Source organism: Stigmatopora argus, chromosome 21 (assembly GCF_051989625.1).
Source record: "Stigmatopora argus isolate UIUO_Sarg chromosome 21, RoL_Sarg_1.0, whole genome shotgun sequence".
Classification (NCBI taxonomy): Eukaryota; Metazoa; Chordata; class Actinopteri; order Syngnathiformes; family Syngnathidae; genus Stigmatopora; species Stigmatopora argus.
Window position 1 is genome coordinate 9,711,956 of NC_135407.1, and position 218,502 is coordinate 9,930,457.

General features: G+C 39.7%; 10 protein-coding genes and 4 non-coding genes across 22 annotated transcripts in view; 6 read left to right on the forward strand and 8 right to left on the reverse strand.

Moving 5' to 3' along the window:
• Nucleotides 1–9,497, reverse strand: part of celf3a (cugbp, Elav-like family member 3a) — a 56,863-nt gene extending 47,366 nt beyond the window's left edge. For 3 of the 4 annotated variants that reach the window (XR_013297756.1, XR_013297757.1, XM_077590236.1), the window contains exons 1-2: nt 9,049–9,497; nt 6,670–6,821 (exon numbers count right to left, since the gene is read on the reverse strand). Coding sequence is in view for 2 of the 4 variants with exons in the window: in XM_077590236.1 (XP_077446362.1) it covers nt 6,670–6,814 (145 nt within the window). In the remaining 2 variants the exon portion in view is untranslated. The remainder of the gene's footprint in view (nt 1–6,669; nt 6,822–9,048) is intronic. The other variant, XM_077590235.1, reaches the window with a different exon arrangement.
• A 9,031-nt stretch (nt 9,498–18,528) lies between these two features.
• Nucleotides 18,529–40,337, reverse strand: rprd2a (regulation of nuclear pre-mRNA domain containing 2a). The gene is made up of 10 exons (XM_077590769.1): nt 39,847–40,337; nt 29,140–29,269; nt 26,556–26,707; nt 26,362–26,414; nt 26,119–26,245; nt 25,868–26,043; nt 24,577–24,919; nt 22,273–22,470; nt 20,918–21,088; nt 18,529–20,838 (listed from the first exon to the last, which is right to left on the reverse strand). The coding sequence occupies exons 1-10, from the start codon at nt 40,019–40,021 to the stop codon at nt 19,268–19,270; spliced, it is 3,096 nt and encodes a 1,031-aa protein (XP_077446895.1). The 5' UTR covers nt 40,022–40,337; the 3' UTR covers nt 18,529–19,267.
• Nucleotides 40,338–42,211: 1,874 nt separating this feature from the next.
• ciarta (circadian associated repressor of transcription a) lies at nt 42,212–48,256 on the reverse strand. Its single transcript, XM_077591249.1, has 6 exons — nt 47,284–48,256; nt 45,859–46,184; nt 45,704–45,779; nt 45,477–45,555; nt 45,236–45,389; nt 42,212–43,716 (listed from the first exon to the last, which is right to left on the reverse strand). Exons 2-6 carry the CDS (start codon nt 46,180–46,182, stop codon nt 43,369–43,371), a joined length of 981 nt encoding a protein of 326 aa, XP_077447375.1. The 5' UTR covers nt 46,183–46,184; nt 47,284–48,256; the 3' UTR covers nt 42,212–43,368.
• A 1,945-nt stretch (nt 48,257–50,201) lies between these two features.
• Nucleotides 50,202–51,765, reverse strand: mrps21 (mitochondrial ribosomal protein S21). Its single transcript, XM_077590655.1, has 2 exons — nt 51,640–51,765; nt 50,202–50,626 (listed from the first exon to the last, which is right to left on the reverse strand). The coding sequence occupies exons 1-2, from the start codon at nt 51,720–51,722 to the stop codon at nt 50,446–50,448; spliced, it is 264 nt and encodes an 87-aa protein (XP_077446781.1). The 5' UTR covers nt 51,723–51,765; the 3' UTR covers nt 50,202–50,445.
• A 1,035-nt stretch (nt 51,766–52,800) lies between these two features.
• crabp2b (cellular retinoic acid binding protein 2, b) lies at nt 52,801–57,587 on the forward strand. The gene is made up of 4 exons (XM_077590770.1): nt 52,801–52,904; nt 56,834–57,012; nt 57,192–57,308; nt 57,418–57,587. The coding sequence occupies exons 1-4, from the start codon at nt 52,823–52,825 to the stop codon at nt 57,466–57,468; spliced, it is 429 nt and encodes a 142-aa protein (XP_077446896.1). The 5' UTR covers nt 52,801–52,822; the 3' UTR covers nt 57,469–57,587.
• Nucleotides 57,588–62,518: 4,931 nt separating this feature from the next.
• On the forward strand, nt 62,519–71,520 carry scamp3 (secretory carrier membrane protein 3). Its single transcript, XM_077591095.1, has 9 exons — nt 62,519–62,851; nt 63,110–63,190; nt 65,853–65,975; nt 66,178–66,298; nt 66,549–66,677; nt 66,816–66,975; nt 67,918–68,019; nt 68,127–68,244; nt 70,806–71,520. Exons 1-9 carry the CDS (start codon nt 62,798–62,800, stop codon nt 70,965–70,967), a joined length of 1,050 nt encoding a protein of 349 aa, XP_077447221.1. The 5' UTR covers nt 62,519–62,797; the 3' UTR covers nt 70,968–71,520.
• Nucleotides 71,521–72,204: 684 nt separating this feature from the next.
• On the reverse strand, nt 72,205–72,316 carry LOC144067577 (U5 spliceosomal RNA). The gene has a single exon (XR_013297987.1). It is a non-coding gene; the product is annotated as a U5 spliceosomal RNA (small nuclear RNA).
• A 514-nt stretch (nt 72,317–72,830) lies between these two features.
• Nucleotides 72,831–73,021, reverse strand: LOC144067576 (U2 spliceosomal RNA). Its single transcript, XR_013297986.1, has one exon. It is a non-coding gene; the product is annotated as a U2 spliceosomal RNA (small nuclear RNA).
• A 628-nt stretch (nt 73,022–73,649) lies between these two features.
• Nucleotides 73,650–73,813, reverse strand: LOC144067591 (U1 spliceosomal RNA). The gene has a single exon (XR_013298000.1). It is a non-coding gene; the product is annotated as a U1 spliceosomal RNA (small nuclear RNA).
• A 615-nt stretch (nt 73,814–74,428) lies between these two features.
• On the reverse strand, nt 74,429–74,542 carry LOC144067579 (U5 spliceosomal RNA). Its single transcript, XR_013297988.1, has one exon. It is a non-coding gene; the product is annotated as a U5 spliceosomal RNA (small nuclear RNA).
• Nucleotides 74,543–75,653: 1,111 nt separating this feature from the next.
• rnf115b (ring finger protein 115b) lies at nt 75,654–88,382 on the forward strand. 3 transcript variants are annotated; one of them, XM_077589936.1, is made up of 9 exons: nt 75,654–75,868; nt 80,664–80,722; nt 81,680–81,737; nt 81,817–82,028; nt 82,362–82,430; nt 82,533–82,611; nt 83,246–83,339; nt 84,316–84,431; nt 87,909–88,382. In XM_077589936.1, the coding sequence occupies exons 1-9, from the start codon at nt 75,707–75,709 to the stop codon at nt 88,032–88,034; spliced, it is 975 nt and encodes a 324-aa protein (XP_077446062.1). In that variant the 5' UTR covers nt 75,654–75,706; the 3' UTR covers nt 88,035–88,382. The 3 variants fall into 3 exon arrangements, with proteins under 3 accessions (XP_077446062.1, XP_077446061.1, XP_077446063.1); XM_077589935.1 differs by having other exon boundaries at nt 82,362–82,611; XM_077589937.1 differs by lacking the exon at nt 82,362–82,430.
• A 2,603-nt stretch (nt 88,383–90,985) lies between these two features.
• ash1l (ash1 (absent, small, or homeotic)-like (Drosophila)) lies at nt 90,986–137,282 on the forward strand. Its single transcript, XM_077589938.1, has 27 exons — nt 90,986–91,367; nt 92,223–92,320; nt 99,584–100,353; nt 105,526–109,909; nt 116,038–116,668; nt 117,855–118,028; nt 118,126–118,220; nt 119,321–119,394; nt 119,509–119,554; nt 119,750–119,858; nt 120,618–120,824; nt 120,922–121,068; nt 122,525–122,633; nt 122,771–122,920; nt 123,888–123,955; nt 124,152–124,318; nt 124,471–124,623; nt 126,139–126,193; nt 126,273–126,405; nt 127,670–127,936; nt 128,774–128,860; nt 128,951–129,041; nt 129,157–129,295; nt 129,796–129,968; nt 130,044–130,210; nt 133,494–133,938; nt 135,101–137,282. Exons 3-27 carry the CDS (start codon nt 99,760–99,762, stop codon nt 135,190–135,192), a joined length of 8,757 nt encoding a protein of 2,918 aa, XP_077446064.1. The 5' UTR covers nt 90,986–91,367; nt 92,223–92,320; nt 99,584–99,759; the 3' UTR covers nt 135,193–137,282.
• A 1,074-nt stretch (nt 137,283–138,356) lies between these two features.
• lrrc71 (leucine rich repeat containing 71) lies at nt 138,357–152,443 on the forward strand. 4 transcript variants are annotated; one of them, XM_077590575.1, is made up of 17 exons: nt 138,357–138,468; nt 138,601–138,639; nt 139,843–139,965; nt 140,947–141,054; nt 142,495–142,570; nt 142,654–142,728; nt 142,830–142,898; nt 142,992–143,151; nt 143,231–143,314; nt 143,394–143,468; nt 145,844–145,984; nt 148,090–148,215; nt 148,329–148,389; nt 148,460–148,506; nt 148,624–148,735; nt 151,071–151,162; nt 151,486–152,443. In XM_077590575.1, the coding sequence occupies exons 1-17, from the start codon at nt 138,402–138,404 to the stop codon at nt 151,618–151,620; spliced, it is 1,590 nt and encodes a 529-aa protein (XP_077446701.1). In that variant the 5' UTR covers nt 138,357–138,401; the 3' UTR covers nt 151,621–152,443. The 4 variants fall into 4 exon arrangements, with proteins under 4 accessions (XP_077446701.1, XP_077446702.1, XP_077446703.1 ...); XM_077590576.1 differs by having other exon boundaries at nt 139,912–139,965; XM_077590577.1 differs by lacking the exon at nt 145,844–145,984.
• A 4,277-nt stretch (nt 152,444–156,720) lies between these two features.
• tmem200b (transmembrane protein 200B) lies at nt 156,721–169,505 on the forward strand. The gene is made up of 2 exons (XM_077590704.1): nt 156,721–156,965; nt 166,871–169,505. The coding sequence occupies exon 2, from the start codon at nt 166,920–166,922 to the stop codon at nt 168,120–168,122; it is 1,203 nt and encodes a 400-aa protein (XP_077446830.1). The 5' UTR covers nt 156,721–156,965; nt 166,871–166,919; the 3' UTR covers nt 168,123–169,505.
• Nucleotides 169,506–218,502: the final 48,997 nt, after the last annotated feature.

A 218,502-nucleotide genomic window follows, 5' to 3' on the forward strand; every position in this document is an offset into this window, starting at 1 on the left:
CCTTCGACTGGCTAAAGCAGGGGTAGGGAACCTATGGCTCAGGAGCCATATGTGGCTCTTCTGATGGGTGAATGTGGCTCTTCTGATGGGTGAATGTGGCTCTTCGATAACGTGAGGTAAAATATGTATTAAAACCGCTGGTGACAGAGCCGAGTCCTGAATACACCAATAGGAGCGTCACGTCGGCATTATGGCGCTGACACTACCTCTAAATTCAATCATCTTTTTCATTGGACTTTTCGGCATGCATATTTTCATTGATTGACAACTACGTAAGAGTGCTCTCAAAAGAATTCATTTTGTACTTTAAAAGTGGTTAAAATGACATCTCATTTTCACATTTTTACTCTTAAATTCTTAGTATGGCTCTCAAGGAATGAAATTTGAAAATAGGAATTGTTTATAGCTCTCTGTGTCAAAAAGGTTCCCGTCCTTTGGGCTAAAGCATATTTTGGCGAAAATTGAAGCACTCACATGACAGGCCAAAATAGCAAATTCACCGGATACCAAAAAAAGTTTTGAGGTTAAGGCCATGCTCTCACTACACCCAGTAGAAACCCAAAATAATGTCTAGAGGCCATTAGGTGCTGCCATCTCTCGCCAGCACAAAGAAATAATCACCCTCTGCAAAACTGTTGTCCGAATGTAAACAAAAGACGAGTGGAAGACAAACATTTTTCTGGATTTTTTTCGGCTTTTAAACTCCAAAAACCTTTCATTTAACCCCAATTTTTTTGAATAAATATATGAATAATCTCAGAAAGGGGCGGCCCGGTTGTGAGTGGTTGGAGCGTCGGCCTCACAGTTCGGGGTCATGGGTTCAAATCCAGCTCGGTCCACCTGTGTGGAGTTTGCATGTTCTGCGTGGGTTTCCTCCGGGTACTCTGGTTTCCTCCCACATTCCAAAGACATGCTTGGCAGGCTGGTTGGACACTCTAAATTGCCCTTAGGTATTAATGTGAGCGTGAATGGTGGTCTGTCTGCTCGTTCCCTGAAATCTGCTGGCCACCGATTCAGGGTGTCCCACGCCTTGTGCCCGAAAGTCAGCTGTGATAGGCTCCAGCACCCCCCGCGACCCTTGTGAGGATAAAGCGTTTGAGAAAATGAATGAATGAATAAATCTCAGAAAGCTAATATTGGTATATTTGGATGAGAAATAGTCTGTACAACATCAGAGAAGTCAGCTGTGATTGGCTCCAGCACCCCCGCAACCCTTGTGAGGATAAAGCGTTTCAGAAAATGAATGAATGAATAAATCTCAGAAAGCTAATATTGGTATATTTGAATTAGAAATGGTCTATACAACATCAGAAAATTATGCAAAAGAAAGAAATACAACCTTAATATATTTTAAGTAAAATGCAATTTTTCGGAAGCACAAATTCTCCTCCATAAATCCTTTTTAGGACCAAGTTTAGAAACTTTTCATGGTTTTCCCTATGGCTTATGCCCAGGGTTCATCTTGTTGCACATTTTTACTGTTATTCTTGTTTAAGCCTTATATTTAAAAGATTAGACCAGGTGTGCATAAATAAAAATATTAGAAAAAGGTTGTTTTTGCTGCTGAGGATACACATCAGCAGTAATCTTCTCATTGCCTTAAAAATGTATGATATATATATATATATATATATGTATATACATGTGTATATATATATATGTATATGTATACATACATATATACATATATATATATATATATATATATATACATATACACATACACATATATATGCATATACACATATATATATACATACACATATATATACATATACATATATATATACATATACACATATATATATACATAAACACATATATAGATACATATACATATATATACATATACACACACATATATACATATATATATATATATATATATATATATATATATATATATATATATATATATATATATAGATATATACAGTGGTACCTCGTCATACGACCGTTCGTCATACGGAATGCTCGTCTTACGGGGGAAATTTCGATCGAATAATTCGCCCGTGATGCGGTCAAAGTTTCGTGATGCGACCAAGCCAGGTTGCCATGGCATTTTTTTTGGCATATCTTTCGTGTATAACAATATTTACGAGCACCGGATGAGCTATTCAGACCAGGAAACGCACAACGCGCATGCGCGGTGAAAAGAGGGCTTTCTGGGTAATGAAGTATACTCGTGCTCGCAAAAGTATCCCCGGTAGCAACTCTATCATAGGCGCCGTTCGAGGGGATGCGAACACAGATGCTACAAGCTAAAAGGAGCCGCTAGCCAGCGCCCCTGAAGCTCCCATGAGCAGCGGGGCGATCGCTGATAAAAGACTCTGCTCGTTGGCTGCTCATAAGAACATCGGGGGCACTGGCTCGCAACAGCATCCCCGGTAGCAACTCTATCATAGTCGCCGTTCGAGGGGATGCGAACACAGATGCTACAAGCTAAAATGAGCCGCTAGCCAGCGCCTCGGAAGCTCCCATGAGCAGCGGTGCGATCGCTGATAAGACTGCTTGCTGCTCGTTGGCAAGTGGTCGTGCGTTCTCCGATTGTGAGGACATTTGTGTGCATCATTTTCGGAATATTTTGAAGGGAATAGTACGACAGCAAACAGCCCATCGATAGCGAACGTGAGGGTGGAGTGTTTGTTCTGTTTACGAGTGCGTTGTGTGGAGGAAAAAAAAAACCGAAGCCCCTCTCCCCTCGGCGAAATCCGGCCAATTTTAGTTAGATTAAACACTTTATTTCTATTAAACCACTCGTTATTTATTACTTTGTCAATATATGGCGAATTATAAGAAATAAAACTTTTTTTTTCAATCCAATATCCTGTTTCTGGTGTTTTTTTCAGAGAGTTGGAACGAATTAATTTGTTTCCCATTCATTTCAATGGGAAACTTTACCTCGAGTTACGAGTAACTTGTCATACGAGCTCAGTCCCGGAACGGATTAAGCTCGTATCTCGAGGTACCACTGTGTATGTATGTATATATGTGTATATGTGTATATGTGTATATGTGTATATGTGTATATGTGTATATGTGTATATGTGTATATGTGTATATGTGTATATGTGTATATGTGTATATGTGTATATGTGTATATGTGTATATGTGTATATGTGTATATGTGTATATGTGTATATGTGTATATGTGTATATGTGTATATGTGTATATGTGTATATGTGTATATGTGTATATGTGTATATGTGTATATGTGTATATGTGTATATGTGTATATGTGTATATGTGTATATGTGTATATGTGTATATGTGTATATGTGTATATGTGTATATGTGTATATGTGTATATGTGTATATGTGTATATGTGTATATGTGTATATGTGTATATGTGTATATGTGTATATGTGTATATGTGTATATGTGTATATGTGTATATGTGTATATGTGTATATGTGTATATGTGTATATGTGTATATGTGTATATGTGTATATGTGTATATGTGTATATGTGTATATGTGTATATGTGTATATGTGTATATGTGTATATGTGTATATGTGTATATGTGTATATGTGTATATGTGTATATGTGTATATGTGTATATGTGTATATGTGTATATGTGTATATGTGTATATGTGTATATGTGTATATGTGTATATGTGTATATGTGTATATGTGTATATGTGTATATGTGTATATGTGTATATGTGTATATGTGTATATGTGTATATGTGTATATGTGTATATGTGTATATGTGTATATGTGTATATGTGTATATGTGTATATGTGTATATGTGTATATGTGTATATGTGTATATGTGTATATGTGTATATGTGTATATGTGTATATGTGTATATGTGTATATGTGTATATGTGTATATGTGTATATGTGTATATGTGTATATGTGTATATGTGTATATGTGTATATGTGTATATGTGTATATGTGTATATGTGTATATGTGTATATGTGTATATGTGTATATGTGTATATGTGTATATGTGTATATGTATATATATATATATATATATATATATATATATATATATATATATATATATATATATATATATATATATATATATATATATATATAGATATAGATATAGATATAGATATAATATATAATAACTTATATGTCCAATGAACTGATTTCTACAATGACTAAGGTCGCTGGATAAAATACACCTCATGTCCACAACGTTCACTATCTGAGTTACTGTCTTTCTCAGACCCACCAAAATGGTCTGAGAAGTGGGAACTTTAAATTAAATGTCAGTCACCAAATTGTCACAAGCATCAGGCATATCCTCCAAAATATGCACCGAGAAATTTACATAATCAAGATACCCTTTTCACACTGAAGCGTGCTATAAAAATAGACCCCCCCAAATGTAATTCATTCATTCATTTTCAGCAACGTTTAATCCCTGTTGGCTTCTCAATGTAATATTTAATTTAAGAAAATCTAATCTAACATTTACGCACTGGATCGTTTGCCATCTCATTGTACTCGTTTTAGAAAACCAAAATGTTATGATCCCTGACAATAAAAGGTCTCTCAAGTTCTTCATTTTATCTCCACAATGCCTTGCTCAGTTGACAATTTAGGACTCTTATCCATGTCCAGATTGATTGCCACATTTAGAAATGTGATTATTACTTGTGTTTATTTAAAAAAAGGCAGAAACTGTGTATAAAATAACGGTTTGAACATTTATACAACCAATAGTTTGACTGAATAAAAATGCTAAGCATCATCTGGGTGTTGATACTCTACCTTTTGGAGCCATTGTGTCTAGATTTCTGTAGTCCTTCATAATAGAAAACCGCTTTCATTAACCTTTTAGGGCTTCCACCAATCATGAATATGTAAATATATGTAGAGTAGGTGGCATAGGTGTTGGGGGGCCGATACCACCTGGCCCACAAGTCTCCCAAGTGACTGATGGTTGATGTGAATTCATATTAAGCCTCTGTTTTCCACGCTGAGATTTGCATTTGAAATGACAGTGAGGAAAATTATTAACCTAACAGCTCTACTCTGTCTGTCATAGCAGGTGTATAATATGCTTTACTGTGCAGGAGGTGGAGTGGCTGTCTAGTAATCAGATTTGAGACTGGAGACCTGTTGAGTTAAAGTGTCTTATAAGATGGAGCAAATCATGCAGTACAACTTTGATCCTGCTGCAAAGAAAAACAACTTGAATAATCGGGTCATTCCAGAGTTAAACATTTTACTTCCCACTTTCAAATTTTAAATAATCTAGATGTAAAATACACTATTATGCATTTTCTGAGGAAATATTCTTGTTCTAAGTCCAGAAAATATTTGTTTTAACAAGCAAATAACCAGTAAAAGACGTAAAAAATATTTACAAACGTATTTACATTGAAATCAGCACTAATAGCTAGATAAACAATAACCTTCTACTCCTAAAAAAAGCTAGCATTCGTACATATTTGCAACCCTGCTACACTAACGATACCAAATATTGTTCACGCCAAACCAATTTTGAAATTAAATGTTATCATTAATAAGTAAAATGAGATAATCAAGCCTCTATAAGCAGCAAAAAACTGGAAACCTGAAGGCTTACCGTATTTTCTCGCATATAAGCCACCCCCGCTATAAGCAGCAAAAAAATGGCAACCTGAAGGTGTACCGTATTTTCTCGCATATAAGCCACCCCCGCTATAAGTAGCACCCAAAAAGTGCCTTAAAATCGTAGAATTATACAATTTCTCGCATATAAATACTCTATTATGCATTTTCAGAGGAAATATTCTTGTTCTAAGCCCAGAAAATATTTGTTTTAACTAACCAATAAGTCTAGAGTACTTACTAAAATGTTGTTTTGTTTTGTAATACCACTATACCAAATAACCAGTAAAAGACATAAAAAATATTTACAAACTTATTTAGATAAGTTTATTTCCTTAAAACAAATATTTTCTGGGCTTAGAACAAGAATATTTCCTCAGAAAATGCATAATAGAGTATTTATGTGCGAGAAATTGTATGTATGTAACAAATATTCTTGTTCTAAGCCCAGAAAATATTTGTTTTAACTAGCAAATAAGTCTAGAGTAATAATAAGCCACCCCTGCTATAAGCAGCACCCTAAAAGTGCCTTAAAATCGTAGAATTATACAATTTCTCGCATATAAGCCGCCCCCTGATTCTCAATTTTCACCTCCATATTCGTGGTTTTAATAGGGAGTACAAATGTGTTACTTTGAAGGGAAAATCTTAAGAAAAATCATCGCACGTGGTATTTTTGAGATACTGTATGAATCAAAAGTACATTATTCGGGTCAATATCATAAGGACATTAGTAATTAAGCCAGTAATGGATGTTTTCTTACTGCAAAACAGAAAATAACCAACAAATAGTAAATGTAAATTTGCCGACATCTACAGGTGAAAAGAGTATAGCAACGCTGTAAGTCTTGTGCGCATATAAGCCGTACCCTTGATTCAGTCAGCATTTTTTGAGTTACAAATACAGCTTATATGTGAGAAAATACATTATTTTTCAAAAAAAATTGACACCATGAAATATCCTCTAATTCTGAAATGACTCCAGTTGAAGCTTCAAATTAGAAAGTTCAATTAACTAACCAAAATGGCTGCCCAAAGCCTACCAAAAGTGAATGTCCATACAGGTTGCCGAACATTCAACTTGGATACTTGACTTACCTTTGTGCATTCCTGTGTATTTGTCTTTTATTACAGTCAGTTCATAAATCTTTCCGAACTGTTCAAAGATGGGCTTTAGATCCTTTTCTTCTAGGTTTCGGGGTATTTGCCCAATGAAGAGCTTGATTGCATCAGGCTCCTTCATTGAGAGTCTGTGGAGAGAGAACAAACATACAATCACACTGAGCAGAGACTTGAAGGAGGTGCCTGTAGGCTTCACTTCACACTGCACAGGAGGTGCAAACAGGAGGCTGGGCATGGAGGTACAGATGGGAGAATTCAGTGTTAAAAAAGAAAAGAAAAAAAAAAGAGTGTAAACCATCATGCCACTAGCTCCAGATGGAGTCTTTTGGATTTTGCCTCTCTGCAGAATTTGAATCATTTGAACTAAAACAAGCAACATGTGATTTTGAGCAATATTATTTATTTATGTATTTTTTTAAACATTTATCATTTCAAAATTACTGCCATTTTATGTCGACAACCTCTATTTCCAGTCTCATATAACTAGTAGTATTTGTGTGATGCACTGTATACATATTACAATAGCATACCACACTTATTGTTACAATGATGATTGTTGGATCATCAACTTATCGCACCTCAAATTTGGTGATCAAAATACAGTACATATACATTTTACGATACTTTATTTCCAATCTGGGCCCGGTGGATGAGTGGTTAGCTCGTCGGCCTCACAGTGGGAGACCTGGGTTCAAATCCAGCTCGGTCCACCTGTGTGGAGCTTGCATGCTCTCCCTGAGCCTGCGTGGGTTTTCTCCCACATTCCAAAGACATGCACGGTAGGCCGATTGGACACTCTAAATTGCCCCTAGGTATGAGTGTGAACGTGAAGTGTGAATGGTTGTTTGTCTCCTTGTGCCCTACAATTGGCTGGCCACCAATTCAGTGTCTCCCCCACCTCTGGCCCGATGTCAGCTGGAAAATGCTCCAGCACCCCCCGCGACCCTTGTGAAGATAAAGCGGTTTAGAAAATGAGACGAGAGATGAGAAATTTCCAATCTGTGGGAACAAGTTGCCATATTAACATTAAAATGAGACACTTATACCTATAGGAATGCAGTGGCGGGCCGTCAGGGCCTTCTCTGCTGGCCTAAGAAATATCTGAATCATATATTATATTTTGTCCATCAATACTTATTAAATAATTCCAAATTGTCTGTTAGCTTCCTTTCATTGCTTTCCCCCCTGGTTGCACTGCTTCCAGATGTGTGTTTTCATATTGAAGCATTCAATCATTCACATTTCAGCCATTATTTGTTGCCAGACATTTCAGCCATTATTTGTTGCCAGGGTCAGAAATCTGCCTCAAGGCCTTCACAATCAGTTCTGCGGGCTCTGGTGCATTAAACAAGCGTCGATAAGACTGTTGCTTTAACCAATCAGATTTCGAGTTGGCAACACCACAATGCATTGTCGCAGGCGTAGGGATACGTCATCGCTTTCACCAACTATGATTGGCTAGTGATAGCTACCAAACTGCATCTGGAGCTAGCTGCACAAGCAAATATATTGTTGTGTTGATTTAAAGCCATTTTCAAGACGGACTATGCCAGAAATACGACAGGACATGCTCGACTTTCAGCCTTAGCTTCGATGGCGATAGAAAAGAAGGAAGAAAGGAGGATGGATATTGTGTACAGTTTAAAAGGATTTTTGGTGAGTAAAATATGGCTATATTCCTAAATAATATTTCAAATGTGGGCCAAGTTCTGATATCTGAAAAGCTCCAGTGTGTGTATTTAATCACTAAATGCTGCTAGGAAGTGGATTTTACCCCATTTTAGTGCAATTTTTGACATTTCACCATTGACGTCCATCGCTGTCTTTTCCCGGGGAAATCACCCCCCTGGCCCGGTTGTAATGTTTGAAACGCTCCAGTATTTGTATTTAATCATTAAATGCTGCGAGGAAGTGGATTTTACCTGTTGAAGGCGCGACGAGAAAATGCACGGACCGCCACTGTAGGAATGGTTGTATTTATGTTTCATACACCATGAATTGTGACTAAAAACCAAAAATGTCGGACATGAACAAACAAGTTGCCATATTAACATTAAAATGAGACACTTATACCTATAGGAATGGTTTTATTTATGTTTCATACACCATGAATTGTGACTAAAACCCAAAAATGTCGGACATGAACATTAGCAATTCATCCATGACAAGCGTCCATGTTCACAGATGGTTATGACTGTAATAATAATGACATGTAATCCCTACAGAAACATGACAGTATGTGCGCCACCACAGCTGGGGTCTTTGTCAAGGGAACGTGACAACAACAAGCACTTAATTCACGCATTTTTTGAATGAATTAAACGCGAACCATGACAAAAGAGTTGAAAATCCTACCTGTGGTGCTGCTCTTGGAAAAGAATCGACGCAAACGGTGGACGTCCTCCCGTCTCCCGCCTCAGACTTGTTAATCTCAACAAATCAATTCATTTGACTTGTATTGCCTCTGGATTTTTCTCTAAAAACCAATTTTTAACAAAATGACAAGCTTGCATATGGGAAAGAGCGAGTTTATCCGTCTTTTAAATCTGTTGTTGTTGTCCCCTCTTTTGCGAGAGGCTGCCTGGATTTTGCTTTTCTTTCCTTAACGGTTGTAAAATAAAAAAATAAACAAAAAGTCTCGTGTCTGTATTGGGCCAGATGGGTTTTTCGGCTTCCTTCCGTGGACCGCGGGGAATTGGCAGTCTGTTGGTTCTCTTGTCTTATCCTCTAAACGTGTTCAGTGTGTAGTATATGTGAGTGCGTTTGCCTACTCGTTTGACGTCGTAAACCGGTGTCTCCCTCCCAGTCTATCTCCCACCATTCTGTCAGTGGGCGGGGCTAGTCAAGCGTCAGGGACCGTCACTAAACTACCAACAAATACACTGGCTGACTTTTTTTCTTCTTCTTCCATTTCCTTACCTGTCAACATTGGCCCAAGGTTTCTCTAACTATCCCAATAGTTAAAGAAAACGCGTACACATCCAAAATTAGAGTGTGTGCAATACACATTAAAATGACTTTGTATAACAATTCATATCTCATCTCATTTTCTGAACCGCTTTATCTCCACTAGGGTCGCGGGGGGTGCTGGAGCCTATCCCAGCTGACTTCAGCCCAGAGGCAAGGGACACCCTGAATTGGTGGCCAGCCAATCGCAGGGCACAAGGAAACAAACAACCATTCAAGCTCACACTCATACCTAAGGGCAATTTGGAGTGTCCAACCAGCCTACAACATGTCTTTGGAATGTGGGAGGAAATCAGAGTACCCAGAGGAAACCCACGCAAGCCCAGGCAGAACATGCAAACTGGTGGACTGACCTGGAATGAAACAAAGACCAGGATTCACTGCGGAATCGGTTTGAGACCCCTGATTTAGAATGTCCAATCAGCCTACCATGCATGTCTTTGGAATGTGGGAGGAAAACGGAGTACCCGGAGAAAACCAACGAAGGCCCGGGGAGAACATGCAAGGACCGACTTGGATTTGAACCCAGGTCCCCCACACGGTGAGCCGGAAGAAGAAAAGTAAAAAAATTAAAACAAAATTAGAATTAAGTTTAGTGTAAGGTAAGATTAAATCTTATTTGTAAGTATGTCTGTATCGTAATGGAAGTTCATTTAAGTTAAATTTATGTTATGTTACGAGCAATGTTCCCTCTAATTTTTCGTTGGTCTGAGCAGAAAGTCAACCTCCCTGAGCGCACTGAGTACCAGTGTGAGCGACATCATCGGTACTCGGATGATTCGCCTAAAGACGTTTCGCCGACGGACGTTTGACAGACGGGCAGGACGCCGAATGGACGTTCCGCCGAACGTTCATTCGGCCGAACGGAGGTTTCGCCGAAACGGGATTCGCGCGCTCGCCCCGCCCCCGGATCGTGTGTGTACAAGTTTTTCAACCTCGGCCCGCGGGCCATATACGGCCCGTTAGGATTTTTAATCCGGCCCGCCGCCGGTGTTGTCCAAATTATAGTAAAAATCAATGTTAGTCTACCATCAATGGCAGCCCGGGAATAAGCACTCTTGGGCGGGCAGATGTAGCAGAACCGAGCCGTAAAATGACAGCAATCGGGTCAAATCCATCCTAAAACAGCATTTAATGATTAAATACAAATACTGGAGCTCTTTGGACATTAGAACCGAGCCCAGGGAAGTGAATTCCTTGGTAAAATGTCGTGATGATATCGCGATGGAGGCAAAAAAACGTCTATATACGTCCATTCGCCAAACAGCTCAAAATGCTCTCAAATTCGGTCAAATCCAGCCGAAAACAGCGTTTAATGATTAAATACAAATACTGGAGCTCTTTGGACATTAGAACCGAGCCCATCATGAAGAAAGGGGTAAAAAAAAAAAAAAAAAAAAAAAAAAAAAAAAAAAAAAAAAAAAAAAAAAAAAAAAAAAAAAAAAAAAAAAAAAAAATCCGTTTTTTTTTTTTTACTGCGCGCCATAGGATTTCTGCTGCGCAGAGAAGACGAGAGTAGTGCGCAATTGCGCACGCGCGCAGCTTAGAGGGAACAGTGGTTACGAGCGCATTGCCGTGCAAAAGATTGTGAAATTTAATATTGTCTATTTGCTATTAAAATATCATTTGGGAAAACAAAAACGTGAAATTTAATATTCTCTATTTATTACTAAAATATCATTTGGGAAAACAAAAATTGTGAAATTTAATATTCTCTACTTACTACTAAAATATCATTTGGGAAAAAAATGTAAAATTCAATATTATCTATTTACTACTAAAATACAAATTGGAAAAAAAATGTGAAATTTAATATTCTCTATTTACTACTAAAATATCATTTGGAAAAACAAAAAAATGTGAAATATTATATTCTCTATTTACTATTAAAATATCATTTGGGAAAACAAAAACTTGTGAAATTTAATATTCTCCATTTACTACTAAAATATAATTTGGAAAAACAAAAAATGTGATATATAATATTCTCTATTTATTACTAAAATATTTAGGAAAACAACAAATTGTGAAATTTAATATTCTCTATTTACTACTAAAATATCATTTGGGAAAACAAAAAAATGTGAAATTTAATATTCTCTTTTTACTACTAAAATATCATTTGGGAAAACCAAAAATTGTGAAATTTAATATTCTCTATTTACTACTAAAATATAATTTGGAAAAACAAAGCAATGTGAAATTTAATATTGTCTATTTACTACTAAAATATCATTTGGGAAAACAAAAAATTGAGAAATTTAATATCCAGTATTTACTACTAAAATATAATTTGGGAAAGCAAAAAATTGTGAAATTTAATATTCTCTATTTATTACTAAAATATTTGGGAAAACAAAAAATTGTGAAATTTAATATTCTCTATTTACTACTAAAATATAATTTGGAAAAACAAAAAATGTGAAATTTAATATTCTCTATTTATTACTAAAATATTTGGGAAAACAAAAAATTGTGAAATGTAATATTCTCTATTATTAAAATATTTGGGAAAACAAAAAATTGCGAAATTTAATATTCTCTATTTACTACTAAAATATCATTTTGGAAAACAAAAAATTCATATCGTCACAATCTCTTGCATAGGACTAGATGTTATTATCCCAATAGTTACCTAAGAAATCAACCAGACACTGCGGTCATCAAGTGAGTGATGTCAAGTGGACGCCCTTCTTCTTGGGTGTTTCACTGATAGGCCCACAACATCTCAGAGAGTTCAGCAGTGAATCCCAGTTGCAGTCTGGAAACATAGTTGATGTGCAGAGTGGAGTGTTTTACATGCTGTCCATAAATGCGCCTGGGGGAGAGTGGGAGGGGTGGATAAGTTTACGAGAGCATGAAGGTTGTTGTTTTGTTTTCATTTTTGTTGGCATCAGTTACGGTTTACAGTAGTCATGTTAGTGCTCTTGGTTACAGATAAACCATTGAAAACCCTAAGGTGTAGCCATTGTACTATGATTTATGTATAACTTTTTAACTATTGAGCTTTCATGCGACTAACATTTTTTTTATATCACGACATAAGTGGTATTTCAAACAGATTCTTGAGATATTTTTCACCCAATACTAGTTTAACTTTTTAAGTCCTTTGTTATACACATTTTTCTCAATCATTGTCAACATTTGCATGACATACTTGACTGATTTTCACACATTGGAGCCAATGTTACCTCTAATTTTTTGTTTGTCTGGGCACACTGAGTACCGGTGTGAGCAACATCATCATTGCTCGCTATGGGCACACACCAGTATCACACCTGCCATAAGCAGGTGCATATCTACTACACATAAATGATTTAGTAATAATAAAATGTAATGATTAATATCTATGAATGCGCGGCCCGGCGGATGAGTGGTTCACGCGCCGGCCTCACTGCTTTAAAAAAATGGGATTTTATTTTGTGCGCTCCATATGATTTGCTGTGCACAGAGAAGACGAGAGTAGTGCGCAATTGCGCACGTGCGCAGCTTAGAGGGAACATTCATTGATTGGAGCACAGTACAACACATCACATTGTCCCTAATAGTCTCAGATGTCAAAAAAAAATTGCTACATAAAATAAGTGTCAGCTATGTACCTACTTAGTTAAAAATATCACTTTGCAATAATTTTTTAATTGCACAAAAAAAGACGACCTAAATTTTGGCATCTACTAATTAAAGAAAAAGTAGGTTTAGTACACGCCACAACTTTTTAAAGATCTGTGCATTTTAAATGAGAGCCAAGAGCTGTTGTATTCAGAAAAGTAATAAAAACTATGCTCCAGATGTGATAAAGTAAATTTGTATGTACAGTGCCTGATGAAAATATTCGGCCACTTTGAACTTTTCAACCGTTCACCACATTTCATGCTTCAAACATAAAGATTTTTTTGGGGTCAAGAATCAACAAAAAGTGGGACAACAATCGTGAAGTGGAATGAAATCTATGGGATATTTTATACTTTTTTAACAAATTTAAATTGCCAAGATGGCGCCGTTCACACGGGAGCCAGTGGCAGTAGCTCTGTACACTTATGTTTTTCGTGTTTTACAGCCCTTCTATCTTTTTTTAAATTACATTTTAATATTTCTTATTAGATTCTTTTTTACTTTACTTTGTACTTTATACTTTTATGTTTTTACAACTTTCCTTGTTCTGTTAGCCTGGCTTCTTTCGGCTACTTCTTTTTTGGAACCATTCAGCCATGCCTATGCTGTCACACACATGGGACTAGCTGTTACAATACGCAGCAGAAGGAGCAACACCTCGGTGCTGCCGGAGTTTCGGAGCTGGACAAAAGTGCCGGGAGAGGAGGCAACGCTTCTGACAAACCATTCCATCGTGGGATAAGATGGAAGAGCTGTCGGCGCTTACCAGCAACAGAGTTGAGGGGCTCTACTCTGCTACTGTTGTCTTCAGCTCTAGACTACTGAGGAACTGTGTGGATACGCTTGGAAAAGTGACTCTGCATATTCTCTACCTCGGTCACAGTCTGCAGAAGTTCCGGGTCTTGTGGAAGACTTCCTGTGTGTGGTTCCAGTTTTTGTTTCCATTTTCCAGTTTCCATTTACTTTGATTTGCTTTGTTGTTCTGAGGCCTTTGCGACTGTACTGTCTAACTTATAACTATGCATTTTCTTGCTACTGTCACAATGAAATTTCCCGAATACGGGATGAATTAAGTTATCCAATCCAAATAAAAACTGAAAAATGGGGCGTAAAATATTTTTCTGCCCCTTTACTTTCAGAGCAGCAAAGCCACTCTAGAGGTTTCGTGAGGATCTCTGAATGATCCAATGTTGACTAAGAATGATAACTAGAATCCACCTGTGTGTGTTCATGTCTCTGCATACATGCACCTGCTCTGTGATAGTCTCAGGGTTCTGGTTAAAGTGCAGAAAGCATCATGAAGACCAAGGGACGGGTCCGAAATACTGTTGTGGAGATGTTTAAAGACTGATTTAGATTAGATTAGATTATCTGTATTCGGGAAATTCAGTTTGTAGCATTAGCAAGCACAGACACAGGAAAAGACAATGTAGACCTAGATAAAGCTGGAACCACACATGGGGAGCCAACACAAGGTCTGCAGACTGAGGCAGAGGTTGAAAATATGCAGAATTCTTCTTCTTTATTAATTTTTGGATACAAAAAGATTTCCATAGCTTTACACATCTCAAGGAACACTGTGCAAGCAATAATAAAGAAATGGAAGGAGTATCAGAGCACTGAAAGTGAGATGAAACCAAAATCAAACTTTTTACCCACAATGCAAAATGATGTTTGGAATAAAAAGCAAAGTACTTCGGTTTCCTCCCGATCCCAAAAACTGAAATGGTAGGCTGGTTGAACACTGTAAATTGCCCCGAGCGTGAGTGTGAATGGTTGTGCGTCTCCTTGTGCCCTGCAATTAGATATCATTTGGGAAAACAAAAAAAATGGAAATTCAATATACTCTATTTACTACAAAAATATCATTTGGGAAAACAAAAAATTGTGAAATTGAATATTTTCTATTTACTAATAAAATATCATTTGGGAAAACCAAAAAAAATTGAAATTTTATATTCTCTATTTACTACAAAAATATCATTCGGGAAAACAAAAATATGTGAAATTGAATATTTTCTATTTACTACTAAAATATAATTTGGAAAAACAAAAAAAAAGGGAAATTTAATATTCTCTATTTACTACTAACATATTTGGAAAAACAAAAAAAAATTGAAATTTAATATTCTCTATTTACTACTAACATATCATTTGGGAAAACAAAAAAAATGTTAAATTTAACATTCTCTATTACTAAAATATTTGGTAGGCTGGTTGAACACTGTAAATTGCCCCGAGCGTGAGTGTGAATGGTTGTGCGTCTCCGTGTGCCCAGCAATTAGATATCATTTGGGAAAACAAAAAATTGTGAAATTCAATATTCTCTATTTACTACAAAAATATCATTTGGGAAAACAAAAAAAATTGTGAATGGTTGTGCCTCTCCTTGTGCCCTGCAATTGGCTGGCCACCAGTTCAGGGTGTCTCCGTGCCCATAGTTGGGTGGGATAGGCTCCCCGTGAGGATAAGGGCTATGGAAAATGAAATGAATTCTGACCCACTACTTCCTTAACTGTGATACGAACTAGGTACCAAAATTTACAATTCTATATTCTCTTACAGGCGTGGCTTAGTAAACTTAAGAAACAATAGGGTACAAATATTGATAACTAAAATTACTAAATTTAAAAATAGCCCTTTTCTCCATAAAGGGTAAAAAACTTAGTGAAAGGTCTCACTCTCCACATTAGTACCCGAATCACTGCGTGACAAATGGAAATTTAAAGGGTCATAAAGAAAAGCTGCGAATTAACTCCCCTCTTCGTTTTCACGTTGACGTTCCATTTACGGACGCTCCCTGACATCCTACAAGGCAAATCCGTCTTTTGTTCTGGCCGTGGATCTGGCCGTGGTCCTGAAATGCTTGAACAACTTCTGGCCCTCGTCATCGCCAACGCAATGTGACAGCAAAGACCGCTTTGTATCCGTTCGTGTGTTAGTGCGCACTCCAAATTGGGATTTCACGTGTCTTACACGCACGCCCCAAATGCAATGTGGCTTCATGTAAACAAAGAGGCCACATGACTGCAGGCTGCTGCACACGGCCGACATGCGCACAGCGACACCTTGCTCATAGTCACGATTTCGATTCACTAAGTTCTGACTATCTAATAGATCCACGGGCGAGCCTTTATTTGAAACGGGAGAACATGAACGTCAAGTGCGCCATCTGCCAGCGCGTCCTAAATCCTCATAAGCCTTCCCGGCGTGTGGTTAAATTCACCAATCAGGATGCGATCGCGGTCCATATTGACGACCGGAACATCAAGTACTCAATGTGGTGTGTGGGTCATTTACACAAGCCTTCAATTTTACGACCTGCAACGACATCTGTCGACCCAAAATCGAATCGTCGCAAATATAAAAGGATTACTACATGTGGGTAGAGTATGCACACAAAAAGCTGTCATCAGTATAGTAGTATATGACTATAACGTCTCATCCCATTTTCTGAACCACTTTATCCTCACTAGGGTCGCAGGGGGTGCTGGAGCCTATCCCAGAAGCGGGAAGGGGGGCACTCTGAAATGGTGGCCAGCCAATCGCAGGACACAAGGAGACAAACAACAATTCATGCCTAGGGGCAATTTAGTGTCCAATCAGCCTATCATGCATGTCTTTGGAATGTGGGAGGAAACTGGAGTACCCGGAGAAAACCCACACAGGCTCGGGGAGAACATGCAAACTCCATACAGGTGGACCAACCTGGATTTGAACCCAGGTCCCCCACCGTGAGGTCGACGCGCTAACCACTCACGCGCCGGGCCGGCCTGACTATAACGTAATTGGCTTAAAAAATATATAATAAATTCTAATTTAAGGATTATTTGTACTAGTCAATGTTCACATCATTTTTTACATCTGAAATTAACACAAACAATTCACTATGATAAATAGTGTTGACATGACAGTGATGCTATACAATTGAGGCTTTCCAATGCAAAGATTAAGCGCCATAATGCCACTGACACACCTGCATTAGTGACGACGTTCCAAAATAGGTTCCCATCACATGTGACACTTCAAAGTGTGGCTGAGGGGGCCCTGAGGATAAAAAAAGGAGGGGAGGGACGCTGATGAATCAGGAAATAGGCACTGAAGAAGGATCAAATAAAGTAATGCAGTAGAGAATCAACCTTATGTTATTCCGCATAGAAGACACACTACTTGATCACATCGGTAGTACAAAAAGACAATAAAGGATGTAAATCATCCCACTATCAACTATTAAGGCTTTCTTGCGTCATCAAAGACTAAGGCCTAAGAAGAAAATCCTAAAACTCATTAAATATTTACTAGATTTTTGATGAAGGCCTTTGACAGAGACTGCTTTAGTGGTGTTGCGACTTTTACAAATTTGAAGGTTCATTTGGAAGTCAACACCATGCTACACACTAAAATGACCTTTGCATTACATCCAATCTTGATCAAAGTAGTACTGCAGGGCTCAATGCTAATTTAACTACTTAGGGATAATTTAGTTTGTGTTTGTATACACATTTCTTAGGCTTATTATAGAACTTGGTGGGGGGGGGGTGTCTTTATAGTTTCTATTTTCTCATCAATATTGTATAAACACTTTGTTATGAAAGTTTGTGCTCATATTTGTCTATTTTGGTGGTTAGTCTAGCCTGCCCACAAGTAATTTAATCATAGGCAACAAGAGGGTAAATCATTAATTTTTTGGAAAAGTTTGTTAATTTCAGAGCTGGCGCCTAAATGAGATATAGTTTGTATATTAATGGCTATAATATTTCGAGCAATCCTTATAAGTTAATGTTTTCAAGCGTTTTTAGTTCGTTTTGTTCTAATTTATGCAAAAAAAAAATACACTGGTTTTGAATAAAACAACAAAAAAGTAAGATATGATAATCAGCGCTAAAACATTAAAGTTAAATGCTGCTAAATTTGTCCTCCCAATCATTACATACAGGCCATCAGGGAATGGTTGGACTTGAGTCATTATAAATCTGCAAATATATATGCAACCATCTTCTGAAAAATGTTTAATAATTAAAATGTTGTATCCTAGAACACTGAGCCATCTAATGTCTGTTAGCATTAATAAAAAAAAATGTGCGCTTGCCAACAAATGAACAGAATATTAACCGTAAGATATAGTATTTTTTGCACGATTTGTCAAAGCGCGTTGGCATGCTATTTTTCTTTTGACGGGTTCTAAACTGTGGTTTGAAAAACGTTCATGGCGGTTGTCTTCAGTGAATTGCGGTAAAGGAGAAAACGACACCATGATTTAAAATTAAACTTTTATTAGACAGTACAAATAAAATGAGTTTGTAGCATCTTCAACCCCTCCAAAACTTCTGCGTAGCGTGGGAGGTTGAAACAAATCTCTTAGTCTTCGTCTCCTTTTGAGTAGAAAGTAGCCGCTCTCATCGCAGCAAAAATATAGTCAAACAATTAAGAAATCATTGCTTCACAACTATAAACAGAGTTCCTACTGTGAAATAGCTAAGATGATTATTGAGGCAACACAAAATGTAAAAAATATACATTGCTTTCACTTACAAAGTGAAACGTGGTGCTCTAAGATGGAAGAATTGCTGGCATGAAATGAAGCAGTGAGAACTGCTAACTAGAGAAAACGAGTATAGCAGGAATATCAAATCGCCCACATCCCTTTGACACTCCTCAAGCTAAAATTATTAATGAAAAGTAACATGAGGCTATTTGAGGCTTGACCACGTGCACAATCTAAATGGTATTAAACACCGATTGTTGATTATTATATTTACAACAAAACTCCAAACAGAATGAAAAGAAATATATATATCCACCTCTTATTTTCTTTCATCTTCTGTCTTCTGCACTCTTTTGGGGCTTTTCTTCTCTGCTCGCTTTCCTGGTGGGCTCTGTGGCTCTCATTCAAGTCTTTTGGGTGGGTTTGGATATATTTATTTTGCTTTGTCAACTCTAATCCTGCGTCCTTTAGCAGTTTCACATTTGACCTTCCACTGTCCCAATTGTACGGTCAGTAGCGAGGGGGAAGAAAGGGTCTTTTGGGAGTGAACATAGGACCAGGATTTAGACCTCCTCTGGGACCTGGTCGTTTGCCCATTAGTCTTGGATCAGGCCCTTGAAAATTAGGAAACGGTGCACGTGGGGGACCCCTGGGGAAAGGGTGAGGGCCAAAGCGGGGACCCCGAAATGGAGGTCGCATGCCAGTAGGGCGCATCTGAAAATGGTGTGGCGGCGGCGGACGTCGGGGTGAAAAGTGACCACGAGGGCTCTGTTCTTGGAAGTCCTGATTGTTAAAAGCATCATGTGAACGAGAGGGAGGCGAAGTGAAGCGCCCACGGCCTCTGGGGAGGTTATGCCGAGGACTGCCCCGTGGGAAGAAAGGAACTTCGGGCCGGATGTAAGGTGTAGTCTTAAACCGAGGGCCGGGGTGGTAATGTTCGTTGTCCTCTTGATAGTGTATGTCTTCAGGGGTAGAGAGTTCATCATCGGGTTCATCGTACATTGAATCGTCTGGCCGAAACGTTGACTTGTGTCCATGTTCGTGGACGACCATCCTGGGAATGCCTCTGCTCTGACAAGGTTCGGCAGTGTCCGCCTCTTCCTCTGGGAGAGAAATTTGGGGAAGAAGACTCGGAGGGGGCGGTAACTTAGGGACAGGAGGAAGGAGGTTGCTAAAGAAATCTGAAGATTGCTGAAAACTTTGAGGTTGCCCAGCTTTTTCTGCTTGGTACTCAAAAATCTTGGTCTGGTTATTAGCAGGCATCGTCTCATTGTATCCTACTGGTTGCTGGAAACCCCTATCTGGGTATGTCTCACCATACCAACCCGGATTACCCATCCCCCGTGTACTACCTGTAATGCCTTGGGTTGGAGGTCCTCCACCTTGAATAGAAATGTCCTGATATTGCGGAACAGAATCTGAAATTTTAGTTTCACTAAAAGGGTATGCTTGGTACAGCTGGCCATTCTGAGCTACATCAGGCTGCAAGTGGTCTTGCAGGTTGATTGGTTCTTGCTTTTGAGTAGTACTCTCCTGGAAACCAAAGGGAGCTGGCAGCACTCTTTCTGCCTTTGTACTTGAAGAGTTTGGGAGCCCCACTGGTATGTCCATGACCTCATCTTGGGTTGGGGTGCCTCCCCCCTCATCGCGCACCGGCGTTCCATCCTGCGTGTCGGTTCCTGTTACTGGGCTCAAATTATCCACTCTGTTGGGTAGGTTTAAGGTGAAACCGAGGTCAAAGGTGTTAAAAGAAGGGTTACCTTGCAGAAAGGTGTGGATTTTGGATTCTAAACTATTGGGTGTTGCTGTTTCTGTGGGTATTGCAGTTATATTCATGTCTCTAGGAATATCCAGCAACGGGGCAGTGATTGGCATGATCTCAGTAGGCATTTGTGAGGCTTGGCTTTGCTGGACATGGACATTTGATGGTGAAGACAATTCCAATGCAGTAGAGGAGGGAGTGGAACTCTGATTGGTAGCTCCTGAAGCTGGAGTGAATGAGGGTACGGAAGGACTCTTGCCTGTATTGGAGGACTCCGCAGGGACATTTGGAGCAGGGCTGCTCAGAAGAGAGGAGATGCCTGATTGAACGAAAGTGAAGGATACAAGATGACTGGACAAATACTGTGGCTATTCTTGCAAATGTAAAAACAACCTTACCATCAAGGCCACCTTGGGCTTGGACCTTAGACAGAGCACTAAGGAGCTCTGCAGGACTCATATCCACCTTTGCCAGAATTTCAACTAAAGATGGGGGATCCTCAGGCGGAGGAGGTATTGTCTGGACTGAGGACTGTGGGTTAGCTGCAGAGGGACTCTCCACTGGTGGTCCTGCATTGCAAAGAGGGACACACTTATAAAGACTAGGCCTGTCACAAGAATTACTAAATTGACTTATCGTCCAATGTATAAAATGGCTGACAATAGGTCTTCTGGATTCAACAAATTACATTTGTTGTAACATTGCTCTAGCGTCCCAGTGGCACGAGTGGTTAGCGCGTCGGCCTCACAGCCCTGGGGTCCTGAGTTCAAATCCAGGTCACGTAGACCTGTGTGGAGTTTGCATGTTCTCCCCATGCCTGCGTGGGTTTCTTCCGGGTACTCTGGTTTCCTCCCACATTCCAAAGACATGCATGGTAGGGTGATTGGACAATGTAAATTGCCCCTAGGTATGGGTGAGACTGTGCATGGTTGTCCGTCTCCTTGTGCCCTGTGATCGGCAGGCCACCGATTCAGGGTGTCCCCTGCCTCTAACCTGGAGACAGCTGGGATTGGCTCCAGCACCCCCCGTTACGTTACCCTAATGAGGATAAAGCAGTTCAGAAAATGAGATGAGATATTAGGAAGTTTTGAGATAAGAGTGTACTGTAGACCTCCATTAAATGAGGCCATAAACACACTTAGAAAGAACATCATGACATCATAGAGTCAGACTGACGTCATTGTTGTTTAATTTGGTGTAAGGAATGTATCATTATGGTGGTTTGCCAACTGTCATAAGTATTACAAATAGAAGAGCAAGGAAGAAAAATAAATTAACGTCCAGTCTTGTGTGAGTGTTTGCAGGATATTTGATGTGCAAATACAATTTTTGTGGTTTCATCATTTATCTTCACCAAAGACGATACACCACAGCTTTCCCACAATACAAAGCCTACTGGTTTCCATGGCAGTACAATGACGTTGCAGTCATTACGTACCAAAATGTAAATAGTATTGTGTTGTCAAAAAGGCAAAAAAAACACTACAGACTATAAATCTGCTAGCGAGCACCCGATATTGCTTTAAAATAAAGTTTTTTGGCATTTATGGAAATGTCAGGGAACAGGACTAGAACTCAACCTAGAAGAAGAAACAAGGATGCAGTGAGGGACGAAATGAAAGTGGCTGGTGTAGAGGAGGAGTGTGCAAAGGACATGGTGAAATGGAAATTGTTGAATTGCTGTAGGGAACCCTCACGGCACAAGCCAGAGTGTGGTAGTAGTAGTAGATATTTACACGAGCCACCTTCTCACCTGTGTTTTTCATGGCCTCATTTAAACTGTTGAGAATCGAGCCAATTTTACCCAGGTCAACACCTCCCACACCCCCTGGTGTGGTTGCTGCAGAGGTCGCATCCGATGAGGCATGCTGTGCTGTTGCTATGGATAGCTCTGTGTTTTTGGTATTGGTATTGAACACCAAAGAGCTAGGGCCCTTTATTTGTTCATCAACTGTGGAAGACAAAAATGGCAATATGAAACAAGTTTGGCTACATCAACCAAAGAACATTTTTGTCCCAAATCCATGGACAAAAAGGGGTACAAAAACAAGACAAATTTTTGATGCAGATTAGCCAACAGTATTTGATATGAACAGTTATGGTAACAGATGTTAGTTTGGTTAGTCAACAAACACTGGTTCCACAATAGTAAAAACAGATTGCAATATGAATTGTCTACAAACCAAATTACTAAATAGTTGCATTGAATTGAATGCTTTTATTGTCATTATATAAGTACAATGAAATTTAAAGCTTTCACCACGTAGTGCACTAATAACATCAAAAAACAGACAAATATGTACTCAATAAATAAGAAAGAATTAAAGAAATAGTCTTGGTGAGATCAGGAGAACGGAGCGACCTTGTTTCGTCTGAAGTCCAGGGTGAGTCCTAAGAATTAAATGCAATTATGTGGCCAAATTTCAAGATGTTATTCAGAACCGAACATATGTCGAAAGTTTGAATGGCGGGCTGTTTTAGAAGACGAATACAGTAATCCCTCGTTTTTCGCGGATAATGTAGACCAGACATGTCCGCGATAACCGGAAAAACCACAAAGTAACTATTATTACTATATACCATACCACATGTTTTCGTGCCTAAACAAAAATACAAGTAGACAAGAACAATTATCAAGAAGTGTATTTATTAACTATTACAGTTACAGTCATATGAAAAGACTATAATGTATTAATTAATATCTAAATATATGTATAATTTAAAAAAAATGTAAATACTTTAAGTACTGTACTCAGTGAAAATAGCTTCTCTCTGATTGATTTAAATAACAGGTTATTGGAGCTTTAGTCCAAGTCCTCTTCGTCATATTCAAGATTCATTTTTCTTGATTCATTTATGCCGCCCATGTGAAAGGTGCCCATGCCTATGCACTCACACAACCCTATACTATTACAGATACAGGGTTCTTAACTGAGGACTGATATTAACTTGGGTTGTCTTTGTCCTCTAGTCCAGATTACATCCCAGTTTTTGAGGAAGAGCTTTGTACTGTGAATCGTTTGACCACAGCTTTGTCAAATTTTAAATGGCCGTGGCCTAAAGAAAACGCCTACACTTCTGGGTCTTGTTCAGAAATGCCCTCGTCTTTGCATTGTAGTTTCACTCTAGCAAGGGTGGATGGCACTGTGGATTGTGTTCACTGGCAATGGTTTCTGGAAGTATTGCAGAACTCATTCTGAAATTTCCTTTACATAAGCATGCTTGTTTTTGGTTCAGTGATCTTGATCTCCGCTACTTTTAGTTTGTAATTATTTTTCAGCTGGGTGGCCCGGCACTCGAGTCGTTAGTGCGTCGGTCTCACAGTTCTAAGGTCCAGGTCTCGAATCCAGGTCCGGACCTTCCTGTGTGGAGATTGCAGGTTCTCACTAGGCTTGGGTGGGTTTTCTCTAGGTATGGTGGTTTCCTCGCCACATCCCCAAAATATGCAAGCTAGGCTGGTTGAAGACTCCAAATTGCCCCTAGTTATGTGTTAATAGTTGTCTGTCTCCTTGTGCTCTCCAATTGGCTGGCCACCAATTCAGCGGGTCCACAACTTGGTGCCCGTAGTTGGCCCTCACCCAACCCGTGTGAGGATAAGCGGTACAGAACATCAATGAATGAAAAATGTCTTTCAGCTGTCGGTTAGAGCAATTGACCTTTGCACCCTCTTAATAATATCTGTCTGAACCTTTTCGAGATTTTTTAAGACAATTATATTCAAAATCAAGATATGCCTTAAAATAATACATTTTCTCAGTTTAAATATTTGATCCTTAATTTACGCTCTATTTTTAAAATAATATTAAAATGTAGTTCTTGTACATCACTGTATTTGTTTTTTCCCTAAAATATGTGTCAATGTTTTTGGAATCAAGTTTGTAATTTACAAGAAATTACACATTTGAACTGCAAAAAAAAAAGAACAGAAATGCTGGTCAGTGAACATAAAATTGAACTGCAAAACATGAAGTTGGCTGTAACATGGATTTTATTTTTTACCATTAGGTGTCAAGATAACATTACTAAATAAATACCTTTCCCCCGTTCCACTGCTCACCTATTATGTTCCCACCGACTACTTCCTCCTCAGACAGGTCCATGTCTTCCACTTCTCGGTTCACGTTGTCCTCTGAATTCAACACTTGTTTTGGGGAATCGCCAATAGAAGACAGTGGACTTGGGGCTGGGGGTTCTGCTTCATCATCCATAGCGAAGCCGTCTAGATCTGAATTAGGCTTGGCCAGTTCTAGGTCGTGGAAAGGAGATTCGGAGCCGGTTGGAGATGGTGCATCGGCAGAAGGTGAAGGAAGAGGCGACTCATCCAGATCTGGTAAAGTAGCTTTGAGGTTGTCCAGCTTGCGCTTCAGGTGGGACACCCGATTAGCAAAAGTCTGGTAGGCCTTGAAGAAATAAGGATAAGCAACAGAATGTAGGAACGCCTTAAATAAACTTTTAAATTCAGTTTATTATGAAAATATCTATCATTCTGTAAATGAGACTGTAATGGTCATTGAAATCAAACTGACATAAGTAACAATGAATCCAATTTACTAAAAATTGACGAATTAGGTTAGAAAAGTCTAATTTCAAAAGTAAATAAGAAAAAAAAAATGCAGCATGAGCAAATTATGGGATTCTACCATGTTCAATTGGGTGAAATATATACCGTATTTTCGCGACTATAAGGCGCACTTAAGTCTTAAATTTCCTCCAAAATAGACAGGGCGCCTTATAATCCAGTGTGCTTTATATATGGAAAAAAAAATTCAAATGTGTCATTCATTGAGGGTGCGCCTTATAATGCAGTGCGCCTTATAGTGGTGAAAATACTGTAAGCTAAAAATAAAATCACAGTGAAAGAAGTTATGCCGTTATCAAGCATTCATTCGGTTTGGGTAGTTGAATAAATGGGTGGTAAGTTAGAATTTACAAGCAGCCAAAGGGGCCTGTCATGGAGTTTTATGTGGTTGAATGATATTGAACACACGGACTTTAGCCTCATGTTTAAAAAAAAGCTTATTTTATCAGTAATTATCTATAAACCAATATAACCTCTAACGGCCATGCACCTGAAGTGTTATATTTTAACATGACGAAGCACTGCTATTCATAGTTTTGTTGTTAATATACAAAGCAAAAAAAACTGTTCATTAAGATACATTAGGTCTATTGAATAGTACTCTGATGCAACGTCATTTTCTCTTAAATCTTTAAAGCAAGATTTCGTTGTAACTGAAGCTAGTAGAATGACTGGTTAGTCTATCACAAATGATAGACCACACACACACAAACAAACAAACAACAACAAGACCATTAAAATCATTACTTAAGGGATGGATTCAACTTACATTGGCGACAATTTTGACTTCTTTGTACTGCATTTCATAGAATATATCTGCATTCCCTAGGGTTTCCAGGAGAAGAGGTCCTGCTTTGTTTTGTTTATCAAAGAATTTGACAAATTCTTGTAGCTGCGTATTGCCTTCTTCAAAGTCCCGGGAAAACTTCTTTCCTCCTGCTTTATCTGAAAATAAATCGGAAAAGAACTTGTAACGACAGACAACAACAAAATGAAATTACAGGGACAAAATTGTGGAACCTTTTAGCTTTTTGAGAGCCTCTGAACTGCAGATGTCGACCCTCATAGCTGCTAATTGTTTTTCTCGTAAGTCCACATCGTCCATTGACCTCTTGTATTTAGATAGCTGGTCAACCAGGGACTGGGGCTTGAAGAGCAATTGGAATAAAGATCAGATGAAATTGCAGATCAAATTCCAAATAAGGTATTGTAATTATTATTTAGTTGCTGTTTGTTTTAAAGTACAAGAGTACTAAAACTTACCACAAATTCTGCAACAATCTTGGACCGCAAATCTGCCTTGGACTCAACTGGAGCTTTTAATCAATTAAAAACACAATTAAGGCAGTGTAATACAATGTGTGTATTTTTACAAATAATACCCATGAATAATACATTTTGATCTTGGTAATAAAATTCCCGTCACAAGATCAGGGGTGTAATTCTGACTTGCTTACTTTTTTGGTCCAGGGGTGTAATAGGTGGTGATTCCTCTTTTACTAAGCTGTTCCTGAGCTCAGCAATCAGCACGTCTGTATATACACTTCTTTCCTGCCAGATGGAAAGTATCCTCTCCACAGATTTCACCATCTTTGCATCACTTTCTTTTCTACATAAGATTGATAAGACAGTATACCATCTGTATTGTAACACAGGTGTTTGAATTGCTTGATGATCAAGATGAGTTTTAGCCATCCAAATCAATTCCTCATTAATCATCATTGAGTGTAACAACAACTTTGTGATTAGTAATGGTTAATCTGATCATGAATTACAAAATACAAAACAAATTTTCAAAAAGTTGGGAAGCTAGAAAAACTGAATAAAATCTAAATGCAATGATGTGAAAGTGGCAGTTTTCAATATTTTATTCAAAGTAGAAAATCAACGATGAATGAAAAATCTAAACTGAGATCACGTCTATTTACAGTCAAAATGGCCCCGCAGTACCCATTACCCACATCGCCACCGAATGCATCAATGGGAGTATCACATAGCCGCACACAAATGACACTACAATAGACTTCCTGTATTCATTTTTTTTTCTAGAGGTGCTTTCCCATTGGCTATCAACCAACACCTTGCTAGGCTTCCATTTGTTAGCAGGAAGCTGCGTCGCTATGATTCCGAAAGTTTAGCGCGCTGTAGAAGAGAACAAGCTTGAATATATTAATAACATCTTTATTGCTGTTCTGTACTAATATTCTTTTCTTTAATTTTAAGGATACAATCTCATGCAGAGGTGTACAGTAATCCCTCGATTGTCACGTCTTCACGCATCGCGAATTCACTACTAGACCTCAGCACTGAAGTAAAAAATAATCATAATAATTTGTAAAGTTCATAAAAAATCCACGCTGAAATTCGCAAGGGGAAGCCACTCCCCTCTCCTCCGCTTGCTACTACGACTCAGCACTGATTTTTTTTAATTTCATAAAAAAAAATATTTTTATTATTTTTAAATAGGGGTGACCCTACTTTGCGGTTTTTCGTTTATCGCGGCCATGTCTGGTCTACATTAATCGTGATAATCGAGGGATTACTGTACTTTGCAATTTTTTCCCCTATTAATTTTTTTTTTAATGTAAATTTTAAAATTTAAAAAATGTGAAAATTCACGCTGAAACTTGTAAGCAGAAGCCACTCTTGCTACCACGACTCAGCACTGAAAAAAAAGTTATAATAGGGGTAAACCTGCATTGCGATTTTTCGATTATCGCGGCCATGTCTGGTCTACATTAACCACAATATTCGAGGGATTACTGTACAGTGGTACCTCGACATACGAGCACGCCGTCATACGAGCATTTCGAGATACGAGTAAAATTTCGAGCAAATGATTATCTCTAGATACGAGAAAAATTTCGAGATACGAGAAAGCCAGGTGGCCAAGACATGAGAGGATGTTTATCATTGTAGCGCACTGTCTTTTTTGCCTCATCTCTTTCGTGTATAACAGATATCTACGAGCACTGGGCGGAGCGTTGCATTTTTTTCAGTGTTTTTTCCATCACTCAGCGCGAATGCCGGAGCGATCGCTAATACGAGGAGTATATATTACTTCTCGTTGGCTGCTCATAAAATTTAATCTGAAATTGGTTTACAACTAAGGAGAAAAAAACTTGCAGGTAAATGTTACAGGTGTAGGCTAAGGACCGCTGTGGGGACTGTTTTTCTTCCAACCAATCCAGCGCAGACAGTTAGCCAATGAGGTTTGTTTTGAAAACAAGAAGCACATGACTTCATTCAGTCCACTGATTTCTCTTGTACGACCAGATTGGTGAAAAAGTGTCGTCTTGATGCGTTTGAATGAAAACCTGCACCCACTGCGACCCTTTGTGGAATAGTTTTCTACCTACACCTGGGCTAAGCACTTGTATTCAGGGGAGAGAAGTCATCTGTGTAAGCTTGCATGTTTGTGGCCCCAGCACTTTCATGGCCAAGACTTTGAATTGATAGTGGGTTCTTCTTCCTATTTAGGTAGTATTGAATCCGAATCTTAGTTGAATCTGTTCATAGCTAAATTCAAACAAAGAAACAAAATGCCATTTTTCTCTGGTGGCTGAGTGTGGTAAAATGTATTACATAAATGATTTAGTGATTCAAATGCAAATTCATGCCTTAACGTCTGCGACTAAATATCTGTTTATTTACCTATGCGAGAAAAATTACGTTATTTCAGCTGATGGCATAGAGCACAGGTGTCAAACTGATTCCAGAAAGGGCCAAGAGGGTGCTGGTTTTCCTCCCTACAGAAAAAGCGCAGACAGTTAGGCCAATGAGCAGGTCTGCTGGAAGAAACAGCACCTGACTGCAATCAACTAATTACAGTTGTAAGAGAACAGATGGTGAAAAGGTGTAGTATTTGTGGGTTGGAACGAAAACCTGCACCCACTCGGCCTTTTCTGGAATGAGTTTGACACCTATGGAATAGAGTACTCTGCAATAATTAACGAGGACCTGCCAAATCTTAAATCAGTTGGAGTAAAATAAAGTAAATAACACTAAAATTCCAATCATCAACACCATTTTAATACTTACTTTAATAGCACAAAAGCCTCAGGGAGCACATCTGCAAAGGTAGTACGGTAAACTATAGCATTTTTTCTTTTGCAGTTCTGAATGACATCATTGGCGAGGTAAAACAGGTTCAGCTTGTGCGCCGTATCAGCTGTCGGAAAAGAGAAGATTATGAGATGCAGGACAACACAAAAAGATCCAAGTGAAACCTCCCTAGCATTTTTTTTTAATGACTCGTTGAAAATGTCCTTAACATAAAGCTATTTCCCCATTTTATGTAAATGTTCTGAAAATGTTGCAAAAATCTAAAACTTGTTATCTTGGGTTAAAATTGGTTAAGTTTATGCAACTTTTTTATTTTATTTTTTGTAAATGGCCATATGTGAGGTAAATTTACACTGTTTCTCTTTGTGAGGCTGAAAATAGTCTGCTTACCCACTCGTGATGATCTCTTCAGTTGAATTTTTTATTCATTTCATATTGCACAGCAACTTTTGGTTTGAAGCCAAATTTATAAATATAAAGACGCCAGTCAAAATTTCTGCAGGTTTTATTCTTTACCTTTCATAGAGTAAGGAGAGAGTAGTTATAAAGTAAGGTAAGATAGTTACTTTCATATTTGAATAAGAAGGAAAGTAATTTATTTACTTATTCACAGAATTTTGAAGTTTTAAATTTGAAACAAAAAAATGTTTTATTGTGATAATTATCAAAAGACTGATAATATTTTTTTTCATCGTGATGACAATTTTTGTCATATCTCCCAGCTCCAACTTGAATGCACACTAAGACTGTCAGCTTTTCTTATGTTTCCAATGATCAGCAAAACCCCCAGAACTGAAAACGAACACGAGACATTGTAGGTAGGAGGTCAAGGCACAACGCTAACAAGTTACATACATCATGTGGCTTATAATATTTTTAATATTTGAGGGCTTCAGACATATTTTTTGGGTGGTTCAATATGGTTCTTTTCAAAGTTTTGTGTTGCTGACCCCAGATTTAGACATTTCCTGGAGCCACTAATTCCTTCCATGCCTGTTCCTATAATTGTTTCCTTGGATACTAATTGGTACTCTTAACCAAAATTATTTTCTTCTGGCACACTAAATTTACTGAGGTGAAGATAACAATGATAGGTATTTTTACCATCGATATTTGATTATAGTGTAATTAAAGTTAGTTAAAGGTTTATATTTACCAAAGACATGCCACTTTCCATACATTAAGGCTGGCTATGTGACATATGGTCTTCAAATCAAACACCTGATTTGTCCCGTGGAAGTTAAATTTTAAACTTTAATGTATGATTTCCATCAGCACTAAATTCTTTAGTAAAAATAGCTTGGGTTGGATGAGTTAAAAGGCAACTACTCTCATATTCTGTCCGGCATAGTATCAAAAATTTTAAAATTTTAAGTGAGCCAGAGCATCTGTTGAGAAAAGAACATTTATGCACAATCCTCTTGTTTAATCAAATTTAGGAGAACCATCAACAACACCTGAATATGCCTAGGAGAATAATTTGCCCTCCTTTTTTTCCCTCAAACCAACAATTATTTGGGTAAACAATCTATCAAAATATAACTTTCACAAAAAAGCCATGTTGAGACACAATGTTTTTAAATATTCGAAGGCGTGTCAAACAAATTATACATAATTACTGTATAGTCTACTTGCGCTTTTTTAAAACTATTTTTTCTTCTTCTTGCACGTCAACTCCATGTGATATGATTTATTTATTCAATAAAATGTTATGGTTTTTTTTGACAAGACAAATTCTCCTATTCTTTTAGTCAGTAGGTATATCATGGGATGACATTTACAGTATGCTTGGAAACAGGTAAAATGGATGAAAATGCGTGAAACGTACAAAAAAACAGCGGGATGGACGTTGCTAGCTCAACAAATGATAATAGCAATTGCGGAGTTTGATTTTTTTTTTTTTATGAACGATTTGATTGGCAGAGCCCTCGGTATTCTGGAAATGGCGAGCTAACTCATCAAGGGTAATGCGTCACTCTGGTCTGGAAGAACATAAAGCAATTTAATGGCGTTGGAACAGTGAAAATAATAAATATAAACAGAAACTAAATATTTTATAAAGTGGCCTCATTATACAATTACAATAAGATTTAAAGCTTCACCATGAAGTGCACACAAATAAGTAGTCATAAAAAGATTTATAAATAGCAAAAATGAAGTGAGGTAAAAAAAAAGTGACGAAAGTGGTTAGCAGCACGTGAGTTAGCTATGGACTTTTACTGCAAGTATCAAAGTGCAAAATTATAACATTGCAGTGCTAAGACTGAATAAAAGTCTGAAAACATTCCTTATTGATACACATCTGGCTGTGTTATGGCGTTTTACATATGCAGTACTTAATTGAGTCTAGATTAGGTCCTCTTAGGTGCAAAACTCGAGTTGAGTATGATGACGGCTTTTGGGAAGAAACTGCCCTTGAGTCTGTTTGTTTTGGCTAGTATGGTCCTGTAATGCCTGCCAATGGGAAGCAGGTGGAAGCCAGGATATGTATTGTGATCCTTCACGACTTCTTGTGGTGCGTTTTTGGATTTCTGTCCAATACTTTCAAAGCTTGCTTATAAATGATTTCAATTGATTTTAGTGTTGTTTTGCAGGCCGATGACCAACTTGTTAGGGAGTAAGTCATTTGTGATATAGCCATTGTGTCAAAATATAAATTTGCTGACTCGTGTTAGATTGTTTCTAAAGAACCTAAAATTGGATACATTTAATGTAATTTGATTTAGTGTGTTTCTTTATCTGTCATTTAAAGAAAAGTTAAGAGTCAAGACTGATTCCTAGGTATTTAAATTCTTGGACTACATTGATTGTTTTTCCATGGACAAAAATGTTGGGGTCACTGTTATTTCTCGCTCTTTTTGAGAAGTACATACAGATAGTCTTAGATATGTTTAAGTGTAGTTGGTATTTTTCATTTCATTTCAATTTAATTGGAAAGGTGCCAATTCTAAATCCCCTGATGTGAACGGTTGTGCTTCCAGCGACATTGAGCATTTTGTGGCAAACTAAGCAGCTTACTAAACACAGGTTCTAAAAACACTATTACCGTATTTTCTCGCATATAAGCCGTATTTGTCCCTAAAAAAAAATGATGACTGAATCCAGGGTACGGCTTATTTGCGCACAAATTATTCTTGACATGCACGAAACTGCAAGGTGACAAAACCGGAACGCCATAACACAAGATAATCCGGCCGATTCGTTAATTTATTTCAAAACAGAGAAAGGATAAATAGATAAAATGCTATACAAAAAATAAACCGTATCTTGCATAAAACATGAAAGAAACTCATTTGTGCCGGCCATTACTCGCTCAGGACGGCGCCATCTTCCCTAGGGAGCCTAGTTAAACGTACTCTGACTGGCCAAACGCTAGTAGCCTAGATACATGTGTTTGTAGTGTTTACCAGCACATCCCAATAGTTGTTAAGGCTGACTCAAAGGTCTTGCAGTCGATTATTGAAATATCAGCCTTGATACCTGCGTAAAGTGTATCTCATGCTATTATTGCACCCAGAGACTTGGTGCTGCACACATGACTTCCTTTTTGAATTTGTCTACATGCAGCCAACACCCTTTTGGAACACAGAAATAAAATATTTTGAATGTTTAGCTGCATGATTGTACATATAAGAAATAAAATTCTGTTTAGATTTTTTTCTTTTTATTTCTTGTTCAAAAGAGACAACTATTGCAGTAATATGAACCATTGAAAGAATGGAGATATTTCGACATCTTAAAACTTCTGGTAAGAAAATTGTCATTAAAAAGCACCAGGTTCTCGTCAAGATACTTATTTTTTCAAATTGAATAATTTGATATTTTGTATTTACAAAAACAGGAATATTAACGTCCTTATGATATTGACCCAAATAGTGTACAATCCAGCAGACGATCCTTTCAATTAATACAGTATCTCAGAAATACCATACGCGATGATTTTTCTTAAGATTTTACCTTCAAAGTAATACATTTGTACTCGTTTTAAAACCATGAATATGGAGGCGAGAATTGTGAATCAGGGTGCGTCTTATACAACAGAACATGTAAAATTCAACTATTTTAAGGCAATTTTAAGGGTATGGCTTATATATGCAGAGGCAGCTTATATGCGAGAATATACAGTAGTAATCTACACATCATCTTTGGTTGATTACATACCCTCCTCTCCCACAAGCAAAACCCCTTGACGCCCTAAAACCGGACTCCTGGAGGCCCGAACCCGGGTGTGGTGGCACCCTCAACACCCCAATAACTTTCACTCATGTCTCTGAATAATCTAACCACAAACATCTAAAGCTTTTTTCAGAACTTGAAAATGTGACAGGTCATTGCACTGAAAATAAAGAACTCATCTTTCATCTATCTCCACAGGAGAACAAAAGTACATTTGTGGATTAAAACACACAGAAAAATAATGTTTGTTAATAATTATTATTTATTATTAATAATAATTAGTGTTAGGTTAGATTAAACTTATTTTTGAGTGTGTCTGCATCGTAATCCAAGTTCATTTAAATTTGTTTATGTTATGTTACGAGTGCGTTGACGTGCAAAAAGTCCCCCCCTCTCACTCTGTCTCTCTCTCCCCCCTGCGAAATCCGTATAATTTTAGTACTATTAAACACATTTGAGTAATATTAAACCACTAGTTATTTGTTACTTTGTTAATAGATGGCGAATTAGAACAAATAAAAATGTTTTTTCCAATCCAATATCCTGTTTTGGGTGTTTTTTCAGAGGTTTGGAACGAATTAATTTGTTTTTAGTTCATTTCTATGAGAAACGTTCGTTTGAGTTACGATAAAATCGACATACGAGCTCAGTCTCGGAACGCATTAAGCTCGTATCTCGAGGTAACACTGTATATGGCAGAAGAGAAGGCAATGAACTTTAACTTCCTAAGACCTATCTGTTACTTTGTTCATAGATGGCGAATTAGAACAAATAAAAATGTTTTTCCAATCAAATATCTTGTTTTGGGTGTTTTTTCAGAGGGTTGGAACGAATTAATTTGTTTTTAGTTCATTTCTATGGGAAACGTTCGTTTGAGTTATGAGAAAATCAACATACGAGCTTAGTCTCGGAACGCATTAAGCTCGTATCTCGAGGTACCAGTGTATATGGCAGAAGAGAAGGCAATGAACTTTAACCTCCTAAGACCCAGACTCTTGCAAGGCATGCATTTTTATTTTCTCATTGATATTTAGGCTAATTGGGCCCTGATGGGTGTAAAAACAAAGAATTATCTTTTTACATGATGTAGTTTCTGAGAAAAATGATATCGACATCATAAGTGGACGCCAGACCCTTGTAGTCCAAAATTTAACATTGTAGTCTTATGACAACCAAAAATGTGATGTCCACACGTGGACGCCAGGTCCTAGGAGGTTAAACTATCAAATCAGAATCGTGGACCAGTGCAACACTGGTGGCGCTCCTCTTTGTTAATAAAATGTGGAATGCAAACATGATATCCAGGTGGGCCAGTGTCCTCGCGGGTATTTTGTCGAACAACAAACCCATTGCTGATTGGTTGTAGTGATAGGTGATAGAAATAGAACTCTTTCGGATTGTCCATTTACACAGTACACAATGCCAACCGTCCTGTAACTTGTTCCGCTTCAGCAGAAGGTCAAGGAAAAGAAATAAATATGAAATAAATAATATACAGTTTTGCAACTGTTTTTTTTCTTTCAAATTTGTAACTTCAAACTTCTGTGAATAAATAAACACGACAACGCACTCGTAAACGGAACAAACAAATTTAAATTAACTTGGATTAACATATACAGACACTCAAACATACGTTTAATATAACTTTACACAAAACTGAATTCTAATTTTGTTGTAATCTTTTGTTACCTTCGTTTTCCGGGTTGGCGGTTTGCCACGCCTCCACCCTCACGTTCGCTATCAATGGGCTGTTTGCTGTTGTACTACGTATTCCCTTCAAAATATTCCGAAAATGATTCACACAAATGTCCTCACAATAGGATAACCCACGACCACTTGCCAACGAGAAATAGTCTTGTAGTACATTTTAGCGATCGCTCCGCTGCTCGTGGGGACATCGGGGGCACCGACTCGCAACTCCCTCGTTGTAATGGCTCTGGTCGCAACCGCTTTGAACAGCGCCTATGAGAGAGAGTTGCGACCGGAAATATTGCGAGGAGGGAATTGCGGGCCGGTGCCTCTGGATGTTATGAGCAGCGAACGAGAAGTAATATAAAACTCCTCGTATTAGAGAAGAATAACAGGAAATGCAACAGCTGAGCTTACCCACGTATTGATTGTGGGTAATGAAGTTTTATTCTGAGAAAGAGTGCCATTGCCTATCGGCGTTGTGTGCACGAGTATACAGACGCTCCCCTACTTACGAACATTCAACTTACGAACAACGGTACATACGAACATGTCTGCAAATTGCGTTTAAGTCCAAAAATGTTCGCAAGTCCAATTTTGTATTTCGCGTCTTTTTCGGAGTAGTACTTCTTTCCGCCGCTAATACCGACGCCTGGCGCTGTGAGAGCTCAGCTCACCCAGCATCTACCTTCTTCGTTGCAATGCGGAAGTGCGTGAATGTATCTCCAGTGTGCAAAGAACCTTTTTCATTTGTATCATTAAATATCTCATGCATCCAATATTGAATATGGTTGGTAAAAAGCTAAAGGCTTCTATTGAGGGAGTTGCAAGGAAGAGGCAAGCCATTTCATTTGAAACGAGTGGCAATAATAACGAAGCTTGATGCGCGTCAGAAAGTGGTGAGCGTTGCACATTCAGTACCATTTATAAACAGAAAGATCGAGCAGCAGGACCCAAATATTGAACGTTGCACAAAGTTTGCAAATCAATTGAATGATGCCATACAGTGCTACTGCATCATTTATGATGAAAAAAAGAAGAAAACTTTGCAATCGTCATTAGGTCGCTTCTTTTGGCCAGTTTCTAATACATAAATCTATCTCTCTCTCTACAGTACTGTACATATTCTCTCCATTTTATTAAATGTTTTTTTTTCAGTACAAACCAATGCGTGTTCCTTATACAAGCCTTAAACATACAAATGCACTTATATAAACCTTCAATATACTTATATAGGCCTTAAACATAAATTATAATACAAAATATAGCACTAAATCAACTTACAAACAAATTCAACTTATGAACAATCGCTCGGAACCAATTGCGTTCGTAAGTTGAGGAGTGTCTGTACTTCATTACCCAGAAAGCCCTCTTTTTGCGTTTCCTGGTCGCAACTCGTCTGAAGAACTCATTCGGTGCTCGTAGTATTGTTATACACCAGGGGTCCCCAAACTTTTTCTTGTGAGGGCCACATAACTTTTCCCTTCTCGGATGGGGGGCCGGTGTCAGTTTGTAACAGAAAAAGCCATGGAACATTAACTTTCTGTTGTGCCATGCACAATCTTCTCCCTTTGCTCTGAAGTTTATGCACAACACCACAACCGTCATTACAGAATCCCACGTCAACATTTTGCAGCACAGTGCTTGGTGGTGAATTTGGCAGTGGACTCGTAGCGGGGCGGTGAGACCCCTTTTTTCCAACTCCCGGTTCATGCGTCCCATTATTAGACCGCGAGTTTCGGCCACCATGCTAGGAGCCCCGTCAGTCGTGATGCTAGCTAGCTTTGACCAGTCCAGGTCCAACTTCTCCATGGTTTGGCACACTATGTCAAAAATATCCTCTCCCGTTGTAGTCCCTTTGAGACTTTGGAGGGCTGCCAGATCCTCGCAAATCTCAAAGTTTGCGCTAACTCCACGAATAAAAATGAGCAGTTGCGCTGTGTCTTGCACGTCCGTGCTTTCATCCAGTGCTAATGAAAAAAAGTCAAATTATTTCGTCTTCTGCTGCAGCTGGGCATATACATTACTCCCGATTTCTTCAACGCGTCTGGTCATTGTACTCGCCGACAGACTTACGGCATTAAATGCATCTTTCTTCTCGGGACACACCTCCTCCGCGACAGTATCCATACATTTCTTAACAAACTCTCCGTCAGTGAAAGGCTTACCGCTGCTTGCTATCAATTTAGCAACCCAAAAGCTGGCCCGAGCGGATGCCTGGTTCTGCTGAGATAGTAGTCCACTTTTTCGCTTTGAGAGTTTGTCTGCTCGTATTTGGCCTTGCAATCTATCGTACTTGTCTTTGTGACGGGATTCATAGTGTCGGCAAAGATTGTATTCTTTGAATACCGCCACCGTCTCTTGACAAATGAGACAAACAGCCTTTTCTTTGCATTGAACAAAAAAAATAATCGTTTGTCGACTCCAGGTTAAATATCCTGCATTCTGAATCAATTTTTCTCTCACCTAACTTTTTCGCCATTATTCCGTTCTCAAACAGGTTGCAGTTTTAATATGCTTGAATGGTCCGCGATGGTCCCAGGGCTCCGCCCTCACCTGCAATCGTCCAGATGTCTCGGTAACACTGCTCGTGCATGCAACGGTGGACGTGCCCGCATGCATCAAAGGGAAACACTCTCCCCGCGCGTGTCACCAAAGAAGCAATGCGAAGCCCCGCTTCACTGGGATGATTTGTGGGCTCAGCAGGGGTGCAATGAACCAAACACAAGATTAAAATGTCCCAGTCTTCAAGGCCAAATAGGAAAAAAAATCCGATAGCGTCTCTGGTATTGTTCAGAGGGCCGGTCCAAATGTGCCAGCGGGCCGCATCCCCCCCCCCCCCCCCCCCCAAAAAAAAATTCCAAAAAAAAAAATAATAATAAAATATTCCGATAGCGTCTCTGGTATTGTTCAGAGGGCCGGTCCAAATGTGCCGGCGGGCCGTAGTTTGGTGACCCCTGTTATACACGAAAGATATGCAAAAAAGACAGTGCCATGGCCACCTGGCTTGGTCGCATCACGAAATTTTGATCGCATGACGGGCGAATTATTCGATTGAAATTTCCGTCGTAAGACGAGAATATTGTATTACGAGCGAATTTAAATGAACTTGGATGACGAGGTAACACTGTTAACTGCAATTACACTACCTTAACACCACAAAGAATAGGGGCGCTGATGCAACATGAACGCTAGTTCCAGGCCAACATTCAGTAGATGAAGAAGAGCGAAAGGACTGCAACACAGCCAAATTGAGCGATTATGAGAGGCAGGACAAGACTGAGCCTACCCACTAAAATATTCATATAATTATAATATTATATAATAATATAACATATATTGTCTCGGTCGTTTTCTTTCTTTCTTTTTTGTTTAAATACCTCTTAAATAGCTGTGCACAAACAGCAGCCTTATTGAAAATTTCCTAATATCCTAATACTGGGATTGGTGTAACAGGTAAGATCGGGCCGAAAAAAATCCAGCCCGACCCGGCCCGCGGGTATTAAAGCCCGAACCGGCACGAGCCCGACCAATTAACTTGGTTTGCAGGCCCGAGTCCGAAGCAAACCCGAAATGTCATTTTTTATTTGTGAGGACTCGGGACTCGCAAATCGGGAGGAGGGGTGATTTATGATAACAAATTAAAGCATGTCTGTCTTTTGTAAAGAAATCTAAGTTAAACAAGACTGTATAAACATTTACATCTTTTATATAATACTATAGATGTTTGACGATCATCACTTTTGCCAGTACAGCTGTTTAAATGCCTGCTCAGCGTTGAGGTGCCGGTCTATGAAAGCAAAGCGCCACATTGACTACATTCAGAAGCCAATGTTTCTGTAGCATATTCAAGAATCAATTTGAAGCTTTTCCACACCTCACTCTTACCGTGCGTATTTGTCTTTTCAATTCTCCTGTCTTTAGTTTATCCCTAACTTCTTGCACTTCTTGCTCCTCCATATTGGGGATACAAGGTCAAAATAAATGCGGACTTGTGGAGGGGAAGATTATTAAGAGGGTGGCGATCATGTGACGTGCGCAGACGTGCGGCTCCTGTTTAGTAGTTGCATTGCAATTACATTACAGGGCTTTCTCTGTTTTATCCACTATTTATTTTATAACAAGTAATCCTTAATTTAGTATCCACACATCGTTTTAGTATACATTTTTATAAACATATATTTATTTATTTTTTAAAAGGCAGCGAGAGAGACCACACCGTTTTAGTATACATTTTTTTCAGCGAGAGAAAAGGCCAGCCCGACCCGACTCAGTAATGGTTGACATTATAGGGTCCGAATTTCGGGTCAGGGTGGGCCGGGCTCAGGCTCGGGTTTAAGATCTCACCTCTACATTGGTGTAACCCTGAAACATATGAAAGAAGCTTAATTAATTTGCATTAGAGAAAGCTGTTGAAAGGCTTGATACCCAGACAAATAAGAGATTCGGCTCCATCATTACTTGTTTTTTGTTACTAATGGGTCACCTCATTTGGATTAAGGGATATTGCTACTATTGCGCACATTACCTCGAGTATTGTTCTATATTTAAAAGTGATATCCCTGCTGATATACAGTACCTATTTATTCCACATTCAATTTATTGGATGGAAAGGAGGAAATAGAAGCTTGGATTGACAACACAAGTGTTTCACTGTCAACTCAGGCGTTACTTTGGAAACGGTTAAGCTTAGAGCAACGCATACTCCTCGTACTAATGAACGAGTTACACATCAGTCTAATCAAAATAGTTCCCATTTATACCAGCAAGCAATTTTATCTACGAACATCTCAGGATAGAAAAGTTATTGCTACTTACATGTTTTTAAGCACTTGCTCCACTGTCGCACTATCATGTTGTGGTGCTTCTTGTGGTCGATGCACCACGTTGACAGCCCTTGAATGGAATCCATTGTGTTGGTTAGGTTAATTAACTTTTGTTCCAGTACAGCCTCAAATGAGGCACTAGAATTGCGAGCACTTGCCGCTGCCATCCCTTGTTTTCTTTATCTTGTCCTGTCTAAAACGCACCAAAGTTAGCTATGGCTAAGGGCTAGCTTACCGTAGCACAGACTCGGTTGCCGTGAGCGGCCATTGCCGTTTCGAAAACGTAAATATGAACTATTTCACTTAATACGTCTAGTAACCATACACAGTTGATACGTGTATGGGAGGAGAACGCGTGGGGAGCGCAAATTTTGTCTTTTTTTAAATACAGTGTGCTCAATTCACTAGGAAGACTTCGTGCGTTGCAGTACTTTGTACCGTGAGGACTGAAAATTCCGTGTTCCTTGCCGGAATAAACTACTGGAACACCGATCGCTGGCGGATATCCGTCTCTAGCAAGTCAACATATTCAGTGAAAGAAAAGCTATGTTTACATACCTTTAATATTTCATTACATGTTATGCCTTATGAAAACAGTCTTGCATAAAGTGATGATGAAATTATATTAAACAACTGCTGGCAATGCTAACCCGAATGCTATTGCTGGAGCAGGCTTTGCACTCTTAGCTGCACACTACTATAGTCACTTTTTTCACTTCATTTTTATTCTTAAGTAAATCTGCCTATTTGTGTGTGCACTTCAAGCTGGAGCTTTAAATCTCATTGTACTTGTATAATGACAATAAAGGGATTAAATTCAATTCACTTGTCGCTTATGTCTGTAACATTAAGGCCAGTCAAATAATATTTTATGAAGAATCCAGCCACCCAATGGCGCAGTGACATTTTGGACGGACGACGTCCATAATGATCAAATAAGTCCCAAGCATAATAGCGATTATTTATTATTATAACAACTCATGCGGCCTGGTGACTTGAGTGGTTAGCGTGTCGGCCTCACAGCACTGAGGTCCTGGGTTCAAATCCAGATCGGTCCACCTGTGTGTAGTTTGCATGTTCTCCCTGCGTGGGTTTTCTCCGGGTACTCCAGTTTCCTCCCACATTCCAAAGACATACATGGTAGGCGGATTTGACACTCTAAATTGCCCCTAGGTATGAGTGTGAACGTGAATGGTTGTTTGTCTCCTGGCCACCAATTCAGGGTGCCCCCTGCCTCTGGCCTGAAGTCAGCTGGGATAGGCTCCAGCACCCCCCGCGACCAAAAGACGGCGACCAAAAGACCGACGATCAAAAGACCGGCGACCAAAACAAGGTAAAACAACACGGTCTACGGATCAATAAAAGCCAACAATGGACATGAGCAGTTTTACTGATCCGACGTGTGAGTGTATAAGAGTTTGTATGTACATGCGTTGTCCCTTTAAGAAGCTACGTCAGTCAGGGTCTTAACAAGTTCTCCAACAAAAAACAATAAGTTCGGGAAATTTGGAGCTTTTCTTTAGCCTAATAATTACTAGGGCATTAAGTATGACTAAATAGTAATTCACAGTTTGTATTTAAGGAATTTGAGCAACGATTTAAATGGTAATTATCACTTACCTTCCGGGTGACCAAAAGATCCGCGACCAAAAGACCGGCGACCAATCGGCCGTGTACCGGCTCTAGGTTACGTGTCAAAGTGGTGGCCCGGGGGCCAAATTTGGCCCGCCGCATCATTTTGTGTGGCCCGGGAAAGTCAATCATGAGTGCCGACTTTCTGTTTTAGGATCAAATTAAAATGAAGAGTATAGATGTATATTAAATTTCCCCTTTAAATCAATAATTGTAATTTTTTAATCATTTTTTCTGTGTTTTTAGTTCAAAAATCATTTTGTAAAATCTAAAAAAATATATAAAAAAGCTAAAATAAACATTGTTTTAGATCTATAAAAACTGAATATTGAGGGCTTTTAGTCCATTTATTAAAAAAATCTAAATATTATATCTAAAATGGTCAGGCCCACATGAAATCAAGTTGACGTTGACGCGGCCCGCGAACCAACCCGAGTCTGACACCCCTGCTCTAGGTACTCAGCAGGCCGCGACCCTTGTGAGGATAAGCTGCGACCCTGGTGAGGATAAGCCGCACGGAAAATGAATGTGGGACATCAGTCTCTGTATAATGAATGCATATAACATACAAGTCCCACTTTTTGCAATGAATTACGTAAATAAATAAATTTTCAGGATGCTCTTCATTTTACAAAAACACCTGATACCTCAGTAAAGTTTGGGAAACACATGACTCTAATCAAATCGGGTTGACTGGTGACAAAATGTAGACCATTCAACATGAATAACATGAATGACTTTTATTTGGAACATGCCAGTAAAAAAGTGATCAAAGCAAGGAATAGGCTTAAAATGTCTTCACTGTGCTTTTAGATATAACAATTTAAAAAAAAAATGTTTTAATTTAAAATAGCAGCAAAAAAATCTCAAAAGCATTGCGCGGATACGCTTGACATAAAATATAAGATAAATGGAAACATTTTTACAAGCTTTCATTCAAGCTAAAATAATATTACAATTTTACCTCTGTAATGCTTAAGTGCTAAAACAGACAATTGTGTTAATGTACAACACAAACACTCATAAAACACAAATAGTCTGAAGTTTAATCACAGTTAGTACAGTAACTGCTCTTCTTTTCCCAATATTTTATAATTTGTCCAGACATTTCTTAAGGTGCAATAGCATTTTATTCATCTAGTTGGAAATCAAGTATAACTTTTTATTTGTTCTGAAACAGTAGTTAAGGCATTCCATTTTTTTTCATTTTTACTTTCACATACTTAGAGATTAAGAGTGCAAATATTTTTTTACATGAGACCCGTCAGCAAAATGTTGTCATTTTTATAATCCATTAGCTAATTTTAGTGTTATAAAAGCATTATAAATTTCACATCATATTCTGCAATCTTTAGAATAAATACTACAGGAAATATAAAGTGCAATAGTCATTCATGTGTAATTAATGGATTTTGCCTGGACTTGAAAGTAAATAGTTCAATACTCGATTGAACGCTTTTAAATAAAAATGTGGGCGTAGTGACTATTCCAATGTGTTTCAAAACACCAAAATAGGACAGCTTTTGAGTCGTAACACAATTGGCTGCATATCAAATTATATAGACATTTTAATACATCTATTTCTGAACAATGTATGTACATGGCTACCCCAGAAAGCTACAAAATAAAAAAAATATTTATGTTGCAAAGTGCTCATTTTGAAGGCTTAGGAACCAGACTACGTACTTTCTGGCTTGATACTCTTAAATGTACCAAGTGTACCTGGAGTCCTATCATCCTCGAATCTGGTATTTATGTCCAGAGAGTTCTTTGAGAGACATTGACTCCTTTTTGTTGACATGGTAAAGGCTGATTCTAGTCATGTGCTCGGAATTGAGGCCTTGAACTTTCAAACAGACTAGTGCAATGTGGTGTTCTTGATTTACCAGTCAGCAGAATAAACATTAGCACTTGAAGATATTGACTTGTCCTGTGTTAGCGAGACGTCAGTGGAAGAGGGGGGAAGTATTATATGTTCCTCTGTTTCTTCTTTGACATGTACACGTGATACCCAATTTAACGTGTTGTTTTCGAACTCAAGTCTGTTGGTCCGGCTGTTCCCCGTCGATGCAGCTCTTGCATCCTTTGGTGCTTCCTGTGTCCTTGTTGTTCCAGATATACCCAGAGAAAGGTTGGATGGCATCAAAGATTGGCAGCTTTCATGTTGGCGAATCATTTTATTGGGTGGGTTAACTCCAGCGCAGTCCGAATCGGGCCAGATCTTTCGCTTCTAGAATCAAAATGTGGTCTCATGGTTAAATGTGATATTGGAATAGTAGAATCAGATCAATTGATAGTTTGTAAAAATGACTAAGGATGCGAGATTAGCACATTCATTTATTTATTCATTCAGTTCTGAACCGCTTTATACTCATTAGAGTCGCGGGGGGTGCTGGAGTCTATCCCAGCTGGCTCTGGGCCAGAGGCGGGAGACAACCTGATAGTCAATAAAATTACATTGTAACGCTGACTAAAGTCCTGACCCAGAGTACGTGATTTTTTGGGGTCATTCCTGACAAGTGTCAGATTACACTACATTGCGTCATGATCTGTACATTGCCTTCCTTGTGTGTTGGAACGGATGACTTGTCACACTACAAAATCAGAGCATGCTTGGTCATCACGTACTGCCACAGTTCGACAGGTGACGTTGTTGGGATGACTCTGCGGGTCATGCTTTTCTGGCAGTTTTGCAGATTTTTGGCCATAGCCAATATTTTTATTTAACTATTTGTTTGCCCTTGCTCAGTTGCGTCTTTTGTTTGTTTTCCAACACTGGTGACATAGCATATTTTCTCGCATATACGCCGCATTGGTAATAAAAAAAAATAAGATGACTGAATCAAGGGTATGGCTTATTGGCAAAGACTTACAGCGTTGCTATACTCTTTTTCACCAATAGATGTCAGGAAATTAACATTTACTATTTGTGGTTATTTTCTGTTTTGCAGTAAGAAAAGAACCATTACTGGATTAATTACTAACTTTCTTATGATATTGACCCTAATAATGTGCGATGACTTTTCTTAAGATTTTCCCTTCAAAGAAACACATTTGTACTCCCTATTAGAACTATGAATATGGAGCTGAAAATTGTGAATCGGGCGGCTTATATGTGAGAAATTGTAAAATTCAACGATTTTAAGGCAATTTTAAGGGTGCGGCTTATACGCGGCCGGCTTATATGCGAGAAAATACAGCAGTACGTCACTTGTTGATGATGTATGGGTCATATTCCTACGTCAGAGGTGTCCGGTAGACATACGATTCTTATCTACAGGTTAATTACGTCTTTGCCTATATTTTTTTTCTTTCGTCATCCACTAATCACCTTTCTCATGAAATACTGCAAATTCCACTTTCTGAATTTCACCTTTATAGGAGTCAAGGAATGTTCTACCGGGGCCTGTGTGGGTTTTTTCTGTGTACTCCAGTTTTCTCCCACATTCCAAAAACATGCATGGTAGGCTGATTGGACACTAAATTGAATGAATGGTGAATGGTTCCCCGTCTCATTAGCCCTGGGATTGGCTGGCCACCACAAAGGGTGTTGTCCCCCGCCTCTGCTGGGATAGGCTCCAGCACCCCCCACGACCCTAGTGAGGATAAGCGGTTCAGAACATGAAAAAGGGGGTCAAGGAGGTGTTTATTTCTGTTTTCTGTCACTGACAGTTGTTGGTTACACAAGCATTTGACTTCCTAGGATTGTACAGTATCACACCCCACACAGTAATTAATAAATTTCTTACCTTAACTGGCATGCAAAGTTGGTTTTGGCGCCAGTGAGTTATGAATTTCGGTTTCAAGCTTTGGGCTAATGTATTCGTAGGTCTATGTGCTGCCTGAGGAAACCAAAGTTTTAGCATTCTTTCTATTTGTAACAAGTTGTGAAGATATTTTTCCCTGAAATAGTGAAAAAAAGCAGAAAGAAAACGCATTATTAGCACCACTGAGGCTGTTAAATAATCACAAGGTTCCTTTTAAGCTTACCCCATTTGTGGTCGCTGCAGAATTCCCAGAATTTTCTGCAATCTGTCCATGGCAACACTCTGCTGGAAAGTGGTTAATCCTGCATAGGAATATCCACACGTAAAGATCAAGACGCTGCATTTGCAATAACTCACTACAAGTTAAAATAATAAGAATCACTAAAATACTCCCAAAAACAAACGATCGAATAAGGTTGTGGTTTTTTCACTATAGATTAATAGTCATACCTTTATCAAATCTGCCAGTTTTAATTCCTTGTAGGAGTTCCATCAAAGGTTGAATGAAGATGTGCAAATCTGTACACTGAAAAATGGGAAAAAATGGTAAACATCCACTCATCAGCAAACGTTAAAAAAAACGGCCAGTTTTTCCACGCGCGAACCTTTTGAGTGAATGCGATGTCTCCTGCTGAGGGTGGTGGTGATCTACCAATGGGGCCACCGGGAGAAAGGAGACACTTGGTCCTACCACTAACGTGTACAGTATGGTGGGCTCTTCTTACTCTCTCTCTAACGTACATCTTATCCAAACGACCTCGGAAGCATTCTTCATACTCTGATGAGACTTTACAAGACCCCAAGTCTTCTTCGTCTGAAAAAACGTCAGCTTCATCTTCAGTCAGCTCAGTCTCGCTAAGAATGTAATTCTGAGTGGATGGATGCAGCTCATAAGGTAGCCACCGAGAAGACGGAGCCAATGGATTCATATCTGAAACCAAAAAAAAAAGAAGGTGAGATTTAGGTAGAAAATAGAATATGACTACTATATCACATTTTGGTAACTACTATTTTTAAACTGAACTAAACACAGTTCCGTGTAATTTATCTTTGCCGTTGGAGTATTGTAATAATGATGCATTTATTTAAGTTATGCCTTCGCTGTGCTCAAATGTTCCAGTATTTCATATAAAATCATTAATTTTAATGATTTATGCTGACAACTATAACAATTTACCAAAAAATTGAAATCGCTTGGGAAAGGTTCTTTGTGTGCATGGTAAGTTATAAATGAAACTGAATGTTATAAATCACATTCAAGGAAATAATAATAATCAAAAGCTCAACATGAAACTATAATTTTACCTATTTCAATCAGGCTCAGACATTTTATCTCTTCGTCTGTAATTCAAAACAAGTTTCAAAGGGAGGAGCTATACGTGGCAGCATGAGGTATTACTACTAAACCTTATGATCATGTATTTACAACTTAAAAAAATATTTTTCAAATGAAACGTTTAATCATCAAAAATGTCCAATTTTCTATGTTTATGAAAACCAATCGGTCAAAAACCTAAGTTATTAACTTTGCCTTAATATGATCTACACTGAAAAGTAGATTTATTTTTTAAATCAACAATGTCTATTTTAGGCAATGATAAGAAAATAAAGAAAACAACAAACATGTGCTGTGAAATTGATCGTTTAAATGAATTATTAGCCAGTATTTAACCAAATGTGAAAGAGGATGACGCTTGTAGGGGGCAACACGTGCCTCAAACTTTCAATGCCACGTTCCATGAGTCATGTGCAAACGGGCGCAATAGATTTTAATCTCTATTTTAGCCGTAGAGATATATATACATATATATATATATATTTCTTTTTTTTTAAGTAAGCCATTTTACTATAAATAACATGCTTTGAGTTTTACTTAAAAAATTCATACATGCAAATAGCTTCGTTCTAACGCATACTATATGTAAGTAACAAGACTTATTTATTGACGATACATAAATACATTAATAAATGAAACATGGATCGTTGGTCATCTTTGACTTCGTATGTTGATGATAAATTGAGAATCTTACCTTTGTAGCTCAGAGGTGGTTATCTGGAAACGTGGATGAGATAAAAACAAATTGAAGCTCGATGAAGATACACTGCAACTACAAAAAAACAACTGAGAGAATTTTAACTGTGGTTAAAGTATTAAAATAACATGTTTCCAAGTCAACGGCAATTGCATCTATCGTACTACTGACTCTGGTCAAGATGTTCAAGTACAACTCACGCAAAGGGAATACACGTGCAGTGTGGGCACAAAACTCTGATTGGCTGGCAAATTCTTGGCTGATATTTCATTGGCTGGGAGGCGTGACCAATCGAGAGGCTTCCGATAGCTGATTGGCTGTCACCCACGCAGCTGCACGTGTTGGGAGTGTGGGCTCTTAAGGAATACAGCATTCACGAGGCAGCCACCTGCATCTGTTGACTTGAAATGTGGACTAAAAGAAACTGAGTAGAAATACTTTTTACTGTGTTGTTTCATTTTCAAGTACTTATTTTCCTTTCTACTTTTGCTTTTATTTTTTTTAAAGTAAATGTATGTATTAGTTTAAAAATAAAATAAAAATATAATCAGCAAACCTCATATATTTAATCAATTTCTGTTTTAAAATACATTTGCCATAGTGAGGCACAAATTCTGGTATAGATGACATGTGTCTTTAAATAATATTTTTACCTACAGCCTCTCTAGTTTGGTGAATCAAGCTGCCAGTTTCCAATCATCATTTATATTTAAGCTATAATTACAACGTGACATCTTTTCTGCTAAGAGATCATGTAGTTTTTCTGTCAATAATAAAAGTAGGCAGTTGTCTATTGCGAAACTATTGCAATGGAGTGTTAGAATTTTTAAAAATAAACCCTGTGGTATATTAAGTTATTAAGTCATTATTTTATGAGGGGCCAAAACGTGTTCACATAAATGTGCATGTACTCTAAACACATGACTCTACATCAGAGATCAACAAACCGGTCCTCGAGGGCCGCTGTGGGTGCAGGTTTTTGTTCCAACCAATCCAACACAAACAGTTTAACGAATGAGGTTTCTGCTGAAAAAAGAAGCACCAGACTGCAATCCACTGATTGCACTTCTAGGATACCAGATTGGTGGAAAGGTTTCCTCTTACCGGTTGGAACGAAAACCTGCACCCACTGCGGTCCTTTCTGGAATAGTTTGGGGACCACTGCTCTACATAGTGAGACACTGACCAGATAGCACCGCCATAAAGTGGCTTGGTCAGGTTGCAGATACAAAGCAGGAAGATAGTTCTCGGATTATAAAAAGCAAAATTATTGTTTTCATCCTGAATCCCTAAAGCAGGGGGGCTAAAATCTTTTTCTCTGATGCCCGCTTTCAGAAAAGGGTTTGATCCCAGGTCAGTCCTCCTGTGTGGAGTTTGCATTCTCCCTGTGGCTGTGTGGGTTTTCTCCAAGGTACTCTAGTTTCCACCCATTCCAAAAACATGCATGATAGGCTGGGTGAACACTAAATTTTCCCTAGGTATGAGTGTGAGCATGGATGGTTGTCTGTCTCCTCGTGCCCTGCGATTGGCTGGCTACCAATTCAGGGTGTCCCCTGCCTCGTGCCCAAAGTCTGTTGAGATAGGCTCCAGCCCCCTGCCGCGACCTTTGTGAGGATAAGCAGTTAAATAAATATATATATACATACACATGTATATATATGTATGTATGTATATATATATATATATATATATATATATATATATATATATATATATATATATATATACACACACACACATATACATATATATATACATACACATATATATATATATACATACATATATATACACATTTTCTGAACCGCTTTATCCTCATTAGGGTTGCGGGGGGTGCTGGAGCCAATCCCAGCTGTCTCTGGGCCAGAGGCGGGGGACACCCTGAATCGGTGGCCAGCCGATCGCAGGGCACACCATGCACTCACACCAGTACCTAGGGGAAATTTAGGTTGTCCAATCAGCCTACCATGCATGTTTTTGGAATGTGGGAGGAAACCGGAGTACCCAGAGGAAACCCACGCAGGCCCGGGGAGAACATGCAAACTCCACACAGATGGACTGACCTGGATTTAAACCCAGGACCCCAGAGCTGTGAGGCCGACGCCTTAACCACTCGCTCCACCGGGCCGCCCGAATTTCATTCATAGACGTCAAAATAAGTTTAGTTTAGCGTTTTATGTTTCTTTTCTTTATTTTGAAATAATTGACTATCGGCATTCGCTTGCGTCGTGACGTCATGGCGCATGCATGGGCGCCATTTTGTCGTGACATCATCGTGTCACGGTGCCATAAAATTGCAGTTTTTTTGCAAGTCATGTTTTTATGCGCATATAAGCCATACCCTCAAATCAGTCATCATTTTTTTGTCCGACAAAAGCGGCTTATATGCGAGTAAATATGGTAGGTGGTGAATTAGAACACGAGATTTTTTTTCCATTGTAACATCTTGTTTTTGGTGTTTTTTAGGAGGGTGGGGACAGATTAATTTGTATTGTTATTTTCAATGGGAAAAATTGATATGAGATACGCGTAAATTGACATACGAGCTCGGTCACAGAACGCATTAAGAATATATCTCAAGGTATTACTGTACGCACATGCAGAGGACAGATGTCCTTTTGGTACCAGCAGAAGGGTGTGGGGAGGGAGTGAAATATAAGAAAAAATAGTAAGAAGCACTAACACAAATAAAACCTTGAGATACCAGCAACGTGATGTCAGCCAGCGTTTAAAAGCATATCAAATATTTCAATTTCTAAAACAACAGAAGTGTAAATTAGAAGTTATTGTCAGCGGGGAATCTTCTCGTGTTTGCATGGATTTTCTCATTAACCCACCCAATAAAATACAGGCAGATTTAACTAATCTATCAGTATTCCCTCATAAAAATGAGTTGAGTTTGGTATCAAACAGTATTCCAATATTTTCCAAAATATTTTTACTGCATGAAATGTTTTACATACTGTATGGATACACAAATTATGAAGCAAGAATCAATTTTACAAGGAAAAACATGGCAATATTTCACACATTTTGTGGTTTGACAGAGAAATTTCATTCTTTCTGTCTATTCAGTTGACAACACAAATGTTGGGCTGTTTCATTTCCTCCCTCCATCTTGCAGCAGCCATTCAATGGTGAAAATTGTCCTCACAACTACTAAGACCCAAGCCAAGGATCCATTCTAATTGTCTTGGAGATAAAAGCAAGTTTCCTTGCCATTTCGGTGTCATAGATACGCTTACACTTCTCATAGCTCTTTCGCCGACGCTCTATGCAGGGCTTCTCGTAGTAGCGCTTGCGTTTCACAGTCTCAATGATCCCGTCCTGGGTCAGGACCCTGTTATAAATGCATAATGTCAGTCAATGTCAGAGGTTACCATTTTAAGCGCCATCCTATAGCAAGGCACATATTTAGATATCTCAGTTCTTTCGTTGAGAAGTTAAGGGAGTCATTAGCTGTGTTTCTCTCGTCATTACCCAAGAAATTTGCTAAACTCAAATTTTGCAATGAAAAACTGGTTATGAGATGTTTTGTTTTCAGGATGCTACAAATGTGAGATATGTCGCAAGAGCGCAATGGGAACACTTTTTTGGAATGTATATGCCACAAGATGTGACACCCTGTCAACTGATGATTCCTCCACATGCAAAAGGTTTTGGGCATCCATCTTCCTCAAGTAAAATTTCACGGGATGAATAAAACTTCACAAGAATTATGAGGCTTTTTCGAAAATATAAATATAATACAATCAGATAATTGATGTCCTATGAACCAAATTAATAGCGTAACACACAGAAAAGAATACAATACCAGAGTTCATTCAAATATTTGATTATTAATTATCTAGCCCAGAGGTGGGAAAACTATTCCACAATTATTTACTATTTTCTTACTTCTCGTCACCGGTATTTTGAATTAGAATATTAGCTAAATGTTTAGTCGAGTCATTTACGATATAGATTTAGCACTTATAAATAAATAGTGAAGTTGCTAGATAGTGTTCTAACTAAAGTGACTAAAATGTTCACATGAAAAAAATGTCTTTTTAACCTAGTGCAGCTTTACAAACGGTAAAAGAAAGATATTAACTTTTTAAACTTTGCACAAACGAGTCAGTCCTTCAATGTGGATATTTTAGGTTAAATTTGACCCATTCAACATGGCGGCCACAGCTACGTATCACTTTAACAGGCATATCCGCACAATGCGTGGTGTCTAGTTTGCGTCGGCGCATTTCCTTGACATTGAGAGGAGGGATACGTTGACACAGTTCACAACCAATGGATAAAACGCGTATTCCTGCTGGGAAAACAAAAATTGACAGATTAGAAGGATTATAAAAATATTACCTATTGAGATGTTTGTAAGCGTCATCCAAGTTGCCATTTTGAACCATCACTGTCCGAGCAACGAAACGAAGATGTTTCGCCATTACGGTGCTGGAAGTAGCGCAAATGCTAACCGTGGGGAAACAAAGGTGTTTCGTCAAGGTTCCGCTCACAAAAAAAAACAAAAAAAAACATAATTATAAAAATAAATAAAAACAGGCTACATAAAGTATAAGCTGTACAGAAAATAAATGTATGAATGAATGAAGTAACGATTCATTTTTAGACAATAGTCCCCTCTGAATGTAAGGAGGAGTGTTGAATTTTATACATTTTGTTTTTCACAACATTCAAGTTTGTTGATGGAGGATAGAATAATATTAACCTTTGTTATATATAAATGTAAAGCATATCTAATGGCTGCATTGTATTTTCCCCCTGATTTGAAAAAAAAACATTTTAATTCAATTATTGTTAAAAAGCTCATTATTATCATTATGCCTGTGTTGTTATTCCGATTGTCCTTACTAAATATTACTTTTTGTTTTTGTTTTTAAAGTGATAAAGAAAGTGTTCCATTCTTACAATAATATACTATATGTCAAATTGCCTCCATTTTTAACTCACTGAAGGGGGTTGTCCGCACATTCTTTTGTCAATGAATCTGATATTTAGCCCCAAACACATGAAACTTTAAGGTACAATAAAACAAAAGTAGAGTAAAATAAATGGGACTAATATCTGTGGAATGCCTAGACCTAAAAGTCTTACCTATTACTAGTCTTCTGTTAAAAGTCCTTAATGCCTCAATCTGTATAACAGTACACCAAAACTAGTCATCAGATTTCAGATCCTGAAGAGTTGCCAGCTGTATACCTTGCGCCCTCTGCTGGTTGTTTTCAATAGTAAACCCCTTCAACTTTTAGGTGTTCCACATAGTATTTTAAATGTCATGGCACGGAGTTACGGCAGTTTATTTTAACAAATGAGAAGGCGACCCGTCTGTTTTTTCGTCTAGTTTCCAAATGCCTCACGTTGCTGATGGAGTGTGCAGGAGCGGAGGCTATGCTTGCTTCTTATTGGTCTGAAGTTCTTCATCATCCACGCGAGCGGACCAATAGCAAAGAAACGCAGTTGCAAGAAAAAGGATCGGACTTTGCAGACTTTGCATTGCGTGGAGAAACCACCCAGAAACATTTTCGAAATGGAGAAGAAAATCCCGGACTTTTCTGGAAAATGGAAAATGAAGTCTTCTGAAGGTTTTGAAGAGCTCTTGAAAGCACTGGGTAAGTAAAATACCTTTTAAAGTTAAAATCCCAGTTTACGGTCAGTGGCAAAAACCAAACTGTTATATTTTTTAATGCAATGTGATCTATGTAATGATTTGTTCTGACTTTATATCAGTAGCGGTCCGTGCATTTCCTAGTGACGCCTTCAGCAAAAACTATTTTATGGCTAAAAAAAACCTCTACTGCAGCTACAGCTGCGACACATAAAAAATAATCAATAATAACCTCATACAATTGAAATATTATTTAGGAATATAGCCATATTTTACTCACCAAAAATCATTTTAACTGTACACAATATCCATCCTCCTTTCTTTCTTCCTTCTTTTCTATCGCCATCGAAGCTAATGCTGAGAGTCGAACCTGTCCTGTCGTATTTCTGGCATACGTTTTTATCCGATTTAGTGCTGAAAATGTTCGTTCCCGGTTGTGACAGGCTTGCTTGCTTTGGAGTTGTCCGACCTTTCTTAATGATGTCCAGCTTTTTTTCTTGAAAAGTCTGTCTTGAAAATGGCTTTAAATCAACACAACAATATATTTGCTTGTGCAGCTCGCTCCAGATACAGTTTGGTAGCTCTGGCTAGTCCACTCTATCACTAGCCAATCATAGTTGGTCAAAGCGATGATGTATTCTTATGCCTGCAAGAATGCATTGTGGTGTTGCCAACTCGAAATCTAATAGGTTAAAGCAACAGTCTTATCGACGCTTGTTTAATGCAGCAGAGCCCGCAGAACTGATTGTGAAGGCCCTGAGGCAGATTTATGACCCTGGCAACAAATAATGGCTGAAATGTGATTGGTTAAATGCTTCAATATGAAAACACACATCTGGAAGCAGTGCAACCAGGGGGGAAAGCAATGAAAGGAAGCTAACAGACAATTTGGAATTATTTAATAAGTTTCCATGGACAAAATATAATTAACATCAGTCTGTGATTCAGATATTTCATAGGCCAGCAGAGAAGGCCTTGACGGCCCTGACGGCACACCACTGCTATATATAGTATGTTTCGACACATTAATTCATTCAAAGATTGGATAATTAAACAGTGGTAGGACAATTGGTATGATTGCGTGTTTGCAACCATGCGGAAAGAGTCAAACGTACAATAATACCTTGACAGACGAGTGCCCCAACATACGAGCAATTTGAGATACGAGTAAAATTCCGAGCTAATATTTGCCTTGAGATACGAGACAAATTTTGAGATGCGAGCATACGAGACTGCCAGGTGGCCGAGACGCAAGAGGCTGATTATGATTTCAGCCCACTGTCTTTCTCGCCGTACCACCCTCGTGCAAATATATCTACGAGCAAATGCAATCTAAATGCAGGATTCTAACAAAATCATCTCAAATAATGTGTAGCACTCAGTAAAGAAACAATTTTTTTCCAATTGGCAGGTGATTGAGTGGTTAGTGCTTCGGCCTCTCAGTTCTGGGGTTGAGTGTTCGATCCCAGGTGGCTTCTCACTGTGTTGAGGGTTGCATGTTCTCCCCGGGCTTAGGTGGGTTTTCTCCAGGTACTCCGGTTTCCACGCTAATGCCAAAAACTATCTCACTCTAAATTGCGTGACCGGATGTTTGGTCGCCGGACTTTTGGTCGCCGGACGTTTGGTCGCCGGACGTTTGGTCGCCCGGACCCAAACGTCCAGCGACCAAACGTCCGGCGACCAAAAGTCCGGCGACCAAACAAGGTAAAACAACACGGTCTACGCATCAATCAAAGCCAACAGTGGCCCTGAGCAGGTTCACTGAGCGGACGGGTGAGGGTATAAGAGTGTGTATGTACATGGGTTGTCCCCTTAGGAAGGGACGTCAGTCAGGGTCTTAACAGTTCTCCAACAAAACACAATAAAAATAAGGGAAATTTGGAGCTCTTCTTTAGCCTAATAATTAGTAAGGCATTAAGTATGACAAAATAATAATTCACAGTTTGTTTTTAGGGAATTTGAGCAACAATTTTAAATGGTAATTATCAATAACCTTCCGGGCGACCAAACATCCGGCGACCAAAAGTCAGGCGACCAAAAGTCCGGCAACCAAAAGTCCGGCGACCAAACGTCCGAGTACCCTAAATTGCCACTAAGTATGAGTGTGAGCGTGAATGGTTGTCCGTCTCCTCGTGCCCCACCAATTCAGGGTGTACAGCGCCTGCTGCCTGAAGTCAGCTGGGATAGGCTCCAGCACCCTGCACGCCACTCATGAGGATAAGCATTCCAGAAAATGAATGAAGTTTGTCTGTGTTCTAGATTTCTCTGCAAGAGCAAGCCACAGTTAAATCTCTTCGTGGATAAACAGCTGTGGCAAATATTGCTTGTTTGGTAGAACTGCCCAGAAGAGGTCAGGAATGGGCCACTAGTGGCATTCATTAAAAAATCATAGGTCAAACAAGCAGTGGAATGTTAAATTCATCAGAAGCAGGGTACTCCTCATGCGGATGTAATTAGAGTTAGGGTAAAGGGAACTGAGCCTCAAAATGGCCCCCAGGAGCTATGAAACAGACTTGTCTGCATGGCCCCGGGGCCACCTGGCTCCACATCTAATGTGGCATGATATGCTTCTCTAAATGAAATGAACAGGATGCGGATTTCAAAATGCTGTACATTGTTCACAAACTAAAGACGGCCTGGCGGCTGTCGGCCCCACAGTGGGGGACCTGGGTTCAAATCCAGGTCGGTCCATCTGTGTGGAGTTTGCATGCTCTCCGGGCCTGTGTGGGTTTTCTCCGGGTACTCCGGTTTCCTCCCACATTCCAAAGACATGCATGGTAGGCTGATTAGACACTCTAAATTGTCCCTGTTGTTTGTCTCATTGTGCCCCGTGATTGGCTGGCCACCAATTCAGGGTGTCCCCCGTCTCTGGCCCGAAGTCAGCTAGGATAGGCTCCAGCAGTGGCGGGCCGTCAGGGCCTTCAAGGCCTTCTCTGTTGGCCTAAGAAATATCTGAATCATATATGATATTTTGTCCATCAATACTTATTAAATAATTCAAAATTGTCTGTTAGCTTCCTTTCATTGCTTTCCCCCCTGGTTGCACTGCTTCCAGATGTGTGTTTTCATATTGATGCATTTAACAGTCACATTTCAGCCATTATTTGTTGCAAGGGTCAGAAATGTGCCTCAAGGCCTTCACAATCAGTTCTGCCGGCTCTTAAACAAGCGTCGATAAGACTGTTGCTTTAACCAATCAGATTTCGAGTTGGCAACACCACAATGCATTGTCGCAGGCGTAGGGATACGTCATTGCCTTGTCACAGGCGTAGGGATACGCCATTGCCTTGTCGCAGGCGTAGGGATACGTCATCGCTTTCACCAACTATGATTGGCTAATGATTAGCCATAGCTACCAAACTGTATTTGGAGCGAACTGCACATGAAAATATATTGTTGTGTTGATTTAAAGCCATTTTCAAGACGGACTATGCCAGAAATACGACAGGACAGGCTCGACTTTCAGCATTAGCTTCGATGGCGATAAAAAAGAAGGAAGAAAGAAAGGAGGATGGATATTGTGTACAGTTAAAAAAGATTTTTGGTGAGTAAAATATGGCTATATTCCTAAATATTTCAATTGTGGGCCAAGTTCTGATATCTGAAAAGCGCCAGTGTTCGTATTTAAGCTCCAGTTTTTGTATTTAATCACTAAATGCTGCTAGGAAGTGGATTTTACCCCATTTTAGTGGATTTTACCCATTGAAGGCGCTACGAGAAAATGCACGGACCGCCACTGCTCGTTTGTATCGCACTTTTTTTGTCTTTTTGATGGAACAACATAAGTACAATTGAATTGGATCACTTTCCTTATTGTCAAATAATGATGCATTGACTATACCCAAAAGTTTAAGAATCAAAAGGCGCTGAGTTTAGAGTGATGCAAAGCACAGATGGCCTTTGGATCTGACATCTTTACTCCTTTGTGCCTAGGTGTGAATGTGTTTGTGAGGAAAATCGCTGTGGCAGCAGCCTCCAATCCAACAGTGGAAATCACCCAGCAGGGGGAAAGTTTGTCCATCAAAACATCAACCAGCATCCGCACTACCCATGTCTCCTTCAGTGTGGGTCAATCTTTCAATGAAACCACAGTAGATGGACGCTCTTGCACGGTATTTAACATTCTTCATGTATTGTAACCCAACAGAGGAAAAAAAAACATATGGAAGTCATTGCAGTGGAGGTGTGTATTGCAGGGCTCTGGTTTTCATTTTAAGACCCAGCCTTGTAATATTAGGTTTTTTTCTGGTAGAGAAAACTAAAGCACTTTTGTTATTTCTATTTTATGAAGAGTTTTCCTACATGGGAATCAGAGGGCAAGATCAGCTGTGAGCAAACTTTAGAGAAAGGCGAGGGACCCAAAACTACGTGGACCAGAGAGCTGACTAATGACGGAGAACTTATACTGGTAAATCATTTGAGTAAAGAATTATTTTCAGATTCATAGGATAAATGGTGATGGTTAAGCCTCAAAGCCTTACAGCATCCGGGTTAAACAATTTTCTTTCTTTTTCCAGACAATGACAGCAGGGGATGTTGTCTGCATCAGAGTTTATGAAAGGGAATGAAGAAATGACATTGCTGCTATACATTATGCCTGGCTCGGCTTACTTTTTCCATTTGGCATCGGAGAAAGACTGATTTTGTTCGGATACATCCATCTACACTTAAAATGCCTTTACAGTGGTACCTCGACATACGAGTGCCCCGACATACGAGCCATTTGAGATACGAGTAAATTTTGTTATACGAGCATACAGCGGACGCGAGAGGCTGCTCATAAGAACATCATGGGCACTGTCTCTCTCCCCGCAACTCCCTCGTGTAATGTCTCTACGAGCATTGGGCGGAGCGTTGCATTTTTTCAGTGTTTTTTTTCCGTTAGACAGTGCGAATGGCGGATTGATCGCTAATAAGAGAGCAGTATATACTACTTCTCGTTGGCAAGTGGTCATGCGTTATCCTATTGTGAGGACATTTGTGTGCATCATTTTCGGAATATTTTGAAGGGAATACAAAAGCAAACCACCCTCGATAGGTTGCATCTGAAAGTCAGAGTGGAGGCGGCGCAAATAGACCCAACCCGGGAGAAGAAAGGTATCAAAATTTGAATTAAGTTTAGTGTAAAGTTAGATTAAACTTATTTTTGAGTGTGTCTGCATCGTAATCCAAGTTCATTTAAATTAGTTTATGTTATGTTAGGAGCGTGCTGCCGTGCAAAAAGTGCCCCCCCCCGTCCCTTTCTCTCTCCCCTCCGTGAAATCCGTCTAATTTTAGTACTATTAAACGACTAGTTATTTGTTACTTTGTTAATAGATGGCGAATTAGAACAAATGAAAATGTTTTTCCAATCCAATATCCTGTTTTTGGTGTTTTTTCATAGGGTTGGAACCACTGTTCCCTCTAATTTTTTGTTTGTCTGGGCAGAAAGACAACCTCCCTGGGCACACTAAGTACTGGTGTGAGCAACATCATCATTGCTCGCTATGGGCACACACCAGTATCACACCTGCCATAAGCAGGTGCATGTCTACTACACATAAATGATTTAGTAATAATAAAATGTAATGATTAATATCTATGAATGGGCGGCCCGGCAGATGAGTGGTTCGCGCGTCAGCCTCACAGCTAAAAAAAAATTTAAAAAAATTGGGATTTTATTTTGTGCGCTCCATATGATTTGCTGTGCGCAGAGAAGACGAGAGTAGAGCGCAATTGCGCACGCGCGCAGCTTAGAGGGAACATTGGTTGGAACTAATTAATTTGTATTTAGTTCATTTCTATGGGAAACGTTCATTTGAGTTACAAGTAAATCGACATGCGAGCTCAGTCCTGGAACGAATTAAGCTCGTATCTCGAGGTACCACTGTACATACGATATATATATGAAATTTGCATAGATTTTCAATTCCCTCATAACAAATTTCTAGCCATGGGCATTGCGATTTTATTAATCTTTACAAATTTTACTATTTTTATCAGTTATGGGGGCATTAAAATATCCGCAATTTAAATGTTCTAAAATATTATATTGATATTATCGATACCGTTGTAGCAAAGGCTTTTTATTTCTTAATTTCCTATAAATGTTGTTGTTCAATACCTTTTCTGTGAATTAGTGGCTTTTGTATCACCAAATGTGTATGGATTCCTGATGCATCAAAAAAATAAAATAAAATTACACATTTATTTTTAAAACCTTTGTCATGTTTTAGTCTTTAGGAACGGCCTTGGAAATTATTCGTAAGATTGCCAATTAAAAACTAAACACCACCGTTTGCCTTGCTGTAAAAAAATAGACTGTATGACTGCTAGACTACTGCTGTAAGACTACAACTATTAATTTTCCAGTTTTTTTAATAATGCGAAGACAAGTGGCACTGTGGTGTTCTTTCCAGTTTATACACACAATACTAAAATGATTACTGTGTACTCATTGACCTCAATGAATGATTGAGTAAGTCCAGACACTGAACATATGCAAGTTTTCACATCACTTTTATACTATGTAATGTTGAAGGTTTTCAACGACCTTAGTGAGACACACGTCATTGTGTGAGGAAAAACCACAGATATTTTAATGCACTCCGGGGTGAATGGAAAGTTAAAATAATAAAATGGCACCCCTATTGATTCTGCCTACTTATTAAAATTCTCAGAGGAGAACTCTAAAATTTGAGTCCCTCCTTAACCGGCTCATTTTCCACATGCAACTGTGGTGCAGTTTATTCCTCCAGGAATGATGTAATGGGGCCTTGTGTGTAACAAGATCAGCTTTGGAATGCTGTGGTTTTAAAGTCTGTAGACACTAGAAGCTAACTTTTGAGTAGGGAGCATCTGAAAGAATCCTGTCTGTCAAAAGAGTTGCGGAAATCAGCATAAAAGGCTGTTGGGGTCCATAAAAATAATGGGTAAATTACCCAAAGCAGACAGAAAATGTCCCATTCCATAAACTCAATGGGCACATTGAACAATAATTGCACTGGAGTTGGTTGGACACGGATCCATTACACCTCCAGGAAATGAATGACCAAGCCAACACAATTTCTTGTGCTTGGCTTCTTGAATATCCACACCAAATTATTTTCATTCTTGGAAAGAGTATGCTTTATTTCAAATAGAAATGGGGGGAAATATGTAATAGCAGTCCATATGCATGATTTTTTACATGCTGTCCCAACTCACAACAGCATTCTGATTAGAATCTGCACATAATAATAATAATCGGACATAGGCCCTGTCGTCATTATCAACAACAAAAAAGCCTACTTGTCATCACACCCAGAAACTGCGTATGACGAAATTGGTGGTGCTTCTCCATAAGCTGCGTTTACTCGGCAAAAGACCTAAATAAGTGATAGTTACGGACTTGTAATTTGGCATTCTGCTGTTATGGATACAGGTCACTTACCTCTCACTGTCTTTCACTTACCTTCAGTCAGCTAGTAGGAGGCAGATCACCACCCAAACATCTTTTCATATTACCTCAGAAGGGAATGTGTGTTGTGTTACCGCAAATTTAGAATTCTGATGGATGTGGGGAAAAAACTGTCCTTAAGCCTATTTGTCCGTACTTTGTGGGACCTATAGCGTCTGCCAGAGGGCAGCAGCTGGAACAGATTGTGACCAGGGTGGTAAGGGTCCCCTATGATGTTCCTGACTCTGCTGAGGTAACGAAACGGAAATACAACAATAAACATGGAATACTAAAACAAATATATAGCATCAGTACCAAGAATTTTTCAAAGTGAAATATTTTATATGAAATAACCATAGAAAACAAACAAGGTAACCAGAGGATGGACAATATGTGTCTGGATCATGTGACTTCCCTCACTCATGTGACCCCATGTGACTTGTGAAGAGAATATTGTGTGGGTTCTAAGGATTAGTGATGAAACACAGGTTAAATGTTTCTGTTAGGACTAATATTGGTACACTAGTAAAATCTAATGGGACTCACCCGAATTGAGCTGTATTACCCCACCCCATCCTGTTTATGGTTATGATAGGGAAAAAAACAGTTATTGTTGGGGTTATTCTGGGATGTTATTACATATGTGCATATTGGGGCACATATGGAATATGTGCATATTATTAAATCATTCTTACGAAGCAGACGAAAGCTGGCTTCGAGGACATTTAATTGTTTTCAAAACTATTGATTCGGACAGGACACCATGTTCCAGGCCGAGGACTGTTGATCTGAGTTCACAATGAAGATCTATGAAGGACTCTTAAATTGCTTTGACTTGGATTCCAACAGATGGCGATAATCGAATCAACTTCCGAAAATACTCGCATATTGTTTAAAAATACTGTCGCTCGGGTTTTACCATATATGGCAAATTCTTACGCAGTTGTTTTGGTTTCCGATCCGCTCAGGTCACTTTGTATGCTTACTTGTGCAAATTCTTACGAGGGTGTTCTTGGTTTCCGACCTGATACGAAATTGTTGTGGCAGTTTGTTTTTTGTGTTATTCGGTTAGCTTATGCAATTGTTTGAATCAGATTACCTTAGATGTTTTGATGGAGGATGCCGTTTCTTCAGAATATTCCAGAGGCGAGGACGAGCCAGGACGATTCTCACTTGCAAGTTTAGTAGCTGGGACATGTCAATGATGTCTCTCTGTTTTTATTAAAGTATACCTATTAATAAACCTATAGGTTATTTTGTCTGAAAATGAAAATATTAGAAACATGTTTACTTTAAGGGCAGCTCGGCTGCGCGAGTGGTTAACGTGTCAGCCTCACAGTGGGGGACCTTGGTTCAAATCCAGGTCGGTCCACCTGTGTGGAGTTTGCATGTTCTCCCCGGCCTGCGTGGGTTTCCTCCGGGTACTTCAGTTTCCTCCCACATTCCAAAGACATGCATGGTAGGCTGATTGGACACTCTAAATTGCCCCTAGGGATGGGTGTGAGTGTGCAAGGTTGTCCGTCTCCTTGTGCCCTGCGATCGTTTGGCCACCGATTCAGGGTGTGGCCTACCTCTGGCCTGAAGTCAGCTGAGATAGGCTTCAGCACCCCCCGCGACCCTAATGAGGATAAAGCAGTTCAGAAAATGAATCAATGAATGAATGTTTGTGGTTGTGCGGCCTTTGCGACTGTACTGTCTAACTTATAACTATGCCTCTTCTTGCTACTGTCACAATGAAATTTCCCGAATACGGGATGAATAAAGTTATCCAATCCAATCCAATGTATATTTTGTGAACATTTACTTTGTTGTTATTTGTCTCACATTCTCTCTCAAAGAGAGACACACTGACATCTGCTGTGAGAACAGAGAGGTACATGTACTAAAAAGCAAAAAAAATAAAATGGCTAAAACGATTTCTAAATTAGCCGCAACGTTATGTAGGGGTTCACTCGCCTGTTTTCAGTGCAGGCAGGCGCGGGCTCGATTCCCGCTGGTGGCGGTATGATTGGGAGTGCGGATGGTCGTTTGTCTTTTGTTGTTTTTTGAATATTTTTCTTCTTCTTCGTTTTTCAAATTAATTAATTTTTGGGTTTGTTTTTTGAATGAACTTTTTTCGACATGATTCTGTATTTTTGTTTTTTGTTTTTGTTATTATTATTTTTTGTTTTGTTGCGCCGCAGTGGTCACATGACCACGACTTTGCCTCATGACTTCCTGTATTGAATTCTGCCTCTTGCTGGGTATCTTGCAAATACATTCGGGTGGCTGAAGGAAGAAAATAGACGCAAAGCTTCCAAATTTTGCCTGTATGGCATTACATTGAAATTACGACGAAAATGAAACCACTAGCTAGCTAGCTGCATGACCTGTTTGTCTCAAGGCAGAAGCGAACTATATTACTGTACATCGTTGACGTTTACATTAGCAGCAAGTGGTGGTGACACTGGAGGTGATTTCTCGGCGTTTTTTTTGCGATAATGTCAAAATATACCAGCTTTCCGGACCCAATGGATGATCACAACCCTTTCCAGGTGAGTGATATCTTGTCAAAAATGTCAAATAGCACATAAATAAAATTACAAATTTGGCACTCAGTGTGAGTTGCGATTAAATAGCTGGCGTGTTGTCGCTCATGTGACACTTCCATGTGGGTTTTCCTTTCTGGACTGTGTTCCTCCTTAAGCTTTGGCCAACTTCTGGCCCGTGTTAGCTCTTAGCACTAAACACACGAACGTGAAAATTACTCTTCTTATTAGTATATCACATAAATAATAAATCATTGTTGACAGGATCCAGCAGTGACCCAACACAGCAGCAACAGTGGTTATGCCACATTGGACCTGTACAACCCATTTGAGGGCACGACTGAGGTATGACAATTCAAGTCAACAGTTGTTGTTTTTTTAATGAATGAAGGGGACCATCATTGCTAGCCTTTCCTAATTTGTTTCAATTTTCAAAAGCTGAGTTCCCCTTCAAAAGTCTTACGGTTACATCTTAATGAGTTAGAATTTTGTATAAATGTAATCTATTACAGAGCTGCCAACTACTCCGGAAATTCCGTAGTTTACCCGGAAATGTAACGTAAAGTCGGGGACTCTGGTCAACCTCCCTAAACTCCAGAAATCCCCAAAAATGCCCATATGACCATATGTTTATATTTGAAATATGAGCATATATATGCTTATATTTGAAATATGACCATATATATGCTTATATTTGAAATACGACCAAAGATATATGCTTATATTTGAAATATGACCATATATATGCTTATATTTGAAATATGACCGTATATATGCTTATATTTGAAATATGACCATATATATGCTTATATTTGAAACATGACCATATACAGTTGTGGTCAAAAGTTTACATACACTTGTGAAGCTCTCTTGAGTTTCCAGTTATTTCTACAACTCAGATTTTTCTCTGATAGAGTGATTGGAACAGATACTTCTTTGTCACAAAAAACATTCATGAAGTTTGGTTCTTTTATGACTTTATTATGGGTGAACAGAAAAAAAGTGATCAAATCTGCTGGGTCAACAATATACATACAGGAGCGCTAATATTTGGTAACATGTCTCTTGGCCAGTTTCACTTCAATTATGCGCTTTTGGTAGCCACCCAGAAGCTTCTGGCAAGCTTCTGGTTGAATCTTTGACCACTACTCTTGACAGAATTGGTGCAGTTCAATTAAATTTGATGGCTTTCTGACATGGACTTGTTTCTTCAGCATTGTCCACAAGTTCTCAATGGGGTTTAAGTCAGGACTTTGGGAAGGCCATTCGAAAACCTTAATTCTAGCCTGATTTAGCCATTCCATTGCCACTTTTGGTGTGTTTGGGGTCATTGTTCTGTTGGAAGACCCAACTGCGCCGAAGACCCAATCTTCGGGCTGATGACTTTAGGTTATCTTGAAGAATTTGAAGGTAATCCTCCTTCTTCATTATCCCATTTACTCTCTGTAAAGCACCAGTTCCATTGGCAGCAAAACAGCCCCATAGCATAATACTACCACCACTGTGCTTGACAGGGGGCATGGTGTACTTGGGGTTAAAGGCCTCACCTTTTCTCCTCCAAACATATTGCTGGGCATTGTGGCCAAACAGCTCGATTTTTGTTTTGTCTGACCACAGAAATTTCCTCCAGAAGGTCTTATCTTTGTCCATGTGATCAGCAGCAAACTTCAGTCGAGCCTTAAGGTGCCACTTTTGGAGCAAGGGCTTCCTTCTTGCACGGCAGCCTCTCAGTCCATGGAGATGCAAAACACGCTTGACTGTGGACACTGACACCTGTGTTCCAGCAGCTTCTAATTCTTGGCAGATCTGCTTTTTAGTGATTCTCGGTTGAATCTTCACCCTCCTGGCCAATTTTCTCTCAGCAGCAGGTGATAGTTTGCTTTTTCTTTCTTATCGTGGCAGTGACAAAACAGTGCCATGCACTTTATACTTACAAACAATTGTTTGCATTGTTGCTCTTGGGACCTGCAGCTGCTTTGAAATGGCTCCAAGTGACTTTCCTGACTTGTTCAATTCAAGGATTCGCTTTTTCAGATCCATGCTGAGCTCCTTTGACTTTTCCATTGTAGCGTTTGTGGGCGTTTGCATCCAATGAGCCCTATTTAAATGGCCTCAGTGAAGTCACCAGCTGTACTCACTCATAATCACTAACAAGAAGTTGAGGCGATGCTATGAAGCTCATTTCACTGACACAACTTTCTAAGTCACCAAAATTGCTAATTCGTGTTGCTGTATGTATATTTTTGACCCAGCAGATTTGATCACTTTTTCTGTTAACCCATAATAAAGTCACAAAAGAACCAAACTTCATGAAGGTTTTTTGTGACAAAGAAGTATCTGTTCCAATCACTCTATCAGAGAAAAATGAGAGTTGTAGAAATAACTGGAAACTCAAGAGAGCCATGATATTATGTTCTTCACAAGTGTATGTAAACTTTTGACCACAACTGTATATGCTTATATTTGAAATATGACCATATATATGCTTGCTTCCATTATCACCAATCAACATTGTGTCTTGGGGAAGGGCGGTGGTGTACACATTACATGTCACACAAGTAAGACGATCAAACTACAAGTACAATAAGCAAATGGCACCCATGAAGAACATATGACAAAAACCTGTTGCATTTTCATCTTTTTTCAGCATAGGAAAACTAGAAAGAATCTCATTATGTTAGTCATCACTAACACTTTTATCTTATCAGTGGAAAAAATATTTTTGTTATCGTCATCACTAATGAAAACTAAACTTTCTTCATTAAGGTTCTCCCACCTCCTTGTAGCTATTTTGTAGCCCATGCTGTTGTTATATAGTTGCTTTATGTAAGTAAGTAATTGTTGTTTTTACAAGTTCAGCACTGTTTTATTTATCCTACCATGTTGTTCAAGGCATCTTTTATGTGAACTTTGATATCACGAGATTTATTTCTCAAGCTTCAAAGGGTTTAGAAAGTCAAAAGATTTGCCTAAAGGGAAGTGTAATTTCTGTCATTTTGTATTTTAGCCCCCACCCCCTTATGAGGCCACCTCTCCCTCTGCTCCACCTGTGTCAGCAAAGACCCCACCCAGCCGAACAACACCCACGGAGCCCCGCAACTATGGCTCCTACAACACCCATAATTCCCAGGTAGATTACAGACACTCCACTCTCACTGCAACATATGAAAACCTCTTTAAAACAATTACCATATTTTCACGACTATAAGGCGCACCGCATTATAAGGCGCACCCTCAATGAATGACACTTTTTTCCATATATAAAGCACACTGGATTATAAGGCGCCCTGTCTATTGGTATGCTCACATTTCTATGTTGTTGGTTCCGACAGACTATGGTCAATGCAACCACAACAGAGTTGATGAAAAAGCAAGAGGAGCTGGAGAGAAAAGCACGAGAGTTGGAGAAGAGAGAACGGGAGCTGCAGTCTCACAGCTTGGGGCCCGGAGCCTGTAAGATGGGGAGGGGAGATTTAATATAGAATGAGATTGATTTTTTTATGTTTCAGTGTTATAATGCAGGGACAACGAAAATAATTGCAGCTGCAATACGTGTAAAATTTGATTTTATCTATACTCTGGCCTTTTTGTATGGATTTGAGACATTTATCTCATCAAGCCTATGTGAAAGTCGTTAAAAATCTGCTACCTGCTACCTCTCTTTTGGAAAATAAATGCTGGTTCCAATTTTATTTTGTTTCAGCTCGGCAGAATAACTGGCCTCCTCTCCCATCATTCTGTCCTGTTGGCCCCTGCTTTTACCAAGACATCAATGTTGAGATTAGCCAGCGCTTCCAGCGCACCGTTACCATAATGTACTACTTTTGGTTGTGTAAGTTTCTGGTCATTTTCCTACAATTGAAGCTAGATACAATTTTCTGTCGCCCACTACTCTTACAAAAACTATAGCTGGCCTTTTGGTGCATCTTTTGCTTACTCTGCCTATTTTGTTGTTTTTGTTAATGTGCAGTTGGCACTGGAACTCTGCTCTTCAACCTTGTCTCATCACTGGCAATGTTCTGCATCGACACTTCGGTTGGTGTCGGTCTTGGTCTCGCCATCCTCTGGGCGCTTCTTTTCACACCATGTTCCTTTGTCTGCTGGTATCGGCCTGCTTACAAAGCCTTCAGGTGCGCACTTTGATCTTAAGGGAATGAATGGCCTTTGTAACTTAATTTTCAGACAATATACAGTATAACAGAACTGGACTATTCAAGTATTAATCTCTCATCTCCTCTCATTTTCTAAACCGCTTCATCCTCATTAGGGTGGCGGGGGGGTGCTGGAGCCTATCCCAGCTGACTCCGGACCAGTGGCAGGGGACACGCTGAATCGGTGGCCAGCCGATCGCAGGGGACAAGTAGACTGACAATCATGCACACTCACACCCATACCTAGGGGCAATTTAGAGTTTCTAATCAGCCTACCATGCATGTCTTTGGAATTGTGGGAGGAAACCGGAGTACCCGGAAGAAACCTATGCAGGCCCGGGGAGAACATGCAAACTCCACACAGATGGACCTGACCTGGATTTGAACCCAGGACCCTAGAGCTGTGAGGCCGACGCGCTAACCACTCGCCCCACCGGTCCACCCTCAAGTATTAATATGTTTAAAAATTAAATTTCTAATTATGTACATATAGAGTAATACCTTGACATACAAGTGCCCCCAGATGGTAGAAATTTGAGATACGAGTAAAATTCCAAGCAAATATTGGCCTTGAGATACGAAACAAATTTTGAGATACAAGCATACGAGGGGTTCAAATCCAGGTCGGTCCGTCTGTGTGGAGTTTGCGGGGGTTTTCTTGGGGTACTCCGGTTTCCTCCCACATTCCAAAGACATGCATGGTAGGCTGATTGGACACTCTAAATTGCCCCTAGGTATGGGTGAGTGTGTATGGTTGTCCGTCTCCTTGTACCCTGCGATTGGCTGGCCACCAATTCAGGATGTCCCCCGCCGCTGACACTCAGCCGCCGGGCCGCCCGGACTGTAAATCGAGATATGAATCTAGTTGTAATTTGAGTGAAATTCACACTCCTAATTTTTAACTATCTTCCTTCTTTCTAGGAGTGACAGCTCCTTCAACTTCTTCATCTTCTTCTTTGTATTCTTTGCCCAAGTGGTTGTTTACGTCATAATGACAATTGGCATCCCTGGATGGGGTTTCAGGTAATGACTGCAGGCAGTGTATTTGATGAGTGTCTTAAGTAAAAAATGTAAATGTTTATTCCTTGTGCTATTCATATTATCTTGTTGAACTTCTCTTTCTCTCTCAGTGGATGGATTGTGAGCTTGACTGCTCTCAAACAAAGTGTCGCTGTTGGCGTGATCACAATGTTGAACGCCATACTCTTTACTGCCCAAGCCACAATTGGGGTGGTCATGCTGAAGAAGGTAAGAATTGAAGAATATACGTACAGCATGTTTTTGCAACTACAGACGCTCCCCTACTTACGAACGAGTTAGGTTCCGAGCGATTGTTCATAAGTTGAATTTGTTTGTAAGTTGATTCAGTGCTATATTTTGTATTATAATTTATGTTTAAGGCCTATATAAGATATTGAAGGTTTATATAAGTGCATTTGTATGTTTAAGGCTTGTATAAGTAACATGCATTGGTTTGTACTGAAAAAAACATTTAATAAAATGGAGAGAATATGTACAGTACTGTAGAGAGAGAGAGAGAGAGAGAGAGAGAGAGAGAGAGAGAGAGAGAGAGAGAGAGATTTATGTATTAGGAACTGGCCGAAAGAAGCGATCTAACGGCGATTCCACAGTTTTCTTCTTTTTTTCATCATAAATGATGCGGTAGCACACTGTATGGCATCACTCAATTGATTTGCAAACTTTGTGCAGCGTTCAATATTTGGGTCCTGCTGCTCGATCTTTCTGTTTATAAATGGTACTGACGGTCGAACGATTCAAGTTGTATATGTGCAACGCTCACCACTCTCGCGCGCATCAAGCTTCGTTATTATTGCCACTCGTTTCAAATGAAATGGCTTGCCTCTTCCTTGCAACTCCCTCGATAGAAGCCTTTCGCTTTTTACCAACCATATTCAATAATGGATGCACGAGATATTTAATGATACAAATGAAAAAGGTTCTTTGCGCACTGGAGATACGTTCACGCACTTCCGCATTGCAACGAAGAAGGTAGATGCTGGGTGAGCTGAGCCCTCACAGCGCCAGGCGTATTAGCGGCGGAAAGAAGCACTACTCGGAAAAAAATACAAAATTGGACTTACGAACATTTTTCGACTTAAACGCAATTTGCAGACATGTTCGTATGTACCGTTGTTCGTAAGTTGAATGTTCGTAAGTAGGGGAGCGTCTGTATTGCCATCATGAGCTCAGAGTTGGTCTGATTTTTTTTTTACATTGATTAAATTTACTAACAGATTAAACATTTCATAATCCCTTCCATCCTTCAAGAATCTGTCTTGAGAAAGGGCATTAAAGTTTCCATTTATTACTCCTCCTAGCTTTAGTTTCAAAATGGTAATTGACCAACTTAAGCGAGTGCTCGGGTCTTTTTTTGTCTTGAAGTGCAAGCAGTAATTTGATCTGAGTGCTAGACTGGCATCGAACTAAAACAAGTGGCATGGAATTTCACAACATGATGCAAATAGTTTAAAAAAAAATCTTGATGCTATTTTCTTGGTATACTCTTATTCCTCATTGACCACAGCAACATCTCAGCTGGGTTACTGTGAATTTCATCCAGAATTTAACATGCTTACTGAAATTGCAGTGTTTATTTGCTCAGTGTCGCTGTTCTGCAGTGCTGTCAGTTGTCAGAAGTCGATGTTTCTCGATGTTTCTCAAAACAATTTCGAGAAGTCCAGCTAGAGAGAGGAGCGACCTTCCCGTTGTTTATCACGGTTGCAAGCAGATGTACTAAAAATGACTTTTTAATGTTAATAAGCTAAGTAAATCAAAGCGTTCTTCATTGCGAGCAAATATATAATAATGTGAGACTAATAAGCTTCATTGCGAGCAAAGATATAATGTAAGACTAATAACCCTAACACACACCAATGAACAGTTTTATTTTCATACATGAGGCACACCATGTTATAAGGCGCATTTGAATTTCTCGTTTGTATTTTATCTTTTAACATTTTAACTATTGTATGATGAATGTGTGTCTTGAGCAATGTTCCCTCTAAGCTACGCGCGTGCGCAATTGCGCACTACTCTCGTCTTCTCTGCGCACAGCAAATCATATGGAGCGCACAAAATAAAATCCCTTTTTTTTTTTTTTAGCTGTGAGGCTGACGCGCGAACCACTCATCCGCCGGGCCGCCCATTCATAGATATTAATCATTACATTTTATTATTACTAAATCATTTATATGTAGTAGACATACACCTGCTTATGGCAGGTGTGATACTGGTGTGTGCCCATAGCGAGCAATGATGATGTTGCTCACACCGGTACTCAGTGTGCTCAGGGAGGTTGTCTTTCTACCCAGACAAACAAAAAATTAGAGGGAACATTGGTCTTGAGTACTTGGAGCAGTATAATACAGTTATGGTCCAACAAAATAGGTTTGAGGTCACTAAGTGGGTATCGGTCTAAATACATCCATAAAGTGCACTGGATTAAAAGGAGCAGTGTCAATTTGGGACATGATGGCGGAATTTTCCTACACTCTATAGACCAAAAATACGGTACAAGAATGGTCATAAACTGAATTAACTATTAAATCATCACTATATTATAAACTAACCCAAATTACGTCTAAGGATTTTGCTTCTACGGTGAATTAGAAAACGTTTTTATTGACTGTTGCAGTGTAAGTCAAGTGAAGACTCCCATGAAAACCTCTCCATACTACTATAATAGGACCTTGCATGTTACTTAATTTGGAACAAGAAATAAATAACAACGTAGGTTGTTGCTGTCCCAGAAAATGTAGCCAAATAACATATCGTCTTTCCTTGTTCAGGTCCATGGTCTTTACAGACAGACTGATGCCAGTTTTCAAAAGGCCCAGGCTGAGTTTGCCACTGGAGTCATGTCTAATCAGGCTGTTCGCCAAGCTGCCACCAACGCTGCTGCCAACGTTGCTGCCAACACTGCCCAAGGGGCTTTCAACACACCCGCTTAATTAAGAGGGCCACAGTAATAAGTTTGAGAGGAAGAGGGCTCCTTCAATCTGATAAGTTTCATTTTCCCATTGGTGATTACATTTCAATGGGTGGGTAACCTAAGTCTCTGTAAATTACCCTGAGCAAACAAAACAACTCGCGCATGAGACCATGGTTATGTAATGTGTGTATAAATAGTTTTTTGACGTGATTAATAAAAACTCAACATTTATAAGGCTTTATTTATACAAAGAGCAGGTGTTACATCAAAAAGGTGTATGGAGGTTTGTGTGAATACAGGAAAAGGGTATTTAGAAAGTATGCCAAATATAGTATCTGCTTCAATTTTTACAAATATGAATGTGAAAATCAAGTTAAGATATGTACCAAATACATTTTTTTGGCAAAAAATAACTCCAAAAGAGAATGCCTTTTCATGTTGTTGCCATAATCTCGCATACTCTTAAGTATTGAATTTGTTATTTGTGTATTGCTGTTCTGTTGGTGAATCCTGAATTTATGACACATCTTAGTTTTAATACAAATATATGGACATTTAAAAAAATATCTCAAGTCTACTGTAGTCATTGAATTGTAATAGACTACTAATTCAAACCACATTTTGGATGGAGTTTACTCTGTTGCATAATATATGCAATGTATAGTTTTTTCAGCTAAAACAGGGGTTAGCATTTTTTTCTAAATCTTAAGGGCCAAATAATTTCTCGTCAGCTCAGATTTACTATATTTTAGTTATGGGAAGAATAACAAGAAATATATTTATTTATATATATATATATATATATATATATATATATATATATATATATATATATATATATATATATATATATATATATATTTATATGCAGTGGCGGGCCGTGCATTTCACACCTAGGCCTTCATTAGTGCTGTGTGTGAATCAAGCCAACCCTCAATAAGTATTTTATGGCTATAATACCTTTAATGCAACTACAGCTGCGACACAACATGAATGCAGTCATTAAACATTTGCATGAAACGGCTCATAATTTAATAATTTTGTTCTTAGTTTGTCAAGATAATGACTTTACAGGGATCTGAGGGGACAAATCAAAATACAACTATCTATCAGTTACCATTGTTTCATTAAGAAACAGATGTTTTACAACGTAAATGCGAACCAGACAAGCACTAGAGTATGAGTCTGATTGATGACACTGATGTATTTTATATTATATCATATATTATATTGATATAATTTAACAGTTGAGGGAAGCTCCGCTTGTGCGGAGCATCAAAAATTGAACCAAACTCTTGCTGTTCCTCCCCACGGAAATCTTTAGTAAAAGGCGAAAGATTTATTCGATTTGAAGAGAATCAAGAGTGAACTGATGAAAGCATGACAGAACGAGCTAGGTCTATATCCGCAATAGTACTTTAACAAACAGGCTAACGCACTACTAACTAGTGAGCGACTCCAGTCCTTTGAGCAGCCAATCACGTTGCAGCAGCTGTATTATGCTGCCAATCACGTTGCAGCAGCGTTGTGATGTAAAATGAAGCACGGCATATGCATACATCATGTGGGTGTAAATAGGTTGGATTTATTAGCATACCTGTCAACCTCTGCCGATAACTGCCCTTATAAATGATTATGATTCCCCTTACAAACCCCCCAAAAACCTTACAAATACCGTACGAGTCGTACGGTGTTTGTAAGGTTTTTTGGGGGTTTGTAAGGGGAATCATAATCATTTATAAGGGCAGTTATCGGCAGAGGTTGACAGGTATGTTAGGGATGTGGTGAAATTAATAATAAATCCAAATGACCAAATGGTATTTACAATGATCAACTATATATTTAGTGGAATTAAAGTGCATTGATGTTAACAATCAATGCTACGGGGTGCACTGGACTTGGAGGTACTGCAATATCAGGTTGAAGTGTGGAGTTGATGAGGTAAGCCCCTATTCCAACTCCTAGTTCCAAAAATCAGTTTAAGATATGGTCCCCTGATAGGAGATGTATCAGATACTGACGTGATATGAATAGCTACTACACTTGATCTTAGGCAAAAGGCCAAGAAGTGACAATCCGAGGTCATGTGACTCACAATGGTCCAATAGGAAAGTAGCAATAACCTTAACCTATTTATCAGCACCCCAAGGTTCTCTGATTGGCAACCAACATTTTTGCAGTGAAAAGCCATTTATTTGAGCAACATTTGGAAAAAAATGACAACAATCAACAACCCCTGCTTAACGGATTACTTCCTGTTTCCTGGACTTGTGATGAACAATGACAACTTTCCACTAGTATGACACAAAATTGATCAACTCACAATTCAACTAGTATCGTTTAATTCAAAGATATTTAATTCAAATAATATAAATTATAACTGGCCTTAATTGAACAATGACCTCACAGGCAAAATAACCAAATACACAAGAATTGAAAGCCAAAGTATTTTGGGGGAATGAAAATACAAAAAAAAAACGATTTGAAGAAGAAAATACTACAACTTTTAGTTATCTCTCTATCTTTTCGGCCTTGTCGTAGGGCTCAGTATGTAACCAATTTGGAATCATCAAAGAAACTAAAGGAAGGCTGATGATCAAACATTGACTGACATGTGAGAGAATTCAATTTGCTCCATTTAGGTTTTTTTCTGAGTTGTAGAATTAATAATTGCATCTCAGTGGACATTTTAACATTTAATCAGGGGAGAGCGCAAATACAGTCCCCCACTACCAGAAATTATGCAGTCAAGATTCCCACATTTAGGGAATTGCAGGAGTCAGCACAGCTGAGAGTGCAATGACTGAGCCTCACCCTGGGTGAACCATCTTCATGATCATGGTGTCTCCCCTGCCAGGTAAGTATGAGTTGTACACAGATGCAGCACCATCTTGTTTTGCATGCTCAACATCTTCAGTCACGGACTCATTGGCAACATCGTAATAAAACAATCAAACACACACTTCATAAGGCAATTCTAACGAGAACTTGTACAATGTAAGAGTTCAGCCATTACATCAAATAACCGATATTTTCTTTCTTTAAGGTAAGATAAAAAATCCCATCATGCATTGCTGCCAGTGGCGGGCCGTGCACTTCACACCTAGACCTTCAGTAGTGCTGTGTGTGAATCAACCCAACCCTCAATAAGTATTTTATGGCTATAAAACCTTTAATGCAACTACAGCTGCGACACATAACATGAATGCAGTCATTAAACATTTGCATGAAACGGCTCATAATTTAATAACTTTGTTTTTAGTTTGTCAAGATAATGACTTTAACAGGGATCTGAGGGGACAAATCAGAATACAACTATCTATCAGTTAGCATTGTTACGTTAAGAAACTTCAGATGTTTAACAACGTAAATGTGCATCAGACAAGCACTAAAGTACAAATCTGATGGATAACCCTGATTTAAAGTGTTATTGTGTGTTTTTATGTATCATCAATTGATATACTTTTGACAGTTGAGGGAAGCTCCAATTCCACAGAGCATCAAAAAATTGACCAAAACTCTTGCTGTTCCTCCCCACGGAAATCTTTAGTAAAAGGCGAAAGATTTATACGATCTGAAGAGAATCAAGAGTGAACTGACGAATGTATGACAGAACGAGCTAGGTCTATATCCGCAATAGTACTTTAACAAACAGGCTAACGCACTACTAACTAGTGGGCGACTCCAGTCCTTTGAGCAGCCAATCACGTTGCAGCAGCTGTATTATGCTGCCAATCACGTTGCAGCAGTGTTGTGATGTAAAATGAAGCAGGGCATATACATACATCATGTGGGTGTAAATAGATTGGATTTATTGGGGGTGTAGTGAAATTAATAATAAATTTCCGTGGGGAGGAACAACAAGAGTTTTGTTCAATTTTTTGATGCTCTGCGAAAGCGGAGCTTCCCTCAAATGTCAAATCAAATCAACATAATATACAATGAATCAGGGTCATTCATCAGATTCATACTCTAGTGCTTATTTGATACACATTCACGCCGATAAACATCTGATGTTTCATAACAAAACAATGGTACCTGATAGATCGTTGTATTTTGATTTGTCCCCTCAGATCCCTGTTAAAGTCATTATCTTGACAAACTAAGAACAAAATTATTAAATTATGAGCCATTTCATGCAAATGTTTAATGACTGCATTCATGTTATGTGTCACAGCTGTAGTTGCATTTAAGGTTTTATAGCCATAAAATACTTATTGAGGGTTGGATTGATTCACACACAGCGCTACTGAAGGCCTAGGTGTGAAATGCACGGCCCGCCACTGATATACACACACATAAATATAGATATATATATATGTTGTGCCTATTCTCCCTCTATTGTAGATACCTTCTTCGGCGATGAGAGATGAAGTGCTGCCCTGACCTCTGCCATTTTTCATCTGTCTTCCGTTTGCGAGTTTCAGCATAAATTTAGACATTTTTATGATTTTTTTGAAAAAATATCCCTCAGACAAAAATCTGCGATGTGTTGGAGCTGTAAAAGTTGGAAGCCACGAGTGAAGAAGGATCACAGTAAATTCCATTCTCTTTTCTTTAGTGCCACCTGATGGGTTTGAGGCGCACTGCGTCCTCAGTAATGACCTGTCAACTTCACATGAATCTTTGCGCTTTATCTACATGAAGGGGTTTAACCCCCAAACAAGAAACACAAAATGAGGCATTTTTTTGTGGGAATCCACAAGGTGCCCATGGCTATAGAAAACGTTTTATCTGGACTAGATAGCGATAGATTATATGACGTCAACTGTCACGATGTTTAGTGTTCTGACTTATAAGGATATGCACATGTCAGGGGGTGGGTGCCTCAGGTGGAACATGGCGGAGGCCGCCGCAGCTCCACTGAAGCACCGGTTCTTCTGTCACTGCTGCAAATGTGAAACACAACCTCAACTCCCGGTAAGCCTTTTGACAAAACCTCAGGCGTGTGAGTGTGTGTGTTTTTCTTTCTTCTTCCAGGTAAACTGAAATATGTGCCACGATTTGTTATTATGGTTTATTTACAAGTCTAGGAAGTGAACTACTAATTTGGCTTTGTACTAGTTCACACAATCTAAAAGTTTTTGAGTTGCCTCTATGTTGTTTTAAACAAAATTCAAGAAATCCACATATTAATTTGGTGTTTCAAATGCATGCCCATATTTAGAAGCCTACTCTGGTGTCCAGTTGCCTCCTCTTGCATATGAGGGGGGTTGGTCCACTGGTTCTGTTTGTGTGGCATGCAATTTGAAGCACACACGCACACACAAACACACGTGCAACAACCCTCCCTCCCCTTTCGTACACACACATACACTTAAAAGTTGCACAATTATTGCGTACTTGGTTTGAGATGGATAATGTTTCGGGTAGTGGCTGAAATTTGTTAAGGGGGTGCAGTGGGGGTCTTTTGTGAGTCTCTGCTGGAGTGCATTTATTGCGCAACAGACAATCACTTCATGGCATATTTATGGGCCATGACGAGCTTTCTGAACACAAACTGTCAAAACAACTGTCAAAAAGTTTTTTTTTGTTAAAACATGCCTGTTTTGATTGCCACGGTTGAAAAAGTTTACAGTCTTCCCTCGATTATTGCGACTTCACTTATCGGGAATTCACTTCTTTGCGATTTTTTTCTGCTTTTCATTTTTATTTTTTTTATTTTTTTAAAGTTAAGAAAAATGTGAAAATCCACGCTGTAATTCGTAAGCAGAAGCCACTCCCCTGTCTTCCGCTTGCTACTAGGACTCAGCATTGAAGGAAAAAAAAGGTAGTTGTAATAGGGGTGACCCTACTTCGCGTTTTTTTGTATTATCACGGCCATGTCTGGTTTACATTAACCGCGATATTCGAAGGATTACTGTATATGTTCTTCACGAAATAATTTATGAAACCTAAAGGTGAACAATCTTTTCATGCCAGGCACTGTTTCTCCTATCTATTCTATCTATTTTATTTATTTATTTGTGCTGGGATGTCGGCCTTGCATTCTTTTCCTGTTGTCCCCATTATGTAGGTCTTGCCTTGGAATTTAGCTTTCTCCTACATAAAAATTGCCTAAAAATAAACCTTCCCATTTTTTGATTGTCTGGTACATATTTTTTTAATAAGCAATAAACTATGAATTGTGTGATTAGTTCTGTTTATAGATCAATGCTAAATTCTTTTTCACATGATTTGATATTAAAATTTGGCAGAATTGTATCAAGATGGATGAATGTAAGAAAGCTGTAGGTAAATCTGTACTAATCAGTATCAGCGGCGGTCCGTGAATTACCTAGCAACGCCTTCAGCTATGTCTGAATTAACCCAACCCTCAAAAATTATTTTATGGCTATAAAACCTCTATTGCAACTACAGCTGCAACACATAAAAATCATCAATAATAACCTCATACAATTGAAATATTATTTAGGAATATTGCCAAAAATCCTTTTTACCTGTACACAATATCCATCCTCCTTTCTTTCCTCCTTCTTTTCTATCGCCATCGAAGCTAATGCTGAAAGTCGAGCCTATCCTGTCGTATTTCTGGCAAGCGTTTTTATTCGATTTAGTGCTGAAAATGTTCGTCCCCGGCTGTGACAGGCTTGCTTGCTTTGGAGTTGTCCGACCTTTCTTAATGATGTCCAGCTTTTTTTTCTTGAAAAGTCCGTCTTGAAAATGGCTTTGACAGTAAATGTGCAAAAAAATAATTTTCTTCTCCTCCTTCAGCCATTGCGGGTTGACAAAACCGCTATTAAATAAACACAACAATATATTTGCTCGTCCAACTCGCTCCAGATACAGTTTGGTAGCTCTGGCTACTCCACTGTATCACTAGCCAATCAGTTGGTGAAAGCGATGACGTATCCCTACGCCCGCGAGAAGGCAATGACGTATCCCTACGCCTGCGAGAAGGCCTTGGTGTCAACAAATCGAATTCTGATTGGTTAAAGCAACAGTCTTATCGACGTTTGTTTAATGCAGCAGAGCCTGCAGAACTGATTGTGAAGGCCTTGAGGCAGATTTCTGACCCTGGCAACAAATAATAGCTGAAATGTGATTGGTTAAATGCTTCAATATGAAAACACACACCTGGAAGCACTGCTAACTAACTTTTAGTGCTGACCAAGAGAGCAAAATTACTTTTAAAAATAAGTAAAGAAAAATTATATATAAAAAGTATCATTTGAAGGGTGAGACATAAAATGTCCTCAAGTTCTGGAATGACCCTGATAGAAATCCTCAATCTACACTTACAAAGGCTATTTTTAAATCAAAATGTTAAACAAGTTGAACAGCCCACAATGTGTTTTTTCTCCCAGCACGGAATAGATTGTTGAAGAAAGATACATTGCTTGCAATGCTTAATTAATTGTTCTTCCCAATTAAGTGAAATTCATTCATTCATTTTCTGAACCACAGAACTGTGAGGCTGATGTGCTAACCGCTCAGCCGCTGGGTCGCTCTTAAGTGAAATTGAAAGAGAGGAAAATAATATAATACAAAAACAAAGTATAGTAGGGTGGTAAATGAACAAAAAAAGTAAACTGGCCTTCTCATGCTTGATAACAAGACTTAGTTCAGTTATGTCTAAGGGTTATCTCGAAATTAGAATCTTTTGAGTGACTTTAACCCTGACATTTCCTTTTCCGGCAAACTCAACTAGTACTTTCTTACAAGAAATGAGAAGCATCAACATTGTTATTAGAAATTAAAGGCAATTCTCAGACTCCATGCAAATATATCCCACGGGAGCTTTTAGCAGAAATAGGGATGAGATCACCTTGTTTCAGTAGGATGCTTTGTAAAGTCTTATGATCTCCCGGCATTGCCATGACATCATTCAGCATCATTGCTTGCTCAATGATCTCATCTTTAATCTAGATATGAAAATAAGTCCTGTGATCAAAAAGCAGGCCAAGGCAAGTAATGTCGCGAGCCAGATCAACTGATTATTCTTAATGGTCTACATGTCTTTTTTAGCATAGACCTTCTCTATATATGTCTCTAAAAAAAGAAAATCCAATGTATGATTCTGATCCATGAGTCTATATACACCTATAACACATTTGTACTCCTATTAAAACCTATGAACATGGAGGTGAAAATTGGCAATCAAGGGGCGGCTTATACCCGAGAAATTGTAAGATTCAACAATTTTAAGGGTGCAGCTTATACGCACGGGCGGCTTATATGCGAGTAAATACGGTACCATTTAAACAACATATGATACAGCTCAGTATAGTGTAGTCCAGTTCTCCACTTCTCCATTCTATAATAACTATAATTCATTCATTCATTTTCTGTACCACTTATCCTCACAAGGGTTGTGAGGGGTGAGGGAGCCCGTGTGCGGTCGATCAGTCGCCGGTCTTTTGGTCGCCGTCTTTTGGTCGCCGGTCTTTTGGTCGCCCCGACCGCGACAACGGGCGACCAAAAGACCAGCGACCAAAAGACCGACGACCAAAAGACCGGCGACAAAACAAGGTAAAACAATACGGTCTACGCATCAATAAAAGCCAACAATGGCCATGAGCAGTTTCACTGAGCCGACGTGTGAGTGTATAAGAGTTTGTCTGTACATGCGTTGTCCCTTTAAGAAGCTACGTCCGTCAGGGTCTTAGCAAGTTCTCCAACTAAAAACAATAAAAGTCCGGGACATTTGGAGCTTTTCGTTAGCCTAATAATTACTAGGGCATTAAGTATGACTAAATAGTAATTCGCAGTTTGTATTTAGGGAATTTGAGCAACGATTTAAATGGTAATTATCACTTACCTTCCGGGCGACCAAAAGACCGGCGACCAAAAGATCGGCGACCAAAAGACCGGCGACCAATCGACCGTGTACCAGGGAGCCTATCCCAGCTGACTTTGGGCACTAGACTGGGGACACAGTTCTGGGGTTGAGGGTTCGATCCCAGGTGGGTCCTCACTCTGTGGAATTTGCATGTTCGTCCCAGGCTTGTGTGGGTTTTCTCCGGGTACTCCAGTAGCCTCCCACATCCCAAAAACATGCTTGGTAGGCTGGTTGAACACTCTAAATTGCCCCTAGGTATGAGTGTGAGCATGAATGGTTGTCCGTCTCCTTATGTCCTGCTGGCTGGCCACCGATTCAGGGTGTACCCCCGCCTGGTGCCCATAGTTGGCTGGGATTGGTCTCAGCACCCCCCGCAAACCTTGTGAGGATAAGCATTTCGGAAAACAGATTGTTTTAGCTAATCACATGATAGTATCTCCGTCTCCTGATGTCATTAATAGCCACTGTCCCAAACATCTGTGTTCGAGTCTATCAGTGATTTGCATGTCGGTATAACAGACGTCACTTTTTGTGTGGAAAAAAAAGAACATCTCCATTAGTAGAAGTCAAAGGAATTTGCAATTTGATTGCTTAAATGTTCTAACCAACCTTCGAGTACATGTAGGTCATTTAGACTAGATGTCTGTCCCTTTTAAACTGTTTGTAATATGGCTGCTCTCATTAGGCAAATGTGTCAGGCAGGTTTTTGAGTTACTAATTGATTAAATTATTGTTCGATCATATAATCGAATCTGTGGCCCTTCCCAGGGTTTCTCGTTTTCCTCTACTGCTTTTTCTTTGATTTTTGGGGGGTTCCTATTCAGGGAAGTCACCACTGTGGTCCTTTGAAATTCATTGAAATATTGGATGTGACAGGGTTTGAGTGGATAATCATTAGTATTTGGTAATTTTGTATGTTCTTTTCTTTTCAAGGATTTTGTCTGCCCCAGGTGCAAGTCCGACTTTATTGAGGACGTCGCAAATGACTGCACGTATGGGAGTTTTTGGAACTAGGGTTGTTTTCTGTTATATATATATAGTATATATATATATATATATATATATATATATATATATATATATATATATATATATATATATATGTATGTATATATAGTATATATATATGTGTGTATATATATATATATATACAGTTGTGGTCAAAAGTTTACATACACTTGTGATGAACATAATGTCATGCTCTCTTGAGTTCCCAGTTATTTCTACAACTCTGATTTTTCTCTGATAGAGTGATTGGAACAGATACTTCTTTGTCACAAAAAACATTCATGAAGTTTTCTTCCTGATCGTGGCAGTGACAAAACAGTGCCATGCACTTTATACTTACAAACAATTGTTTGCACTGTTGCTCTTGGGACCTGCGGCTGCTTTGAAATGGCTCCAAGTGACTTTCCTGACTTGTTCAAGTCAAGGATTCGTTTTTTCAGATCCATGCTGAGCTCCTTTGACTTTCCCATTGTAGCGTTTGTGGGCGTTTGCATCCAATGAGCCCTATTTAAATGGCCTCAGAGAAGTCACCAGCTGTAGTCACTCATAATCACTCACAAGAAGTTAAGAGACCATGCTATGAAGCTCATTTCACTGACACAACTTTCTAAGTCACCAAAATTGCTAATTCGTGTTGCTGTATGTATATTTTTGACCCAGCAGATTCGATCACTTTTTCTGTTAACCCATAATAAAGTCATAAAAGAACCAAACTTTATGAATGTTTTTTGTGACAAAGAAGTATCTGTTCCAATCACTCTATCAGACAAAAATCAGAGTTGTAGAAATAACTGGAAACTCAAGAGAGCCATGGCATTATGTTCTTCACAAGTGTATGTAAACTTTTGACCACAACTGTATGTATACGTATTAGTCTATATGTATATATGTATATGTATAATATATATAAAATTACAAGTACTTTTTGTTCCATTGTCCAGACTCTTGGAGAACAGCACATCAGAGACCAATGATGACTCAAACTCATTGTTCTCAGAAGTAATCCCTTGTTAATTACAATTTAATATGATCACTCATATTTTTACTAGCCTTACTGTTTCTCCTTTATCTCTCCAAGTTATGGCAGCTGTTGTTTATGGAGCGCTCTGCTCTGCTGTCACACCCTCCGACGTCGGACTGGGACCAGGGAGATGGCGAGATGTTGCTCAGTGGTCACAGTCATCTTCCGCTAGTATCACCAGGCAACGCTGAGGTCAGAGAGCTGCAGTGTCTCTGCCCGCCTGGAGAGGAGAGGCCATCCCGACCTGAACAAAGGCCTGAAGTAGAAGGGTGTGTGAGATGTTACACAAAATCATACGCAGAAGACACTAGAATAATAGTTGCATTTTTCATTTATCGCTACTGTCTATTGTAATGTAAGTACTACCAGTACAATATCTGGTTTTAAAAAGTCCCTACACAGGCATTATTTTGGATCTCGGTTAGTGTTGCAACATGTTTATTAGAATCGTCTTGGAATGGTGTTGCTCAAAAGATTGTTTACACAGTAAATCAAGTTGACTTTATTTGCCTTTAGACAGCTGCAAATGTAGTAATTTGCTTTGTTCAACCCCCAAAAATATGGGGAAAATCATTTTTACCCTTTGTTTTGTCCTTCTCAAGGATTTTGCAGCACTTCTTGGCTGACTTGTTTACCACTAATGGAAACCCCGGCACTTCACCAGTTGCACTGTATACCACCTCCACATTGAATTCATTTGTTTCAACATTTTCAACTGATTTTAATTTACTTCTGTTTTCATGTCACAAGTTTTTTTCCTCTTTCTCTCTTAGATCAAGCATGCTGCAGCTGTACTCAAACCCAGCAGATTATGCATGGGGTCAGGGAGGTCTGGATACAGCCATTACAGAGGTCAGATTTAGGTCCTTTCCCCTCTAAACTTATGTCAAACTACAAAATATATGGACTGTTTCTGTATCACAATGCAAACACCAATACTCCAAATACATTTTCCGCAAAGCAGTTTTCCTATTGGTATCATTTTCTTTCTGTGTTTTATACACATGTATTCAAAATCCACACCTCAAGAAATTGACCAAGACAAAAAACAAGAAATTTCCCGAATACCTGATGAAATAAATAAATAAAATAAATATTAGATTAGATGAGAATAGATGAGAATAGATGAGAATAGATGAAAATAGATGAGAATAGATGAGAATAGATGAGAATAGATGAGAATAGATGAGAATAGAATAGTTTAGAATAGATTAGAATAGATGAGCATAGATGAGAATAGATGAGAATAGATGAGAATAGATGAGAATAGATGAGAATAGATGAGAATAGATGAGAATAGATGAGAATAGATTAGATTGGATTGGATTAGATCTATGTAAATAATTTACTATTTGAACAAAATAATAAATATGAATAGCCATAAATTCAACAATGCCACAAAAAGGGTCACTAACTCTGCTCCTCAAAAGCCCCACTGATTAAGTCCAAATGCAAGTAAAATGTCAAACTTGTTCTGTCATGTCAGTTGTTAGGACAATTGGAGAACACAGGTCCCCCTCCTGCTGAAAAGAACATGATCTCATCTTTGCCGACAGTTTGCATATCTGAAGAGCAAACAGGTGGGACTCTCATTATTGTCACTGATCTACTTAATAATACTTAATCATTTTTTTCTTTAATTGAATTGGATTGAATGCTTTTATTGTCATTACACAAGTATAATGAGATTTAAAGATTTCACCACATAGTGCACAAATAACAACAGTCAGACAAATAAATAATCAATAAATAAGAAATGTATAAATAAGTAGTCCAAGTGAGGTCAGTAGAGTGAAGTGGGTTTATTCTGCCTGAAGTCCAGGATGAGTTCCATGGTTTTGTTACACTTTTATTTCAATTCATCCTCTGGTAATTGGTGTGTTGTTAAGGTTCCACTACTCGGTTTTCTTTCCTGTCATTCAAAAATGTCTTACAACATTGTGTCATTTACTGCGTTATCTTGTTCTATCATTCGGTGTTACATTACTTCTACCTCTTTTCCTTATTATCTTCCCATCTAGCATATACAGAAAACTCATAGATGGCGCATTCTCACTTCTTCACTCAAGTTGATATGTTTATTTTTGTACTTCAATGGCAGTTTTACTAACTCACCTTAACAGGTGCACCTGGGAGAGCTTTAAAACAAGATTTACTGCCTACTGACATTTACAAAAGTAAAAATACATTTTTACTGGCAGTTTTTTTCAAACAATGTTTAAAGTGGCCACAAATTATGATATTTAAAAGAGTGCAACTTAGCTGTTAAGCGGCCGAACATAACAAAAAGTGTGTAGTATTTTTCCATGCAACATACAAACCAATTTATTGATTATAAAGACACAGTTGACCTTTCATAGTTTGTAGAACGATCTTTCCATTGGAAAAGAAAGGCAGGCCCGACGAAACCTCTACTCAGACCCGCATGGAATGCCGAACAAATGATTAAACATCTCTAACCATCTGTGAGAAATGAAATAAAAATGTTATGACTGCTGTTTTTAAATAGTCTTGCTTATTGTTTAACAAAGCTCTAGCTGTCTGTTCCTCTCACAGGCTGCAGATTGGAGTGTACAATTTGTAGGGAGGAGTATTCATCAGGGGAATCTGTCCGGAAGCTACCCTGCCTCCATTACTTCCACAGTGAATGTATAGTACCGTGGCTGGAACTGGTAGGTATGACAACTAGCTTACTGTCGTTGGTCTCACGGGTCCAGAGAGCTTTAATAGGTACAATGGGGTATACCACCATGCATTGCAGTTTAAAGTAGTGTCAACAGTTCAGTCAAAAATTTGAGGTAGCTAGTCGAAGATTTGGGGGGAAAATAAGGTGGGACTGTTGAAGTAATTCTATGAAATGTGTAACCCACTTATTTATAAGCCTTTTTTGCAGGGCAGTTAATGAAAAACATGGTTTAATGTTTTGAACTCACAACATTATTGTCTCATTTTCTGAAGCGGTTTATCCTCATTAGGGTCACGGGCAATGTTCCCTCTAATTTTTCGTTGGTCTGAGCATAAAGTCAACCTCCCTGAGCGCACTGAGTACCAGTGTGAGCGACATCATCGGTACTCGGATGATTCGCCTAAAGACGTTTCGCCGACGGACGTGCAGGTCGCCGAATGGACGTTCCACCGAACGTTCATTCGGCCGAACGGAGGTTTCGCCGAAACGGGATTCGCGCGCTCGCCCCGCCCCCGGATCGTGTGTGTACAAGTTTTTCAACCTCGGCCCGCGGGCCATATACGGCCCGTTAGGATTTTTAATCCGGCCCGCCGCCGGTGTTGTCCAAATTATAGTAAAAATCAATGTTAGTCTACCATCAATGGCAGCCCGGGAATAAGCACTCTTGGGCGGGCAGATGTAGCAGAACCGAGCCGTAAAATGACAGCAATCGGGTCAAATCCATCCTAAAACAGCATTTAGTGATTAAATACAAATACTGGAGCTCTTTGGACATTAGAACCGAGCCCAGGGAAGTGAATTCCTCGGTAAAATGTCGTGATGATATCGCGATGGAGGCAAAAAAACGTCTATATACGTCCATTCGCCAAACGGCTCAAAATGCTCTCAAATTCGGTCAAATCCAGCTGAAAACAGCGTTTAATGATTAAATACAAATACTAGTATTTGTATTTAATCATTAAACGCTGTTTGAACGAACGTTCATTCAGAGACCTGTCTGTCTGTCAAACGTCCGTCGGCGAAACGTCTTTAGGCGAATCATCCGGTCACGACATCATCATTGCTCGCTATGGGCACACCAGTATCACACCTGCCACAAGCAGGTGCATGTCAATGTTCCCTCTAATTTTTCATGTAAAACATGCTGTAAAACACGAAAAACATAAGTGGACAGAGCTACTGCCACTGGCTGCCGCTTAAACGGCGCCATCATGAAGAAAGGGGTAAAAAAAAAAAAAAAAAAAAAAATCCGTTTTTTTTTTTTTTACTGCGCGCCATAGGATTGCTGCTGCGCAGAGAAGACGAGAGTAGTGCGCAATTGCGCACGCGCGCAGCTTAGAGGGAACAGTGGTCACGGGGGGTGCTGGAGCTTATCCCAGCTGACTTCGGGCCAGAGGCGGGGGACACCCTGAATTGGTGGCCAGCCAATCCCAGGGCACGAAGAGACAAACAACCATTCACTATCACATTCATTCCTTAGGGGCAATTTAGAGTGTCCAATCAGCCTACCATGCATGTCTTTGGGAGGAAACCAGAGTACCCAGAGAAAACCCACTCAGGCCCGGGGAGAACATGCAAACTCCACACAGGTGGACCGACCTGGATTTGTACCCAGGTCTCCCACTGTGAGGTCGACACGCTGGTACTCGGCCGTTTGGTCGCCAGACTTTTGGTCGCCGGACTTTTGGTCGCCGGACTTTTGGTCGCCGGACTTTTGGTTGCCGGACGTTTGGTCGCCCGGAAGGTTATTGATAATTACCATTTAAAATTGTTGCTCAAATTCCCTAAATACAAACTGTGAATTATTATTTAGTCATACTTAAGAAAAGCTCCAAATTTCCCGGACTTTTATTGTTTTTTGTTGGAGAACTTGTTAAGACCCTGACTGACGTCCCTTCCTAAGGGGACAACTCATGTACATACAAACTCTTATATACTCACACGTCCACTCAGTGAAACTGCTCAGGGCCATTGTTGGCTTTTATTGATGCGTAGACCGTGTTGTTTTACCTTGTTTTGTCGCCGGACTTTTGGACGCCGGACTTTTGGTCGCCGGACGTTTGGTCGCCGGTTGTTTGGGTCCGGGCGACCAAACGTCTGCAACCAAACGTCCGCGACCAAACGTCCGGCGACCAAAAGTCCAGCGACCAAAAGTCCGGAGACCAAACGTCCGGTCACGGACACGCTGACCACTCATCCTCTGGGCCGCCCCAACATTTTTGTTTGAGACATAAATAAATCCTGAATAAATTGTTGTTGATGTCATGCATTCAGAAGATCATCAAAATGACTTTAAAGAAACTTTAATAAAAATTCAACTATGTTGATACATTTCTTGATAGTGTCTACAATTTTAGAATTTGCATCTAGTTCCACAGTTAGGTTGTTTTGTGGCATATTTTTCGATGACCAAGTTTAAAAAAAACTAAAGCCATATTTTGATGATGTTTAAAATAAGGCAGCCTGGTACATAAGTGGTTAGCGCAATACCTTGGCTCTTGTTAATTTCTGATTTGACTGTATAGGGTACTCGGATGATTCGCCTCGAACGGCCGTTCGGCCGAATGACCGTTCGGTGGAACGTCCATTCGGCGACCTGTCCGTCTGTCAAACGTTCGTCAGCGAAACGTCTTTAGGCGAATTATCCGGCCACGCTGTATAGTCCATGGTAATTGGTAAATATATAAATATGGTCTGTGAACATTTTATTTTTTATGTTTTCCAAGGCAACGCAGTATTTGTACCGGTACTCGGACGTTTCGTCGAAAGACGTTTGGTCCCCGGACGTTTGGTCGACCGGACGTTTGGTCGACCGGACGTTTGGTCGACCGGACGTTTGGTCGAACGGACATTTGGTCGCCAGGTTCGCGAGTGCCGAGGTTTGAGTCACGAGACTTTCATTTGTTTAAACCTAACCCTATTCACTCAATGTTAAATAATAGTCATTAAATCCCTATTCACCCAATGTTAAAATCTATCAATTGCATGCGAACCCGGCGACCAAACGTCCGTTCTACCAAACGTCCGTTCTACCAAACGTCCGTTCTACCAAACGTCCGTTCTACCAAACGTCCGTTCTACCAAACGTCCGTTCTACCAAACGTCCGTTCTACCAAACGTCCGTTCTACCAAACGTCCGTTCTACCAAACGTCCGTTCTACCAAACGTCCGTTCTACCAAATGTCCGTTCTACCAAACGTCCGTTCTACCAAACGTCCGTTCTACCAAACGTCCGTTCTACCAAACGTCCGGTCGACCAAACGTACGGGGACCAAATGTCTTTCGACCAAACGTCCGGTCACGATTTGTACCTCCATTTGTACTGCAATGAATCTTAGAACACTGAGATAATCAAATTTCATCATTTGCAGTTACAACATTCTTAAACTATTAATTAATGCTAAATTAACGTATCTGAGTAGGCTTTCCAGGCTTACAATGCTGTCTGTTTTCTCAATTCCAGCATGATACCTGCCCAGTGTGCCGAAAAAGCCTTGATGGTGTTGACAACAGTATTCTCCTGCATGCATCACAATCCCCACAGGGTCGCTCCATAAGGACAGAGCAACAGGAGAGGCAGGCCATTTGAGATACATATAGAAATTCTTCTACCAAAATTGTCATTACTTTCAGCATGAACTGTACCTTCATTTGCACATTTTATTCGAAGATCCCTTGTTTTTCTTCTCGGCACTAAATCACTTAGCAGTAAGCTTTAAAAACCACAACACTACAACACTCTTTGCTGCCTTCGTCAATTGCTGATTCAGATGTCCTACTTTTGTCATCACCACGCTGCCATTTGGCAGAATTCCCAAGGACTAACACTTTAAAAATGAAGACTGTTGTAAAGACAATGACCTAATTTCTCGAGTTGATCAGTATCACACGCTGCTGTTTTTAAAGCTGTTATTAAAGTGTATGACTGTGATTCTTATTTTCATTCCTTATTTTCTGTCTCATCCCATGATCTTCAACATAAAATCAAACTTTTCGCAGGCTTTTTCTCCAAGTATTTCAATAACCACGATTCGGCTTACTTATACCTCTGGGATATTAGTATAGTGATTATTGTTTTCCATCTCTTTTCTCATTCTGTTTTTCAAATGGCTGCCAGGCCCCCAGTTAAAATGGATTTGACGTCTATCATAGTCTATGCCAGGCAATACATATTTTTTTCTCACGCAACTCCAACTGTGCCAGAAGATTACATCTCAAATGTTGATGCAGAAAGTAAAAACTACAACTACAATAACAATATTTTACATAATATACTTCCCTACAATGTTATATGACGATAACTTTGTAATAAAACAAGTAAGATGACATTGGATAAATAGGCTATAACTCAGCTTTTACCCTAATAATGATCTGCAAGTAGGCCAGAAAATATACATCTATATCTATGTTTTATATTTTTAGTTAACATTAACTTTGTCCACCTAATTGACTGCTTTTCCAATCGTGCCGATCGATAGATCATTTTTGGACATTAAAATTAGTACAAATCTTCTTTGAATCAGAAAAGAGGGCAAATAATGTTTCAACCTTTTGTTTTTTATGTAAAAGTGAATAATAGTTGTTTTTAAAAATCAGTTTATTTACAGTGAAAAATAAAAGAGGAAAGAGGAAACATTTTAGATTTAATATTTAGATATATAAATTTTTTAAATCGGATTAAAAGAACTGTATCAAAAGCTCTAAATATTCAGTTTGTTATAGATCAAAAACTGATTTTAATGTTTTGTAATCAAAAACAACACAAAGAAAAAAACAATTAGGGATTTAAAAAAATGCAATTATTGATTTAAAAGGGAGAAAAACAAGAAATATTCTCTATACATACATTTATAATCTTCCTTTGGATTTGATTATAAAACAAAGTCAGCACTCATGATTTACTTTCTCAGCCCGCACAAAATGCTGTGGTGGGCCAAATTTGGCCCCCAGGTCGCCACTTTGACACCTGGGGTGTAGTGGTTCACTTGCCTGACTTTGGTTCTCAATTACCGCTGGTGGTGGTATAATTGTGAGTGGCAATGGTCGTCGGTTTCTCTGTGTGCTCTACCGCTAACTGGCGACCAGTCTACGGTGTAGTCTGGCAGTGGGTGAGTTAAATGCATTTAAATAATATTAATTTCAAAAATCAACAGTGTTATTTGGGACATATATAGAAATAAAAATAAAACTCAGACTTTGGCAGATGGCATTTTTGTTCATGTAGGCCACACCAAATGTTGCTTTTGTGGCATACATCAGTGGTCCCCAACTTCTTTCTCACCGCGGACCGATAAAACTCTTTCGGTTTTCCCACGGAAATTAAGACAAAAATGTGTGAGGCTGGGGTAAGTGCAAGAACGACATCCAAAACGGCAAAAAAAATATTCCCAAGCATAATAGCATTTATGTATTATTAATATAACAACTTTTCTCATTTCAAGTAGGAGGGCGAGATTGAAAACGTTAATATTTATTACTCTGACGGACTGGGACCAGGTGGCTCGCGGACCGGTACTGGACCACGGACCAGTGGTTGGGGACCAATGGCCTACATGACCCAGAATGTGATGTCCACATTGAGTATATGTAGGAGTTTGCTATTTATTTTAAATGACCAAAAATAGTCACTTGCCCGACAGGGTTAAATTCTTATTCATTCTCTTTCATATGTGTAGTATATGTTTAAACAAGCACGTCGGCCTCACAGCTCTGAGGTCCTGGGTTCAAATCTAGGTCACGTCCACCTGTTTGGAGTTTGGATGTTCTCCCTGAGCCTGTGTGGGTTTCCCCCGGGTACTCCGGTTTCCTCTCACATTCCAGGAATATGCACGGTAGGCTGAATGGACACATTAAATTGCCCCTAGGTATGAGTGTGGGTGTGAATGTTTGTTTGTCTCCTTGTGCCCTGCCATTGGCTGGCGTTAGGGTGTCCCTCGCCTCTGGCCCGGAGTCAGCTGGGATAGGTTCCAGCACCCCCGCAACCCTAATAATAATAATCGGACATAGGCCCTGTCGTCATCATCAACAACAAAAAGCCTACTTGTCATCACACCCAGAAACTGCGTATGACGAAATTGGTGAATAATGAGGATAAAGCTGAAAATGAGATGAGATATGTTTAAACAAAATAATTCTGTGTATGACAATAGAACAATATGTAGGAAAAAAACACTTGCACTCCATGTAAGAGTGAGACCTCCAAACAGTATAAAATATGGAACTGAGGCTAGATCTGATGCAATGGAGAACCTGAAACAAGATATTGTTTTGCTCATACTGTCGACTGTATTTGGAGTAATGAATTATTCAAATAGACGCCTACTTCATTAATCGACTACTAGTCTGCGCTCCACTTTGAATGGAACATGTCCAACACAATTACTAATGGATTAGGCGGAGATACCTGACGTTGTGTTGACAAGCTCTTCATTTGACAGCTGACACACGAATCCAGCGCTATGGAAACGCGGTTACGATAAAACTGTCTGGTTTTCTTTTCTTTTTTTAAAATTATTTTTATATGTTTTTAATGAAACGTAGACTTTGTTCTCCCTGCAAGCGAACAAGTGACATTTGCTCCCTTCAATTCTTCTCCTCCACTCACTCGCCCCCGCCCGTCTTCCCCTCCCTCCCCGAGCAGAGAAGCCCGTGGTCGGCTGACACTGTAGCGACACGGGCTGAGTAGACATGGAGGCCCGACAAACGACAGAGGCCCGTGCTGACAAATCAAGGCCCAGCTAACAGAACGTCGGAGTTAATTTTTAGGAACATTTTGGAAGAAACACCGACTATCACTCGTTGTGAAGAAGAAGGATTTACCACTAAAGAAGACGGAATTAAGGGGGAGATCCATTTCGGGGCTCTATGTTGATTCAACGTAGCCGCCATTTTGTTGACACTGTTTTTTTAAACAACCTACACGGTAGTGCATATGCTATTTTATACTACGGCATTGTTATTGTAAAATGTTTACGCGAGGTTTTATGGGATTCGGATACAATGATTGCATTCCTAGCTACCCGGTATTACGTTTTGTGGTTTGGCGGACTCGCTAGTGCATCGTTAGCCATCGTAGCTGAGAAGTAGTAACACGAGTGCATGTGAGAATGTGACGGATATGTAAGATTATGCACATCACTTGTCCCGCCTGCACTGTCATCGTGCTAATCCCCTTGTTCAAATACACGTGAAACAAACGCCGTATGTGCATTCTTCATCTAGAAAAGGTTAAAAACACTATTGGAATTTGCGAATCACTACAAGCCCGCGAACCTAATAAATTGAACATTTGGTGGATGAAAATAGCACAGATCGTCCTTAAAAATAAAAAAAATCATGTGCACATACATAAAACTATTCTTGCTATATGAACCATTTGTTAAATTGTATCTGGTTTGAGGTACATTGCAGCTACTACTTTATTATTACGATTATATCACAATGCGTTGGGTAGCGCTATATTTAGCGCTACTACAGCGACGACGCCATCCTTTATGAGTGTCCCCGTTTTTATAATTAATAACGTAGAAATAGATATAGAAAAAAAACATTCGAGGATTTATTGCGCTCCGTGTATTGTTTTGTGCGCTTTCACCACGTTCCAGGTTAATATTTTGCATCCTTCTTGTGCTTCCACGAACCTTACACGATAATAGTTTATCATAAACTGCATTTCTTCTGTCAGCAGTGGTTCTCGCACTAGATGCTTTGATTGGTTTTATATTTATACAAACACCTTTTTGATCTTAATTTTTTTTCTCGTATTTTGCCAATTCAGCACTCGGAGTGATGTGTGGCCACCACGTTGCCACAAACGATGAAGGAAGGACACAGAGCCGAATAATGTGAACACCGTCTGTGAAAACCTATAATAAGGTGAGTGCAAATATGTGGTTATAAACGTAAATGATCTCAAACATGTATTTGTTTACTTTAGCTTGAAGCAAGTTTAGATTGACCAAAACAAAGTCATAAATACAGAGTTAATGTCCTAGACTGAATCGCTTTATTGTTTAGTTTTTACATCCATCTTTGTCACACATGCATGCACTGTTACCATGGTGGAATGAACTTCCGATCGCTCATGTAGGGGGATGTTTGAAATGTGTGGACTCAACTGACACCTGTCTTCCTTCATGCTGCTTCCCCTCACCCTGAAGAAACCCCCCACTCTTCCTAGTTGGTTTTGGGATCAGGTTAGATTGAGGTGAGCCCATAAAGAGATAAGACCGGAATTGTGGGTAAATGTAGAGTTCAGAGAAAGGTTAGAGAAAACACATCAACACGAACAATCCAATTGAAAACATTTTTTGGTCATGTTTTCTTATCCACTATATTATCTTAATGCTTGCAATTGTCAATAATAGACATGCAATTCTTTTAAACTGAGTGGACTGGATGTGAACGGATGTGTTTCATTTTGAATGCGAGAGGCTGGCAGCGATAACTCGATCCCAGTCAAAATGTATTAGACGGGTAGGGGCGTCAATCACAGTTAATAGGTTAAAAGAGTCTGATCAAATTGATTACAGTAATCTTTTGATTATCGCTTCTTCACTTATCCCGAATTCACCACGTCACGATTTTTTCCCGCTATTAATTATAAAAAAAATAATAGTTATTTTTAAGTTCATAAAAATGTGAAAATCCACGCTGAAACTCGTAAGCGGAAGCCACTCTTGCTACTAGGATTAAGCACTGAAGAAAAAAAACATTATAAGGGTGACCCTACTTTGCGGTTTTTCGATTAACTGAGTATGTCTGGTCTACATTAACTGCGATACTTGAGGGATTACTTTATATTTTGAATTTGTTTGATCCGATTCTACTAGTATGCCTTTATTCCCATAGAGCAGAAATCACTGAACGGCTCCAGCTGGAGAGGCTGTGGGAGTGGGCTAAATTACATGTTGCAGTTGTCAAAGGGAAATCAGCAGTTATGAACAATGCGTGCAAAAGTATGATGGAAGGGAAACTGGTGGAAAGAAAAGGGAGGACACATTAGAAATTGTTTACTTCAGTTTGGCCTGCTGTGCCATTTTTCCTGTTTTTAGCTTGAAGGGGAAAGTACTTTGTCAGATTATAATCAAATAGTTCTGCATGGTTGTTGCAGACAGGTGCGTGCCTTGGAATATATATGTTTCCAGCAGAAATATTTGTCATTTAAATACTTAAGACCGGTTGCAAGTGCATATGTGATATTTAAGTATACATTCCTAACACCACCATGCAATTTCTAGAATGGGTCAACTTTTAATGCTTTTTCTTTTATGTAAAAAAAAACTTGACTAGAGCTCCAACAGCAGTTTCAATAAACCGACACCGTATTTTCTCACATATAAGCTGCAGTGGCGGTCCGTGCATTTTGGGGTAGCACCTTCTGCTATCGGAATCAATCCAACCCTCAAAAACTATTTTATGGCTATAAAACCTCTACAGCAGCTACAGCTGCGACACATAAAAATCATCAATAATAACCTCATACAATTGAAATTTTATTTAGGAATATAGCCATATTTTACTCACCAAAAATCCTTTTTAACTGTACACTATCCATCCTCCTTTCTTTCTTCCTTCTTTTCTATCGCCGTCGAAGCTAATGATGAAAGTCGAGCTTGTCCTGTCATATTTCCGGCATAGTCCGTCTTGAAAATGGCTTTAAATCAACACAACAATATATTGTCTTGTGCAGCTAGCTCCAAATACAGTTTGGTAGCTCTTTGTAGTTAGCGCACTGAAAGTGGCGCACACACCCTTTTCCTGGCTGTAACAGGCTTGCTAGCTTCGGAGTTGACCACCCTTTCTTAATGATGTCCATTTTTTTCTGGAAAAGTCAGTCTGGAAAATAGCTTTGTGAGAAAATCTGCAACCAAATCAATTTGTTTTCCTCTGTCGGCCATTGTGGGTTGAGTTTGCGATCTCTGACTGCCTCACTCTGGCTTTGGCCCACCTACTCTCTATAGCTAGCCAATAATAGTTGGTGAAAGCAATGACGTATCCCAGCCAGCAAAATGGCAATGCCTGCGAAAAACATTGGGGGGTTGCCAACTCGAAATCTGATTGGTTAAAAGCAACAGTCTTGTTTAATGCAGGAGAGCCCGCAGAACTGATTGTGAAGGCTTTGAGGCAGATTTCTGTTCCTGGCAACAAATAATGGCTGAAATGTGATTGGTTAAATGATTCAATATGAAAACACACATCTGGAAGCAGTGCAACCAGGGGGAAAAGCAATGAAAGGAAGCTAACAAACCATTTGGAATAATAAGTACTGATGGACAAAATATAATATATGATTCAGATATTTCTTAGGCCAGCAAAGAAGGCCCTGACGGCCCGCCACTTATAAGCTGTATTCGTAACTAAAATGACTGAATCAAGGGTATGGCTTATATGCGCACAAGACTTGCTATATTCTCTTTCACCAGTAGATATCGGCAAAATAACATTTACTATTTGTTGGTTATTTTTTGTTTTGCAGTTAGAAAACAACCATTACTGGATGAATTAATTCCTTATGATATTGACCCTAATAATGTGCTTTTGATTCATATAGTATCGCAGAAATACCACGTGTGATGATTTTTCTTAATATTTTCCCTTTAAAGTAACACATTTGTACTCCCTATTAAAACCATAAATATGGAGGTGAAAATTGTGAAGCAGGGGCAGTTTACATGCGAGAAATTGTAAAATTCAACAATATTAAGGCAATTTTAAGGGTGCGGCTTACATGCGAGTAATTACGGTGCCTGAACATTTGTTTGAATGCCAATTCATATTTCTTGCCATGCATTTTGATGACTTTTATACATTAACGCTGTGTCATATAATACTGTTGCCAATGTTTCAAGTATGTTTTTGGTGGTGATAATATGATTTTTTTATTATCGCTGTAATGAGATGATCACAGATTACGGAAAATGGGTACAGGCAGACACCCGTTTTATATACAGTGGTACCTCTACATACAAAATTCATTCTCCAAGAAGTGGTTTGGTAACTTAAATTTTTCCAAAGTAGAGTCAAATTTTACAAATGCCCTAATCCGTTCCAAGGTCCCCAATACTATTCGCTAAACAGGGGCAGCAACCTATGGCTCATGAGCCAGACATGTCTCTTTGGATGGGTGCATATGACTCGCCACTAACCTGTAAGCTAAAATGTGGAACTTGCTGGTGAGAGGGCTGAGTCCCGAACGCACCAATAAGAGCCTCGCGATGGCCCATCACTGTGTTCGTGACACTTCCTCGAGCTTTGCTACATTAACCAATGGGTGCCTCGCATTGGCACATCAAAGTGCCGCCAACACTACGTTTAGTGCCGCTACATAGACCAATGGCAGTCTCGTGTTGGTACATCAGTAGCACCTACACTAATTTAACTCCCTTGCAGCCACCAATGGGAACCTCGTGTTGGTACATCTCTGTTTTCGCAACATTACCTCAAATGCGTTCCATTGACCAATGGGAGCTTCTCTTTGCAACATCACAATTTAAATGGCGCCAACATTAACTCTAGCTCTGCTTTAGCCATAATTTTTCTTTTATGATACTCCCTTGCACGTGGCGCATATAATCATTTATTAGCAACAGTGTAACAATGTTATTAAAATAATTTTGATACATATTATACTTTAAAAGTGTTGAAATGACAAAACATATTTTTACATTTAAATTCTGGGTGTGACTCAAGGAATTACATTTACAAATATGAATTGTTTGTTGGCTCTCTCGGTCCAAAAGGTTTCCTATCTTTGTGTTCATTGCTTTAAAAAAGAAGACCATGATTTATTAAGCCATGGAAATGAATGACATGTAAAGCCTTTTTTCATTGGCGTGGAAGTGCGAGTATGTAGCAAAGTTGGCAAATGTTTGTCAGCTGAGAAAACGTACACGTACGTAAACATTCATTCATTCATCAACTGCACCACACGTCCTCGTAAGGGTTGCTGGAGACTATCCCAGCCAGTCAGCCGTCGGGCTCACAGAGTGACAACCATCCACACTCAGAATCATACTGGCATTAAGCAGGAATCGATCACACGATGGCCAGTGGGCTGTTGGGAGATACACTATATCGTGTAAATTTCCAAATAAAATAATGGATGCTAACTGTATTTACGTTTCAGGGTAGGCTTGACATTTTTAGATTTCGCATTTCGTAACTGGATTTTTTTTTATCATATCGAAAGCCTATATGTTCCCATTGAGGCTTTTCCCTACCTGGATATTTGCAACAATTTTAAAGAGCTTGAGCAACAACAGCAACAACAATGACTTTGTTTTCAAATGAGTACCGTATTTTCACGACTATAAGGCGCACTTAAAAGTCTTAAATTTTCTCCAAAATAGACAGGGCGCCTTATAATCCAGTGTGCTTTATATATGGAAAAACAATTAAAATGTGTCATTCATTGAGGGTGCGCCTTATAATGCGGTGAGCCTTATAGTCGTGAAAATACAGTATTTAGAAAGAATGCACTGAAGGTTTGCAGCCTGATCTCACAAGCGTGAAGCACATGTGCTAACCATTCAATCACCATGCCGCCCAAAGCTATTGATCTCAAATATTCATTCATTCCTTTTCTGAACCGCTTATTCCTCACAAGGCTCGTGGGGGTTGCTGGAGCCTATCTCGGCTGACTTTTGGCACGAGGCGGGGGAAACCTTGAATTGGTGGCTAATCGATCGCGGGGCATGAGGAGACAGACAACCATTCACGCTCACACTCATACCTAGTGGCAATTTAGAGTATCCAACCAGCCTGCCATGCATGTCTTTGGAATGTGGGAAGAAACCGGAGTACCCGGAGGGAACCCACACAGGCCTAGGGAGAACATTCAAACTCCACACAGGTGGACCGACCTGGATTTGAACACAGGACCCCAGAACTGTGAAGCCGACGCGCTAACCACTCATCCGCTGGGCCGCCCTGATCTCAAGCAGATATGACAAATGCTGCATTTCTATTCTTATATTGTTCAAAAGATAGTCATTATAATTTTTTGAAAAATTGTTATTTAACAATAATGCTACCCACCCATAATAGATAAAATTACACAGCAAATTTAGTTTTTATGGAGCAGAGAAGCTGCCTTGATGAAGAAAACACAGAGATCCACCTGGCATTCCCACAGGACTCAAAGTGCTGAGGTCACGGCTCTCAATTCCCTTCGAATGACTTCACCCACAAGAAACCACGTGCTTTGTTTGGATCTACATTAAATCATTTAGAGGCTTTAAAGAGCTGTGGATAACTTTCTAAATTTGCATGGCATCCTGTTGCTTAAATCATTTAGTGCCAAAAATTTGACTCTTTTACATTTTGTACAGGGCTGTGTGTAAGAATGTGTAATGCCTCTCTAGTTTGAATTTTAAGTTGTAGACTAGGTGAACTCCTTCACTGTCAATTACATTAATTGATGCCTAATCCATTTGACTGGGAGGTACCAATCATAATGGATTGGACATCTATACTGGTTAGCACGACACTTAGTACTTATAATTTTGCGGTTCAGCCTCGGGCAATAACCTTTCTGTGTGGCGTTTGCAAATTCTCCTGGTCCTGCATGGGTTTTCTCTGTGTTCTGGTTTCCTTAGCCAATTCTAAAAAAAGATGCACACTATGGTAATTGAACACTTGCAAAGTCCGTTAGGTGTAAATATGACAACAATTTACAAAATATTCATACATTTTCTGTACTGCTTATCCTTACAAGGGTCGCGGTCTGTTCTGGAGCCTATCATAGCCAACCAGACGTGGCCTGAAGGAAACACCCTTAATTGGTGGCCAGCCAATCACAGGGCACAACGAGATGCACAACCATTCACGCCCACACTCATACCGAGGGGCAATTGAAAGACCGGCCTGCCAGGCATGTTTTTGGGATGTGGTAGGAAACCGGAGTACCCTGAGAAAACACAGGCAACACAGGGAAGAACATGCCAAACTCTATAGAGCAAGGTTGGAACACTCCTGGGATTGTACCCTTGGTCTAAGAACTGTAAGGCTGACGCTCAAAAGAAAGGAAGAGAAAAAATGAATAAATAAAATAATATAAATAAATTTCTGGAGTTGATATCTTGATCCCCATTGAATTTTGTGATATGTCGTAAACCCCAGCCCTCACATGCACACACACACAAACTACAAACTATTTCAATTATGCAAGTGCACTTGAGCTGCTTTTGTTTATATTTTATACTAGTTTAATTAAACAATATGTCATTTGTGGTTTCATACGGGACCTGCATATAATGTATGTATGCAATCTCATTGAAGATCTTGGCAGGATTGTAGAGAGGTGTCTTTTATGTGTGAAATATATGACACAAAAGATTAATGCCTTGGTGATGTTAAGGTCAAAGAGTCAAAAAAATTAGTTTGAGCTTGTGGATTAGCCATTCTATATTTAGTTGACTTCCTGCATGTGCATATCCAAATTTACTATTTAACTCAGATTTTTAACAGTTCCTCAAAAAGGGTTCAATGTTGATGGTATTCAGCAGGTTATTACACTGCAGGTGGTGTAAACTGTAAACCTAAACACACAAAACACAAAATTAAACTTATGGTTCAGTAAGATATATTTCATTTTTTCATGCCTGTTAGCGTAATTTGTAAACACCGATTGTACTGTCACTACAATGTTTAAGAAAACAAACAAACTATATATATATATATATATCTATATATATATATGTGTGTGTATATATATATATATGTGTGTATATATATATATATATATATATATATATATATATGTGTGTGTGTGTATATATATATATGTGTATATATATATGTGTGTATGTATATATATATATATATATATATATATATATATATATATATATAAATAAAAGATGATGTAGTAAAATATTTTTTTTGTTCTTATGTGGGGTGGTCAAATTGTCCAATCCTATAACAGACAACAGTATCGTCTGAAATCATCTTTTTGAGTCAGAAACAATTGATTGGTCAGATCTAGTTGATTGTTTTATTTTGTAAAATAAATAGAGCAACAGTTAACAAAAATATAATTTAAAAACTGTCCTCTGTGGTTATTCACATCACTAATTATTTGTTTATTCTCCCCTCTTTTTCTCTGTCCATCATTCTTCATCCATCATACAACTACAGTTTAAGGACGGAGTTGGAGGGTCATCGAGACCGGGAAAGATTGAAACCTGAAAAAAGGAGAGCTTCCTCGTTGTCATCCCTCTTCCTCGTTCCCTCCTACTTCCTTGTCCCCTTCTCATAGTCTTTCTAGGATACACTTTTATTACCTTGTAACCTCGCACAGCACTTAAGATCAAATGGATCAGAAGATTCATGGAAAAACTGCAACGCCACCTCCTCTTCTCTCAGCTGTTCCTTCCGGGGAACGAGAGAAAGATGGAGGTGTTGGAATCAAGGATGACGAGGAGGAGAAGAAGAGGGACAAAGACAAAGAGGCATCTACTGTATCTAATAGCACAGCCGCAGGTGGCCCAGGAGCTGGTGGCGACCAGTCACAATTCTCCATCAAAGAAAGCAGCCTCTCTGAGGGCAATGTCAAACTGAAGATAGGTCTTCAAGCTAAACGTATGAAGAAACCCCCTAAGATATTGGAGAACTATGTATGTAGACCAGCCTTTAGGGCTACAATGAGGAATACAGGGCGGGGAGGAGGTGGTGCTCGGGGGAATCGTAGTGGGAATACAAATGAGGGGCCAGGTAGTCAGAACCGAAGTCCTTCTAAAGTCAGGGAAAAAGAGGGGGGGCAGAGTCCTAAAGTCAATAAACCTGTTGCATCACCCTCATCAAACCCATCTTCTAAAGTCTCTACACCACCTCCACCTGGACCTGCACCGACCAGCACAGCTGCAATGACACCTTCTCAAGTGAATGGGAGTACACCAGGAAAACGGGTAAGGAGTTATGGGGCAGCATATTTATGTAGTACATCAAGAATTAGCACTGATTTCAGACTAGACTACTCAAATTTAGCCTAATTTTAACGGCAAACACATGAAAGACAAATTTGGGGCCAACTGAGTTGTCTCGATTAAAGAACAAGCACTGTTATCTTGTGTAGAATGGCATATGTATTATAATTTTGTAATGTATGGTACAACCCTTTCTCTACACACGCACACGCGCACACATTTTCAAAATATTTTTCACCCTTCATATGGTTTATGTATTTCCAATTTGCTGGTATGCATGCTGGAAAGTAGAGATGGGCGATAAAACGATAACGATAACTATCGTGAAATATTTTTGTCAACGATAATATTAAAAACTTTTAAACTGAAATTACACCACCCGACCACCACAGCGAACAGGGCGCTGTTGCAAGATGAACGCTAGTTCCAGACCAACGCTCGGGAGAAGAGGATGACAAAGAAACTTGTTTTTAGCATGTTAGCAATAGAGGCTAACATGGAGCATGAACGCAACAGGACTATTACACGGCCAAAATAAACGATTTTGGGATGCAGGACAACACCGAGCCGACCCTCTAAAACAGGGGTCTCAAACTTGCGGCCCGCGGGCCAACTGCGGCCCGCGGGACGATAATTTGCGGCCCCCGTCTTAATATGAAAGATCGATTTTTTTTTTATTTATTTTTTTTTTTTTTATTTTTTTTTATTTTTTTTTTTTTACCCCTTTCCCCATGATGGCGCCGTTTAAGTGGCAGCCAGTGGCAGTAGCTCTGTCCACTCATGTTTTTCTTGTTTTACAGCATGTTTTACATGAAAAATTAGAGGGAACATTGACATGCACCTGCTTGTGGCAGGTGTGATACTGGTGTGCCGATAGCGAGCAATGATGATGTCGTGACCGGATGATTCGCCTAAAGACGTTTCGCCGACGGACGTTTGACAGACGGACAGGTCGTACTAGTATTTGTTAGTTTAATGATTAAATACAAATACTAGTATTTGTATTTAATCATTAAACGCTGTTTTCAGCTGGATTTGACCGAATTTGAGAGCATTTTGAGCCGTTTGGCGAATGGACGTCTATAGACGTTTTTTTGCCTCCATCGCGATATCATCCAGTATTTGTATTTAATCATTAAATGCTGTTTTAGGATGGATTTGACCCGATTGCTGTCATTTTACGGCTCGGTTCTGCTACATCTGCCTGCCCAAGAGTGCTTATTCCCGGACTGCCATTGAAGGTAGACGAACATTGATTTTTACTATAATTTGGACAACACCGGCGGCGGGCCGGATTAAAAATCCTAACGGGCCGTATATGGCCCGCGGGCCGAGGTTGAAAAACTTGTACACACACGATCCGGCGGGGCGAGCGTTCGAATCCCGTTTCGGCGAAACCTCCGTTCGGCCGAATGAACGTTCGGTGGAACGTCCATTCGGCGACCTGCCCGTCTGTCAAACGTCCGTCGGCGAAACGTCTTTAGGCGAATCATCCGAGTACCGATGATGTCGCTCACACTGGTACTCAGTGCGCTCAGGGAGGTTGTCTTTCTGCTCAGACCAACAAAAAATTAGAGGGAACTTTGGTTCGGAGCTGAATGAACCAATCACGGTGAGGTATACGGCTCTGGAGGGCGGGACATCGGCCGGGCTGTCCAGTGCCTCGCTCACTCACTCATTCATTCCTCCAATCAGCTGGGCGGAGGAGAAGCCGTGAGGCCGATCACTCCGCTCGGCGCGCACACTCCTCCGCTGCTCTCAGCATAGAACTGAATGAGGCGCTATGATCCGTGATCCAGCCTGTGTCAGTGTCTGTAGCCATCTCCGCGATTGAAACGGAGAGCGAAAGTGCACATGCGCCACAAACCCGCGCGACTGAATGTGAAAGATCAACCCGAGACTCATTCCAAGTGGAAAAACATATTACAGAGCCCCAGAGATGTCTCTTTCAAAGCCTGCCGTGAAGAGAAAGGTCGGTGATGAGCACAGACAGTTTCAAGAAAAGTGGGGAGTGCAATATTTCTTTGTTGAACACAGGGGCACCCCGACGTGTCTCATTTACACTGAAAAAGTTGCGGTGCACAAGGAATACAATTTGAAACGTAATTGTACTATGAGACATGCTGAGGAGTACGAAAAATACCAGGGAGATGAGAGAGCCAACCAGGTTGCCAGTCTTAAAACACGTCTTCTGAGGCAACAGGATCTCTTCAAGAAGGCTACCAAAGACAGTAATGCAGCAGTCAAAGCTAGCTACGCCGTTTGTGAGTTGATTGATCCTGTGCTAAGTGATCCCAAATGGCTCATGGACTTGGCTTTTCTTGTTGATATCACACATGAGCTTAATGTACTGAACAAGAAGCTACAAGGCCAGGGGCAACTTGTCAGTGCTGCCTAGCATTCTGCACTAAACTTGTGTTATGGAAAGCCCAGCTCTCTCAGACAAACCTTTGCCATTTCCCAGCATGCAAGGCTCTCGTGGATGCAGGCACACCATTCAGTGGTGAGAAGTATGTTGAGGCCATTTCGAAGCTACAGGAGGAATTTGATCACAGATTTGCAGACTTCAAGACACACAAAGCCACATTTCAAATTTTTGCGGACCCCTTCTCCTTTGATGTGCAAGATGCCCATCCTGAGCTTCAAATGGAGCTCATTGACCTGCAGTGCAACTCTGCACTCAAAGCCAAGTTCAGGGAGGTGAGTGGAGAAGCAGACAAGCTTGGGCAATTTTTGAGAGAGTTGACCCCCAGCTTCCCTGAACTTTCCCGAAGGTTCAAGCGGACCATGTGCCTTTTTGGGAGCAGATACTTGTGTGAGAAGCTCTTCTCCACCTTGAACTTCAATAAGTCCAAGTACAGGTCCAGACTTACTGATGAGCATCTTCAAGCTCTACTGAGGGTCTCCACTGCTTCCTCCCTCAAGCCAAATGTGACTATGTGAGAAGAAGCGCTGCCAGGTCTCTAGCAGCAAGGAGTAGGCAAAAGAAGCCGTGTTCAGAATATTTCATGTTCAATGTTCCATTCAAGTTCAGAAAGTTAAAGGTTAAAGAGCTGTTAATACAGACATTTGAAACGGAATAAAAATAATTCATTTTCTCTACTTAGCCAGCCAGTGTATATCTACTGTATGCTCATTAGTATTATTTGGTTTTATATTACTGATTGATTTCTTTTTTATTCATCTTTAAGTTAATTTATTTAATTCATTATTTTTTGTTAAAAAATAAAGATATTTGATAACGTTGGAAAGTTTTATCAGTGCTTTTCTTGTGGAAATCCTGATGCGGCCCAGTCTCACCCAGACTCGGCCTCTAGTGGCCCCCAGGTAAATTGAGTTCGAGACCCCTGCTCTAAAAGATCCCAGTGAATTCTCCCTGGCGTTTTCTTTTTCTTATTTTTTAAAGCCTCATAAATACCTGTGCAAAAGGCAGGCTTATTGAACATGTCCTTAACCCACTGTTCTCATTAGTAATATTTTTCTTACTTGATTTCAAGATGTTTTCCTTTTTTATGTAAATGTTCTGAAAACGTTGCAAAAATCTATAACTTGTTATCTTGGGTTAAAATGGGTTAAGTTCATCCAACTTTATTAATATTTTTCTTAAATGGCCACGTGAGGTAAATTTACACTGTTTCTTTTTGTCAGGCTGAAAATAGTCTCCATGCCAATGGGGATGATGTCTTCGGTTGATTATTTTATTTAGTAGAAAAAGCACAGCAACTTTTGGTTTTAAAGCAAATTCATAAAAATGAAGACACCTATCAAAAATTTCCCTAGGTTTTATTCTTTACTTTTCATAGTGTAAGGAGGGAGATGTCTTATTTTTTATTGCACAACAGAAACATAAAAATACTTTTTAAATCCTCATATTTCATATTCTCGTTTCTTATAAAGTAAGGGTTTGTGTGTATATATTTGTCATCGTTTACCTTCAACCTGCGCAAGGGACTAAAGATGGAAATTAGCCCTTGGCTACAATCTTACATATTTACATATATATGTTCATCAACAGCACCCCAGTGGCGTGTGTGCTTAGCATGTAAGCCTCACACCTCTTGGGTCCTGGGTTCAAATCCAGGTCATGTACACCTGTGTGAGGTTTGCCTGCATGGGTTTCCTCGGGGCTCTTTGGTTTTCTCCCACATTCCAAAAACATGCATGGTAGGCTGATTGGACACTAAATTGCTCTTAGGTATGGGTGTGAGTGTGCATGGTTGACTGTCTCCTTGTGCCCTGCGATCGGCTGGCCACCGATTCAGGGCCTCCCCCGCCTCTGGCCCGGAGTCAGCTGGGATAGGCTAGAGCACCCCCCATGACCCTAATGAGGATGAAGCGTTTCAGAAAAAGAGATGAGATAAGATTTTCATTAACATGAAAATGTTCATTAATATGTGCGCTCCCTTATTAAAAAAATCAAACTCAAACTTTCATAATTGAATGAAGAAAGTAATTTATTTATTGACAGAAGTTTGAAGTTTCAAATTTTAAAGAAAAAAGATGTGATAGTTATTGTGATAATTTTCGATAGACTAATCTTTTAAAATCGTGATAACAATTTTTGTCATATCGCCCGGCTCTATTTGAAAGTAAAACAGTATGAACAGCTCTTTGTACTGGGTTCTTCAAGTAAATTATCTTTTTTTCGGATGGCATTTCATTTTGTGTGAGTACTAAGATAGTTATGCCACACTTTCCTTCCATCCATAGACTTTAAATATTGACTTCTTAATGATAGATGGCATGAATTTATTTTTCTTATGACACCAAGCTGGCTTCTTGTCACAGTCAACTATTTTCTGTGTTTTATTCCCTTCTTGGTCAGATTCTAAAGAGCTTCCAAGCCTTTCCAAAATATCTTTTGCAGTCTATTCAGTCTATGTTGCTGTCTGCCCTTTTATACCCATCTCCCTCCTTAAGATGACCTCTCGCCACAATACTCCTTTCTTGTCCCTATTTTGACACTAATAAAATTAAGTGATGCACCCTCAGCCATTATCCTGCTAGTTTTCCACAATTGAAGTTGCATTTGACTGAAGGGACAATGGTAACAATTTTATTTCAGCACTTTATAAGAGGAGTTAGTTTTTGTTTTAAACAAATTATAACCTCAAATTGTTTAATGACAATTTAATTATGTTTTGTGTTTTGAAGGGGACACCAAAGATGGATTCTCTTTCTGACACTAAGTCAGACACAACAGCAGCTTCCGCCACACCTGAACGGCCCTCAAATCTTCATCGGCCTCTTCCAGACAGCAAACTTCACCCTTCTGGCAAGAAAACGCCAACCCTACAACACAACCCTCGGTCATCAGCACCCTCTTCACCCATTCCTGCATCTAAAGAACCTACGAGTGACGGTGTTAAACCACCACAGTACACAGTGCACGGCAATGAAAATCAGAGAGATAAAGACAAAGGAGCCCAAAGTTGGGGAGCACCTACAGTCACTGAAAAACTAGCTCAACTCATAGCCACATGCCCTCCATCAAAGACCCCAAAGCCTGTCAAACCAGCTAAGACTGACCCTGCTCCTTCCCACTCAAGCTCAGGTTTCATGACACCTACAGCCAAGCAGCGAGACAGGGCTATGGCCAATAGGAATACCTATTCGAGAATGGTTCATCTTTCTCCTCCTCTACCAGTGTCACGGCCACCTGGGCGGCCCTACGGGTCTCGGAACAAAGACATTGCTGGGGAAAACCCTCCAGTCATACCAACAAGGAAGGAGGAAACAGATGGGACTGGTAAACCTAGTAGCAGCAGTATTAACATAAACAGTAGTAACAGTAGTAGTCGGAGCAGCAGTCCAGCACATATATATGGCAATAACAGACTCTCTTCCCTGTCAAAGGATGGTAACAATGACATGAATAGTAGCAATTCTAAACTTCAGTCTCGTCCAACTCACTTCTCATCCTATGCCACAGGTTTGTCATCTTGCCCTATTACATCTTCCCATACTACCACAGTCGAGCAACGGACTCTAAGTCACATAGGCTCCCCTACTGCCTCACAAACTGACCATGCAGAAGGGACTCCTGTCCCTGCGGAGGAAGGCATTGCAACTCTGAGACAACAAGGTAGCCCCAGAGATTTGAACAATTGCTGTCCTCCAACAGGAACAGCAAAGCAAGAAGTGAAAGACAAGGGGGGTAGCAATCAGTCATTGCGCACTGAGAGCTCAAGTCTATGTAAGCGTAGTCCTAATCGGGATAATAGTCATGTTTGTCGGAACAGCAGCCCTACAGAACATTCAAGGCCAAGAGCACCATCGTCACCTGAGCCAGAAGGAGAAGAGGGCTCACTAACTTCTCTTCGAGATGATTCACCTGATTCATCCATAGATTCTGCAACAGACCAGGACAGTAAACCACTTAAAAAACGTAGAGGAAGAAAGCCACGCTGGGGCCATGCAATGAGCAAGGTACACAGTCAAAGAGCAGGCCTTGACATTCCGTTTGACCAGAGCAAGACCTTCATGCCTTTTTCTTCCAGCTTGGAAATGTCAAATACAGTTAAGAAATCTGTGGGGAGACCCCCCAACCCAAATAAGATGAAACCAAATATTCTGCAACAAAGTACAATGTCACGTCTCTTCACCTCCTCACCCCAGCCTAAAAAAAGGGGAAGGCCAAAATCAAAGATGCCAAGGCTTGATGCTCCAGCTCGTGGGCGCACCCATAATAAATCGGCCACGCCTAAGGTTTTTTCAACTTTTTTGAAATCCAAAGAAGAGCAAGACCCTCCTGTGCTTCATCCCGAGGTTGACTTAAATCCCCCTAAACCTATCCCCCGAAAGCGTGGACGCCCCAAGCGACTCCCACCTACCTTACCTGAAGAGAGTCAGCCCCCGACATTGGCTCTTGAGGCAGGTGAGGTTGGTGAAAAACGTTATCACAACAAAGGAAATGGTCAGCTTATCATGAAATCAATCATAGGCAAGATCAATAAGATGAAAAGTGTGAAACGTAAACGCATTCTCAGTCAAATCCTATTAGGACCAAGAAAAGAAGACCCCCCCAAAGTATCTCCAGGTGTTGTGGTTGGATCTGCTGAAACTGCAAAGCAATCTTTGTCCTCTCTAGCTGCTTCCCTTGGGGGGAAACTTGGACCACAAATTAATGTTAGCAAAAAAGGAACCATATATATGGGTAAAAGGAGAGGCCGTAAACCAAAACCAGTGAGCGCTACAATTTCAGCTGCAACACCAGAGCCCTTCTTGTCCCCGAGAACCACTTCCCCCATGCATCACCATCAATCTCAGCAACAGCACCAGCATTCCTCCTCAGAAATCTTTCCTTCACCTTCACTCTCACAGTCTAGTGGAGGCCACAGTCCAATCAGTGATGCCAGCTTTGTAGAGCCTGGCTCAGTCCACTTTTCTGGTCACTCTCACTATTCAAACCACAGTCATAGCACATTTGCTTTCCCTCCCCCGACTTTTTCAGCTCCTAATATTCGTAGTCCAGTCCTCGGCTCTTCTTTATCTATATCCGCAACAACCTCTCAGAAAAAGTCATCTTTCCGGGGATACCATCATCACCACCACCACCACAATAGGCAGCACTACCACTATCACAAGCTTTCTCCTCCTCGGCCACTCCACCCCACATCCCCTGCGCCCCTTAGTGAGCTGAAAGAAGCCACCCCATCGCCAGTAAGTGAGTCTCATAGTGACGAGACAGTGCCCAGTGATAGCGGTATTGGAACAGACAACAACAGCACCTCTGACCGTGGTGAGAAAGCGGGGGGAGCAGGGGTCTTGGGTGGAATTGGAATGCCTTCTGGGATAAGTAGTGGCTTATTAATGCCAGGGGTTATTGGTTCAGCTATGAGTGCTGGAATAGGACTGAATGCTAGGAGCAGGCGACGCCACTCATCTTTACTTGTGGAACATCCTTCACCTTCTCCCTCACCACATATGGCAAGATTGTCACCTGATACACGGAGACCTCGCCCGGCTGCTCCTTCCACCTCCATAATGGGTCACAAGGAAAAACATAAACATAAATGTAAACGGCGTAGTCATGGTTGCCCAGGGTATGAAAAGCTCAAGAGACAGAAAAGAAAACGCAAGAAGAAATACCTACAGCTCCGTTCTCGGCGGATCGACCCCAACTTTCTTGCTGAACTGGATGAGATTGTTATAAGGATGAGTGAAATCCGCATAGCGCATCGTACCACTGGGCATCGTCTTGGTAGTGGCATAAATATAGCACCAGGAGCTAATAGATTGCCAGGAGTGGGAAGCCGGGCCACTGGCATAGGTGGAACTGGTGGCCCTCCACCTCATCATTACATTCACAGAGATCTCCTGCCCACAATCTTCAGGGTTAATTTTGGTAGCTTCTATTCCCATCCTGCATATTCCTGTGATCCATTGCACTATGTTCGAAAACCAGACATGAAAAAGAAACGAGGGCGGCCACCAAAACTCAGAGACTCAATGCCAGAGGTTCCTTTTCTACCAGGGCTTGGATTCCCTCTATCCAGTGGAGGCTTCTACCATCCCTCCTACAGTGTTCCTTATTCATCTGGACCCCTTGGTTTGGGTTACTACAGGGGCTATCCTCCAGCTAGTGCTCTTTATCCTCACCCACACCACCAATCACCCCACACAGCCTCATCTCACCACTCTCATCATTCACCAACATTCCCCCCACCTCCTCCAACATCTTACATGCACCATCACCACCCCTCTCATCTCTTGTTAAACCCTTCAAAATTTCACAAGAAAAAACACAAGCTGCTTAGACAGGAGTACCTGGGAGGACGGCCCCCTGTTCTTTACCCACCAATGTCCTCTGATCTGTCTTTCAACTGGCACCACAAACACAAACATAGGCACAAACACAGAGAGCGATGTGCTGATGAGGGCAGAGAAGATGAAGCAGAAACAATAAGTGGATCTGGAAACCGTGGTGGGGCAGGTTTGTCCGACAGTGGAGCAGTAGCAAAAGGAGAGCGAGGTGGTAGTCTGGGAATGGCAGAGTCTTTGCAACGATGCCGCTTCGGACGAAGCACTTCCAGCAACAGTATTAGCAAACAAGCAGGTGTCACATTAACCAATTCACCTTCTTCTTCTTCATCGTCTTCAGCAGATAGGTACAAGCGCAAAGAAAGCTCTTTATCCTGTCTGGGGCCTTCCAGGCTATCTCTTGGGAGTACTTCCAAAGGCCAGCACTCAGGAGAGCCTTGGTTCAGGATAGGCACCTCTGAGACTGACTATTCTAAGCTTTCACGTCGTCATGTTTTGCCCAGTCAGGGACCCTTCTCTGATGCACGGCCAGACAAAATACCTGGTTGCTCTGACAGTGAGGATGAGGGGCCCCTCACACCCACAGAAGATGTCGAACCAAGGGGCCATGATTCTCCAAATCTTACAAATCTCTTCGCCTCTGCGCTCACTCGCACTAACCTGCGAGGGTGCAGGAAAAGAAATAATGAGACGGCACCAGAAAATAGCAGCTTCTGCCGTATGGACGGAACATCAAGGAAAGACCGATCATTATCAGCAGAGAGAAGAGAATTAGGTAAGTCAAATTTGGATTCTTTTTAAAGATGTCATAAATACAATTGGTTCATTCTTTATTTTTAGAAAACAGTAATTTTATCATCTTAACCTGTATTTTTAGTTTTAACATTAAAAAACAATTAGCACTCAAAAAAAGTCCGAGTCCTTGGGTACATTTCTTCTTTTGAAAGCATCTCAACCTAGAAATTCATAATCTAAATTCAGGTTGACAGTTAAATGTTTATTATCCCCAAAATAGCCCTCATGTCAGCATTAAATAAGCTTGCTAATGACATTAATAGGTAATCACTCTGATTGTATGATTACCACTAAGACCTATTACATAGTATTGACAAAGGAATCAATGTTCTTGTTTTTTTCCTCTTGATTATTGATAGAAACACAAAAACATGCATATTAACAAAAATTAAAGATCAGAAAAGCCTAGTGTGAACTGCCACATGCTCATTAAATAAGATCCTGAAATGCACCTGTTCACGGCGTAAAAATGTTTTTAGATAAGTACAGGGTTTGCACGGGTCCTTGAGCATTATTTTACACATGCTAAGGTACACTGTAGTCTTACATAATACCATATTCCATGTTTTGAATGGAATACTGCAGGGTTGTCCCAAACGATTATTTTTCTCATGACTACTGTAGGGGTGGCCCGGTGGATGAGTGGTTAGCGTTTTGGCCTCACAGTGGGAGACCTCGGTTCAAATCCAGGTCCGTCCACCTGTGTAGAGTTTGCATGTTCTCCCCGGGCCTGCGTGGGTTTTCTCCGGGTACTTTGGTTTCCTCCCACATTCCAAAGACATGCTTGGTAGGCTGATAGAACGCTCTAAATTGCCCATAGGTATGAGTGTGAGCGTGAATGTTTGTTTGTCTCTTTGTGCCCTGCGATTGGCTGGGATAGGCTCCAGCACCCCCCGCGACCCTAGTGAGGATAAAGCGTTTCAGAAAACGAGATGAGAGAGATGACGACTGTATTGGCCTAAATATAAAATGATGTTTTTTGCATTGAAATAAGACTGAAAAAGCGTTGGTCATTTTAAATTCGGGTTTTAGACATTATACCTGTTCACAACGCTAGATGGCGTCAGATATATTTAAAGCGAATGCTGAACTCTTTGGTGGTTAATGCAGTTATCGCAATTTTGTTGTTTTATCACAGTAGATTGGTTAATTTACATTTCAAATACCAGAAGCCATTCATTTACAAATGTGATTGCATTTTACATTACATATTTAAATGTTCAGATATTAAGATGTGATTTACAGTTTTTGCATGATTTGAATGGTGCAAAATAGCATGCTTTATCTCTCGAATATAATCATATATAATTTTTTCAGACATACTCTCATTTCCTGTATAAAAATTAAATTTGGTGTTAAAAAGGCTTTTTTCAAACTTGGGTCTTGAAAAAAAGGGGTCGCCTTATAATCAGGATCGTCTTATATTCGGGCCCATACGGTAATCCCTTGATTACTTTTACAATATATCCAACTATTTTGACTCATCTAGCAAATATTTTAGGATCTTATGATTGTTAACTCCCCAAAAACTCTTAACACATTTAAATTGTTTTTTTTTATCAGAGTAAAAACAATAATTGAATAAAACAGTCACATTTTGCCAATTTTTAAGCAGATACACTTTTTTCCCCTAAACTTTTTGATTATTAATGGCAATTGTAAAACGTTATCTTAATGTAAAATAATAATTAAACTCATCAATACAATTCTAAACATTATTCATTCATCTTTCATACCGCACATCCTCGAAATAGTTGCGGGGGTTGCTGGAGCCTAACCCAGCCGTCTTCAGGCGAAAGGCATACTACACCCTAGACTGGTTGAACATTTATTGAACTTAAGATATATATGCAATTAAGTAAAAAAGTACTTGCTTCAAATTATTTTAAATATTTCAAAAACAGGTTGTTAATACTAATACACATTGGAACAAGTTGTGCAATTATGGACAATAGTGTAAACAAGTTATTACCTGAAAGGCTACTTCATTAACTCATTCACTGTCATTGAGGATGATGGATGTCCATCTGTTTCTTTGCCGCAAGACCCTTCTCCAAATCAAATTGAGTGGACGTCTAGTACCGTCAATAGCAGGACATGGGTTAAATGACTGTTTGATATTTTTTGCCATACCATTACTATTGTAATTAAATGTAGATAATAAATACTATACAGTAAATGTATTTTTTCTTTTTGCCCATTAAATTAAATTTAGGCAATACTAGACACCATACATACAAGGTTTAAACCAGCACTAAATCAGCACCTTGTTTGTCTAAACCAGACCTGGGCAAACCGGTCCTCGAGTGCCCCTGTGGGTGCAGGTTTTTGTTCCATCCGATCCAGCACAGACAGTTTAACTAATTAGATTTTTGCTGTAACAAAAGGCACTGCAATCCACTCATTGCACTTCTAAGATACCAGATTGGTGGAAAGGTTTTCGCTTATGGTTTGGAACAAAAACCTGCACCCACTGCGGGCCTCTGTGCAATTAATTGCCCAGGTCTGGTCTAAACCATGTGTCAAACTCATTCCAGAAAGGGCTGAGTGGGTGCAGGTTTTCCTTCCAACCCACCAAGATGACACTTTTTCGCCAATCTGTTCTCTTACAACTGTAATCAGTTGATTGCAGTCAGGTGCTGCTTCTTCCAGCAGATCTCCTCATTGGCCTAACTCACTCAGGGGTGGGCAAACCGGTCCTCGAAGGCCGCTGTGGGTGCAGGTTTTTGTTCATACCCATCCAGCACAGACAATTTTCCCAATGAGATTTCTGCAGAAAACAAGAAGCACCTGACTGCAATCCACTTTGCACTGGTACGACACCAGATTGATGTAAAAATGTTCTTAAAAAGAAAAAAAGCCTTTTTAGACTACCATAATGCAAAGACAAGTTTCTATTACGTTGTTTTTGAAATGTATAGCTTTTACAAATCAGCCTGAAGTAAAATTGTGACTTGAATGTGTGGAATGATACCGTATGCTTAAAAAATAGGTGTTAATCCCTACCCCTTTAAGACCTGACAAGAGTGTCACAGTTTAAAGTTGCAGCGCAGTGCACGAATACTTGGTCTGTGGCTAGGAGTTGTCAACTTTAATTTTGTTTGGACTGGTCCACTTCAGTCGCGTTCAGAAGCATTGCTTTGTGTGCCGAAGTAAGATTTCTGGCTGCATAAAATGTTGTTCCTGGAAGAGGTCTCTTTGTGAGACTGTAACATAATCTTTGCACACAGCCTGACATTTGGTACCTCTTAGTAGTGGTCATGGGCTTGGAAAAATACATAACAACTGCACTAGAAATTCGGATTACTGCTGTTGATGTAGCTTTTCTGCCAAGAATCGTCTAACTTGAAGGGGTGGAGTATTTTTCCAAAAGATATTTTTAGAGTATACATTGATTTCAAATGCCCATAATATGAGACGCGGTCTAATTTTACATTTTAGCCTTCACCAGAGTCTCGTTGTTGTTGTCTTGTAGACAGAACCTCAGTAATAGGGTAATATGTTTGTACATATTTGAAATATCAAGCGCACACATTTGAAATATCAAGCCAAGCCATCTTTTATGCTCACTCTTCTTTTGATTCAAACCAAGACATTGTAATCCTGGATTAAAATTTAGTATTTGGGGTCATCTGATGGTCAGGGACTTGACTAGGTGAGTACTTGAGGCCTTAGAGTGTGGGAATCGGGACAAATGAGAAATAATGGAATGAGGGATTTCAGTATACAGTGGTACCTTGACATACGAGTGCCCCGACATACGAGCAATTTGAGATACGAGTAAAATTTTGAGCAAATATTTATCTTGAGATATGAGACAAATTTTGATATACGAGCAGACAGCGGACGCGAGAGGCTGCTCATAAGAACATCATGGGCACTGTCTCTCTCCTCGCAACTCCCTCATGTAATGTCTCTGTGGTCGCAACTCCCTCGTGTAATGTCTCTGCGAGCACTGGGCGGAACGTTGCATTTTTTTAGTGTTTTTTCCTGTTAGTCAGTGCGAATGGCATATTAACTACTTCTCGTTGGCAAGTGCTTGTGCGTTATCCTATTGTGAGGACATTTGTGTGCATCATTTTGGGAATATTTTGAAGGGAATACAAAAGCAAACAACCCTTGCATCTGAAAGCCAGGGTGGAGGTGGGGCAAATAGAGTCAAAAATTTAAAACAAAATTAGAATTAAGCTTAGTGTAAGGTTAGATTAAATTTATTTTTGAGTGTGTCTGCATCGTAATCCAAGTTCATTTAAAAATGTTTAGGTTATGTTACGAGCGCGTTGTCGTGCAAAAAGTCTCCCCCCCTCTGTCAATCTCTCTCTCCCTTCCGCGAAATCCGTCTACTTTTTTTCAAGAGAATGGTTATCTTCCAGAGAAAGTTATTAACATGGATGAGATTGGCCTTTTTTTGGAATTGGATGCCTTCATGAGCATTCTTATTCAAAGATGAACTGCATGTGCAGATCATCATGTGTGAGAATGCTGCTGGCTTCATGGTAAAGCCATTCTTAATCTACAAGTTTGACCGTCCTCATCCTTTAAAAAACAAGAATAAAGCCCCCACAGAGGACTGGTTCTTAAACTGTTTCATCCCGAATGCGGAGCTGTAGCTCGCTGAAAGGCACATGCTTTCAAGGTCAGGATTTAGCAGGAGAACTTGGACTAAAACTCCCAATTAACATGTTTTATTATTATTATTAATATCAAGCAAAGAGGAACTATTTTCACTGAGTACAGTAAGGTATTTACATTTTTTTTTTGTATATAAATTATGCTTATAACGGCAATAATTAATACACTTCTTGATAATTGTATTAGTGTACTTATATTTTTGCATCGGTACGAAAACATGTACAGTAATCCCTCGAATATCGCGGATAATGTCGACCAGACATGGCTGTGATAATCAAAAAAACGTGAAGTAGGATCACCTTTACTATTACTACCATAATACATGTTTTCACGCCTATACATGAATACAAGTACAATTATCAAGAAGTGTATTTAATAAATATTCCAGCTACAAGCATATGAAAAAAACTTTAATGTATTAATATCTCATTATAATCTATAAAAAAATGTACTAAACTTACAGTGAAAATAGTTCCTATCCACTTGATTTAAATAATAATGGACAAAAACAGGTCATTGGAAGCTTTAGTCCAAGTCCTCTTCGTCAGATTTCAGAGGCATTGGATCATCGATGGAATCTTCATGGGGCGCCATAGGGGCAACATGAAGAGCTTCTTTCTGTGAGAGGTTTTCGACACACAAAGAACGTGGTGACCACCGTTTCTTTTCTTGTACAAATATTTTGTTGTACAAGGACATGACACTGTCAAGACGATTGCCAAATCCCATGGTTATGGCCATGTTGTCATCAATCTCCAGGGCTCGTTGTTGCAAACTGAATTCCATATTGAAAATTTCTTTCGATTTCTTAAAGCACTAAGACCACGTACGTCATCTTTATTGCCGTCATTATTTTGAGGGAAAATTAATCTTCCATTTGCTCCTCCGCGCTCTCCACAATTACCAATCCAGAGAGCTCTATTTTCGGATAAGAGCAACGATGTCAGCCCGCTGCCTAGACTTAAATGGAATCTCAACTTTTACTTTGCTCCTCCGCGGTGTCAAGTCATCTTAGCCGCCCGCCCAAAAGGCTTTATTTTGGCGCAAGGGCAGCCGTCGTAATGTTCTCCGGAGCTTGCACTTTGAAACATTTCTGGGAAATTCCACCATCTGCTCCGCGACCCCGAGGCTCCCACTGAGTGAGCTCTATTTTCGGTTTAGGTTGATGGCGTCCGCCATAAGATATGTCATGGTAGCCGTAGTTTCCAGTTATTCACAGGGCACACAATTACTTTCACACCGTCACTGAGTCTGAACTGAAACTGAGATACCTGAACCAAACCCAGGCAAATGCACCATGACAGCATCAGCGACTTAAATAAATAAAAATAAAAATTAAATCATTTACATATAATATGACTCTAAATTGCTAGGTCCCTATTTTTCCAGAGGATGACACTGCATTTACATACAAGAATAATAATCTTTTGATATGTAATTTTGGGCCGTTTATTTTGTATTCTTTTTTTTTTAAAGGGCCTGCAAGTATCCAGACAAGAGGTGGTGTATTCTCAACTGCAGAAGGGCCTGATGGATCCCTACACCACCGACAACAACTCCATCATCAGTCTCCTATGTTTTACTCCCGTGGCTCCGCATCCTCTTTCTCTATGTCCCCCTCCGAAGACTGTTGCCATGATGCCTCCCTCCCCCATCATTCCCATCGGGTGCAGCAGTCCAAACACAGCCTCCACCATGTCAACAAAATTCTGCGTGCTAAGAAGCTTCAGAGGCAAGCTCGTACAGGAAACAACATGGTGAAAAAGAGGGGCCCCGGGCGTCCTAGGAAGCACCCATTACCTTCCCCGCCACCGTCCCCACCTCCTGCTCTCGAATTAAACCAAACTCGGCACAGAGTAGGAGCAGCAGGGGGTAGGTTGTGGGATGAGGATACTGTGACAGATACCATTGAGGCCGTTGTTAAAGACCAGCGTAGCAAAGGGCAAAAAAGGAAACACTGGGAGAGAGATGACGAAGGTGAAGAAGATGAGGTAGAAGACTCTGTGGAGCCAGACAGAGAAGAGAATGTGGGCAACCTGGCGGCAAGGCCCAGTCAAGGATCAGCAAGGTGTTGGGTTGTTCAAGATGAAATCAGTCAATTTCAGGGGTAAGTAGACTATATTAGTTGTTCCTTTTGGTTTGCCTTAGCAAACAAATGGATTCCCTTGAATACATGGATGACTTGAACCGATTTGGATATTTAATACTTATATTTAAACTCTTCACTCGAATTAGCTGTTGGCGATTGGGTGTGTCAGCGAGCAAGTGTTTATATCAATACCTTATGTTGGACTTCCATTCAGGGTCAGCTTTAAGTTCTAGTTTAGTTTTTGTTTCTGGTCTCTGAGGCCAGTGGCAACACACAAAGGAAAAATGTTCAAGCCCGGTGACATTTTGTGAATATACCCTTGAAATTTCAAAATTCCACATAGCAAAAAGTCTTGACTATAATCGAGGATAATTAGTTCATCAAATGCAATCTAACTTTTGGTCATTTTATCTATAGTTCCTAAAGCAAAGAAACTGCTCTTCTCCTACAGTACAGTGCTGAGAGTAAAGCTTTGGGACCTTGAGATCCATTTTTTCTTTAGCTGCTTGGGTGACTTCAAATGCATATCAGTTTAGAGCTACAAAATCTGAAATTTATTTGGCATCTAAGCCACCTTAAAACAATCTATTTGTCACATGCATCCAAGTGGAAAGAAACTTAAATAAAATGCCAATGAATTGAAAAAACACAACTTTATTTTCTGTATAAAAAATCACGTGTAATAGTGGAGCAAAATGTGAATAAAAAGGAGTATTTTCAGGAAGTAGCCACCCTTAGTCCACACAGACATTCTAATTCATGAGCTGTTTTAGCAAAACAAATGTAAGTGTCGCAGGTCATAGTATTACTCCTGGGATTCCATCTGTTTGTGTGTGGGTATAACTAACGTCACAAAATGGCTGCATTTGTAATTGATGCCCTTCATTGTTGTAAACATTTTCTCCGTTATCTGTTGTGTAAGAAATTCGCTATTGGCATACTTAAATGCTTCGTGCAACCATCCGTCTTTGACACGGAGGTCACACTAGGTGCTCCCTTTAAATTGTAGAAAGTGTGCTCTGATTCCAAACTAACAAGTTTGAATGCATGATGAATTTAGAACACCGCCATAAACCCCCTCACAAGAGTGAATGATTGCTGTTTATCTGTTTTTTCCTCACAAAACCTGAATTTTCTAGTTTTATAGTCACGATGCACGTGTATAAAGAAACATATATTTACCGTCAAGCATTTTTCTTTTTAGTCCAGTGGAGAATAAGCCAGATAGCCACCATTCCCCACAACGCCAAGACAATGACACCAGAGAGCAAACACCTGCTATTCCTATTCCCAACCCAAGGGTGAAGAGGCCAGCTAGACCTCCAAAGAAAAAGTTCCAAAAGGCTGGACTTTATTCTGACGTTTTCAAGACCGAGGAGTAAGATATTTAATTCAAAAAATATTTTTTTTTCATGTCACAAATCACTGTTTTTTGAAGGGCACATTTAACATTGTTTTGATGGAATTCATTGCAGCCCCCGCAGTCAGCTTCTGCAGCTAAAGAAAGAAAAGCTAGAGTATATACCTGGGGAACATGATTATGGATTATTTCCAGCACCGATACATGTTGGTGAGTCGATGACCGATTCATATTTTCCTCTGCCATGCATTGATAAATAGTTATCATTTTATCTTAAGTGATGTCTGTGCAAGTTGTTTTACCTTCATCAAAGAGCTTGGCGATACGACAAAATCGATAATTATCGCAAATTTTTCTTCTACGATAATATTAAAAACCTTTGAGAAAAAATTGATAATTTTAAACTGCAATTACACCACCCGGCCACCAGAGATAACGGGGCGCTGTTGCGAGATGAACGCTAGTTCCAGACCAACACTCAGGAGAAGAAAAGGATGATGGGGAAACATGTTTTTAGCATGTTAGCAATATTGGCTGACACAAAGGGAAAATAACAGCCAAAATAAGTGATTATGAATTGCAGGACAACACCGAGCCAACCCACTAAAAGATCCAAGTGAATTCTCCCTGGTGTTTTCTTTATTTTTTTAATTCTTTTAAATGCCTCGTAAATACCTGTGCGCCAAGAGCATCCTTATTGAAAATGTCCTTAACCCACTCTCCTCATTTGAGGACAGCCTTTAATATTTTTCTTACTTGATATCAAGATGTTTTCCCATTTTATGTAAATGTTCTGAAAACGTTGCAAACATCTAAAACTTGTTATTTTGGGTTAAAATGGGTTAATTTCATCCAGCTTAATTTTTTTTCTTAAATGGCCACATGGGGTAAATTTACACTGTTTCTTTTCAGAAAATAATTTGCTTGCCAATGGTGATGATATCTTCAGTTGATTATTTTATTTATTTCATATAGAACAGCAACTTTTGGTTTGAAAGTAAATTTACAAAAATACAGACGCCTGTCAAAATTTCTGCAGGTTTTATTCTTTACTTTTAATAATTATCGATGTCGACTAATATTTTTTTTTATCATGATAACAATTTTTGTCATATCGCCGAGCTCTGCTTCATCTCAATCTGATTTGTTGTTGTTCTCATATGGCGGGTGGCTGGCTGTAAGGAGCATGTTTGAAAATTGGGATGTTGACATATCATGTCAAAATGTTTTATGATACTTCTAATAAGAAATAAGCAACAGAGTGTTATTTTTTCCTCAAGCCCATATTTTAGCTTTGTGTGATATTTCAGGAAAGTATCTCAGACAGAAGCGCATTGACTTCCAATTGCCTTATGATATCCTATGGCTGTGGAAACATGATCAGGTGAGTAATTATAATGAGCATTTTTCTTGTTATTTTTTTATTATTAGGTAGCAAAAACTGAGTTCTTTGTTTGTCAAATTAAAATCATAATATTTGTTTATCTGTTTATTTCAGCTCTACAAAAGGCCTGATGTCCCGCTATACAAAAAGATCAGATCAAGTAGGTGTCTCACATTGTTCGATGGTTATTTTAATATTTACCATATGTACAACTTAAAAAAGCTTCCTGAGAATGTTAGAAAGGTCATTTGTTCTTTGTTTAGTTATAAATGTGATTTAATATGGATTGTTTCAGTTTATAATTACTGTCTGGTGTTGCACATCTCTTTATAAAACTGTTCTAATTTTGGCACAGATGTGTATGTTGATGTAAAGCCTTTCTCTGGGTATGAAACAACTACTTGCAACTGTAAGGTTCCTGAGAGTCGCACTGAAAAAGGATGTCTGGACGACTGCCTTAACAGGTGAAGTGAAGTTATTTCTTGAAGCAGTGTTTCCCAACCACTGTGCCGCGGCACACTGGGAAATTGCAAGAAGTCCTACAATGTAATATTCAGAGAGAAAAATTAATATGAAAAAAAAAACAAGATTTAAGGTTAAAATCAAAATATGATGAACGTTAAATTATAGATTATACTATTACAAGATTCAAATTGTGAATCAGTCATTTTGTTGCTTATTTTTCTCTAACATGAACAGGAACTCGTTTGCTTTCTAGGACATCAACTTTTGCCGACGTAAAGTCTGTGTGAGCACATTTTTTTGGGCGTAATATTAGGAAATTTAAGTAATATTTGGAGAAAAGTCATAAAATTATGCAATTAAAAACAATACATTACTTATTTTTTGATCACTGGAACCGGAAGTTTTTCAGGGTCTGCAGACATCAACTTTTGGTGACATTAGGTCAGTGTGAAAGATTAGATTTTGGAATCATTTCAGAGGTTTATGTGATTCCTGCTGATAAAACTTTGAAGAGAATGACTAATGTTAATATAGGTGACATAGTTTTAAATGAAAAGATTTTCAGATGGTTGTCTGCCTTGAAATTTTTTTCAATGCAAAAAGTGTGCCCCAGTGCAAAAAAGGTTGGGAAACCCTGTCTTGAAGGAATAAGGATTTAAAATGAGTACCAGAAATATAACTATGCTGTTGTTCAGTAAAATAAAATGATGTTGATGATTACAAATATGACTGACTTGCAACATGCCCGGTTTCTACAGGATGAGCTTTGCTGAGTGCTCTCCCAGCACTTGTCCATGTAATGAGCATTGCGACAACCAGCATATCCAGAGGCACGAGTGGGTACAATGTCTGGAGAGATTTCGTGCCGAGGGTAAGGGTTGGGGCATCCGCACCAAGGAGAGCCTCAGCTCCGGGCAGTTCATTATTGAATACCTGGGAGAAGTGGTCAGCGAGCATGAGTTCAGGTTAGATCTGTTTTTTTGTTTTTGTTTTTAAATAGTCATTGGTAAATTAATTCCTGCTCGGTCGTTCATAATTTTTCCCGTTGTCGTAATATTTCAGGAGTCGTATGATGCAGCAGTACTTTGCTCACAGTGGCCACTATTGTTTGAATCTGGATAGTGGCATGGTGATTGACAGCTACAGAATGGGCAATGAAGCACGTTTCATTAATCACAGCTGTGAGCCCAACTGCGAGATGCAAAAGTGGTAAGTTCCATTGTAGTAGGAGTTTAAAGATTAAAAAAAATACTATTTTGAACGTTTAATTTTACGATCTCATTTGAATTATTACCAGTGTAATTTTAGCAGGGAGGGTGTTTTTGAGTCTAGAAGCCCTGTGGAGACACTAATAAAAAAATAAATAAATCCTTCTATAACTGCTCATTAGCTACACATGCTTCATCTGTCGTTATTGCCAACACAGGCCAAGAATAAACTTGCAAGGGAGGGGGAAGAGTGGACTAAAAAGCCTTGTTGTCTACTAAAGCTAATTTGAAATGTAGTGAATCAATACAAGTATAAGTGAATCAATACAATCAATACATTATAAGTGATACACTTTAGCAGTAGTCTAGGTGGAAACCATGTAACCTCAGAGTAACCGACCATGAACGGTAAACCGAGCAAGACTGTGGATGATGATGGAAAAAGTAAGGATTTAAAGAGGCAGACAACACTTTTATCATGTGCATCCCAGCAACGAGAACCTTGTTTAATAAATCTCCCCAAAAATTCATGTTTCTGATGTACTGTATTGTACGTTAATATTAGTGTCCTAGATTACCGGCCCTTCCTCATGGCATAGTAAGTACCCATCACAATACACCTGTGTTCGAGCCTACCAGTGTGTATGTGCATAAGTATATCAGATATCACAAAACGGTAACACCCATAAGTACAGTCATTTTTAGTGTTTAAACAGGATTTCCCCCATTATTAAACGACAAAACCATACTTTAATACTCTGTCTTCCACCTGAAAAACATCGCTCGGTGTTTTATTTCCTTTTAAAATCTATTTGTTGTCCACATTTATTCTAAATGATTTTTTTCATCATTTAATCTTAATAGAATTATGCTATATAAATGTGTGATGTGATTCTCACCAGGGATAATTTGTCTTAAACTACTTAGATTCACTGCATTTAATTTGACCGTAGGTCCAGGTGCTTGATTTAAAGCTGAACAATTTACAATTTACAACTGTTGAGAGAGTTGACTGTGTCAAATAGTGCTCTTCTCCTACTTGGACCATACTATAATATGGGGCAGGGTTGTTGTGCGTGTTTGTGAAATCAAGTGTAAAAGGAAAATGCTGAGTTTTTAAACTCTCCAGAGCATCAATTTTGTTACTGGGGAGCGCTAAATGCATCTAGGACTTACAACATTGGTTTCCAAACATTTCCAATCCCAAAATGCCCTTTCACCCACCGAATGATTTTTTTTCAGTGACGACGTTTGAAAGTCAGAACCAAGCCTTTTATTTTTCAAAATGCGAAATTTCTGAGAATTATTACTCAACACATGGTCACAAGCAATTTTCTTGAACTTAAATTTGACATATTAGCTGTAGCTAATTTCTAAAATGTCCTTGTGCTTAATTTTATGCTGTATAATTAGGTGGCTATTTATGAGAGTTGCACTCAGTCAGTCGATATTTGCAGGTCAGTCAATGGGGTGTACAGAATTGGTCTCTTTGCGCTGAAGGAGATCAGCAGTGGTACTGAGCTCACCTATGACTACAACTTTCATTCCTTCAACACGGAGGAGCAGGTGACAAAAAACTAACTATAAGAAAACCTAATTAACAGATTTTAATGTTGAATTTTTTTGTCTATATATTTATTTTTCTGTGTTGTAGTATTTTTCTCACCTCCCTCAAACCTGTGCTAATTTTTTTTCTCCTATAGCAAGTGTGCAAGTGCGGCTCAGAGAGTTGCAGGGGTATCATTGGAGGGAAAAGCCAACGTATCAATGGATTGCCTGGCAAGCCAGCTTGTCCTCGGCGACTTGGTAGACTCAAAGAGAAACGTAAATCGAAACACCAACTTAAAAAACGAGTAGGTGATAACTTTGTGTTGGTCAACCTTTAAGAAATGAACAGACTGACTAGTTTCTTTAAAGTTAATAATAATACTTATGATGTATTTTATTTCAGAGCTCCTTTCAAGACACACTATACATGACAAAGATACAAATAAAATAGGATTAACCAAAGCACAGATTATAAGCAAAATCAAAGTAACAGTAAAATAAAATATAATAAAATGAAATAAAGCACAGATTAAAAGAAAAGTCAAAGAGCAGAGATAGAATGAAAACCAGACAATCAGTGGATCATGCTGGATACGATAATTGAAACATATGTTTTAAGACTATATTTAAAGAGTGAGAAGAAAGAAATGTACAGTCTTGCCTCTACTTACGAAATTAATTGGTCCCAAAACTTTTTTCGTAACTTAAAATTTTTGTAAGTAGAGCAGTACTTTATTTGTAAATTCTCTCATTCGTGCCATGGTCCTCACACAACTACCAACAAACCCTTTAAAATTGTTCCATGTGTCCCAATTTTGTATGAAAGATGTGAGAAACACAAAGATTAGAAAATTATAAGAAAATCATTTATTAATGTCTTAAATGAATAACAAGCATAGAACATCTATCTGTCGAAACGCAGGGGAACAAGAGGAAGCTATCATTAGGCAACAGAGGCAGAGAGCACACGAACACAATCTAATAAACATAAAATGATGAATTCAAAACATTACATTTAACTTTTAATCTTTTTCATTAGCATTTAATGATTTTTTGGCACACAGGAAGTTTCCACGATATAGTAAAACTTGTGTATAACTCATTTATAAGTTAAAACTAAATTTTCTATTATCTATTTAAGAAATTGAATAAATATAATACTGCTGGATCTTGCTCATTAATGACATATGGTAATTGATTGCAATAAAAGCAGGTATTACATATCTGTAGGAATTAGTATCATACATACTGCATGTTTTTCTCTGTTTTCAGGAAGAAGAATCAAGTGACAGCAACAAATTTTACCCCCACCTTATGAAACCCATGTCAAACAGAGAAAGGTACATGAGCACTTGATTCATTTCTAAAATAATACATGTCAAAAACATATTGGTTGGTGTCATTTGCTCTGTAGGCCAAAAAGTGGTCAATGGTAAAAAAAAAATCTGTAACCTTGCATGCGCTGTAGCTGTGCTTTGTAATTAATGACAGCCAAATAATTATGTTTCTCTTTTTTGCTTTGCCTACAATCATTAGGAATTTTGTGCTCAAGCATCGGGTATTCCTCTTGAGGAACTGGGAAAAAATGAGGGAGAAACAAGAGTTACTCAAACGAGAGGGTGAAAGAGAGAGAGACCCTAGCAGTCTGTCATTGTATACCCGCTGGGGAAGCGTCATCCGTGATGATGGCAACATCAAATCGGGTGAGCGGTTGAACTTTGCATTGACAGTTTGTACTTTTCTCCATAAAACGCAGCTGTTTCTTTTTATACTGCATATGACTTGTTCATTTATATTATATAGGAAAAAAAAGAAAAGTTTGCAAACTAACATATGCTGCTTGTTATTTTTTCAGATGTTTTCATGACTCAGTTTTCAGCCCTGCAAACGTCACGGTCAGTGCGTACGCGGAGGCTCGCTGCTGCTGAAGAAAACACAGAAGTCACACGCACTGCTCGCCTTGCACATATCTTCAAAGAGATTTGTGACATGATTACCAGCTACAAAGGTTAGTTATTAAATATTTTGGTTAGGCATCATTTGATACAGTGTCCCAAAGATTCTGTGCTCAGGTGTAGTTTATATTCCGAATAATACGGTAAACAACAGTTTGCATAGCAAACTAGAGGAGTTACCGTATTTTCACGACTATTCGGTGCATCGTATTTTTAGCCGCAGTGTCAATAACGAGTGCTATTTCTGTATTTTACACACACAAAGGACGCACCGTTTTTTTAGACGCATATATATTATATATGGATGAACATCGAAACGCAATGGCGCTGGCTACCGGAAGCAGCCTATTTCCGACTGCTGGGATATATAGTTCTTGCACGCTACACCCACACGCTAAAAACACGTTTTTAAAAAGGCAACGGAAGCAAAACTGAGTTCGGTTGTACTTTATTTAGCCATTTTACACTTACTCACGTCATCATCACCCACAAAACCATCAAAGTCCTCATTTTCTGTGTCCGAATTGAACAATTGTCCATCGAAAACGCTGAGTTTAATACGTTTGTCCAGGCGGCCACAATTCATTCGCAAATGGTAGCTAGTAGCTAGCGTAACTATTCCAAGGCTGTCTTCCATGGTTCGCAACTGTGTTGATGCCGATCGCCAGGCCACAATCCATTCGCAAATAGTAGCTAGCTAGTGTTGATGCCGATCGGCAGGCCACAATACATTGGGTGTATTGACAAAAAAAAAACTATATATCCCAGCAGTCACTGCGCAGTACTTTATCTACGGGAAAATAGTAGAGTCGGGGGCTGCTTGCCATAGTTGTCCTATCGACTGATTTATTTTATTTTATCGTGATAACAATTTTAGTATTGGTCCATATATAAAGCGCACTGGATTATAAGGCGCCCTGTCTATTTTGGAGAAAATTTCAGACTTTTATGTGCGCCTTATAGTCGTGAAAATACGGTACATCTATTCTGGTCTTAGTTCTCTTCTACACTAAACTTGGGTCATATTATAACTAGAAAATACAATTCTGTAGAAATTCCATACAAATACTTTGAAGTGGCCGTTAGGTCACTACCTGTGGATTTTGGGTAATTTACATGTCACTTCCTATTGATTTTGGCTCATTTAAGGCTGGGTCACTTCGTTTTCAAATTCAAAAAAGTCCAAAGGATTTGTCCCTGGTCCATTCCATTTTCATTTATTCATCTTCCATACCACGCATCCTCAAAAGGGTTGCGGGGGTTGCTGGAGCCTAATCCATCTGATTTGGGGCAAAAGGCAGACTACACCTTAGACTGGTCGCCAGTCAGCCGTAGGGCACACAGAGAGACATACAACCATCCTTACTCACAATTATACCGCTCTTAGCGGGAATCGAGCCCGCGCCTGCCCGCACTGAAGTCAGGCGGGTGAACCCCGACACCACGAGGCGTCCTCCATCCCATATATTTAATTTTATTTGTATGCTCTGCACTACTATATAATTGCCAATAAAGAATTAATGTTTTTTTAATGGTGCATTTTTTTGTTTTAATTTTACCTACCTCAGATTCCTCCAGCCAGACACTTGCTGCTCCACTATTGAACCTCCCATCACGGAAAAGGTAACAATGGACGCCTATTTATAGTATAAAACCTTTAAAGGTAAAAGAGACAAACACTTGCTTTTTTTTGCAATAATAGAAACAGCCATTACTATGAGAAGGTGTCAGACCCTTTGGATTTGAGCACCATTGAGAAGCAAATCCTCACCGGCCATTACAAGACTGTTGAAGCATTCGACACTGACATGCTTAAAGTGTTCCGCAATGCTGAGGTAGGCAGGTGTCCCATTATGTGCTACATCGAATGTACCCTTTACCATGAATTATGTAAGCACAATTTTTCAGTGGTGTCAAGTTACAGATTAACACTTGAAGGAGAAATTTTGCTGTTAGCACTTGGAATTAGCATTACAATGTTTAAAATGACAAAAAAAAACTAAAGGAGCAAAAACATAAACGTGTATATGTACGAGTAGTTGGTAGAAGTACTAGTGTAAATCTTAATTTTTGTGTACCACTTACATAAAACTCGGAATCCAAACGTTGTGTGCAATTGACAATATTTTGATCAAGTGCAGTATTTTGCTGTTTAATATACCCCCCACCCCCATTTAATATACCCAGGTATATTAAAGGGCAGGGGTATATTAAATGGTGCACAAACGGGAAGGTACGATCCACTACGCACTCTTTATGCCGTGACGGGGTGCATCAACGTTTTGCAGACAAAAACTACTTACTGCTCAGGTTAAAACTACTTAGTGCTGAATAAAGTCTGACTTGGAATTTTAATGAGGTTAAGTATCTATAATTATGCCCCCATGAACACCATACAAATTTTGCCAAAAAACCTGAGTTGCCGTTTAATATACCCGGGTATATTAAACGGCAGGGGTGTATTAAATGGCGCACAAACGGGAGGCTCAAAAAAGCAAAAATCATCAAACTGCAAAATACAGTAGGTTCTTTTATGAATATTGCTGAGAAAGAGTCTTGACCAATTCTCCTATGATTAATCCAGTGGGAGAATAGTAATTACAGTATAGTTGAATACTAATGAACAAAGTGCTATGGGTCCTGCCTGAGAAGGCCACTGCTTTAAGATTGTCGGAGATTACTGATGCAGCCGAGTCCAGACTATTCGCATTTAGTTCTATATACATCTGATATCTATCGGTTTTATGTTAGGTTGAATAATGAATTTGATTCATGTCAGAAAAATATTTCAAATATTCAAAAATCAAATAATTCAACACTTCCGGTGTGTGGCTCCAGTTTCTTACCTAGGTCTACAATGTCTTGTGTGTCTGTCTTGCTACTGCCACCAAGACATTTCCCGAATACGGGATGAAATAAAGTTCTAATCTAATCTAAACGAAATAAGAATGTGTGAACTTTTTGAGAGTTAGTCATTAAATTTTAGAAACTCATAGCGCCTCTCACCTATTGGTTCATTTTTGAATCTTCCCAAAATATTAGTGGAATGTCTTTTTGTGTGTTTTATCTAAGTCTTATGAATGTCTTTTGTTCTATCAGAAATATTATGGCAGGAAGTCATCAATAGGAAGGGATGTGTGCCGGCTGCGGAAAGCTTACTACAGTGCACGTAACGAGGCTGCTGTGCAGATCGATGAGATTATGGGCGAGACTGCCAGTGAGGCTGACAGCTCTGACTCACTTGAGCGTGACAGAGCCCACCACCATGGAGTGGCCGGATCTCATGACAAGGATGATGATATAATTCGTTGCATCTGTGGGATGTACAAAGACGAAGGCTTGATGATCCAATGTGAAAAGTGCATGGTAAGAAACCAAGTGCAATCACAGAAGTCAAATTTTTTTGCCTCGTTTGCTTTTTGACCGAAGCAAACAGGTTATGACACTAAATAAAATTGCTGAGACTAAACTAAACTGATTTCCTTTAGATTCATAGAAAACCACCAAATATTCTGAATTCCAAACATGATCCAATCAGAAGAGCAAACTGTTTTTTTCTCCTATTGACGTTAGTAACTAATCATAAAATAATTAACAATTATTTTTGATATTTGTTTAGTCACTTAAAGCCATTGTCCAATTTAACATCTTATTTTAGCAGTAAATATTTATTTGATTTCTATCTAGCTGCAAACATATTTTACTTAAAACAATGGTCAAATTTGTTCCAGGAAAAAAATGATAGTCAATTCAATCCATTAAAAAAAAAAAGAATCAATGCCAACCAGTTTGAATACCTTGTGTATATGATCATTTATACTGTAATCAATCTAGCAACCTCAGTTTTGATTGGAATTCTCAGTATCAAAAAGGTTAGTAGGTACAACGTCACTCGTTCTCATGATATAGGTTTAATATTTTTTATGTTGTTGCATTTAATCATTAAATATGATCACATGAGCAACATTTGTTTCATGGAATTTTTTTGGGGGAAAATGATTCTGTTATAATCTCAAATGCAAACCAAATCTTTTGGCTTACCTATGGAGTGATCGGTGGAATTAATCTATTCTAAAAACATCTGATACCGAAAGGCATAGAGTGAAGTGATCAAAAATCGATTAGTTTGTGAACGGAGCTTTGTAAACCAATGTTCCACTTTGTTTTTCATCAATGTCATGGACCATACTTGTTTCATTCAAGGTGTGGCAACACTTTGACTGTATGCGGTTGGAGACGGAAGTGGAACACTACCTGTGTGAGGAGTGTGATCCGAGGCCAGTTGACACGGTATGTCTATATACAAAAGGATTCCCAAAATTCCTGCTGAGTCTACAGTTCTTGGATATTACATTTGTCACTGTCATTTTTGTGTTAAAGGAAGTTCCAATGATACCTCAACCCAGCTATGCTCAAGCTGGCTCTGTTTACTACATCTGTCTCCTAAGAGATGAGCTGCTTCTTCACCAAGGTATTAATGTACTACCACCCACTCTCGTGGAACATTTGTAGTTAGAATTTAGTTTAGTTTATGTATTGTACTTGAGTTTATCTTTTAAATCCAATACATTTTCCTGTGTGTGTAGGGGACTGTGTGTACCTGATGAGAGACAGCAGACGCACGACTGAGGGGCAACCCATCAGACAGTCTTACCGCCTCTTGACTCACGTGAATCGAGACAAACTGGACATCTTCCGCATTGAGAAACTCTGGAAGAATGAAAAGTAATTAAATTAACTTTCCATACAGTGGGGAAACTGTTTACATGATTCTCCATGGACACTTTTATATTTACTAGGGGTGGAATGGTACACGAAAATGTAATTTCAGTTCCATTTTTGAAGTTCATAGCTTGATTCATTTTCAGTACACAAAAGGCAAGGAAAAAAAGCATTTATGTGAAAAAATATAAACAACAGAATAAAAGTGAACCCTTTTAGTTGATATTTCCAATGAATTACACTGAGTTAATAAAATTTAAACAAATAAAATATTTGGAATAATTATGAAATCTTAGAATTATAAATAAACTAGCAAAACTGTAAGCTTTGAATTCTTATCAGCAACAAACTGAATAATACAATTAACAAAAAATAAAATAAAATGGTACTATAAGTGAATCAAACATACGAAACTGAAATGGTTCCATACATCCGCGTGAACCGTTACACCCATAATTTTTGTAACATTGGAGTAAAATTGTGGCTTTTATCCAACCTTGAAGGGGTGAACGATTTGCATTTGGCCACCACTACTTCCGTCCTCACGAGACACACCATTCGCCCTCACGACGGTTCTACCAGAACGAGTTATTCCGCATGCCACTCTACGAGATTATCCCTCTTGAAGCAGTCGTGGCGACATGCTGTGTTCTTGACCTCTACACATACTGCAAAGGTCAGAAAATGATTCATTTTTTTCTCTTTCAAGTTGTGTACATCATGACTTATATAGTTTGTTGTCTTTCCAAAGGACGACCGAAGGGGGTAAAAGAGCCAGATGTGTACATTTGTGACTACCGTTTGGACAAGTCGGCTCACCTTTTTTACAAGATCCATCGTAACCGCTACCCAGTGTGTACCAAGCCATACGCCTTCAACCATTTCCCCAAGAGACTGACGCCCAAGAGAGACTTCTCGGTAAGACGGGTGCGTCCTGCGTCCACTCCTATAAGAATACTCTATAAATATTTCTGGGAGCAAAATTAACTTCACAGTTTAGCGTTATGCCCTCACAGTTTAAATGTTTGTGATTTTACTCCCAACTTTGGCTTACATACTTTGTAGAGCAGAGGTGGCCTAGTCCGGTCCTCGAGAGCCCATATCCAGTCTGTTTTCCATATCTCCCTCCTCTACCACACCTGAATCAAATGATCAACTCATCAGCAAGCTGTCCAGAAGCTTCATACCGATCCCGATTATTCGATTCAGGTGTGGTGGTGGAGACATGGAAAACAGACTGGATAGGGGCTCCCGAGGACTGGACTTGGCCACCCCTAACTCTAACCCTATCTCTAACGCTAACCCTAAACCTAACCCGAAACGCTAGGGTTTGGTTTAGGTTTAGGTTTAGGTTTAGGTTTAGGTTTAGGGTTAGGTTTAGGGTTAGGGTTAGGGTTAGGTTTAGGTTTAGGTTTAGGTTTAGGTTTAGGGTTAGGTTTAGATTTAGGGTTAGGGTTAGGGTTAGGTTTAGGGTTAGGGTTAGGTTTAGGGTTAGGTTTAGAGTTAGGGTTAGGGTTAGGTTTAGGGTTAGGTTTAGGGTTAGGTTTAGGGTTAGGGTTAGGGTTAAGTTTAGCGTTAGGTTTAGGGTTAGAGTTAGGGTTAGGCACAGGGGTGGCCAACTCAGGTCCTCGAGAGCCCCTATCCAGTCTGTTTTCCATATCTCCCTCCTCTACCACACCTGAATCAAATGATCAACTCATCAGCAAGCTGTCCAGAATCTTCATACCGATCCCGATTATTTGATTCAGGTGTGTTGGTGGAGGGAGACATGGAAAACAGATTGGATAGGGGCTATCAAGGACCGGACTTAGCCACCCCTAACTCTAACTCTAACCCTAAACGCTGGGTTATGGTTAGGTTTAGGGTACATCACCCTTGTGTATAAGTCACAGGCCCAGCCAACCTCTGGAAAAAAGTGTGACTTTTATTCCAGAAAATGCTGTAAGCATTGTTATATCATCATCATATAATTAAGGTTTGCATGAGGTAGGAAGAGTTAGTCATTTAATCAAGGCTCAATACTTCTTAAAATTTAAAAAAATAGAAGCAAGTAAATAAATTTGTTCGACCCTGTGGAAAAATGTAACATTTACAGTTTGGCGCATAATGTGATTGACTGCTTTCTTCTTATACCCTGCAAACTCCCCACAGGAAGGTCCAGACCTGGGGCCATACTATTTCTATTAATGATGTATTTACCTAAGGGGAGGTTTGAAAACACAAGTGAGACGTTTGAGCGTACATGTGCGTTGACATATGTGTAGTCCAAACAGACGAAAGTAAGGAAGCCTTTTTGAGTGTCTGTGGTGGATGCAGGTGCAGTTCCCAGATCAGTTTTCCAGCACTCCTAGGCATTCTGGATCCTCTTTGTTTAGTCCACTCCGATCAGTCCAAGGCGTTTTGGTTTAGTCTAACCAAGGTTTTCAGGAACACAACTTTTACTTCATTGTAAGCAAGTTTGATGCTAATAATGATGAGCAAAGCAAGTTTAATAGTAAAGCAAACGTATTCTTCGTTGCAAGCAAATGTATAATAATATTAAATAAAATCCTGACAAGGAGCACCTGCAATGAATGGCGTATCTTAAAATTCGTTTGCGCCAGATAGTAAGATGCAGTAGTAGTTGTGGTGGTGGGTGTAGTGGTAGTGCTAGTGGTAGTTTACTACTATTAGTAGTAGTAATAGTGGGGGATCGTGTTCTACATCCACTAGATGGACCTTTAGTAGTAGTAAAAGTAGTACAGTGGTACCTCGAGATACGAGCTTAATTCGTTCCGGGACTGAGCTTGTATGTCGATATTCTCGTAACTCGAACGAACGTTTCCCATTAAAATGAACTAAAAACAAATTAATTCGTTCCAACCCTCTGAAAAAACACCAAAAACAGGATATTGGATTGGATTTTTTATTTATTTCTTCTAATTCGCCATCTATTAACAAAGTAACACATAACTTGTGGTTTAATATTACTAAAATTATACGGATTTCGAAGGGGGGAAAGAGAGATACGGACAGAGAGAGGGGTCCGAAGGGGGGGATGCTTATTGCATGGCAACACGCTCATTTAATAACATAAACAAATTTAAATGAACTTGGATTACGATGCATACACTCAAAAATAAGTTTAATCTAACCTTATACTAAGCTTAATTCTAATTTTGTATTAAAGTTTGATACCTTTTTGCCCCGCCTCCACCCTGACTTTCACTATCGATGGGCTGTTTGCTTTTGTATTCCCTTCAAAATATTCCGAAAATGATGCACACAAATGTCCTCACAATAGAATAACGCATGACCACTTGCCAACAAGAAGTAGTCTTGTATTAGTGATCGCTCCGCCAACGGGAGCTAGCAGGCTAAGGGGGAAAAACACTGAAAAAATGCAACGCTCCGCCCAGTGCTCACAGAGACATTACAAAGAGGGAGTTGCGACCAGAGACATTACACGAGAGAGTTGCGGGGAGAGAGCCAGTGCCCTTGATGTTCTTATGTGCAGCCAACGAGAAGTGATATATACTTCTCGTATTAGCGATCGCTCCGTATTTCGCGCTGAGCGACGGAAAAAAAACACTGAAAAAATGCAACGCTCTGCCCAGTGCTCGTAGATATCTGTTATACACGAAAGAGATGCGGCAAAAAAGACAGTGTGCTAAAATCATAAACAGCCTCATGTCTTGGCCACCTGTCTTTCTCGTATCTCAAAATTTGTCTCGTATCTAGAGATAATTATTTGCTCGAAATTTTACTCGTATCTCGAAATGCTCATATGTCAGGGTGCTCGTATGTCGGGGTGCTCGTATGTTGAGGTACCACTGTAGTTGTTAGGAGTTGTGTTATACATCTACTAGATGGAGCTGTGCTTAAGGGAATTTCATACAATGATTCAATATTGATCCATATGTAAGGTACATCGGATTACAAGGCTCACTTTCGGGTTTTGAGACACTGTTTTTCTAATTGCGCCTTATAGTCCTGAATATACGGTACTCTGAAACACGTTTTGTATGTGAAGAATTTAAAATGTCCGCCGTGTTGTCCATAGGGGTGGTTTTGAGTGTGAATGATTGTCTATATGTGACCCTTATGTGATGCTCCTCACTCCCGCACGTTTGTGTTCTTAAGGGAAGTGTGATTTTCATGAATCTGTTGCAGTGACGCTAAATCTTGTACATGTAAATAATTGCCCCATGATCTTTTGTAGCCTCACTACGTACCCGACAACTACAAGAGGAATGGCGGCCGCTCGGCGTGGAAAAGTGAGCGTTCCAAAGGATCTGAAGGCTGCGAGGACGATGGCTCTTCGTGCGAGCGCGGCGATGACATCCCACAAGAGACTGAACTTAGGAGATCGGAGGAGGACATGGACGCGGCTACGAGTGGTTCTGAACTTTTAGCGGGAAAGCCACCACAAGTAGAAGGGGACAATGGTGAAGATGAAGAGGGTGCTGAAGGGGAAGGGGCACAGGTGGAGGAGCAAAAAGAGCAGGAGGAGGTCTCCACAGAAAGGATAGGGGAGATTCTAGAACTGCCGTCTTCTTCAGCTTGCTCGCCACTCCACCACCCCATGCTGGGCAGGAGGGAGGCTCAAAGGGAGAGACTCAACAAGATTCTCTTGGATCTGCTGCACAGAACACCCAGCAAGAATGGTGAGGCACCTGGCACACAGCGAAGGTGGTAGGCCAACAAATGACTGAGGGCTTGAGTCCATTTATATAGAGAAATGGATACATATATGTACATCCAAATGCTTGTCATTGGGTGGGGTTAGAATTTGAAAAGGATTCATTCGCAAAGAGGCAAGAAAAGTCTGTCTCTTAAAACAATTTTCACTGAGGCCATTCAAACTGAAGGATAAAGGGATGTAAGTCATGAGTGGTTAGGATAGTCAGTCGCATTTGTCTCACAGATTTTCTGGGTTTTTGCTTTGTCCAAACTTTGCCTAAAAGTAACCTTGCATTATTTATTTTTTTCAAAATTAAAAAAAAATATTCTTCATAATCCTGGGTGTCATTTTATCAGGCTTGCTGTTGGATTAAATTTGAATATTTAATGTTTGGTTTTACTTCCGATTGGGCAGAGGTGAGTCTTGTGTTGGTGGGAAAGAATCAGACAGTTTGCAACAGCAAGCACAAATAACCCCTAACCTCTGAAATTTCAATGGAAATTATCTCGAAAACCTGATATAATGGCATCGATGGTTATAATAAAAATGTAAAACATAACAGGAGATCACCTTTGGTCTTCCCCTTTGCCACAATGTTGAATCACATTGGTTACATATGAATCAGTTCCTAAACATCTATTATGAATTCAATAGTATTTATCCTTGCGAGGCGTCGTACAGTCTGAACTGGTTGCCAGCCAATTGCGGGGTATTAATTTCAAAACATCTACTAATATATTTTTTAAATTTCAAAAAAAAAAAAACAGCTGCCCAATAAGTACAACTCGTGAATCCTAATACACCAAAATATGTGATGTGTCTGGTAGAAACACTGAGGAAGGCATTACTGACAAAGCACGACCAAAATTATACAGAGAGGCTAACAGTTTCAATTTGCATTATACAGTATAGCAACAACAAAAAAGCCATCATTTTACAAAGGCAAACTACTCTTCCCAAAAAGTTTACCGGACTACACAAACCCACCTATCCAAGTTGTAATTTCACAATATTTACTTTTTAAACTTAGCAGAATACCATAATGGGGTGAACAACAACAACAACATCAAATCCATTATTGACTTCACCTCTTAGTAATGTCTGTCAAAGCTCTTAAGCGTCCCCTTTTTGTGTTCTTCCAACAGCTGTAGATGTCAGTTATCTCCTGGAGGAGGGGGCAGGGCGGCGCCTACGGCGACGGACACTTGGATTTGGTGATTTTCTTGGCAGAAAGTAATATTGCAACATGCCAGGCAAGCCGACTGCCTTTCACACTCGAAACGAGCCTAATTGGCTATCAAACCCCTCCAGATAAATAACACCTTGTGGACCTTCTCTAGGTTACCTCTTCCAGGACTTGATCATCTCTCGAGATGGTGGAGGGGGTTTGGAAGCACCGACTTTAGGTCTATATATTTTCAATGAGTGTTGTTCAGAGGATCATAGGACAAGAAAAGCCCACACATCAACTGAAATGACACGTGGTACAGAGTAGCACACTGAAAGCAATCGCTCAGTTCGTGCAGAATGCAGATGATTATGCTGGAGTACTGGGCCCCCTTGTGGGACCATGCTGCAATGTCAGCGTGTCAAATGAGGGAGGGTATGTGCTGGAACTTTTGGAGGAAAAGTAAACTAGGAGCGAGGCAATATGCTGCTCGTGAGGAAAAAATAGAGGGCGTAGACTGCACTTTTTGTACCATGGATATAGTGAAGCTCTATGTAATGTATCGGTAATTGAAACACACTAAAGTAGTACTGGGTGCAATGTGGAAAAAAAGCAAGTCTATATTATCTTTTATCTGTTTTACTGTAGTCAGCCTACTTATGTAGACACAGATTGGGCCTGCTTGTTTTTCCTTTTTTAAGAGAGGGAGGGAAAATTGTGCGCTTTTTGTTAGTGTTTTGATTTCCCATTTTTGCCCTAACTTCTTCGTCGAGGATGGTCAGCTTTCCAAATGATGGATTCACCAGCTAAACTAAATCAGGTGGGACGGACACTGGCTCGAACAGTAAGGCCTTACTCAGCTGTGTTCTCTGACTGCCTGATTTTGAGCGTGTGTTCGTATACGCTCATTGTGTATCTATAGTCGACACAATTTTTTGATTTTTTTTTTAGGGGAAAAAAACAAAAAATAAGGGCTTAATGGCAATTAACAGTTTTAAGAAAACTATGGCAAACAATGCTTAACATTAAATGTATCGTGATGGTCATATTTTCTTATATTCTGTGAGACAAGTGTATACTGTATATTGGGAGGGGAATGGACTTTGTCCCTTTGTTCTTCTTTGCCATGGAGAATGTTTTAAAAGAATTAGTGAAATGTGATGAGTAACCCCCAACCCCAAATGCCTCTCAGCAGAAAAGGGCCAAGATGCAGTGTCCCAATTTTGCAACAAACTGACAAAGAATCCATTAGAATGACTGACACTGAGGATGGAGACTGGCAACAGTTTAGCTGTACAGTGCCAACTTATGTATATAGACACACGCTTTACGTTGAGGGTTTTCTCTTAAAGCAATATCTTGAAAAATGATTTTGTTTATTATTGTACTGTACAGAACTCAAACATAAGTGTATTGCGGTTATTAAGATAATGCTAATATTTGAATTGCTTTGTATTGCTCTCATGAAATCACTTAAACTTGGAAGAAAGTACATTTTGTAAAACGTCTTTAATCTCATCATAATTTCCCCCGACAACGTAGAAGCATAAGTTAAGTTTTGTTGCCTATGAATGAAATTTGTATAAATGTGCATGAGCGAGAAGAATGTCAAATGGAACGCGAGGAGGCATTGGGGGACACAGCAGACACGCTTGCCACCGAATATTGTTAATAATGTTGCTTTTGTAAAGGAGTGTACTCCTTGTTTTGTTTTTGTTTTGCTGCAAAGTGTTGAACACTAAAAAAGCTAGCCAACATAAAAATGTTATAATATTTTTGAGCAGCGATTGAAACAAAAATTAACCTCTCAGACCATTATGACGTTCCTGTTATTTTTCTTCTTCTTCATTTAAATAGGAAATGGTTCTGTTTTGTGATAGCGGTCATTGTATGATGCTTGTACTTGTATTTGTGTGTTTTCTGTGATTTCTTTATTTTTAGACAATCACAAAATAAGATGCAAGCATTGTAAATGGCAGAATGGCTGACATTTTGTGACGTGTACAGTTTGTCAAAAATCTCTCCCACTCGTTTAAAGTTTGTAATTATGATTCTTAAGTCCTGGAAATATGCTGTTGGTTTTTACTTTTGTTTTTTCTTTGTTTATGTTTTGTTTGTTTTTGTTTTTTTAATAAAAAAGCACTACATTATTGTGAAAATACAGTGTGTTGTACTTTGTTAATGCAATAACGAGAATCTATATTGAAGTTGTTTGAGTTTATTCATTTTGGTTTACTATTAAAATGTAGAGAACATAAAATTGGTTATATATGTATATATATGTTCATATATGTACATGTATGTATATGTTTGTATATATATGTATATATATGTGTATATATCTATATATTTATATATATAACCAATTTGATATTCTCTCTCTCTCTCTCTCTCTCTCTCTCTCTCTCTCTCTCTATATATATATATATATATATATATATATATATATATATATAAATATATTATTTTATCGTGACAAAACCTGCCTGTTTACCTCTGGATGTTGCCAACGGCAACCTGCTCCCATAATAAATTTTCTAATTAAACGGGTTTTACGATGCGCACCACAATCAAACATTATTAGGGCCCAAGGACCAATGGTGTAAAGGCCCGATTCAATAGGGATGGTGAACTAATTAGAAATAAAGAGCCAACATTTGAAACTGAGAGTCAAAAGAGCCACACAATCTGGCAAATTATGTTTTAAATATAATTTATTATTTGTTTTTAATGGGCCCAGATGAATTTGAGTGTGTTTTAAGGGAGAATAAAAATAAGAGAAACTTGAAACCCTGTTAAAGAGCTACACATTATGCCAAATTGTGTTCTAAATATAATTTATTATTTGTTTTTAATGGGCCCAGATGATTTTGAGTGTATTTTAAGGGACAATAAAATAAGAGAAACTTAAAACGAAGCAAAGAGCCACAGTATATATACAAAATATGATCAGAAGCAAAGAGCCGCATTCATTTTGGCCGGGAACCACATGCGGCTCGAGAGCCACGTGTTCGCCACCCCTATTTCCTTCCAATTGAGCCTATTGAAATGAAAATGATTATATTAATATTTTATCATTTAGTCATTTCGTAGCCACCTTATAAGTGTCCGTGGATGATATATTGCAGTCGCTGTGAAATAAAATGAATTACAGAACAATAACAACGTATAATCGCTAACTAGATAAAAACGTCCCGTTTTGTCTCGCGTTGTTTCGATTCAGCGTTGCCATAATTACGTTGACGAAGCTTCCCTGGCAACATTATGAGAAGTCAAACATGGCGAGGAAGAAGCCGGCCAAAGACAAGTCCGAGAAAAACACCGATGCCGAAGAGCCAGCAACAGGTCGATAAATAGAGCGATAGATTAATAAATAGAAAGAGAGAGAGAAAAAATATTCAAATTACTTGTTTATCATCATTGTGATCACAGGTGGCATTTTATCTCTGTTGATATGGTGCTCTGTTTGTGTAACAGGTGCAACTCCAAATGGACCAATTGCCACTCGAACCTTTGGTCTGTATCATTATACTGAAATTCATTCTTACATGAGTATTTTTGGGGTATATATATAGAGATGTAACATATGTGGTTGTCCGGTGGAGTGAGTAGTTATCACGTCAGCCTCACAGTGGGGGATCTGGGTTCAAATCCAGGTTGGTCCACCTGTGTGGAGGTTGTGTGTTCTGGTATTCTGGTTTACTCCCACATTCCAAAGACATGCATGGTAGGCTGATTGGACACTCTAAATTGCCCCTAGGTATGGGTGTGAGTGTGAATGGTTGTTTGTCTCCTTTTGCCCTGTGATTGGCGGTACACGGTCGATTGGTCGCCGGTCTTTTGGTCGCCCGGAAGGTTATTGATAATTACCATTTAAATCGTTGCTCAAATTCCCTAAATACAAACTGCAAATTACTATTTAGTCATACTTAATACTTAAAACGCTGTAAGTCATCAACAGTCATTTTATAATTGAGCTTCTGATGAAAAAAACGGTGGTGGATTGGAAGTATTAACGCATTTGCAGTTGACCCTTTTTTATACTATAAAGGGGTCTTTACGTTAACGCCGGTCTTTTGGTCGCCGGTCTTTTGGTCGCCCGGAAGGTTATTGATAATTACCATTTAAAATTGTTGCTCAAATTCCCTAAATACAAACTGCAAATTATTATTTAGTCATACTTAATGCCCTATTAATTATTAGGCTAAAGAAAAGCTCCAAATTTCCCAGACTTTTATTGTTTTTTGTTGGATAACTTGCTAAGACCCTGACGGACGTACCTTCCTAAGGGGACAACTCATGTACATACAAACTCTTATACACTCACACGTCGGCTCAGTGAAACTGCTCAGGGCCATTGTTGGGTTTTATTGATGTGTAGACCGTGTTGTTTTACCTTGTTTTGTCGCCAGTCTTTTGGTCGTCGGTCTTTTGGTCGCCGGTCTTTTGGTCACCCGTTGTCGCGGTCCGGGCGACCAAAAGACGGCGACCAAAAGACCGGCGACCAAAAGACCGGCGACCAAAAGACGGCGACCAAAAGACCGGCGACCAATCGACCGCACACGGTGATTGGCTGGCCATCAATTCAGGGTGTCCCCCGCCTCCGGCCTGAATTCAGCTGGGTTAGGCTCCAGCAACCCTCGTGACCCTAGTCAGGATAAAGTGTTTCAGAAAATGAGATGAGATGAGATGAAAAATTTATTCTAAATTTTCACACAGATGACTATGAGTGTTCTGGCAATGTGATGACTGACTTTCCTGGGCTCTGTGCTCTTTTGGATATAAAAGATATACCAGCCATCAAGACTAAATCCGGCTCCTCAAACCATGAAAGTACCCCAGGTAAACACAGAGCGATGTTTATGCCACAGAATATCAAGACCAACAATGACGATTCTGACACTTATTTTTAAGCCCTGCATATGCAACATGGCTGTGTTTATCGAGTGCAAGACAATTAGTCTACGTAGAAACCAAACTACATTTAAGGACACCCAATTGTTTTTACTGAACCTGGCACGAACAGGTTTATTTTAGTATTGGCATGTGTGTTTTGGAGGGGTCCCACATTATTTAAAATAATGATGGTTAAATGCAATAAACCAGTTGGTTGTCAAGACAGCAGTGAACTATGTGAGGGACACTGATGTAGGCGATACTTGTTGTCAGAGTTCATGTGTAGGACATAATCTCAATTTTATAAACAAGAAAGAAGACATGAATGGACTGACAACAAAAGTTGTTCAATATATTGGTACATACTAGATCCTAAATCTGACCAAAAACAAAATACTCCATACACAATGCATTAATTTCTGTGACTAAAAGTAAAGTATTAAAAAAAAAAAAAAATGGGTGGCCGGTAGCGCGAGTGGTTAGCACATCGGCCTCACAGCTCTGGTGTGCTGGGTTCAAATCCAGGTCTCGTCCATCTGTGTGGAGTTTGCATGTTCTCGTGGGTTTCCTCCAGGTACTCCGGTTTCCACACACATTCCAAAAACATGTAAGGTAGGCTGATTGGACACTCTAAATTGCCCCGAGGTATGGGTGTGAGTGTGCATGGTTGTCCGTCTCCTTGTGCCCTGCGATTGGCTGGCCAGCTATTTAGGGTGTCCCCTGCCTCTGGCACGAAGTCAGCTGGGATAGACTACAGCACTCCCCGCGACCCTAGTGAGGATAAAGCGGTTCAGAAATTCAGATGAGATGAGATACAAAATATAAAAATTGAAAAAAATCCATAGAAAAAAAATGTACGATGTAGTGAAGCAGCGAAAGTTGAACCGCGAAATGGCGAGGGATGACTGTATATGATCTAATTCTTAGGTGGCAGGCAGTCACACAAAAAGCCAGTTCCAGATGTTTTCAAGCCACACATCCAAGTACAGTTGGAGAATGGAGACCCTTATTCCACATCAAGCTTGAAGATCTTTGGTAAGGACTGGAGTGTAACTCATCCCATACAAGTTTAATGTAATTTTCAGGTTTGATAAAATTAACCGTTTGAAACCTGCAGTTTATATTGTTTGGTTGGTGCATTTTGGGTGTGCCTTCATAGACACAAAATGATGGTACTTGTCAGGATTGCAATGCTAAGTATGATTTTACTGTTGTATGTTAGTACATTCCAATCTGTACTTTTGAATTTTTACTTGATTATAGGCAGTAGTTCTACTTTTACCGGTTTTTCATGTTTACATAAATGTCTGCTTTTAGAGAGTTTACTGCATTTATGGACAATAAATTACACCGAAGTATAAGGTGCAATTATCAGCAAGAAAAATGTTCAATGAAAGGGAAAAAACATTTATAAGGTACATTTTTGGTAGATTTAATTTGATCAGAAATCAGGAACTACCATATATCATAGTAATGTTAAAATGGAAAACAACAGTCTTAGTAGACATCTGTTAATGTAAGAGATTCGTAGATATTTTGATAAGAGCCCTTGAGTGTAAATGGCATTTAAAAAAGAACAAAAACTTACATATTGCACATAAGTATAAGTATAGGTATACTTTAATAAAAGCCGAGAGACATCGTTGACATATTCCAGCGTTAAAACTTGCAAGTGAGAATCAGTCCTGGCTCGTCCTTGCCACCGGAGCATTCTGAAGAAACGGCATCCTCCTCTGTCCATTTAGTCGCGCATAATCAAAACACTTAAGGTAATCTGATTCAAACAATTGCATAAGCTAAGCGAATAACACAATTAACGTCAAAAAACAACTGCCACAACAATTGCATATCAGGTCGGAAACCAAAAACACCTGCGTAAGAATTTGCACAAGTAAGCATACAAGGTGACCCGAGCGGATCGGAAACCAAAACAACTGCATAATAATTTTCATACAAGGTGACCCGAGCGACAGTATTTTTAAACAATATGCGAGTATTTTCGGAAGTTGATTTGATTATCGCCATCTGCCGGAATTCAAGTCAAAGCAATTTAAGAGTCCTTCACAGATCTTCATTGCAAACTCAGATCAACAGTCCTCGGCCCGGAACATGGTGACCTGTCCTGTCAATAGTCCTGAAAACAATTAAATGTCCTTGAAGCCAGCTGTGGGGAGGGGGAGTGTCCTTGTTATATCGAGCTTTCCTCTTCGTAAGAATGATATAATAATATGCACAAATTTCACAAAATGCACATATATAATAATATCCTAAAATAACCCCAACAGTGTGATTTCTAGTCCAAATACATTAGATGAGCTGAGGCCAAACCTCCTTTGAAAAGGAAGTTTTTAAATCCACTGTTAATGGGACATTTCCTGGAAAAAGTTAAATAAAAATAATTTAAAAAATGAAATATCAATAGATTTTAAAGAGTATGCTATCAGAAATATTTACTGTTGTTACGTTTCTTCACAGGATGGACTGTTGATGAACCAATCATCCGAGTGCTCTGTAAAATGATTTCTTCGATGGCAATACTTCACACAATTTAGTAAGTCATGAGAGGCTAGGAATAAAAGCATTTTATCATACCTGCCATCAACCATCTTTGCTATATTGTCAACTGCTTTCCAGTTTTTGGCAAGCTAAATTGACAGATGAAATGGTTATCACCCTCGCAAATGCTATATGTGTTTGTAACAACCTTAGGTAAGTAAGTGAACTGTATTCATCCTTAATGTTTTTGCCTGTCCTTGTTTTGAATGTTAATAATTGGTACTCTACTATTTTTTTTTTTTACATTTTGGTAGGGTTATAACACTGGAGGGTAATCCTCTTACTGATCATAACCATCACCTTCTTTTTTCAGAAGGAAGTGTGTGAGTGACTCTCTCAAAAACAATCCTGACATAGATGGACTCAGGGGCTAAATATACCTAATGTTTGCTTGTTTTGTATTTCTTTTTTTTAAGCCTCACTCACTTGAACCTGCGCAACAACCGAATTGAAGATGAAGGCGTACGTTTGCTTGCGTCTGGTCTTTCAACCAGCAGATCTGCAAACCGTAGCCTTATCTCACTAAACCTCTCTTTCAACTATATTGGTGATGTAGGTGCTGGATATATTGCAAAGGTAGTGAGCCATAATGAAATGTGCCTACATCATTCATGAGTGTTGAAGTCTTTTCACATCCCATTTTTTGTCATCTCAGGGACTTCGATTCAATCGAACGTTACTGTTCCTCACATTATCCAACAATCACATTGGAGATCTGGGAGCTACACAACTAGCCATGGTAGTTATGGACATACATTAAGTTGTATTAATGTATTGATGCTGAAGGCGGCACTTAAATGAATGTCTGAACTTATCAGGTTTTTGGTGAGATTGTCCTTACTCATGAAGAAATTGTGCAAAGGAGGAAATTACTTCTGGAGAAAATGCATTCTGTAAGTTTCTATGAGACTTTTTGATTAGGGATGAGAGTGGTCTATCAAAATGTTCTTTAATTTTTAATATAGCAAAAACATGCAGGGTAGGCTGGTTGAACGTGCTAAATTGCCCCTAAATGTGTGAGCGCAAATAGTCTTTTGTTTATATGTGCCCTGCGATTGGCTGGCCACCAATCCTGCTTGGTGCCTGCAGTTATCTGGGATAGGCTCCAGCACCCCCCGTGACCCTTGTGAGGATAAGCGGTCCAGAAAATGAATGAATGAATATTGAATTACATCTCAAATGTAGAGTGGCCCGGTGTATGAGTGGTTAGCGTGTCGGCCTCACACTGGGGGGATCTGGGTTCAAATCCAGGTCGGGTAACCCGTGTGGAGTTTGCATGTTCTCCCCGGCCCTGCATGGGTTTTCTCCCGGTATTCCAGTTTCCCCCCATTCCAAAGACATGCGCGGTAGGCTGGTTGGACACTGTAAATCAGGGATCACCAAACTACGGCCCGCAAAGTTCAATGCAAAGAAAAGGCTGTTTGTCTCATCTGTCAAGAGACGGTGGCAGTATTCAAAGAATACAATCTTCGCCGGCACTATGAATCCCGTCACAAAGACAAGTACGATAGCGTGCAAGGCCAAATACGAGCAGACAAACTCTCAAAGCTAAAAGTTGGACTATTATCTCAGCAGACTACATTTCTACGCCAAGCTCAGCTGAACCAGGCATCCGTTCGGGCCAGCTTTCGGGTTGCTAAACTGATAGCAAGCAACGGTAAGCCTTTCACTGACGGAGAGTTTTTTAAGAAATGTATGGATGTTGTCGTGGAGGAAGTGTGTCCCGAGAAGAAAGATGCATTTAATGCCGTAAGTCTGTCGGCGAGTACAATCACCAGACGCGTTGAAGAAATCGGGAGTAATGTATATGCCCAGCTGTAGCAGAAGACGAAAGAATTTGACTTTTTTTCATTAGCACTGGATGAAAGCACGGACGTGCAAGACACAGCGCAACTGCTCATTTTTATTCGTGGAGTTAGCGCAAACTTTGAGATATGCGAGGATCTGGCAGCCCTCCAAAGTCTCAAAGGGACCACAACGGGATAGAATATTTTTGACAAAGTGTGCCAAACCATGCAGAAGTTGGACCTGGACTGGTCAAAGCTGGCTAGCATCACGACTGACGGGGCTCCTAGGATGGTGGGCGAAACTCGCGGTTTAATAGGACGCGTGAATCGGGAGTTGGAAAAAAGGGGTCTCACCGCCCCGCTACGAGTCCACTGCCTAATTCACCAGCAAGCACTGTGCTGTAAAGTGTTGACGTGGGATTCTGTAATGAAGGTTGTGGTGTCGTGCATAAACTTCATCAGGGCAAAGGGAGAAGATTGTGCATGGCACAACAGAAAGTTAATGGTCCATGGCTTTTTTTTCCTATGAAGAACCCAGAGAGAGTTATTTAGATATTATTTATTTCATAAATAGTGTTATTTATTTCCTGTTTTTTCTGTGAAGAACTCAGAGAGGGTTATTTAGTTATTATTTATTTTATTAATAGTGTTTTTATTTGTTTCCTGACTTTTTCTGTAAAAAAACTGGAAAGGGTTATTTGGTTATGTGTGGCTTTCTGGAAAACAATATATTTTTTAAGCTCCCCTACAATCGTCACACTTTTTCTGTTACAAACTGACACCGGCCCCCCATCAGAGAAGGGAAAAGTTATGTGGCTCTCACAGGAAAAAGTTTGGGGACCCCTGCTGTAAATTGTCCCTAGGTATGAGTGTTTGCGTGAATGGTTGTTTGTCTCCTTTTGCCCTGCAATTCGGGGTGTCCCCCGCCTCTGGCCCAAAGTCAGCTGGGATAGGCTCCAGCACCTCCCTTAGTGAGGATTAAGCGGTTCAGAAAATGTGAGACGAGATCTAAAATGTATGATGAATTAAGTATTTTTTCCCTAAAGCAATTTGGACCCCGCACTACCACCACTAGATGGCGCACTACTCACCCACCTAGCTTGCCCATGCTGCTGGCCTGCCCAATTTAATATTTCTGAAGTGTTTTGCTAAATCAAAGTGTCAGAATGTTAAGAAATCCTTGACTAATTATACACATTTTTGATATAACCTATAAGTCCAAATGACATACACTTAGATAACAATTGAAGCCTAATAACAACCAGAAGAATTGCTTAAAACTGAAGATAAATGGAAAAATGTCTCAAGCTACTAATCGTTAAACCCATTTCACTCATCCCTGTCATTACATATGCCTAGTAATGGGGAAAAGACATGCACTTGTTTTGCTATTTTCACAAATTCATACAAGCAGTACCTCAATCATAACACAATCTTTTTGGTTGTCTGCTAATGTGAGAATACAAAATGCCTGATTTCAGATTACAGATCCCTCTGGTGTAATGCAGCAACATAAAGATGCTCCCTCCAGTGGCATTAATGGTAAAAGCATCTGGAGGGAAACACGCACCATTTGTAAAAGAACGCAAAAAGGAACTCTGAAGAAACTAAAATGCTTTTGTGTGAGTTTTAATGTTAAAATGCATATTAAAATTGTACAACAAACAACATGTAATTAGTATTTTCAGTATATGTTTCGAAAATCGTCACATTTTTCAATATAAAGCTATAAAGACTTCAGTGGGGAAAAATGTAAAAAAAGAAAAATTGCAGTGTCAGTGACAACAATTGCCAATACTTACAAACCCTCATATTAGTCAAATAAATAGTTGTTTAAAATAAAATTTAGTGGAACATGTCCATATCAGTATATTGATCACGTTGGAAAAAGGGTCCATGTGCAAAGTAGCGTAGTAAAGTGTTTATACAGTGCCTGGCAAAAATATTCAGCCCCCTTAAACTTTTCAACCTTTCGCCACATTTCAGGCTTCAAACAAAAATATGTCAAATTAAAACTTTTTGTCAAGAATTAACAAGTGTGCAGCAAACTAACTCCAGAACTTCAGTGAGGATCACTGAATGATCCAAAGTTGTACACTGCACAAATCTGGCCTTTATGGAAGAATGGTAGGCTATTTTTCAAAGATATCCATTAAAAAGTTGTTGAAATTTTGACTCAAGCCAGACATACAAACATGTGGAAGAATGTGATCTGGTCAGATGAAACCAAAATTGAACTTTTTGGCCACAATGCAAAAATGTTGGGACAGGGAAGATGGTAAAAATTGATGGGAAGATGAATAGAGACAAATACAGGACCATTCTGGAAGAAAACCTGTTGGAGTCTGCAAAAGACCTGACACTGGGACGGAGATTTATCAACCGGCAAAACAAGAATCCAAAACATAGAGCCGAATCTATCACAAATAAACGTATCCAGGTGTTAAAATGGCCAAGTCAAAGTCCAGACCGGAATCCAATCGAGAATCTGTGGGCAGAGTTGAAGACTGCTGTTCACAAACACACTCCATCCAACCTCACTGAGAATGGGAAAGAGGCGGTCCGTGCATTTTCTCATAGCGCCTTCAATTGGTAAAATCCACTTCCTAGCAGCATTTAGTGATTAAATACAAACACGAGAGCTTAAATACAAACACTGGAGCTTTTCAGATATCAGAACCGGGCCCACAATTGAAATATTATTTAGGAATATAGCCATATTTTACTCACCAAAAATAATTTTTAACTGTACACAATATCCATCCTCCTTTCTTCCTTCTTTTCTATCGCCATCAAAGCTAATGCTGAAAGTCGAGCCTGTCCTGTCGTATTTCTGGCATAGTCCATCTTGAAAATGGCTTTAAATCAACACAACAATATATTTGTTTGTGCAGCTCGCTCCAAATACAGTTTGGTAGCTCTGGCTAATCACTAGCCAATCATAGTTGGTGAAAGCGATGACGTATCGCTACGCCTGCGAGTAGGCATTGTGGTGTTGCCAACTCGAAATCTGATTGGTTAAAACAACAGTCTTATCGACGCTTGTTTAATGCAGCAGAGCCTGCAGAACTGATTGTGAAGGCCTTGAGGCAGATTTCTGACCCTGGCAACAAATAATGGCTGAAATGTGATTGGTTAAATGCTTCAATATGAAAACACACATCTGGAAGCAGTGCAACCAGGGGGAAAAGCAATGAAAGGAAGCTAACAGACAATTTGGAACTATTTAATAAGTATTGATGGACAAAATATAATATATGATTCAGATATTTCTTAGGCCAGCAGAGAAGGCCTTGAAGGCCCTGACGGCCCGCCACTGAGAACTGATAGAGATATACCCCAAGCGACTTACAGCTGTAATTGCAGCAAAAGGTGGCGCTAAAAAGTATTAATGCAAGGGGCTGAATAATATTGCACGCCCCACTTTTCAGGTTTTTGTGTTTAAAAATGTGTAAAATATCCAATAAATTTCGTTTCACTTCACGATTGTGTCCCACATGTTGATTCCTGGCAAAAGGTTAAAAAGTTCAAGGGAGCTGAATACTTTCGCAAGGCGCTGTATATATACTTGTAGTTAATAACTACTATGTTTGGCGACACTATTTACAAGCCATACATTTTAAAAGTTTGTGAACAGCACGTATAAACTCTGCAAATAAATACATGCAAAAGGATACATATGGCATGTAAACATAAAATATAAATACATATTTACATTCTTTTTCAGTCCACATCGGCAGTTGATGAGCATTCCAGCGTTGCCAAGATGGCCAGCGATCAACTCCCATCTATCGCCAGTAATCCTTCACTTAATTTGAATAAAGGAGAGAACAAAATCACTGCTAAAAAACGGGTATGATAATAAAAAGAACCTAGCAATTACAATGGTATGCAATGCTGTGTTATTACAATGCTGTTTTTCCTGTCTGTATATTGAACAGCAACTAATATAACTTTTACTAATAGGAAACGTCCAAACCAGATGGGAAACGAGCACCAACCAAAGACCAAAAATGTCTTAAGAAAGGTAATGTCTTTCTTTATTGATTACTCATAAACAATCATTTTCTAAATTTTTTCATGATTTCTTTTTACAGCTGAAGGTCAAGACATGGAGGAAAAAACACATGTGTTTGACCAGGAGGTACCAAGAACATACAATTGTATTAAAATTGAGAGTTTCCCATGAACAGTCATCCAAACAAATGTTGTTTCAAATTACTGGAATGATTATATTCAACATGCTTCTTTACCTATTCAGAATAAAAAGCCATTGGATTTGGTGAGCCCCCTCCTGAATGAGTCGGCGCGGCAGAGGGATGGAGAGCTTGTTCTGCCTGGCAACACGACACTGGTCTCTCTTAGTCTGGCAGGTCAGACAAAACTTTATTTTAGCTCAAAATTACCATATAAGAACATTTATTCATACATAGGGGCAATTTAGAGTGTCCAAACAGCCTACCATGGATGTCTTTGGAATGTGGGAGAAAACCAGAGTACCCGGAGAAAACCCACGCAGGCCCGGGGAGAACTTGCAAACTCCACACAGGTGGACCGACCTGGATTTGAAGCCAGGACCCCAGAACAGCCTCACAGTTCTGGAGACGCACTGGCAACTTATCCGCCGGAGCACTACATTCAAGCTATTTGGCTGTTTTATTAAATTTGAATTGACCTCAATGATAGGCTTACACTTGTGTCACGCTTTTTTACCTATAAGCAATGTTCCCTCTAATTTTTTGTTTGTCTGGGCAGAAAGACAACCTCCCTGAGCACACTGAGTACCGGTGTGAGCAACATCATTGCTCGCTATGGGCACACACCAGTATCACACCTGCCATAAGCAGGTGTATGTCTACTACACATAAATGATTTAGTAATAATAAAATTTAATGATTAATATCTATGAATGGGCGGCCCGGCGGATGAGTGGTTCGCGCGTCGGCCTTACAGCTAAAAAAAAAGGATTTTATTTTGTGCGCTCCATATGATTTACTGTGCGCAGAGTTATTTTGTGCGCTCCATATGATTTACTGTGCGCAGAGAAGACGAGATTAGTGCGCAATTGCGCACGCGCAGCTTAGAGGGAACATTGCCTATAAGGTATTCTAAGAGGTAAAAAATATTTGTCATTCACATGCTGATGAAGGCACAGCATTAGCAGAAACATGGGTTTCAGTATCTTGTTGGATAACACTTCAACATTGTCACCAGGGCAGGGCAAGCAAACGAATACTCCACCAATCAGCTTCGCCTCCCCATAAAAAAGCTAATATTTCAGATGTTCGCTCATCCGTTGAAGGAAATTATACATCACATGATATCTCATATCCTAAATTGAAAGACGTTTTTGAACTCATTTTAAACTAAATTATTGGGTACCCGGACATTTCATCGACGGACAATTCGTCGCCGGACACTTCGTCGCCAGACAGTTCGTCGACCGGACATTTCGTCGACGGACACTTCGTCGCCAGACAGTTCGTCGGACAGACATGTCGCCGGACGATATGTCGAATGGATATTTAGTTGAAGAGCGTTTTTGTCGAACGGTTGCTTCCTCGCAAACGATTGTTTTGTTGCATAAATAATTTGTTGAAAGCGATCAACCAGGTAATCTCTCTCAAAATTATAATCACCCTAACCTTAACCACTATCCCCTAACCCTAATTCTAACCACTAACCTTAACCACTATCCCCTAATTCTAACCACTAACCTTAACCACTATCCCCTAGCCCGCACTGAATTGTCCGTCGACGAAATGTCCGGTCGACAAACTGTCTGGCGACGAAGTGTCCGGCGACGAAATGTCCGGTCACGAAATTATTGCATCATATTTACTTGAAAATTGATTCTTCACTATTCATTCATCCATTCATTTTTTGAACCGCTTTATCCTCACAAGGAGAGGAAATATGAGTTGTTTATGGACATATAGCATGTGTAGTGACGTGAAAATGAAGTTTTATTCTCTTATTTTTTAAGTAAGCCCAGGAAGAACATGCACACGTCTTACGGTCTTAGCTGGTGTTGAGCAGGAAATGGATACCCGCAAACAATTTAGTCAGCAGTCAATTTAACTACCTATACAATATTCATTCATTCATGGGGGGTGCTGGAGCCTATCCCAGCTGACTTTGGGCCAGAGGCAAGGGAGAGCCTGAACCGGTGGTCAGCCAATCACAGGACACGAGGAGACAGACAACCACTCACGCTCAAACTCATACCTAGGAGCAATTTAGAGTGTCCAATCAGCATACCATGCATGTTTTTAGAATGTGGGGGGAAACCGGAGTACCCGGAGAAAACCCACCCAGGCCCAGGGAGAACATGCAAACTCCATACAGGTGGACCGACCTGGATTTGAAGCCAGGACCCCACACCTGTAAGGCCGACACGCTAACCACTCCAGCCACTGGGCCGCCCAGATTCTTCACTAATTTACCTTTAAAAAAACAATTGTATTTTTGAGAGGGGAAAATGCATTTTTCCAAATATGTAAATTATATACAGCTATAGTGTCAGTATGTTTTGAATTGCAACTTGGGAAAAGTAGGGTTCATGCTCTATGTGTATATAAATGTGTGTGTGTGTGTGTGTGTGTGTGTGTGTGTGTGTGTGTGTGTGTGTGTGTGTGTGTGGTGTGTGTGTGTGTGTGTGTGTGTGTGTGTGTGTGTGTGTGTGTGTGTGCACGTGTGTGTGTGTAGGAAACAGGATAACAGAGGTATCACTGCCTCAGTTCCTAACATCCTTGCAGATGCAAGAGGGAGGTAAAGGTCTGCTGCGTCTTTGTCTACAGGTGTGTTTGTGACATATTATTTATTATTTAGGGTACATATGCATTTTTATAAAAGTAGACGTTTGGGATATTCTGTGTTCATTGTTTGGATGATTGTTGGAATTCAGTGGGATTTTGCCCCAATTTTATTATATTATGGAATCGCATTTCAGATTTTCTATTTTCATTGTATTTAGCTAATGTTTGACAGGAAAAAATAGAGCCTAATTACGTGTTAAGTTAGTCTTATATTAAGCCTTCAATAATTGTGTTAGAGTTAATGTGGTAAACAATAAGTGGAATTTGGACAGTTATTATTTTTTTTCCCTTTCTGACTTTCTCAGAGAAACAATTTTGCCCCAGAGTGTGAGTCCTATGTGAAATTAAAGGAACTGATGACATACAGGGACCCGTTGAACAAAAAAACTGAAGAGGAGACTGAAGAAGATGCTGAGGGGTCACAATGTTCAGACAGTTAAATACTGCAAACAACAAGTGGGCTATCAGTTTGCTTTGTTTTCTAAATAATAACATAAACACACTTTATTCCTCATTCATATTTTAATACCCATCTTATACATTTGAGTTACTTTTAAGCAAACAATGAAGCTCCTATTGCTTTATTTTTTTATCTCTCTGTTTAAAAAAATGCTTGAAATGATTCCTGGACACATTATGAACATATTTCACACTTGGTTTCTGTTGGGGTTATTCTGGGATGTTATTATATATGTGCATATTGGGGCACATATGGAATATGTAGATATTATTAAATCATTCTTACGAAGCAGACGAAAGCTGGCTTCGAGGACATTTAATTGTTTTCAGGACTATTGACTCGGACAGGACACCATGTTCCAGGCCGAGGACTGTTGATCTGAGTTCGCAATGAAGATCTACGAAGGACTCTTAAATTGCTTTGACTTGGATTCCGGCAGATGGTGATAATCGAATCAACTTCCGGAAATACTCGCATATTGTTTAAAAATACTGTCGCTCCATTTTTACCTTATATGGAATTATTATGCTTACTTGTGCAAATTCTTACGCAGGTGTTTTTGGTTTCCGACCTGAGATGAAATTGTTGTGGCAGTTGTTTTTTGACCTTAATGGTATTATTCGGTTAGTTTATGCAATTGTTTGAATCAGATGACATTAGATGTTTTGATTATGCGCGACCAAATGGACGGAGGAGGATGCCGTTTCTTCAAAATGTCACAGGACGATTCTCACTTGCAAGTTCAAAGCTGGAATATGTCAACGATGTTTCTCTGTTTTTATTAAAGTATACCTATTAATAAACCTATCATTTTTGGTCCTTCGAGAGCTGGGGTCAACACACCGGAACGGAATCCGGGATTCCTGAAACTGCTAATTTTGTCTAATACTTATTCCGAGTGAATTACAGTATAATAGGTGTAGATTACTTATATGATCAAATATTTTTAAATGAAAATTTTAGTTTTGTTGATATCTGAGTCCAGCAAGGTAATCTTTCCCCTCTTCAAAACCTTGTCGTTTTTATGACACAGCAGAGATTGCACTTATATTTACATTATCATACATAGCATTTATTATGTATATTTTATTTAGGAACAATGATGCACAAATGGGGCCGCCCGGCGGATGAGTGGTTCTGGGTTCAAATCACAGCTCTGGGCTTCACCTGTGTTCCCCGGGCCTGCGTGGGTTTCCTCCCACGTTCCAAAGACATGCATGATAAACTGATTGGACACTCTAAATTGCCCCTAGGTATGAGTGTGAATGGTTGTCTGTCTCCTCGTACCCTGCAATTGGCTGGCCACCAATTCAGGGTGTCCCCCGCCTCTGGCCCGAAGTCAGCTGGGATAGGCTCCAGCACCCCCCGCGACCCCAGTGAGGATAAAGTTGTTCAGAAAATGAGATGAGATGATGCATAAATGGATTGTAAATATAACAGTGTGGTGACTGGTGTTGTTTTTAAAGTAACTGGCATCTTCTAAGCACTAGATGGCGACAAATAGTCGATTTTATAGCCAAGAACCTTCTGTTAGCCTCATCTCATCTCATTTTCTTATCCTCATTGGGGTCGCGGGGGTGCTGGAGCCCATTCCAGCTGACTCCGGGCCAGAGGCGACAGACAGTGGGTGGCCAGCCGATCGCAGGGCACAAGGAGACGGATAACCAGGCACACACACCCATACCTAGGGGCAATTTCGAGTGCCCAATCAGCCTACCATGAATGTTTTTGGAATGTGGGAGGAAACCGGAGTACCTGGAAGAAACCCACGCAGGAAGAACATACAAACTGCACACAGGTGGACGTGACCTGGACTTGAACCCAGGACCTCAGAGCTGTGAGGCCGACGCGCTAACCCAGGGGTAGGGAACCTATGGCTCGGGAGCCACATGTGGCTCTTTTGATGGGTGCATATGGCTCTGAGCTAAAATATGGAAACCGGTGGTGAGGGAGCCGAGTCCCAAACGGACCAATAGGAACGTCACGTCGGAACTGTGGCATTGATTTGAGTCTTCTGCATTCATTCTCTCATTGATACTCATTGAACTCATTGATATTCATTGATTAGCAACAGCGTAATAATGTTGTCAAAAGAATTCAGAGACTTTTTGTACTTTAAAAGTGTGAAAATGACTAAAAAAAATCGCACATTTTCATGTATTTTGACTTTTAAATTGTGAGTATGGCTCTGAAAGAATAACATTTGAAAATGGGAATTGTTTATGGCTCTCTCTTTCAAAAAGGTTCCCGACCCCTGCGCTAACCACTCGCTATACCGGGCAGCCCTTCTGTTATGTATGCAGCAGAATGCAAGAGGGCGCGAACCTTTTTTTTCCCCTTAATGTTTGGAAGTTGACATTTTTCTCATTCACTTATTCACTGAGCCACTTGTCCTCACGGGGGTTGCGTGGGGTGCTGGAACCTATCCCAGCCAACTTTGAGCACCATGTGGGGGCACCCTGAATTAATGGACAGCCAGTTGCAATGCACTAGGAGACAGACAACCATTCACGCTCACATTCATACCTAGGGGCAATTTAGAGTCTTCAACCAGCCTACCCTAACTGTTTTGGGGATTTGGGAGGAAACCGGAGTACCTGGAGAAAACCCACGCAAGTCTGGAGAGAACATGCAAACTCTACACAGGAAAGACCGGACCTGGGATCGAACCCTTGATCAGTAGCCAATTTGCATAATGACTTTATAACGCAATAACATTCATTCATTAATAAATCATTAGTATAATATTTTCAGTAAGTGGCATTATCCCGTCATAAGCCTTAAGAATAACAATTCTGTTTCCACAACTACAGTAAAGCAATTTGGCTCACTGTGGCTTTAAAGAGAGGGACACTGACAATACACAGTGAAATTAACCGAGTAATTAATATTTAATTGAATGATTTGGGATTATGCTTATAAACAATGAACCAAAAAAAAAAGACAAAACTGAGAGCATGATGAGCTGACATTTAACAGAATGACCGTAAGTGGTATATCACATTACAAAACAGCTTTTTACTGTTACTGTTTAATTTATTCAAAGTATTATGTTATTTAGTCAGTTATCCAGCTTCGTATTATTCCTATACTTAATGTCAAAATATTTATTTATATTATAATTATTCCCCATAGTCACAAGCTACCAAATATTACAATAAACACATATTGCAGTCTTTCACATTAACATCATATAATTTGAGAGTGGGATGTCAATTTGAATGACTCAGTATACTTGTAAAATAAGCATCAATAAGTCTATCCCCATTCTCTGGGGTTGTAAATGTCACTGCACAACATGTGATACGATAAATCATTGTCTATTTGTGGAACCTGACAAAGTCATTATGTTTAGAAATTGTGGAACTGTTCTGTAGCGCAAAATAAATTTCCGGCAGTAGCTCTTGACTAAGGATGAACTTATGAACTAATAAAGAGAATAATGTTACATCTTATTGGTCCCATTGGAGTAAAACAGGACAAAGATCTTTACACTACTACTGTGGTTGAATACACATGATTTCTTTTCATTCATTCTTTCATTTTCTGAACCGCTTTATCCTCACAAGGGTCGCGGGGGGTGCTGGAACCTATCCCAGCTGACTTTCAGGCACGAGACGGGCGACACCCTGAATCGGTGGACAGCCGGACTCACAGTTCTGGAGTCCTGGTTCAAACCCAGGTTAGTCCTCCTGTGTGGAGTTTGCATGTTCTCCCCAGGCTTGCATTGGTTTTGTCCAGATACTCTGGTTTTCTCCCACATTCCAAAAACATGCAGGGTAGCTGCCGTGCGATTGGCTGGCCACCAATTCAGGGTGCCGCCTGGTGCCCGAAGTCAGCTGGGATAGGCTCCAGCACTGCCCACGACCCTTGTGAGGATAAGCGGTTCACAAAATGAATGAATGAATGTTTCCCATTCTTTATATTTTGTCTTTTTATACTTACTGTACAGGCAAATGTCTCCCCAAGTGGATGATTCATTAATTCATTTATTATTCATCTCTTATGAGGGTCGCTGGGTTTCCAAAGCCTATCCCAACTAACTATGTGCAGGAGATAGGGTACACATTGAACTGGTGGGCACCTACTATAAATGGGTACTCCATTCATTCATTCATCTTCCATACCGCTTATCCTTACAAGGGTCACGAGGGGTGCTGGAGCCTATCCCAGCTAACTACGAGCATCAAGCAGGGGACACCCTGAATTAGTCGCCAACCAATCACAGGGCACAAGAAACGGACAACAATAGTGTCTAACTAGTGTCCAACCAGCCTACTATGCATGTTTTTGGGATGTGAGCGGAAAATGAAGTACCTGGAGAAAACCCACACAAACCCAGGGAAAATATGCTAATTCCAGACAGGATGGTTCTGGGATCGAACCCTTGATCTCAAAACTGTGAGGCTGACGCGGCCCTATATGAATGTGATATAAAAATATATATATTTAAGAAAAACAATTGCATCAGTAGGGACGGCCCAGCAGCTGAGTGGTTAGCGCGTCTGCCTCACAGTGGGGGTCCTGGGTTCAAATCCATGCATGTTCTCCCCGTGCGTGGGTTTTCTCTGGGTAGTCCGGTTTCCTCCCACATTCCAAAAACATGCATGGTAAGCTGATTGGACACTCTACATTGCCCTTAGGTATGAGTGTGAGCATGAATGGTTGTTTGTCTCCTTGTGCCCTGCGATTGGCTGACCACCGATACAGGGTGTCCCCCGCCTATGGCTTGAAGTCAGCTGGAATGGGCTCCAGCACCCCCCGTGACCCTAGTGACGATAAATTGGTTCAGAAAATCTCCTCTCATCTCATTTTCTGAACCGCTTAATCATCACTAGGGTTGCAGGAGGTGCTGGAGCTGACTAACATATCCCATCAGTACATTAATGGGTTAATAAAAATGATGGCGACATAGAAAATCTGTAACCCGTTTTGGTTTCCTCACCTTAAAACGAGTATAAAGAACAAACCTATGACTATCCTGGTCCATAGTGTTGACATTCCATAAAACGTGCTTCTAATATACCCGTGGCTTTTATTGTGAAAGGCCGCATTAGTTTCACTCGGGTTGATGGAAGCGCGACTGCAAAGCAACCAGATTTTAGAGCGCGGTAGCGGCTCCCTGCTGAACGTCAGCGTCTTCGGGATGCGAGGAACTCGGCGTCGCGCATTGCGGTGGAGATGCAGGACGCAACTCCACGTTCTTTCCCGTCCTCTCGCCTGTCAATGGGTTTGGGCTTTCACGCCAACACCTCGTTCATCTTGACCAGGATCTTCTGTGTCTCCAAACTATGAACATGCTGCGACGGGAATCTGGGAATACAGGCAAGTTTTGCAGAAAGTCGCTGACCGTCGACTGTTGAATGGGACTCCTTGAGTATGATCATGTTTAATTGATGTGAGCATGTGGCGAGGACTGCAGCAGCGCACACCACCGTGTCATAAAAATGGAGTTTGAAAAGGCTACATGACATGGTTTGCGGTATTTTGACACACGAGTTCCCTGAGCCTTGAAACAGTGATTGGTATAATGTGTAGTATTTTATTTTGTATTTTTTTTTTTGCATTGTCAACTGGTGGCTTGCATGAGTGATATGGCTCAATCCCTTGCTCCCTATTTTTTCAGGAAAAATAACAAATAAGCAATATGAATCTTTTTTTTCCATGTGTACAAATGGTACAATAATTTTGACATCACAGCATGATATACATTTAAAACAAGGGTAGGGAACCTATGGCTCGGGAGCCTTATGTGGCTCTTTTGGTTGGTGCATATGGCTCCCAGATAACCTGCCAGTTAATATATGGAGTTCTGAATGCACCAATAGGAGCATCAATTCTGTGGCATTGACGCTACATCTAGCGCCGCTTTAATCATTATTCTTTTAATTAGACGACTCTTTATGCATACAGTGATTAGCAACAGCGTAACAATGTTGGCAAAATAATTCAGGGAGTTTTTGTACTTTCAAAGGGGTAAAATTAGTTTAAAAAAAGGCACACATTTTTCAGTTAAATTATGAGTATGGCTCTCAAGGAATAATATTTGAAAATATGAATTGTTTATGGCTCTCTCTGTCAAAAAGGTTCACGACCCCTGATTTAAAAGATAATCCAATATATATAATAATCCAGACCACTGTCAGACCAAAGCTGTCATTAATTCAGATACATGTACATGCATTATTAAGGTGAGTGATGCCCACACTATATAAAAAAAGCTAAAAATTTCAAATAGTTTATCCGTGTTCATCTATTTGTAGTGGCAGGCTAACAATTAAATGCTCCTAATGTGCATTATTATGAACTAAAGATGCTATGCATCATTTCTTAACTTCTAATTAGTCCTCTTACAATAAAATTATTCTTCAAAGTTCCATTAGAATATATGTAGTCTGTCTGCTGGCGAACATTAAATATTAAAGGACTTCTACAGGCAAAGTTTCGAGGTAATGTCTTTCAATTTGACATTCAAAATTTTACTGATCTTAACCTATGCAATCCCAATGCTTCACATATGACTTCTAAGTAACCTACATATCTCAGTGTCTTGATATTTGTTTATACTCACTCTGCAATGTGTTTACCTTAGTGTTTTATTTATCTAACGTACTAGCGAGTGCAATCTGCAAAAAATGCAAAGCAGTCTGGAGTCAATTGGCAAGGGCCTTAATGGCCCTGGCCATTTAATCATTTGTAGGTGTGAAATTTGAATCTGATTTAAATGCAACGCTTCAATTTCTTATACCTGGCTACAGCCATTCATGTTCATATGGCATGTTTGGTTCCTATAGGGAACATACTGGGACGTTCCAAAAAGGACCATGTTAGATTAATGTTTCATGAATGTGCTTGTGAGTTATGCTTCATCTGAGTGGCCAGTGATTGATAGTAAACTACAGTGGTACCTCGAGATACGAGCTTAATTCGTTCCGGGACTGAGCTCGTATGTCGATTTTCTCGTAACTCAAACGAACGTTTCCCATTGAAATGAACTAAAAACAAATTAATTCGTTCCAACCCTCTGAAAAAACAACAAAAACAGGATATTGGATTGGAAAAATGTTTTATTTGTTCTAATTCGCCATCTATTAACAAAGTATCAAATAACTAGTGGTTTAATAGTATACTGAAATGTGTTTAATAGGACTAAAATTAGACGGATTTCGCGGAGGGTAGAGAGAGACGGACAGAGAATTTATTTATTACTATTATTATTTTACCCCTATTACTCTATAAACTTGCCGAAGGCTATTTGGAGAGGGCCGGCTTTTGTAAAAGAAGGTAGATTATCGCCATCTGCCGGACAAATACAGGTTTTACGTCTCTCATTATACATAACGGCTTTTTCACCGGTGGGGGGCAGTGTTTCACCGGGATTCGTGTATAACGCAAACCCGAACTTTGCTTCAATTTTTTGGTACAAAATTTTGCGCGCTATACGCGTTAATAAATATGGTAGTCCAGTCAACTTTCAAGTAAACAGTCAGTTGGTTGCAGTCAAGTGTTGCATGCTTTAGCAGAAAAGTCATTGTTAAACTGTCTGTGCTGGATCATTTGGAACAAAATCCAGGACCCATAGCGCCCGTTGAGAATCGGTTTGGAGACCCCTGCTTTACACTTCTACCTGAGTCAATGTTTGAAAAAGGGCTACAATACTAGATTAGGTTGTACAGTGGTACCTCGTGGTACGACATGCTCATGGTACGACATTCTCGTGGTACGACGAAAATTTCGATCAAATAATTCGCTCGCGATACGATTAAAATTTCGAGATGCGACCAAGCCAGGTGGCCATGACATGAGAGGCTGTTTATCATTGATTGTAGCGTCTTTTTTGCCACATCTCTTTCGTGTATAACTACTATATCTACGAGGACTGAACGATTAGTCCTCACATTCATATATATATATATATATATATATATATATATATATATATATATATATATATATATATATATATATATATAATATATTAATATTCAGACGAGTTTCGACCAGGAAACGCACAACGCGCATGCGCGGGCTAAAAGAGGGCTTTCTGGGTAATGAAGTATACTCGTGCACACAACACCCATAGGCAATGGCACCCTTTCTCAGAATAAAACTTCATTACCCACAATCAATACGTGGGTAAGCTCAGCTATTGCATTTCCTGTTATTCTTTCTAAGGAAAGAAGCTCCCGCCATCGTTCTTTCAAGACTATTTTTCGTTGGCAAGTGGTCATGCGTTATCCCATTGTGAGGACATTTGTGTGCATCATTTTTGGAATATTTTGAAGGCAATACAACAGCAAACAGTCCATCGATAGCGAACGTGAGGGTGGAGGCGTGGCAAACCGCTAACCCGAAAAACGAAGGTAACAAAAGATTAAGACAAAACTAGAATTCAGTTTTGTGTAAAGTTACATTAAACGTATGTTTGATTGTGTCTGTATATATTTATCCATGTTAATTTAAATTTGTTTGTTCGTTTACGAGTGCCGTGGATAAAGTCCCCCCAAACAGCCCCCCCCTCCGCCTCCGTGTGTGTCGTTGTCTCTCCCCTCCCCGAAATGCGTCTAATTTTACATCTATTAAACACATTTTATTACTATTAAACCACTCGTTATTTATTACTTTGTCAATATATGGCGAATTAGAAGAAATAAAACATTTTTTTCCAATCCAATCTCCAGTTTTTTGTGTTTTTTCAGAGGGTTGGAACGAATTAATTTGTTTTCAATTCATTTCAATGGGAAACGTTCGCTCGAGTTACGAAAAGCTCGACATACGATCTCAGTCTCGGAACGGATTACGATCGTATGTCGAGGTACCACTGTATACAGTAATTTGCACCAGAGGGTAAATTGAAATCTAGAGCAAACCATGAAAAAAATTGTGTCTTGTCAGAAATATTCAGTAAAATTGTTTTAATAGCCTTGACAAAAGTTAATACATTAGTTTATTCTCGGCCAAGTGTAGAAAAGGAATCACAAATGCTTGGACAGTATCGATGACAAAATTCTACAATAGGTGTTGGTTGGGTTGTCGGTCCCCTGGTCGCAATGTAAATTGGAATTGTTAAATTGCTAATCTGGACTCACCTGTTAACACAAAGAACATGTTTTTCAACCAAACTTTCGAGGTTCTTTATTATGTTCGAACTGCCTTTGAATTTGCAAACATCCCACAGAGCAGAAACATTTGGAACAGTTCAGGTGGTTGTGCAATCATTGTTTTCATTGTGGATAAACATCGAGTGTGGAAGAACCAGAGCATAATGGATGACTTAAATACATTTAAGTGGGCTGAAATACTTCAGAATTCCTGGAATGCATTGCTGTATTGTGATTATCACGACACGATAATCACTAAATGGAAAAAATATTTTTCTTAATCAAGAAAAGAAGAATTTAGTTGTCTGTGTTTATGTCCAAGTTTGTAGTCAGCTTTCTGTATCCAGTTAATTATAAGCAGAATTACCGTACATACATGTAGAGAAATCTCGAATACCATTTGATGATTTGTTAGGCTTAGGAAACAGTTTTCCTTATCGTAAATCACAGGAATGGAGAATGTATGTGTGTGTATTTGGGGGGGTTACTAATGCAGTGTTAGCCCAATGCTATTACTAACTATTATTAACCCTTGGGGCAATGTTATAAAACAAACCGTAACGTTCTTTGTGGTTGTGTAATTGTAAAACTAGGGTTAACCAGTGTTAATAGAGAAATCCCAACCCAGTAAAAACCTCAGCGTGAACTTCAAAGCTGTAATTTGAAAGTGACTCACACATTATTTAGCCTTCAGCACACAAGGTGACAAGTGCCTTTTTCCTGAAAACTGTCTTTTTATTTACAGATTGCAATACCTAGAGGGGATTTCACAGTTCTTTATCACCAGCCTGGCTATTCGTCGTTTCAACTTATGGCCTGTTATCAGGCCACCCCAAAATTATGTACTGTATTTTCCGGACTATAAATCGTCTTTTTTTTCTATAGTTTTTCTAGACCTCTGACTCATACTCAGGTGTGACTTACTGATATATTTTCACGACCATCCAGTGCACCGTAAATAAAAGGCACAGTCTTGGTTACATATTTGCAATTTCTGTATTTAACACATACACAAGGTGCTCTGTATTAATGGGCGCAACATACTGTAACACACATCCACACTAAAACATATGCGTGAGTATGCATCTATAAGCATGTGATGGATTTATTATTAATACACTTTAATCAAACAGAGAGACATCTTTAACATACACTGGCTACAACTTGCAAGGAAAATCACTCCCGATTCGTCTTCATCCAGGATGATTCTGAAAAACGGTATCCTCCTCTGTCCATTTAGTCGCGCCATACTCAAAACATTTAATGTAATCTGATTCAAACAATTGCATAAGATAACCAAATAACATCATTAATGTCAAAAAACAACTGCCACAACAATCTCATATTAGATCGAAACCAAAAACACCTGCGTAAGAATTTGCACAATTAAGCATACAATGTGACCCGAGCGGATCGGAAACCAAAACAACTGCGTAAGAATTTGCAGAATAAGCATAATAATTTATTTATAAGCTAAACAGAGCAGCCGTATTTTTAAACAATAATGCGATTATCGCCATCTGCCGGCGTCCAAGTCAAAGCAATTTATGAGTCCCTTGTAGATCTTCATTGCCAACTCAGATCAACAGTCTCGGCCTGGAACAGGGTGTCCTGTTCAGTCAATAGTCCTGAAAACAATTAATTGGCCTCGAAAGCAGCTGTGGGGGAAAGTGTCCTCGTGCTTACTTGGTCCCAACATAAAGCACAAATTAATTTTTAGCTTTATTACCTATTAAAATGCTTAATGAACATATAGAAACATCCCAGAATAAACCCAACAGCATGCTAGCCTCCGTTTTTATAGTCAGCAGGAGCAAAACTGCATTGTTTAAGTATTTAATAATGTGGTCACATTTTTTTCTCAAACATCGTCCCCAAAATTATCAAAATCTTCATCTTCTGTTTCCAAAATGGACATATCCATCAAACACCCCACGTTCCCTCTTGTAATTGTCAGAGTTGTCATAGGGCTCCTCAGAAATTATTCCTGTTTTGTGAAAGCTGGAACATCAGTGCAAACATCCAAATCTCATAGCCTAATCCAGGGGTGGCCAAGTCTGGTCCTCGAGAGCCGCTATCCGGTCTGTTTTCCATATCTCCCTCCACCAACACACCTGAATCAAATCATCGGGATGGGTATCAAGCTTGTGGACAGCTTGCTGATGAGTTGATGATTTGATTTGATAAAGCTATACTATACACCATCTGTCATCTATCACTCCCACGCTGCTCGCAACTTCATTTTTGCCCAGTTTATTGAATTGAATGCTTTAATTGTCATTATACAAATACATAATGAGATTTAAAGCTTTCACCACATCGTGCACAAATAACAAGATCAAACAAACATAAAAATAAATAATAAATAAAAAACAAAAATAGTCCAAGTGAGATCAGCAGTCCAGGATGAGTTCCATGGTGTTGGAGACGTTCAGCCCTATGTTGTTGAGAGTGCACCGCTCGCTGAGTCTATGGACTCAACAACAAAAAGACAAACACATAGATAATCAATATATAGTAACAATAAGTAAATAATCAATATATAGTAACGCTAAGTAAATAATCCATATATAGTAACGCTAAGTAAATAATCAATATATAGTAACGCTAAGTAAATAATCAATATATAATAACGATAAGTAAATAATCAATATAGTATAATAATAATAATAAGCGCTCAACATAATAAATAAGTAGTATAAGTGTAGTCGAAATGGGTAAGTGGTACACGGATAGAGAGCGGTTGCTTTGTCTTCTTGAGTTGGCGTTGGTACCTCGACATACGAAGACCCCGACATACGAGCAATTCGAGATACGAGTAAAATTTCGAGCAAATAATTATCTTGAGATACGAGACAAATTTCGATATACGAGCAGACAGCGGACGCGAGATGCTGCACATAAGAACATCATGGGCACTGTCTCTCTCCCCGCAACTCCCTCGTGTAATGTCTCTGGTCGCAACTCCCTCTTTGTAATGTCTCCGCGAGCACTGGGCGTTGCATTTTTTCAGTGTTTTTTCCCCGTTAGTCATTGCGAGGTGATCGCTAATACGAGAGTTATATATGCTACTTCTCGTTGGCAAGTGGTCGTGCGTTATCCTATTGTGAGGACATTTGTGTGCATCATTTTGGGAATATTTTGAAGGGAATACAAAAGCAAACATCTAGGTTGCATGTGAGTCAGTGTGGAGGCGGGGCAAAAAGAGGCAACCCGGGAGAAGAAAGGTATCAAAATGTCAAACAAAATTATAATTAAGTTTAGTGTTAGGTTCGATTAAACTTATTTTTGAGTGTGTCTACATCGTAATCCAAGTTCATTTAAATTGGTTTATGATACGTTACGAGGGGTTTGCCGTAATCCATATAATTTTAGTACTATTATTAATATTAAATCAACCAACCAAGACAATGTGTTACTTTGTTAATAGATGGCGAATTACAATCCAATATCCTGTTTTGGGTGTTTTTTCAGAGGGTTGGAGCGAATTAATTTGTTTTTAGTTCATTTCAATGGGAAACGTTCGTTCGAGTTATGAGAATATCGACATATGAGCTCAGTCCCGGAACGAATTAAGCTCGTATCTCGAGGTACCACTGTACCAGCTTCTTCCACTTGCGTAACATGTATAAGTTGAACTTGAATTCTCTTTTGGGTTGCAGTTTAAAATGTGCTTATTAAGCAATATAAAGTTATCTAAATACAGTGGTACTTACAAAAATCTCTACTTATGAAATATTCAGGTTATGAAACGACACCAAGGGAAAAATTTTGTCTTGGGAATTAAAAAAAAAAGATTTGAGTTAGTTAACGCAAAATCTAAAATAATAATAATAAAAACAATAAAACCTCCTTAAACGAAAATCAGCCTCCTGTATCCTTCATTGCACCGGATTACTTTGGACCCATTGTTTTTTCACTTGATTCTGCACTGATTAACGCCCCAAAAAAACCACCTAAAAATGCAAACTATACAGGCGGTGCTCGTAGATATCTTTATGCGACGGAGACAGAGCGTGGCTGCTCTCATAAGCAGCCTCTCGCTTACTCAGCCACATGGCGGCCGCATCGGGAGTCATCTCGTATGCTTGTATCTTAAATTTGTCTCGTATCTCAGGGCAAAAAAATTCTCGGAATTTTCCTCGTATCTTGTATGTCAAGGTATTACTATTATTACTGTATACTACTATTACTATAGAGATATGTCATACTATTACTACAGAGATATGTCAGACTATTACTATAGAGATCTATAGTATAAATACAAAATTGGGCTTAAACTCTAGTGTGAGAGCGAATGGTTGTCCGCAATGTTCCCTCTAATTTTTTGTTTGTCTGGGCAGAAAGACAACCTCCCTGAGCACACTGAGTACCGGTGTGAGCAACATCATCATTGCTCGCTATGGGCACACACCAGTATCACACCTGCCATAAGCAGGTGTATGTCTACGACCCATAAATGATTGAGTAATAATAAAATGTAATGATTAAGATCTATGAATGGGTGGCCCGGCGGATGAGTGGTTTGCGCGTCGGCCTCAGAGCAAAAAAAAAAAGGGATTTCATTTTGTGCGCTCCATATGATTTGCTGTGCGCAGAGAAGACGAGAGTAGTGCGCAATTGCGCACGTGCGCAGCTTAGAGGGAACATTGGTTGTCCATCTCCTTGTGCCCTGCGAATGACTGGCCACCGATTCAGGGTGTCCCCTGCCTGATGCCTGTAGTTAGCTGGGATAGGATCCAGCACCCCCTACAACTCTTGTGGGGATAATCATTTCAGCAAATGAATGAATAAATGAATTGCAGGGCTTGGTCCATAAAGACCACATTTTTGTTCTTTCCTGTTGTGACTATGCCGGTGCTTAGTTGGAGGGTGCACATATAATCTTTTGAATGGTCTGTATTACAGCAAAGTATCAGAGTACCAGTAATTGAATTTGGGTGAATAGGACAGGTTGCTTCTATGAGTCTCAAATGTCACATTTGTGATTCTCACAGCGAACAGTTTAGCCCTGCTCCTTTGCAGACTACGTGACAAATTCAAAACAATATAAATCATTATGAAATATTTATGGTTTAACTGCAGCAGCAATCAACTGCAAACTAGCATTTTTGTGCTCACACACAATAGTTTCTTTCTTAGAAAAGAGCGCAAAATGATGGCACATTTGGTTCTTGAATCTGCTTCAAAGAAAAGAGGTCCCAGATTCAAATTTGTGTGTTGTTTTCAATATTATAGAGATTTATGAGGCGGATCCAATTCAGATTTAATTACAATTGTAGATTTTGGAGTGTCCACTGTCCTGTTTGAAGTGACATATGTTTGTATTTATTACTAAACAGATTAAACAACCAGCATATCAAAATGCCCACGATGCAATTAAGTGAATTTACATTCTCAATTTTTATAAATCGAAATAATGTTATTAAAACTTTGATAAAAGTGATCGATTGACTATTGCTATATGTTAAACAACTGTAAGAAGTATATATATCTAACAGGTCTGATGTTCCCTTTTTTGTTCTCTCCATGGGCTCTGAACCTAGTTTGTCACTATGGCAATCAGGCATGCTGACTACTGAGGCAATAGCACATGGAACATTGTTTTCCTGAACTTCACACAGATCACAAATCCAGTGGTCTGCAGTAACTCTGTAGTTAGTACGTTTCAGAGTTATGGTTTCCAATTAAGTCATTCATTCATTTCCATACTGCCCATCCTGGAAAAGGTTGCGGGGATTGCTGGAGCCTATCTCAAATGACTTTGCGCGAAAGGTAGACTACACCCTAGACTGGTCGCCAGTCAGCCATAGGGGACATAGAGAGACAAACGACCATCCACACTCACAATCATACCACCTCCAGCGGGAATCAAGTCCTCGCCTGCCCACTCCGAAGTCAGGCAAGTGAACCTCTACACCACGAGGCGGCCAGGTTCCAATTCTGGCCGGATAAATCACCATCACTCTCAGACCAGCTATAATAAACTATTACAGTTTTCACTTTATTTTTTAACGACATCATTCTGGCAAGCTTTTAACAGATTGTTTTTACAGTGTTGCCAATCGAATTCTGTCAAATTCTCTATATTCTCATTTCTAAATCGTGAATATTTTTCTGCTTCTGTAGGTCTCTGATTGGGTATCACCTGGAGCAAAGCTCTGGAGTGACCCACACCATGAAGACCCAAAACACCAAAGGTGTTACGTCATCATCCCCTTCCCGACGGCGAAAGCCTCGCTTTACTCTACGAGGCAGAAAAAAGAAAGATGGTGTGATCCAAGGCAAACTCCGCCTACGTTCTTTTGCCGGAGCCTTCCTGGTTCTAGGGGTCGTCGTGGTCATGGTGGGCACCGCTTTAGCAGTCGCTGGATACAGAATGTCACGTCTGTCTGTTCTGGAAGCCACAGTGGGCAGCCGCGATTCCGATAATCGGGGGAATTTTAGTCTGGGAGCTAAGAGTTTCTTATCAACCGTTAGCATGATACACAGTGAACGGATGAAGCTTCTGGGCCCGGTCATCATGGGTGTGGGACTCTTTATTCTCATCTGTGCCAACACAGTGTTGTATGAGAACCGCGATAGAGAGACTCAGATGCTGCTGGCTCAAATGCGCAGTGTAATCTGCTCTGTGTCTGCTGCAGTGCCCTCGGCGGATATTCAAGAAATGGCAGTAGCTAACTCGATGTCCAAACATCATTGGGTGAGCAGTTTGCCAGCCGCCCAACTCAACAGCTTCTGTCGGCAGCAGCTGGCGAGTTCGGAACCCGTGCTGCAAAGTAAAACAGATTACAACCAGGGAATCAGCGCAGAGGGTATTTACCGACAGCCATTACTGCAAACAGAAGCTCTCCATCATCCAGAGTCAATGCCTCCTGCTTCAACCGACTCCGACTCCTTTGGCTCCAGCCAGGTGGATTGCAACACACAGTGTGAAACCGAGCTGAGCTTCAACACCCAACCCAACACCCCACTTGTAAAGCTTAGTAACTGCCTGATGTCTGCCAGCTCCATGTCCACCTTAGGGTTGGACGATACAGACATTCCAGCCGCTCAGCCTCGGCGCTGCCAAAGTATGAGCTACAGGACTAAACCTTACGTAGCCCAAACTTCTTTGCGAAATAAGAAACTCCTTAACATGGAGGGAAGCCTCTCTGATCAAAGAGAACCTCTTTCACAAGTTTGCATTAACATTCCAGGACAAATTACGGATGTCGCGGAGCAGCACACTCGCCAGAGCTGGCCTCGGCTTGACCTGGGCATAGGGAGACGCTACTTGAAGCTGGAAAATCGAGAGGACTCGGTGGACAAACTACTGGATCAGTTAGAGCACCAGTGTTTGCACTGGGATAAGAGTTTTGGTTCAGGACCTTTTCAGTGATAAAACACTTATGGATACCTCCGGATACTGAGACAACCAGGAAGTCATGAGTTTCTAAACTAGCCTACACGAACAGAGCCCTGCATCCTTTGGTGTGTTTGGATTAACTAACTGGAGTGTCTGAAACCCGAGCCTGTACTCAATGTTCAGTGAAAAATTGATGCATATACATTACACTCTTAGTGTGGAGGAATTTATAGTTGAACGGGGAGCAAGAAAGATACCATAATGTTGATATTGACTTTTGAAAATGGTCAAGTGGATTAATTCCAAAGCCCACAAAATAGGGTCAATGATTGAAGGCAAGATGGTTGTTTTCACTGTCAAGTCCTGTCTGAACCAAACTACCTGTTTTCCTTGACTCTTTAATTGTCATAAGTCATCGTAGTGTGTACTCATAGAAATGAGACGTGTCACTTTGTCAGCAAAGATCTCGCTTTACGAATACAATGCATGTCAGTTATGTACTGTGGTGTATGTTACATCTCAATACTTATGCAAAGAAGTATAAATGTTGTTCTTATCTGCAAGAGATCAATGCTTGCTAACTAATGATCCCAATTCAATACAACTTTGGTCTTAATTGGCAAAGTCTTAATTATTCATTACATTAAACAAACGGACAAAAATCACCTCTATTAATGCACAATCTTTTTGGTTGAAGTATCCGTATTGGACCTTAATTGACTGCCGTGAAGAGCCTGGTAAAACTTTGAATGTCAAGGAAGATGTGTGCTGAAATGTATTATTTTGAAGGATCATTTCAAACTTGAAGGTGGCCCGGCGGCTGAGTGGTTAGCGCGTCGGCCTCACTGTAGGAGACCTGGGTTCAAATCCATGTCGGTCCACCTGTGTGGAGTTTGCATGTTTTCACTGGGCCTGCGTGGGTTTTCTCCAGGTACTCCGGTCTCCTCCCACATTCCAAAGACATGCATGGTAGGCTAATTGGACACTCTAAATTGCCCCTGTCTATGAGTGTGAGTGTGAATTGTTGTTTGTCTCCTTGTGCCCTGCAATTGGCTGGCCACCAATTCAGAGTGTCCCCCGCCTCTGACCCAAAGTCAACTGGGATAGGCTCCAGCACCCCCCGTGACCCTAGTGAGGATAAAGCGGCTCAGAAAATGAGATGGAATGAGATGAGATTTCAAACTTAAAACACCCTATTACTATGTACATATGCATAATAATTACATTTCTAACTGGATACCAACAGTATTTTCTCCAAATTAAAAAAAAACACCCAAAGTATATTTTTTCATGTATTGTCATAATTACTTATTCCATGTTTCCACCAAGCAGTTGAGTTCTCTTGGTGCAATGATAGTTTCTGAGTTGTGCACTAGCAAAAGTTCAGTATCACATCATAGAACAGACGGGGTGGCCAACTCCGGTCCTCGAGAGCCCCTATCCAGTCATATCTCCCTTCTCTACCACCGCTGAATCAAATGATCAACTCATCAGCAAGCTGTCCAGAAGCTTCATATCGATCTCGATTATTTGATTCAGGTGGTGGTGGGAGACATGGAAAACAGACTGGATAGGGGCTTTCAAGGACCAGAGTTGGCCACCCCTGGAACAGAGTACGTATGTTAAATGTTTTAATGTGAAGGAAAGAGAACAAGACAGGTTGATGACATGCAATTTACCATGCCTTAAATAACAAAATCTTTGGCCATTTTTACAGACATACAGACACACCCATCCCACTCGGTACTCAGACGTTTCGTCGAAAGACGTTTGGTTCCCGGACGTCTGGTCGCCGGACATTTGGTCGACTGGACGTTTGGTTGACCGGACGTTTGGTCGACCGGACATTTGGTCGACCGGACGTTTGGTTGACCGGACGTTTGGTCGACCGGACGTTTGGTAGAACGGACGTTTGGTAGAACGGACGTTTGGTAGAATGGACGTTTGGTAGAACGGACGTTTGGTAGAACGGACGTTTGGTAGAACGGACGTTTGGTAGAACGGACGTTTGGTAAACGGACGTTTGGTCGCCGGGTTGTTACTGTTGAAACCAGCTCTCAAAATTATAATCATGAGAGAGAGAGTTCAATATCTAAATATCTAATATCAAAATATCAACAGTAAACTCTCTGTCATAATTTGACAGCGAGCGAACCCGGCGACCAAACGTCCGTTCTACCAAACGTCCGTTCTACCAAACGTCCGTTCTACCAAACGTCCGTTCTACCAAACGTCCGTTCTACCAAACGTCCGTTCTACCAAACGTCCGTTCTACCAAACGTCCGTTCTACCAAACGTCCGTTCTACCAAACGTCCGTTCTACCAAACGTCCGTTCTACCAAACGTCCGTTCTACCAAACGTCCGTTCTACCAAACGTCCGTTCTACCAAACGTCCGTTCTACCAAACGTCCGTTCTACCAAACGTCCGTTCTACCAAACGTCCGTTCTACCAAACGTCCGTTCTACCAAACGTCCGTTCTACCAAACGTCCGTTCTACCAAACGTCCGTTCTACCAAACGTCCGTTCTACCAAACGTCCGTTCTACCAAACGTCCGTTCTACCAAACGTCCGTTCTACCAAACGTCCGTTCTACCAAACGTCCGTTCTACCAAACGTCCGTTCTACCAAACGTCCGTTCTACCAAACGTCCGTTCGACCAAACGTCCGTTCGACCAAACGTCCGTTCGACCAAACGTCCGTTCGACCAAACGTCCGGTCGACCAAACGTCCGGTCGACCAAACGTCCGGTCGACCAAACGTCCGGTCGACCAAACGTCCGGTCGACCAAACGTCCGGTCGACCAAACGTCTGGGGACCAAACGTCCGGGGACCAAACGTCTTTCGACGAAATGTCCGGTCACAATCCCACTCACACAGAGTTAAAGCTGGACAAATAGATCAGCCAACTGATTGATTGGGGCCACTTTAATTCATTTTGAGGGATGAGTGATCATTTGATTTTCCTAAAAATATAACCGCTCTTGTCGACCAATTACACCTAGATTAAATTAGCTACATTAGCCTGCTAGCATTTGGCTCCAAACATTCATAATCATTATTCATGTTAATCATTATGTTAATTTTGCTACATTCATACGACTTTTTAGTTTCCGAACTTTTCATTTTTTTTGTGAACTACTACATGTGAAATTAAAAACCAGTCCTAATTGATGCGTAATTTTCCATGGTTTACAATAAAAAAAAAGATTGATTGAAATATTAAAGATGACTCCTGTACATGAAAAAATGAGATTGGCAAGTCACAAAAAGACACAAGAAACAGATTCCCAGGTAAGAGACCAAAGTTGTAATGAGTGAAATCCTCCTCTTACAATCATATTGATGTCTGTTAGTTAACCAGAATTTCAATGAAAGCATTGAGACAGACCTTTTCCCTCCAGTCTCATGGTCCTTGTCTGGCACTATTCATGAGAAGGATCCTCCCACACTTCAACACTGGCACACACATGTAAATATGGACACACATAGCCCTCTCTGATCTGCTGGACTAATTAGATTGTGCAGATGAGGCAAAACAGCCCTGTCCAGATTTTGTGAGGTCATCACTGCTAAGGAGGAAGGAGAGTATGAATCACTGTCTGTGCACCCCCCAATCATTCCCACTCCACCATAAATCCATGTGCAGAGGTGACCTCTCTATGTCTTTCCAGTTCTGTCTGTATGTAATGCCTGTTGTGTATTTTAAATGTATTCTAAGCAATAGTAGCGGTCTGACAGTACAATCAATGGCTATGTCTTGCCCTTTGTCAACCACTGCATTAAAAGCCATTGCCACGCCTGCGTTGCAATTATAACGCTGGGCAAAAACTGTGTGCCATCATCTCTTTTATTCAAGCGGTAAATTCGGTGGCACCTGCTTGTTGATGTATGCAGCTTGTAATCTACTCTAGAGGCCAGCTATTGACAAACCCATTCCTCAATCTAAAGGAGCCCTCGGGTTTTTCCCTTTTTTCTCAGGCACACTCTATCCGACAGAGATCGTGGCGAGCCCAAAAGCCCACTTTATCATTTGATGAATTACAACGGCAGAAGGTAATGCTTTCCTCACCGCTTCCTTGCTAAATTCTCCGTAAAAAGGTGTTCTGAGCTAAGATGGTGCTATAGTAGAGAGAGGGGTTTTGGGGGTTGATAGGGGGAACGTGGTGAACTCCCTGGATGCAATTACCCTAAGCAGAGCTTCCAAATTTTTGCCTTCTTATGTGGTTTTATGGTTCTATCTGGGTAAGAATGCATTCCTTTGTGATCTCGTTTCACTTAATTGGTCATTTGGAAGAGGCCTCCTGGGTTTATAACAGCTCATAAAGCCAGCAGGCATGACAGACTGCCCTTTGGAGCCAAATTTTAGGAGACTTTAGGATGACTGTGGTGGTAGTTCGACTCTGAGTTTGTAGTAATTTTACTAGTTCAGCATTAGTTCTTCCATCTTTTAAATCCAATACAAATGCAATCAACACCGACACTATATATCACACCCCAATTTAGCAGGTCAAACACATGATACAATGTGAAACGAGACAACACATTTCTATGACCACTGAGTGATGCACAAGACCACTTAAGACTGACACCTTCCGTAAATTAGTTGCCGTTAAACTTAATTGTAACAGAGCATTAATGTCAACATTGTATTCTTTTTGATGAACATTATAAAGTAACTAATCTAGTAACGTGATGATCACATATCTTTACAGTCAACTCTTTAAGGAATTAATAACCTTTATTTAATTTGAACAAAACCATCCTAACCTGACTGTCAAATATAATGCAACCAATGGTTTAAATTAAGTAAAAAATATTATTATCATTATCATTATTATAATTATTATCATCATCATCATCATTATTATCATTATCATCATTATTATTATTATCATCATTATTATTATCATTATTATCGTTATCATCATTATCATTATTATCATTATCATTATTATCATTATCATCATCATTATCATCATCACTATCATAATTATCATTATTATCATTATTATAATTATTATCATCATCATCATTATTATAATTATCATCATTATTATTATTATCATCATTATTATTATCATTATCATTATTATCGTTATCATCATTATCATTATTATCATTATCATTATTATCATTATCATCATCATTATCATCATCACTATCATTATTATCATTATCATCATCATCATCACTATCACAATTATCATTATTATCATTATCATTGTTATCATTATTATCATCATCATCGTCATCATTATTATTATTATTATCACCATAGTCATTATTATTATTATTATTAATAACATTATTATTATTTTTGTACATCAGTTTTGGTATAATGTTCCAAACTAATTTCGTTTGAATATTCTACTTGATCTTTGTCACGCAATTCAGACACTATAAAAAATAATTTTCAAGCCTGATTTCTGATCAGGTTTGGATTTAGGACATAATTAAGTCATAATTTAGTTTAATCTTTAGCAAAGAAATATTGGTCTTTTTTACTGCCAGTACAAGCTTAAACTAAACTATCGGAAAAAAAAACTTTGGACTCCTGTGGCCATGAACACCCTAATTGCTTTCGCCACCAGTTAAAACAGCCCATCTGATTCCCTTTAAATTTGCACTTTTCCATTATCATAGTGAAAAGTGCATGACATTGTCAAAGTGCGTGGCTTTCAGTAAAGATGAACCCATTTTTAAATTCATTCTATAATGGCACTTTTCAAAAAGACAATATGTTGTATTATACTAAATATAGGACTCCATCATACAATTGTACTAATTAAAAGAAGATTTCATTGGAAATAAATTTCTTCTTCTGCAATCGGTTAGAGAGACAGCAACATTTTCTCATATTTTGCTCTACACAAAATTTTACAGCCACTTTTGTTTACACAATCTGTAGCAACTTCAATACGTGCAGAAAAGGCACTCTTAAATTTTCACCCCATATTTAAGACTGTAGCGCTAAATATGAGAAAACCCTGCCGTCTTTTTAAACAAGCGCAGCTTTACAAATGCGCCCCTAGTGGCAACGAGAATGTCAATGTATAAATGCAGTTGTGACTGTTTGTTGTCCTTATGTGTCATGTTGAAATATTTATAAAATTAAAATAAACAAGTCATTGCTAAAGCAAAAATATTTAGCAAGTTGTGTGAGGGTCTGCGTAATGCTGTTCTCCCCGTAGGCTTTGGGGGTCTTTGAGGACATCCACATCTCTGCTGATTTGTCGTGACCAAACCGACATGTGCTTAGAGGGAAACAACTGTCCCTGCATGTTGAGGCCTTCACAGTGTTCCCTCTAATCACCAATTTAGTGAAACACGTCCAGGAAAATTTCCAAGTGGACTTCAAAAGTGATTTAATCCGCCTTTTGCAGTCTATATTGTTACTTTAAAGTTCATTAAATCTGCAGTTTTATGATTCAGTCCGATGAATGATTACTCTTTCTATTTCCAAGAGTCATTTCTTTAATTTAGTTTTCACTAGCTTATGTATTTTTCCCTTGTAATGCATGCAGCGTACATTCCAACCTTCAGCACAGAAAGGCTCAGGCAAGAAATGACTAAGCTCTTAAAGAGTCACGCACATTGAACAACATCATATCTGACCTTGTTTTCACATTGTCTTGCTTTAATATTTTGGCTCATTTCCCTGGGATGAGAGTTATTGTAAATGTGGGAATCTCACAGATCATTTCACAACCTCTTTGAAGAAAGTAGAAGCAGATTGTGCTGCCACAGTAAATGAAATGGTTGAGCTCCAATTATCTGGGTTTTACGCTGCAGTCACACAGAAGTAATTGCGTGTCCATTTAACAGGAAGTCTGTCAGCTTCGGTTGGGCTGAACATTTGCTAATGAATTTTAGGTAAGACAGCTTGGGGTAAACAAGCTTAGAGGGTTGTAGGGGGTCAAGAGAAATTGCAGCGATCAATGTTTGGCAAAATCCAATAAAGCAGGTAAACTCTGATGGATGCATCTTGTAACCAAACAAGAGATGTGTTATATCTCATAAGGTATAAAACTCAATTCAGCTTTACAAGCTGATTTGTCGTTATAAGAAAGGTAGTGTGACATTTTGGTCCCTGATTTACAAAAGGTTATACAATTAGAAATAGAATCTACCTCCTGGCCATCTGAAATTTATGTCTAAGTACTTTGTATTAGAAAACTAACACACATTAAAATATCTTATCTCATTTTCTGAACCGCTTTATCCTCATTAGGGTTGCGGGGGATACTGGAGCCTATCCCAGCTGACTCCGTGCCAGGGATGGGGGACACCCTGAATCAGTGACCAGCCGATCACAGGGCACAAGGAGACGGACAACCATGCATGTATGAGTGTGGGAGGAAACCGGAGTACCCGAAGGAAACCCATGCAGGCCCAGGGAGAACATGCATACATATATATATACATATATATATATATATATATATATATATGGGAGGAAACCGGAGTACCCGAAGTATATATATATATATATATATATATATATATATATATATATATATATATATATATATATATATATATATATATATATATATATATATATATATATATATATATATATATGTATATATATGTACCCTAGACTGGTTGCCAGACAAACGACCATCCGCACCCCCAATCTGTGACGTTTTGTTGGGGCTTTGGTGGTGTATGTGAATATGTGTGTGTGCGCCCGTGTGTGTGCAGGCTGGGTGATTGTGTGTGTTGTTCATCTCTTGTGTCCCTCCTGGCTTCCCTTTCCTCTCATGGCCAGCTGTTTGTGTTTTGTGATTAGCCCCTGTCCTGTGTTAATTAAGCATGTTTACCTTGTGTACCTTGTGTTTCGTTTGGTCACCTTCATGTAAGTTATGTGTGCGTCTCCTCCAGTTTAGTTCCCATTTTTTTTATTATTTTTGTATGAGAATTTTTGCACCAGCACTTTTGCCGCCTTGTTTCTGCTCTCGCGTCCTGGCTTCTCTCTCGCCACGCACCCGAGGCGATCATGACACAATCATACCTACCCCCACCCCCCTACCAAAGTCAGGCGAGTGAACCTTCTACACCACGAGGCGACCCAGGCTAATAAGTTGATTTGTCTTCATGTATACCAATGGATGAGTCTTATTATAACGCACAGCTTGTGTGCATTTGTGGTCAGTGCAATGTGGAAAGGCTGTGGAGGAGCTTCACAAAATCCCTGACTTTTCCTCGCACATCTCAGGGTTGCACTCATGTATTAGTGCAGAAACTGCCAAGACAGAAAGGAAGGAGTGTGGGGAGTAAGGTGGGTGGGGGGTCGGAATTTCATAGTATCTCTCCTATTCAAACAGAATAATGAAGTCGGATCGCTCTCTAGTTTAGCCCTGAAGTCATGAATCTCTTCGCTAAGGAGATTCTTGCATAAGGCTATAAATTTTGGATGGACAACTTAAAGGAGAGCTTGAAAGGAAAGTCCCTTTCCTCACATCCATCACCTTCCCCATTAGCACTCACTAATTCATGATAACTACAACTATTGGTAAGACATGCATTATCTCATTAGTTTAAAGAACATCCAAAGATATATACGACTTACTTTGGCAAAGGTTTTGGATCTTTAGGACGTTTTCAACCTACTGGCACTTGAGGGTTTCTTTTCTTTTTGCAATTTGTGTTTCAAGCACGAGATGTTGCGAGGCCTGTCGTCTTAAATGTGTAACTTGTCAGACGAAGGAGAAGTGAACACCGTGGCTGTTTCTGTCCTTGAAAGAGCCAAGATGGCTTGACATTTTTGCAGTAGTCCTTGAAAGATGCATTGAAAGGAAATGGGTGGCAAGGGGTTATTTGTCTTTGTCACTGACATTATGTTTACATAGTGGGGCGGCTAGTGATCGACGAATCAGGGGTCAGACATTTATTGAGACCACCCCTGCATTTCCCCACCAAATTGTTCTATTATATGTTGATACCCAACAGGAATAGCTACTTTGTGATTCTGCCCATGCATGATTACGTCACAGGTACCTCGAAATATGAGCTTAATGCGTTCCGGGACTGAGCTCGTATGTCGATTTACTCGTAACTCAAATGAATGTTTGAACTGAACTAAAAACAAATTAATTCGTTTCAAGCCTCTGGAAAAACACCAAAAACAGGATATTGGATTGGAAAAACATTTGTATTTGTTCTAATTCGCCATCTATTAACAAAGTAACAAATAACTAGTGTTTTAATAGTACTAAAATGTGTTTAATAGTACTAAAATTAGACGGATTTCGCGGTCCACACTGGCTTTCAGATGCAGCCTATCGAGGGTTGTTTGCTTTTGTCTTCCCTTCAAAATACTCCTCAAATGATGCACACAAATGTTCTCACAATAGAATAACGCACGACTACTTGCCAACGAGAAGTAGTATATACTACTACTACTATCGTATTAGCAATCGCTCCGCCATTCGCATTGACTAACGGGAAAAAAACACTGAAAAAACGCCCAGCGCTCGTAGAGACATTACAAGAGAGAGTTGCGAACAGAGAGACATTACACGAGGGAGTTGCGACCAGAAAGACAGTGCCCATGATGTTCTTATGAGTAGCCTCTCGCGTCCGCTGTATGCTCGTATATCAAAATTTGTCTCTTATCTCAAGATATCTTATCTCAAATTGCTCGTATGTCTGGGCACTCGTATGTCGACGTATTACTGTAAATATTTTTGTCAAGAAGATCTCAAACATCGGTGACTAGGGCACTCAACCCGTGTTAGAAAGCAATGGGACGATCAAAATTGGTTCCCGGTGAAATGGAATCAAAACGGATTCAAACTAGCTGTGATTAATCAGTAGTTCAGCTAGTCACAGAGTTATTGAGGTGAATGTCATCACTCTATTAATGCATTGAGTTCTCGGGGCATTTTTGATAGGTGCAAGAGAACCATCAATAATGGTTCCCCATAAACAGGAGCAAGATTTATTCACTTAGAAAAGTTTCTGTGTTTAGATAGTCACAACTGGTACTCGGACGATTTGCCGAAAGATGTTTCGCTGACGGATGTTTGGCCGACGGAAAGTTTGCCGAACGGATATATGTCCAGCGGGGGGCAGTACATGCCCTTGTTATTCCTAAATGAATGTTATCTGTAACGGGCCGTATATGGCCCGCGGGCTGAGGTAGAAAAATATGTACACACACGATCTGGGGGCGGGGCGAGCGCGCGAATCCCGTTTCGGCGAAACGTCCGTTCAGCGAACGGTTCGTCGGCCAAACGTCTTTCGGCGAATCGTCCGGTCACGGCGAATCGTCCGGTCACGGCGAATCGTCCGGTCACGGTCACAACTATAATGGACGTAAATATAGGAAAAGTGTGGTAGAAAAATGTGACAAAGTAGTTAAAATTTGTAGACGCTTCTATCAAAAAAGCTTTGGTAGAAAAATCTGACAAAGGAGCAAAATCTGACAGAACACATGTTTTGGCAAATTTAAAGAAAATTTGCTCTCTAATATAAGCATAATAGTTACTACAAAACTCACTCAGGTACATAACAACATTTCCAGACCAGCTCTCGGCTGTAGATGTGGTGACCCACTAAATATTTTGAAGCAAAATATAAAATAAACTGTCATCACCACCCTATTGTAAATTCAGATCTCTCTATTCCTGCTTTCATGTTTAAACAAACTGATGATCAAATACAGACTGAAGATCACACATATCATGCACATGTAGCCCTTGAAATAGACCCCTCTGATCTTAGGTTACACCGTCTTCATGCAAAATGTTGCGTAATGTGGAATTTTGCCCATGCTTTTAAAAAAATGATAAAGCTGATATGAAAAAATTGGATTATGAACCAATCCAATTATCGGATTATGGATCCAATTTTGTGAAAATGTAACAAAGTTTGATTGGTCAGTTAGAATTTTAGCCACAATTTTAGATGTGAATGCCTATTAAACACTTAAAAAGGAATCAGTCATTGAAATCCATGTATAAGAACTTTACTCCACTTTACATTTGCAATTTACCATCAGACCATTGTAGTGAAAGGCATTTGATATCTCCATTTTAAAATATAAATTTTCTTGATATCGAGTCAATAAACATGAATACACGTTGAAAAGGGTGGAAATAACATCTCAACATTTACCTGAGTGTCATAAATTCTCTGCACATGGGCCAAAATGGAGACAAAATCTACAATACACAAGACGTGGAAGAAATAGGGATCATTTCACATAAAAGGTCAACAAAATAGTAAAGATTTACACTTTTAAAGTTAGGTTGCTTTGCTGCACGAATTGCTTGCACATCCACTAGGGTATAATCTCTTTCAATGTGATCAAAGCAAAGTACAGATATACTTACCAGGCATTGCAACCCAACTGACAACACAATGTGACACATGAGGGGGTCTATTATCATCTACATGCACTAGGTTCAGCCATGCCTGCATAGTCATCTCTATGTGTGACTGCACTCTCATGGAGTTCAGTGCCAGATCAGCTTGCTATCACTAGTCTACACTCATGCAATGCAAAGTCACAAAACTGGGTCTCCTAATCAGCTTGCAATGTTGAGCTGTGGTCTCTCTGGATGGAGGGAAAGTTTCAATAGCTTCAAAAAGCTCAAAACTAGGATTACAGCCCAACAAATTGTGTAATCTCATTTGAAACATGGAAGACTATGAGAAAATGTGGTTGTACGGTGGTACCTCTTGGTACGAATAATTCGCCCGAGATACGATCAAAATTTCGAGATGCGACCAAGCCAGGTGGCCATGGCACTGTCTTTTTTGCATCTCTTTCGTGTATAAAATATATCTACGAGCACTGGGTGGACTTTGCATTTCCCCACCAGTTTTTTTTCCCCACGTTGGTCTACATTTACATACAAGGTAAACAACAATGGATCAGCAGAGTTTTGCAAAGAAAAGATCTGGAATACACTCGGTAATCAGACACGGGGAAGCGGCAAGTTCCAAACAACTCTTGATGCGTTCGTTTTGAAGACTCCGGCGGAACGTCCGGGTGGGGTCAACCCGTAGAACTAAGGTAAAAAAAAAAAAAAACTAAATTAGAATTCAGTTTTGTGTGAAGTAAACATTAAACGTTGAGTGTCTGTATGTATTTATCCAAGTTAATTTAGATTTGTTTGTTCGTTTACGAATGCGTTGTTGCCGTGGATAAAGTCCCACCGAACACCTCCCCCCGCCTCCGTGTGTATGTCGATGTCTATATCCCCGGCGAAATGCGTCTAATTTTACTTCTATTAAACACATTTTATTACTATTAAACCACTCGTTATCTATTACTTTGTCAATATATGGCGCATTAGAAGAAATAAAACATTTTTTCCAATACGATATCCTGTTTTTGGTGTTTTTTCAGAGGGTTGGAACGAATTAATTTGTTTTCAGTTCATTTCAATGGGAAACGTTCGCTCGAGTTACGAAAAGCTCGACATACGATCTCAGTCTCGGAATGGATTACAATCGTATGTCGAGGTACCACTGTATTACTGTTGTGTTGTACCGTTGTCTTGTGATTATAACGCCTAGAACACCAGATTACAATGCAACAACAATCCTTTAACACAATCTTAAATCCTCTTGTCTGTTTCCTCTACTTAACAATACTGTGAGACACCTGTATATGGTCGTAAATGAATAACAAAAGTTTATAAACTATTTTCATTTATGCAGGCGCATAAGTGTAAGGAGGAATGTAACGCAACAGACAAGGAACACGAATGCATACACATAAACACACCTAAACAACATCAAATTATGAATACAAAACAACTTAGCATTAAATATTAACGTTTATTAACGTTCTTCTATTTTGTGATTCTTACCTGTTTGGGTTTACCTAATCCTTTGGTGATGCTTTTTCAGAAATCTGCAGCAATTTCTTTACCCTATGTCCCAAGGAGGGAAAGTCACCCCATCTTGTGTTTTTTTTTAATACCAGAGAGGCCACGCGAAGGAGTCGTCCTCTTTTAATGTTTTTTTCTGCTTCACCATCATAGTGATAGTAGCTGACTTATGGCCGTTTTGTCTTGCGATATCAGTCAACTAACTACATGCAACAGTCTTACTTTTTAACATCAGTTTTTTCGATAGATAACATAATTTTAAATAGATAACAAAGTTGCTTTAACCACACTCGAAAAACTAACACAAGAACTCCGTGGCAACGAACAGCAGTCGAATATTTTCAGACAGCCAATGGGACGCCTACAGAGTGTAGGGAGATTGTCAAGCAAAACGCAATGCTCTCATGACAATTTCAAAATAAGATAACGGATACAGGAAATGTATTTACACTTTGGGGGATTTAACTTGCATCACGGTGTCGTTTATTGGAACAGTAATTTGCATGACAAAGGTTTCTTAACGTGATTTTTTTTAAACGTAGAAGCATTCGTACTTAGAGGTACCTGTATGTATTTGAAGGGACGTTACATTATGCATCATTAATGAGCACAACACTTAACAATTAATTGAGGATTTTCAGTCCAATTGTTTATGAAAGGAAGAATAGAACCAATGTTTCTATCGTGACCGGACGTTTCGTCGAAAGACGTTTGGTCCCCGGACGTTTGGTCCCCGGACGTTTGGTCGACCGGACGTTTGGTCGACCGGACGTTTGGTCGACCGGACGTTTGGTAGAACGGACGTTTGGTAGAACGGACGTTTGGTAGAACGGACGTTTGGTAGAACGGACGTTTGGTCGCCGGGTTTGCTCGCTGTCAAATTATGAGAGAGAGTTTACTGTTGATATTTTGATATTAGATATTTAGATATTAAACTCACTCTCTCTCCTGATTATAATTTTGAGAGCTGGTTTCAACAGTAACAACCTGGCGACCAAACGTCCGTTCTACCAAATGTCCGTTCTACCAAACGGCCGTTCTACCAAACGTCTGGTCGACCAAACGTCCGGTCGACCAAACGTCCGGGGACCAAACATCCGTGGACCAAACGTCTTTCGACGAAACGTCCGGGGACCAAACATCCGGGGACCAAACGTCTTTCGACAAAACGTCCGAGTACCGTTTCTATACCCCAATGTTGTCAATGACAAGGGCAGTTGAACAACAGAAAACAACTATATACTATTATTAACATCCTTGTAAACTTTTTTCTGTTTTCCTACCATGAAGCAGACAGGGTGCATTGTTTCACATGTAATTGAGCCTGGCATTGCTGTTGCAGGCCTTAGACCTGATGAAAGTAATGGAATTACTTTGCAATGCTGCAAGCAGTTTTCCTTTGGGGCAAGGATCAGAGGAAGGCTCTGCTGTGGTTATTGTTCTCTCTTCTCTTGCTATCATTGCAATGTTTCTCTGCATGACTGCAGTGAGATGGTGCTACCCTTGCATTATTCATGGCAGAATTTAAAGAGCAGTAAAATGTAAATCCACACTCTCCAGTTTGGGTATTTTCCTATAGAGCTTCACAACCTGTAGATATGCCATGAGTTATAAGCTTTAAGCAAGTGTACTCAAATGCAAATATGCAAACTCTCCTCCCTTGGGTTAAAAGTTCATATACTGAGATCACTCAGGATTGATGGATGGATGGGTGGGTGGGTATGACTGGTTGTGTTTTCGATGGATGAAAGGATGGATGGATGGATGGATGGATAGATTCATCCAAAACTAGTTATGCTTACTTAATAACCTCAAAACTATTTTATCGCTGCAAAACTGTAATATAGTATTCCACTAGGGTGCTCAAGTGACACATCCAACCATTGGATCATATCATGGATCATATCATATCTATCATGGATCCAAGATGGCGGCGCGCACTGACGCAGCGGCTCTATGCTCTCCCGTTTGGTGTTGTGCTGACCAGCTGGCTGGAGTCTTCACAAAAATGTTCAATTGTTCCCTGCAACAATCCATCATTCCATCCTGCCTGAAATCTGCCACCATTATCCCTGTCCCCAAAAAGCCAACCATTGACAGCATGAATGATTGGCCTGTTGCACTCACGCCTGTGATCATGAAGTGCTTTGAAAAGTTGGTAGCCTGCCATATCAGGAATACAATCCCTCCCGCAGTTGACCCTCACTAGTTTGCTTATAGAGCAAACAGGTCCACTGAGGATGCTATCGCCATTGCTCTACACACAGCACTGAGCCACCTGGATTACCATGGGAATTACGGGATGCTTTTCATTGACTATAGCTCAGCCTTCAACACTATAAAACCGGACATTCTGACTGACAAACTTTCACACCTTGGACTATCCTCTTCCATCTGCTGCTTGATAAAGAACTATCACTTATTTAGGTCTTTTGCCGAGAAAACGCACCTTATGGAGAAGCACTACCAATTTCGTCATACGCAGTTTCTGGGTGTGATGACAATTTGGCTTTTTGTTGTTGATGATGACGACAGGGCCTATGTCCGATTATTATTATATATACATCCAACCTATAAATAAAACCATAAAACAAATGTTAAATACATTAATAAATAAAGTGTGCAACAATTTTAAAAGATAAAGAACACAACATATGGACAAACTAATGTGCCTTATAAACAGGTGTCCCTTAGGCATGTTAGTGTAAGGTGGGTACCTCAGAAATGTAAAAACTATTGTACAGTCGTCCCTCGATTATCACGACTTCACTTATCGCGAATTCACTTTTTCGCGATTTTTTCTGCTATTAATTATTAAAAGAATTTTATGTTATTTTTTTTCAAGTTCATAAAAATTTGAAAATCCTCGCTGAAACTTGTAAGTGCTTGAAGCCTCATTTTTTCGATGATCGCGGCCATGTCTGATCTACATTAACCATGATATTTGAGGGATTACTGTATACCCTACATTCAAAATGTGGATCCTATTATTTTTTTCAAAACTTGATGAAGAACTCTAGCTGCAGCTTTGTAACAATGTACTATTTTTTTTTTCTCTTAATACATTTTGAGTAACTTTCTGAACAATAACTTCTCTAAAAAAAGTGTTGTGGCAGCTCATCCACAAGTAATGAGTTGATGGATGGCACACTGTGCTGTGCTCAACGCAGCGAGAAAACTATCCCTAAACAGCTCACAGAAAACAAGATGCCTTTAAACTCTCGTAGTGAACTCATCATAATCCGCTGTACGAACACTGCAGCGCTGGCTGCTCTCGTTTCATTAGGCATGCTGGTATAGCCTGTCAAAAATATAACGCCACCGTAATCCCAGCATCAAAGCGACTTGAAGTTAATGGTCTTTATTGGGAGGTGACTTGCATCTATGTGCTAAGAAGACTATGATGCCATGCAGCTCATCCCCTCTCCAGTTTGTGGAGAAGCTGAGTCAGAGAAGATGACAGACGCTGTTGTCTCACACTAGCTTGTTGCAATTGACGCAAAAATCACACCTCACTCACAGTTACACTCACAAAAAAGTAGTCCCATAGACACCATCAGAGAAAGTCATATAACAACATTGCAGGGAGAACAGTTAGAGTATGTAGACATCTAAGAGCTTCTGTACATTGATATAGTTTGTAAAAAATATGACTTTGTCTAAAATTCATTAATTAACATGTTTTATGGTACGATGAAATATGTACACGAAGAGCGCATAAATTAAAGTACAGTAATACCTTGACATACGACTGCCCCAACATACCGTATTTTCACACCTATAAAACGCACCGTGTGACAGGGCGCAGTCTCATTTATGGGTATATTTTCTTTTTTTTGTCAATACATTGGACGGTTCTTCCGATAAGGCTCTAGCATGACACTAGGCTAGTATATGTTATGCTAGCCGCTAGCGTACCTATGTTATGCTAGCCACTAGCGTCCCTATGTTATGCTAGCTGCTAGCATATTTTAGGCTAGGCACTAGCATGTTTTTTTTAAAGACAGCATGAGCAAAACTAAGTTTGACAATGTTTTATTCAGGTATAAGGTACACTCTGATATAAAGAGTTCGGCGTTTAACATGCTAGGCTCCACTGTCAGTCAGAGTTGTGTATTCTGGGAATTTTATTCCAGCTTTGGCGAAAGCTCGAACAGTGCTGGCCAATACGTTAGCAATCCGTTAGCAATCTGTTAGCAATCCGTTAGCAAAGCTGTTAAATTGTGTTTGATCTATGGCGTTCACATCCGCATTGTGTCATTCACGTCAGGTATTTCCTCTGTTTAGCTGTAATACGCTGAGTATTAAGAGTGTTTTTGAGGGTCAAAAGCGCTGCAAGCACACAGAAGTCAAATGCCTTGTCACTACCCTGGGATGTTTTGAACAGATTTACCGTAATACTCAAAATGCGCGGGGAGGCTATTTTTAGGGTGAATGTCCGTTGGGTTGATCGCAATAAGTAGTGTTCCGGCAAGAAATAAAATCAGTCACTCAAGTGGTTGAAAATTGAATTTAAAGTGAATTTAGTGCACAGACAAGACGCACCGACCGATTGGGCGCATCAATCATTTTAGAGAGAATGTTAGACTTTTAAGTGTGCCTTATAGGTGTGAAAATATGGTACTAGCGATTTGAGATAAGACTAAAATTCAGAGCAAATATTTGCCTTGAGATACAAGACAAATTTTGAAATACGAGGATACGAGGACGGGAGAGGCTGCTTATGATTTCAGCGCACTGTCTTTCTCACCGCATCTTTCATGTGCAAAGATATCTATGAGCACCGGGCAGAGCATTGCATTTGTCCATAGTTTTTTGCGTTAGTCGGTGCAGAATTAGGAAAAAAACCAATGGGTTCAAAGCAAGCCGGTGCAGTGAAGGGTAGTGCGAAGAAAAGGCTTTTGATGACAATCGGTATTAAGCACGAAATAATCTAAAAACATGAAAGTAGTGTACGCATGACTGAGCTGCCGCGCCAATACGTATGGAGAAGCAGGAAGTTCGCCTTGAGAGCCACGTTGGAATACATTAACCTCTTTGCCTTAGTTATTGCACAAGAAGGTTTACATTTTGTGTAACGTAAGATTAAAACTTTTTTAAGTGGGTTTATAGGAATCTAAATTCATTTAGGTTGATGTTATGTTACGAGCTCCTACGGCAAGTCTCTCTCGCTCTCTCTCTCTCTCTCGCTCTCTCTCTGTCTGTCTGTCTGTCTCTCTCTCTCTCTCTCTCTCTCTCTCTCTCTCTCTCTCTCTCTCTCTCTCTCGCTCTCTCTCTCTCTCACCGCGCACTCCGAATTGTACTGAATAATGTCTCATTTTAGTATTAAACCTCATTACCAATAGTTATTTGTTACTCTGTTGGTACATGGTGAATTCAACCAATGAAAATATATTTTTCCATTGTTATATGCTTTTTTTTGGGTGTTTTTTAGAGTGGGAACAAATTAATTTGTATTTAGTTCATTTCTATAGGGAACGTTGATTTGAGATACGAGTAAATAGACATACGAGCTCGGTCCCGGAATGCATTAAGCCCGTATCTCAAGGTATGACTATTCATCTTTAGAAAATCTAATGATAATTTGGCTTAATATTTACCAAAAGTTTTATTAGGTTAATATTTGTGGCAGCCAAAAAAAATCTCAGTTAATAATTATTTGGGCTGTCATGAATATTGTGCACAATTTCATTAAACATTTATCAATTTATTACATCGTTGCATATCACTTTTGTAATATAAAATGGCCTTAATTCTTACAGCAGATTTCTTTCATAATGTAGAGCACTATTGAATACTTCTACAAAATGTGTATAGTATTTAAATTCCATCATTCAGGGCTCCTTGTATTTCCCACACTATGTTGTTTTGTAGAAAACCTCTCTAATTATTGATCACCCCATGGGACCCCTGCGCAGATTTTTCTGTCAGTACTCTTTATTGAACTGACAAAGCTTGTTTACATAAGGAGTTGATGACTTGGCGGATGAAACACTATTTCACAATAATCAACCAGATTCTATTGACTGACACTGGCTCAAACTTTGATGACCCGGCTGTTTCTCTACTGTTACTAGATTGCAGGAGAGCAGAGAGAAATGTACTTTAAATGTTTTTCTCTGCTCAGATCTTCTTTGTGTAGTTTAAGCTATTGCCTCCTGCGTAGTGTTCACTTTGAATTATACAGGCATGCTGTGCAGTCTTCCATATCAGAAATATGGCTGATGAGAACACATTTTCTTATTTTCTCCCTAAATTTCAGTTGCTCCTTGAGCAAATATTCACTGTATAGTCGTTTAGGATTAACTTATTATAATTGGGTCCCAAATAATCACTGGGTGCATTGCACACTATGATAAATAAGCATTTCTTTAGGTGCATGTTTTAGGTTCACTCAAATTGTGGAAAAAGTTTGAAATGATTTAAGTAGGTCCCACTTCAGTATGTGACATAAACCCGTATTTGCTCTTTATTTCCTTTCATCTCCTTTGTTGTATTATTCACAGTGTTGAAACAAATGTGTAACTGGGTCTATATTTTTGACAGGTGTGCCCTTTGTTTTGTGGCTTGCATACTTGCTCCCCAAAATGTCGGGGTAAAGACAAGGCATTGTAAGGATGATTGAATTATTAATTTAGACACTTCATTGGCCTCAATTAATATATAATTTGTTGAGGTATGTGTTGGGGTTATTCTGGGATGTTATTATATGTTCATTAATCATTAATAGGTAATGAAGCTATATTTTAACTTGGGCTAAATTTTAAATTGGGACCGAGCAAGCTCGAGGACACCTCCCCCCACAGCTGTTGTCGAGGCCATTTAATTGTTTTCAGGAATATTGACCGAACAGGACACCATGTTCCAGGAGGACTGTTGATCTGAGTTTGCAATGTAGATCTACGAAGGACGCTTAAATTGCTTTGACTTGGATTCCGGCAGATGGCGATAATCAAATCAACTTCCGAAAATACTTGCATATTGTTTAAAAATATTGTCGCTCTGTTTACCTTATGCTTATTTGTGCAAATTCTTACACAGTTGTTTTTGGTTTCCGATCCGCTCGGGTCACCTTGTATGCAGTTGTTTTTGGTTTCCGACCTGATATGCAATTGTTGTGGCAGTTGTTTTTTGACCTTAATGGTGTTATTCGGTTAGCTTATGCAATTGTTTGAATCAGATTACCCTAAGTGTTTTGATTATGCGCCGACAAAATGGACAGAGGAGGATGCCGTTTCTTCAGAATATCCCGGTAGCGAAGACGATGCCAGGGGATGATTCTCCTTGCAAGTTTGTAGCTAGAGTATGTCAATGATGTCTCTCTGTTTTAATTAAAGTATACCTAATAATAAACCTATCAGTATGCAATCATAGTTAAAACCCTAGTGAGGATAAAGTGGTTCAGAAAATGAGAATGGGATGAGAGAAAAAAGATTGATGTCTAAAAGATGTCAAATTTAAATGAATAAAAACATATAAATACATATTAAAAATAAATAAATAAAAATATATGAAAAAAAAATTGTGTGTCTGTGTGTAAACATGTGTATTTTTGGGCTTTTGCGACTTATAGTCCAAAAATATGGTACAAAGGCCAGCCATTCACCTCCTCATAGTTTATGTGATTTCTTTTTAACCTTACAGAGATATTTCATGTGTGAAACAGTTATTACAGGTGATTTATAATAGAAACAATGTTTTGAAAAATGACCTGGAGCTTAGGTATTCATCCACTTAGCAATAGGCTGTGTATGCCTGATTGAGCACAATCAACAGTCAGTACACGTAGTGACGCACAACTGAAAGCCTGAGCAGACCACAAGGAGTAGCACATGAATCCACTCCTAAGCTTCTAACAAAATGACTCTATCAAGCAGTCTTAAAAATGCCGCAGAACATCAGAAGTTGCGATTGGCATCATTCTTGTGTTGCACTAATGGATGTGACTACTATAACTACTTACAGTAATAGTAGGGTGTGGATTACCAAATGGGTTAAGTAGAGGTCAAATGTTTTTTGTATGTATGCTTGTATCACAAAAAATGATGATTCTTGTTCAAAACCTTCTCATCTAATCAACCAGTTGACCTTGCGTTGTCAACACATTTCTTTCTCTAATGTGAAAAGATAATGAAGGTTATATCACATTTCCCAGAATATGAATCAGGCTATTTAAAAAAATAAGAAAAGAAAAACTAATGTCAGGATAGGCGCTAAAGAGTGGGGAGCCGGGAGGGGCACTTTAGACCGGAGTGCCGCCTCGGGTGTCGACAACCACCCCACTCTTCCTCGCTCAATGCTGCCTCCGGGCAAACAGCCCGGCTTGGTTGTCGGCCTGACCGCCATCCATCTCACGCCACAGCGTGGCCGACAAAAAAAGATGCAAAAAACACTCGTCGGCTGTCAATGACCGGGAGTCTGAGTCGGGTGTTTAACAGGCGCTTCACTCCACCGTGCCTGTCGGAAGTTATGGGTGTGAAATAATCTTAAAAGTAATCAAAGAATGTTTCAATCTATGACATAACCTTCAATCCGTGTCATGGCCATGTCATAGAGACTTTCCATCCACATCATTCCATCCACATCATATCACAACCATCGGTGTCAAAACCATGCATCTTTGTAATAGGGTATGTCCTTTGTTTATATGTAGCCTTTAACATCGTCAGTGTCACCACCATCATTAGTGTCACTGTCCTGCTGCATCTTTGTAATAGAGCCATGCATCTTTGTAATAGGGAATTTGTATGTCACGAAATCTTGCCCTAAGTAAAAAGTTGCTGTAGAAGTAAAGTCATCGGACCCACCACCTCCACGCTCTCCTTCTGCAGAAGCTTCAAAATCTCACTCCTCTGTCTTGGCATGCTTTACTTGTGTTCAACCTTGTGAATGTTCATAGTGGACCGGACAATGGGTAGGAGTGGGGTAATGGTCCAGACTCCTACCTGGGCTTACCTGCAGGCCACCACGCGGAGGTCCAGGATAGATGGCCAAACGGGACCCCAAGTAGAAGACCGTGGAAAAACTGCTCAGGAAAGGCTCCACAAAATGGAGCCATGAAGTCATTGTCCGAGTCTTAGCCCAGGATGTTAACTAGCTTGTCCTCATATTCAAAAAAGTCTGGGTCCAACTCAAGAAAATAGCGTCAATGGAGGGAGATGGCGGCTGGCCTGTCTGTTCTGTGGGACAACAAAGGAAGGATACCATGAGCGAGCGGGCATGTAGAGATCTAGCGGCAGTTGGGCGACCAGCAGACCGATGGCCTCCCCCGCCCACTCCCTGGGTGGAGAACGGTAAGAAGACTGGTGCATAATCCACCACCGAAGCCAGGGAGGTCCTGCTGCGTCCATTGTACTGTTGGAGTATTCTGTTATGATTCATTGGGTCAGTGAAGTTGAGTTGGACCCAAAAGCAAGTAAAAAAAATGGACACAAGTGAGTGTGGGTGTTTTACCGTTAGGTTTACCGTATTTTTTCGCATATACGTGGAATTTGTCGCTCAAAAAAATGATGACTCGATCGAGGGTACGGCTTATATGCGCACAAATTAGACTTGAACTGCAGGGTGACAAGGACAAAACACTATAAAGTAAGACATATTTCTTTAAGTCTGTGAATGAAATTAAGAAAAAAACTCACTTTACTTGCACCTGCCACAGACATCTTACATAGGGATGACAAAATAGACCTCTACGGATACACGATCATGGTGGTACTACTCACGTGACTTCCTTTTTGAATTTTTCTATGTGCAGGCAACACCCTTTAGGAATGTGCAATCAGGCAATCGATTTATGCAGTATCTCAGAGATGTCATGTGCAATGATTTTCCCTTCAAAGTAATACATTTGTACTCCCTAATAAAACCATGGACATGGTGGTGAAAATTGTGAATCAGGGAGGTCTTATACGAAATTGTAAAATTCAATGATTTTACGGCAATTGTAAGGATACGGCTTCCATGCGGAGGTGGCTAATACATGAGAAAATATCGTAATAACAAAAAAGCTGTTTACAAAATAGAAAAAAGTAACAATACAACAAAACAAATTTACTGGGGGAAAACACAAAAGGGGTAGCTCGGCAAATTGAGTTGTTAGCCTATCGGACTCACAGCTCTGGGGACCTGGGTTCAAATCCACGTCGGTCCACCTGTTTGGAATTTGCATGTTTTCCTGCGTGGGTTTTTGTCCGGGTACTCTGGTTTCCTCCCACATTCCAAAGACATGCATGGTAGGCTGATTGGACATTCTAAATTACCCCTAGGTATGGGTGTGAGTGTGAATGGTTGTCCATCTGCTTGTGCCCTGCGATTGGCTGGACATGGATGCAGGGTGTCCCCCGCCTCCGGCCAGGAGTCAGCTGGGATAAGCTCCAGCACCCCCCATGAATGAATATTGTATAGGTAGTTAAATTGACTGCTAACTAAATTGTTTGCGGGTATCCATTTCCTGCTCAAGACCAGCTAAGACTGTAAGACGTGTGCATGTTCTTCCTGGGCTTACTTCAAAAATAATAGAATAAAACCTAATTTTCACCTCACTAGATATGCTACATGTCCATAAACAACTCACATTTCTTCTCCTTAAGAGCAATTATGATGTGAAATCATAATTTCAACTTGTTTTTAGAAATATGATCATCTTTATTACTTTTTAATGACATGTTGCAGTGACATGTTTAATTTTCTTGTACAAATGAACTAAAATTACCCTTTTTTTAAATGCACATTGATCATTTAGGGTGATTTGATCGGTAGCATGCACATTTTGGGCTTTTGTCTTATATATTTATGAGTCCACTGATTCAGCTGTCAGAATGAGAACGCCACTAAAGCTGACAAGGCATTGTTACCAAACACCCACAGGGAAAAAAAAGGTGAGATTCATGTTTTAGTCATGCTGACCATGAAGCTACTTTTAATTCTTACACTTGCACGCACTGTCTGCATGTGCAACTTTTATATAACTCTCGTCTTAGTTATGTATTCACTACCTCGCGTGTGTTTGTGTGTGTACTTTCCCTAAAATAAGGCAAAGCGAGATAAGGCATATTTGTTTGCATAGCACATTTCAAGATACAGTAATTCAAAGTGCTTTACACTGTAAGTAAATCCAAAAAGGCAAATAAAAGGTTACATAAACACAGTGGCGGTCCGTGCATTTTCTCGTAGCGCCTTCAACGGGTAAAATCCACTTTCTAGCAGCATTTAATGATTAAATACAAATACTGGAGCTTTTCAGACATTACAACCGGGCCGGGAGGGGGGGTGATTTTTCCTGGGAAAAGACAGCGATGAACGTCAATGGCGTACCGGCAAACATTGCTCAAAAATGGGGTAAAATCCAGCCGAAAACAGTATTGATTAAATACAAATACTGGAGCTTTTTAGACATCAGAACCGGGCCCGGAGTATCATTTCCCCGGGAAAAAGACAGCGATGAACGTTGATACGTCCATATACGTCCATACGCGAAACGGCAAAAATTGATAAGTTTGTCACGTAAAGTAGCTGTACACAAATCTTCTTGACTAAGTGTCGTCGCTAAGGGAGGTGATTCATAGAGGTTTTTTATTTGTGTGGCTAGAATCTTTGTGTATTGCTCAGCTCTGCTATACTTTGGACAGCTAAATAGACACAATACTTGATGTGTCCAAACATTCCCAAAATACAGTTTTTTGTATACTCGGACGTTTCGTCCAAAGACGTTTGGTCCCCGGGCGTTTGGTCACTGGACGTTTGGTCACTGGACGTTTGGTCACTGGACGTTTGGTCGACCGGACGTTTGGTTGACCGGACGTTTGGTAGAACGGACGTTTGGTAGAATGGACGTTTGGTCGCCGGGTTCTTACTGTTGAAACTTGCTCTCAAAATTATAATCATGAGAGAGAGAGAGAGTTTAATATCTAAATATCTAATATCAAAATATCAACAGTAAACTCTCTGTCATAATTTGACAGCGAGCGAAGCCAGCGACCAAACGTCCGTTCTACCAAACATCTGTTCTACCAAACGTCCGTTCTACCAAACGTCCGGTCGACCAAACGTCCGGTCGACCAAACGTCCGGGGACCAAACGTCCAGCGACCAAACGTCTTTCGACGAAACATCCGGTCACAAGTTTTTTGGGGGTATGGATTCAGCTGGATGTGTTCCTAACACAAAAGGTCACATTATTGCTAATGCTAAAATAATATACATTTGTCAAATCGCTATTATTTTATCCTAATACACACAAACCTGATTGCTTAATAGTAAGGCTTACGGCCGCAGAACCCCCCCCCCCCCCCCCCCCCCCAACTCCAAGTATATTATTGCATCCACATTTATTCCCTGAAAGACTTTAAGTAAATAATGCAAATTACTTAACTACATAATTTCAGTCCCTTAGCACTCAAGGCAACCCAAAAAATGACCACAAAACAGGTCTTTCCGCAGTGTACGTATGTGCTGTAGCATCCGATTTTTTTGTGAGAATCAGCTTATTCAAACCAGTGAACTCATACAACGGAATCATCAGTCTGCAGTGTTTCAGTAAAACTGTTATCCTTCCCTGGTTCTGCTGACTTGCTTTGTGCCATGAGGTGGACCCAGAGGACTCCTTCTGTTGAAGGTGACCCCAGACACGTGGATCCTGATTGTTTGCAATGATTTTAATCGTTAACCTGAAGCTTTTAAGACTGTACCAAAACCCTAAAGAACAAAAGAGAAACAAAACAGTTCATGATTTCCTTGTGATTTTACACAAGGAATATTTCCTGACTTTTTTTTAAAAATATTTGACATTAGTTTTGATGCAATCAAAACGGCCACAACAACCACACGATGAATCCAAGCAATTTTAATCAGTTTATGACTATTCTTCCTCATCAATATTTCTGGCATTGAGCCAGTGTTAAAATCACATTCATTTATTTCATTTCATTTCATTCATTTATTTAATTAGTTGCCAGGTTGCAGATGTCTGGAATTCCGTGAAGAATTATTCTTTTGGAAAAGGATTGTGCCAGGTTTCAAAACTGAGAGGATATTGAGTCATTTCTGGAACAAGGTTATGTGAAGCTGTTATGGCATCTCTGAGTAAGAATTATTATGACAGACTGTATTAAATCATAATATCAATTTATTTGTGAGACTATCCCAAAGATTTATTAAACTTACTTTTATGATCAGATGGAAAACAGGAGCAACTTGGTCTATTTTTTATAAAACAACACAGGATGCTGATTCATCTTTGCCACAAGGAGAGCTGCTAGTGAAGCTAAGTAATGTGAATAACAAACTACACACCATCCAGATGGTCATTATTTTTTTCCAGTCTTATGACACATCATTTTTTTCCCAGCGTTTGAAAGAGGAAGCTAATTTGCTGTTTTGATGAGAATATGTTGTCCATTATGAAGCACATGGTTCACTTATGGGGCTTAGTAAAAGGCTTTACAGGCCAATTAAAGGCAGAAGACGATGTATATTGGAAGCAATATTATGCAACATTGCTACAAGTAGCTCGCAATTGTCAAAAGGAGCAAGCCTTAGAATTGCATTGAGTAAATGTATAGATTTTATTATTCTTTTAGTGTATGTTTTATGAAAAAAATAAAATATATAGTTCGGTCCGCCTGTGTGGAGTTTGCATGTTCTCCCTGGGCTTGTGTGGATTTTCTCTGGGTACTCCAACGCCTTTGTGGGATAAGCTCCAGCATCCTCCATGAATGAATGAATATTGTATAGGTAGTTAAATTGACTGTTGTTGGGGTTATTCTGAAATGTTATTATATGTTCATTAATCATTAATAGGTAATGAAGCTATATTTTAATTTGGGCTATATTTTAAGTAATCACCGAGCAAGCTCAAGGTCACTCTCCAGGGCAGCTGGCTCCAGCTTGTTGACGTAACACCTCACCGGGTCCTCGGTTCCAAGGACTGTTTATTGGGAGATACACCTCGATCCTTTACCCAGATACAAGTTCGCAATGAAGATCTGCGAAGGACTCTTAAATTGCTTTGACTTCGATTCCGGAGCAGATGGCGATATTCGAATCAACTTCCGAAAATACTTGCATATGTTTCTCAAATTATGACCCTCGGTTCGCTTGATGTGGAATTGTTTTGCCGAATGGCGGCTTGTTTGTTTAATTTCCAATGGAGTTGTTTTTTTAGTTCCGACCTTAATTGTTATTAATGAATACCTGATATGCGATTATTGTTGCAGTTGTTTTATTAAAGATGGTGTTATTCGGTTAGCTTATGCAATTGTTTGAATCAGATTACCTTAGATGTTTTGAATTATGCGGGACTAAATGGACAGAGGAGGATGCCGCTCTTCAGAATCATCTTGGACGAAGTCGAGTCGGGAGTGATTTTCCTTGCAAGTTTGTAGCCAGAGTAAGTCAAAATGATGTCTCCCTGATTTATTAAAGACTAATTAATAAACCTATCAACTGTTGGCAAAAAAAATTGCGGGTATCCATTTCCTGCTCAACACCAGCTAAAAGTATAAAAAGTTTGCATGTTCTTTCTGAGCTTACTTCAAAACCCTGCATGACAGCCTATTTTAAGTGTTTTGGAGATCATGGAATGATGCACATGAATTAATTTTGTAAAGCCTTTCCCAACACTGGCCACAAACAAATGAAAGCCTTCATTGTCTGGACTTTATGCCTCCCAAGTCTAATTGAAATGAAAAGGAATAAATGGTTTGTCATCCGAGTCGTTTTTGTCGATCCGTAATCTTGTTAAATTGCACTGTCACGTTTTATTTATTTATTTTTTTACTTCCTGTCTCTAATCTTGACAGAAGGATGGAGCAGCTTCTGAGGTTTTAAGAACAGCACTGTGGGGTAGTGCTGAAAATAGAAACCACATAAGATGATTGGCTACATTATGTGACATATGTTTTAGACTGTACAATTGCCAGCATTCTGCATGCACTGTTACACAGTCCACAATTACATCATCCATTTATCATTGTCTCTCTTTAGTCAATAAAATAAATGACTCATCAGGGCACAAGGAGACGGATAACCATGCAGACTCACACCCATACCTCGGGGCAATTTAGAGTGTCCAATTAGCCTACCATGCATGTTTTTGGAATCTGGGAGAAAACCCGGAGTACCCGGAGGAAACCCACAGAGGCCCAGGAAGAACATGCTAACTCCACACAGATGGACTGACCTGGATTTGAACCCAGGACCCCAGAGCTGTAAGGCCCACGTGCTAACCACTTGCTCCACCGGGCCCGTGTGCGGTCGATTGTTCGCCGGTCTTTTGGTCGCCGTTTTTTGGTCGCCGGTCTTTTGGTCGCCGTCTTTTGGTCGCCCCGACCGCGACAACAGGCGACCAAAAGACCGGCGACCAAAAGACCAACGACCAAAAGACTGGCGACCAAAAGACCGACGACCAAAAGACCGGCGACAAAACAAGGTAAAACAACACGGTCTATGCATCAATAAAAGCCAACAATGGCCATGAGCAGTTTCACTAAGCCGATGTGTGAGTGTATAAGAGTTTGTATGTACATGCGTTATCCCTTTAAGAAGCTACGTCAGTCAGGGTCTTAACAAGTTCTCCAACAAAAAACAATAAAAGTCCGGGAAATGTGGAGGTTTTCTTTAGCCTATTAATTACTAGGGCATTAAGTATGACTAAATAGTAATTCGCAGTTTGTATTTAGCGAATTTGAGCAACGATTTACTGTAATTACTCGAATATAACACGCAGATTTTTGCTATATAATTAATTCCAATAGATGGGGGTGCGTGTTATAATCAATAACTAAAATAAATTACAAATTTTCGATCGAAAAAAGCATTGTCAAACTCACTTTGACGCACGGATTTTACGTCATCTCGTAAAGCCAATCGGATGATGTGTTGTGGGAGGAAGAGGAAGTGGATGAAGGAAGCGTGGACGTTGATAGGATTCTCAACGAAGAGATGTATGAGGAGACGGATGAGAGGACAGACAAAGAGAGAGAGGAATATCTGCAGAGACTATTTAAAGATTCTGATGCGGACTCTTCATTTGAAGGATTCTAATGAATAAATTTGTTTGAACAAAACAATCGTGAAACGAAGAAAAAAAGGTAAGATTTCTGATTTTCGTCAGCGGGAAATTTTAGGTGCGCACTATATTCGATTACTGCGTTTTTCCAGATGTTTTTGGCCCAAAATTACCTGCGTGTTATTTTCGAGTGCGCGTTTAATTCGAGTAAATACGGTAAATGGTAATTATCACTTACCTTCCGGGCGACGAAAAGACCGGCGACCAAAAGACCGGCGACCAATCGACGTGTACCACCGGGCCCCCCACTATAAAATTTAAACTACTACAAATTAAAGGTATTTTGCTTTCTTTTCTTTTCTTTTCTTTTGTTTTGTATTTGCATTTGTTGCCATTATAGAAGGTTAGCAGTGATGAGTAGATGGCCATACAACTGTGTGAATGATGCTTATGGAAGCAATTACTGTCTGTCCTGGAAAAAAAAGCATCACATTAACGACTACATATTTAACCAACAATTAATAAAAGAAAGTTGTGGTTCTTCCGTCCGATTCCCACTCTTTGGGGGGGGATTGAGAGCGTGAGTGGGAGTCCGTTTCATTGTGCCCTGCGATTGGCTGGCAACCAATTCACGGTGCCCCCCCCCTGCTGCCCATGGCTGGCTGAGATAGGCTCCTGCGATCCTTGTGTTTATAAGCGGCACAGAAGATGAATGAATAAAAGATATATGGAATGTACATTATGTTGGCCAATTATAAAATGCAAAAACACTTCCATTAAAAATGTAGTCATTATTTTAAAAAGTTAACTTGTAATTATGTGGAAAAGTGGTTGTAGTTATGACAAAACTAACTTATACATGAACAGGTAAATTTGATTCCAAGGTACTAACCTCTAATTTTAAAACAAAATTGTACAGTAGAAAAAAAACTAACTTGGAATTATAGAAGTAAATTACATGTAGTTTAAAAAAAATGTAGCAGTAATTAAACAGGTGTAGTTTTAAATTACTTGTTAATTTGGTGTAAATGTAACTTGTGGTCTTTGGGGAAAAATGGTACAGGAGCAAAATTAAATTGGGACTTTTTAAAGTGTCTATTGGCAGCTATTAGCACTACTCTCGTCTTCTCTGCGCACAGCAAATCATATGGAGCGCACAAAATAAAATCCCAATTTTTTTTTTTTTGCTGTGAGGCTGACGCGCGAACCACTCATCCGCCGTGCCACCCATTCATAGATATTAATCATTACATTTTATTATTACTAAATCATTTATGTGTCGTAGACATACACCTGCTTATGGCAGGTGTGATACTGGTGTGTGCCCATACCGAGCAATGATGATGTTGCTCACACCGGTATTCAGTGTGCTCAGGGAGGTTGTCTTTCTGCCCAGACAAACAAAAAATTAGAGGGAACATTGCTTGTGAATGAGAATTTTGTTGGCGTAAGGCAGGGGTCGGGAACCTTTTTGAAAGAGAGACCCATAAACAATTCCCATTTTCAAATGTTATTCCTTCAGAGCCATACTCACAATTTAAAAGTCAAAATACATGAAAATGTGTGATTTTTTTTAGTCATTTTCCCACTTTTAAAGTACAAAAAGTCTCTGAATTCTTTTGACAACATTATTACGCTGTTGCTAATCAATGAATATCAATGAGTTCAATGAGTATCAATGAGAGAATGAATGCAGAAGACTCAAATCAATGCCACAGTTCCGACGTGACGTTCCTATTGGTCCGTTTGGGACTCGGCTCCCTCATATTTGAGCTCAGAGCCATATGCACCCATCAAAAGAGCCACATGTGGCTCCCGAGCCATAGGTTCCCTACCCCTGGCGTAAGGTCTGTGTCAATACAAAAATATTAGGAATATTAGGAGATTAAAGTAAAATTAGCAAGAAAAAAGTCATAAAACTACAAGATCAAAGTCATTAAATTACGGAAGTTGTTTGTGGTACGAGGACTTCACCTTTTAGCAATATGAACTTAACACTTCATTTTTTTCGTTTTTGTAATTACATGTTTTATTTGTCATATTTATCTCACTGTGTTGGTGGCTTACTGTAACTCACATGGATAACAAAAATAGAGTTTATACTTGGCATAAAAATGCTACATTGTGCTATAAGGTAATTGGAAAATTCATTTCCAAAGCTGTCTGCATTTTTCTTGTTAGACACTATCTCGAACTCAAAATGAGCTTCTGCCAAAATGTTGGAGTGTAGTTGAGGTGATGATGACCATTGATGTCATTATAGATGTCTGCAAACATGCTGGCACCTCACATTGGTTTCCATTTCTCTTTTCTCCTTTGTAGAAATACGCTTCCTCAATTGCTGGCACACCAATACTAGCCCGCACCTGTCTGCTCAGTGGGTGATGCCGCATTTTTTTTAAAGATTTGAGCAGAATAGTTTGCTTTGTTTTTTGTCTCTGTTTATCATTAGTAAAAATCCTCCATTACGTTAAATGTGCAAACTTATTGTACAGTTCAGGTTCCACATTCTGGGAATAGTTAGTAAATGCAAATAGTTTAATTTAGCAGTGCAATATCATTTATTAAACCTGAGATGAATCAACTGCTGTATGGTAGCATCAAAAATCAGGCTTTAGGGGCCATGTATTAAGTCTCAACTGACTAATTTCTTCCCATTATTACATACCTTTTTGAGCTCTGAGTGGGAGGATGTCTTAGGATTTGTGTATAAAGGCATGCGTGGGTGTCTTTTATTTCCTCTCACGTCTCTGGCAATGCAGTGGAACAGATTGTCAGTTTTGCACCCCCACTTTGATAACGCAGCATTTGTTGGATATATCTTTATCAGTCGCAGCAGATTGGCTCGGCCCATCCTATGATGTAAGCAGAGCTGACAGGGCACCAGTAAGGAAGTTTGAACAGCATGCTTACAATTACTCTGCATGTGCCAGAGGCCAGGCGCAGTTGAGTGAATAGCATGCCAGCCTCACAGCTCTGGGGTCCTGGGTTCAAATCCAGGTTGGTCCACCTGTGTGGAGTTTGCATGTTCTACCCGGGTGGGTTTCTTCGGGTACTCCGGTTTCCTACAATATTCCAAACCAACTTTGATTTGAACCCAGGACCCCAGAACTGTGAGGTCGACGCGCTAACGGCCAGGGGTAGGGAACCTATGGCTCGGGAGCCATATGTGGCTCTTTCCATGGGTACATATGGCTCTCCACTAACCTGTGAGGTAAAATATGGAAATCATTGGTGAGAGAGCTGAGTACCGAACGCACTAACAAGAGCGTCACTGCGGCGTCAACACTACCTGTACCCACTGTTCCCTCTAAGGTGCGCAATTGCGCACTACTCTCGTCTTCTCTGCGCAGCAGCAATCCTATGGCGCGCAGTAAAAAAAAAAAACGGATTTTTTTTTTATTATTATTTTTTTATTATTATTATTATTATTATTTTTTTTTTAACCCCTTTCTTCATAATGGCGCCGTTTAAGCGGCAGCAAGTGGCAGTAGCTCTGTCCACTTATGTTTTTCGTGTTTTACAGCATGTTTTACATGACAAATTAGAGGGAAAATTGACATGCACCTGCTTGTGGCAGGTGTGATACTGGTGTGCCCATAGCGAGCAATGATGATGTCGTGACCGGATGATTCGCCTAAAGACGTTTCGCCGACGGACGTTTGACAGACGGACAGGTCGCCGAATGAACGTTCGTTCAAACAGCGTTTAATGATTAAATACAAATACTAGTATTTGTTAGTTTAATGATTAAATACAAATACTAGTATTTGTATTTAATCATTAAACGCTGTTTTCAGCTGGATTTGACCGAATTTGAGAGCATTTTGAGCCGTTTGGCGAATGGACGTATATGGACATTTTTTTGCCTCCATCGCGACATCATCGCGACATTTTACCGAGGAATTCACTTCCCTGGGCTCGGTTCTAATGTCCAAAGAGCTCCAGTATTTGTATTTAACCATTAAACGCTGTTTTCGGCTGGATTTGACCGAATTTGAGAGCATTTTGAGCCGTTTGGCGAATGGACGTATATAGACGTTTTTTTGCCTCCATCGCGATATCATCACGACATTTTACCGAGGAATTCACTTCCCTGGGCTCGGTTCTAATGTCCAAAGAGCTCCAGTATTTGTATTTAATCATTAAATGCTGTTTTAGGATGGATTTGACCCGATTGCTGTCATTTTACGGCTCGGTTCTGCTACATCTGCCCGCCCAAGAGTGCTTATTCCCGGGCTGCCATTGATGGTAGACTAACATTGATTTTTACTATAATTTGGACAACACCGGCGGCGGGCCGGATTAAAAATCCTAACGGGCCGTATATGGCCCGCGGGCCGAGGTTGAAAAACTTGTACACACACGATCCGGGGGCGGGGCGAGTGCGCGAATCCCGTTTCGACGAAACCTCCATTCGGCCGAATGAACGTTCGGCGGAACGTCCATTCGGCGACCTGCCCGTCTGTCAAACGTCCGTCGGCGAAACGTCTTTAGGCGAATCATCTGAGTACCGATGATGTCGCTCACACTGGTACTCAGTGCGCTCAGGGAGGTTGACTTTCTGCTCAGACCAACGATAAATTAGAGGGAACATTGCCTGTACCCCTATTTTAATCATAATTTTGTTTTTTATTACTCTTCTGCATGCATGATATCATTGATAGTGATTTTGTAAGCCACCACATAATGTTGTCAAAAGAAATCAGATACTTTTTGTACGTCAAAAGTAATGAAATGATAAAAAAAAAAACAATTACACTTTCATATATTTTTACTTTTCAATTCCGAGAATGGCTCTAAAGAAATAACATTAGAAAATATTAATTGTTTATGGCTCTCTCTGTCAAAAAGGTTCCCGACCCCTGCGCTAACCACTCAGCCGCCCAGTATTATTTCAATCTCCAAATATTACGCCAACTATAGTTTTACATTGATACGTGGCTGTTAGGGTTTTTAGTCTTAGATTATTATATATTTGCTTGCAATGAAGAAAGTGCTTCGCTTACTACATCTAAAATGCCTGCTGGCTACGAAGTAAATGCTTTGCTCCTTAATTAGACTAAACAAAAGGGAAGCCGAATCCACTTGGACTGCTGGAATGTGGGGAAGATCCTTCGGGTGCACATGACCTTCATTTGTTTGGACTATTTGATGTCTCACTTCTGTTTCCCACCTCTCCCTTGAGAGTGAATAAACAAGAAAAGAAGCGTGTGACGCCAGAACGAACCGGGGACTAGAGCTCAATGGTTCGATGTCTCCTTGCAAGAAAAAATCCAGAAGATTGTCTTTTCTCTTTATTTTTGCGTGCATTGGGAATGCCTATAGTATTCCCAATGTAGCCAAAATTTTCAAGTCTGAAACCAAAAAAACTTCCATTTCATAGAACGTAAAAAGAAGCAGCAGAACAACTTCAATTTTATTGTATTCTGATTTTAATCTTATAACATTGGAATGGCGGCCAGTGTGGAGTTTGCATGTTCTCTCCGGGCCTGCGTGGGTTTCCACTGGGTACTCCGATTTCCTCCCACATTCCAAAGACGTGCATGGTAGGCTGGTTGGGCATTCTAAATTGCCCCCAAGGTATGAGTGTGCGCATGAAAGGTTGTCTGTCTCCTCGTGCCATTCGATCCAGGGTGTCCTTTGCCTTGTTCCTGAAAGTCATCTGACATAGGCTCCAGCACCCCCTGCGACCCTTGTGAGGATAAACCGGTTCAGAAAATGAATGAATGAATATTGGAATGTACAATTTTATTCTCATAATAGAACTTTAATCTCTTGATATTCTGATTCTAATCTTGCAACATGGCATTTTTAATCTCATATGACTTTTATCTCATAATATTACAAAATGTATGACTGTATTCTCGTAATATTGCAACTTTATTATCCTAATTTTCTCCTAGTCCTATATATATTTTCTTTTTTTTCTGACTTGTTGAGGAAGTATCCAACTGAAGTCATGTTAATGAGAAAAAAATTGTTTGTCTGCTTCCTCCTTGTTGCTGAAATCTGTCGCTGAAACCTCGACTTCGCCGCAAAAATTCAAAGCGCGGCATCTGGTCAAGTTGGTGAAATTGGGCCAGTAAGAAACGTGCCCAGTCTGAGCTCAGCATTAAATGAGATTTTATCCACTTTGGTTATGGATAAATTAGGTGTGGCGAGGTATGACTACTCCACAGCTTTTTGGCATTTCCAGGGTGAATTTACATTGCCATTTCATCAATTTCCTGAAGAGCTTGTCCTCATTAGGGTCATCGGTAAAACCCCAGCTGCCTTCGGTGAAAATAGAAGTGCATCTGACACTGACCACTAGCCACTCACAAATTCACCTTTACTGTCAACCTACCATCCATATTTTTGGAATGTGGAAGGAAACCGGAGTACCCGGAGAAAACCCACACAGGCCCCAGGAGAACATGCAAACTCCACACAGAACTGTAGATATCTGTAATAACAAACCACACTTCATTCAAAGGTAACATTTGTCCTTGGCAACAACATAATGACAATTGTGATCAATTACAGATACATTTCAATTTGACAAGATGAAACTGCAACAAATGTTCAGTTTAGCTGGGGGTTGCCTGTTAGCGCTTGCTTACCGAAGATTGCTTGTTTCCGCAGTGCCTTCGATAAACCTGAAATCCCGGTTGATGTCATCAATCCATGCTGTGCTGTGTTTCTCGCCGCTCTTTAATTTTGAAAATAACAATAAAGCATTTGTGAATTTGGAGATGAGTTAACTTGAAAGGGAGCTGGTGAGTCAACCGATAAACTATTGCAGAAAACTATTAACGGCTGCAATATCAGTCAACACATCAGTGAGGGCTTGATGAGTCAGCAGTGATCAAATTTAAAATGAGATTATGGTGAAGAGTGATGCTTTGACTGTGGAGGATTTCCTCCTTGAACCACAAATCATGGAAGCCTACAGACACAATTTTGTGGCTGCAGTGGATTAGAGAAGCCTTGCTGGATGACCTAAAACAAGGTCAGCATTACCTCGGGCAATGCACAGAGGCACCAACACTATTACAAAGAGCATTTAAAACAAACATTTTATGTAGTGACTTAAGGGAACTGAAAGCCGTAACAGAGTGTGAACAAGTGCACCAGTAATAAACAGGGAAAATAACTGTAAACTACAAAAAAAGCACAAACATTTGGACAAAAATCACTATGAGACCAATACAGGAACTCTGAAACCAGGAAAAAAACAATACAAGCACTTAAAAAAAACGCTTTAAAAATGAGTGGGTAACCGTGAAGGGGAAGCAACAGACGTTTCACTTCCTTTCAGTATGTAGCCTCATTGCTGTCGTTGATAGCTGTGGTTTCATCTAAAAACCTGGGGATTTGACAGCCGGGTGTGGTAAAGCTGTCTTTCCTTACCGTTGTCCCGCGGGTTAGCCTTTGATGAGAATGACTTTATATTATAAACATAGGTTACAGAGTTTTACATTTGAATATTTTCAGCTGGTGGTGTGCCTTGAGACACTTCCAAAAGTGTGCCGTGGGTCAAAAATGGTTGCGAAACCTTGCGTCAAGGTGGACTTATTGAAAATAGAAAAGTAGCGAAGAAGGAAATGTCTGACTTGGTTTCCCTCACCTGCTGAGTTCTGCCCATCAGGAAACAGTAGAGCAGGGGTGCTCCAACTTTTTTGCTCCAAGATTTACTTTTCAAGGAGATAACCTTCCACGATCTATCTTTTTTTTACAGGCCACCAACAAAGCTCAGCAACTATTTATGTTGATATACCTTGCATTAGACAACATGTATGGGAGCGGTAGGGGACGGGGTGAAAATCCACTCTTGATTCATACTAAAGCTTTCTGGGTACCAGTGGCGGTCCGTGAATTTTCTAGTGACGCCTTCAGCTATCGGAATCAATCCAACCCTCAAAAACTATTTTATGGCTATAAAACCTCTACTGCAGCTACAGCTGCGACACATAAAAATCATCAATAATAAACCTCATACAATTGAAATATTATTTAGGAATATAGCCATATTTTACTCACCAAAAATCCTTTTTATCTGTACACAATATCCATCCTCCTTTCTTTCCTCCTTTTCTATTGCCATCGAAGCTAATGCTGAAAGTCGAGCCTGTCCTGTCGTATTTCTGGCATACGTTTTTATCCGATTTAGTGGTGAAAATGTTCGTTCCCGGTTGTGACAGGCTTGCTCGCTTTGGAGATGTCCAACCTTTCTTAATAATAGCCAGCTTTTTTTTCTTGAAAAGTCCGTCTTGAAAATGGCTTTGACAGTAAATCTGCAAACAAATCAATTTCTTCTCCTTCAGCCATTGCGGGTTGACAAAACCGCTATTAAATCAACACAACTATATATTTGCTTGTGCAGCTCGCTCCAGATACAGTTTGGTAGCTCTAGCTTGTCCACTCTATCACTAGCCAATCATAGTTGGTGAAAGCGATGACATATCCCTACGCCTGCGAGAAGGCCTTGGTGTCACCAAATCGAATTCTGATTGGTTAAACCAACAGTCTTATTGACGCTTGTTTAATGCAGCAGAGTCTGCAGAACTGATTGTGAAGGCCTTGAGGCAGATTTCTGACCCTGGCAACAAATAATGGCTGAAATGTGATTGGTTAAATGCTTCAATATGAAAACAGACATCTGGAAGAAGTGAAACCAGGGGGAAAAGCAATGAAAGGAAGCTAACAGACAATTTGGAATTATTTAGACGTATAAGTATTCATGGACAAGATATAATTCACATCAGTCTGTGATTCAGATATTTCTTAGGCCAGCAGAGAAGGCCTTGAAGGCCCTGACGGCACACCACTGCTGAGTACATCCCAAATTCAAAAGATCCTAGCCAAGGAAACCAACAGAGTGGAAGGATGGAAATGTTATAGTTGTGCGATTTACCAATACCATCTTGGCATTCTACCAATTTACCAAGTTTCTTGGCGATCTACTGGTAGACCGTTATCTATGTAATGCGCACCCCTGCAGTAGAGCAACATGCAAATGAAGAAAAACTTTCTGAGCTGGAAAAGTGTGCAGGAAAGGAATCCAACTTCAATGATATTGAATGCAGAACTGATGTCAACAGAATTCTTGCGTAGGTTCTACAGCGTAGACGTGTTGCAGGATAAATTACACCCCAGGTAAATGGGTTGACTAGTGCTGTTCTCATTAAAAATGACGATAATGAAAATATGTCGTTGACCATTTTTTTAATGACAAAAACATATCAGTTATTGGCAAAGAATGTGTCATTGAATGACTGGAACAGAGAGAGACAATTGCAAGTATACGTGTGACGGGACAAAAAGTACTTTCTCTCATATGTTTATAATCTATAACATTTGCTTTTTGTATGTGTAGTCAGTGAGCACGCTTTCTAGCCATATTTGGTCGTTTCACTCAAGTGGCTGTGCATGCCTCTACCCTTGCCTGCCAGACAAAACTGGACTATAGATTAACAATGGCGATAAGTGGAGGTGGTGGTTGGAAACAGTGCGAGGATATATGATCACATTTACAATATAATCTGAGCCAAAGAAGAACAGATTGCATTCAAAGACAGAAAAAAAAGTGGCCACAAACCTGGTGACAAAAATACCACTAATCTCAACCGGCACCTGAAAGTTCACCATGCTGATATTTATTTAAAGACGTAAGTCATTTTAAGATACCATAGAAATATGTATTTTCCACATTTTTGCATAAATCGGCTGAGTGCTGAGGTCAGGATATAATAAATAATATTTTAGCCTGTTTGCGCTGCTAACTTCAGCATGGCATGTTAGGGGGAGAACATATTTGTTCAAGCAGGACTTGTTTTGTTCATATTTGTGACAGTCTAAAACAGAGGAAAAATGTTTTGCTGTTCCCCATAAAAGTCTCTAATGTTTTATATATATATATATATATATATATATATATATATATATATATATATATATATATATATATATATATATATATATATATATATATATATCAATCATCTCATTTTCTGAACCGCTTTATCCTCATTAGGGTTGCTGGAGCCCATCCCAGCTGACTCCGGGCCAGAGGCGGGGGACACCCTGAACCGGTGGCCAGCCGATTGCAGGGCACAAGGAGACGGACAACCATGCACACTCACACCCATCCCTAGGGGCAATTTAGAGAGTCCAATCAGCCTACCATGCATGTCTTTGGAATGTGGGAGGAAACCGGAGTACCCAGAGGAAACCCACACAAGCGCAGGGAGAACATGCAAACTCTACACAAGTGGACATGACCTGGAATTGAATCCAGTGATTGCACTTGTAGGACACCAGATTGGTGAAAAGGTGTCCTCTTTATGGGTTGAAATCAAAAGCCCCACCCACTGCGGCCCTTTGTGGAATAGTTTCGACACCCCTGGTGTGTAGAGACTGTTACTCTTTTGGATAGAGGAGGAAGAAATTGCAAGAGATTCAGTGATGGAGTTGATTATTTGGGAAAAGCAGTGCCAAAGCGGAACATAAACCCAAACAGGTAAGGCGATTCATAAAAGGGACAAATTAAATGTATTGACCTTGGAGGAGGGGGGGGGGGGGGGGGTGGGGGGGGGGTGGAAGATATCACAGGGCCCGGCCAAGCAGCTTATCCTTTATCTTGAAACCAAATGTGTGGTAATGACAAATCTGCGAAGCTATATGTAATGCATCAATGCTTATTGACCCACATGGTACAGTAGAATTAAGTGTTGAATTGCGTAAATTGTCACTTCATGGTCTGAAAGCAATTCACTCTGAGTTGCTAATCACAAAGATGAACAGTATATCACTCGAGGGACAATGTCAGTCCTAATCACAGAGCACAGGACAACAGTAGCCAGAGGGAAGGAGCGTAACAAAACAGTAGTGACTGAGACTGCAAGCTTGCTCGATGTGCCTTTTTCCTCACTGTCCTTCATAATCTGTGGATGGGACTGCAGTACCTTCCTGCAGAGCATCCCCTTTTAATTTAATAAAAACTTTTGGAATGTGCAGTCCAAATGAACCAATATGTAAACATTCATTTTCTGAACCGCTTTATCCTCACAAGAGTGGGGTGTGCTAGAGCCGATCCCAGCTGACTCCGGGCCAAAGGTGGGGGACAACACCCTGAATCGGTGGTCCGCCAATCGCAAGGCACGAGGGAGACAGACAACCATTCACGCTCCCACTCATACCTAGGGACAATTTACAGTGTCCAGCCAGCCTAACATCCTTGATATTGGAGAATAAATCTGTATTGTTATATGTACCAATAAGCATTAAATTACAATGTTTTTGAACAGAAATGTCTATTGAATGAGCCGGCCTGACCCGTGTGCGGTCGTTTGGTCGCCGGTCTTTTGGTCGCCCGTTGTTTGGGTCCGGGCGACCAAAAGACCGGCGACAAAACAAGGTAAAACAACATGGTCTACGCATCAATAAAAGCCAACAATGGCCCTGAGCAGTTTCACTGAGCGGACGTGTGAGTGTATAAGAGTTTGTATGTACATGAGTTGTCCCCTTAGGAAGGGACGTCAGTCAGGGTCTTAACAAGTTCTCCAACAAAACACAATAAAAGTACGGGAAATTTGGAGCTTTTCTTTAGCCTAATAATTAATAGGGCATTAAGTATGACTAAATAATAATTCGCAGTTTGTATTTAGGGAATTTGAGCAACGATTTAAATGGTAATTATCAATACCGGGCGACCAAAAGACCGGCGACCAAACGACCGAGTACCGGCCTGACCAGGGTGGGCGCTTCCCAAGTTTGAATTTCGAGGCCTCGTTTGCAATGGCTCCATGATTTTTTGGGGACTGAGGCAGTGCTCAGTGCACTGTTTCGACAGGCCTATGCTCCATTTGCTCAAATCAAATTCGAGAAGAAAGGCTCAAGCATAACAACTGTAGTCTAGGCCATGCCCTTGTATGTTTGGTTCTCCTGCATTTGGTTCATATTTGTATTTTTTGGATCCCCTGCTGTTGTTCATACTTCGTTTTTAAAAAAAAAATACATTTTACACATAAGGTGATTGCGGATCCTGGCTCTTCTTTCCTTGTAAATTATAAATCAGTCTTGTCAATAACTATATGCCAAATATTACTCAGACAGAACCATGCCAACATGTGTAGCTGTATGAAATAAAAAAGTCAGTTGGAGAAAATTGTATTTGTTACAGTTAATGTAAAGACCCCTTTATAGTATAAAAAAGGGTCAACTGCAAATGCGTTAATACTTCCAATCCACCACCGTTTTTTTCATCAGAAGCTCAATTATAAAATGACTGTTGATGACTTACAGCGTTTCACCAGTAGATGTTGGCAAATTAACATTTACTATTTGTGGTTATTTTCAGTTTTGCAGTAAGAAAACAACCATTACTTGATGAATTACTGTTGGGGTTATTCCGGGATATTATTATATATGTGCATATTAGTCATTATATGGTATATGAGCCTTATTTCAATTTGGGACCGAGCAAGCTCGAGGTCACTCTCCATGGCAGCTGGCTCCGAGGACATTTAATTGTTTTTAGGACTATTGACCTGACAGATCACCAAGTTCCGGGCGAAGGACTGTTGATCTGAGTTCGCAATGAAGATCTCTGAAGGACTCTTAAATTGCTTTGACTTGGATTCCGGCAGATGGCGATAATCGAATCAACTTCCAAAAATACTCACATAATGTTTCAAAATACTGCCGCTCGGTTCACCTTGTATGAAAATTATTATGCTTACTTGTGCAAATTCTTACGCAGTTGTTTTTGGTTTCCGACCTGATATGCAATTGATGTGGCAGTTGTTTTTTGACCTTAATTTTGTTATTCGGTTAGCTTATGCAATTGTTTGAATCAGATAACCTTAAGTGTTTTGATTATGCGCGACCTTAATTGTGTTATTCGCTTATGCAATTGGATTGAATAGATAACCTTGTAATTGTTTTGATTCGATGTCTTAAATTGGCAGGAGATGAATTCAGTCCTTTAGAATGTCACGGTGGCGAGGACGAGCCAGGACGATTCTCACTTGCAAGTTAACGTCGGAGATGTACCTGATCGATGCCTCCCTTGTATTGTTTATATTATATTAAAGTATACCTATTAATAAACCTATCAATTACTAACAGCCTTATGATATTGAGCCTAATAATGTGCTTTTGATTCATACAGTATCTCAGAAATACCGCGTGCGATGATTTTTCTTAAGATTTCCCCTTCAAAGTAACACATTTGTACTCCCTATTAAAGCCATGAATATGGAGGTGAAAATTGTGAATCAGGGGGTGGCTTTTACACGAGAAATTGTAAAATTCAATGATTTTAAGGGTGCGGCTTGTAGGCGTAGGCGGCTGATATGACGGGAAATACGGTAAATGAAACTTACTGTTACAAGTAAAACACAGGACAGGACACAGCACAAGAAGTAAGTAACATGACATTGACAATGGACCAAAAATGACTGAACAAAAACTGGGAGCTTGTGTACACCGCCAGGGGAAACAATGAGAAACCAATGGATGACACGAGAGGCAGCTGATTGGTCACACAGGCAGCAGGAAATAACGGGTGACACGAATGAGAAATCACAAGGACAAGACAGAAAACAGAACACGAACTAAGACAGAAATAATATTCATCAAGGAACCAAATCACGCACAATAAACAAAGAAGCAGAGACCGTGACAACCCCAGAAATACAGGCTAGTGGAGTCTGGTGCCACAGGCGACAGTGTGTTCCGTGGTGCATAAGATTACTTACTGTGCATGTTGCCTGTGGTGGTTCTGAATAGAAATGATAGGGAAAGCCTTGCACAAGTACTACGCACAATGTTGTTTATATGTATTTTTCAAATGTTGTAGTCCCCTGGGTGGTCCTGGTTTATGAGTATAAGGAGCCGGGGCATAAAGTATTTGTAAAGTAAGGCATAGTATTGCGGTTATTGCAGTAGACTCCAGTTTAGTTTATGTATGTAATGCACGATGTGCAAAATCCTAAGGGAATGAGGGGAGCATCCCAATCAGCTATGCATGTGCAATTTATGTTATGGGAAATGTATAAATCACAGCCCTAGAATATTTGACAGAAATCATCCAACTTCCATTGGGAAATATGATATGATATGATGACGTAAGGCTTAACTTTGTTAAACACTTTGAGCCTTCACAAAATGTCTATCCCCCGATGAGTCACCTTATCGTGGTGGTGTGGTTTGTGTGTCCCAGTGATCCTTGGAGGTATGTTGTCTGAGGCCTTGAGCCCCCGGTAAGGTACCCATGGCAAACTGGTCTGAGGTGAGGGACCAGACAAAGATTGGCTCAAGAGACCTCTTACGATGTGAAGCACCTCTGGCAAACTGGTCTGCGGTAAGGGACCAGAGAAAGATTGGCTTAGAAGACCTCTTACGATGTGAAGCACCGTTGGACTACGTATTCCCTCGCCCGGACAGGAGTCACCGGGGCCTCACTCTGGAGCCAGGCCTGGAGGAGGGGCACGATGTAAAAATAGTACTGTAATAAAATCATTTTTTGTCCTTAGTTGTAATGTTTACACTAATGGTTATTATTTCTTATATGTAATGTATATTTCATACTATGAGTGCGCCAGAGGATTGATGCCACATTAGGCAGCATAATAGGGTGGTGATCTGCCTCCTACTAGCTGACTGAAGGTAAGTGAAAGACAGTGAGAGGTAAGTGACCTGTATCCATAACAGCAGAATGCCAAATTACAAGTCCGTAACTATCACTTATTTAGGTCTTTTGCCGAGTAAACACAGCTTATGGAGAAGCACCACCAATTTCGTCATACGCAGTTTCTGGGTGTGATGACAAGTAGGCTTTTTGTTGTTGATGATGACGACAGGGCCTATGTCCGATTATTATCATTATTATTATTATTATTATTATTATTATTATTATTATTATTATTATTATTATTATTATATTCTAATGAATCAGGTTGCATGGATTGGATAACTTTATTCATCCCGTATTCAGGAAATTTCATTGTGGCAGTAGCAAGAGGGTGATTAGACAGAACAACAAAGCAAAAGCACGACGCAAATCAAAGTAAATGGGATCATTGAGAATCACCAAATCAAATCATTAAGACAAAAAAGCAGCAAAAACACAAAACTAGCAAGGTTAATGTTGCAATGTTGATGTATTGAATGTAGTACTTCAAATACTATCCCTAAATTACTCGCGGACCGACTGGGTAGAGAGAGGGAGTAGTGGTGGCGTAAAGGCTAATGTTTTTGTTAGTATCGACTATGGCCTACAGAGGTCATGGTTCATGTTATTGGAAACCCTTATGAAGTTGGTGTCTTTGTAGACACCACAATTTATGTATTAAAGGTCTTGTAAACCCAAAGTAAAATTAAATAAATTGTTGGATTGGGCAAAAGTAAAGACTGTTGTTAACAACCCTGATAAATTTGAATGGATAAAAAATGGAGGTCACCCAATTGTGCAGCGATTCCTCCACCTGACTTTGGTGTATGGGTTCGATTCTCGCTCAGTGGTGGTGTGATTGAGAACGTGAGTGGTTGTCAGTTTCATTCTGCTTGTCTCCCTGTCTGCTGCCTGTGGTTTGCTGGGATAGTTTCCAGCACCCCTGCGATCTTTGTGAAAATAAGCAGTCTGCATAATGAATGAAAGAATTGCAATTGGTTGTATCTAACAGTTTTTGGACTTGCAGCCACTACTTTTTTCCACCTGTTTTGAATCCTGCGGCCTATAGTACAATGTGGCTTAATTGTGAAATGCAGGTCAATGAGCTGCATGTCCCATTGTTAATGTGAACATCTACAGCTTTGTGTTAAATTAGTGGGTGTGGCTTCGTGGTGTAGAGGTTCACTTGCCTGATTTTCGTGTGCTAAGGGTGTTAACTTCTACTCTTTTTAATGACTCTTTCAATCCATTTTTATCTCCGTTGTAACCTGCTGTTCACTGCCTGTGTAACTCTGAGGTTAGTGGCAATGTCCGCCTCAGAAAATCGATTTCATCTCAAAATGTGAATTGTGTGATAAAGAGCACTATTTAAACTCAAATTCTAATTAACCCTTGGCCATTTAGTAGATTAGTGCTTTGTTGTCACAATGAATTGATTTGACTGCCACACCATTTAACACCGTTGTTCAACCTTTTCTGCTCTTTGGATAGGATATATAAAGAAATAAGTTTGTAGTTATATTTCTATGAAGAACTGTTAAAAAATGACCGGATTCAATTAAAAAAAAATCGTACCTAAAATGGTAAAGTACATGATGAAGCTAATTTTGATAGCAAATGTCACATAGAAGCAGACCAGTGGGCTTGTGGTTATCTAGTCAGCCTCACAGTTCTGAGATCAAGGGTATAATCCCAGGTTTTTTAGTTGGACACTGTACATAAAATAAATAAAGTAATAAACTAAAATAAAAGAGTGCGGTAATTTTAGACACGCAGGTTTAAATCCTGCCTGGATTAACGTTAAATGTGATTTATGCTTCAGACTGACCTATACGTGAGTGCACTTAGTAAAGGGAACCTAAATAAAATTAAATGTTGGTTCAATATTGTTTATTTCAAAATTAGCATTATTGACTCATCTATAACACACAACCTTTGCGAGAAAGATTTTTGTCTCCTCTTCTCAAGCTTTAGATACGCTGCCGCCGACTAATGAGGGATATCAACTGTGCCAATAACAGAGAGATAAAAATCCCAAATCAAAGCCGTATCAGCAGTGAGTGAGCATTTTATGGAAAAGCCACCACCCCTCACTCTTTGGAACAGTTGGTAGGCTCTATTTGCAAATTGATCTGCTGTTTTACCCCTAGACCTAAAAAAAATACATATTTATGTGTCATTAGTTAAGTAAAATACAAACAGAATTAATAAAATGCAGATTGGGACAAAGTACAGTCGTACCTCTACTTACAAAATTGATTGGTTCCAGAACTTTTTCCTAACTTGATTATTTTGTACGTAGAGCCGTATACTTTATATATAAATTCTGTCATTTGTTCCACGGTCCTCAGAAAACTACCAACTCAACCGTTTAAAAATGATCAGTGTCCCAATTTTGTATGAAAGATGCGAGAAACAGACAAAAATGAAAGAAAATTATACATTCACTTAATTAAATGAATTACAAGCATGCAGAAATTTGTTCTATTTGTGCAGTAAGGAAAAAGCTAACATTAGCACACAAACACATGCACATAAACACATCTAAACAACGTCAAAAGATGAATTCAAATAAACTGAGCATTAAATACAACTCAAAAGGAGTGAAAGTCTCTTCATCTTGCCGTTTAGTACAGAAAGGCCATCCCAATGAGTCGTCGATTTTAATGCTTCCTTATGCTTCAAAACAGCAATCCTCGCAAGTGGGTTACGGCCAGTCGTATTGCCTTGCAATATCTGCCAAACGCACGCCACTTTCTTCTCTTTTCAGCTGGGAATATCATGACAAGACCCCCTGATTCCGCGCGTCTGATTTGTGCAGCACACCAAAAGGCACTTCTAAGGCCACACGTTTGTGGGATATACATGTTAGACCAGGGGTGGGCAAACCGGTCCTCAAGGGCCGCCGTTGGTCTAGGTTTTTGTTCCAACCGATCCAGCAAAGACACTTTAACCAATGAGATTTCTGCAGAAAACAAGAAGCACTTGACTGCAATCCACTGATTGCAATTGTAGGACACCAGATTGGTGAAAAGGTGTCTTCTTTACGGGTTGAATGAAAACCTGCACCCACTGCGGTCCTTCGTGGAATAGTTTTTCGGTACTCGGACGTTTCGTCGAAAGATGTTTGGTCCCCGGACGTTTGGTCGACCGGACGTTTGGTCGACCGGACGTTTGGTCGACCGGAAGTTTGGTAGAACGGACGTTTGGTAGAATGGACATTTGGTCGCCGGGTTGTTACTGTTGAAACAAGCTCTCTAAATTATAATCATGAGAGAGAGAGTCTAATATCTAAATATCTAATATCAAAATATCAACAGTAAACTCTCTGCCATAATTTGACAGCAAGCGAACCCGGCGACCAAACGTCCCTTCTACCAAAGGTCTGTTCTACCAAACGTCCATTCTAGAAAACGTCCGTTCTACCAAACATCCGTTCTACCAAACGTCCGGGGACCAAACGTCTTTTGACGAAACGTCCGTTCACGAGTTTTTCCACCCCTCTGTTAGACACTGAGGGAAAGATAATGATATTTGCATGTAACTGGATTGGTCAGTGTAAGGTAATATAACTGTGTTTTGTGCTTTTTCAATATTTCTGGACTTGGGACAAACTGCATCCTGTGAGTATTTTTCATTGTATGATTAACTTTACTATTGAACAGGCTAAGGTTAACTCTAAGAAGGTGAATTACATGGTCATATTTCAGGTTGAAGACATCCAGGAATACCTTCATTTTCAACAGACCCCCTAAAAAAATCTACAACATGGCAGGAAGCAGAATTAAGGCATGTTTGTAAATGAAAAAGGACGAACATACACACATTTAGCATTGCTGCTGTTGACCAACTGTTCCGATAACAGAGGAGTACAAAAGCCGTCACTACAGTCAGTGACCCTTTTACAAAGGCTAGTTTTGTAAACTTCAAGCAGAAGCGACAGGGCTTTGCGTGTTATTTTATGCTGGTCAGAGGGATAGGATCCTGTCCCTCTCATCACAACGTCACTTCGAATCAACACACACCCTCAACTCAGCTTCCCAGTCATCGGTAACTTCTTAACTACATTGGGTGTTAAGATGAAATTTGTTTCTCTGTGACAATATTTAGGTATATCAATTCATTAAGTTATGTGTTGACTTCATGGCTGACACAAGATGTACGATAATGTTAAGTAAAAAAACATATATTTATTCCTTCATTTTCAATGCCACTTATCCTCACAAGAGTCACGGGGAGGACTAGAGCTTGTCCTCATCAACAATGGGCAATAGGCAGGAGACACCCTGGATTGATGGCCAGCCAATCGCAGGGCACAAGGAGACGGACAACTATTCATGCTCACATTCATAACTAGGGGACATTTAAAGTGTTTAACCAGGCTACCATGAATGTTTTGGGGATGTGGGAGGAAACTGGAGTATCCGGAAAAAAAACATCCAAGCCCAGCAAGAACATGCAAACTCCACATAGTGAGGCCCGACCTGCAATCAAACCCTCGACCCCAGAAATGTGAGGCCGACGTGTTAACCACTCGTATACTGGGCCGCCTAGTACAAAAAAATAAAATAAAATTGTGAACCACATGATGCAGTTAGTGAAAAATTTAACTCAATTTCAGAATTCATTGTATTTTGGCTTGGAAATGTATAACTATAATTTGAATCAGATTTTTTTTATATTTTTGGGGTGATGTGTTAAACTTGATGTCTAGTTTTTCTAATTGCTGTTTTGTGCTCTGCATTTTCAGAAGAAAAAAAGAATATTGACTATGTCTCTTACTATTACTTGATTGCAAATGTTTAATAGTTTTAATTGTATGCTGGGAAGGTTATATTTATTAACATTTTTTTAACTTAATATAATTTGGATTTTTACTAAGTAATTTCACATTCATAATTTGGATTTTTATTAAGTAATTTCACATTTATACGCGAGTTCAATTTGCGATTGTGCTGGCAGAGGAAACATGCAAACCACAATAGTATCAACGATTCACGGTCACCAATGACACGCCTACAGAATCTTAGTACTATTACAGGGAAAGCTGTTTTCCCCTTGTTAAAGCCTATTACATGTACTTATTATTATTATTAATTCATTCAAAGTTGTCAAAGTAATTAATATTTCTATTTCCTTTATACCGTGACCGGATGTTTCGTCGAAAGACGTTTGGTCCCCGGACGTTTGGTCCCCGGACGTTTGGTCAACCGGACGTTTGGTCGACCGGACGTTTGGTCGACCGGATGTTTGGTAGAACGGACGTTTGGTAGAACAGACGTTTGGTAGAACGGACGTTTGGTCGCCGGGTTCGCTCGCTGTTAAATTATGACAGAGTTTACTGTTGATATTTTGATAATAGATATTTAGATATTAAACTCTCTCTCTCTCTCATGATTATAATTTTGAGAGCTGGTTTCAACAGTAACAACCCGGCGACCAAACGTCCGTTCTACCAAACGTCCGTTCTACCAAACGTCCGGTCGACCAAACGTCCGTTCTACCAAACGTCCGGTCGACCAAACGTCCAGTCGACCAAACGTCCGGTCGACCAAACGTCCGGTCGACCAAAGGTCCGGGGACCAAACGTCCGGGGACCAAACGTCTGGGGACCAAACATCTTTCGACGAAACATCTGAGTACCCCTTTATACAGTCCCTAAAATTTGGAATTTACAGTGCTGACTCTTTAAAACGTGTAAATGCATTTGAAATAGATTACGTGAAATATCAATTTCAAATGTTTTTTCCCTAAACTGTAAACATATGTAAGAGATAGTGTAACAAATCATGTAGTTGGCAGTGAACAGGATAAAATACATTTTATTCAGTGTATGGTGCTTTTCTACAACATTTCTTCCTTGTGATGGTGTGGGTTTACATTTAACAAATAACAGAAATTTTGCTTGTTTCCAACAAGAGAAGAGCCACAATAAAACAAAAGCACAAAGAACAATCAACCACATTTTGAATAACTGTACATAATGTTGTACCATGTTGCAAACGAGAAAAAAAAACAATGACATGGGTAATTGTAGAGTAAATACTGTATTGTTTGTGTATAAGTACTGTATATCAAAGGGGCTGTCCCAAAGGATTTTATAAACTAATCGCGCTTGCTTAAATGTTATGTAAAACTTGTGCATACTATATGAAAAATCTTATGACAATTTATTTATTATTTATTTATGTACATATGTTTGGCAGAAATTGTATAAAAGGTCAGCAAGGAAAAATAATTGCTGTCAATAATTAATCATTTGACTTACTGTAGATATTTTGCTTAATTACTCATTTTCCAATAAGACTGCTGCTCATCTTTCACTGCGTTTTAGGAATCACTAATGAAACAATTGAGAGCACACTTGACCTTTACCAGCAATGCAAAACAGATGTCAAGACAGCTACACAAAAAAAACGGTTTCAAACCTCACAGTGAAACATAGCTCTATTGTTATACTAAAGGTCAATTTTTTTAAGTCTTCTTCAATAATGAACCGGTCATATTTCATTATTTCATTGCATTGTACTACATGAATTAGGATACCAAAACAGGATGTCTGTTACCACATTGGCTAAGAGCAGAAACTTTTCTTATATCTTCTCTATTATGGGCATATTGATTTCCCATGTCTCTTTAAGTGCACCAAATATAAAGGGAATGAGAGGATCTGCTTTGATTTGCTGCTAATGAGATCAGCTCTGTTCACAGCCACAAAATCACAAACCATTTTTAAATTATGCCATTTTAAACTTCTCTGTGGAATTATCAACACCCACGAAATATTTGTTCTGCGTCGTGTGCGGTCGTTTGGTCGCCGGTCTTTTGGTCGCCAGACTTTTGGTCGTGGTCTTTTGGTCGCCCGGACCCAAACAACGGGCGACCAAAAGACCGGC

What these genes read in the sequence shown, in the direction of transcription:
- rprd2a (XM_077590769.1), bottom strand. Translation starts at nt 40,021, where the DNA reads ATGGCAGCGGCAAGTGCTCGCAATTCTAGTGCCTCATTTGAGGCTGTA. An exon ending in TACACCCCTGGACCAAAAAA is followed by an intron (nt 26,415 to 26,555) that starts GTAAGCAAGTCA and finishes ATTGATTAAAAG; the next exon opens with CTCCAGTTGAGTCCAAGGCA. An exon ending in AAGTCAAAATTGTCGCCAAT is followed by an intron (nt 24,920 to 25,867) that starts GTAAGTTGAATC and finishes TATTTCTTCAAG; the next exon opens with GCCTACCAGACTTTTGCTAA.
- ciarta (XM_077591249.1), bottom strand. Translation starts at nt 46,182, where the DNA reads ATGAATCCATTGGCTCCGTCTTCTCGGTGGCTACCTTATGAGCTGCAT. An exon ending in AACTGGCAGATTTGATAAAG is followed by an intron (nt 45,556 to 45,703) that starts GTATGACTATTA and finishes ATTCCTATGCAG; the next exon opens with GATTAACCACTTTCCAGCAG. An exon ending in AACTTTGCATGCCAGTTAAG is followed by an intron (nt 43,717 to 45,235) that starts GTAAGAAATTTA and finishes TTTTGATTCTAG; the next exon opens with AAGCGAAAGATCTGGCCCGA.
- mrps21 (XM_077590655.1), bottom strand. Translation starts at nt 51,722, where the DNA reads ATGGCGAAACATCTTCGTTTCGTTGCTCGGACAGTGATGGTTCAAAAT. An exon ending in GCTTACAAACATCTCAATAG is followed by an intron (nt 50,627 to 51,639) that starts GTAATATTTTTA and finishes CATTTATAACAG; the next exon opens with GGTCCTGACCCAGGACGGGA.
- crabp2b (XM_077590770.1), top strand. Translation starts at nt 52,823, where the DNA reads ATGGAGAAGAAAATCCCGGACTTTTCTGGAAAATGGAAAATGAAGTCT. An exon ending in TAGATGGACGCTCTTGCACG is followed by an intron (nt 57,013 to 57,191) that starts GTATTTAACATT and finishes TATTTTATGAAG; the next exon opens with AGTTTTCCTACATGGGAATC. An exon ending in ATGACGGAGAACTTATACTG is followed by an intron (nt 57,309 to 57,417) that starts GTAAATCATTTG and finishes TTCTTTTTCCAG; the next exon opens with ACAATGACAGCAGGGGATGT.
- scamp3 (XM_077591095.1), top strand. Translation starts at nt 62,798, where the DNA reads ATGTCAAAATATACCAGCTTTCCGGACCCAATGGATGATCACAACCCT. An exon ending in CCTGCTTACAAAGCCTTCAG is followed by an intron (nt 66,976 to 67,917) that starts GTGCGCACTTTG and finishes CCTTCTTTCTAG; the next exon opens with GAGTGACAGCTCCTTCAACT. An exon ending in GGGTGGTCATGCTGAAGAAG is followed by an intron (nt 68,245 to 70,805) that starts GTAAGAATTGAA and finishes TTCCTTGTTCAG; the next exon opens with GTCCATGGTCTTTACAGACA.
- rnf115b (XM_077589935.1), top strand. Translation starts at nt 75,707, where the DNA reads ATGACGTCAACTGTCACGATGTTTAGTGTTCTGACTTATAAGGATATG. An exon ending in CAAACTCATTGTTCTCAGAA is followed by an intron (nt 81,738 to 81,816) that starts GTAATCCCTTGT and finishes TATCTCTCCAAG; the next exon opens with TTATGGCAGCTGTTGTTTAT. An exon ending in TAGTACCGTGGCTGGAACTG is followed by an intron (nt 84,432 to 87,908) that starts GTAGGTATGACA and finishes TCTCAATTCCAG; the next exon opens with CATGATACCTGCCCAGTGTG.
- ash1l (XM_077589938.1), top strand. Translation starts at nt 99,760, where the DNA reads ATGGATCAGAAGATTCATGGAAAAACTGCAACGCCACCTCCTCTTCTC. An exon ending in AACTGCGAGATGCAAAAGTG is followed by an intron (nt 121,069 to 122,524) that starts GTAAGTTCCATT and finishes CGATATTTGCAG; the next exon opens with GTCAGTCAATGGGGTGTACA. An exon ending in AAGTGTTCCGCAATGCTGAG is followed by an intron (nt 126,406 to 127,669) that starts GTAGGCAGGTGT and finishes TTGTTCTATCAG; the next exon opens with AAATATTATGGCAGGAAGTC.
- lrrc71 (XM_077590575.1), top strand. Translation starts at nt 138,402, where the DNA reads ATGGCGAGGAAGAAGCCGGCCAAAGACAAGTCCGAGAAAAACACCGAT. An exon ending in AATTGCCACTCGAACCTTTG is followed by an intron (nt 138,640 to 139,842) that starts GTCTGTATCATT and finishes ATTTTCACACAG; the next exon opens with ATGACTATGAGTGTTCTGGC. An exon ending in GAGCTACACAACTAGCCATG is followed by an intron (nt 143,315 to 143,393) that starts GTAGTTATGGAC and finishes TGAACTTATCAG; the next exon opens with GTTTTTGGTGAGATTGTCCT.
- tmem200b (XM_077590704.1), top strand. Translation starts at nt 166,920, where the DNA reads ATGAAGACCCAAAACACCAAAGGTGTTACGTCATCATCCCCTTCCCGA.